General features: G+C 44.1%; 1 protein-coding gene across 3 annotated transcripts in view; it reads right to left on the bottom strand.

Annotated features, from left to right (window-relative positions):
* Positions 1 to 266,987: 266,987 nt before the first annotated feature.
* The window catches only part of lrrc10b (leucine rich repeat containing 10B), a 23,157-nt gene continuing 1,786 nt past the window's right edge, over positions 266,988 to 288,358 (bottom strand). For 2 of the 3 annotated variants that reach the window (XM_033039042.1, XM_033039043.1), the window contains exon 2: positions 266,988 to 268,586. In XM_033039042.1, coding sequence (XP_032894933.1) covers positions 267,686 to 268,567 — 882 coding nt within the window. In that variant the 5' untranslated portion in view covers positions 268,568 to 268,586 and the 3' untranslated portion in view covers positions 266,988 to 267,685. The remainder of the gene's footprint in view (positions 268,587 to 288,358) is intronic. The other variant, XM_033039044.1, reaches the window with a different exon arrangement.

Genomic DNA, 288,358 nt, shown 5'->3' with positions numbered 1-288,358 from the left:
GTCAAACAGATCCTCCTATTTTATATCTGTGAACAAGGCAATGACATATCGTTCTCTTGTTCCCTTATCATGTGCTGATAGAAACATAGAAGCATAGAAAAATAAGTGCAGGAGTGGGCCATTCGGCCCTTCGAGCCAGCACCGCCATTCAATATGATCATGGCTGATCATCTAAAATCAGTACCCCATTCCTGCATTTTCCCCATATCCCTTAATTCCTTTAGCCTTAAGAGCTACTGTAAATCTAACTCTCTCTATGAAAACATCCAGTGAATTGGCCTCCACTGCCTTCTCTGGCAGATAATTCCACAGATTCACAACTCTGGGTGAAAACAATTTTCCTCATCTTGGTCCAAAATGGCCTACCCCTTATTCTTAAACTGTGACCCCTGGTTCTGGACTCCCCCAACATCGGGAACATTTTTCCTGCATCTAGCCTGTCCAATCCTTTAAGAATTTTAGATGGATTGGTAGAGATTGAAGAAGACATTCTTCTCCGCTCTCTGTAGCTTGTACTTCACAGCAATGTAGTAAGTGCAACATCAGTAGTGGCTATGCACATTGTGAGCATGTGCTTCTGTGGGCAGCACAGTGACACATATGGTAGAGCCCTGCAGTCCCATCTGCCTGCATTTGGCCCATGCCCCTTTGATACTTTCCTATTCATGTAAATGTCCAAGTGTCTTGTGAATACTGTATAGTACCTATCCTCAACCTCCTCTTCTGGCAGCTCAGTCCACATACCCACCACCCTCTGTGAAAAAGTTGCCACTCAGTTTCCCATTAAATCTTGCCCCTCTCACCTTAAACCTATGTGGTCTGGTTTTTGATTCCCCTACCCTGGGTAAAAGACTGTTCATTCCCCCTCATGATCTTATACACCATTATATGATCACCCCTCAGCCTCCGGCACTCCAAGGAGTAAACGCTCATCTGCCCAACCTCTCCCTGTAGCTCAGGCCCTCGAGTCCTGGCAACATACACATAAATCATCTCTGCACTCTTTCCAGCTTAACAAAATCCTTTCTATGGGGAACATGGACAGGTATAATGGCATGTTGACCTTCATATTCCTCGTATGTTGCAAAACATACTTGGCGAATAAAGTGTGATTCTGATTCTGATTCTGATAACAAGAGGAGTTGAGTATAGGAGCAAAGAGGTCCTTCTGCAGTTGTACAGGGCCCTAGTGAGACCACACCAGGAGTATTGTATGCAGTTTTGGTCTCCAAATTTGAGGAAGGACATTCTTGCTATTGAGGGAGTGCAACGTAGGTTACAAGCTTAATTCCTGGGTTGGCGGGACTGTCATATGCTGAGAGAATGGAGCGGCTGGACTTGTATACTCTGGAATTTAGAAGGATGAGAGGGATTCTTATTGAAACATATTGCCACAGTTTAAGTCTAAGAGGTAAGTCATTTAGAATGGAGATGAGGAAACACTTTTTCACACAGAGAGTTGTGAGTCTGTGGAATTCTCTGCCTCAGAGGGTGGTGGAGGCCGGTTCTCTGGATACTTTCAAGAGAGAGCTAGATAGAGCTCTTAAAGATAGCAGAGTCAGGGGATATGGGGAGAAGGCAGGAATGGGGTAATGATTGTGAATGATCAGCCATAATCACATTGAATGGCGGTGCTGGCTCGAAGGGCCGAACGGCCTACTCCTGCAACTATTTTCTATTGTCTATTCTAATGTTTCGTGTCGGGACCCTTCTTCAAATTGAGCCCTATTTCAAACTGACCCGAAATGTCACCTATCTATGTTCTCCAGAGATGCTGTCCGACTCACTGAGTTACTCCAGCACTTTGTGTACTTTTGTAAGCAATATGTGCAGATCTTTGTTTCAACATCCTTTCTATAACAGAGTGATCAAACTAAACACAGTAATCCAAAATGCGGCCTCACGAAACCTATAACATCACATCACTACTTCTAGATACAATGCAGCATTTACAAACCTGAACATTCATTTCATCCACACTGTGACTCTAGTAAGTGCCCTTGACTTTACTTTAGACTTTAGACTTTAGATATACAGCGTAGAAACAGGTCTGAGGGTTGAGGGTTGAGGTCCCGACCACGGGGGAAAATGGAGGAGGACTGGCCAAATGTTGTGCCACCACAGTGATGAATGCTGTGGTGGGTGTTTGTATTAAATTGTTAGTGTGCTTTTGTGTGTTCGTTATCATTGTACCGCTGCTGGCAAATTCATTTCACTTGCACTTTATGTGCAATGTGACGAATAAAACTGATTGTATTGATTGATTGTATTGATTGTAGAAACAGGTCCTTCGGCACACTGAGTCTGAGCCGATCAGCGATCACCCCGTTCACTAGCAGTATCCTAAACACGAGGGACAATTTACAATTTACAGAAATCAATGAATCTACAAACCCTGTCGGTCTTTGGAATGTGGGAGGAAACTGGAGCACCTGTAGAAAACCTACGCATTCACGGGGAGAATGTACAAACGTCACATAGACAGCATCCGTAGTCAGGATTGAAACCGGGTCGCTGCCTCTGTACTACTGCTGTGCTACCATGCCACCCGTACTGTGTTACAACTGATCAAGCTCACCATGGAGGAGGATAACGGCCAGTTGGAACAGGATGATATGTACATCTCCCTTCACGTCACACGCTGTGCTTACCTGGAAATACAAAGCCGTTCCTTAAGTGCCAATGTGCCACTTTTGGGGATTCCTGATGCAACATCACCACAGTCCTATCTTCACCTTAAGGACTATACAACTCAGGAGGACAGCTCATCAATATGTTATCATGGATAATTAGGGAGTGACATTCAGAGCTAGCCTTGCCAACAAATCCTGCATTCCATGAATATATTAAAAATAACAAGATAAGACATAATAATATTCAATGTTTTGTTCCAACTCTTACATATGGACCTTGTATTCTTTTATTCAGAAGCTATTCTCCTTGTATTAATCTACATGCAACAAATTCACTGCAGAAATTCTGATGGTGTTAATACCCAGACCTTGTAAACATCTATTATTGCCCTTATATGCAAGCACATGCATATGTATGTTTTATTTGGCATTCAGAGACAGCGTAGAGTTTGTCAGAACCCATAGACATCAAACAGGTTGACTGCCTGGATTATTAAAGAGGCTCTTTGTTTTTTAATCTTTTAAGGAAGGACTTCATTTCCAAATTGTGTATTACATCTGGAGACTAGGAACTGCAGTTTACAAAACAAAACACAATGTGTTGGAGTAACTCAGCTGGTCACCCAGCGTCTCTGGAAAACATGGATCAGTGATGTTTCCGGTTGGGACCCTTCTTCAGACTAGAGAAAAGTTCAGACCCGAAACATCACCTATCCATGTTCTCCAGAGATGCTGCCTGACCCGCTGAGTTACTCCAGCACTTTGTGTCTTATTGTGCATTACATTCTGCACAAGCTGTGTTTAATTTCATTGGTAGTGGAAGTATAGACCTTTTCAGCTTAGTTTACTTTTGTTAAGAGATACAGCATGGAAACAGGCCCGTAGGCACCACCAAGTCCACGCAGAACCAGCAGTCACCCCATATGCTAGCACTATCCTATACACTGGGGACATTTTACAATATTTACCAAAGCCAATTAACTTACAAACTTGTACTTCTTTATAGTGTGGGAGGAAACTGGAGCACCTGGAGAAAACCCACATGGTAATGGGGGAGAACGTACAAACTCCGTCTAAACAGCACCTGTAGTCAGGATTGAACTCGGATCTCTGGCAGTGTACTCTATCGCTGCGCCAACGTGCCTCCCACAACTCTTTAACCCTTATGATTGTAGTTGCTTAGATGGGGTCGGTATTGGTCGTACTGAAAGGCCTGTTTTTGTGCTATATGATTCTCTGACATTATTCAGATGGGTATGTCAAACAAATCAAACATCTTAAAGGCAGACCTTTTTTATGTATTCTTTAAAAAAAAATCATTGCAATCTCAGAAATAGGGCAGAAATCTGCTGAGCTAGGTAGTTCCAGAGAAGGGTGAAGTAAAGTAGGACAGGGCATAGAGACTGTTGAAGCTCTTGATGAAACAGTATTCCAGGTAGATTTGTTTGGTGAAATAGAAATCAAGGCCCTGGGGTTATGTTTTCTGAAGGAGCAGAGTATATCATCAAAGATCTGGCAGTTAGTGACAAGTCATGGTGTGTAAAGAATTGTGCGGCTCGTTACATTTCAACTTTATTAATTTATTTTTTTTAGTTTAGAGATACAGAGCGGAAACAGGCCCGACAGGATAGCGTTAGTGTGCTAAGTCAGCGTGGACTCGATGGGCTGAAGGGCTTGTTTCTGCACTGTATCCCTAAAGTCTGAAGTCTAAAGTAAAGTCTGTGTAAATCTTATTGAACATGAGCAGGTTAAAGGGACTGATTGGCCTATTTCAGCTCATAATTCATGTCTTACTTCATACAGAGTTGCACACTCATGTATATTAATGATCATCTTACCTGTAATAGGTAATACATCTGCTTTAGGTTATTAACTGAATTTTGGAAAACCCTTTTACAATTCCCTTTCTTGGAAGTCTGAAGAAGGGTCCCGAACCAAAACGTCACCTATCCCTGTTCTCCAGAGATGCTGCCTGACCCACTGAGTTACTCCTGCTCTTTGTGTATTTTTTTTGTAAACCCGCATCTGCAGTTCCTTGTATCTCGATAAGCCTAGCATAACTAGACAATGCTGAATGTCGTTCAGGTTCCAACATGCTGACGTTTCCATCAATAATCTAAGTATAAGTATGCACCTTTCAGATCCCTCACAATTAATTCAAGGAGCCAAAATATTTTAGTTGCCGAAGTGTCACTCTAATGCTGATTCCAAAATTCAAGAGGAAAATTGCTTCAAGAGGGAAGTGTCAAGAGTGCTTAATTGTCATATGTGGCTGAACAGAACAAAGGAATTCTTACTTGTGGCATTACAGACCTGTGAACACACTACTCAATTGACAACATAATAAAACAAACCAAAAATAAGTTCAATACATTAAATAAATTCTAATATTAGTGTAAAATAAAGCAAAAGCTCAAAGTACCAAATGCAACCAAGTTTAGTTCATAGTTTGGAGTTTAGTTGATTGTTATAGTGTTCAACAGCATGATTGTTGTTGGGAAGAATTTGTGGGTGGCACAGTGGACCTAGAGTTGCTTCCTCATAACACCAGAGGCCCAGGTTCGATCCTAACTATGGGTGCTGTCTGTAAGGAGTTTGAGTGTTCTCCATGTGACCGATTCGGTCTTCTCCGGATGTTTTGGTTTCCTCCCACATTCCAAAGAAGTACATGTGATAATTGCTCGTTTCTAAGCTTCCCCTCAGTCTAGTTTAAAAGAAAACACTGAATCAAGCACTTGAATCAACTAAATTTTATTTTACCAAAAGCGCGTCACAGTTCAACTACTGTACCTACCCCACCGTGGGTTAGATCCTCGAATCTGCCTGTTCAAGCCCTTTAAAGGGCCTTTTCACGGGGCGAGTTGACGCAAGATGTCACCAGAGTGAAGAGGTCGTGGTCCAGCACGAGTCTCGCACGATATAACGGCAGTAGATAAAGAGTTCCCACGGTACTCGGCATTTATGTTATTCGTGCGAGTGACTTGGCCGTTTCCCGAGCTGTCGCGTTAAATCTTGAATGAACATCGTGAACTACACGTGACACAAATGATGTAACTTTTTTTTTCACACACTATATATATCCTCTGACACTGTAATGAGAAAAGCACTGGAACCAGGGTTGCGCATAGCAATCACCCTCCGCTACTTGGCCTCAGGCGATTCTTATACTGCGACTTTTTTACTTTGCAGCTGCAGGGCAGACAGACAGACTTATAAGAGAAGTTTAAGTTAACTGCAAACACAGCACTTTTACATCAATAGCAATGTATGTTTTTAAATCTTGGATAACATTAAATGGTTCTCCTCTTGATGAACTTATATATCGTTATATAAACTCACATGAGCACTCGGGAAACTCGGCAGCCTTCGTCTCCAGCAGGTTCCTTTTTCTCTCCCTGTTTCTATAATCCTCTCTGGATTTATCGTACAGAATCTCGTTAAATTGGAACCATTCTACAAGTTCCCCCTCTTGTTCCCTGGTGAAGTTATATGACTTTACCTTCTGCCATCTTCCCTTTACGTCTGTAGAGGCTATTCCTACAACGGCTACTGGGGAGGCAATCTGAATTGCACCTTGCTCACCCTCTCCCTGCTCCAAGGAGCCCACAGGCAGTGTTATCTGTGGCATCTCCTGTTGCCTCTCCACCTGTCTCTCTTGCTGCGTCTCCTCCTCATTCTCCTGCATGGCAAAAACATCTCTGACCCGCTTTACCCCCTTCCTTTGAGATTTTCTGGGAGCCATCTCTGCAAGTGTTCCTGTTAAAAAGATTATCCAACAATGACAATTAGGTGGGACGTCCTCGAAGGACACATGTTCCCATGTGTCCTTTTGAGACCACCTTTTTTAGTCACCCTCTGTCCCCTCTGTCCAGCTTCCGGGTTTACCGTTCGCAGGAGTTCCCACGCGCTATATCTCTAAAATCTGAAGTTATGTAATGTCTAAAGGAACTGCAGACGCTGGTTAATGCTGGTTAATATGCACAGAAGGACACAAAATGTTGGTGTAACTCAGCAGGTAAGTCAGATCTGGGAAGAAAAGCATAAAAAGCTGGAGTAAGTCAGCGGGTCAGGCATCATCTCTGGAGAAAAAGAATAGGTGACGATTCGAATCGGAGCCCTTCTTCAGACATCCTAATCGGAATTGAGTCTGAAGATGTGTCTCGTCCCGAAACATCAGCTTTTTTTCTCCAGAGATGCTGCTTGACTCGCTGAGTTACTCCAGCTTTTTGTGTCTGTCTTCGGTTTAAACCAGCATGTGCAGTTCACTCCTTACACGGGTCTCTGCACAACATTGATTGGTAGCGTTCCGGACCCCTGGACCCGAGGACTCCGACCTGTATCTCTCAAAGAAGTACATGTGAAAAATATCTCACGGACCATAAAAATGCGTAACCTTTCAGTAAAGTCCCTTTTAAAGTCCCTTTTAAAGATTATAGTTATTTTCTTGAATCTCATTAACATAACTCATGAATAAGTTGATGTCCATATGCGGATGTAAATCTTTATTTTTATTTATTTTTTAAATTCAATCCCACTGAAGATAATTTGTAATCACCTTCTGTCCCCTCTGTCCAGCTTCCGGGTTCACCGTTCGCAGGAGTTCCCACGGTACCCGCAAGAGTTATTATGGATATCGCACGGATATCGCACTGGCCACTACGTTCATATAATGTTGCAATACTCAACCACAAGTGTACAAGTCACTCTTGGAGAAATTCAAATTTTCTTGAATTTTCTCCCGAGTGACCAAGTTACACGATGACCTGCCGTTAGCGCTACGGTGGTCCACGGTGGTCCACGAATGCCGCACTGTTATCGCACGAGGTTCCCACGATGTTGAACTCTGGTTAACTCTTGCGTCAAGTCGCCCCGTGTAAAGGTGCCATTAGGCCTCGCACAGACAGAGACACTCCAGTTCACACAGTCCCAAGCACTTTCCCAAAAGATCGACCCTGAGCCACGTGATCACGGACTTTTATATGTCCCGGACCTCGCGGGGCCGAACCACATGGGGATGGTCTCTTAATAACCCAATTACAGATATCGATTAACCCTATAGGGTGATTTCACGAAAGGTCACTGGAGCATAGATCCTCACCCACGTGACCGCAAAATCCAACTGGGGTACAAGTGTCACTTCCGGTACATGTTAATGATGCTGAAAACGCGCACTTTCACACCCGTTAAAAACCGCGAAAACGGCCCGTTTTTGAGCTGTAAATAACTGTGCCAGTCGGGGTGACCGTGAGACAGTTATCTAACTTTACAGTCCAGAAGATAGATAAAAACGAAGGTAAATACAAGAGGGAGCAGAAGGGGCAAAAACAGCGGAAGTGGTTAGCGGACATTCGCCGTGGAGATATAAAGATCGAAAATATCGGGAATTATCGCGTTTGCTCGCTGCATTTCATCAAAAGTAAGGCATTATTGACGTTTTATCTTTATTCATTTGTTATATGAAAAGTTTTAAAAGTGAAAAATCCGTCCGTAATATTGCAAAATCGCCCATGGTTCCCAGGTGGGTTTTAACATGCAAAATGAAAACTGACAATTATCCCATTCCTTAGCTTGCATCTGAATAAGATTTATTTCAAAACCCATTGATAGTTTACGATTATTTAAATGGTAAATGTAGCTTCAGAAGCGTTTTCATTTTGCATGTTAAAACCCACCTGAGAACCATGGGCGATTTTGCAATTTTACTGACGGATTTTTCACTTTTAAAACTTTTCATATAACAAATGAATAAAGATAAAACGTCAATAATGCCTTACTTTTGATGAAATGCAGCGAGCAAACGCGATAATTCCCGATATTTTCGATCTTTATATCTCCACGGCGAATGTCCGCTAACCACTTTCGCTGTTTTTGCCCCTTCAGCTCCCTCTTGTATTTACCTTCGTTTTTATCTATCTTCTGGACTGTAAAGTTAGATAACTGTGTCTCACGGTCACCCCGACTGGCACAGTTATTTACAGCTCAAAAACGGGCCGTTTTCGCGGTTTTTAACGGGTGTGAAAGTGTGCGTTTTCAGCATCACTAACATGTATCGGAAGTGATGCTTGTACCCCAGTTGGATTTTGCGGTCACGTGGGTGAGGATCTATGCTCCAGTGACCTTTCGTGAAATCACCCTATACATAACAGTACATTCCCCTAACCCAATGATACAACAGCTCAATACATTGTATTCAAAACGGGCTTCGTAAGGAAGCCAACATAGAAACATTTGCCCTGATTTACAGAAAACCCAGACAAGGCTCAACACCTCATCCAATCAACATTGGGCAAAGTCAAACTGCATCATTTTATTTACAATTATTTACAAGGAGTATGTCTGGTTTGCAGCCATCCTATCCATTCTATACATTTTGCACCTGATTGACAGGATTTGCAGATATTCCCATTCTTTGCTTGCAAATTGTATCTAAGCTCCAGACACTCTGGCACCTCTTTGCAGCTTGTCCCAGCTCTGCAGAGAGCAACTCCAAATTGATCAAATCTCCCAGCAACTCTGAAACATTATCCCATTTTGAAGTCCTAGCTGCTCCAATTTAGCCAGGATTAACAACACATGCTGTATCTCTAAACTAAATGAACAAAATTAAACTAAACTAAACTAAAATTTAGAATGGTCTAAAATGTCTACCTATTACTCTTTAAAACGTGTAATGAATGCAATTCATACATTTTGGAACAGTAATAGTACAAACAAAATGCCAAACTGTGTTGAGTTTGGGATAGTTTGCAATGTGCTCATGTAGATAGTGCTGACCTCTACTGACCACAAGGCTAATGGATTGATTGTGCATTTATGCAACTGTAATGTAAAGAAGACCTCTCGTGTTATTTAGCTTATCTCAGTGCAGAATTGTTAGCATTTCCTTGAAAACATTGTTGACATCTGCTGCTTCCTGTGATCCCGTTAGGCTTTCTGTGCTGGTGTTGACTGTGGGCACACACCACTTGAACAGATGGCCAGGCAGAGTTATTAAGATGTTCCTCTTGCCCTTGAAGATACACCCAGGAATGCATCTGTCAGGAGCCATATGATTGTCACAACATTTGTCCACTTTGTAGGAACTAAAAACTGGACAGGTTTAGGTTAGGTTTATTAATGCCATGTGTACTGAGGTATAATGAAAAGCTTTGTTTTGCATGTTATCCATACACATCAGATATACTATACATAAGTACAATCGGGTGGCACGGTGGCACAGTGGTAGAGTTGTTGCCTTATAGCGCCAGAGATCTGGGTTTGATCCTGACTATGACTGCTGTCTGTATGGAGTTTGTACGTTCTCCATGTGACCTGTGTAGGTTTTCTCCAGGAACTACAGTTTCCTCCAACATTCCAAAAACTTACAGGTATGTAGGCTACTTGGCTTAGTATAATTGTAAATTGTCCCTCGGGTCTGGAAGATAGTGTCAATGTGCAAGAATCGATGGTCAACACGGACTCAGTGGGCCAAAGTGCCACTGTATCTTGAAAACTAAAACTAATGATTCAATGATACTTTATTATCACATTTACATAGTTGGTACAGTGAAATTCTTTGTTTTGCATACAATCTGGTAAAATCATACTATAGATAAGCACAATCATGGACAAGTACAAAAGTGCAAGGATTGTAGTGCAAGAATAGTAGACTTCACCGAGGCAGTACACAAAGAGTCGCCATGTTTACAGCTCCAACTTGTGCCCTTCATGTTTCAAAGTCTTATCTTGGCCCTAAAGTCCCATTGTCCTGGTGGTGGCACTGGATCTGTGTTGCAGTGCTTCAGTTCCAGAACAAAGTCCAATTATCACAATGGGGTAGAGTTTAATTGGACAGTACCCTGTAAGTTATTTGGGCAAATCCTCCAAAATTATGGAAGAAATTGAATAAGCACATGGATATCTTAAAAGACAAATTTGCTGGCTGCAACGGAAAAAACCCCCCCCAATACACATCAAGAATCAAACCCGTCTGGCCTGTGGACTTGGACATCACACAACGGTGTGAACAGGAAAGGCTGAGACGGAGATAACGAGATTCTCTTGGATACACAAAGGGAGGAACCAAGCCTCAGCAGACGGTGGTAAACAGGCCAGCACAAGCACAATCACCATCGGGGATGATAACGATCAGGCTGAGGGATCATGACATCAGCAAACCCCTTATCATCGGAAGCCTATTGTTCATGCCAGATCGAAACTGGGAAACATCAAAAGAACCCCTTTTATCCAGAGGACCACCTGGGGGTTTCAAAGGAAGCTCAGGTATAAAAGTCGAAGTCAAGCCAGAACTCTTTCTCTCTTCCTGCTCTTCCTGCTCTGCTGGACGGCTCGTGAGCCCAACCGATCGACCTAGCTGTAAGTATCCCGGTGACCTGGTGAAGTTCCCGAAATAGGAGGTTGAGGGGAGAAAGGTCAAAGGGGGAGTATGCTTGCAAGTAACTTGTGTTAAAGTAAGTTTTACGACGTGCCCGATAGTTTTCGTCCATAGTTTTAGTTTAAAGCATAAGTTTAGCCACTGATTATGTAGTGTTGGTGAGATTCGATTTCTCATTGTTTAATAAAGCCTGTAAATTTTAGACTTGCTTTGAGTCCATCTTGGTTTCTGTTTTCTCTCATCGGCACACTCTGGTCAATTCAACCTTTTATCATATCACACCATAATTCCGAGGTCTAGAACCTAGGGGAATCCTTTTTGTGGAGTAAAGGGAAACGCAAAACCCCTACAGAATGGCGACCATGGCAGGACCTCGGTGGTTTGGGATATGTGATTTGTCAGAGGGGGTGAGAGAACGTAGCAAGATGGAGGAGAGAATCTCCTCTTATCTGTTTAAAAAGATCAATCTCACCAAACAATGGGTGATAGCACTGTTGAGAGCTGAGCAGCCCGCAGAAGCTGCAGCTCAATGGACGGAAAGCAAAGCGTATAGTAAAGGGCAGGAAAAGGCAGTTTGGCTAGCGTGCCTATCACAGCAGGTAGCCAATATGCAGAGACAGATAGATAGACTGGAAGAGCAACTGAGAGAAGCTAGGGCCAGCGCTGAAGAAAGCGCTAGAGAAGGGGAAGGGCTATCTGAGGAATGCAGTAAAGCCAGGCAGTGTATCTTGCAGGCGAGGGAGTCCCACAGAAATGCCCAGGAATTCCTCCAATGCCAGGTGGTAGAGGCAAAGGAGAGGGAAAGGAACGCCCAGGAACTCCTGGCTCAGAGTACACAGAAGTGCAGGGAGCTGGAGGGAAAGTTCCAGGATATACAAGCAGCATACAGGGTGGCCCGTAGCGAGCTAGGCAATAGTGATCACGGGCCTTGCCAGGCGAGGATAGCGCAGCTGGAGGAGACTCTGTCCAAGACTAGGGGACGGGTTCACCTGGTAGGATCAGGGGGGTCCCCCGGGGGCAGAGGGCTTCCCTCAGCAGATGATTCCCCAGTGGCAAAGGGGAATAGACCGCCTCCTGAGGCGCCGGGGATAGGTCCGGGTCGGCAGGTGGGGTTCGGGTTGTCCGGGGAGGGACAGGCCCAAGGAGGGGCGGGAGAGCACCCTCAGTTAGCGGCTTCCGCGCCATGTGTAGCACACCACGAGGTGGTGGGGTTACCGATCATGGTGGGAGAGCTGGGGGTAAAGGGGCAACAGCCCAGAGTAGGGCAGATGTGCCCGGCACGGCAAAGGAAATATGGTCCCCCGGTAGGGCAGGCAGATAGGGGGCCCATAGAGAGTGATATCATCATTCCCCATGGGGCACATGTGCTGAGGGGGATGGTGGCTCAGGTTCCCAAGTTAACCAGGGCAGGAGACCCGTCATTGCATTTTATGGAGGTGCAGCAGGCGGCCGACATAAACGATTGCGATGAGGTAGAACGGGTAAAGCTGCTACTGATGACCCTAGATTCATACCTATGCAAGGCAGTGACCTCCAGGGAAGGGGGAAGACCTGAAACATGGGTAGCGGCACAGACAGCGGTTCTGGAGGCCATGGGGTTGAATCAGGATAGTCCTTTCACCAGGGTGGGGGAGACGAAGCAGCAGGTAGCTGAGTCCCCGGACATGTTCGCAGACAGGCTGTGGGCAGTGTACGAGGGAGCGTGTGGGATGCCTTTAGATAGGCAGAATGTAGATGGGAGAACAGCTCACTGGCTGAAGACTCTGGTAGCGAATTGCCTCCCGCGAGTTAGGGCAAAGGCCGAGCACTGGTTCGACCCAGCTGACCCAAACCTTAACGAGGCGGAGGTGATCAGGAAGCTCACCCTTGCATACCGCAATGGAGAGAGAAGTGAGGAGAAGCCCTTTAAGGGCAAGGTGCACGAAATAGTACCGGCACCCCCCAAAAGGAGGCAGTGGAAACAGGAAGGCAGCCAGACCTCTTCCGAGATGAGGCTGGTGTGCTATGGGTGTGGGAAGCCCGGGCATTACAAGAGGGAGTGCAGAAACCCAAGTAGAGCAGTGGGGGATAGGACCCCGGTAACGGCCAACCCAGCCCCGGAGGTAACAATAGATGTAAGAGATCTAATTACCTATTTGCAGTCAAAGGCGGGAGGATCCGGACAGGTAGCCATGGCAACAGGCCAGGGCACGCCCATATCCGCACCCCCGGAACCTTTATGACTGCCAGCGAAACAGCCCACATTCCTATGCCCATTAGAGTATGGCCCATGTGGGAGACCCTGGGTCAAGATGGAGGTCCAGGATGTGGTCGGGAGTTACCTGCTGGACACAGGTGCTTCCAGTACTATTGTCCACATGGACAATCCCCGTACATCCCCTCTATCTAGTAGGGCGCCCTATAGTCCACGAGGCGAGGGAAATCAGAGGGCGGATTGCTTGGCCAGGGAAGGAGCCAGGAGTGGGAAAGCATGGGATCCCCATGAGGAAGGACAGGTAGCTGCAGCCAGGGAGCAGCCTCGAGAAAAGGAGAGTGCGGGAGTGGTTTTGGCTCCGGACCTGACCATGGTCCAGGCACAAAACCCCATTTTAAAGGCTGCCTCAGCAGCCATTTGCAGGCAGGAGATGATAGAGGGACCGTATGGGGGTAAAGATCAAGAACAGACCCGGGTTGATGTAGAAACCGTAGGGGAGCCAGGCGAGTCCACAGGTAGTCAGCCTGAAGTAGCCGGCTGTGTTCCAGGGCGAGGACTGGAAGCAGCGGAGAAGGAGGCTGACTCCAGCCCTCCGCAGGCAGGTACCGTAGACTGCCTAAGAGAGGCAGAACTAGCAGAAGCAGAGGAGATGGAGGTATCACCTCTGGTGTGGGAACCCCCGGTCAGACGTAGGAGTGACAGGGTCCCTAAACCCCCAGTAAGGTGGTCCCCATCCCTAATTAAACCTAGGGCTGGGGCCGGCCACAGGAGGGCCGGGAAGGAGAGTGGCCGAAACAGGGCACTACGGAGTGCGGCTGGAGGGAGCCCAGTCTCCACAGGGAACGTAGGGGTAACTCAAAACCCCGTAGTGCAAAGGGAGGTGAGGGGCAGTCAGGCCCCTCGACAGGAGGAGTTCTGGCCTGCACGGGAGGGCCCACCAGAGGGGTGGCCCCAGCGTGACGGGGACCAGTTATGAGTTGGCCACCCGGAGACGGGTGGCGTTGTATATAGCATTGGTTTGTGTGTAAGTAGATGTAGTGTTTGGTAATTAGATATAAGGTTTTGTATAGCTACAGGGGAGTACAGGGACAGACAGTACGGGATCGAAGGGATGTGCTGTGGAAAAGTGGACCATAACAGACAAAACAAAACCCCAAATGCCATTTTAGGCGGATAGCTTTGTGGAGGCAAGGAGGTGTTTTGCTTTGTTTTCCAGATGGATAACCCCGCCGTATGGATGATGGCAATGATGTGCCTCCGAATGTGCGTGGCGCGTCGCGGGGACACGGAGGAGTCCATCGTATATGGGTGCTCAGGGGATAGAGCACCCCTCGTGTCTACTGGGCAAGGAAACCTGGTAGCGGATAGCCAGGCCGGATACTCCCATGAGGGAAGATGGCCTGGGTGGCTGGGGTCGAACTCGACCAGGTTCTCCAGCCACAGGAGCTTCGCCTACGGGGAAGCATCCATACCCTGTGCCGAGATACAGATGGCTACCGACCGGGTTAGGGTGACTGAGGGCAGGCGGGTGTGTTTAACCTGTAAGGGGGACGTTCCTTTGGGGAGATGGTGGTGGCTCAGGAAGCTGAGCTTGAACATGAGGGATCGATCCTCAGACTGGGAAAGACTGGACAATGATACCTACCGGACCATCACGGGGTCACCGGGAGGGATCACTGTATGTTGGGACAAATGGTGGGCCTATGACCAGGGGCTTTATTTATGTCTATGGGGGTCTGCCAAGGCGTGTCCGGTAGGGGCATCAATCACTTTCGTCAAGTGGTGGCAGAACCCCGGGAACGGGATAGATTGGGACCGCAGTGGGCAGGCATGTGTGGCCCCAAGGGCTGGGATGACAGTAAAAGCCACCGAATTGCTGGTTCAGGTGAAGAAGCCCCTACCCACAGCCCAACCGATCGACCCTCACAACTGTCCATCCACCACCAAAGGGCCGGAGAATGGGTTAGCACTTGTCCCAACAAAAAGGGTGCTGTACCAGGGAGTGCATTACGCTGTGGCCTCAGTAGTATTAAATTTGACTGAAGTGCGGTTACCCGCATGGTGCCCCCGCGAGACGGAATTATTATATCAGGCCCTGCTAAAAGACATGTTCCAGAAATTCCACAACCTGGATTTTGGGGACATAGACATAGAAGAGATGTACCGCGGGGGAGGGGATTTCACTTTGGGGTCCGGTAGGCAAAGACGAGGGGTGGTTAATGACGGGTTTACAGCATTTAACACGGGGACATCTATTATTAATAGCATGGACAACGTAGAACTGGCCTTGCAGATCAATCAGTTGAAGGGCCAGTTAAGAAAGGTTCTGGGGGAGGAAAATGCGGTGGTAGGATCGGGACTGCACGAAGAGGTGGCAATGACTCTACATCTAAAAGAAATCATAGCACAATTGGAGACACATGCAAAAACGATAAACGCTTTGATTAAAGAGGACCGGAATGCGTCCGATCAGGCTGCACAGAATGAGGTGTGTGGGCTGTATGGTGCGTGGTTGTTGGGGGAGGGGAGGAGCAACCTGGAAGACCTGAGGCAAGGTCGGGTCCCCTCCTGGATAAGCAACCAGCACCTAGCAGCGCTACACCCTTATAACAGCACTTTGAGTCCTTGTCAGCTTCGTGTGGCCTCCGAGGCCTACCCGGTACCGGTGGATTGCGGAAAATCCAATCACACCATAATGGGAGTGGTCGTACGAATCCCGGTAATGGGAACCTCGGCACGACCAGCTCCTCTGTACCGAGTGGAGAACGTGGGAGTTGTTCGTGGGGGGGTGCATATTCGCTACGGGAAGGTCCCGCCCTATGTCATAGTGAGGGAGCAAGCTGTGACAGGCATTGACCTTTTGGGTTGTCGGAGCCGGGGAGCACAGGTAATCCTGTGTCCCCAGCACATGGGCGCTGAGGCTAGGCCTCAGTGTGGGTTCAGGACTGTTGGGGCACAGCCTATAAACTGCACCATGGAGGCGATGGCGGCAGACCATGTCCCTCCACAGGTGGCGTATATAGGCAGTGGGACGTACTGTGTCACCACAAGTGCCCAGCGGTATCAGCACGGATCACAGCTGTGGTGCCCGATACCGCACAGCAGCTTCTGCTTTAAACCCAGGGCAGAAGTCCATGTGGCACAGCAGCGAATATTACCCATCCCGGAACCTTCTTCGGTTCACCTCTCGGTACGAGAAAATGTAACTGACTTATTTGACTATGTTGCCCATTTTGGGTATGATATTCCCCCAGTGAATGAAAAATTAAAAGAGTTGCTGGTGGCGGTCGAGTTGTCGCACAAACACTTCTTCTCCCTGGAACAAAAGACTCTGGATATCGCCAGGGAGATCGAAGAGATCAAGTCTCCAAGTTGGTGGGACCTGGAGTCCTGGATCATAGTACCAGCATGGGTCCGCATCGTGTCCCATGTTCTGATCATCTGCCAGATGATAATTGTGGTGTATTTGCTATGCATTAATTGCAAATTTAAAAGGCGGAGGAGGATGGCCAAATTACAACAGCTGGTAAATCGAGCCGCCCGACGTCACCATAACGACACCCCATCACTGTAAAATGTCTGTACTCTAGTGCAATAGTTTTTGTACATAAGTTGTAATCCCTGCATTTTCAGGGAATGGTCGTGAGGGTACTGTATGGTTTGTGGGATTGATGTAAAGTAAAATGTGTATAGTGTAAGTTAATGTGCTTCGAGGGCCTAGTTTAGCGATTAAGGGGGCTTTCGGGGTACATAATTTCACCTTCTCACCAGGAGTGTTTACAGCTCTTGAGGCTGGAGGATTGCCCACTAACTTTGTCAATCGACACGGTCCGTGCGAGCCTGGACGTGTCGTAGGGGCATGTAAGTTATTTGGGCAAATCCTCCAAAATTATGGAAGAAATTGAATAAGCACATGGATATCTTAAAAGACAAATTTGCTGGCTGCAACGGAAAAAACCCCCCCCAATACACATCAAGAATCAAACCCGTCTGGCCTGTGGACTTGGACATCACACAACGGTGTGAACAGGAAAGGCTGAGACGGAGATAACGAGATTCTCTTGGATACACAAAGGGAGGAACCAAGCCTCAGCAGACGGTGGTAAACAGGCCAGCACAAGCACAATCACCATCGGGGATGATAACGATCAGGCTGAGGGATCATGACATCAGCAAACCCCTTATCATCGGAAGCCTATTGTTCATGCCAGATCGAAACTGGGAAACATCAAAAGAACCCCTTTTATCCAGAGGACCACCTGGGGGTTTCAAAGGAAGCTCAGGTATAAAAGTCGAAGTCAAGCCAGAACTCTTTCTCTCTTCCTGCTCTTCCTGCTCTGCTGGACGGCTCGTGAGCCCAACCGATCGACCTAGCTGTAAGTATCCCGGTGACCTGGTGAAGTTCCCGAAATAGGAGGTTGAGGGGAGAAAGGTCAAAGGGGGAGTATGCTTGCAAGTAACTTGTGTTAAAGTAAGTTTTACGACGTGCCCGATAGTTTTCGTCCATAGTTTTAGTTTAAAGCATAAGTTTAGCCACTGATTATGTAGTGTTGGTGAGATTCGATTTCTCATTGTTTAATAAAGCCTGTAAATTTTAGACTTGCTTTGAGTCCATCTTGGTTTCTGTTTTCTCTCATCGGCACACTCTGGTCAATTCAACCTTTTATCATATCACACCATAATTCCGAGGTCTAGAACCTAGGGGAATCCTTTTTGTGGAGTAAAGGGAAACGCAAAACCCCTACAACCCCAACTTATGGAAGGACTGAGCTATTCCTGAGCTAGTGGTGCTTGCCTTCAAGAATCTGTACCTTCTGCAGGTCGAGAGGAAGCAGGAAGAAGAAGGGTTAGACAAATCTTTGATTATGTTGACTGCTTTTCCGAGGCAGCTTGAGGTGTAGATGGAGTCAATGGTGAGAATTCTGGTTTGTGCGATGGACTGGCCTACATCTACAACTCTCTTCATTTTCTCGCGGTCTTGGGAAGAGCCGTTCCCAAACCGAGCTAGATGCAACCCAACAATATGCTATCTATGGTGCATCTGCAGAGGTTTATAAGAGTCGCTGAAAACATGCCAAATTTCCTCAGTCTCGTCAGGCAGGAGGGATATGGAGCAGCAAATCAGGTGAAGGATCCGGGAGGAAAGTAGAACTAGCAAGCCATTCCTTTGTGCAAAGAAGCTTCAGGAGCAGAACCTTACATCTGCTGTATTGGACTGATTATGTTGATGTATTTTGGATTCCTTTTTCAGTTACAAAGCCATCTATATGCATCAGAATAATCTAATATATTAAAAAATTTACAATATGAATGTTGCAAAAAATATATATTTTGATTATTTCACACTTTCTCTTTTCATCATTCACTGCTTTTTTTCTATCATCAGCGGCTGGAGTTTATGGTATATTTAGTTTTGCTGGTTTCCTAATACAGGATTATTACATTCTGTTTGATATCAGCACTCACAGTACACTCTCTTATTTTCAGGAAGAATTCAATGAGAAAGTCCAAGGGGAAAATTGCAGCATGTAGAGTCATGGAGTCATACAACGTGGAAAAATAGCTCTTTGGCCCAACTCATCAATGCCGACCAAGATGCCCTATCTAGGCTAGTTCCATTGTCCTGCGTTTAACCAATATCCCTCCAAACGTTTCCTATCCATGTACAGTATCTGTCCTAGTGTCTTTTAAATGTTGTTAAGTACCTGCCTCATCTACTTTCACTGGCAGCTTGAAATGATTGCCACTGAGATTCCTATTAAATCTTATCCAACTCACCTTAAATCTACATTCTCTGGTTCTTAATTCCCTACCCAGGGTAAAAAAAACTCTGCACATACACCCTATTTATTCCCTTCATGATTTCACATACATCCATAAGATCACCCCTCAGCCTCCTGCGCTCCAAGGAATAAAGTCCTGGCTTGCCCAACCTCTGGCTTTAGCTCAGACCCTCCAATGTGTAGAGTGTGGTTCAGTAAATGGGATACCTTAGAACTCGTGTGAACGGGTGATCAATGGGCGGTGTGGACTCAGTAGGCTGAAGGTGTAGGAAGGTGCTGCAGATGCTGGTTTACCCTGAAAATAGACACAAAATGCCGGAGTAATTCAGCGGGACAGGCAGGACCTCTGGAGAGATGGAATGGGAGACAGGCCAAGACCCTTCTTCAGACATCATTAACTATCGCAGTGTTTAAGAAACATTTAGACAGGTACATTGATAGGCAATTTGAATTTTCAAGATGAGTCCCGACCAGAAATGTCACCAATAGTAGTGCTCCGGTTTCCTTCCACACTCCATTGATGTACAGGTTTGTAAGTTAATTGGCTTTGGTGAAATTGTAAATAGTCCATAGTGTGTAGGATAGCGCTGGTATAGTATTGCTCCTAGTGAGTTGTAGGAAAGTGTATGGGGTGATCGCTGGTCAGCGTGGACTCAGTGGGTCAAAGGGCCTGTTCCCACACAGTATCTCCAAAGTCTAAAGTAAAGTCTAAAGTATTCCCAAGTCAGGATGGTGAGGAACATGCCATTGGTAGTATCCCCATTGGCCTAAAACCCTTGTTCCTCTTGGCGATAGGTTTGAGATGTGAGATACCATCATTCACTTTGGTGAAGGGAGTTAATGTTGAGCGGGAATCCAAATCAATTGAACTGCTCTGATTGAAAGCTTCAATTGTCTTGAGTGGTGGTCTCTCCTGTCTTCTCCTGTCATAGGTGCTGTCGTAGGATGTCGCTAGGATGACACAGGTTGTCGCCAGTGACATTGGTTGTCGCCGATTGCTGACTTCGGTGAATTCCATTGGCTACTACCTACATCAACCTACGTCAACCGGCGACAGGTACCGGCGACTGAATTGTCTGCTGTTGTCTTCAAGATCGTTGCTTGTCGTAGCTTGTCCCGTGTGGATGTACATTGGCTTTGGTTATTGTAGGTTGTCGTAGGTTGACGTAGGTGTGGTCGTAGATGAATGTCCTTAAGGGTCGCCAGTTGTCGGTAGCTTGCCGTAGCTTGATGTCGATAATTAGATGGTAGGTTGTCGTAGCTTGTTGTAGAAATTGTCGTAGGGGGGGGGTCCAGTCATCGCTTTTTCGGCGACGTGCTACCACTGTGACAGTCGCCAGCAGTCGCCAAAAAAATCGCCTAAGTGGGACAGGCCCTTTAGCAACACCTTTACAGCAGTAATTATGCGGTCGCAAAGTAAGCATGAGCAAATGCATATGATTAACACCTATTGCAGCTTAATACATCGAACTGCTATTAACTGGATCTGCAGTATAACATGTTTATTCCAATAGGTCCCTGTTGGAGTTATAGACCAGTGCTTCTTAAACTGGTGAATGGTTCATCCAAGGGCGAATGAAATTATTTTGGGGTGAATGAGACTAGAGGGGTGAATGAAGGGTGAATGGCTTAATTTACTCAGATATTTATATCTTTTTTATCTATACTTAAAAAATGGCATTGCCATTAAAGTGGTTAGTAAGCACTTATTGGTTTTAATGGCAGTAGAGCTGGAAATTTGATATGCTTTTTTCTCTCTACCTATCGTTTACTAATTTCAAAGTAGCAAGATATTTCCCAAATTTACTGTAATATAATAAAGCCCGAAAGGGTAGGATTGGGCTGAAGCCCAGTGTTTAGACGTTGGAATGTTTTTTTTATCATTCTAATAGAATGATTTTCAAACTCCAGTGGTAATTAAACTTTTTTTTTCACTCAGTTTTCTTTACATATTTTTAGGATGTTCAAAAAGTTAAACACTTAAGAAATTAGTTAATTTATATTTTTTGCTCATGTGACGAAATAAATTAGATATAACAAAGGAGAATAAGAGAAAATTACCAAAAACCAAAAAAAAATTTAGTTGATGGTGAATGCAATTTTGTGATAAAGATTCAAGGGTGAATGACACTGAAATAGTTTAAGAAGCACTGTTATAGACAATGTACAAATGTCCTCATTTAATGCCGATGAGCAAAATGAATCCATTAATCATATTTGATAGGTACACAAAATTGCTGGGGAAACTCAGCGGGTGCAGCAGCATCTATGGAGCGAAGGAAATAGGCGACGTTTCGGGCCGAATCCGTTGCTTATACAGTCAGAATGGAAATGATGGGCTTCTGAATTTTAATCATTATTATTTTGATGGGACATCTCCAAGTATTCTACTCAGCGATCTGTTTGCTGTCAATTACAGATGGAAATGCTTTAATTGTAAAGATAATTGCATAGGTCCCGGTACCAGTGGTTGCGATGATCCAGCCAATTTTCTAATAACCATTATACCTGGCACAAACTCAGGAGAACCACTCTACTAATATTCTCATAATACATCAAAACAAGGCATAGGCATTGCCAAGTGAAATATGTCCACGGGTTAAAATATACATAATATTTCTGTGTGGTGCACTACCTCAATAATAATATTCCTGAAGAAAGGTGCCGACCTGAAACATCGCTCATCCATGTCCTCCAGAGATGGTGCCTCACCCGCTGAGTTACTCCAGCACTTTGTGTTCTCTCAGGACACAAGAAACTGCAGATGCTGGTTTACCAAAAAACAAAGTACAATATGTTGAGGCAACCCTTCTTCAGAAGTCCCGACCCAAAGCATCACCTATCCATGACCTCCAGAGATGTTGCCTGACCCATTGTATTGCTCCAGCACTTTGTGTGTTTTTCTTTGTGTTCTACATAAGATCAAAGCATCTGCAGTTCCTTACTATCTCCAATAGTATTTTTGTAGTTGCCTATCCCTTCATTGAGTCCTGTTGCATGATATTCCAGGAGAGAGTTCTTGGGGTGGTTTCTTCTTCATAGTCAGTATCTTCCAGGTTCACAAGTGACAAGGCTAAAGACCACGTACTGTATTTCTCATTAGGCAGCATAGTGATGGAGCTGGTAGAACTGCTGTCTCACAGGGCTAAAGATCTGCATTTGATCCTGACCTTGGGGGGCGTCTGTGTGGAGATTGCCCATTCTCCCTGTGACTGCGTGGGTTTTCTCCTGTTGCTCTGGTTTCCTCCCACATCTCATCCCAGATGTTCTGAAGTTTGAAGTCTGAGTACAGCGTGAAGAAAGGTCCTGACCCGAAATGCAGTCTGAAGAAGGGTCCAGACCCGAAACGTCACCCACCTTTTTTGTCCGGAGATGCTGCCTGATCCGTTGAGCACTTTGTGTCCATCTTCGGTATAAACCAGCACCTGCAGTGCTTTTCCACACAAGTGCTCGAATCAGTCTGAAGAAAGGTCCCGATCAAAACCGTCACATATCCGTGACCTCCAAAGATGTTGCCTGACCTGCTAAGTTACTCCAGCATTTTATGTCTTGTTCTTGTTAACCAGCATCTGCAGTTCCTTGGGTCTACATTTTAGTGCTCTCATTATATTGGAGACACAAGGAACTTCAGATGCTAGAAGCTTCAGTACAACACATAGTGCTGGAGTAACTCAGCAGGTGAGCCAGCATCTGTGGAGGGAATGTATTGGCAATTTTTCAGGTCTGGACCCTTCTTCTGACTGATGAAGTAGGGGTAAGAAAGCTGTAAAAGAGAGATGGAGGCAAGACAAAGCTTGGCATTGGTATTAGACTCAAAATGCTGGAATAACTCAGCGGGTTAGGCAACAACTCTGGAAAATGGAACCGGTGACGTTTCAGGACGAAACCCTACTTCAGACTGAGAGTCAAGGTGGTGGGAAACTAGAGGTAAGAAAGGTACAAAGACCAAATGAATTAAAGGTATTAAAAGAACAAATCAGCATTGATGATCAAGAAAAGGTGGAGCCCACAATGGTCCATTGTTGGCTATGGAAAAGGTGATACCAAGGGGATGCGAACAGTGAAACTAAGCAGGATGACAGAGAAACTAGTTGGATGACGGGGGTGGGGGAGGGATGGAAAATGAGGGAATGCAAGGTTTATCTGAAATTATGTGTTATGTGCAAAGAGAAAAGGAGGTGCTAAGCTGCTAACACCAGTGAGTATAACGTCGGCAATGAATAGGCGATGTTTCGGGTCTGAACCCTTCAAATTGAGGAAAATTGCTACCTTTCTAGAAACTGAAGAAGTCCCAACCCTAAACGTCACCTATCCATTCTCTCCACAGATGTTGCCTGACCTGCTGAGTTACTCCAGCACTTTGCGTTTTACTCTAATTAGATTTGTCTTTCATAATTCTTTTGAGGCCAAGAGAATAACTTGACAAGTATCTGTACTTCAGACTAACCTTGTCGCTTGGCAGATGGCATTGATGTGGCACAAAATTCTTTCCAGCGATAATGATGGTCACACAATGTTTACCAAAAATAAACGGCCCTGCACAAAAGACTAATTATATTTGCTCTGTTAATGATTTAGATTATTTAGATTCTTTCCACCGTACATTTTTATTTTGGAATGATTTATTACATCATCAGTATCGGATGAGTCAGCATGTTATTTTGCAAGAAATATCAACTGTATAATTTACCACTTGACAGAGCAAAGCTAGCCTTCTTATGAAAATACTGACTAAAAAATGTAAATTAATCAAACTATTCACTATTCCAATATTGAAATTGGGTGGTAATGATGGACTTCTAAGCTGTGAGCAATTGTGTTGAATAGGTCCAAGTTGTCACTAATAAATAAATCTAATTTATAAAACTGCCTCACCTCCAGTGATCCAACCTCATTCCTGCCCTTCAGTGCTGTCTGTGTGGAGTTTGCATGTTCTCCCTGTGATCACGTGTGGGTTTTCTGCGGTGCTCCAGTTTCCGCTAACACTCCCTCATTCTGAGTTGCTAGGTTACTTGGTTGAGGGGTAGATGTTACAGTAGATGTTAAAAGATCGTAAGACCATAAGATATACGAGCAGTATGAGGCTATGTGCCCCATTGAGTCTGCTCTACCATTTGAACATTTGATTATTTTTCACTCTCAAACCCATTCTCCTACCTTCTCCCAAAGACCTTTAATGCCCCTATGGCGGCACCCGTCATAGGTCGCCGAAAATTTTCAACATGTTGAAAATTCAGCGGCGACCAGAAAGACGCTACGACTCTTTGGGCTACTGGGAGACTACTCACGACCATACAGGCGACACCCTGGTGACCATGTCACGGGGTGAAGCCTGTATGGTCGTGAGTAATCGCCCAAAGAGTCGTACCTTGTTCTGGATTCTCAACATGTTGAAAACTTTCGGCAACCTGCTGCGACTATGACGGGTGCCGGCAGGTCACTTAAAATATCGTGGGACAGGCCCATTACTAATCAAGAACCCCCAGTGTGAGTCTGTAGGAGGGAATTTTGTACTTTTCCCATACCCTATATCTGACTTTACTCAGATAGGCACAGACACAAAATAAAACAGCTCATATATCAGTGGTGAGTCTATTGAACAAATTGGTTTAATATAAGGCCTTAACAATGTACATCGGGAAGCAGTGTGAGCAAACACAAACTACTTCAAAATCCTACAGTAACTATAGGATTCCTATACGCTCATGACACAATGGTTACTTGTGGAGATGAAATAAACAATCAATAATCAATGTCTCTGTAACATTTCTTTGTCTTTCCGCAAAGTTAACTTTAATCTTGCATTTTTTGTTGTTTAGAAATCTCCCTCCCACATATGTAAGATGTAGATATCATAAATGCCCAGATTATCCTCTCCAAATGGAGCCCCCTCTTAAAAGAGGTAATTTGTTAACCTTTGGATGACTTGCCTGCTAAACACAGTGACCGGGGGGGGAGGGGGGGGGGGGGGGTGGGGGAAGAAGAAAGGCAGAGGAGGAGCCAGAGGTCTGAGGGAGAGTTGAGATGAGGAGGGGACAGCAAGGGCTACCGGAGTCGCTGGGGTGCAGGCTGCCCAAGCAGAAGATGAGGTGCTGCTCCTCCAATTTCCGGTGGTGCTCACTCTGGCCATGGAGGAGGCCCAGGTCAGAAAGGTCGGATTTGGAATGGGAGGGGGAGTTGAAGTGCTGAGCCACTTCAGGTTGGAGATCAGGTTGGTTAATGCGGACCGAGCGGAGGAAACGATCACCAAGCCTACGCTTGGTCTCACCGATGTAGATCAGCTGACATCTAGAGCAACGGATACAATAGATGAGGTTGGAGGAGGTTCAGATGAACCTCTGTCGCACCTGGAACGACTGCTTGGGTCCTTGAATGGAGTCGAGGGGGGAGGTAAAGCGACAAGTGTAGCATCTCCTGTGGTTGCAAGGGAAAGTGCCCGGGGAGGGGGTTGTGTGGGTGGGAAGGGAAGAATTGACCAGGGAGGTACGGAGGGAGCGGTCTTTGCAGAAAGCAGACAGGAGGGGAGATGGGAAGATGTGGCGAGTGGTGGGGCCACGTTGAAGGTGGCGAAAATGATGGAGGACTATTTGTTCTATGTGACGGCTAGTGGGGTGGAAGGTGAGGACCCATTGCATCACTGTGCCCCCCTTCACTACATCTATTTAGTTGACGCTTTTCAAAACAACATCAATACTAATGTGAAAGTGGGATAGCATAGAACCAGTGTGAATGGGTGATAAATGGTGGATTTGCTGGGCCCTGTTTTCATGCTGTATCTTTCAATAATTCACTAATTTAATTATCTTTTTTATTTTTTCTTTAAAATCAAAGTGCACCATTTCTCTCACGATCCAATACCCCTTTAAAATTAAAGGTCTTATTTTAATTAATTTCAGAATTGGTGGACTATAGAGTCATAGAATGATAGGGACATACAGCATAGAAACAGGCCCTTCGACCCAACTTGCCCACACCCCATCTACACTAGTCCCACCTGCATGCGTTTGGCCCATATCCCTCTAAATCTACCCGATCCACGTACCTGGCTAAATGTTCTTAAACGTTGCGATAGTACCTGCCTCAACTACCATGTTCCATACACCCACCATCCTTTGGGTAAAGAAGTTACCCCTCAGGTTCCCATTAAATCTTCACCCCATCTCACCTTAAACCTATACTTTTGTCTTATTCCATCAGCTGTCCCGTGGTATTTGATTTAACATGCGTGTGTTTGCTCTCTCTTCCTTCAGAAATGATGTTAAGAGAATATCTTGCACTTGCCTAAAGGTCATTGAACAAGATGACAAAGAGGTGTCATACTTCCCCTGCAGTGATCCCCATCTGCCGTTTATATTTTTGGACTTGACCAACCTCTGCGATTTAACAGTGTATTCCAACACACAGTGTCTCTCTGAAAAGTGCATTGTCTGATGCACAAGATGACACTGAGCAGATTGTGCCTTTCTTTATTTAAAGCTTTCAGAAGCCTTACAGTGTACTGACGTACTACAAAATCTTTCTGAACTTGCTTTCGTCCTTTGAATGGTTGGATGGGTTTCCCATTTAATTCTGCCAGTATATTCATGACGATGAATCTGATTCTTCTGATTATCCAGGCTCTAAAAGCCTTTCACATTGTTCCTTCTGTTAACTGTTCAAAAAGTAGGCCTATGAGGAGGAATTTCTTTTGTCAGAGGATAGTGAATCCGTGGAATTCATTGCACAGAAGGCCAAGTCAATGGATATTTTTAAGTTAGAGATTGACAGATTCTTGATTGGTACGGGTGTCAGGGGTTGTGGGGTGAAGGCAGGAGAATGGGGTTGACATTGAAAGACAGATCAGCCATGATTGAATGGCGGAGTAGTCTTGATGGGCCGAAGTGCAGAATTCTACTCCTATAACTTATGAACTTTAGAATCTTATCATATGGGTATTTTGTCCTACATACAACATGGAACAGTACAGCTCAAGAACAGACACTTTGGCCTTAAAGATCTGTGCTGAACATGATGCCAAGTTCAATGTCTGGCAATCCTGAGAAAACAATCCAAGTCTGTCCAACCTCTCCCTGTAGCTAATACCCCCTGATCCAGGCATCATTCTGGTAAACCTCCTCTGCACCCTTTCCAAAGCCTCATCATCCTTCCTGTAATGGGGTGATCAGAACTGCACACAATACTCCAAATGCAGCCTAACCAAAGTCCTATAAATCTTCATCATGGCATCCTGACTCTAATACTCAATGCCCCAACCTATGAAAGCAAGCAGACCATATGCATTCTTTACCACTGTATCTATTTGTGTTGCTACTTTCAGGGAGTTATGGACTTGTACCTGTTGACTAAAATGAAGGAAGGAGCAGGTATCACATCAGCCTTATGTTGGGGGTATTGTAATCCTGAAATGGTTCACCTCTGTGAAGAAAAATATGAAGAGCTTTTAGAACTGGTATGATCATAAAGCTAGTTCAAAAAGACAATGACTAGCTGTTGGAGCCAAATGGAAAGGACACGCGAACTTGGTGTTCAAAGTGATTCATTAAAACTGGTGTGCACCAGGAGACCAGTCAAAGCTTATCTACTGAGCGCGACTTTTGTACGGTACGGTTCTCAGATGACAAGAATACACATAAACTTGATTAATAGTAAAACAAGGTCTTGATTACAGAATGGAGCTTACAGAAAGACTTAATTAGATTGACAAACAGAATAAAATGACTATCCACAAGCCTAACTTCGTTGACAGTAGATCCAATTTTCTGTTACAACGATGAGTGCACGCTATAACAAAAAAAGTTACGTTCCTCAAACTTGGGTGTCGCCACTGCTGCATTCCCTGTCTCTACCTTTATGTTTTGTCTGTGGTTCCCTGTCATAAGGAATAGGAGTAGAATTAGGCCATTCGACCCATCATGTCTACACCGCCATTCAATCATGGCTGATCTATCTTTCCCTCCTAACCCCATTCTCCTGCCTTTCACCCCATAACCTCTGACACCTGTATTAATCGGGAACTGTAATAACTGTACTAATTAAGTCACTGTTAATCCCGTGCATCTTAATCTTCTGGATCAGCCTACCATGGGGGACTTTTCCAAATGCCTTCCTAAAATCCATGTAGACAACATCCACCACTCTACCCTCATATTTTACCTTCATCTACTCATTAGTCACCACATTAGCACAATCCATATCCCTACTTACTAGTTATTAGCCCTCACTATTCTTTCCCCTAAAACACTAGCTTTAACTATATGTTGAATACAGGGGCATAGCAAGGATATTGCTAACTGTATTGGTTTATCATAACCAATGGGATGTAATGAAAAACATTGTTTTGTGTGCTATCAGAGTGTGGAATATAGTGGCACAGCTACGAAGATGCACAGGTGAAAAGAAAAGTGCAAAGGACGCAGCAAGGTAGATTGGAAGATTGAGAAATCACGCTTGGATTGCCTGATCGAGATAGGATGTTTTCTGTGGTGCATCTTTTGAAATTGTCAAGAGACATTGGAGACATGCTGAATTTCCCCTAGACATGATGAGTCTTTACTAATCAAGAACCTGTCAATCTTCGCTTTAAAAATACCCAATGACTTGGCCTCCACCAACCATTGGTGGCAATAAATTCTACAGATTCACCGCCCTCTGGCTAAATAAATTCCTCTCATCTCCTTTCTAAAGGAACATCATTTTCTTCTGAGGCTTTGCCCGCTGGTCCTATCCTCTCCACATCCCTGTCCAGGCCTTTCATCTGGTCTGATCGTGAGTCTAATAACAGCAGGGAAGAAGCTATGCTTGAATCTGGTGGTACGTGTTTTCAAACTTTAGTATCTTCTTCTGACGGGAGAAAGGGAGAAGAGGGAATGACCGGTGCTGCATTGTCCTTGATCATGTTGGCTGTTTTCCTGAGGCAGCGTGAAGTATAGTTAGAGTCAGTGACAGACTGGGCTGTGTCCACGACTATCTGCAATTCCTTGCTGTCTTGGGCAGTGTAGTTGCCAAACCAAGCTGTGATGCATAGGATGCTTGCTGTGGTGCATCTACAGGAATCTACAGAAACCAAGATATCAACAGTAGAATGAGGCAAATGCCAGGGATTATTTCTGACTTGCTTGGTTGCAACACCATCTCAGGGCCGATCCTACACACATGCATAATAAGGAAACCAGGAACTTTCAAGGGTGTCCAGTTTAGAGACAGATTTCCACCTATTTTATTTCCTGCACTATCCCTGGAGAACATCAGGGGCTGCATGGTGGTGCAGTGGTAGACTTACTGCCTTACAATGCCAGAGATACGGAATTCATTCTGACCATGGGTGCTGTCAGTACGCATTTTGTACGTTCTCCCTGTAACCGCATGGGTTTTCTTTCGGGTGCTCCGGTTTCTTCCCACATTCCAAAGACGTGCGGGTTTGTATGTGAATTGGCATCTGTAAAATGTCCCTAGTCTGTAGGATAGAGCAGGGTGGTCGCTGATCGGCGCTGACTCAGTGGGCCGAAGGGCCTGCTACCGTGCTGTTTCGATAACCTAAACTAAACTGAACCAGCAGTGTTGTGGAAGAAAAGTCTGGCAGAAGTTATGTTATGTTAGAAAAAAAGCTTTTTATTCCCCACCCTTTTGTGTATTCCCTGGCCATCACTTTGTGCCAGTCATACTTGGTCACCCATCTCCTAAAGATAATGTCAGCAAAATCTCCGACCCGTTAAATGACATCTATTCAATTCAAAGGCTCTGTGAGTGCTTGAATTGCCTTGTGACAGTGGATTAAATAACATCAAATGAGGGCATTGTCGTACTAGGAAAGAGAGTTTGGCTTATTGATAATGATTAGACAGTTTTCAAGAGATAGTTTAGTTGGGTTGGATTTAGTTCAGTTTAGTTTAATTTTGACATTACAAATCAGGAGGTTTTGTTCAGAACAATGATGTGGTTTTATCCTTCAGTTGTTATTCCTCTGGATGATGGAGTCAGATAATCTGACCCATCACTCAGCTGCTGTTTCCTCAGTATAGTTCCCTCTCCCTCCTCCCAAAAGAGATTTACAGCCAAAACACAAAATGCTGGAGTAACTTAGCAGATCGGAAGGTTGTGTAAGGAAAATGAATATACGACATTTTGGGTCAGGAACCTTCTTCACGCTGAAGAAATGTAGTCTATACATTTCCCTCCACAAATATAGGGCGGCACAGTGGCGCAGCGGTAGAGATACAGCAGCGCCAGAGACCCAGGTTTGATCCTGACTACGTGTGCTGTCTGTAGGGAGTTTGCACGTTCTCCCTGTGACCGCGTGGGTTTTGCCTGGATGCTGCATTTTCCTCCAACACTCCAAAGAAGTGTGGGTTTGTAGGTTAATTGGCTTCAGTAAAAATTGTAAATGGTCCCAAGTGTGTAGGACAGTGCCAGTGCATGGGGTGATCGCTGGTCGGCACAAACTCGGTGGGCCGAAGGTGCTAATTTCCAGCAGTATCTATAAAGTAAAGTAAATTAAAATTCCAAAGACGTGCAGCTTTTTAGGTTAATTGGCTTCGGTAAATTGTCCCTCGTATGTAGGATAGAACTAGTGTACTGGTGATCATTAGTCAGCACGGACTCGGTGGGCCAAATGGGCCTATTTCCACATTGCATCTCTAAAATAAGAAACCAAGATGATGCCTGACCCGCTGAGTTCCCCCAGCACTTTGCTTTCTGCTCAATATTCTAGTGCCCATGCCTCCTGTGTCTCCCGAGTTTAGCAGCCATGTTGACTGTTGTTGGTACCATGAAATGGAGATCATGAGGCCAGTCTTGACCAATACCTTTGCTCTCCAACTTCAAGGTTTGGCCAGAGTGGATGTGGAGAGGATGTTTCCACAAGTGGGAGAGTCTAGGGCTAGAGGTCATTGCCTCAGAATTGAAGGACATTCTTTTAGGAAGGAGATGAGGAGGACTTTCTTTAGTCAGAGGGTGGTGAATCTGTGGAATTCTTTGCCACAGATGTCTGTGGAGGCCAAGTCAGTGGATATATTTAAGGCAGAGATAGATAGATTACTACGGGTGTCAGAGGTTATGGGGAGAAGGCAGGAGAATAGGGATAGGAGGGAGAGATAGACCAGCCATGATTGAATGGCGGAGTAGACTTGATGGGCCGAATGGCCTAATTCTATTCCTATCACTTATGATCATAAGATCGTATGATGTATGATCTTATGCAGCCTCCAAGCTACAATGCAGAAGCAGCAGTGAAGATTGAGCAGGTTAAATCATCTGCTGCTGAATACATACGCCAGTGAAATTCCGCATTGACCTTGACACTTAAATTAAATGTACGTATTTGCTGTTGCTATCAGGCGCTGTCTTATTGGATTTGCAGTGATATTTGAATAAACAATGTCATACTTGTCCACGTTTAATGCACAGGCACATGGGTTGAATTAACAAAAAATAAACCGTCTTTATTCATTAACTGAAACCACATGAGTTTATAACAAAAAAGACACGAAGTGCAGGAATAACAGAGGGTCAGGCAGCATCATGACATTTCGTGCCAGGAAACTTCTGCAGACCAAAAAAATAATAGGGTCTTGCAGAACTTTCATCAGTGAGAGAACTTCTTCAAATTAAGCATACCTTGAGGCGGCACTGTGGCACAAAGGTGGAGCAAAGACCTGGGCTCAATCTTGGCTACAGGTGCTGTCTGTACGTTTGCAAATTTTCCCTGTGACCATGTGTGTTTTCTCTGGGTGCTCCAGTTTCATAAGGCCATAAGGGATAGGAGTAGAATTAGGCCATTTGACCCATCAAGTCTACTCCGCTATTCAATTATGGCTGATCTATCCCTCCCTCATAACCCATTCTCCTGCCTTCTCCCCATAACCTCTGACACCTCTACCAATCAAGAATCCTTGCACACTCAAAAGATGTGCAGGTTTGTAGTTAAATTGGCTTCTGATAATTGTCCATAGTGTGATGGATAGAACTAGTGAGTGGGGGATTGATGGTTGACATGGACTCGAGGGGGTTAAGGGCCTGTTTTCATGCTGTATCTCTAAACTAAACTAAATTTCGCAATGGAGCAGTCAAAATGTAGAAACAAGGAACTGGATGCTGGTTTACAAAAAAGAACACAAAGTGCAGGTGTAACTCAGCAGGTCAGGAAGCATTTCTGGAGAGCATAGATTGGTGATGTTTTGGGTTGGGACCCTTCTTCGGAGTTTATTAGAGTTCCTGAGTGATTTTCGCATACCTATACCATCAGATGATTAAAGAATGATCTAATTTAAGTTTTCAGGGTATGAGAGTGAATTATTAGGGTCGATCGAACTAGAAGCTACCAGAACACTGCTTGAAAATCAGAACCAAAAATTAAACAACTCCCACAAGCAGAGTGGTAGAAACCAAACTTCTGGAGCTATTCAACAGTCAGATAGCATCCGTGGAGGCAAAGGGATAGTTGACGTTTCGGTCTGAAGAAGGGTCCCAACCCGGCTTTTCCCTCCCTGCAGAGACTGATGAACCCGCTAGTTGTAGTTTAGTACAAGTCTCGCCGATGTAAAGGAAGCACCAAATGCAGTAGACGAGGTATGAAGAGCATACCAAGAAGTTGCTGAGGAAGTGATATCCATGGAAACTGGAAAGGTTCTGCACGCCACACGCCACCTTGTCCATTCCCTCCACAGATGCTGCCTGACCTCCTGAGTTCCTCCAGCGCTTTGCTTTATGCCCAGGATTCCAACGTCTTCCGTCTCTTGTATCAGGAGTGGTAGAAATTTAGAACTTTGTAAATGACAATTGGTGTAAAGTCAATTGCAAATTTTAAATGTAAAATCAATGGATAGTTATTAACCAAGAGTTTAAAGGGATCTCGACACAAAGCATAGATGTACAGAAAGAGCTTCAATGTTATTGAACGGTGGTATGGGCCTGAGAGATTAAACGACATATAAAGTCCGATGCCACATAAATTAAATATATCAGTCTATATTTGTCCAATATAAGTCCCGGCTCACCGGGATCTTCTCTGGGGTCAGGGACACAGCCCTGTGATGGTGGCTAAGAATCTATACTTGCCAGGAGAAGCCAATACATGCTATTATTGTCCTTTGTGCTGTCCTGTACAAATCCAATTTAGGGAATCACAGGAGCTTTCTAATGAGAAAGGAAATTGTCATTTGGATGAGGCCGCATTGTAATTTTCAAATAAAAAAATCGATTATAAAAATGTAACTTTTTCAAAAGGTGTGGATACCAAATAACATGAGATTTCCTTTCATGTTCTATCAAAGGTTTCAAAATAGAGAGTTCTGAGTAAAGCTTAAAATAAAATATAACTGCCATGCTGAGGATGAGGAATTGCTTCAGGGAACATATAGGAATAGGGTTTGGATTATCCAACTGATCGAATGGAAATGAAATAAAATCCCAAATTAATAATTATGACCAATCTGGATTTATTTTACACACTGTTAAAACTCAACAATGGAAATTCATGCAGGGCAGCACAATGGCGCAGCAGTAGAGTTGCTGCCTTACAACGCCAGAGACTCGGGTTCAATCCTGACTACGGGTGCTGTCTGGATGGAGTTTGTACGTTCTCCCTGTGACCGCGTGGGTTTTCTCCGGGTGCTCTGGGTTCCTCCCACACTCCAAAGACATACAGGTTTGTAGATTAATCGGCTTTGGTGAGTTGTAAAAATTGTCCCTAGTGTGTAGGACAGTGCTCGTATACCGGGTGATCACTGGTCGGCATGGACTCGGTGGGCTGAAGGGCCTGTAAGGGCCTGCTACTGCGCTGTATGTCTAAAGTCTAAAGTTTGCATTTGCATTAAAGTTTACAGCTAATCAAGATTTAAAGAAAAAAGATGTCAATGGTCTTGCTTTCAATCAAAACGTCACCTGTTCATTCCCTCGATAGATGCTGACCGACTTGCCAAATTTCTCCAGCTCTTGGTGTTTTGCTCAAGATTCCAGCATCTGCAGTTTCTTGCGTCGACTTCCATTACAGACATCGGTGAATCCATGGTCTGTGGTGGCACATTTATAGCGAACGATGCCAACCTTTAGCTGGAAGCAAAACTTAGCAGTTTAAGGTCAGATAGTTTCCTTGATAATAAAAAAATGGAGAAGAGTCAGAAATATAGAGCAGAATCTGTAGTGTTGGCATAGATTCATGTCTCATCTAAGGTGGCACAATTACTTTGGACGCAGACATATGTATTGCTCCTAGTGAAACCTGTCAGGTTGACACAGACCCATCCATCACTAAGTAAGACCTTATTTAGTTTTAGTTTAGTTTAGTTTAGAGATACAGCGCGGAAATCGGGCTTTGGCCCACCGGGTCTGCGCTGACCAGCAGTCCCCGCATAATAACATTATCCTACACACACTAGGGCCAATTTTTTCATTTACCAACCCAATTTACCTACATACATGTACGTCTTTGGAGTGAGGGGGATTGATTTGTGGGAAGAAACTGCCACCAAAATAGACCCAAAATGCTAGAGTAACCCAGCAGGTCAGGGAGCATCTCTGGAGAAAAAGAATAGGTGACGGTTCCAACCCAAAACGTCACCTATTCCTTTTCTCCAGAGATGATGCCTAACACAGAATTTTTGTCTATCCAGAGGGGGATTGATAACACATTGGTAGTGTTTTCTATGCTCACAGCTTTATAACAAGAACAATCAGAACATGTAGAAACAAATGAAGGTCAGCCTGGAGAAGGGTCCTCACCCAAAATGTACCCTGTCCATGTTCTCCAGAGAGGCTGCCTGACCCGCTGAGTTTGTGTCCCAATGACCAGCACTTTGTGTCCCAATTGAAAGATGTACCCATTACTCAATGCCTCGTTTGATTATTTAACTGATGACAGAAGCAGTTATTGGCTTGCAGATAAATATAAATATTTTAGCACAATTGCATATACTGTACATACATATTTTCCAGGACTTTAGGTGGAGAAGGTGCTCAGTTCCCATGCCTCATTTAAAATGGCTGCTTCAGGTTACTGTTCTGCAGGAGTACTGAAGAAGCATATTGCAGGGAAACCATAAGGTTGTTCATGAACAATTTTTGTTTGTTCTTCTATTAATTGCTTGATCAGTAAACTGTTGTTGCAATATGATTTTATTTTGCTACATGGAGCGGTACAGTGGAATAAGGGTGGCACTGTGGTGCAACGGTAGAGTTGCTGCCTTCCAATGCCAGAGACCCGAGTTCGATCCTGACTATGTGTGCTGACTGTATGGAGTTTGTATGTTCTCCCTGTGACCGCGTGGGTTTACTCCGGGTGCTCTAGTTTCCTCCCACATTCCAAAGACGTAAAAAAGGCTTGTAGGTTAATTGGCTTTGGTAAAATTATAAATTGTCCCTAGCGTGCAGGATAGTGATAGTGTATGGGTGAACTCTGGTTGGCAAGAACTCAGTGGGCAAAAGGGTCTTTTTCCACGTTGTATCTCTAAGGTCTAAGTAAAATCTATGATGTTTCACTCTATGATAGGATTGCCTGTGAGAAGCTTCTTTACGTCTATGTTCAGGAGAATGAATCAGGGAATGCGGAAAATTAAACTTGCCTATACCGCCAACTTGTGCCATGTGGATTCCGGCTCTGCTTCAAGGCTTCACGATTTGGACCCGACCAGAATGTGAGATATCTGCATTTTATCCACCACTCTCCTGTTCTTCAGTGCATGGCATTCCACCTTGGCTGTCATATGCTGGCATCCTCTGGGCCTCACTCTGTCTCTCTGTAGCTCTGGGCCTTACTTGCCCAGAACTGTCATGGACCTCAACTCCACTTCATCCTCTGCCCGGCCAACGCCTTAAATTGGCATCCTGATAAGATGTATATACATCTATATTATCCCAGGTGGAACATTCCTAACCTTTTAACCATGGAGCATGGCAGAGACTTAGCTAATGAAGTATTTTTACTAAAATGACGTATTCAGAGTCAAGATGAGTGATCAGTTCTACAGTCCTAGAGTCATACAGCACGGAAACAGACCCTTCGGCTCAGCTTGCCCACGCCAACCAGTATGTCCCATCCAAGCTAATCCCACCTGCCCACATTTGGCCCATGTCCCTCTAATTCTTTCCTATGCATGTACCTGTCCAAATGACATTTAAATATTGTTATAATTTTTGCCTTAACTATCTCATCTGGCAGCTCGTTCCATATACCCACCATATACTCTGTGGAAAAGGTTGCTCCTCAGTTTCCTATTAAATCTTTCCCCTCTCACCTTAAACCTAAGTACTCCGATTCTTGATTCCCTTACTCTGGGTAAAAGACTGTGCATCTACCCTATCTATGATGCTTTACACCTCTAAAAGATCACCCCTCATACTTCTGTGCTCCAAGGAATAAAGTCCTAGCCTGCCCAACCTCTCCCAATACTCACTGTGATCAAAACTGAACACCATACTCCAACTGTGGCCTCACCAGTGCTTTGTACAGCTGTAACATAACATCCCAACTTCTAACTTTAAATGTACTGGTGGTGCAAACGTTTGCAGCAAATGGGTTTGAGCTGCATATCAAGCCTATTGACTGGGGAATGGGTCAAATGAATTGGATTAACTATAATACGAGTTACCTTTATAACATATAATTGCCAGTTAGTTTGGAAACCTGAATCTGAAAGGTTAGAACTCCACTAGGTAAAGTTTATGAGCAAAAGGTAGAATCAAATCATGTATCAAAGGTTAAAAACAGCATCATTTGTTAACACTGTTTATTTGCTTCATAAGCTTATTCATCTGACTGAAAATCATGTGTTGGAAAAGAACACAAAAATGAGTCATGGTGACACCATTTTATACAAAATAAATCTACATAAGCCTAAAATCAATATATTAAATGGGCAAGGAGTTAACCAGAAATACTCGTGATTATTGATTGAATACTCTGAAGCATTGTAACTGCTCTGACCCATGACTAGCTTTTGCGTAAAAGGGTATTTAATGGAAAATGAAATGCATTAGGTACACAATGCTCTGTGAATCAATGAATTTTCTCAAAGTATTTCACGTCTTTTGGAGTTAATCGCTGTCATTACAGCCAACAACCCGATTTCCTCTGGTGTTAGGTAATCATGACTGGATGATCCTGGATTCTTCATTCAACATGTTTACACTTAGAACATAAAACATTGAACAGTACAGCACAGGAACGGGCCCTTCAGCCCACAATGTTTGTGCTGAACATGATGCCAAGTGAAACTGATCTTATCTGCTGTATATGATCCATATCTCTCTATTCCCATTTACTTCCATGTACCTATCTAAAGGCCTCTTAAACATCACTATCGTATCTGCCTCCACCACCACACCTGGCCATGAATTCCAGGCCCCCACCACTCTGTGTAAAAAAACTTGCCCTGCATCTCTCCATTAAACTTTCCCCCTCTCACCTTATAACTATGCCCTCTAGTGTTGGACATTTCCATCCTAGGAGAAAGGTTCAGATTGTATACCCTATCTATGCTTCTCATAATTTTATATATTACTATGGTCTCCCCTCAGCTCCGATATTCCAGAGAAACCAATCCAACCTCTCCCTGTGGTTGAAACCCTCTCATCCAGGCAGCATTCTAGTAAAAAAATCAAACTTCTGATGAAAAAATAAAAAAAATAAGAAAACGCGAAAATGTTACGGAGAGGTGGAGGAAAGTAGAACTCAAAACCTATAGATATGTTTGTTAGTATTTAAGGGGCTGAGAAGAATTTATTTTTTCCATTAATGCAACGCTAAGGAACGTGAATTTGGTATTGTTACTGGAACTGAGAGTGGGTGATTAGATGAACATTGTGCAGGGAATTAAAGAAGGAAATAATAACAGAAAATTATAGAAATACTCGTAATGGTGGGAAGAGAATCAGTTAACATTTTGGTTGGCGAATCTTTGCCATTTCCATTAAAGGAGAAAATGTTAATATAGGTGATATCAATAAAGCGATAAAGATCTGCATTACTATTGCACCTTACTTGCCTAAAGACATCCTGAAGTATTGTCATCATTGGTCTTCGAAGGAAGCACAGTAGCCAATTGCACAAAAAACCTGACAACAGCAAGAAGACAATGAAAATCTTATGTACTTCAGTGATGTTAACTGTTGGCCAGGCTGCCTGGATTAATTTGGAGACACGAGGAACTGCAGATGCCGGGCTCTTGCCCAAGACACAAAGTGCTGGAGGAACTCCATTGGTCATGCAGCATCTATGGAGGGAATGGGCAGATATTGTAGTGAGTTGAAAACCATCTTCAGACTGTTTGTAGTTGGGGAGAAAGCTGGAAAATAGAATCCCTCCTGTCCCTTTTGTCCCCTCTCCTTGCCCCCATCCACCCATATCCCTCTCCTCTGGCTTCACATTTCACTACACTTCCCTCCTTATCTGACACCCTTGACAAATCAGAATTCTTTGTTGGAAACTTCTTAGCCTTTCTCTTTAAGGTGAGAGGGTGCAAAATGTAAAGGAGATGTTCAGGGGAAAGTATTGTTAAGCAGAGGGTGGTAGGTGCTTGGAACTCGCTGCCAAGGGTGGCGGTGGGGGCAGATACAACTGTGGTGTTTGGGTGGCTTGTAGATAGGCTTGTGGATATGCAGGAAATGGAGGGATATAGATCACGTGCAGGCAGAGGAGATTAGTGTAGCTTGGCGTCATGTTCAACACGGACATTGTGGGCTGAAGGACCTGTTTCTGTGCTGTTCCATGAGCTTCATAAGGCCAAAATGTGGCAACTCTGCTATTGCAGACGAGGATCTATTGTACGTATTGTGTGGTATGATTTTATGGATAGCATGAAGAACAAGTTCTCACTGTACATCTGCACATGTGACAGTAAAGAAACCATCAAACCATTGAACCATTCCCATGCGCTTGGGAGCTTTCTTGTTGCTGCTCTTGACATTGTCACTTTGCAGGTACTACAACAATATTTAAAAGACATTTGGACAGATAAATGGACAGGAAATATTTGAGTCGAATTGAATTGAGTTTAGTTTATTGTCCGAGGTGCAGTGAAAAGCTTTTGTTGCATGCTAACCAGTCACAGAAAAGACAGCACATAATTATAATTGAGCCATCCACAGTGTACAGATACATGATAAAGGCAATAACGTTTAGTGCAAGATAAAGTCCAGTAGATGGGGTATCTTGGTCCGCATGGGCAAGTTGGGTTAAAGGGCCGATTTCCATGCTGTATGCCTGTGACTCCATTTTATTCATTTATTTCTCATCTCATGTTTCTCAGCTTTCTTGCACTCTCCCTTCTTGAACATGCTGCCTGAATCCTCAGATATGCAGCTCCTAGCCTCAAAACGAAATAAACCCGTCTGATGCAGAAAATCTCCTTTTATCACTATACAATTGTTGCATAAGACCTGCTACCACCCCAGACTATAATCTCCAGATAAATCCCAGTGCTGAGTGAAATCCCTCTCTATTTCATGATTCGCATTTCTAGTTTTGATATGGATGTCCTACTTTCAGGCAAGTTACCGCTGCAAGTCAGAATGTGAAAAACACTGCTTAAAATGTCACCTCACAGCTTCCTCATCCGACACTTTGGTAAATGCCACCACCTTTCCCCTCTTCTCTGCAAGTATTGATTTCACGATCAACAAGGTGTCGCAGTGGCGCAGCTGGTAGAGCCACAGCCTCACAGTACCAGAGACCCGGGTTTGATCTTGTCCCCTGGGGATAGTCCGTGCAGTTTGCAGGTTCTCCCTGTGACAGCGTGGGTTTCCTCCGGGTGTTACGATTTTCTCCCACGTCCCAAAGATGTGGAGGTTTGTCGGTGAATTGGCCCTCTGTAAATTGGCCCGAGTGTGCAGAGAGTGGATGAGAAAGTGGGATAACATAGAACTCGTGTGAATGGGTGATCGATGGTTGGCGTGGACTCAGTGGGACGAAGGGCCTGTTTCCTTGCTGTATCTGTAAACTGGAAAAACTAAATTAATCCCTGCAACTAAAAAAAATCTGAACCTGCAGGTGATGGAAATGTTACTTAGTTTAGTTGAGAGACATAGCGTGGAAACGGGTCCTTCAGCCACTGAGTTCATGCCAATGAAAAATCACCCATACTCTTGTTTTATCCCACACAATAGGGACAATTTACAAAGGCCAATTAACCTGCAAACCTGCATGTGTTTGGGATATGGGAGGAAACCGAACACCCGGTGGAAACCCACACAGTCACAGGGAGAATGTACAAACTCCGTACAGACAGCACCCATAGTCAGGATCAAACCTGGGTCTCTGGCAATGTGAGGCAGCAACTCTACTGCTGCACCACTCCACATGATCTGTTGAATATTTCTCCAGCACTTTCTCTTTTTATACGGTAATCTTTGCAGTTGTGCAGATCTGCTGGAGTTGTCATCACGGAGGATCACTGCCAAGCCGAAGGATATCCCTTCCAAGTGGATTCAGTGATTACAGGAAATGAGGAACAATGGACTCAATTCAGACATATATGGGTTATCTGATTGACACAGAATGTTTCCAAGGTAAACACAATGAGACACAGGAGGAGGGTGAGAAGCCAGTGGATCTTTCCCTCTTGTGCCCTTTTCATATATTATTGCGGAAGATAAATACAAAGTACTGGATTAATTCAGTGGGTCAGGCAACATCTCCTGAGATGAAGGCTGTGCTGTCCCAAACCTGGCAGAACCGTTGCCTCACAGCGTTGGAGTCCTGGGTTCGATCTCAAGTCCGGGTGCTGTCTGTGTGGAGTTTGCACGTTCTCCATGTGACCATGTGGGTTTACTCTGGGTGCCCCTGGTTTCCTCCCACATCCCAAAGACATGGTAGTTAGTAGGTTAATTGGCCGCTGTAAATTGCTCCTAGTGTGCAAGGAGTGGATGAGAAAGTGGGATAGCATAGAACTAGGTGTGAACGGGTGAATGACGGTCAGCGTGGACTATACAGATACAAATCTACAATTTTCAAGGTAGAAATATCCAACACTAGAGGGTTTGGTATAAGATGAGAGGGAGGAAGTTTAATGGAGATGTGTGCGGCAAGTTTTTTTACACAGAGGGTGGTAGGGGCCTGGAATTCTTTTCCAGACGTGGTGGTGGAGGCAGATACAATAGTGGCATTTAAGAGGCTTTTGGATGAAAAACTAAACCATCCTACCAACAACTAGAGAGCAGACCTCAGTTACTATCTACCTCATTGGAGACCCTCGAACCATCTATGATCGGCCTTTACTGGATATTACCGTGTACTAACCATTATTCATGTTATTCCCTTTATCATGTATTGGATATATTGGATTGGATAGATTGGATAAAATAAATTGGATAGGCATATGGATGAGAAGGGAATGGAGGGTTATGGTATGAGTGCAGGCAGGTGGGACTAAGGGAAAAAAGTTGTTCGGCACGGACTTGTAGGGCCGAGATGGCCTGTTTCCGTGCTGTAATTGTTATATGGTTATATGGTTATATGTATCTGTACACTGTGGATGGGTCAATTGTAATCATAAATTGTCTTTCCACTGCCTGGTTAGCACGCAACAAAAGCTTTTCACTGTACCCCGGTACACGTGACAATAAACTAAACTCAACTCAAAAGGGTGCAACTATGTTTGTTGGAACTCGAATAGTGAAAGGTCCGGATAAAGTGGATGTGGATAAAGTGGATTAGTGGGAGAGTCTAGGATCAGAGGACATAGTCCCTCAGAATAAAAGGACATACCTTTAGAAAGGAGATGAGGAGGAATTTATTTAGTCAGTGAATCTGTGGAATTTATTACCACAGAAGGCTGTGGCGGCCAAATCAATGGATATTTTTAAGGTGGAGATAGATTCTTGATTAGTACGGGTGACAGGGTTATGGGGAGAAGGAAGAAGAGTGGGGTTGTCAGGGAAAGATAGCTCAGCTGTGATTGAATGGTAGAGTAGACTTGATGGCCGAATGGCATAATTCTGCTCCTACAACCTATGAACTATATTGATTCTCTTGGGATCTGACAACATCCTAAATTGCTTTTGAAGTTTAACAATAAATGTTGTAATGTTATCCTTTCAGATGATCTTTAGTCTATAGCGAAAGTGATCTTTAGTCTTTGATCGTTAGTCTATCGCTGTGCAGTGATAGGAAGTGGGAAGAGGCATCTGAAACATGACAAACAACAAGAACAAGAGGAGCCAGGAAAGCCATTTGGTTTGTGCAAAATAAACTTCCTTGAATTGGATAAAAGTAACACACAGATGGCATAAACTGCTGCTTTCTTGTTTTTGTTCCATGCCATTAATATGGATTGGTAAAGTTTACAGGAGCTGAATAACGAGACAATCTGTCTACGTTCTAAAGGTTGCACATGTGATAGCTCTCTAATGTTTGCCCAAATGCCCTCACCGTGGTGAATTATACAAAGTGTAGTCCCAGGATATAGTGGGAGAAAAAACAAGGGTGGCATAGTGGCGTGGCTGGTAGAGCTACTGCCTCACAATGCCAGAGACCCAGGTTCGATCCTGACCTCAGTTACTGTCTGTACGGAGATGGCATATTCTCTTTGTGACCACGTGGTTTTTCTCCGGATGTGCTGGTTTCCTCCAGCATCCCAAAGATCTGCAGATTTGTATGTTAATCGGCCTCTATAAAACTAAATGTGTGCGGGTGATCGATGGTTGGCATGGACTCGGTAGGCCGAAGGGCCTGTTTCCATACTGCATCTTTAAACTAAATTAGTGTGAAGAGCTGATCGATGGTTGGTATTGACGGGCCTGTTTCCATGCTGTATCTTTTAATCAATCCATAAATAAATCTATTTCCCACACCAAATAATGTATTTTATTAAAACCCTGTTGCTCGTGAAACTGGGGAATTTTCTAGTTCCTACATTTCCATTTATGAGCATTAAATCTCTTTCTCTGCCATGGCTGAAAGAATATCAAAATAAAAAGTGCAATATTTTAATCCTTTCCTTCTTATCCAACAACACTGAAGTAAAATGAATGCACAGAAATTGAATTGATTTGATATGATAAATTTACAACTAAATATCAGTCACAAATTGTGTAAAATATGAATGGACGCGAGTACAACATAAAATATATTGCTATTAGGTTTTACTTCAATTTTGTTTAGAGATACAGCATGGAAACAGGCCCTCTGGCCCTTCGAGTCCATGCCGACCAACAATCACTTGTTCTATCCTACACTCTAGGGACAATTTACAGAAACCAATTAACCTGCAAACCTGTACGTCTTTAGAACAGGAGGAAAATGGAGGACCCGGTGAAAACCCATGCCGTCACAAGGAGAACATACAAACTCCGTACAGAGAGCACCTGCAGACAGAATTGGGTCGCTGGTGTGTAAGGCAGCAACTCTACTGCTGCGCAAATGTACTGCCCAAAGGTTATTAATTAATTGAATTTGCTAATTTTGTGTTTATTATATATTATCTATGTGTATTGTTTGTGGGGCCGTTAATCTGCTGTAAGTAAGAATTTCATTGTAACATCATGTTCTGGTTAGGCAACTCAAACGTCCAGAAACGATGGAGACCACAGAGAGTGGTAGACACTGCCCGGTCCATCACCTGTATTGACCTCCCCTATCTCAAAGGAATCAATGGGAAGCGCTGCTTCAAAAAGCCAAATAGTATCATCGAAGACCCACACCACCCTGGCCACACTCTCATTTCACTCCTACCATCACGAAGAAGGAACATGAGTCTGAAAACCATCACCACCAGGTTCAAGAATAGCTTCATCACAACAACCAACAGGCTCTTGAACACTACAGATAGACAGAAAATGCTGGAGTAACTCAGTGGAACAAGCAGCATATCTGGATCACAGAAATGCGTGACATTTCGGGTCGAGACCCTTCTTCAGACTTCACATCACATCATTAACCTCAACAATAAAATCTAAGGAATGTCTTCAGTTGCACTAAGCACTTTGGGAGTTTTTCACTTATATTGTGGTTATGGATTTGTCGAATTTTTATTTATTAAATTATCTGTGTGTATTGTGTTTACAGACCTGTTATGCTGCTGCAAGTAAGAATTTCATAGTTTGCTGTCTCTGCAGATGACAATTAAACATCTTGGTTCTTGACTCCATTGACTTACATATGGGGAAGGATTTACAAATGGAGCCTAAGCCAGGCGACTCTTTGCTTGCGAGTAATGAATGCTATCGCTCCACTCCCTTAAATCTTTATATCAACAGCAGCCTGTACCTGTACACGGTGGACGGCTTGTTTGTAATCATGTATAGTTTTTTTTCTCATTGGATAGCACACTGCTAAAAGCTTTTCATTGTACCTCAGTACACAGCAATGTTCAGGAACAGCTTCCTGTGACCAAACGGGTTTCTTCCGGCTTCTCCGATATCTTCCCACATCCCAAATATGTGCATGTTTTTAAGTTAATGGGCCTCTGTAAACTTGCCCCTGGTGTGCAGGGAGTGGATGAGAAAATGGAGAACGTAGAACAGGTGATCAATGGTCGGTATAGACTCGGTGGGCCAAAGGGCCTGTTTCCATGTTATATCTCCAAACTAATTAAATTCTACAGCCCTAACAGTTCCCATGTTAGTTACTTAGTTAGTTTAGTTTATTGCCCCATGTACCGAGGAACAATGAAATGCTTTTTGTTGCATACCATCAGTCTTTTAAAACTGTGCATTATAACATAGTTACATTTGGCAACATTTTAAAGATGTCGGGCTGGCATCATAGGAAATATATATGGGTTTTGTTGGAATTACGTAAGAGCAAGAAACTACTTAATATTAGGTGAAGATCGGGTGTAAATAAATGTACTCTTTTGTGGAGGATAGACACAAAATGCTGGAGTAACTTGTAAATTGCTCATTCTAAGCTCCCCCCAGTCTAGTTTCAGTCAGTAAAATACTGAATCAAGCACTTGCACAACTAAACTTTATTTTGAATAACACAACAACAGTTCCCTCCTACTATACCTAACCACCGCGGGTTTGATCCTTGTATCTGCTTGGCCAAGCCCTTCTAGCCTCATGCAAGCAGAGACACTCTAAAAGGTCACGCAGTCCCAAGCGTTCTTCTAGAAGATCGACATCAGACCTCGTGGGAGCTACCTTTTATAGGTCCCTGAATCTTGAGGGGCCGAACCACATGGGGGTGGTCTCTATACAGTCCAATAATAAATATCGATTAACACTGTACATGATAGACAGTTCCCTAACCCAATAACACAGTAATTAATACATTGTATTCGAAAGGAGCTTCTAGAAGGAAGCAAACATAGTAACATGTGCCCTGAGATTCAGACAGTTCCTCCAAGGCTCAACAGTTCGACCAATCATCAATTAACAGGATGGCCACCTTGCAACATTATTTATACTATGAATATCTGGTTTGCAGTGAGCCAATCAGTTCCATGCAATTTACACCTCATTGTAAGAATCTGCAGATGTTCCATTTTTCCCCTGCAGCTCTTATCTAGGCTCCAGACAAACTGGCACCATTCAGCAGCTTGTCCCAGTTCTGCAAAAGGCACATTTAATTTGACCAAAATGGCCTAGCAGCACAGAAGCCTTTAATCCATTTTAATGTCCTGGCAGCTCCAATTTGGCCAGGATTAACAAACTCAGCAGGTCAGGCAGCTTCTCTGGAGAATCGAATGGGCAACATTTCCGGTCGAGAACCTTCTTCAGACTCTTTTGCAGTGTCTCCTCCTTATGGTGCATTTCGCTTGTACCTTTGAGGTATCAGTTTGAAGGTTTCAATCCTGTTCCAGAATTTGAGCAAATAATATAGTGGGGCACTGTACAATCTGATTTCAAATGAAACCTGACAACTGGTAAATTAGGAGAACTTCTCTACATTTCTGATATATAGAAGGGCATGGACCCTGCTCTCTTCCTTTGGGTAAATAAGTGTGATTGCTTCTTCTCCTTGGCACTTGTTAACTGTAAGGAAATGTTCATGGTAGCTGCTGGAATTGTATGTTCCTGCTGAGCTACAGAAGTTTCCTCACTGTTGCTATGAGTGGGTGGAAGTGTTGAACTGTATTTTTTAATTAATTCAAGCATAGTGGGGCAGCGGTAAAGTTGCTGCCTTACAGCGCCAGTGACCAGGGTTCGATCCTGACTATGGGTACTGCCTGTACAAAGTTAATACGTTCTCCCTGTGACCGTGTGGGTTTTCTCCAGGTGCTGCAGTTTCCTTCAACACTCCAAAGACATACATGTTTGTAGGTAAATTGGATTTGATAAAATTGTAAAATTGTTCCTAGAATTTCGGATAATGCTAGTGTATAGGGCGATCACTGGTCGGCACGGACTTGGTGGGCTGAAGAAAGAGTTTCTGCACTGTATCTCTAAAGTCTAAAGGGCCTGTCCCACTTGGTGATTTTTTCGGCGAGTGCTGGGACCACGCCGCGTCAAGCCGCGTGTAACGCCGCAAATGTTACAGTGACCTGATACGTCAGTCAATGATGCCGGGAATTGTCGAAAAAATCGCCAAGTGGAACAGGCCCTTAAAGTCTTAAGTCACATATTTTCTGAACATCGTGACCATACATCCTCATACATTACTCTAACTGGTAGCAAAAGAACAGTACATCTCAGGAACAGGCCCCTTCAACCCTCAATGTCTGTGCTGAACATAATGTCAAGACCAACTCTTATCTGCCTGCACATACTCCATATCCCTCCATTCCCTGCATATCCATGTGCCTATTCAAAAGTCTCTTAAATGCCACAATCGTATCTGCCTCCTCCACCACCTCTGGCAACGTGTTCCAGGCACTCACCACCCTATGTGTAAAAAAGTTACCCTGCACCTCCCTAAGCCTTCCCCTCTCACCTTAAAGCTATGCTCTCTAGTATTTGAGGTTTTCTATCCTCGGAAAAAGAGTCTAACTGTCTACCTTATCTATGCTTCTCATCATTTTATAAACTTCTAACCTTAAAGCTGTGTCCTCTCGTATTTGATATTGGTACCATGGAAAAAAGGTTATCAATGCCCCTCATAATGTTATATATTTCTAACAAGTCTCCCCTCAACCTCCAGCATTCCAGAAAAAACAACCCAAGTCAGTCCAAAGACACATAGTGCTTTAGTAACTCAGCAGGTCAGGCAACAACTTTTTACCATTGTAGAGAAAAAAGGAATAGGTTACGTTTCGGGTCGGGACAATTATTCAGACTGAAAGTAAAATGGGGGGGAGGGGGGGACTGAAGGTAGGAAAAAGCTGAACAAAAGCTGGCACAGATGACCAAGGAAGTGGAGCCCAAAATGGCCCTTTGTTGGCTGGGGAAGAGGTGATAATAAAGGGAACAGTGGAACTAGAAGGATGATTAGGGTGAGGTGGAGGGGGGAGAGAGGGAATGCAGGGATTACTGGAATTTACAGAAATCAACGTTCATACCGCTGGGTTGTAAGATGCCCAAGTAAAATATGATGCGTTGTTCCTTCAATTTGCATGTGGCCTTATTCTGACTGTGGAGGAGGCCCAGGACAGAAAGGTCAGTGTGGGAATTGGAAGCGGAATTAAAATGTTTGGCAACCGGGAGATCATGTTGGCCAAGGCGAACAGAGTTCAGCGAAACGATTGCCCAGTCTGTGCTTGGTCTCGAGGATCTAAAGGACCCCACACCGAGAGCACCGGATACAGTAGATGAAGTTGGAGGAGGTGCCTAAACCTCTGCTTCACCTGCAAAGACTGTTGGAGTCCGACCTCTCCTTATAGCTGATACCCACTAATCAAGGTATAGTTCTGGTAAACATCCTCTGCACCCTTTGCAAAATCCTTCACATCCTTCTTATAATGTGGCGACTAGAAATGCATGCAATATATGCACAACATTGTGAACGTGCATCCTGAACATCACTCTAAACAATTGTTTCCATGATTTGTATAGAATTGATTCCAGGAAATTATTTATTATTTTTGATTTTTAAAAATGGGTTGAAGAAGGTGTTGGATCCCAACGCATGGATGGTGGACTATTGCCTCCTGTTGGCCCAGGGGAAAGCAAATTGAATTCAATTTGATCTAGTTGGCCCTATAGTTAGGTACTGTTGAGGATAAACTTTAGACTTCAGACAATAGCTAATTGCAGTACAAGATAACCTACATTTTATCAATAGTCTACGTAGATGAATATCGATTAAAAATACATAAACCCTAGTGTTGGAAAATAGACCTGTTTCTTTAGACTATAGAAATATAGCTTAGAAGTAGATCCTTTGGCCCACCAAGTCTGCTCCAATGAGCAATCATCCCGTACACTAGCACTATCCTACACACCTGGGACAATTTACAATTTTACCAGAACTAATTAACCTACAAACGTACATCTTTAGTGTTTGGGACGAAAACCGGAGCATTCGGGGGAAACTCACATGGCCACAGGGAGAACGTACAAACTCCATACAGAGAGCATCCTTAGTCAGGGTCGAACCCGGGTCTCTGGCGCCTAATGACAACAACTCTACTGCTGCGTTATTGTGCCGCCCATTGTAGAGAATAATTAAAACAAGTGGATTGCTGTCTGACAATTCTATTGTGAATTATTCATTAATGTTAATTCATATCTAGCTAGTCAACCACAAAGAGGAAAAGTTTGACATCAGTGACTTTGATTATCGCAGCAGTTAGCAATATGTTCAGAGCTGAACTCTTTGTCTGTTTCCATGACAATTCGACTGTTTAGTTTTACGAGGACATTGCATTAATTTACACATCAAGGTTCCAAGTACAAGTGCAAATTATATATTTTTCATTCTGTTTGGATCAGTAATGGAGACAGCAGGGTCCTTGGAAGGAGTGTTGTGGAAAACAAACACCAAAGTGATTCAAACTCTGTTTCCCTTGTTACTCTCCAAAGTGCACTAGAGTACTTGGGCAGCATGGCGGTAGAGTTGCTGCCATAGAGAGCCAGAGACCTGGGTTCAATCGCAATTCAGTTTGTGTCATAGAGTCATGGAGCCATGTAGCACGGAAGCAGGCACTTCAGCCCAACTTGTCCATGCTGGCCAAGATGCCCCGTCTCAGCTAGTCTCATTTAGTCAGTGCCTCCGAGAGAAGTCCAATGGTACCGGAACGGTCTGCCAAGGCTGCCGAGAGGCCGAGATACTGGCCGACACAATCGACCTCGGAAGTCGGCTATGGAAACAGATCTGCCAGCTCTGGACTGGCTGGAGTTCGAGCCGTGGCCGCAGGTGGCAAATTAGACACGCCGATCGGCCGCGGAGATCACGAGCAGGTTGAGATTGGCCGCCTCACCCGGCCTAGGTGCCACATTTTCGACAGGACTTCAAATGCGCTCCCGTAACTTTGTCTGGATTAAAGGAGGCGCTGGACCATCAGGTGGTGCACCTGTATATTCCCCTCATGATAGTCGGTGAATTGATTGCAAGGAGATGATTCGATTTTCTAAACTTGTCAATTCCTAGCAGAGTGGTAGAGACAAGTAATGATTCCAATGCTCGTGGCTTTTTGTTTTAATTGACCACCACATGCAGCTGGTATTTGCTGTGTTTTCCATTGATTAACTATTGAAAGCGAGCATGTCACATCTGCTGACCGCTGCTCGTACATCTTACTTATGAAAGGCTGATCAATCAAGAGAGTTTAAGCTGACTAAAATTGTTCAAGTAGTACATTGGAATTTTAGCAGTACCAAGGTACAAAGACCTGCTGCCTACAATTAACTGCTGTTTCTAGCAGGTTTAGTTTAGTTTAGTTTATTGTCACGTGTACCGAGGTTCAGTGAAAAGCTTTTTTGTTGCGTGCTATCCAGTCAGCAGAAAGACTATACATGATTACAATCGCCTTCCATAGTGTACAGATGTAGGATAAACGGAATAATTTGTAATTCAAGACAAAATCCAGTAAAGTCCGATTAAAGATAGTCTGAGGGTCTTCAATGAGGTAGATGGTAGGTCAGGACCACTCTCTAGTTGGTGATACGGTGGTTGAACCACATACTGACGATTAATATTGGGTGCCTGCATTACTGAGACGATGTGATGAACATCCTCAAATGCGTAGTCAAACCACTACCTCACAGCGCCAGAGACCCAGGTTCGTTCTTAACTTCGTATGCTGTCTTTGAGGAGTTTGCACGTTCTCCCTGTGACCGTGTGGGTTTCCTCCGGGTGCTCTGGTTTCCTCCCACATCTCAAAAGACGTGCAGGTTTGTGGGTTAATTGGCCCTCTGTAAATTGCTCCTAGCATGTAGGAAGTGGATGAGAAAGGGGGACAACATAGAACTAGTGTGAATGGTTGGCATGGTCTGGTGTTGATGGGCCGAAGGGACTGCTTCCATGCTCTATCTTTCAATCAATCAAATGGGTGCAATTGTGGCAAAGCACAGAAGTTGGGACGTTATGTAACTATTGTACAAGAGATTGGTGAAGCCACACTTGGCATATTGTATTCATTTTTGGTCACCCTATTTGGTTTTAGGAAAGATGCCACTAAGTTGGAAAATGTGCAGAGAAGATATAAAGTATATTGGCAAAACCTGAACCATAGGGAGAGGTTAGACAGGCCTGGAATGTATTCCTTGGAGCACAGGAGGCTGAGGGCTGATCTTATAGATGTTTATAAAATCATCAGGGGGATACATAGTGTAAATGCACAGAGTATTTTATCCAGATTTACCCAGAGTAGGGGAATCAAGAACTGGAGGGTATAGTTTCAAGATGAGATGGGAAAGATTTAAAAGGAACTTGAGGGGCAGTGGTTTCACTCAGACGGTGGAGGGTATATGGAATGAGGTGTCAGAGGAGGTTGTTGAGGCAGAAACAATAACATTTAAAAGACACGTGGACAGGCACATGGATAGGAAAGGTATAGAGGGATTATGGGCCAAATAGGCAAATGGGAAAAGCTTAGATGGGGCATATTGACTTGCATGGACAAGTAGGCCTGAAGGGCCTGTTTCCATGCTGTATGACCATGACTTCTTGACCCTTCTGCAGCCTTGGCACAAAGAGGGACAATAAAACTGATTCCAGAGTTGAGCAGAAGATGACTGTTCTTGAAATAAAGGCAGTATTTGGCTAGTTTAGAGGAATGCAGGAGACCTTATTGAAACCTACCAACTAATGAAAGGCCTAGATAGAATGGATGTGGAGAGGCTGTTTCCACTACTGGCAGAGTCTAGGACCAGAGGACAGCCTCAGAATAAAGGGATGTACTTTTAGAATACAAATTTTCAGTCCAAACAATCAAATAGCTGATTCTTTTAAATATGATTTGCAAAAAAAACATTATATGAAAATCTCTAGACTTTGGATTTTAGTCTTCAGAGATACAGTGCGAAAGCAGGCCCTTCAGCCCACCGAGTCCACGCCGACCAACGATCACCCCAGTACATTGAACTAGGGACAATTTTACAACTTACCCAAGCCAATTAACTTAAAAACCTGCATGTCTTCAGTGGGGGGGGAAACTGGAGCACCTGGAGAAAATGCATAGGGACAATGTACAAACTCCGTACAGCCACCACCCTTAATCTGGGTCTCTGGCACTGTCACGCAGCATCTCTAGCATTACGCCACTGTGCCACCCAAGATAATTATTATAGACAATAGACAATAGGTGCAGGAGTAGGCCATTCGGCCCTTCGAGCCATCATCACCATGCAATGTGATCATGGCTGATCACATATGCAGATTCAGGCTGCATTACACTTTCAAATTAGAGTTTACACCTGCAGTAGAAATACTTTACACTCCATTGATTTTTTTTTACTATCAATCTATATTTAGCTTTTTTTCTATCATTCATTCTCAGTCCATGAGCTATTAGATTAGAGTAACAGAGTAAACAGGTTTTCACTCCCGACTGTGCTACTTTAATCAATATATTTGCTGCTCCAGTAGTATATATTTCATTCCGATATGTCCAATCATTTAGAATCACTGAAACAGATATGTAACAGTTCTTCTTCATTCCCTTTCATACATTCATAACTCGGGCATAACTGCTTTCCCAGGGTGGAAATGTCAAAGACATTAAGGGTGAACAGAGAAAAATGTAAGAGATGTGCTGATTTTTGGATAAAGTGTGGTGGGTGTCTTGAACACACTGCCAGGGGTGGAGGTGGAGGCAGATACAATAGTGGCGTTTAAGAGGATTATCAGCATGGAAACCGGCCCTTTGGCCCGGCGAGTCAGTGCCAGACCCATACACCAGTACTATGTTATTACAGTATTGCATCCAGCTTGTCTTGGATAGAAAGCACTTCTAAATGTTGCTAGGTTTAGAGTTAGGTTCAGGTTTATTATTGTCATGTGTACCAAGGTACAGTTAAACCCTTTGTTTTCATGTTATTGAATTGAATTGAAATGAATTGAATACATTTTATTAGGCTAATATGTATACATACAAGGAATTTGCCTTGGTGCTTTGCTTGCAAGTAACAACACGATATACAGTTGACAATTAAAAATAAAACATTATAATTTAAACATATGAAGAATAAAATAAAATACCAGAACAAAAGCAGGCTACAGACCTTTGGCTGTTGAGTAGAACTACTGCTCGTGGAAAAAAGCTGTTTTTATGTCTGGCTGTGGCGGGTTTGACAGTCCAGTGTTGCCTTCCAGAGGGAAGTGATTCAAAGAGTTTGTGGCCAGGGTGAGAGGGGTCTGAGATGATCGTACCTACTCTCTTCCTGGCCGTTGCAGTGTACATTTTGTCGATGGGGGAAAGGTTGCAGCCAAAAACCTTCTTGGATACATAATCAATCCGATCTGACAATATTATACATAAATACAAACTAGTCAAACTCAAGTACAATAGTTCAAGCAAAGGGGAAGATACAGAGTGCAGAATATAGTTCTCAGCATTGAAGTGCACCAGTTCCATAGACAAAGTCCAATGTCTGCAATAGAGTAGAGGTGAATTGGACAGTACACTTACTTATGGAAGGAGCATTCAAAAGCCTGTTAACAGAGAGGAAGAAGCTGTTCCTGAGTCTGGTGGTGCACACTGTCAAGTTTCTGCATCTTCTGTATCACCACTCTCTAGTTGGTGATAGAATGGTTCAGTTGCCTAATAATGGTCTGAATAATTCACTAAATCTACGTTCCATTTTATTTAATCTACTTGTTACAACCATTAAAAAACCCCCTAACAGAATTTTATTTTCTCAATCTGTTTTGTCCAGTCACATTATTTTTGTTAGTTAGGATCGAACCCGGGCCTCTGGTGCTGTGAGGTAGCAACACTACCATTACGCCAGGGTGTCAGCCCCACTTTAATAGGACAAACCGTTTTCTCCTTGCTAATATTTTCTTAGTGATTGGATTAACATGTGATGAGCATTTGACAGCACTGGGCCTGCACTCGCTGGGGTTTAGAAGGATGAGGGGACCCCTCATTGAAACTTATCGAATAGTGAAAGTGCTCGATAGAGTGGATGTGGAGAGGATGTTTCCACTAGTGGGAGAGTCTAGGACCAGAGGCCATGGCCTCAGAATAAAAGGACATACCTTTAGAAAGGAGATGGGGAGGAATTTATTTAGTCAGAAGGGCTGAATCTGTGGAATTAATTGCCACAGACGGCTGTGGAGGCCATCAATGGATATTTTTACAGCGGAGATTGAAAGATTCTTGATTTGTATGGTTGTCAGGGGTTATAGGGAGGAGGCAGGAGAATGGGGTTGAGAGGGGAAGATAGATCAGCCATGATTGAATGGCAGAGTAGACTTGATGGGTCAAATGACCTGATCCTGCTCCTATAACTTATGAATTTACGAAAACAATTTTCCCAAACATATTAATTGGACCAGAATCATAGCATAACAAACCAGTGATTTGCAACATGTGCCTTCAGCAAAGTTTTCAATAAAAAATATGTGCTACAGTGGAAGCAAATTAATAATAGAGCCATCAAAACTACCTATGAAGTTGCCTCTTGATTTAATACAGTATTTGATTTTCTTGCATCTTTTTGAATGTAATTAATTGAGTTGGAACCACAACTCTTTTGTAACCACCTGGCAGTTCCAGCTCCAGATTGCTGAAACAGATGTAGGATTTGCAGTTGTGTATTCACTATTTATTACCAAGGCTGCAGGATTAATTTTTGTGAGACTGTTGTGAAATTTAGATCAACCAACTTCGGCGCATTGCGATCACTGACCTCATTTCCACAAAACGTCTCTTTCATTTGGTGCAGTTCATTGGAGTGTATGCAGGAGTCACAAAATACTATTGCTTAGACACTCATGGATAGGCACGCTGAATTCATGGCTTTCTCAATTGGTGAGGCATCTGATGTGTCAGTGTAGATAACGGAAGCGTTGTCTCAAAGCATGGAGATGCTCTTCTGAAGCAAAAACCATCAGACAAGCCCAAGTGACCAATAAAGCAGTCAAAAGCACAAAGCAATAACAGAGCACACCGCGGCTTTCAAATGACGGCGACAAAAGCAGAGAGCAGCACAGTGGCGCAGCGGTAGAGTTGCTGCCCTACAGCCCCAGAGACCCAGGTTCAATCCTGACTACGGGTGCTGTCTGTACAGTGTTTGTACGTTCTCCCTGTGACCACGTGTGTTTCCTTCAGGTGCTTCGGTTTCCTCCCACTCTCCAAAGACGTACAGGTTTGTAGATTACTTGGCTTTTGTCCCAAATGTGTAGGATAGTACTAGTGCTCTCTGGTCGGCGTGCTCGGTGGGTCGAAGGGCCTGTTTCCACGCTGTATATCTAAAGTCTAATGTCAAGGCTGGTATAACAGAGACACAAGGAGCTACTGAAGTCATAAAACCAGAAGGGTTTAGACCATTCAACCCATCGAGTCTACTCTGCCATTCGATCATCGCTCATCTATTGTTCCCTCTCAACCCCATTCTCTCCTTATACTTTGAAACCCTTACTAATCAAGATGCGGGAATCTTGAGCAAAACGCAAAGTGCTGGAGAAACTGAACAGGTCAGGCAGTCTGTGGAGTGGGTGTACATACTACATTTCGGGCAGGGACGCTTCTTCTGACTGATCGGGTCTGAAGAAGGGTCTGGACTCAAAACGTCGCCTGCCCATTTCTCTACACGGATGCTGCCTGGCTCACAAATTCCTCCAGGGGGGGGGCTTTCTGGAGCGCTAGTATGGGTGTTGTGGGCTTTTAAATATATAGAAGGCAGGGGAACTTTAATTAGGCAAGGCAACTTTAATTAGGCAAGGCAGCTTTAATTAGGCAAGGCAACTTTAATTAGGCAACACAGCTTTAACATTTCCAAACCAAAGGCAACACAGCTTCAGCATTTCCAAATCAAAGGCAACACAGCTTTAGCATTTCCAAACCAAAGGCAACACAGCTTTAGCATTTCCAAACCAAAGGCAACGCAGCTTTAGCATTTCCAAACCAAAAGTAACGCAGCTTTAGCATTTCCAAACCAAAGGCAACACAGCTTTAGCATGTCCAAACTATATTTTCAAACCACATTAAGGGCACTGACAGGTCAGTAAAACCACTCACAGTTTAGTAGACATGTTTTCAATGTTATTCACAGCTCAAACTGAGAGACGTGACCCTCTCGCTTCTCCCATCTTGCAGAGACTGACTGAGGCACTCAATACTTCCGGGTTTTATAGTCCCTCCGTGGCCTTCAGGAGAAAGAATCTCAACATTTTTTAAACACCAATAACTCTTTTATTTTTCATCTATGGGAAAAATCCTCTTGTCATACGCAGCGGAGGGGGATTCTGAGTAAGATGGCCAAAAATTACAGCCGTAAGTGGCAGCGTTTTTTCTAAAATCAATATACAGAACAACAGGAAGTGGTCAAGACCAGACTTTTAGTAATATAGATAGATATGTAGGTTAACACAAGGTCAACGGTACAATGAAATGTGTTTGACAAGACGAGTCACCTCAGCAATGATATTACAAGGATTACATTAAGATTAAAAAAATAAGATAAAAGTGACATTGGTAGGTAAAAGACAATAATAAATAAAATAATCAACACATATGATGTGTTTATGAGTTCAGAAGCCTGATGGCATGATGATAAAAACTGTTCTTAAGTCTGGTGGTATGTGCAGCCATGCTCCTATATCGTCTGCCTGACCGTAACAAGGAGAACAGTCTGCGTGCTGGGTGGCTATGGTCCTTGATGATGCTGTGTGCCTTCCGCAGGCACCGCCTGTGGAAAATGCCCTGAATGGCCGGGAGACAGTTGCCAGTGATGTGATGTACCGCCTTCACCACTCTCTGTAGTGATTTGCAGCTGTGAGCAGAACAGTTCCCGTACCAGACTGTGATGCAGCCCGTCAGCAGACTCTCGATGGTGCAACTGTAGAAGTTTGTGAGGATGCTGGCGTTCATGCCAAACTTCCTCAGTCTTCTCAGGAAAAAGAGCCGCTGGCGGGCTTTCTTAGTTATTGTGTCCGTGTGCAGTGTCCAAGAGAGGTCCTCAGTGATGTGCACACCGAGGAACTTGAAGCTGCTGACCCTTTCAACCTCAGCATCACCGATGTGGATGGGGAGGTGTCCACTCCCCTGCTGTCTCCTGTAGTCCACGATCATCTCTTTAGTTTTGCTGACATTGAGAGAGAGGTTATTTTCCTGGCACCAGCTGTTTAGTTTGTTTACCTCCTCTCTATAGGCCGTCTCATTATTATCTGTGATGAGGCCCAGGATGGTCGTGTCTTCAGCAAACTGAATGATGATGTTGGAGCTGTGCTTAGCAGTACAATCGTGAACAGGGAGTACAGGAGAGGACTGAGCACACAGGCCTGTGGTGCGCCTGTGTTGAGGATCAGTGAGGAGGAGGTGTGGCTGCCAATTCTCACCACCTGGGGCCTGCCCATCAGGAAGTCGAATATCCAGCTACAGATGGAGGTCTCCAGTCCAAGATCAAGGAGCTTGGGGACGAGTTTTGAGGGAATGATAGTGTTGAATGCCGAGCTGTAGTCAATGAAGAGCATTCTCACATATGTATTCCCTTTGTCCAGGTGGGTGAGCGCAGTGTGAGTTGCCATGGCGATGGCATCGTCCGTGGCCCTGTTTGGTCTATACGATGGTCTGTGATGGGGCGACGAGAACTACACATAATATTCCAAATGCAGCCTAATGAAAGTCCTATAGAGCTGAATTAAGACATCCAGTCTCTTACAGTGCATTCAGAAAGTATTCAGACCCTTTCACTTTTTCCACATTTTGTATCGCTACAGCCTTATTTTAAAATTTATCAATTTTTAAAAAAATCAACAATCTACACACAATACCCCCGAATGAAGAAGCGAAAACAGGTGTTTAGAAATTTTTTGCAAAGTAATTAAAAATAAATAACTGAAATATCACATTTACAGAAAGGAGTATTCAGACCCTTTGCTATGACACTCAAAATTGAGCTTAGGTTCATCCTGTTTCCATTGATTATCCTTCAGATGTTTCTATAACTTGATTGGAGTCCACCAGTGGTAAATTAAATTGATTGGACATGATTTGGAAAGGCACACACCTGTCTATATAAGGTCCGACAGTTGACAGTGTATGTCAGAGCAAAAACCAAGGTATGAAGACGAAGGAATTGTCCGCAGACCTCTGAGACAGGATAGTGTTGAGACACAGATCTGGTGAGGAGTACAATACAATTTCTGCAGCATTGCAGGCCCCAAAGAGCACAAAGGCCTCCTTCATTCTTAAATGAAGGAGGGGGCGCTGCACTGGCAGCAGCCTGTCGGCAGCGTGTCCGTCTTTTTTTCAACTTTTTTTATTTTTTTAGTATGTTTAAAAGTCTGTTTTTAATGTTTCTTTGTGTGTTAAGTGTGGGGGGTGGTGTGGGGGGGTAAGGGGGAAACCGTTTTGGCCGCCTCTTCCATGGAGAGGCGACTTTTTCAGGTCGCCTCCCCCGTGGCCTAACAGCATGGATCGGCGCCGACTTTCCCGGAGACGCGCCCGGAGCTTCAGCGGCGGGCGCAGCGTGGACTCTCGGCGCGGAGCGGGTGAGACCTCGCTGGAGGGGAGCGCTCCGTTACGCTGGCCCGCGGCAGCCGGCAGCCCGAAGCCGCAGTCTGCAGAACTCCAGCTGGTGCGGCGTCTAGAGCCCGGGATCTCACGTTGGGGACCCGGGGGGAAGAAGAAGCTTCCACCGCCGGCCCGCGGCTGTCTTCTACCGCGGGCGCGGTATGGACTTAACATCACCCCTGGAGGGGAGCTTCGACCGCCGGCCCTGCAGACTGCGGTGCTTCCGGCTGCAGCACGGCAGGTACTTTAAAACTTTGACCGCCGGCCTGCGGCCTACACCAGCCTGAAGCCGCGGTCTCTGGTTGGGAAGAGCCGATCCTGGACTCACCTTGAATTTGACTTTGTCCCTTACCATCTGGACGCCCGCAGCAACGGCTGTGGAGGGTGGTGGTCCCGACCACGGGGGAAAATGGAGGAGGACTGGCCAAGCTCTGTGCCTTCCACCACAGTGATGAATGCTGTGGTGGATGTTTGTGTAAATTTTTTATTGTGGTTGTGTTCTTTATTATTGTACCGCTGCTGACAACCCAAATACCACCGACCTTGGTTGTGTGGCAATTAAATTATTTCTATTTCTATTTCTAAATGGAAGAACTTTGTAATCACCAGGACTCTTCATAGAGCTGGCCGCCTGGCCAAACTGAGCAATCGGGAGAGAAGGGCCTTGGTCAGGGAGGTGACCAAGAACCCGATGGTCACTCTGACAGAGCTCTAGATTTCCTCTGTGGAGATGTGGAAATCAGGCCTTTACGGCCAGACGGAAGCCACTCCTCAGTAAAAGGGACATGACAGCCCGCGTAGAGTTTGCCAAAAGACATGAGAAACAAGATTCTCTGGTCTGATAAAACCAAGATCGAATTTGGCCTGAAAGCCAAGCGTCACATCTGGAGGAAACCAGGCACCGCTCATCACCTGGCCAATACCTTACCTATGGTGAAGCATGGTGGTGGCAGCATCATGCTGTGGGGATGTTTTTCAGTGGTAGGAACTGGGAGACTGGATCAAGGGAAAGATGAACGGAGCAAAGATCAGAGAGATCCTTGATGAAAACCTGTTCCAGAGCATTCTAGACCTCAGACTGGGTCGGAGGTTCACCTTCCAACAGGACAAGGACCCTAAGCACACAGCCAAGACAACGCAGGAGTGGCTTTGTGACAAGTCTGTGAATGTCCTTGAGTGGCCCATCTAGAGCCCGGACTTGAACCCGATCGAACATCTCTGGAGGGACCTGAAAATAGCTGTCCATTGACGCTCCCAACCAACCTGTCAGAGTTTGAGTGGATCTGTAGGGAAGAATTACCCAAATACAGGTGTGCCAAGCTTGTAGCGTCATACCCAAGAAGACTTGAGGCTGTATTCGCTGCCAAAGGTGCCTCAACAAAGAACCGAGTAAAGGGTCTGAATACTTATGTAAACGTGATATTTCAATTATTTCTTTTTACTTACTTTGCAAAAATTTCTAAACACCTGTTTTCACTTCTTCATTCTGGGGTATTGTGTGTGGCTTGATGATGAACAAAATGAATTTAATCAATTTTAAAATAAGGCTGCAACGTAACAAAATGTGGAAAACATGAAGGGGTCTGAATACTTTCAGAATGCACTATATATAGATACAATGCCTTTAGCAATGAAGGCAAACATATCACATGCCTTCTTTACTGCACTACCTCCTTGTACTGCCACCTTTAGTGACCTGTACAGTAACAATTTATGATACCGTTGGCCGATTTTTGATAATTAAAATATTTTATTTAATACAGAGCAATGAAAGGAAATGTTGTGCCATTAAAGTAAATCTGCATTGTCTGGGAGCATGCAATAGGTAACTTCTCTTACTTCAAGTAACCCTTTCTTTCCCTCTCTCTCCATCCCTCCCCATCCTAGTTCTCCAACCAGTCTGACTGTCCTCCTGATTAAATTTTATCTTTGTATACTTCGTTGACAGCTTCCCCTACCTAACAATGATCTATTCTACATTTTCCTTTATATTCGTCCCCTTTGATGTCTCATGTTTTCACCTTATCCTTCCATATCTCTGTGTCTCCCTCTTGCCAGACTCTCAGTCTGAAGAAGGGTCTCGACCTGAAACATCACCCATGCCTTCTCTCCTGAGATGCAGCCTGTCCCGCTGAGTTAGTCCAGCATTTTGTGTCTATCTTCGGTGTAAACAGCATCTGAAGTTCCTTCCTATACATAGGTAAGTATGTATTCTACAAGAGCTAGTACTCCCCCTGCAAACCTCTTTTATTCTTTATCATTATTGTGTGCCACTTTTCAAAACTATCTTTTAACTAAGCTTTTGATCGCTTGTCCTAATATCTGCTTGTGTCTTTGTGTCAAATTTTGTTTGATCAAGTTTTCCTATGAAGTATTTTAAGATGTATTAACATGACTGAGTTTTGCAGAAAATCAAACAAATCAGGAGAAATGGCTGATCTCTTAACTGGCTGTTCTGTATGTCATCTTCACTACACATTGTGGATCATAAGTAAATGTTAAGAAATTCAGTCTAAAAATCTTGTTTTGCTAGAAAAGTTCATATTGTAACAACATTAAGAGTCAATAGTGCTTAACAATCATACGTACTGTGAATGGAAAAATGAAATTCTTACACATTACAGCTTATCAAGTCCATAAATGTGTATACACACATAATATGTAATGTAGAAACAAGGAACTACAGATGCTGGATAACCAAGGAAAGGCACAAAGTGCTTGAGTAACTCAATGGGTCAGGCAGCATCTTTGGAGAACATGGATAGGTGATGTTTTGGGTCGGTGCCCTTCTTCAGACTGTATATAATAAATATACAAATGAATAACCGTAATACCAGTGCAAAAAAAAAACAACGTTCTTAGTGCAACCAAGATAGTATATACAATTGCATAATTGCTGAGATTAGTGTTATGTGGTGTTCAAGATGGTTGTTCGGAAGATGCTGTTCATGAACTTGGTGGTCACAGTTTTCATATTCCTGTACCTTCTTCCCGATGATAAGAGCAAAATGAGAGCGTGGCCAGGGAGGTGTGAGTCTTTTTTGAACACATTACACCAATTCTTAAATCCTTACATTGGCTCCCTGTATGTCAGAGAATTGATTTGAAAATCCTGCTGCTCACCTATAAATCACTACATGGTTTAGGACCAAAGTATATCACTGACATGCTTCCACTATATAAGCCTTCTAGACCGCTAAGATCTTCTGAAACCAATCTGTTAGTGATTCCCAGAGTAAATACAAAACATGGGAAAGCAGGATTTAGTTACCATGCAACAAATAGCTGGAATAAACTTCCTGAAGATTTAAGACTTGCCTCAACTTTGACCACTTTTAAAACAAGACTGAAAACTTTTATGTTTACTTTAGCTTTCAGCTAAATCTTAACTACATTGCACTTTTAACTTTTGCACTTTTTATAATGCATTTTTAATTTTGCTTTTCTTTTCTTTTAGTTCTTCTATTTTATTTCATTTTATTATTTCATTTTATTGTATGACATGTTTTTATGTGAAGCACTTTGAGTCTGCCTTGTGTATGAAATGTGCTATATAAATAAAGTTGCCTTGCCTTGCCTTGCCTTTGATGATTTTGGCTGCCTTTTGATGCAGGGACTCCTGTAGATACCTTCGATGGTGGGGAGGTCAGTCCCTGTGATAGACCGAGCAGTGTTCACCACTCGCTGTAATCTGTGAGCTTTCGAGTTGCTGAACCAGGCCGTGATGCAACCAGTTAAAATGCTGTCTACTATATACCTGTAGAGGTTCAAGAGAGTATTTGTTGACATACAGAATCCCAACATTTCTGGCCGGATCCCTTCTTTAGACATTGTTTTCAAGTCAGGACTCTTCTTCAGACTGATTGTGAAGAAGGATTCGGATATGAAATGTCACCAATCCACATTCTGGCTGCATCTCCGGCCTTTGTCCAACCATCTGCCTAATAACCCACTTCCCTTCCCCCAACAGTATAAATCTATTATGTGCCAGACTTTGTCTTGCCCCTCCCAGTTTTCTCCCAATCCGTCTTAAGAAGGGTCTCAACACGAAACTTTGCCTATCCATGTCCTCCAGAGATGCTGCCTGGCCCGCAGAGTTATTCCAGCACTCTTTGTGTGTTTTTCTTTGTTCTACACAAGGTCACAGCATCTGCAGTTCCTTGTGTCTCCAATTGCATTTCTGTAGCTACCTATTCCTTCATTGAGTTCTGCTTCATGAAATTCCAGGGGGTACCTGCTGAGTTACTTTAGCACTGTCATTTCTTTCCCACTTCATTGATTTCAGTAAACCTAGAAAGAGTTTATGGGATGGGGGGTAAAATAATAGCAATGAGGCTGATGATTGGTTAATCTGCTCGAATCAGTGAGAATACCAATATTATTTTCTAATTCTCAGCCTATAACTACTTGAATTCCCCAAGGATCAAACTTAGTCTTAGGAAAAGCAGGCCCGATGGTGGTGGACCCGTTCACCGTGGTAAGAGACCAAGGATCGCCCCCTGCGGAACGACGATGGAGTACCCACCGGTAGGCCCAGTGCGCCCATCGTGGTCTCTGAACTTGGCCCCGAGCCACCAGTCTCGATGGGACCTGCACCGCCAAGAGCAAGGAGGGACTCGAGAGCGAAGTGGATGTCAAGAGCATCGTGGGTGAGGTGGACTGTCGAGAACAATGGGGGGGACCCAATGGGGTGGGGGGCTGTCGAGAACAATGGGGGGTTCTGGCAGGGGGGGCCATCGAGAACAATGGTGGACCCGATGTGGGGAGGGGAGGGCGTGTGGTGGGGGGGGGGGGGTGGTGGGGATGCTGCAGTTGATAGGAATGTTCAGTGGACTTTTGTGCCTTTTACGGCGCCAGTTTGCTGGTGACCTAACGGTAAGTAAAAAGCGAGAAAAGATCTGGAGGATCCAAAGAGCCTGCAAAGATCTGTAGGTCGTGCAGAGATGGTGCAAAAAAGATGGTACGTGGAGACTAATGGGGATGACTACAGTTAATCTCAAGAAGGAATGGGACTGTAGTGGTTAGAAAATATTTTCTAATTGAAATAGTAAATTTTGTTATTCAGATAAATCTGTATGACTTGTGCATGAATCACATGTGGTACATAGGGTGGCACAGTGGTACAACTGGTGGAGACCCGGGGTTGATCCAGTCTGTGTGGAGTTTGCATGTTCTCCCTGTGACTGTGAGGGTTTCCATCCGGTGCTCCCGTTTCCTCCCACATTGCAAAGACATTGTAGTTTAATTGACTTGTGTAAATTGTCCCTACTCTGTAGGATGGAACTAGTGTACAAGTGATCGCTTGTTTCGTACCGTATGCATCGGTTTCTCCCCATGTCCGAAAGACGTGTGGGTTTGTAGGTTAATTGGCTTCTGTAAATTGCCCCTTGTGTGTAGGGAGTAGTTGAGAAGGTGGAATAACATAGAACTTGTGCGAACGGGTCGGTGTGGACTCGATGGGCTGAAGAGCCTGTTTCAATATTGTATCTCTAAACTAAACCAAACTTAGTGTACACAACAAACTTAAGGCATATCACGACAGTCGGACAGAGATAACAAACCAGACAAACACAGATCTCATGATACACCGAAAATGATCATTAAAAGACTAAGAAAAGTCTGTTCACAGGCAGCACAAGTGACAGAATCTTGCGCTCCGTATATATTAAAACCTCCATAAAAGAGAAAGCCTAGATGTGAGATCAAGAGCTAGAAATGACAAGATAAGGTTTTACATGCATATCAGAACAAAGACGAGAAAATAAAAAATGACAGATGCATTCAAACCTGGAAGCAGACAGAATTCTGCAGACACAGGGTGGATGCTAATTAAATTCCACCTACAATTCGGATTTATCAATCCCATTCTCAGAAGGTCATTCCTTACCGCTCAAGTGTGATATTCCCATTGCCCACACCAATCATCTTGGTAAGCTCACGCTGTAAGGCTGACATTCTCTTGTGAATTAGTGCCAAATTATAGACTATTTTCAGCTGTCTGTCTTGAGACTTCCTAACTCACATGGAACAAAGTTTCATTTTCATGTCCACAATGCAGGATGAATTAAGTTTTAAGTCTGAAGCGAAAACCAACCTATTGTACAAACCAGCCTTCAGATGCATTTTCTACTGGATATCATTTCAATGTAATGGGTGGCACGGTGGCGCAGCTGGTAGAGCCACTGCCTCACAGAGCCAGAGACCATAGAAACATAGAAACATAGAAACATAGAAAGTAGGTGCGAGAGTAGACCACCAGGTCCGTCGAGCCCGCACCGCCATTCGCTCATGGCTGAACACTAAACAGACACACTTACCCACAAACAGTAGACACAAGACACAGAACACAAGACACTACCCTCCCCTTTATACCGCTATCACCCCTCTCCACCCCAAGAACCTCGTGATCTCCTGGGGGAGGCAAAAAACCGGATAAAAACCCAGGTCCAATTCGGGGAAAAAATCCGGGAAATTCCTCTCCGACCCCAATCCAGGCGATCGACACTTGTCCAGGAGATCACTCAGGTCTTACTATACTAACCATACCTAGGTCCATATCCCTGCCCTCTCCCCGTAGCCCCTTATCCCCTTGGCAGCTAAAAAACCATCTATTTTAGACTTAAATATATTTAACGTTTCTGCTTCCACTGCTCCCTGGGGCAGTGAATTCCATAAATTAACCACCCTCTGGGTGAAGAAGTTCTTCCTCATCTCAGTTTTAAAAGAGCCCCCCCTTATTCTGCAACTATGTCCCCTAGTTCTAGTTTCCCCTATCATTGGGAACATCCTCGGTGCATCCACCCGATCAAGGCCCCTCACGATCTTATATGTTTCAATGAGATCGCCTCTCATTCTTCTAAACTCCAAAGAGTAGAGTTCCAGCCTACTTAACCTTTCCTCATATGTCAATCCCCTCATTGCCGGAATTAATCTTGTAAACCTTCGCTGCACTGCCTCCAGGGCTAGTACATCCTTTCTTAAGTATGGACCCCAGAACTGTACACAGTATTCCAAATGTGGTCTCACTAATACTGTGTACAGCTGCAGCAAGACCTCCGTGTTTTTATACTCAATCCCCCTAGCAATAAAGGCCAAAACTCCATTGGCCTTCCTAATTGCTTGCTGCACCTGCATACTAACTTTTAGTGATTCATGTACTAATACCCCTAGATCCCTTTGCGTTGCATTACAACGCAGCTCCTCCTCATTTAGAAAATAACTTGCCCTATCATTTTTTTTCCCAAAGTGAATGACTTCACATTTATTAGTATTAAATTTCATCTGCCAAGTTGTTGCCCACTCACCTAGCTTATCTATATCCTTTTGCAGACTCTTCATATCCTCCTCATCCCCTACTTTTCCTCCCATTTTTGTATCGTCCGCAAATTTTGATATATTACACTTGGTTCCCTCCTCCAAATCATTTATATAAATTGTGAACAACTGGGGTCCCAGCACCGACCCTTGCGGAACCCCGCTAGTTACCGGTTGCCATCCCGAGTATGAACCATTTATCCCCACTCTCTGCTTCCTATTTGTTAGCCAATCCTCTACCCATGTTAATATATTACCCCCAATCCCATAATTTTTTATTTTTAGCAATAGTCTCTTATGTGGCACCTTGTCAAAAGCCTTTTGGAAGTCCAAGTATACCACATCCACCGGTTCCCCTTTATCCACCCGGGTTGTTACTTCCTCAAAGAATTCGAGCAGATTCGTTAAACAGGACTTCCCCTTCACAAAACCATGCTGGTTCTGTCCGATGAAGTCATGTTTATCCAAGTGCCCCGTTAGTGTTTCTTTAATAATTGTCTCTAACATTTTACCCACCACCGATGTTAGACTAACCGGTCTATAGTTACCCGCCTTCTGTTTACTTCCTTTTTTAAATATAGGTGTTACATTGGCCATTTTCCAATCCACTGGGACCGTTCCTGCCTCCAGGGAGTTTTGGAAAATTATCACCAATGCATCCACAATCCCCACCGCTATCTCCCTCAAGACCCTTGGATGTAATCCATCAGGCCCAGGGGATTTATCCTCCTTCAGTCTCATTAATTTCCCTAATACCACCTCCTTGGTGATCTTAATAGTATTTAGCTCCTCCATTCCTACCGCCCCCTGTTTATCCAGCGTTGGAATATTTTTTGTGTCTTCTATGATGAAGACTGATACAAAATACTCGTTTAATGCCTTTGCCATTTCCATGTTCCCCACCAACAACTCTCCAGTCTCACCCTCCAATGGACCAACGTTCACATTAGCCACCCTTTTTCTTTTTATATAGCTATAAAAACTCTTACTATTAGTTTTTATGTTGTTCGCTAAATTCCTTTCATAGTCTATTTTCCCCGTCTTAATTAATCTCTTAGTTATTTTTTGCTGACCTTTAAATGCTTCCCAATCCTCTACCCTCCCACTATCTCTGGCTACCTTATATGCCCTTGCCTTCAGCCGAATACTATCCTTTATAGTTTTACTGAGCCATGGCTGACTGTTCTTACCCTTACCCCTTTTTTTCTTCATAGGAATAAATTTTTCTTGAAGGTTATACAGATCCTTAAACGTACACCACTGCTCATGTACCGTCTTATTCTTGAGTCTGCTATCCCAGTCAACTTTGATCAGTTCAGTCCTCATACCTTCATAATCCCCCTTATTTAGACTAAGCACCCTAGCCTGAGTTTCAACCTGCTCCCCTTCTATTTGAATATGGAATTCGACCATATTGTGGTCACTTGTTCCCAACGAGTCCCTAACTATGACATTTTTAATTAATCCTGCTTCATTACACAGGACCAGATCCAAGATTGCCTCCCCCCTTGTCGGTTCTGTGACATACTGTTCTAGGAACCCGTCTCTAATACATTCTATAAACTCTTCCTCTAGTCTACCCTGCCCAGTTTGGTTTGCCCAATTAATATGAAAATTGAAGTCCCCCATGATTACAGCAGTTCCCCTTTTACATGCGACCAGGGTTCAATCCTGACCTCGGGTGCTGTCTGTTTAGAGTTTGCACGTTCTCCCACTGCCTATGTTTCTGGGTGCTCTGGCTTCCCCCCCATATTCCAAAAGCATGCAGATTTATTGGTTAATTGGCTTGTGTAAATTGCCCTGTAGCAGTGGGCAGTGAGAAAATGGGATAACATCGAACTAGTGTGTAGAAGTGATCGATGGTTGGCCTGGGCTTGGTGGCTATAAGGGCCTGTTTCCACAAGGCATCTTTCAGTCAGTCAATCAATCAATCAATCAATTAATCAATCAATGTTATTGGGAATCTCTGAGGGAGTTTATTGCAGCTCAATACCAAACTCAGGGAGAATTGGTAAAAGCTTATATTTAGTTCTCCAATTGATCCACTGATCTTTCATCAAGTTACAACAGGTGACTAGAACAATGTAATTTTGTACATCTTTTGCAGATGGCTTTTTGGAAATGTCTCAAGGTGAACAATGTTTGCACTTTAAAGAAGTGAAGAATTTCTATCAATGTATTGTATAATTGACTATTTAAAGACTATATATTCAGTTTCTGCTTTTGGAAATGTGTAGCATATTGATCTTGGATACTATAACCATATATTTTAGATTTTCTTTTTCTTTCAGCACCTCTATCAGTTGGCAACAGCATGTCAACATTAGGTGTTTTACAGAATAAATACATTCCTTCCTCAATGAATATTAGGCCATCGTCATTCAGCAAGGGGCAAGTCAGTTTGTAGCATGGATAGACAGTCAAAACCTCTTTGCCAGAAATGTCAAAGACTCCAGGGCCTAGCCTTACGGTGAGAGGTGGAAAGTTTAAAGGCGATGTGCTGTTCAAGTGTTTTACACAGCGAGTGGTGGGTGCCTGGATTAGGTCGCTGGGGGTAGTGTTGGAGGCAGATATGATTGTGGCGTTTAAGAGGCTTTTAAATGGGTGTATGGATATGCAGGGAATGGAGGGACATGGTCTCTGTTTCCAGGCTCCTGTACTTTCTTCCTGATGGTAGTGGTCAGGCATTCGTGGATCTAGCTATCGGGCAGTCGAGGGTTCTACCTGCGTTAACTGCTTACCCCTTTTCCGAAACCATGTCCGTACCCGCGTGATCCTGGAGAGGGAGCACGCAGTGTCCATGGGGACTTTGGAGGCTTTCCATGAATGCTGGTCACTGCAGGAGCTCAAGCATGTCATGGATGCGGCTGACGATGTTGTAATCTGATGGTCGATGTTTGCAACCTGCATGAACAGCAGTTTTGATTAACACAGTATTTTGTAAGCTGTCAATTTGTAACAAAAGGATCTTGTTAAGTACAATAAATGGTTGTGGGAGTGTGGCCAGGGTGGTGTGGCTTTGATGATATTTGTATGCAATATGGATTTGTTGCGGGTTTATGTTGATATCACCGTTATGATGGTTTCATGTTATTCAATATTTATGACTGATTCAACATTCCAAGATTGATTGAAAATGGAACGTTGAACAGTGGCATTGACAGGCCCTTCGGCCCACAATGACCATGCCAAAAACATGGTGCTCCATATTAACACCATAACTGAATTTCAGATAAACAGTGATTATCCCTCTTCTGCTTCTTCAGTTTAGTATAATCAACCATATTATTCTCCTCTACATCATCCCCGCAGTCATTACATATCGAGACGTACATCATGGAAAGAGGCCCTTTGGCCCATCGAGTCCCCACTGCCCATTAACCACCCAATTACACTAGTCCGACACTAATCTAATCCAGCATATTGTCATAAATTTCTCCCAAATTCCATCACATCAGTCAAGCAGTAAATGTACTATGCAACACTTGCTTTCAATTTGTGCCTTTACTGTGCATGTTTTTGGTTATTAATATTCCACAGGGCTGGTGATAAATCAAATTGTAAGCTTATTTCAGAGCTCACTTGTGGCGAGAGTTGTAGGTTTGACCTGGACCAGAGGGTGAATTATCTAAGGTGATGCTGCAGAACAAGGACAGGTTTATTTTGGTTTAGAGATACAACATGGAAACAGGCCCTTCAGCCTACTGCGTCCATGCTGAACATCGATCATCCTTTCACACTAGTTCTATGTTATCTTATTTTCGCATCCACTCCCGACACATTTGGGGTAATATTACAGAGGCCAGTTAACCTACAAACCCGCACGTCTTTGAGATGTAGGAGGAGACTGGAGCACCCGGAGAAAACCCACTCGGTCACAGGGACAACGTGCAAACTCCACACATTGAGTGCCCGTAATCAGGATCGAACCCGGGTCTTTGGCGCTGTGACGCAGCAGTTCAGTCAGCTGTGCCACTTTGCCGCCATGCTATGTTTGCTGAATGTGGTAGAATTACAGAATCGTTTCCCCTTTTATCCCTTTTGTTACATTTCAAGGATCCTCTGAACCAACTCTTGACTCTCATTGAGTATAAAAGCTAAAATGCATTTGGTATGATTTTGTTTCTCCATTTTTCTTCGTCAAAATGTAGATGTGAGGTAGGGAAGACCATTTCATATTCAGTCCTGATTTCCCACTAAAATTAGCAGCAGACAAAAATAGATGCCTGCACATTCAAATATTGAATGTGACATGAGATTTTTGCAATAATTTATTTTCACACATTGAAATTATTCTGCGGAGTTTCGGGCAGTGTTTAATAGTTTGAATCCCCAAGGTTTGAACGCTGAGCTGTGCATCTGGTTAAGACATTAATCTCAGTCACTCTCTCTCACCTCCAGAGAGCTTATTTATTGCTGCAGCTGTATGATCGCATTATTTGCGAGTTTACAGTCGAGTCCCCTGTGGAAACAGCAACATTATTTATTCCAAGACGAGTTAAAATGTTAGCACTCCCAAACCACCGTGCCTTCTTTAAACGGGTCGCGAAGGGAACAGATTTAAAACGGGAAAGGACACCGTGTTGGAGTAACTCGGTGGGTCAGGCAGCACCTGTGTTGGGAATGGACAAGCAATGTTTCAGATTAAAGATACGGCAGGGTAGAGGCCCTTCGGCCCACCGAGTCCATGCTTATATCACTCACCCATTCACACTAGTTCTATTGTTCTCCCGCTTTCTCATCCACTCCCTAAACACTAGGGGCAATTTACAGAGGGTCAATTAACCTACAAACACGCAAGTCTTTGGTATGTGGGAGGAAACCGGAGCACCTGGAGGAAACCCACAGGGAGAACGTGCAAACTCCACAGAGACAGCAGCAGGGGTCAGGGCCGAACCGAGGTCTCGGGCGCTGTGAGGCAGCGGCTCCACGAGCTGCGTCACTGTGCTGCTTTTGTCACAGCAGGTTAAATGTTATCTGAATCGACATTTTAAAAATGGCTACTTTCAGCAAAGCGTTTAATAAAATCAGCAGTTGAAACATGCAGAAGCACAATAAAAGTGCATTTATAGTAGCTGACATTGACCCCATATTATCTTTGTTGTCAAACTGTTACAATCAAAAGCCTGCATTTGTGTGAATGCATGCTTCAATAGAATGGTATATTACCTTGCTGCCATAACCTATTGTACACAGCAGAACAATATCAATACAGTAACCTCATTCAGTCACCAAATCAGCAGTCGTACCCGTTGTCAGCAGGGGACATGCTACTAAAATCAAGAAAAGCAATAAAATTGATAGGTCCTCACAGTCTTTGCAATAGGAATGTTTATAAATGCAAAATGCGTTTGTACAACACTCTTATTTTGAATCGCCTATGAAGAAATATCTTGGCGAGCCCATTTTTTAATTTTTATAAATCTTCTGTATCTAGCGAATGCAAGCATAGACCTTAGATATACAGCGTGGAAATAGGCCCATTAGCCCAACGGGTCTGTGCCAGCCAGCGATCACCGTATAAAGTAGCACTATCTTACACACCAGAGACAATTTGGAATTTTACTGAAGCCAATTAACCTACAAACCTGCATGTCTTTGGAATATGGAAGGAATCTGGAGCACCTGGAGAAAGCCCATGCAGTCACAGGGAGAACGTTGTAGTGGCCATTTGGCTTGTTTTACATGTCATTGATGATGGCAGGTGCCTTTAAATTTTAGACTGCCCGTTATATTGTGGGTGAGATTTATGACCTATTTTTGGGCGTGTTTGGAGCTAAGATTCTTGCGCAGAAGCTTAGTTTTTAGTTTGGAAGAGCATGGAGAAGGTTTACCCTTCGACCATGCGAAGTGTAACAGAGACACGCGGAGTTTTCTAATGTTTAAAGCGTAAACTGGAGTTTGATGAAGGTTATAGTAATGAGTCGGAAGAAGTTTGGATGTACCTTATTGTTTTTATCAACAATAAAGAATTTATTAATCAAAAGACTGTGTTTTGGAAGACTTATCTGTGAAGAAGCTCTAAAAGTCTCTGATGGTGAGCTCGCATGTGTATAGAAGACATTCCCCTTAACCATGCTGTCCATTTAGCAGCTAGAGGGTTAATCTCGAACGATATAAAAATCGGCCGCTACAAACGTATATAAACTCCGTACAGGCAGCACCTATAGTCGGGATCGAGCAGGGTCTCTCTGGCGCTGCAAGGCAGCAACTCAACTGTTGTGTAACTCTGCTGCCCGCCTGGATACTTATTAACATTGTACTGTATGATATTTATTGGATACTCGTTCTGAACTCCAGGATGTGTGTTGTAGGAATGCAAATACCCTGTGGGTGAAATAGTTCTTCCTCAGACCTCCTCAAAAACTTCTCTAAACATTTGCCTTCTAGTAAATGACACTCCCCATGCCGAAAAGTTCCTATTTCCAAGTATACTTGGAAGTTTTCCAAGTACACTTGGACAGGTACATTTGGACATGGATAGGAAAGATTTATAGATATTTGGACCAAACAAAGGCAAATGGGACTAGCTTACAGGTAGATAGTTGGATAGCTTAGTTGGTCAGAGTGGATGAGTTGAGCTGACAGGCCAGTTTCTGTGCTGTATGACTCTTACTTTGTCTATGCCCCTTCATAATGTTGTACACCTCTCTGAGGTTTCCCCTCAACTTTCACATACACAAGGAAACCAAACCCAGCCCATCCAATCTCCAGTCATAACAGAAGCACTCCAGCCCAGACCAAGTCCTAATGAACCTATTCTGCACCCTCTCCTCTGAATTAAATACCCCCAATGGTGCAGTGATTAGAAGTGCACACACTATACAGACAGAGTCCTAATCAACATTTTATAGAGCCATATCATAGTCTCCCAGATCCTATATTCTATGCCAATGGATGCTGCTATATGTATTCCTTCGTCACCACCATACCTACCTGTACTTCTAGTAATCCTTGGACCTGTATCCCAATATCCTTCCATTCCTCTATACTTCATAAGATTCTGCTCTCATTTGAACTACGAAACTGCATCATCTCACCTCAATTAAACTCCATCTGCCATTGCTCTGCCCATTTTAACCACAATTAATTTTGGAGTCCCAGAGAATAGATGTAAAAGTTATTGACCAGTAAGTAGAGAGACAACACCTGATTTTCCGGGACCTAAGGTTCATTGATGAAATAAATGTTTGTCCTTGTATTGCTGGTTAAATTTATATATTGTACAATTATAACTCTGGCAGACAGAATTGTTACACTTTGCTAATGTCAGTTAGAAGGTGCATATACTCTGCTACTTCAACATACACTCCCAGATATTCCTACACTCAGCTATCATCTAACTCCCCCAGGCAATAATGACAGTACAAGCAACGGCAGATGCTGGGATCCTGCGTAGAACACAAAATGCTGGAGTAACCCGCACTCAGGGCAGCATAGTGGTGCAAAGGTAGAGTTGCTGCCTTACCACTCCAGAGACCCAGGTTCAATCCTGACTATGGGTGCTGTCTGTACGGAGTTTGTACCTTTTCACTGTGAGAGCATATGTTTTCTCTGGGTGCTCCGGTTTTCTCCCACATTCAAAAGACGTGCAGGCTTGTAAGTTAATTGGCCTCCATAAATTGCCCCTAATGCGTAGGATAAAACTAGTGTATGGGGTGATCTTTGCCCTGCATGGACTCAGTGGGCCGAAGGTCCTGTGTCTGTGCTGCATCTCTAAACTAAGCCAAATCTTTTTTTTTTTTTTTGTTTTTTTTTTTTTTTGTTTTGTTTATTTTATTAGAAGTTAATACAGTACAAAACAATACAGTGGCACCTAATTTTAGGTGCCAACTATGTCATACCGTAATCCATTCTATGTACAACCTCTAGTTTTATGTTATGAGAAGGAAGTAAGACCCGTCCTCGCGGCCTACCAGCGGGCCTGGAGCGGCGTTTCCTGTCGGGCACTGCCCAGAACCACGGCTTCGGCAGCGGCACAGCGCTGGAGCGCTATCGTGGAGCGGGCGATGCCTTGCCCGGGTCGCCGCGCTGGAGCTCCGGTGAGCTGAAGACCGCCGAGTAAAACATCGCGGAGCTGCGGGTTTGAGGAGCGGCCGGCTGCGGGCGGCGGCGCCGAACTGTACACCGGGAGCCTGGGATCTCTAGATGAGATCGCCAGTTGTGGAGCTCCAACCGGCGCGGCCTTGTTGGCTTCGGAAGCCGCGGCCTCCAGTACGGAAGCGGCCGTTCCAGGTGTCCCAAGCCGCTGCGAGGATTCTCCCGACGCCGGAGCAACATCACCCGGCGAGAACGGCCAGGAACATCGGGCCTCCGTAGAGGCAACTGTGGAGGCCTCAATTGGCTCGACTATGGGTGAACTGGGGTTGGGGACTGGACATTGTGCCTTCCCTCATGGTGGGAGCCATTGTGGGGGGATGTTCTTTATGTTTAAATTTCTTATTAATGTTATGTCTGTATTCTTTCTTTATGTGCTGCATTGACAAGAAGCATTTCACTACACCTAGGTGTATGTGACTAATAAATAACCTTTGAACCTTTGAACCTTTGAACCTTTTGGCACTCTAAGGCAGCAACTCTACCTCTGAGCCACTGTGCTGCCCCTGAGTAACAGTTTCATTTTGGACTCAGAGTTGCCATTTGGCTCAGCCTCACACATATTGGACCCAAATGATAAAAATACATTCACTTGATGTCTTCTTCCTCAAAGCCCTGTCCCATGGTACGAGTTCATTCCAAGAGTTCTCCCGAGTTTGCCCTGATTCGAACTCGGAGATTTACGGTAATGGCCACTCGTCGGTACTCGGGGCTCTCGTGGACATTTTTCATCATGTTGAAAAATCTTCACGAGTCTTCCCGTGCTTACCTGCCGTTAGCGAGTCTTCCCGAGTACCTGCTGTTAGCGCTACGAGAAACGTCCCCGAGCTCCGACGTACCCGCTACGTTCATTCTCCGTGCTTATCACGAGTTTGGTTTTTTTTAACTCGGGAGAGCTCTTGGAATGAACTCGTACCGTGGGACGGGGCTTTAAATATCCCCAAAATGCTACAGTGTTGAATTGACTAGAATAGGCACAATCCATGGAGGATGTAGGTTCAGATGCTAAATGACCTACTTTCTGCTGCTCACCACTCCATTTTAGTGTCAGACAATGAAGGTTTTGATTTTCTGTAATCTTGTATTAAAGTAAAGTTCATTTCTTGTTATCTGGTTTAATTACTGGAGAGCAAACACATTTATCCATCTTTTTACTAACTGTTGATATAAGAGAATACCACATGTTACATACAAAGTTTAATTAGGCTAGCTTGAAGATAAGGCACCAGCCTGATATTTATTATCTTAATTGTTCGAGGTCCTTGCTTGTTCGAGGGTGGTGGTGGGGAGACTGAAATTAAAGTGCCAGTCACAAAGCTATTAATATGAAGTATCTGTTTGTTTCTTTACGACTGGGTAAAAGGTAGAACCGTTTTCTTTTTTAAATAATACTTCATCTCTGACATTCAGAACTATATCATCCGTTGCTGAAGCCACGTTTAGAGTATTGTGTTCAGTTCTGGGCACCATGTTCTAGGATAGATGTTGTCAAGCTGGAAAGGGTGCAGAGAAGATTTTTGAGGATGTTGCCAGTACTCGAGGCCCTGAACGAAAGGGAGAGGTTGTGCAGGCTGGGACATTATTCTTGGAGTGCAGGAGGTTGAGGGGTGATCTTATAGAGGTGTATAAAATCATGAGCGGAATTGATTAGATGAATGCAGAGACTTTTACCCAGATTGGGAGTAATCAAGAACTCGAGGACATAAGAGCGATGAGAGGAGAAAAAACATATTAATTGGAAGCTGAGGAACAACTTTTTCCCCCACAGAGGATGGTGGGTACAGTATATAGAACGAGCTGCCAGAGGTGAGAGTCGTGGATGTTATTATAGCAGCAGTTAAAAGACACTTGGACAGCTACACGGATATGGGCCAAATATGAGCAAATGGGACGAGTGTAGCTGGGGCATTTTGGTCACCAATGGCAAGTAGGGCCGAAACGGCCTGTTTCCATGCTGTATGACTCTATGACTCTAAATGGGCCTGCAAGCTGAACTAGGAGCTGTGTACAAACAAAGTGATGTGACCAAAAGGTCATGCTGACAGGAAATTATAAAAAACACTGAAAATGCTGGAAAACCAATGAAACCAGAAATCTCTGGAAATATTCAGCAGGTAAAGCAGCATCTGTTCAAAAAGAAACCAGGTGACACTGAGTTTTGATAAATGGTTTTGGACTGAAATGTTAACTCTTTCTTATTCCACAGATGTCAGCATTTTCTGCTTTGTGCTGAGTGGATTTAATGCAGGGTTAGGTAGTGTGAGATGGTTTATTATCAACTAATTTGTCTTTAGTGAAATAATTTGCTCTTCTCAATGTCCCTGGATAGCACTTTGCCATTAGTGCAGACTACGTTCGAATTTACTTTAGGTTTTAGAATTTAAGGATACAGCACGGAAACAGGCCCTTTGTCCCACTGAGTCCATGCAGCCAACCAGCGATTACCCCATACACTAGCACTATCCTACACACTAGGGACATTTTTTACCGAAGCCAATTAATCCAGAAACCTGAGCTAGACACAAAATGATGGGGTAACTCAGCCGGACAGGCAGTATTTCTGTATAGAAAGAATGGGTGACGTTTCGGGTCGAGACCCTTCTTCACACTGAGGGTCTCAACCCAAAACATCACCCATTCCTTCTATTCAGCAGTGCTGCTTGTCCCACTGAGTTACTCCTGCATTTTGTGTCTATTTTTGGCTTAACCCAGCATCTGCACTTCCTTCCTACAAAAAATCTGGAAACCTGTACGTCTTTGAAGTGTGGGAGAAAACTGGAGCGAGAATGAACAAATTCCATACCGACAGCACTGATAGTCAGGATCGAAATCGAGTCTCTGGCGCTGGAGGGCAGCAACTCTATCGCTGCACCACTAAGCTGCCCTAAAGATGATTAAGATTATTAGCACCATTAATTCATTTAATAGGCAATGCACACATTTTAGAATAACTCTGGTATAACATATTATAATGAATGGAAAATAAAGCATTAGATATGTTTATTGAGCTGCTAATCTTCCTTACAATGATACGTACTCCTCAGTCATGAAGTCTTTGTTTTAGTTTAAATTATTTTTATTTATAGATATGTCATGGAAACACCGAGCCTATGCAGACAATTGATTACCCAATCACACTGATTCTCACTTTCACACTCACTCTCTACACACTAGGGGCAACTTACAGAGGGTCAATTAACCTACAAACCCACACGTGTTTGGGATGTTGGAGAAAAGCGGAGCACCCGGAGGAAACACATGTGGTCACAGAGAGAACGTCAACTCCAGACACAGACAGCAGCCATGGTCAGTATCGAACCCAGGACTCTGACGCTGTGAGGCAGCGGCTCTACTTGCTGCACAACATTCAACCAGGTTCTGTTGCTACACAGTGGCAAAGACCCAGGTTCAATCCTGACCTTGGGTGGTGACTGTGTGGAGTTTGGCATTAATATGACCAAAGATCTGTCATGCACCAACCACATTGATGCAACAGCCGAGAAGATACGCTTCTACTTCCTTAGGAGACCGAGGAAATTCAGCATGTCTCCAAAGACTCCCAAACCTCTTCAGATGCACAATAAAAAGCATACTGTTGGGTTGCATTGCAGCTTGGTTTGCAAACAAGATTGCAAGGAATTGCAGAGAGTTGTAGATGTAGCCCAGTATCGCACAGACCAGACTTCCCATCATTGACTCCATCTACACTTCACGCTGCTTCGGAAAAGCAACCAACATAATCAAAGATAGACACAAAAAGCTGAAGTAACTCAGCGGGACAGGCAGCATCTCTGGAGAGAAGGAATGGGTGATGTTTCGGGTCGAGACCCTTCTTCAGTCAGATTGAAGAACTTTGATTTAAGAAAACACAATAGATAGACACAAAAAGCTCCAACCTTTTGTGTGTATCTACGGTTTAAACCAGCATCTGCATTTCCTTCCTAAAATCAAAGTCTTGTTCCACCTTGGTCATTCCTTCTTCTTCCCGGAACTGTCTGACAGAAGGTACAGAAGCTTGAAAGTGCGCACCACCAGACTCAGGAACAGCTTCTTCCCCTCTGTTATCAGGCTTCAGAATGGTCTTTCCTTAAGCTAGGCTACTGTGATTCACCTCGACCCCATTGCGGACATCGGACTTTGTCTATGAAACTGATGCACTACAATGCTGTGAACTATATTCTACACTCTGTATCCTCCCCTTTGCTCTACCTATTGTACCTGAGTTTGACTTAATTGTATTTATGTATAGTATATATATATATATATATATATATATATCTCTGATTGGAAAGCATGCAAAACAAAACTATTCACTGTACAATACAATTCAATTTATTGTCATTTGGACCCCTTGAGGTCCAAAAGAAATGTCGTTTCTGCAGCCATACATTACAAAACAAAAGACCTGAGACACAACACAGTTTACACAAACATCCATCACATCGTTGATGACACTATCACATTTGCGGATGACACTAAGCTGGGGGGCAGTGTTAGCTGTGAGGAGGATGCTAGGAGACTGCAAGGTGACTTGGATAGGCTGGGTGAGTGGGCAAATGTTTGGCAGATGCAGTATAATGTGGATAAATGTGAGGTTATCCATTTTGGTGGCAAAAACAGGAAAGCAGACTATTATCTAAATGGTGGCCGACTAGGAAAAGGGGAGATGCAGCGAGACCTGGGTGTCATGGTACACCAGTCATTGAAAGTAGGCATGCAGGTGCAGCAGGCAGTGAAGAAAGCGAATGGTATGTTAGCTTTCATAGCAAAAGGATTTGAGTATAGGAGCAGGGACGTTCTACTGCAGTTGTACAGGGTCTTGGTGAGACCACACCTGGAGTATTGCATACAGTTTTGGTCTCCAAATCTGAGGAAGGACATTATTGCCATAGAGGGAGTGCAGAGAAGGTTCACCAGACTGATTCCTGGGATGTCAGGACTGTCTTATGAAGAAAGACTGGATAGACTTGGTTTATACTCTCTAGAATTTAGGAGATTGAGAGGGGATCTTATAGAAACTTACAAAATTCTTAAGGGGTTGGACAGGCTAGATGCAGGAAGATTGTTCCCGATGTTGGGGAAGTCCAGGACAAGGGGTCACAGCTTAAGGATAAGGGGGAAATCCTTTAAAACCGAGATGAGAAAAACATTTTTCACACAGAGAGTGGTGAATCTCTGGAACTCTCTGCCACAGAGGGTAGTGGAGGCCAGTTCATTGGCTATATTTAAGAGGGAGTTAGATGTGGCCCTTGTGGCTAAGGGGATCAGAGGGTATGGAGAGAAGGCAGGTACGGGATACTGAGTTGGATGATCAGCCATGATCATATTGAATGGTGGTGCAGGCTCGAAGGGCCGAATGGCCTACTCCTGCACCTAATTTCTATGTTTCTATGTTTCTATGTTTGTGATGGAAGGCAAAAAAAAACAAAAAAACAAAAAAACTTATCTCTCCACTGCACTCTCCCCCCCGATGTCAGAATCAAAGTCAAAGCCACCGGCTGGCGATGGCAATTGTCCCGCGGCCATTAAAGCCACGCCGGGTGATGCAAGGTCGCGCACCGGGTCTTGGTGTTAGAGCCCCCGGCGGGCGCTCGCAAAGTCCCGCGGCCATTACAAGCTGCGCGGGGCGATGGTGTAAGGCCCCGCTCAGGTGCTCTTCAACCCCGCAACTCGGGCGGGAGAAGTCGCCGTTGCGGAAGCCCCAAAAAGCGGTCACCCAGCAGGGACCCGCGGGCTCCCGGTGCCGCCATCCACCAAACCCGCAGTTGCAGCCTCCGAAGCTCCGGAGGTCGGGTGGCAGCAGCGCTCCACCACAGCTCCACCCGCTCCGGACTCAGCCAGCCCCGTGATGGTGAGTAGTCGGCAGCTCCGCAGCTGGAACCCCAGGTCGTTCCTGTTGTAGGCCGCTCCACGTTGCAGCCCCAACGACAACGGAGACCCGACAAAGAAAAGGTCGGGTCTCCCGTGCAGGGGAAAGATTTTAAAGTTACCCCCTCCCCCCCACCCCCCCCACACACATACCCCAACAAAGAAAATAACAAAAACTACATAAAAACGAGACAAAAAATAATAAAACACAGACGGACTGCAGAGGCCGCTGCTGACGAGAGTCGCGCCACCCACCAGGTACCTTGGTATACCTGACGGTAATAAACCTAAATTTCACTGCAAAAAATCCGTTACATCACGTTTTCTACATTACCTGTAGGATTGACAAGTTAATTTGCTAAAGCATTATTCTCATTCAGGTTCGTACATTTATCATACAATTTATCATGTAAATCTGTGGTACTAATTATTGTAGAACATTGCAGTTGTCTCAAAGTGCTGAATGTACTGTACTTCTATAGCAGTGAAATCCCCAACTGTTGTAGGGGAAAGAATAGTGAGGGCTAATACCTAGTAAGTAATGATGTGGATCGTGTTAATATGGTGACAGAGAACCACAGACAAAGCCTAAAAGTAGAGAGGTGGAAAGCAGCAGTGACGGCACCCAAGTTTGGAACGTCATTGATTATGTTATAGTGTGCACCCATCATTGTAACAGAAGGTTGGACCTACTGTCAACTCAGTTGGACTTGTGGATAATCATCTTTATTCTGTTTGTTACCTAATTAAGTCTTTCTGGGCTCCATTTTGTAATCAAGACCTGTTTTACTGTTAGTCAAGTTTCTGCAAAATCTTATCATCTGAGAATATAGAAGCTGTACCAATGTTAAACTTGGCAGATCAGCTGGTCTCCTGTTGCACACCAGTTTCTGTTTGCATCCGTCTGAAGGCTGGGCGTGAACGGAGTTGGCCGAATTTGCACGGGAGTCGATGGAGCCCCGCGGCAGGGGCCTGCGTCGAACGAAGCCAGAGGCTGCTCCACCGGGAACAAAGGAGCACCCGGCGTGGGAGAATGGGGTTGAGGGGGAAAATAGATCAGCCATAATTTAATGGTTAGCATGCGATTTTAAGCCACAAAATCAGTATATTTCCAACAGGAAAGGCACAGCATGTCATCTAAAGGTTACTTACCTGACAACTGGTAATGTGTAGAAACAAGGAGCTGCAGATGCGGGTTAATACACAAATGAACACAAAGTGCTGGGGTAACTCAGCGGGCCAGGCAGCATCTCTGGAGAACATGGACAGGTGACGTTTCAGGTCAAGACCCTTCTTCAGTATTGAGTACAACATTTGGGACATCATGATGAAGCTGTTGTACAAGTCGTTGGTAAGGCCACACTTGGAGTACAATATGTAGTCTTGGTCGCCCAGTTACCAGAATTATGACATTAAGTTGGAAAGGATGCAGAAGTGATTTACCAGAATGTAACCTGCACCTGCAGGCTTGTGCTATAGGGAGAGGTTGGACAGACTAGGACCTATTTATTTGGAGGGGAGGAGGCTGAAGGGTAACCATATTGAGGTGTACAAGATCAGGAGGGTTATGGATAAATTGTATGCTCAGTCTTACCCAGAGTAGAGAATTCTATAAATAAAAGGCACAGGCTTAGAGGTGAGAGGGGAGAGATTTAAGAGGAATCTCAGGGGCATCTTCTTCACTCAGAGGAGTAGTCTGTATCTAGAATAGACTACCAGAGGAAACTATAGAAATGGATACAGTTGTGACATTAAAAGACATTTGGACAGATATAAGGAAAGGAAGAGTTGAGAGGCCAAATGCAAGCAAATGGGTCTCATCCACCATGCCAACATTTATAGCATTGCCAAGATGGGCCAAAGGGCTTGTTTCCATATTGTGTAGCAACATAACTCTAAGGCTCTACGAGCAGTAGTTTTAAATAGTGACAGTAATCACACTTTGCAATCATTTCATAGAATCTAAAATTAATTGGGATGTCCAAAAGTGATGAAAGGCATTCAGTGCAAACTGTGGAGAACGCTATTTCAATTGTAATGACTCTTCAAACAAGGAGTGAAACTTTTAGATAGTCGGAGGGCATTAATAATGAATTACAAGTGAATCATTTTTCTGATAATTGTGAACCAAGGACTCAGTATCTGCTTTTATTTTAAAGAACTTCAGAATATGACTCTTCAGTTTAAATATTCTGCATGCAAAGGGTCCCATTTTGATGCATCAGTACAGTGCAGTGGGGCGCACCAGTGGCGCAGTGGTAGAGTTGCCGCCACTAGTGAACTGGTCGGCGTGGACATGGTGGGCTGAAGGGCCTCTTTCCTCACTGTATCTCTAAACTAAACTAAAAAGAGAAGAATAAATAATTGTAAACTTTCATTTGAGAATCGATCTTCCATGAAATTATTTTGCAGGGAAGCAGAAAGGACATGAAGCATAGAGTTAGTGTGGGTCAGTGAGTGATGGGAGCAAGGAATAATGGTATCGGTGCCAGACAAGCAAGTGGAAAGAGTTAGACACAAGAAACTGCAGATTTACCGGGCTGATTTGCAGAAAAAGTCACAAAGTGCTGGAGTAACTCAGCGGGTCAGGCAGCATCTCTGGAGAACATGGATAGGCAACATTTCTGGTCAGACCGAAGAAGAAGAAGTGCCTTACCCAATTCATGTTCTCCAGAGATGCTGCCTGGCCTGCTGAGTTAGTCCAGCACTTTGTGTCTTTTTTTAGTGGAAAGATTTCTTGCTTCTCATGCTTTCTATGAAATAATTCAGCTAACTGTCAGCATCTTGATTTTTCTCCTTTCCTCTTTGAGGTGAAGATATTTACCTCCTGTCATTTTTGAAGTGTCATGTCACTGGTAGAAAAATCGGTAGCTCATATGCTTTCAGTTTTTCACTTGACAGAAGCTTCTCATGATTTGACTGCATCTTTTAAATCAAGGAGCAATTTAACAATATATATATCTCTATATTACTAAAAGTCTGATCTTGACCACTTCCTGTTGTTCTGTGCATTGATTTTAGAAAAAAGCTGCCACTTACAGCTGTGATTTTTGGCCATCTTATTCAGAGTCTCCCTCCGCTGTGCAGGACTAGAGCATTTTTCCCATCGATGAAAAATAAAAGAGTTATTAGTGTTTAAAAAATGTTGAGATTCTCTCTCCTGAAGGCCACGCCCCTTCTGGAGGGACTATAAAACCCGGAAATGTTGAGTGCCTCAATCAGTCTCTGCAAGATGGGGGAGCGAGAGTGTCATGTCTCTCAGTCTGAGCTGTGAATAACACTGAACACATGTCTATTAAACTGTGAGTGTGGTTTACTGACCTTATTGAGTGTGCCCTTAATGTGGTTTGAAAATGAAAATGTGGTTGGTTTGAAATAAAGCACAGCAAATGGTTGGTGGTGGTTGGTTTGAAATAAAGCACAGCAAATGGTTGGTGGTGGTTGGTTTGAAATAAAGCACTGCAAATGGTTGGTTTGAAATGGCAAGTGATTAAAAGTCTAAACTTGACAACTTCCTGTTTGCACTCTATATTGATTTTAGATACAACGCTACCACTTACGGCTGTGATTTTTGTCTATCTTACTCAGTACCCCTCTGCTCATCAGGTGCAGAAGAGTCTTCCCATCAATTAAAAATAAAAGTGTTATTAGTGTTTAAAAAATGTTGAGAATCTCTCTCCAGTCAATCACGCCATGAAGGCCATGCCCCTTCCGGTGGGAGGGGGGAGGGATTATAAAACGCGGAAATGTGGGTGTGGCTCAATCTCTGCAAGATGGGGCAGGGAGAGGTCACGACTCTGTCTGAGCTGTGAATCAACTGAACACACTGAATGTCTACTGAACTGTAAGTGCGGTGTTTATGTGGTGATTTGTGGTGATTTGTGGTGTTTTGTGTGGTTTTATGGTGGTTTCAACCTGTTTGAAATGGTATGAAACAGCATTTGAATGTGGTGGCCTTGCACCCTGCATGAAATGGTTTGAAACTGCATTTGAATTTGGTGGTGTTCCACCCTGCATGAAATGGTATGAAACTGCATTTGAATTTGGTGGCCTTGCACCCTGCTTGAAATGGTATGAAACTGCACTTGTATTTGGAGGCCTTGATGGGAAGAATCATCTGCACCTGATGAGCGGAGGGGGACTCTGAGTAAGACGGCCAATATCACAGCCGTAAGTGGCAGCGTTTTTTTCTAAAATCAATATTCAGAACAACAGGAAATGGTCAAAATCAGACTTTTAGTAATTAGGATAGATATATATATATAGATATATATATGTATATGTGTATATATATACGTGTGTGTGTTGTATATGTACAACAATATATATAAATGATCTAGACATAAATGTAGATGGGTTGGTCAGGAGGTTTGGTGATGACACCAAAAAGGAAGGAGTTGTGGACAGTGAGGAAGGCTGTCAGAAGATACAGCGGGGTATAGATCAGCTTCAGAAATGGGCAGAGAAATGGCAGAGGGAATTTAACCTGAGCAAGTGTGAGGTGTTGCACTTTGGGAGGTTGAATGCAATGGGAGAGTATATAGTTAATGGCAAGACCCGTACAGTAACAGCATTGATGTGCAGAGGGATCGTGGAGTCCATGTTCATAACTCACTGAAAGTGGCAACACCAATAGATAGGGTGGTAAAGACAGTGTATGGTATGCTTTCCTTTATTGCAAGGGACATTGAATATAAGAGTCAGGTAGTCATGATGCAGCTTTGTAGGAATTTGGTTAGGCCGCATTTGGAGTATTGCGGGAAGTTCTGGTCGCCCCATTACCGGAAGAATGTGGAAGCTTTGGAGAGTGTGCAGAGACGATTTATCAGAATGCTTCCTGGATTAGAGGGTTTCAGCTGCACTCAGAGGTTGGATAAGACTTGCATTGTTTTCCCTAGAACTTCAGAGGTTGAGAGGAAACTTGATGGACTTGAGACAAGTCTTTGATCATGTTGGCTGCTTTTCTGAGGTACTACAGAGTGTAAATGGAGTCAAGTGTGGGGGAGTCTGATCTGTGTGATGGACTAGACTGTGTGATGGACTACAACTCTCTACAATTTATTGCAGTCTTGGGGGGAGTTGTTCTCAAACCAAGTTGCAATGCAACTCAACAGTAAACTTCTATGTTGCATCTGTAGGAGCTTGTAAGAGTCTTTGGTGATATGCTAAATGTCCGCAGTCTCCTCAGGAGGTAGAGACATTGGTGTGCCTTCTTAGTTGTTGCATGAATGCACTTGATCTCCCACAGATCTATTCACCTTATCTTGTTTGTCTTTCAAAAAAGCCAACTGATTGCCTCCATTATCAGTCTGTTTACGCAGAGCTACTCTTAAGTATATTTCCAACTTAATTTTAAAAGCTATTATTGTGTTCAGTTATTGAGCAAGGATTCACAATTCAGTGAATAACCCCAGGAGCCCAGATAAGTGTTTGAGTCCGATGATTTGATAGGTACTGGCTGCTTCAATGAGATCCAAAATCAAGGGCCAGTCTCACCATAGTCACTCCCTCTTCTCCCCTCTCCCATAAGGCAAGTGGTACTAGAAGTGTGAAAACACACACCTCCAGATTCAGGGATAGTTTCTTCCTGGCTATTATCAGGCAACTGACCATCCTATCACCAACTAGAGAGCAGTCCTGACCTGCCATCTATTTCATTGGAGACCCTCGGACTGTCTTTACTCAGACTTTACTGGACTTTATCTTGCACTAAACATCATTCCCTTTATGCTGTATCTGTACACTGTGGTCGGCTTGCTTATAATCATGTATAGTCTTTGTGCAGACTGGTTAGCACGCAACAAAAAAGCCTTTCACTGTACCTTGATAATAATAAACTAGTTCCAGACCAGAACAATACTCCACCACTATGAGCACCACACTATTCTTTGGACTCTAATTTAAAAGCTAATTTTGAAGTACAAACTGAGTTTGATGGGTCTTTGTCACGGAAATCTGGGTAAATATCTAAATTAATTTACTTCAAAGACATTTCCTTAATGGTCAGCATATGACAATGCATTAATCATATTGATGCAGACAGAAGCTCCTCCTGTTTGAGCAGTTTACTAATGGCAAATAAGATTAATCCTTTTCATTAAATCTTGGATCTGGAAAAGCCATAAAACATGTTCAGAATAAGAACATCATCCCTAGTTCTTTGCACTGTATGGGTGAGGCTTGATTATGAATAAGTTACTGAACTTTTATTCAGAAGCTTGAACTATTGACCCAGGAGCAGATTACTTTAAATTACAGTAATAAAATAATGGGCTTAATGTACTGCACTCGAGGTACTGGACTTAATGTAAAACCTCTAGTAATTATTCACGTGCACTGTGGCACAGCTGGTTGAGCCACTGCCTCACAATGCCAGAGACCTGGGTTCGATTGTGATCTTGGGTGCTGTCTGTGTGGAGTTTGCACAGAAATAGGTGCCTACCACAAGACAGAGAGTGGTGTAGAATAGAGGATGTGTGTGTCACCTAAAAATGGAGAATATTACTCATAATGTTGGGTTGAAAGCTACTCAAGCGTAATTCATAAGGTGTTGTTCTTCAGGTTTGTGTGTGGTCGCAGTATAATTCACTTTGCTAATACATTTCATAATCTAAGTTATTTGTTTTAATAATGGATTGAAATTACAGCACTTATTCTTATTTCATTGTAGTCTGTAGAGAATCCAGCTTCTCAAAACGGTAGAGTTGCTGCCTTACAGCGCCAGAGACCCAGGTTCGATTCTGACTAAGGATGTTGTCCGTACAGAGTTTGTACGTTCACCCTGTGACCACATATGTTTTCTCCGAGAGCACCGGTTTTCCCCCATATCCCAAAGACGTGCGGGCTTATGTGAAATTTGTCCTGGTGTGTGCAAGAGGAGTGGATGAGAAAGTGGGGGTAACAGAACAAGTGTGAGCAGGACTTGGTGGGCCAAAGGGCCTGTTTCCATGCTGTATCTCGAAACTATCTCTAAACTAAAGTAAAGTTTAAAGAGCTGTAATTTTGTGAAGCGAATGAAACAAAACCGACGGTGTGCATTTTAATAATCGGAACAGGAAAGATTCTCAAATCGGTACTGTCATATTTCACAATACATCAAGTCTTTGCGAAATAATTATTCGTGTGGCAGCATAATTGTATATAATTAATTGGGTTTGGTCATGTTTGATATTGTACATTGAAGTAATTATCACACATAAATCAATTCAAGTTAATTAAGTGAAGAGGGTCTGCATTAAATTGCAGCAAAGGATTGTCTGAATAACAGAAATATCATACAATGTTGGTTTGGATACAATGGGCGGACCGGCTCCCGGCTGGAAGATGCTCCAGTGTGGGCGGACCGGCTCCCGGCTGGAAGGTGCTCCCGTGGGGGCAGCCCGGTGCATATTTATTTTTTGATGCTAATTCACTCTTTGTTAAAAAGCAAGGTTTAGATTTAGGTTTAGGTTTATTATTTTCATGTGAAATGAGACACGGTGAAGAGATTTGTTTTGCATGCTGTCCCACCAAATCAGAAATACTGTACTTAAATAGAAAAACTCAAAAGAGTAGAGCAAAACGGAAGATACTTTAGAGATAGAGCGCGGAAACGGGCCTGTAGGCCCACTGGGTCCGCGCCGACCATCGATCATCCCGTACACTAGCAATATCTTATACACTAGGGATCATTTACAATTTGAACAAAGCCAATAAACCTACAAACCTGCACATCTTTGGAGTGTGAGAGGAAACCAGAGCACCCGGAGAAAACCCACCCGGTCAAAGGAAGAACGTACAAACTCCATACAGGCAGCATGGACAATTTATAAACTTAAACCCTTTGGAGCTCAGAAGGATGAGGGGTGATCTTATAAAAGGTGTTTGGATATAAGATCATGAGGGGAATACAGAGTAGATGCAGACAGTATTTTACCCAGAGTAGGGGAATGAAGAACCAGAAGACATATTTTACCCTACCCTGAGTGAAAGACATTGTGCATGCACCATATAATTTCCCCTCTTGATTTTATACACTAGGTTTCAACATCCACGCAGTGAATATGTACTGGATTGTCTTTATTCTCAACTACTTTTTCTGGCAGCTCTTTCCATATACCCAGCACCCTCTGAGTGAAATACAGGTTTGTATTAAATCTTGCCCCTCACCTTAAACTTGAGATTTTAGAGATAGAGATTCGGAAGTGGCGGCGCTGTGAAACGGCTGCGGCTCGCCTGCAGTCTGTCTGTTTTTACTTTTTTGTGTTGTTCTTTTTGTTTGGTTCAGTAACATTTTTGGTTATTAGGTGGTGTTATGTGTGTGGGGGGGGGGTGAAATAGGGCTTTCTGTCTCTCCCTTCGGGGGGGAATGCGACTTTTTTATCGTATCCCCCTTCTCTTCCCCCGCCTGAGCTGAGGCCTAATGGCGGAGCTGGCGGCCTCCAACCTGCGACCAACCTCGAGGATCCAGAGGTAGAGCCAGCGAGGCTGGCCGTCTTCGAGCTGCGGCGACGTTCGGGCAGCGGCACGACTCGGCGCTCCGGCGAGGGCGGACGGCGTGGGGCTGAGACACTCCCGTGCGGGCGGCACGGCTACCGGCTGGAAGGCGCTCCCGTGAGGGCGGCCTGGGTCCCGGCTGGAAGGTGCTCCAGTGTGGGCAGACCAGCTCCCGGCTGGAAGGTGCTCCCGTGTGGGTGGACCGGCTCCCGGCTGGAAGGTGCTCCCGTGGGGGCAGCCCGGTGCGGGGCTGAGACGCTGCCGTGTGGGCGGCCCGGTGCGGGGCGGAGACGGTGCTCCGGTGGCTGAGGCGGCGTTCTGGCGGCAGCGACCTGAATCCGGGGTTCGGTCGCGGGCCAGTGGACGACATCGTCGGGAGCTCGCAGGGCACAGGCTGGTGCCTGTTTTCCAGAGCTCCCGTGGCAACAGCTGCGTCAGCTGGACTGGAGGGCGGCAGCTTCGACCACCCCCGGGCCGCGGAGCTTGAACCGCGGGACTGACTTACCATCGCCCGGTGGGGTATCGCCTCAGCGCAGAGGGAGAAGAGGAGGGAAGAGACAGTAACTCTAAGACTTTTGCCTCCATCACAGTGAGGAGGTGCTTGGTGAACTCACTGTGGTGGATGTTAATTTGTGTTTATTGTGTGTTGTTATTATTACATGTATGGCTGCAGGCAACAACATTTCGTTCAGACCTTTCGGTCTGAATGACAAATAAAGGATTCAGATATAGCGTGGAAACAGGCACTTCGCCGACCAGCGATCACCCTGTACATTAACACTATCCTAGACACGAGGGACAATTTTACGATTTTTACCAAAGCCAATTAACCTACAAACCTGCACATCTTTGAAGTGTGGGAGGAAACTGGAGCACCCGGAGAAAACCCACGCAGTCACAGGGAGAACATACGTCCAAATTCCATACAGAGAGCACCCATAATCAGGATCGTACCCAGATCTCTGTCTCTGGCCTGGGTAAGGCAGCAAATCTACTGTTGCGCCACTGTGCCATTACAACTGATGTCCTTTTGTTTCGATTCTAATTTATAATGGGTAAAATACTGTGTTAACTCTGTGAGAAAAGTTTTGACTTTCCAATCTTTGGTTACAATTGAAGGCAGATACTGACAAAATAATTAACTGCCACATTCGATGCACCAGTACAGCCTTTCGTCCTGAGACACTGCTTTATCTGCAATATTAGCATATCATTTAGGATTTAAATTACCTTTGTATATTAAAGAAATATTACAAAATGCTGCAATTTTCCCCTTAATTAGATCTAGAGCTTGATTCTCATTAAGGTAAGCATAAACTGTTTAAATAATCACATTACAAAGCATTTATTTAATTGATTTTGTAATTAAACAAGAAATGCTTTATGCTTCTGTTTCGCATTGAGAGGCTAGTCACATCACTGTACCGACTTTATATAGAACCAGGTTCATCAGCTTCAATAAGCATGGCATTTATATCAGGGTCTTTTTAACTGCCTTATACAGGTAGCAAGCCCTTGTGCTAATTTTGAGCCTGCATTTTACTTTGTAGAATCATCTGCACCTATTAATACTCAAATTCATTATTTAATACATGTTCTGTATTAACACACAGAAAATGTCACAGAAGCTGGGGCGGCCCAGTGGTGTACTAGTAGAGCTGCTGCCTCACAGCGCAAGAGACCCGGGATTCATCCTGACCTCAGCTGCCGTGTGCAGTTTGTACATTCTCTCTGGGACCACGTGGGTTTTCTCCGGGTGCTCTGATTTCCTCCCACATCCCGAAGACGTGCGGGTTTGTATGTTAATTGGCTTCTGTAAATTGCTCCTAGTGTGTTGGAAGTGGATGCAAAAGTAGGTTAACATAGAACTTGTGCGAATGAGTAATCGATGGGCAATGTCGACTTGGAGGGTCGAAGGGCCTGTTTTCATGCTGCATCGTTCAATTACAAAAAAAGTAGGGTCTTTCTTGTCTGAAGAAGGGTCCAAACACAAAACATCAGCTGTCCACCCCCTCCACAGATGCTGCCTGACCCGATGAATTCCTCTAACACTTTGTCTTTTGCTCGTGACTTCCTTTGTTTGCGTACCCCTCCTGTGGACAAGTTGATGGATGGGAGGCAAGAGGGAAGAAACTGAGTACAAAGCCCAAAGTTCTGATTCTTGCAGGCAGAAGGTTAATTCGGGGAATCACCAAGATCTTGTATAACTGCAACTTGATCTCCCAACTTCTATACTCTATATTTTGACTGATGAAGCCCATATTCTGACTGCCAAAAGCCTTCTTGACCGGCCTAACTATCTGTGACACCACCTCTAGCACTTAGGGCCAATGGAATCAAGGGAGAAAGCAGGAACGGGGTACTGATTTTAGATGATCAGCCATGATCATATTGAACGGCAGTGCTGGCTCGAAGGGCTGAATAGCCTACTCCTGCACCTATTTTCTGTTTCTATGTTTCAAAGAACTATGTCCATCAACTCCTAGATCCCTCTGCTCCACAACAATCCATAGAGCCCTATAATTCATTGTGTAGGTCCCGCCGATGTTAGACTTCCCAAAGTGGAACACCTCGCATTTCTCTATATTAAATTCCATCGACCTTTCCTCAGCCCACCTGCCCAACTGATCGAGATCCTGCTGCAAATTGTGACAACCACACTCATTGTCTACAATGCCACCCACCTTCATGTCATCTGCAAACTTGCTAATCATGCCGTGTACGTCCTCATTCAAATCATTGATATAGATCATAAACAGCAATGGGCCCAGCACCGAATCCTGAAGTACACCACTAGTCACAGATGATGCCACTGACGTGAGACCAAGATTGCAATGTTATTTGAAAGACATGATGTGATCGCAATGTCTCAGTCACCCGCTGCTGTCTACCACAGCACCTGAGAGGGTCAGGCATGCACCGTCCAAAAATAGAACACAACAGCCCCATAAAGTCCACGCATTAATTATTTAGAGTAACAGACTGTTTCAAAGACAGACCTCATCTAAAAGTTCAGATGCTGTCGGTAAACCAAATTAAATTACGTTTCGTTGAAATATGACTAAAGCGGACCATAAAGCCAAAAGAGAAGTCTGGTAGCATCTGTGGAAAGAGTCACGGGTCGGCTCTGTGGCACTGCTGGTAGAGCTGCTACCTCACAGCGCCAGAGGCCCTATGACAGATGGCACAATGGGCTAAGTGTTCGGCTGGCAACCGGAAGGTAGCCGGTTCGAATCCCGCTTGGAGTGCATACTGTCGTTGTGTCCTTGGGCAAGACACTTCACCCACCTTTGCCTGTGTGTGAATGTGTGTGAATGTGTGTGCGTGATTGGTGGTGGTCGGAGGGGCCGTAGGCGCAGATTGGCAGCCACGCTTCCGTCAGTCTGCCCCAGGGCAGCTGTGGCTACAGAAGTAGCTTACCACCACCGAGTGTGACTGAGGAATGAATGAATAATGCGATGTAAAGCGCCTTGAGTATTAGAAAGGCGCTATATAAATCCCATCCATTATTATTATTATTACCTTCAGATGCTGTCTGTGTGTGGAGTTTGCATGTTCTCCCTGTGACCGCGTGAGTATCCCCTGGGTGCCCTGGTTTCCTCCCACGTCCCAAAGAAGTGGGGGTTTTGAAATTAGTTGATCTCTGTAAAATTTCCCCCCTGTGGGTAGGGAATAGATGCGAAAGTGGAATAACAGAGAACTAGTGTGAACAGGTGATCGATGGTCGGTGTGGGCTCGTGGGCTGAAGGGCATTTTTCCATGCAGTATCTCTAAACTGTAGCACGGTGGTGCAATGGTAGATTTGCTGCCTTACAGCGCCAGAGACCCGGGTTCAATCCTGACTATGAGTGCTGTCTGCACAAACAGAAAGGTCAGTATGGGATTGGGAAGGGGAGTTGAAATGATTAGTAACCGGGAGATCCCGTAGGCCTAGACAGAACTAGCGTAAGTGTTCAGTGAAACAGTCTACTGAGTCTACGTTTAGTCTCCGCGATGTACAGGATATAAATAAAAGTGCATGTTTATTCCTATCCGCCATACTCCCTCAGCTGATTTATGAACTCCTAATTTAGTTTTAACTTAATTTAGAGATACTGTGCAGAAACAGGCCCTTTGGCCCACTCACTCTGCCCCAACCAGCAATCTATGCACATTAACACTATCCTACACACACTAGTGACAATCTTACAATTTACCAAGCCAATTAACCTACAAACCTGTACGTCTTCGGAATGTGGGAGGAACTCCAGAGAATCCAGGAGACAACCCATGTGGTCACAGGGAGAACATGCAGACTCCGTTCAGACATCACCCCGTAGTCAGGATTGAACACGGGTCTCTGGCGCTGTGAGGTAGCAACTCTAATGCTGCGCCACCCTGCCACCCTTAGGTATGAAACCCCTTTAAGAATTGTACCATGTATACCTTGTAACAGAGCGACTATTGAACTGGCCCAACTAGTTGCCTGCCTAGACGTAGCCACAGAATAGAAAACATTTATTTTGTTCTTTTGTTTAACAAAGCACTTTGTCAGTTAAACCTGCCAGCTACCCTCTACTCCAGTACCTTGGAGACACTGATATAACGTTCACACAACTGCTGGGCAATGAGCGTCTGTAATAGCTGCAAACACTTTCCCTTGACACTTAGTAGCACTACCATCACCAAATCCATCATCTTCAACAACATAGTCCAGAAATATAACTAGACTTGTCACAAAAGGTAGAGCACAGCTTGTAATTCTTGAGTAAGAGACTCATCTCCTGACTCCACAGGATATTTTCTCCATCTAAAGGAAACATGAGCAGTGAGATGGAAGATTCTCCATTAATCTGGATCAGTCTAGCTCTGGGAACAATCAAAACGGTCAATGCCATCAAGACTAACAGACCAAAAGGATGCAGAGAAGATTTATGGGGATGTTGCCAGGACTCGAGGGCACTGAGCTACAGGGAGAGGTTGAGCAGGTTAGGACTTTATGAGATAACCTCTCTTCCTTTTGCGCACCAAGGACTACAGGTGTACAAAATTATGAGAGGAATAGATTGGGTTTTGCCTAGAGTTGGGGAATTGCGGACCAGAGGAGAGAGGTTTAACATGAGGGGGGAAAGATGGGTAAGTTGGGCTGAAGGGCCTGTTTCCATGCTGTTGTGACTCTCTATCAGTCGCAACTTGTATGGGAAATTACAAACCTTTTCATCTTGTACAACACAATGGTCCCTCCTTGTCACGTATGCAAACCACAAGGAAATTCTTTTGCACAACCCATAAATGCACAGTCACCATATTGGTGCCGTTTACAAAGGAAAATAATAAAAACTCCAAAGTCCTAAATGTTCCCACTTCCCACATTCTGGAAGTACTGGAGCATCTCCGATCCAGATAAGCTCCAGGCTGCTGCTGACCCACGAATCAATGTCCCTCTCCTCGCCCGACCGTCTCTGTGTCCCAGGGGCGCCTCCTGGAGCTGGCCCATGCAGGCAGCGGCCCACTGGGCCCTCGTGTCGGACCAGCCCTGCCGCCACACGTGGTCACGGTGGGTCCACCGGGTGTCTGCTCTCGTCGACTGCCAGGACCGCTCTTGCATGGCTCCGCGGCTCAACAACAACATAAACTGTGTCCTGGGCTGTGGTTCCTTTGTGAGCAGAACGCAAAAAACACACACGTTGCATATTGTACAAATGGCAGGCAGAATGCGTTAGAGCTGCAGGTATATTTGCAGCCTGGGATCTGAAAATGATGTGGAGTTTAAGATAAAAGGACGGTAATGTGTTATGCTAACAAGAAACCTTCAGATTTCAGACATACGCCGATGATTGGAAACAGGTGGACTCTTTCCTTCAGTTCACACATGCTACCTTTATTTGTCAAGTCTAATGAAAAGATAAGGACGTGCTGTTAAAGTGACATTTCTATGTGATAGACACACACCACGTGAAGCTGAGGGAATGGATTCTAGCGAGAGCAGGCATTAGCCTCACTGTTTGTAAGCATGGTTTTTAGAAAAAGGGATGAGATCTGATTCCAATCTGATTTGATTCCATTCCCATTACAGAATTACTTGCATGAAATCACAAATCGAATCGGAATTTTAATCGTGGTGAATGGAGACATTTGATATTTAGTTTAAACCGAAGATAGACACAAAAAGCTGAGATAACTCGGCAGGTCAGGCAGCATCTCTGGAAAAAAGGAATAGGTGATGTTTCGGGTCGAGAGCCTTCTACTTTTCATGTCTAATAAACCAGCATCTGCAGTTTCTTCCTACACGATATTTAATTTAGTTTAGTTTAGTTCAGAGAGATTGCTTGGAAACAGGTCCTTTGGCCCAATGAGTCCATGCTGACCATTGATCACCCGTTCACACTAGTTCTATATTATCCTACACACTATGAAAAATTTACAGAGGAAGATTAACTTACAAACACGCATATCTTTGGAATGTGGGAGGAAACCAGATCACCCGGGGAAAGGCACGCGGTCACCGGGAGAATATACAAATTCCGTACAGGCAGCAGTCAAACCCGGGTCTCTGGTGCTGTGAGGCAGCAACTCTACCGCTGTGCCACTGTGCCACCCCAATTTAAAGAGTATTATCTTTAGATACGTGTTGTGCTGCTGCAAGTAAGGGTTTAATTCTTCCTTTTTTGGGTCATATGACAATAGAGCATCCTTGACTCTTTTTTTTAATTTTTTTAAATTTTTTTATTTATTTTATTAGAAGTTAATACAGTACAAAACAATACAGTGGCACCTAATTTTAGGTGCCAACTATGTCATACCGTAATCCATTCTATGTACAACCTCTAGTTTTATGTTATGAGAAGGAAGTAAGCAAGACAAGAAAAAGAAAACAATAGAAAGGGGAAAAAGTGGAAAAATAGATGGTAGAGGGTAGAAAAACGTGAAGTGTGTATATAAAAAATAAATAAATAAAATAAAAAAGAAAAAGTGGAAAGTAGAAATAGAAGAGAAGGCCCCTTAAAAGAGAATTTTTCAAATCTATATTCGGGGGGAAAAGTCTATCCAACATGAGCTCCTGTTCCAATCTGAAGTCTGAAGAAGGGTCTCAACCCGAAACCTCACCCATTCTCTCCAGAGATGCTGCCTGTCCCGCTGAGTTACTCCAGCATTTTGTGTCTACCTGCTGTTCCAATGTTGGTTTGTCGCCAGCAAGCATAACTGGCAGCATGATGTTTCCCAGGGACAGTTACACTGTCTGAGCTGTTTGGAGGAGAATAATCAATGAGAGGATGGCAACCAGGTCATGCTGTAAGGCAGCATGTCTGTCACCCTCCGTACAGACCAAGGTTGAACATCTCACAGCTTGACAGATGATTATTACGTGCGGAAGCTGTGGCTCTGAAGGTGGTAATGAGGTAGATGGCACACTTTGCTGTGAAATCCTAACTCACCTGTTTCCTTGCCTGCCGGGTCCTTCCAAGCGTTCACGCCACAGTAAGTGCTGCTTCACACGCACAAGATCAAAGACGGCGTGCCAGGGTAGTAACGAGCTGGTGGGGCTTGCCAAGATGCCTACCGCTATACCCACAGGAGACGATTCTGAACGACACAAAGTGCTGGATTAACTCAGTGGCTCAGGCAGCATCTTTGGAGAACATGGATAGGTGACGTTTCAGGTTGACACCCTTCTTCAGTCAATGAAGAATGACAGAGATACAAAGTGATAACTCAGCGGGTCAGGCATCGTTTCTAGTGAACATGAATAGGCAACCTTTTGAGTCAGGACTTCTTTAAACCCAAATGCCACCTTAATTCAGTTTATTTTATTGTCATGTGTACAGAGGTACAATGAAAAGCTTTTTGTTGTGTGCTCACCAATCAGTAGAAGAACTATGCATGATTCCAATCAAGCCAGTCATAATGTACATATACTGGATACAGAGAATAACGTTTAGTGCAAGATAAAGTCATGTAACGTCCAATAGGATAGTCCAAAAAGTCTACAATGAGGTAGAAGGTAGTTCAGGACCACTCTCTAGTTGGTGAGAGGACGGTTCAGTTGCCTGATAACAGCTGGGAAGAAATTTTCCCTGAATCTGTAGGCGTGCATTTTCACACTTCTGCACTTCTTTCCTGATGGGAGAGGGGAGAAGAAGGAGTGTCCAGGGCGAGACTGGTCCTTGATTACACTAGTGGCCTTGACGAGGCAGCGTGCAGTGCCGATGGCGTCAATGGAAGGGACGTTGGTTTGTGTGATGGTCTGGGCTGTGTCCGCAATTCTCTGCAATTTCCTATCCTTGTTTACACGAGATGCTGTCTGACCCGCTGAGTTACTCCAACACTCTGTGTTTTCTATTCCCTTTACAGGTGCTGCCTGACCCTCTGTGTCTGTCCAGCACTCTGTGTTTCTCTCAGGTCTCATTGTTGCTTATGCCTGAAGATTTCTTAGCCTGCCTTTGATGTATTTGATTTTGTGTGCAGACTTTGTGTGTGTGTGTGTGTGTGTGTGTGTGTGTGTGTGTGTGTGTGTGTGTGTGTGTGTGTGTGTGTGTGTGTGTGTGTGTGTGTGTGTGTGTGTGTGTGTGTGTGTGTGTGTGTGTGTGTGTGTGTGCCTATCCAAGTGTCTGCATGTGTCCATTTTGATGTGCATGTGGCTCTATGTGCCTGTGTGGGTGGGTGTGTGGGAGACAGAGTCTGCATTAGTGCATGAGAGCATTAGAGAGAGGTCTGTGAGTATGAGTTATGTGTGTGAGTTTAAGTATATGTTTATGTGTGGGTTTGCTGCCATCTGCCATTGTGAATGCTTGTATGGGGGATGTTTCTGTGTTGCTGTTGTGTGTGATAGAAGGACTATTGTGCAAAGTTCTGTGTGTGTGTATTTATGTGGTGTTTGTGTGTGTGTGTATCTAACTGTGTAGTGCTTTCAATGTAACGTTTGCTTTTGTGTCTATGGAGGGGTGTATCAGTGATGTTTCAGTGTGTGTGTGTGTGTGTGTTTGTAGCTGGTAGGTGTGGTGGGATTTAAGAATGAATAGCTACAGTACAAGCCTACATCGAGAATTTCTTTGCAGGCACTAGAGTCATAGAGTCAAACTGCATGGAATCAGGCCCTTCTTCCTAACCTGCCCACCCAAACCAACATGTCCCATGCCCCGCATGCCCGGTGTTTGGCCCTTATCCCTCCAAATCTATCCAATCTATGTATCTGTGCAAATGATTTTTCAACATTGTGATAGTACATGCCTCAACTACCTCCTCCGGCAACTCGTTCCATATACGGACCATCCTTTGTGTAAAAAAGTTGCCCCTCTGCCTTTCTGTTCTCCAAGGAATAAAGTCCTAGCCTGCCAAACCTCTTTCTAAAGCTCAGGCCCTCAAATCCTGGTTATATCCTTGTAAATCTTCTTGGCAATCTTACCAGCTTAATTTGGATATCTCTAACGACAGAAAACCAACTCTCCAGTCAAGTCCAAATTCATCTTCAAGGTCCATGCTGTATGTTGTGTTTAGACACCCAATAAAAATCCACACGTGATGAACTAATCATCGACTGGTTGATCATGATCAGTAAATGGAATAGAGTGTTTAATAAAAATCTACTGGTTTGTTCATGAAATGTTCAAATTAACTGGTAAAATTCCCAGGCTCTCTCTCTACGCCCATTGACAGTTACAAATCATAAATTATACAAATTTCAGTAGAATTTACACACCATGGGCTATCATTGATTTCCATCTGCACTAATTCCCCTGTAATATCAGGGTCATAAAAGGGTGAGGATTCAATCTTAGCCACTGACGCTACAGCAATACGCTGGGACCCCCATAGTAGTCATGCACATTAGTTTAGTTTATTGTCACGTGTACCGAGGTACAGTGAAAAGCTTTTGTTGCGTGCAAACCAGTCAGTGGAAAGACAATACCTGATCACAATTGAGCCGTCCATAGTGGACAGATACGTGATTAAGGGAATAACGTGAATAACGATTAGTGCAAGTTAAAGTCCAGTCATGTCAGGCTAAAGATGGTCCGAGGATCTTCAATGAAGCAGATAGTCACTCAGGACTGCTCCCTAGTTTGCGTGTATATTAAAGGCTCATGTATTCCAATGACTGTGATGGATAAAGAAGATTATAGAGAAGATTGAAATGTCTTGCATTAGAGACTTAATTTGTGCGGCATTAAATGCACACAAGACAATTGCTTGTGAAGTGCGCGCACTGCCTCTTGCTTTTTCAAGTCACACTTTGGTGCTCAAAGAATCGCATCAGCTCCCAAGAACGCATTTATCATCCTTCCGTGTGCCTTATCAAAGTGATGAAGGGCAGTCTTGGGACTAGATCTCTTTAACTGGCACAGAGCAGCTCTTTGGAACTGCAACTCTGGAATGTATTACCCAAAATGACATGACACAGTGGTAGAGCTGCTGCCTCAAGGCTCCGTAAACCCCGGTTTGATCCTGACTACGGATGCTCGCCTAGATTAGGGGAAATCAAAAACCAGGGGGCATAGGTTTAAGATGAAGGGGGAAAGATTTTATAGGAATCTGAGTGGTAACTTTTTCACACAAAGGGTGGTGGGTGTATGGAACAAGCTGCCGGAAGGGGTAGTTGAGGTAGGGACTATCGCAATGTTTAAGAAGCAATTAGACGGGTATATGGATAGGACAACTTTAGAGGGATATGGGCAAAACAAATGGGACTAGTGTAAATGGGACATATTGATCAGTGTGGGCAAGTTGGGCCAAAGGTCCTGTTTCCACGCTGTATGACTATTATTCTATGACCTTTGAAAATGTACTGGTCTTCTCAGTAGGTGGATCCATGTTTTAAGCCATAACTGTATTCAAATGGCTGAATTACACTAAAAATACTGTTACATAAATTCATGAAAACAAATCTTGGCTTGTTTACTCAACAATTTTACTAGAATTTAGTGTTTCTTCCAATCCCCCTATTGCCAAGTGTAAGGTATCTTAAATACAACATGCTAATTTGTTCAATCTAATATTGGGGAAGTTTTTGGATTATTATGTTTTTTTGCAGGGAATGGAGGGGAACGGATCATGTGCAGGCAGATGAGATTAGTTTAGCTTAGCATCATGTTGGGCACGGACATCGTGGCCCAAAGGTCCTGTTCTTTGTTCTCTGTTCTATCTCATGTTCATCTTCATCAGGACTTTGTCCACCCATCAGTCTATCAAACCCCCTCACCTGTATCCCACCTATCAGTTGCCAAGATTTGAGCCTATATCTATCTCTAATGATCAGAGATTATAAATACGAGGTTATAGATACAATATCTTCCTCTACCTCATTGGAGTAGCTTCAAACCATCTTTAATCGGACTTCACGGAACATTATCTCGTACTAAATTTTTTGTTTAGTTTAGAGATACAGTATGGAAACGGGCCCATCGGCCCACTGAGTCCGCCCTGACCAGCGCTCCCTGCACACTAATATTATCTTACACACACTAGGGACAATTTACAATTTTACCGCGCCAATTAGCCGACAAACCTTTGGAATGTGGGAGGAAACCGGAGCACCCAGAGAAAACCCACGTGGTATGGTTAAATGTTATATTCTTTACCTAGTTTCTGTACACTGTAGACACCTTGATTGTAATCATATGTAGTCATTTTGCTGACTGGATGGCATGCATCCATAAAGCTTTTTACTATACCTCGGTACACGTGACAATGATAAGCAAAATTAAACTAAACTAAACATAACGAGAAGGGTGTTGCTGATCTTGACATCTGCTTAAAGGGCCTGTCCCACTTGGGCGACCTAATCCGCGAGTTCTGGCGAGTTTTCCGTCGACTCGTACTCGCAGCACGGTCGACACGAGGTCGTAGGATGTCTTCGTAACTCTTCTTCATGCTCGAGAGTGGTCTCCGCATACTCGAGGCCTCAGCTAGGTCGCAGCATTTTTTTCAATATGTTAGAAAATGCCCGCGAGTAAAAATAGGTCACCATGAAAAAATCGATACTTTTTTTACTCGTAGGTTTAGTCGTAGTAGGTCATTGTAGGTCATAGGTAATCGAAGGAAGTCGAAGGGAGGTCGGAGGAGGTCGTCGTCACTCTCCACTTTTCGGTGTCCAATTTTCCCGAAGTTAGTCGTAGCCAGTCGTAACTAGTCGAAGCTGGTCTTCAACATAGTCGAAGAAGGTCTTCTACATAGTCGAAGGAGGTCTTCAACATGTCATATTTTCAAACTCTTCTAAACTCGCCAATTAGGTCGCCCAAGTGGGACAGCCCCTTGAGTGGTATTTAAAGCAGGAACCAGCTTGTGTCATCCAGCGCAGGAAGCCCATCTCAAGAAGGTTCTGTTTAAGGAGTAAGCACATTTTTACAATCATCCCTTCTTCAGGTGATAAACTTCCTCCAGATACTGACCCTCAGGCAACCATCCCACCCTACAATCTTACGTTGGGGCCCCTCCACACTAACGAGAGACTGACCTTCACCCTAAAGCTTCATACTGACTCCTGTGTTGCAACAGTGTCAAAGAAGACTGACATCATTTGTTGACTTTAGAGATACACTGTGGAAACAGGCCCTTCGGCCTACTGAGTCCATGCTAACCAGCTATCACCTGTACACCAGTTCTATCCTACACACTAGGGACAAGAAGGCAATTATACTACAAACCTGTACGTCTTTGGAATGTAGGGGGAAACATGGAGAAAACCCACGCGGTCACGGGGAGTACGTTCAAACTCCATACAGCCAGCACCTGCAGTCAGGATCGAACCCGGGTCTCTGGTGCTGTAAGGCAACAAATTTACCACTGTGCTGCCCTTAGAACAAGTTAGCTCGACAGTTACCTTTACAGTTGCCCTGGTCACTATTTATACTTTAATTAACATCACTGCAAAACATATTGCCTGATCAATATCACACTTTTGCTTGTATAATCTCGCATTGCAAATTGGCTGATTCATCCAGTTCCAGTTCCAACTTATTTAATAGGCTGATAGCAGATTTGGGGAGGTCTTGAGATGGACATGGGAGTTGTTGTTGCAGACACAAATCTCTCTATTTTGACACGGTGTGTTACAGCCACCCCTCTGTCAATGTTAGTTGAACAGGTAATCTTGCGCCACTTAATATCTTATTATAGTTGCCACATGCCTCCTGCTGGTGTTTGTACAGAACAGCAGCGATGAAGTGGTATAGGCTGTAGTCGTCTCAAGAATGAAAGGATGAAAGATTGGATGTTAAATCATGAGGTGGAAGCAAGCTTGTTTTGCATCACTGAGTTTCTTTTTCTGCACAATAATTGTAGAGCTGCATTTTTACTCCACGGAGATCAGGAACGGAGAACGGGGCGGAACAGTGGCGCTGTGGTAGAGTTGCCTCACAGCGCCAGAGACCCATGTTTGATCCTGACCTCAGGTGCTGTGGTACGGAGTTTGTACCTTCTCCATGAGACCACGTGGGTTTTCTCTGGGTGCTCTGCTTTCCTCCCACATCCCAAAGATGTGCAGGCTTGCAGGATAATTGGTTTCTGTAAATTGTCCCTCATGTGTAGGGAGTGGATGAGAAAGTGGGAAAACATAGAACTAGACCGGCTGATCGATGGTTGGCGTGGACTTGGTGGGCCGAATGGCCTGTTTCCATGTATATCTACCAATCAATCAATTAATCAATTAATGTTATCAGGAATTTCCGAGGGAGTTTATTGTAGCTCAATAATAGGGAGAATTGGTTAAAGGTTGTATTTAGTTCTCCAATAGATCCACTGAATTGGCCTCTATAAATTGTCCCTGTGAATTGAGGACCAAGGTTTAAGGTGAGGAAGAATTTAAAAGGAACTTTTTTACACAAAGGGTGGTGGTGTATGGAATGAGCTGCCAGAGGAGGTGGTTGAGGCAAGTTATATCATAACATTGAAGAGACATTTGGACAGGTACATGGATAGGATACGTTTAGAGGGGTATGGGCCAAAAGCAGACATGTGGGACTAGTGTAGATGGGGCATGTTGGTCGGTGTGTGCAAGTTGGGCTGAGGGGGCCTGTGACTTTGCTGTAAGACTCTATGGCTCCAAGGCACATTGATAGGACAGTAAGGGAGCATTTTAATTTGTCATATAACTGCAAGCTGAGTTTTTTATTAAAGAAAAGTGATTAATTGTGTAGAATCTAGAATTCTTATATAAAGCATAAAGTAATTCTCTTTTTCAAGTTACTTGCAGGAATACAAATGAAGAGTTCAGACTGGTAGACAAAAAGGCTATGGGAGTCCATTTATTCCAGAAGTTAGCCTGTCAGTGCAGAAAATGATCAAAAGGACCTAATCCACTGTAATCATTTCCCAGCAAGAGCTTTCTATTATAAAGGCAAGGTATCACTGTTGAAGTCGCACAAAGTACAGATTGTACTGTATGTAATAGAACATTTCCAACTCTTCTAGTGTCCAGCTTTCCGTTGCCATTATTACATGGGTAAGTAGGAGTGATCTTACACGGACCAAATAGAACAGATTTTCCTGTCGTTATTTCCAGTTTAATTGGTTCTTTATTGAAGTAGTTGTACAAACAAAGAGATGAACGTACCAGGTTTTCTTAATTCTGCATACAAGTTGTAGGTAGTTGTTCTCCCTGATCTGGTAAGAACTGTATGTTCTCCATCCCCGTGCCTGGTCTGCCACTTCCTGTCCACTATGCCCATATATATATACGCCCCTCTGTGCATCTATTGGCCGCCCCCAAGTGTCCAAAATAATACTGCAAGATATATCTAGACAAAATAATATAATATGCCAACAGTAGCTAGCCTAAACATAAATGACTCCTACACTGTGGAAAGACACAAAGTGCTGGAGTAACTCAGCCGGTCCGGCAGCATCACTGGAGAACATGGACATGTGATGTTTCGGTTTGGGACCCAGCTCCGGTAAGCATACCTTGAGGAGGTTTCGCAGTGGAGCATTCAAAATGTTGAAAGAAAGAACTGCAGATGTTGGTTTATTCCAAAGATAGACACAGTGCTGGAGTATCTCAGCGGGCCAGGCAGCATCTCAGCAGAAAAAGGATAGATGACGTTTCGGGTCAGGACTCTTCTTCAGACTGGTAAACAAGAAGACTTAGGTGGTCCATTTATTTAAGAGAGGTGGGGATGGGACAAAGCCAGGCAAGTGATAGGTGGATACAGGTGAGGGAGGGTTGGATTGGCAGATGGGTGGACAAATGCTAGACATGAAAAGGAGACAAAATGGTGTTGGATAAGGAGAGAAGAGGAGGAGTGAAATGTAAAGCCCGAGGAAGGGATATGTAAAGCTGGGTGGAAGGGAAAGGATGGGACAAAATTGGGAGAAATGCTCTTCTATCTATTCCCTCCACAGATGCGGCCTGACCAGCTGAGTTCCCCCATCAATCTGTGTTCTACTCAGGATTCCCGCGTCTGCAATTCCAAGAGATCTCAATATGACTATGCACTTAGTTGACTGGCATGAAGGAGAAACCCTGGCCAAATAGTTTGTGTTATCATCTTGTAACATACTAAATGCAAGTACTGGTTTTTGACACACAGCACATAAGCCTTACACAAATCATGTGAGCATATAAGAAGCTTAACTGTATTTAAAAGCCTTAAATGGGGATAAGCTGACCCAAAGGCTTAGACATGGATAAATAGGTGGGTATCGTAGTACAGAGATACATAAAGGTCTCTGATCAGGCTCCATATCACACCTATCAGTAGATTAGTTGGGAACTTGTAATTACCTTCGATTCTTCAGGGCAAGGGAGAGGTCAAAATCTATTTGATTCCTATTCCTGATGTGATTCCTTTATCTTTCCAACAGGCATTCCTGCTGGAAATTGCATATTGAACATGGAACAGTATAGTGTAGGAAGGAACTGCAGATGCTGGTTTACACCGAACATAGGCACATAGTGCTGGAGTAACTCAGCGGGTCACGCAGCATCTCTGCACGAAAGGAATAAGTGCCATTTCGGGAGGTGTGTGATGAAGGGTCTTGACCAGAAACATCACCCATTCCTTTTCTCCAGAGATGCTGCCTGACCTTACTCTAGCACGCAGAGGGTGGTGGGGCCTGGAGCACGTTGCCAGGGGGTGGTGGTGGAGGCAGATACGATTGTTGTATTTAGATAGGCTTTTAGATAGGCACATAGAAGTGCAGGGAATAGAGGAATATGGATCATGTACAGGTAGATGAGATCAGTTCAGCTAAGTATCATGTTCGGCACAAACATTGCCAATATTTTATTATCTAGATTATGTTGGCTCAATAACAGATCCAAATTACAGAACTTCTTGTTTCATTGTAGTTTGTGGAGAATCCAGCTTCCCAAAAAAGAACAATGCACCCATTTACAAAGTTATAGGGTGCAAGTCTCGGCTAACAAATGTACTTGTTCGCTCGTGTGTCAGACGATGTAGCTCGCTATTGGCTTCTATCGTTGCCCAACATGTTGACAGAATTGTCGCCCAATGTGTCACAGAGTGCATCACGTCATCGCTTCCAGGGATCGCCATGAGGAGGCTTCTGTCATAATCCCCACAAATGTACTTATTTGTGACCATTGGACATGACGAGTGTCACTGTAATGAAGATTTGCTATTACCTTAGGTACGAAGTTAGACACAAAGTATTGGAGTAACTCAGTGAGACAGGCAGCATATCTGGAGAAAAGGAATGGGAGGCGTTTCGGATCGAGATCCTTCTTCAGATGCTGCCTGTCCCACTGAGTTACTCTAGCACTTTGTGTCTATCTTTAGTTCAAACCAGCATCTGCAGTTCCTTCCTACACACTTCCTACACAAGGAAATGGGTCAAAAACAGGTAGGTGGGATCAAGGGGCATCGAGGTCGGCATGGGCAAATTGGGCCGAAGGACCTGTTTCCAGGCTGTATGGCGTTGTGACTATGACTTTCCCCTGTCCTTTAAGACTGCTTTATATGGCATACTCACCATAATGAACAAAACATAAAGATAAGCATCACTGTCAATATTAAATTTGGACAGAGAGCCTGTTTAGAGACACGTCATGGAGTCACGACTTGGCTCATTGATTGTTTTTTTAGAGATCAAAATCATTTTTTTTAAAAATCCTTTTATACTTAAATAATTAATGCTTCTGCAATGTACGGTATGTATGCAAGTGGAAAGATGTGGAAAACTCTGCATTATCCAAATGAATAACTACACTGCGGTGAGTGCTTAAGCTCTGTCATTAAGCTGTGTGAATATCTTTGAATTAAAGCTTAATGCGGTGATGGAGAATGAGTTCTTTTGTAATGGTTTTAGTTCCTAACTCCTTCAGCCAACAGTGCCATTGTCACTGGGGCTGGAGGTTCTATCATCCAGCATTTGTTTCTGAGGCACCATGCAGGGTAAAGCATTTGGAATGGAGAAGAGGAGAAATGTCTTCACTCAGAGGGTGGTGGATTTATGGAATTCACTGCTGCGTGGCTGTGGAATGACTAAATCAAAACATTTAGAGTCATACAGTGTGGAAACAGGCCCCTCGGTCCAACTTGCCCACACTGAACAACGTCCCGTCTACACTAGTCCCATCTGCCTAGGTTTGGCCCGTATCCCACTAAACCTGCCCAATTCATGAACCTGTCTAATTGTTTCTTAAATGTTGCAACAGTCCCTGCCTCAACTGAAAGGTAGAACAAAATCGGAATGCAGAAGGCATCAGATGCCACTTGCCCTGCAGACTCATCAAGCATAGAACAGTACAGTATAAGAACAGCCCCTTCCTTGGCCCACAACGTCAAGACCAGCTCTTATCTGCCTGCACATAATCCATAACCCTGCATTCACACAGAAGGCGCTGGGTATATCGAATGAGCTACCAAAGCGAGTTGAGGCAGGTGCTTTAATGACATTTAAAAGACATTTGGACAGGTAGATGGATAGGAAAGGTTTTGAGGAATATGGACTAAATATAGGCAGGCGGGACTAGTGTAGATGGGTCATCTTGGCTGGGATGGGCATGGGCAAGTTGTGGTGAAGCACCTGTTTCCGTGCTATATGACTCTATGACTATGATCAGAAGGCTGTGGTGACTAGAATTTTTTCAGTCTCTGTAAACTGAAGTCCTGCCTGGATTGAGTCCTCTGCTACTTGACCTTGCTCCCAATGAATTGCCTCACTAGCTCCTCTATATCCCTCTTCCAGCTACAGGAGTCTTCTTTCTCTACACTACACCCCACAAATGCCAGATTCCGAGCTGGGGGTAGGAGTTTTGAATGAAATCATACTACATCTTCCTGCTTCACCTCACTGGACACCGGCTGGAGTGAGATACTGACCCACACTTGCTAACAGAGAAATCGCAGGGAATGTGCCTGAAATAACCCGAGAGTATCCCGAAATATCGCCTATCTGAAATGTTCTTCGTAGATGCTGCCTGGCCTGCTGAGTTACTCCGGCAATTTGTGTGTTTTCTTTCCATTCAGTCAGACAGAGCTGTGCCTGGTACATGTTTCCTTTTCACTTTTATTTTGCACGTTAGACTAGTACCATGCTTCTGATATTTCAGCTTGGTTTCGAGATGCAGCGTGGAAACAGACCCTTCGGCCCTAGTGTGATAGGATAGAACAGGTGATAGGATAGTGTACAGGTAACTGCTGGTCGGCGTGGACCAGCTATCACCCCATAACCTACTTCTATCCTACACACTAGGGACAATTTACAGAATTTACAAACCTGCACATCTTTGGAGTGTTGGAGGAAACGGAGCATCTGAAGAAAACCCACGTGGTCACAGGGAGAACGTACACACTCTGTTTAGCCAGGGTCAAACCTGGGTCTCTGGCGCTGTAAGGTAGCATCTCTTCTGCTGCACCACTGTGCCGCCCTTGATATGCCCAAAGCAGGAAGAGCAACAGACTTATATCTTCCAATAAAGGATGGGGAACTCTTGCAGAATATAAATCTCAATTATATTTCCTAAAAAAAAGTTAATTGGTTTCCTATTCTAAATAATCAAAATTCTTCATAAACAGAAAATGATGAAAATATACAGCAGGTTCATCATCCCTGGAAATGAAAGAAAAAGATATTGACAAAACTCATTAAAATATTTTGGGAAAGTATGCCTGCAGGTATTGAGACAAAGATAAAGCTGTCATCACACCACGCAAAATATGTTTGGCATTTGTAGATTACTCTAAATACCCTTATTTTCTCTTTTCTGACAGTGATTTCCTAAACCTCCAGAGAAAAGCTGAAAGAGATAAACAAGTTGCTTTATGCTCTTTTGCATAGTGCAAATCAACAAAGTCAGTTGAATGGTCAACTGGACCTGGGAAAGAATAGTTTTTTTTAAGACAGTACCTTATATAAAAACACGGCAGGGAATTTCTCAGCTCCAAAATGTTTATTGGTAAAGAGAGAGAGGAAGAGAGAAAGGTCAAAACAAAGAACTCCAGTTCCACAGTAGTACACAAAAGAACACAAAGTGCTGGAGTAACTCAGTGGATCAGGCAGCATCTCTGGAGAATATGGATAGGCGATAGGTGACGTTCGGGTCGAGCCGAAGTGGCGAAGAAGACTCCTGACCCAAAGGATCATCTATCCATGTTCTCCAGAGGTGCTGCCTGAACTGCTGAGTTAGTGAAGAAGGGTCCCGACTCAAAATGTCACCACTCCATGTTCTCCAAAGATGCTGCCTGATCCACAAAGTTACTCCAGCTCTTTGTCTGTTTAAGAGAGAGAGAGAGAGAGAGAAAGAGGTGTTGTTAAGTCTGATTGAATTGCAATGGAGGAACATAAATATGTAGATCAGAGGAAAAAGAAAATCAGACAAAATAAACTTTAAAAATAACACTATTACATTCAATAACTAAAATAACCTAAATTACTAAAATAATGTTACTAAATCACTAAAATAAATAAATCATTAAACATATAATGCCGTAATTTTTAATTACCAAAATAAACTATATTCCTAAAATAACCTAAATTATTAAAATAAAATAAACAGTTAACACTATTACTTTCAATTACTGAAATAAACTCGATTGTTAAATCAGTGAAATAAACTAAAATAAAATGATAAAACAAACTAAATTACAAAAATGATCTAAACAGTTAACAGTTACTTTCCTTAGCACCTCCAAAAATATTTTTGGCGTCAATATTGATCAATAAACATTTGAATGCAGCTCCTAAATTGAAGAGAGACGCAGACTGAAACATGGACGTGTGCTCCTCTTCCATCGAAGGACCAATATTATCTTTTATTGTACAAATTAAGGCAATGTTCGCTCCTTGTCTTGTGGTCTTCCTGCTAACTGATTTGTGGCAAGAAATATGCTGAGGCTTGTGTGGTGTATTGAGCAGTGTCGGAGGTTGTGACTGATGGAGGAGCAACATGATAAGATTTGATTTGAAAACACACTCGCGTACCTTGGCGATGTATTGGGTCATTATACTTTCAGCAGCTTTTTTTAGTGTCTTGACTCTGGGTATTTCACTTCCTGAACAGTGTGGAGCATCTGGCTTTGTGCTCTGTACTTGGACGCCTTCCTGGGTATCTATGGATCGATGACATGCTTGACTTAACTAGTTGCACTCACAACGGCAATGAGTCCCTCTAGCTCTTTAGCAGTTCTTAAGAACTGCAGGTGGTCTTTATACTCAGCTATCTAGCTTCAACTGATGTTAACCACTCTTTAAATTTTAATAATGCTTTTCTTCATTTAATGTGAAAGCAGAGCACTGAATTTTGCATTTTAAGCAGACTTACTGCATCTATTTTTTAATTTTATTTTCTTGCCACATATAGTCCATGCAATGATACTGCCCATCATGTTTATGCTGGCCCTCAAAGCAATCCCATTATAACCATTCCCCTTTTCCCACTTCCAGTCCCCCCCCCCCCCTTCTATTCTCAGGTTGAATAAGGGTCCCGACCCAAAACATCACCTATTCATTTTCTCCAGAGATGCTGCCTGACCCGCTGAGTTAATCCAGCACTTTGTGTCTATAACCCATTTATCTCTCTGATATGTAATCTCTCTTGAGCTCTTGGTTCTGCTAATATTATACTAAATGAATATTTTTTAATTGTGTCACTTCTTCTTGCGTATGGCGTGCACCACCTAAAGTTGTGGGACAACTTGTTCTATTTGATCTTATTTGATTGTGCATGCCAGGTTGATTGCATGCGTTGAAACAGGGCGGACCACGTGAAGGTTGCAATCTCCCACTCCAAAATTGCGCCCAGTGTGTAGGATAGAAATAGCGTATGGGGCGATTGCTGGACGACGCAGATCTGGTGGCCAAAGCAGTAGAACTGCTGCCTCACAGCGCCAGAGTCCCAGGTTCAATCCTGACTTCAGGTGCTGTCTGTGTGGAGTTTGCATGCTCTCACTTTGACAGCGTGGGCCTCTTCTGGCTTCGACCCGCATGCCAAAGATGTGTGTGTTGTAGGTTAATTAGCCTCTGTAAATTGCCCCCAGGGTGCAGGGGGTGGAGGGCAAAGTGGGATAACAGAGAACTAGTGTGAATGGGAGATCACTGGTTGGTGCGGACTGGATGGGTCAAAGGTCCTGTTTCCACGCTGTATCTCTAAAATAAAACTAAAAACTAAATGTAGGCACAAGGAAGTGCAGATCGGGATTTGTGTCTGGATTATACAGTATCTCTGCCTGGCTTCCCACAGGAACAGAAGGACATTGATAGCATACTGGGAGTACGTATTGTTTAATGTTTAGCTGATGAGTAACCACACATAAATGATTTTGCCCTTTACACCAGAATCACAGGTAGGTGCCATAATGCTTCTGACATGTGGGACACTCGAGTGCCTTCACTTCTTTGGAACTACAGCTAATGGTTCTATGAAGATCACTTCCTTTCCAAGTGTGCCATTTCTATCACTTAGAGTCATAGAGTCACACAGTGTGGAAACAGGCCCATCGGCCCAACATGCCCACGCCGACCAATATACCCCATCTACACTAGTCCCACCTGCTTGTGTTGGCCCATATCCCTCTAAACCCATCCTACCCATGCACCTGTTTGTAAGTTTGTAGGTTATTTAGCTTCTATAAAATTGTGCCGTTCTTCTTGCGTATGGCGTGCACCACCTAAAGTTGTGGGACAACTTGTTCTATTTGATCTTGTTTGATTGTGCACGCCAGATTGATTGCATGCGTTGAAACAGGGCGGACCACGTGAAGGTTGCAATCTCCCACTCCAAAATTGCGCCCAGTGTGTAGGATAGAAATAGCGTATGGGGCGATTGCTGGAAGACGCAGATCTGGTGGCCAAAGGACCCGTTTCCACGCTGTATCTCCAAAAAATATAATTAAAAAAATAAATGTAGGCACAAGGAACTGCAGATCTGGTTTACAAAAAAAGACACAAAGTGCTGGAGTAACTCAGCAGATTTGTTGCTGCCCCTTACCCCCCCCCCCCCCACAAAAAAAATTACAAGATACTTCCTGACCCACTGAGTTACTCCAGCACTTTGTACATTACACTACAACCTATTTGGGTGGGTGTATAAATTCCCACAGATGAACAGAAAAAATTCCCTTTCTGCAAGCCAATGTGCTGGCCTTAAATAATCAAACAAATGCTCTTTTTCCCACCAACGTGCCACTGTTTTGGCTGACTGAGCAATAATTTAGCTTTAAAGTGATCTAATTTGTTGAGGTAGAGATTTCTTTGCCTCCAGCAAGGTACAGTAGCTCTGTGCTATGGTAGCTTTTATCAGAATCCGTTTCTCAGGGAGAAGGTGCACTGACATACTTATCGCAATATCTGATAATACTCTTTAAACTTGAATAATAAATACACTGTGAGGGAGGTGTTCTCTACTTATTCTATTTGGATCCATGTTCAACTCTTTCCTCCATAACATCCATCCAGCAGGGACCATTGTAGGTGTGCATGATCTGATCAGTGTTGCTCTGTGGGAAAAATGTGTAAATTCCTTTCTCGCATCTGAGCCTGTTAATCATACTAGTGTAACAAAACACAATATTTGTTTTGTTTATGTAGGAAGGAACTGCAGATGGTTTTGCATTGAAAGATTTTGATTTCTGTGCACAATATTCGCACAGGCTTAGGAGGTTCGGCATGTCCCCAACAACTCTCACCAACCTTTGCAAAAGTGCCGTGGAAAGCATTGTATCGGGGTGTGTCACAGCATTGTTTTGGGAACAGCTCCATCCAAGACGGCAGGAAATTGTGGACGCAGCCCAGACCATCACACAAACCAACCTCCCTTCCATTGAAGATAGACACAAAAAGCTGGAGTAACACAACAGGTCAGACGGCATCTCTGGAGAAAAGGAATAGGTGACGTTTCGGCTCCAGACCCTTCCTCAGACCTTCCATTCCCCTTCCATAGACCCCATTTACACTTCACACTGCCTCGGCAAGGCCACCAGCATAATCAAGGACGAGTCGCACCCAGGTCACTCCCTCTCCTTTCCTCTCCCATCTCTCACCTTTGTTCACCATCTGCCTGTCAATAATCCCCTTCACCTGTATCAACCTATTACCTGCCCCGCTTTATCCTGCCCTTCCTCTCTTCCAGCTTTTTCCCCCCCAACCCCTCCCCCCCACTGCAATCAGTCTGAGAAAGGTCCCAACCTGAAAGCTCACCAATCCATGTCCCCCCAGAGATGTCCCCCAGAGAACGATGTCCCCCAGAAGTGCTGAAGTAACCTGACCCACTGAGACACTCCAGCACTTTTTTTGTAAAACAGCATCTGCAGTTTCTTGTATCCACATCTCAGCCATTTAGGACATTCTATGACTGACAACGTGGATATCAATGAATTCTTGAAAGGCAGGCTGGCAAAATACTAATAAGTATGGCTTATAGATTCAGGAGTGGCGATTGTAATATGGCATCACATCATTGTAACTAGGCATCTTAATCAGTTCAAAACTGGATTGGTGATTGACATTCCATCCTCAGTGCTGTCTCTGTTCCATAAGTGTGTGTAATAGTTCCATTAATAACAAAGGGTCTATTAGTCCATGCATGCTCCATTTATCCTGCATTACATGGAATTCATGAATAACATTATGATAGTTCTTAGCTCCCATTCCACTGGATTAACTAAGTTCTATTGATAGAGCAGTAAGAAGCAAATCCAATGTTATAACGCACACCTCGAGATTCAGGTACAGTTTCTTCCCAGTTATTAGCAGGCAACTGAACCATCCTAACAACAACTAGAGAGCGGTCCTGATCAACAAGATGTACAAGATATTTCTTATATATCTGGGGCCAAAATCAAATTGGATTTTCCAGTTGAAGACATTTGGATTGGACATTTTAAATCTTCTTTCAAGTAATGGAATTTGGGCCAATCTAGGTCAACTCAGATTTGGTAATATTGATGTGTGGGTCTATAAATATTCCTTCGGGTATGTTCAACATTAGTTTTTCTCTGTACTGGAGTGGTCAGTTGGCCTAACGCCACCATCGGCATTTGTCTGAGTGAAGCAAATGCTATTTGCCATCTTCTGGGCGTGCAACAGGAAGAATTGGCGCGTTGCCATCTTAGATAGAGTGCGTTGGCAGGATGCCATCATCCTGCCAGGGTTTTCCGTTCATTAGAAAACCATTAATCTTGAGTTGCAAGAAAAAAACATGGCATGTACACTGGTCTCATGAAACAAACTCAGTTAAAATTATTGGAGATACTATTTGAATGAATGGTAGAGCTCTGGGGAGTGTTGTAGAGCAGAGGGATCTAGGAGTGCAGGTACATAGTTTTATTGAAAGTGGCATCACAGGTAGATAGGGTGGTCAATAAAGCTTTTGGCACATTGGCCTTCATTGGTCAGAGTATTGAGTAAAGAAGTTCGAAGACCATATTGCAGTTATATAAGACATAGGTGAGGCCGCATTCAGAGTATTGTGCTCAGTTTGGGCACCGTGTTATAGGAAAGATATTGTCAAGCTGGAAAGGGTGCAGATTTACAAGGATGCTGCCAGGACTCGAGGGCCTGAGCAATAGGGAGTGGTTGAGCAGGCTCTGACTTTCCTTCATATGATGGACAATGAGGGGGTCATCTTAGAGAGGTGTACAAAATCATGAGAGGACTAGATCGCTCCCTAGTTGTTGATAGGATGGTTCAGTTGCCTGATAACAGCTGGGAAGAAACTGTCCCTGAATCTGGAGGTGTGAGTTTACACACTTCTGTACCTCTTTCCTGATGGGAGAGGGAGAAGAAGGAATAGCTGGGGTGAGACTCATCCTTGATTATGCTATTAGCCTTGCTGGGGCAACATGAAGTGTAAATTGAGAATAGAAGGGATGTTGGTTTGTGTGATGGTCTGAGCTCAACAACCCTCTGCAATATTTCGCTGCGTGTCATACTCAGTGGTACCCGGACGTGGCGCCGACGGACGAGAAGCCAAAGCAAAGAAGTCGAAGCCAAAGAACCGAATGGAAACGAGGCCGAAACGTCAAATAACCAAAAGAGTACAAAGTCGAAACGCCAACTAACCGAAAGGATGGGACGCCTAAATGCAAACTAACTGAAAGGGCGGGACGCCTAAAAGCCAACTCACTGAAAAGCTGCGTCGCCTAAAAGCAAACACACTGAATGGCCGAACATTTTCTCTCTCCCCCTCCTCTCTCTGTCTCTCTCTCTCCCTTCTCTCTATCTCTCCCCTATTTTCTCTCTCCTCCTCTCTCTCCCCTCCTCTCTCTCCCCTCTCTCTCCCCTCTCTCCCCCTCTCTCTCCCCCTTTCTCTCTCCGAAGAGTCTCGACCCGAAACGCCACCCATTCCTTCTCTCCAGAGATGCTGCCTGTCCCACTGAGTTTCCCATCACTCCAGCATTTTGTGTCTATCCTTGCTGTCAGTGCCAGTTTTCTCAACTTCCAAAGTCGCTCTGCGTAATTGGGGGAGAGAGAGAAAGGGACGACAGATGGCACAATGGGCTAAGTGTTTGGCTGGCAACCGGAAGGTAGCCGGTTCGAATCCCGCTTGGAGTGCATACTGTCGTTGTGTCCTTGGGCAAGACACTTCACCCACCTTTGCCTGTGCGTGAATGTGTGTGAATGTGTGTGAGTGATTGGTGGTGGTCGGAGGGGCCGTAGGCGCAGATTGGCAGCCACGCTTCCGTCAGTCTGCCCCAGGGCAGCTGTGGCTACAGAAGTAGCTTACCACCACCGAGTGTGACTGAGGAGTGAATGAATAATGCGATGTAAAGCGCCTTGAGTATTAGAAAGGCGCTATATAAATCCCATCCATTATTATTATTATTAAAGGGGGAGAGAGAAGGGAGAGAGAGAGGGGGAGATAGAGAGGGGAAGGGAAAGAGAGAAGGGGAGAGAGAGAGAAGAGAGAGAGGAGGGGGAGAGAGAGGCGGAGAGAGAGAAGAGGTGGGGAGATAGAGAGGAGAGAAAGGAGGGGGAGAGAGAGAGAGAGGAGGGAGAGAGAGAAGGGGGAGAGAGAGAAGGGAGGGGGGGAGCGAGAGAGGGGGAAAGAGAGAAGAGGGGAGAGAAAGAGAGCAGGGGAGCATGGGGGTCCCTTTCCACACAAGCCATAGGTGGCTGAGCAATCTGAACCCAAGCACCAAGTTGTAAGCGGCCGAAGGAGCGCATCCCTCGGGACAGCCCCCACTCTCCCACGGCCACCCTCCGCTGTGGGTCGGGTGGAACGGAGGTGTGGGACAAGGTTCATCCCATCACAGAGATGTGATGGACGTGGGGGTCTGGACCAATCACTGACATGTCCTGCCCCCCGACAACGTCATGTCCGTTATTTGACTTTTCTGTTGAGCGGCATTCGGTTCGTTAGCTTGTAGGCGACGCCGCATTTCGGGTAAGTGGCGTTTCGACAGAGCGGCCATTCGGTGAGTTTGCTTTTAGGTGATGCAGCTTTTCGGTTAGTTTGCATTTAGGCATCCCATCCTTTTGGTTAGTTGGCGTTTCGCCTTCGTACTCTTTCGGTCATTTGACTTTTCGGCCTCGTTTCCATTCGGTTCTTTGGCTTCTTTGCTTTGGCTTCTCATCCGTCGGCGTCACGTCCAGGTACTGATGTATCAGGTCGGGGCCCTTCTTCGGTGTTCAGTGTGAAGATGAGTCCCGACCTGAAACATCATCCATCCTTTTTCTCCAAAGAAGCTGCCTGACCCGTTGCGTTTCTCCAGCACTTTGTGTCTTCCTTAGATTTGTAGGTTAATTGGTGTTAGTGAAATTGTAAATTGTTCCTAGTGTTTAGGATAGTGCTAGTGTACGAGGTGATCTCTGGTTGGTGGACCAAGGGGCCTGTTTCCATACTGTATCTCCAAAGTCTAAAGTAGTCTAGAGTCACTGCCCGATGGACTAGGGGTCCAAGGTGTTGGTCTGGAAAAACTTTTCCACAAAGGAAAATGTTGCACAAAGGAAAGTGTCGCAGGAAAATGCTTACTGACCTTCTCACTAAGGATTGTTTAAGAAAGAACTGCAGATGCTGGAAAAATCGAAGGTAGACAAAAATGCTGGAGAAACTCAGCGGGTGATGCAGCATCTATGGAGCGAAGGAACAGGTGACATTTCGGGCCGAGACTCTTCTTCAGACTGAAGAAGTTTCTCGAACCGAAACATCACCTGTTCCTAAGCTCCATAGATGCTGCCTCACCAGCTGAGTTTCTCCAGCATTTTTGTCTACCTTCTCACGAAGGATTGTAATTTGATGTTTTATATATGCAACTACATCACTTCAATGTCATCAGACTCATTCATAATCCAAGTTGTATAGGTGAACATGTTGCATTTGTAGCCTTTTAAAGTCAGTTAGATAGAACAATGACCGACGGGGAAAAAAGCATTTGCCATTTCTCAGTTAATTTCTAATTTCTTGGCACATTAATACTCAACAGTAAACACTGATCACACTATCAAGTGGAATCTACTGGGAAGAATTACTGCACCCAACAGCTTGAAAGAGATAATCATTTTGTAATTTGTAGCATTGGTCATTAACCCAGAGAAGTTGAACAGTCCTGTTATTTCTGCAGCACTTGTTAATTTATCTCTTAAATCCAATTCTCCACTCGTCTGACTGAACTGGCGGTTCTTTATTCATGATAAAGTTTTAATTTATAAAATGTCTCCTTCTCCTAATCCAGTACAGGGAAATGATGAGGGAGTGCTTTCATTTTCAAGCTGCCTCCAACACTTTTTTCATGCAAAGAATGGGGACAGTATTTGGGTGCAGACACATTCTGAAGGGTCCAAGAAGTTTATCGTACAGTATATGAATTCAGGCAGCAGATATTCTTAAATGGGATCTCATGACTGAAGCTGCATCAAGGGTGGCACAGTGGCAGTGGTAGAATTGCAGCCTTCAAGCACCAGAGACCCAGGTTTCATCCTGTCTACAGGTGCCATCAATGTGGAGTTTGTACATTCTCCCAATGACAGTGTAAGTTTTCTCCAGGTGCTCCGGTTTCTTCCCACACTCCAAGACGTGCAGGTTTATAGGCTAATTGGCTTCTGTAAATTGTCCCTAGTGTGTAGGATAGTGCTAGTGTACGGGGTGATCTCTGGTCGGGGTGGACTCAGTGGGCCGAAGAGCCTGTTTATACACTATCTCTTTAGACTTTAGTTTAAAGCTAAAATCTAAATGCACAATCCCACTAATTTATCATTAATCATCATCATTAATCATTAATAAAAGAAATGGGTAAATTGAAAATATGGTTTGATAGGAATAAAATTTCATTATATCTGAGTAAAACTAAAATAATGTTATTTGGTAATTGTAGAATAAATACACTAGTAAGTATAAAGATAAATGGGGTGGAAGTTGAAAGAGTGCATAAAAATAAATTTCTTGGGGTTATAATTGACGATAAAATAAGCTGGAAATCACATATTAAACATGTAAAATTAAAATTGTCAAAAAGTATCTCTATTATATAAAGCCAAGCAAGCTCTGGATTACAAATCACTCCGTATTCTTTATTGTTCATTAATTTTACCCTACTTAAATTATTGTGCAGAAGTCTGGGGTAATAACTTTAAAAATTCGATACACTCATTAACCATGATGCAAAAAAGAGCAATTCGTATTATCCATAATGCTAAGTATCTGGGTCATACGAATCCATTATTTTTAGTCAAAATTATTAAAATTAGAAGATTTGGTTACATTCAAAACAGCTCAGATAATGTTTAGGGCCAAAAATAAAAATTTACCTGGAAACATTCAAAAATTATTTAACGAGCGTGTGGGGGGTTACAATTTAAGAGGAATATTTAACTTTAAGAAACAAAGAGTCCGTACGACTAGAAAAACCTTTTGTATTTCGGTTTGTGGAGTAGGAGTGTGGAATAAATTGAACGGGGAATTAAAGCAATGCACAAACATGAATCATTTTAAAATTATATATTAAAAAATAATTTTCAAGGGGTACAGGGATGGAGGGGATGGTTGACAAGTGGGGGTTAGTGTTTATCTATTGCTTTACTATTGTTTACTTATGTTTGGGTACTTCAGATATGAAGTTTGTATGTGCATAATAGTTGTATGTATATATATGTCTGTAGGTATTATGGGAAATTGCCTAGGGTAGTATTATTATAATTAATTAATTGATTTTTAAATATGGTAGAAGTGTTGGGGAAAAGGGGTGAGATTTAATAAGTTATTCTTCTTCTCACTCCTTTTCGAGCTTGTACAGACACATTGGATCTTTGCTTTTGTTCTTTTCTTTGCTTTGTAAATATTGATTGTAATGTCCAATTGTTTGATAATTTCGATTTTGTTACTATTAATGTCTTTAATGTCTTTACTTGTTCAGAATAAATAAAATAAATAAAAATAAAAATCATCATTGTTGAAAACATCAACGGGCACGGTGCCTTACAAATCTATGTACGACAGTGATCGCAACTTCTACGGAAGTGTGGATGGCCGTTGGCTCGCTAGGAGCTCATCCCTCCTTTGTCAGGTCTTGTTTTTGGTCCTGCTGGAGGTCCACAGCCCCCTCCTCACCTGACAAACCAGGTGGGGGAGACGGTTTAGTCGCCGACTATCTGACCATGGAGCAGGAAGCATGGGATTACATGGTACCCTTGGTGGGGTGAACTCCCCCTGACCTGACCTGATATATCATTAATAGTGTACAAATATCAGGGTTAACACCCATTGCCCTATAACGAGTGTCCTGGTGATCATTGTCCGACCAAAGGGCCTGTTTCCAGGCTGTGTCTTTAAACTGAACTAAACAGACCTCGCCCCAAATCAACATGTATGAGCTTTCTTAAGATAAATCACTTTGCAACAAACAAAATGTGTGAATGATGCTGCCTCTGACAATCCGGAGAAAATAATCCAGGTTTGTTCACCTCCTTCAGTAAATACCCTCGAAACCGGGCGGAATTTAGGGATACCTCTTCTATACCTCGTTTTGGTGGCACAGCTGACAGGGCCCTGTGAGGCAGTAGCTCTACCAGCTGTTGCTCCAAAGGAAAAACTGCCAAGAAATAACAGAACTGAATTATCCACTCCAAGCACCACAATGCCCACAGTGTTCAACATGAGATTATACTGTGATTGTTTGTGTACCCATCACAGCAAACATTAGTGATAATGTAATTTTTCAATTTGTTAAATTTCTGGCTGAGAGGTAAACAATCAACATCCAAAAACATGGCTAATGAGACACTGATCTAAACCAGACCACACAGGCTATAAAACTAATTGTTTCAATTTAGTCAACGTTAATTACAATCCTAAAGTCAACCCAAATGAGGGAGGTCAACTGCCAATCTCAGCTCACCCATCAGTTGAAGTAACGCAGCACAGTGGTGCAGCGGTGGAGTTGCTGCACTTACAGTGCCAGAGACCCAGGTTCAACCTGATTACGGGTGCTGTCTGTATGGAGTTTGTCCGTTTTCCCCATGACCACATATGTCTTCTCCGGGTGCTTTGGTTTCCATCCACACTCCAGAGACGTAAAGGTTTGTAGGTTAATTGGCTTTGGTAAAACTGTAAATTTTCCCTAGTGAGTAGGATAGTGCTAGTGTGTGGGGTGATCATTGGTCGGTGAGGATTCAGTGGACGAAGGGCCTGTTTCTACATTATCTCTAAAGTTTAAAGCTAAAATCTAAATGCACAATCCCACTAATATATTATTAATTTTGTACAAATATCAGGGTTAACACCCTTTTCCCTATAACTCTTTATGATAAAGGTTCTTCCTGATGCTGGTTTACATTGATTTTTCTATCCTTTTTTCTTTAGACTTGAAAGAAAGTCTATATTCTTATGTCACCACTTGACATAACCAATATTCTTTGACAAGGATAGACACAAAGTGCCGGAGGAACTCATTGGGTCAGACAGCATTTCTGCAGAAAAAGGAAGGGTGATGTTTTGGGTCACCCATCCTTTTTCTCCTGAGACGCTGAGTTACTTCAGCACTTTGTGTCTATCTTTGGTATAAACCTCCATCTGCAGTTCTCTAAAGGGCCTGTCCCACTTGGGCGACCTAATCCGCGAGTTCTGGCGAGTTTTCCCTCGACTCATACTCGCAGCATGGTTGACATGAGGTTGTAGGAGGTCTTCGTAACTCTCCTCCATGCTCGAGAGTGGTCTCATCATACTTGAGGCCTCAGCTAGGTCGCGGCGTTTTCTTCAATATGTTAAATAATGCCCGCGAGTAAAAAAAGGTCGCCATTGAATAAAATAGATACTTTTTTTACTCATAGGTTTAGGCGTAGCAGGTCGTAGTTGGTCGCGGTAGGTCGGCATGTTAGTGGTAGGAAATCAAGGGTAGTCGAAGGTAGTTGTAGATAGTCTTCATCATAGTTGAAGGGAGATCGAAGGAGATTGTCTTCATTCTTCACTATTCGGTGTCCAATTTTCCCGAAGTTAGTCGTAGGTAGTCGTAGCTAGTCAAAGCTGTTCTTCAACATAGTCGAAGGAGGTCTTCAACGTCATTTTTTCAAACTCTTCTAAACGTGCCAATTAGGTCGCCCAAGTGGGACAGCCTCTTAAATCTAATGTTTCTCTAATCTTTGACAAAGGTTCTATGTAAAGAATGACTACTCTGGATAATTTATCTGTCTGGACCTTAGGTCACCATTTGCAATAGAACCACTTGAAGAAAAATGGTGTGGAAGGAATGTTTTATTTTAAAATTGTATTTTTTGAGAAACGAGATAGCTATGCTTCAATAGTATTGATGATATAATATGAAATTGCATGCAACAAGTTACATATCCAACAATGAGTGAGCATTGAATTGATCTCCACTGAAGCACTACATTGTTGATTGAATCTGCGTTGAAGAGTTCACAGTCTTTAGACTTTAGAGATACAGCTCCGTCGGCCTACCCAGTCCGTGCCGACTAGCAATCACCCCCTACTTTAACATTATCCTACACGCAAGGGATAATATCCAATTTTACCGAAGCCAATTAACCTACTAACCTCTACGTGTTTGGAGTTATGAGGAACCGGGAGCACCCGATGGTGATCCACAAGGTCTTAGGATCGAACCCAGGTCTCTGGTGCGGTAAAGCTGCAGCTCTACCTTTGTTCCACCGTGCTGCGACAGTTCTACAGTTCAGTAATTTCTTGCGTTCGGTTTATCAAACGATAGGGCGGTGAGATTACAGCGCCAAGGAACCGCGTTCAATCTTGACTACGTGTGCTGTCTGAGCAAAGTTTGAACGATTTCTTTGTGACCATGTGCGTTTTTTCCGGTTGCTCCGGTTTCCTCCCACACCCCAAAGGCGCACACATTTGTAGATTAATTGGCTTTGGTAACATTGTAAATTTTGTAGCGATCACTGGTTGCCGCGAACTCGGGTAGGCCGAAGGGCATGTTTCCACCTTGTATCTCTAAAGTCTAAAAGCCTAAAGGCATTGGATAGAGCATTTGACAGCAACTGGGATATATTATAAGGACAAAATTATGTCACCTATGTATAGTGATACTTGTACTGACCTGGATACAAAAAGGAATTTCACTGGACCTCGTTACATGTGACAAATAAAGTACCACACCATTCTTAGCTTAGCTTTTCCTGCAAGATTTTTTTCATTAACAATCAGGAGACTGGTGTTGAGTTTGGGAGACAGACTCTGCAGTCTAATCAAACCTGAAACAATGAAGTTCGGGGAATCGAACTCATCACTCAAATTTCCAGACACCATCACTTGGTTCAAGCAAGATTGAAGGAGTCTCCTGCAAACAGCTGAGACTTGACGACCAAAATATCATGCACTTGGCTGAACATGATGTTGAGGAAGCCAGGACACTGACTCGCATTTGGGTGCAAGACTTCTTTGTTGACCTTCGAGTTTGTTGGACCATTAAGTTCAGAGGAAGGGTCTCTGCCCTGAAAGGTCGACTGGTTTCCTTGTCCACAGATTCCGCTTCACCTGCTGAGTTTAGTTTAGTGTTTAGAGATGCAGCACGGAAAAAGGCTCTTCAGCCCTGTGTGCGGACGGGGCGTCGAAGGACGAGAAGCCGGTGCCAAGAAGTGGAAGCCAAGATACCAAACTGAAACGACGCCGAAAAGCCAAATAACCGAACAGGCGTGACGCCGAAAAGCCAAATAACGGACATGTCATCTCCGGGGACGGGATTTGTCCAAGACCTTATCAGCGATAGGAAAATGCACCTGAATTTGGTGGCTTTGCACCCTGCTTGAAATGGAATTTTAAGGAATGGCCGTGAGTCAACTGCTCGCCCAGCAGGCGTGAATGTGCTGCCAGCACATCAGGCCTGAGTGACTGAGCTGTCACCCCAAGATTCCATTTGGCCCACAATGTCCAATCATGTAGCTACAGTATATATGTATGTATACAAAATTATGTATGCCCCGATGTCTTATAGTCTTAGATAGTGCATCTTGGTCGGAATTGATGTGTTTGGCCAAAGGGCCTGTTTCTGTGCTAAATGACTCAATATATATATATATATATATATATATATATATATATATATATAGGCCATTCGGTCCTTTGAGTGTACTCTGCCATTCAACCATGGATAATCTATCTTTCCCTCTCAACCTCATCCTCCTGCCTTCTCTCCGTAACCCCCGACACCATTACTAAACAAGAATCGGTCAATCTGCGCTTTAAAAATCCCCAATGCCGTGGCATCCCCCACCATCTGGACTATAACCATCGGGATCACGAACACAACAGGAAAAATGATGGATGGGAAACCAAGAAGATCAAGTGTAATTTCAGGAGTGTTGAAAGGAAGTAGAGAGTGTGCAGGTTTTGGCGAACAGGAACCGGCGAGCGGAAACAAGCCCTTCAGTAGGCCCGGCTCGCCCACGGCTGACTCCGAACTCCACGTCGACGGGGCCCACGCAGCCGAGAGCGAGGAGGGACCCACGAGCAACCATTGGAGAGCGAAGACGGCCGTTGGAGAGTGAGGTGAGCCATTGGAGAATAAGGTGGACTGTCGGAGAGCAAGGTGGGCCACTGGAGAGTGAGGTGGGCCGTCAGAGAGCGAGGAAAGCTATTGGAGAGCTTCCCGGCGGGGGAGGGGATTGGAGGAGGCACAGAGAATGAACGGGGGACCCAGCAAGGTGTGGGGGGGGGGGGAATTCAGAGGATGAAGGGGGACTTGGCGGTGGGTGAGGTGAGGGGGCCACGTGCGGCGGCAGCCAATAGACAGGTCTGTTCGGTGAACTTTTTTAACTTAGTCGGCACCAGAAACAATGCGACACTTGTGTACTACTCAGGGTGAGGTCTGCTGTGTGATTTTACCTGTTTGTATGCAAGACAAAGCATTTCACTGTACCTAGGTACATGTGACAATAAAGTATCGTTATCATCAAGCACTAATGAACAAACTGAGTATATGTTTGCTGGCGCTAAAGGCAGAAATGAAGAGGAATCCAGAACTCAAAAGTGTTTAAGTTAAAAGGCACTCGGAGATTAGAGCAGTGACTGCCTGGCAACTCCTTAGCAACAAACCGAAGCACTGCAGATAAAGCTGTAGAATCCCGTTGATTAAGTACTTAATGTGCCCTTGTAGGCCAATGATTTGATTTGATACCTGCTGCTTCGGTCATGAAATAAATCTGGCTGCTGTCCATGGAACTGCATCAGCCTTGTACATGACAAGGAATCAGGCAGTGTTGCTGTGTTCTGATTTCACAGGAAAACAGGTCACATTACTGATCTCGCAGCATAATCTGCGCCCGTTAATTTTAGTTTAGAGACCCAGCATGGAAACAGGCCCTTCGAGTCCATACTGATCATCGATCACCCGTTCACACTCGTTCTATGTTATCCCACTTTCTCATCCGCGCCCTACACACGTGGGGCAATTTACAGAGGACAATTAACCCTACCACCCTGCACGTCCTCTGAGAGTACTTCTGCTCCTAATTTCTTATACTCTTATACATCTGACTAGTGGTTTAGTTTAGTTTAGAGATGCAGCAGCCCTTTTGACCACCGGGTCCACGCCGCCCATCGATCATTCCTTTCACACTGGTTCTATGTTAACCTACTTTCCCATATACATAAGGGCCATTTACCCAACAAACACAGGGCAATTAATTTACAAACATACACGTCTTTGGGATGTGGGTGAAAACTGGAGCACCAGGAGGAAACCCACACGGTCACAGGGAGAATGTGCAAACTCCACACAGACAGCACCTAAGGTTAGAATTGAACCTAGGCCTGGCACTGTAAGGCAGCAACTCAACCACTATGCCTCACTTGCTGGAGCCATGATGTAGTACGCAGTTTGTATGAAACTCCACAGTTGAGAATGGGTTGCAATGTACAAGTAGAACAAATATAGGGCTGCACGGAACTGCACAGGAAAAATATCAACTCTCTACCTATCCCTATTATTTCCACCTCAATTCATTTTTCTCACCCCCAAGGGTTGAAGGTGATGGAGAAAGTTGACACCGGCAAATTTGGATTTATTACACACGATCTCATTTAAAACATTGATAGAGGGGGCAGCCGTGAGAACAAAGAGGAATTTGGCGTGGGGGGGGGGGGGGGGGGGGGGGGGGAAACGAGTATCCAGGATACCATATGGTCAGACATAGCTTGGCCGCAGAATAATTTACACACTTAGATCACCACTATTTATCTTTTTTATAATGTAGTCTTCTTAAATTCGTAAGACTTGTTTATCTTTTTATAATGTCTTCTTAAATTAGCCAAGAGCAAAGAATGACCATCGGGACTATAATGAATGCATTTGTAACTTAGTCAGCACCCTGTGCTCTTTGCAGACTCTTTGCATACATTGTGTACTGTATGCAAAACAAAGAATTTCACTATACCTAAGGTGACAATAAAGTATAAAGTAAAGTAACGTCATCATCAAAGTAAGATTGTGAAAACGTTGCTTATAAAGTCTGAAGGGTCCCAACCCGAAACATGCTGCGTTCCACCAGTTCTTAATGTTTTGCTCAAGATTTCAGCATCTGCAATTCCTTGTGTCCATTTGGTGGCTCAATCAACTTCAGAACAGACTTTAGTTTAGTTTGGTCTAGTTTAGAGATACAGCATGGAAACAATGCCCTTCGGCCCACCGAGTCAATGCCGACCTGCGATCACCCTGTGTACCAGCACTATCCGACACACTAGGGCCAATGTACGGAAGCAAATTGACCGACAAACCTGCAAGTCTTTGGAATGTGGGAGGAAACCGGAGCGCCCAGAGGAAACCCACGTGGTCACAGGGAGAACATACAAATTCCGTACAGGGACGCCCGTAGTCACGATTGAACCTGGGTCTCTGGCGCTGTAAGGCAGCAACTTCACCACTGTGCCGCCACTTCTGCACGTGGTGCACTTTAAAATTTAATGCAGTTGTTTTTGTTTCTTCCGATATACGGAGCCTACCTGCTGAGTTACTCCAGCATTTTGTGTCTATCATTGACTGCAAATCAGTGCTGGCTATTAAAATCCGGTGTACCTCTCTTGTCTGACAGAGTCAACAAAAACAGGGACATGGATGACATTCCAGGCTGTGAAATATTTACACAGCATCGACTGACTAGTGTCAGGAATATTTAATCTTAGCTATTGTAAAATCTGCTTCCAAAAGGATAGTTTAATTTAGTTTAGAGATACAGCACGGAAACAGGCATTTTAGCCCATCGAGTCCGCACCGACCAGCGGTCCCTGCACATTAACACCATCCTACACGCACTAGGGACAATTTACATTTATACCAAGCCAATCAACCTACAAACCTGTACGTCTTTGGAGTGTGGGAAGAAACCGAAGATCTCGGAGAAAACCCACGATGTCACGGGGAGAAAGTACAAACTCCGTACAGACAGCACCCGTAGTCAGGATTGAACCCGAGTCGCTGGTGCTGCAAGCGCTGTAAAGGGCCTATCCCATTTGGGCATAATTTACGTGACATCATTTACGCGTCACGACGTGCGCGCCACCTGCGTGACGCGCAAATGACGCCCAAGTGGGACAGGCCCTTAAGGCAGCAACTCTACCGCTGCGCCACTGTGGCTACCCTGAATCATTGATGTATACTTTTTGTAAGAATCTACTTAAATAACATAGCTATAATTATATAGGATACTTCAGAATAAACGGTTACATTTAAGTATTCAATATTCCAAATTGTCCTCTCTCTCTCTCTCTCTCTCTCTCTCTCTCTCTGGGAACGAACATTGATCTTCATTTGCTTTCAATTGCACCTTGTTACTCAATAATGTAGACTGACTCTGGCATTGATGGTGATATGTTCAATTGTCTTTCTGTCTTTAAAGACAGGTGGTTCTGTCAGAGAATACTGTGGTAAAGCCCATTCAATCTGAATATACATAAAACATTGAATAATAGAACATAGTACAGCACAGGAACAGGCGCTTCGACCCACAATGTCTGTGCTGAACCTCTTAAATGCCACTATCATACCTTCCGCTACCACCACACCAGCAGCGAGTTCCAGACACCAACTTCCCCCTGCATAAAAAAACTTGCACCGTACATCTCCTTTAAACTTTGCCTCGCTCACCTTAAAGCTATGCCCTGGGAGATAGCATAAGTGGATGTACCAAACATGGAAGGTAGACAAAAATGTTGGAGAAACTCATGGGTGCGGCAGCATCTATGGAGCGAAGAATAGGTGACATTTCAGGTCGAGACCCTTCTTCAGACTGATGTGGGGGTGGGTGGGGGGGGGGGGGGGGTTGGGAGGAAGAAGAAGGAAGAGGCGGAGACAGTAGGCTGTGGGAGAGCTGGGAAGGGGAGGGGAAGGAGGGAGAAAGCATGGACTACCTGAAATTGGGGAAGTCAATGTTCATACCGCTGAGGTTTAAACTGCCCAAGCGAAATATGAGATGCTGCTCCTCCAATTTGTGGTGGGACTCACTCTGGCCATGAAGGAGGCCCAGGACAGAAAGATTGGATTCGGGAGGGGCAGTTGAAGTGCTGAGCCACCAGGAGATACCAAACATGGCATCATACTTGGCATACACATTGTGGGATGAAGGGCCTGCTCCTGTACTGTACTGTTCTACCATCCTACTTTCTACACGAGCTGCGAATGTATGAATCTGAAGGATCTCGCCCCGAAACGTCATCCATACCTTCTCTCCAGAGATGCTGCCTGTCCCGCTGAGTTACTCCAGAATTTTGTGGCTACCTGAGTTTCAACAGCAGTTTAAGATTGTATGACTATTCCACCAGAATCCAAACCATGTTTCAGTGTCGTGATTATCTTGGTGCACTTCCTCCCACAGAAGAGAGCTCTGGCAGTATCTTTCCAATGTAAAATGCTGGGGATAAAGTGGTGAATACCAATTGAATAACTAACTTCAAAATGAATTTTATAAATAGCTGTATGAGAAAGAAAATCGCTGGGACATGGGGAAGGAGAAAGGGGGTGGGATTAACAGTGAGAAATTAGGATCTGTGAACAAGCAAAGAGATTTATATGCCATTGTGAACAGATTATTGAAAGCTGGTGCAGAAATATAAAAAGCAATAGAAATACTAATGGATTTATCTCAAGCATATTGGATGCAAAAGTGAAGATTTTTCAGTCACACGCAGTGTTTGCGGTTCCAATTCGGGAGAGTTTATTTTGTTTTATGTGTTGATGGCAGAGATTATGGCAGAGTTATGGGGAGAAGGCAGGAGAATGGGGTTGAGTGGGAAAGATAGATCATCCATGATTAAATGGCGGAGTAGACGATGGGCCGAATGGCCTACTTCTGCTCCTGGAACTTATGAATTTATGAGATCAGAGTGTGGGGAGTGAATGGTTGGATTACTGAATGCAAGGACTCTGAAAGAGAGAGAACATGAGGTTGACAGGTTGAGAGCCTTTCTCTGCTTTATTATGATACAGTGCTGGTATATTTTAGCATGCTGCACTACACTTGGTAATTCCATAAATATTGTTATGCCCTCACAAATAAAGTCAGCTCTGGATTTTTACATTTGCATTTGCTCCTTTACGATAGGCCATGTCTAAAACATTGCAGCACAGCGCGAGGATTAGATAAGAAGATGTAATTCAGAATGAATTCTGTAGCTTGAAGGATTGCATGCTATCAACTAGGGCAATGCTTTAAAGCTCTACCATGCATTATATACACGGTATGTGTATTACACACACGGTGTGTGTGTGTGTGTGTGTGTGTGTATGTATATACACACTTTTTTCCCCTCATTGAAATGGTTTTTAACGCCCACTCACTAAAATTAGCAGAAAGCACCGTTTCAATCCCTTCAAATGAATATATTTTCCCTCAGCAGAAACATTTGTTCTGTACCTTTTCACATCTCTTGTTCCCCTTTCCTCTGACTCAGTCTGAAGAAGGGTCTCGACCCAAAACACCACCTATTCCTTTTCTGACCAGCTGAGTTATTCCAGCATTTTGTGTCTATCTTCCATGTTCACAAATTCTTCCCAGCTGTTATCAAGCAACTGAGCCACCCCATCTTCAACTAGAGAGTGATCCTGAGCTCTGGGGATTGTGGATGATCAGCCTAGATTGTGATTTCCTAGATTGTGGATGATCAGCCATAATCATATTGAATGGCAGTGCTGGCTCGAAGGGCCAAATGGCCTACTCCTGCACCTATTGTCTATTGTGTATCTACCTTATTGGAGACTCTTGGACTATCTTTAATCGGACTTTATCTTGCACTAAACGTCATTCCCTTTTTCCTGTATATGTACACTGCGGATGGCTTGATTGTAATCATGTATAGTTTAGTTTAGTTTATTTTAGTTTAGTTTAGTGATACAGCATGGAAACAGGCCCTTCGGCCCACCGAGTCTGCACCAACCATCAATCCCCGTACACTAGCATCATTCTACACACTAGGGACTATTTACAATTCTTTCCGATGCCAATTAATTTACAAATTTGTACGTATTGGGAGTGTGGGAGCAACCGGAGAAAACCCTGGTCACAGGGAGAACGTACAAACTCCGTACAGACGGCATCCGTAGTCAGGATCGAACCCGGGTCTCTGGCGCTGGAAGGCAGCGACTCTGCCGCTGTGCTGCCCTACCATTTCTGCTGACTGGGTAGCACGTAACAACAAAGCATTTCACTGTATCTCGGCACACATGACAATAAGCTAAGCTAAACTGAACGGTGTTAGTGAATCCATCTCCTTCCAGGCTGTGTCAGAGTGTGCCCCAGTCTATTCTTCCATCATAACGCACGTGAACAGTGTGACAATGCAAAAGCTTCAAGCAAGCGAGTTTTACAATATCACTAATCAGATGGTGAAGCAATTTTGCAAGAGGCTGCCGTTAACGTGTCAGTGAGATGAATAACCCCAATATGTCTGCAAGGGAGACTGTTGAAATGTGCGCCAATCTAACAGCAAATAAATTATTCAAGATAGTTATCTGATGTTTGGTGGTGCTGCTAATGCAGTCGGAACTTTGAGCAATGATGTTGACGATTTTTCAATGAGCTGCCCCAATTATTTCTTGTTTGAAGCCATATATCCTGCTCTCACCAACGAAGGAATAAAATTAAATCAACACTTACATCTTCTGAGAGAAGGGAAGGAAATGTGGGACTGGCAGAGTGAAGGGGAGAAAATGCCAGAGGAAAGATAACACTGAGGCAGCTAGAATAAAAATAAATCTTTCCTAGAAAGGCAAGAGAGGCAGTGTCATAGAGACATATAACATGGAAACAGGCCCTTCAGCCCAACTTGCCCACGCTAACTACTATGCCCCATCTACACCAGTCCCCTCTGCCCATGTTTGGCCCACATCCCTCTGGGTAAAAGGCTCTGTGCATTCATCCTATCTATCCCCCTGATGGTTCTTTATTCCCCTACTTCTTAAAAGTGTGGCACAGTGGAGCAGCGGTAGAGTTGCTGCCTTACAGAATCAGAGACCCGGCTTTGATCCTGACCTCTGGTGCTGTCTGTACAGAATCCATATAGCTACCCCCCTCTGTGTGGAAGAAGTTGTTCCTCAGATTCATATTACATTTTTCCTCTCTCACCGTAAACCTATATCCCATGGTTCTGGTTTACGTAGGAACTGCAGATGCTGGAAAAATTGAAGGTAGAAAAAAATGCTGAAGAAACTCAGCGGGTGAGGCAGCATCTATGGAGCGAAGGAAAAGGTGACGTCTGAAGAAGGGTCTCGACCCGAATCGTCACCTTTTCCTTCGCTCCATAGATGCTGCCTCACCCGCTGAGTTTCTCCAGCATTTTTATCTCCCCTGGTTCTTGATTCCTCTACTCTGGGTAAAAGACTCTGTGCATTCACCCTATCTATTCCCCTGATGTTTTATAAACCTCTATAAATCACCCCTCAGTGTTGTCACGGAGGCATAGAGCCAGATAGTGTTTCTGTTAAGATGCACGGAACGGCAGATGCTAGAATATTAAGCAAAACACAAAGTGTTGGAGGAACTCAGCCCGTCAGGCAGCATCTGTAGAGGGAATGAATAGGTGACGATTTGGGTCAGACCTTTCTTCAGTCTGATCACTTGTTCGGTCCGAAGAAAGGTCCTGATTTGAACTGTCGATTATCCATGTCCTCCAGAGATGCTATCTGACCTGCTGAGTTAGTTTGATTTAAGTTTAGGTTAGATTGGTTTAGTTTAGAGATACAGCATGGAAACAGGCCCTTCGGGGTTTGAGTTTTAAAAGAGTTTGCTTAACCTTAACATTATAACACTTGTTCCAGGTATAAATGTGCTTGTTGCAGCACGCTTATTTAATACAAATTAGAAAGCAATTGTCCATAAATTCAAGGGGCCTTCTATTACTTTAGCAGGGAGATGGTGTGAGGACATAAATTAACAAAGGAACTTTACTGTAGACTTTAGACTTTACTTTTGAAGACAGAAACGAGCTCCACAGCCCACTGAGTCCATGCCGACCAACGATTACCCTGCACACTAACACTATCCTACACACTGGGGACAATTCACAATTTTCACCAAAGCCAGCTAACCTATAAACCTGTATGTCTTTGGAGTGTAGGAAGAAACAGGAGCACCCAGAAAAAGCCACACAGTCACAGGGAGAACGTACAAACTCCGTATAGACAGCACCCATAGTCAGGATCGAACCTACGTCTCTGGAGCTGTAAGGCAGCAGCTCTACCGCTGCGCCACCGTGCCACAGTTATTGCATGAGAATGTATTATAGTCTGAGTCTGTGGTCAGTAGTAGCTTGAGTTCCCTAATCGTTGCAATCACTAGGTGGATCATTGGCGACTAGTTGAGACCATGCTTGTCATCTTTGACACATAGCTCAAAGCCTGGTGATTTTCAGGACGCTTTTTGATCCTTCTTAAAAGGGCGGCACAGTGCTGCAGCAGTAGAGTTGCTGCTTCACAGCGGCAATGGCTCGGCTTCGATCCTGACCTGTGGTGCTGCCTGTACGGAGTTTGTACGTTCTCCCTGTGACCGCGCGGGTTTTCTCCGGTTTCCACCCATTCTCCAAAGATGTGCAGGATTGTAGGTTAACTGGTTTCTGTAAATTGTCCCTTGTATGCAGGACAGAATAGGTTGTACTGGTGATCGTGGTTGGCACGGACTTGGTGGACCGAACTGTGGTCCACATTGTCTCTAAACCAAACTATTTAAACAAAACTAAAAAAAAAACAATCTCATTTTGTTTGCTTGGGACCTTTAAAACCATTGTTAGCACGGGTACTGAATGGTGACCCAAGCACTTTCAGTTGTCAGCAGTCCTGTGAACCTCCACATAGAACATAGAACGCTGCAGCAAAAGGTTCAGCCCACAATCTCTGTACCAAACAACCAAGATGCCAAGACCAACTCTTCTCTGCCTGCACATAATCCATATCTCTCCATTCCTGGACACCCATATCCAAAATTGTCTCATATGCTGCTATCATATCTTTCTCCACCACCACCTCTGGCAGCAAGTTCCACGCACCCACCCCCCAACTTAATAAACATAATTGCCCCGTACAACTCCTTTAAACATCGGCCCACTCACCTCATAGCTATGCCCTCTAGCACTTGGTTTTTCTATCCTGGGAAAAATGTTCTGACTATCTACCCTTTCTACGCCTCTCATAATATTATATACATCTATCAGGTCTCCCCGCAACAGTGTGGAGTGTCTGGACTTTCAGCCCAGTTTCACATCAGAATGTATATTTAGACATGGAAAATTAACAGGCGAGGAACGACAAGGATGGCATAAGGGACTGTCGTTTTGTGATCGACATTTGTCAGGATAAAAGACTTGGCCCTTGTAAAATCCACAGTTATTATAGATCATGTGAAATGGCTCCATCTGGTCTGGCAGTATTTTTTTAATGTTGATGGAACTCAATGTGATCATAAGACAGGAAGCAATGGTTTGGGGAGAACAAAGCTGTCTTTACTTTAAACTTTGGAGATACAGCGTGGAAACAGGCTCTTCGGCCCACGGAGATAATGTCGACCTGCGATCACCCCATTAGCACAATCCTACACACTAGGGACAATTTTACAATTTACAGAAGCCAATTATCCTACAAACCTGCAAGTCTTTGGAGTTGGGAGGAAACCAGAGCACCCGGAGAAAACGCACGTGGTGACAGGGAGAACGTACAAACTCCGTACAGACAACACCCGTAGTCAAGATCGAACCCGGTTCTCTTGCACCATAAGTGACTCTACCACTGTGCCGCTCAGTGGGCCTGAGATAGGTGCAAGAATTTATTTGAAGGGATCTAAGGGAATGAGTTGGAACGTGAAGCCTGACCTATATTTTGTCTGCTGATTTCCAAAACTATCCGATCTTAGCTTAGTCTTTTTGGTACATCAAGTACTGAATACTAATTGATAGTTTGTCTGAAGTGGTCTAATGAATGATTAACCATCTGAAAAAGAAATACACTGCTGAATTACTGCTCCATTTCATAGTTCCCTTGCCTCTGGCCATGGAATTGAGCTTCAGTCTGAGCTCATAATCAATGGAGGTTTCTCGCTTGCGTCTTGCAGCTTTTGCCAGGTGTTGAAGAGTTATGGAGTCAAACTGCTGGAAATGGCACAGTGGTCCAGCGGTAGAGATGCTGCCTTACAGCACCAGAGACCCAGGTTCGATCTTGACTATGGATGCTGTCCGGACAGATTTTGTACTGCTCCCTGTGACCGTAAGGGTTTTCTCCGGATGCTTCGGTTTCCTCCCACACTGTACGTGGCTTTATTGGCTTTCGGTAAAGATTGTGAATTGTGCCTCATGTGTAGGATAGTGCTAGTGTACGAGGATTGCTGGCCGGCACGGACTCAGTGGGCCGAAGGGCCTGTTTTTGCACTGCATCTCTAAACTAAATCTAAAACGGAACAGGCCCATATCCCTCCATGCCCTGAATATCTGTGTGCCTATTAAAAAGCCTCATAAAAGCCACTTTCATACATCACAATCATAATCACAATCACAATAATACTTTATTAGCCAAGAACATTTTGCAACATACGAGGAATTTCATTTGCCAAGTCAGTCATACAAATAAAAAGCAACTGAATACACAAAATACAATTTAACGTAAACATACATCACAGTGACTCCTACACATTCTTCACCGTGATGAAAGGCGAAAAATAGTTAAAATCTCTTCCCTTTGCTCTCCCGCAACTCAGGGGCCTCGAGCCCTCCGTTGACAGGACGATCTAGTTTCCCGTAGCCGGTGGCTGTTAAAGACTAAAGACTGAAAGATACAAACTATCAAAAGCAAGATTTTTTCAAGGCTTTCAAGAAAAATGCATTTGACTGATCTATTTTTATTTGCTTTCAAGCATTAGATGAAACTATTCCATGGCATTCTCTTCTTGTGCAACATGAGTCACTTGTTGGCATCTTGTCCTCCCCTTTCCATCCCTTTCTTTAACCTAGAAGATTCTTCCTAGAAGGTGAAGTTGATGCATTAAGATTCTTCTGACTGCCAGAAAAGCCAACATTTCTAAAACAAGGTGCCAATGCTTGTGGGAGTTCGACAAACTTTGTCTCATTTGCACAAGGATAGAGATAATTATTTGCCAGCCAAATTCACACTCTATTTGGAATCTCATCTTGCGATAGATTTTATAGTCTTGAGATCACAATGCAAATTTTGGGATAAAGTCATGTGAATGAAGATTTATAGCTATGTAGCTCCATGCGTTTGAACATTAATTAGATATCCTGACTTCTGCACCCAACATTTGACACATACATACAATACGCCATGTCAAAAGCACTAAAGTAAAATGTATTGTTTGGTGAAAAACTAGCTTTGTTTCCATTTAAATCCAGGTCCATCTTTTCCCATTAACTGGGAAAGGGAACCTTGTTCACCGAGATCTTTTCACTCATCTGCCTCCAGCACCAAATGCGTCAGATTGCTGCTCTTTAATTCACCTTGGCTGCGAGATAAGAGAGTGGTGGACACTGTCCAATCCATCATGGGTACTGACATTCCTGGGGAACTATAGACAATAGACAATAGGTGCAGGGGTAGGCCATTCGGCCCTTCGAGCCAGCACCGCCATTCAATGTGATCATAGCTGATCATTCCCAATCAGTACCCCGTTTATGCCTTCTCCACATATCCACTGACTCTGCTATATTTAAGACCCCTATCTAATAATAATAATAATAATAATAATAATAATAATAATAATAATAATAATAATAATAATAATAATAATAATAATAATAATAATAATAATAATAATAAATACTTTATTGATCCCCTCAGGGAAATTCAGATGTCCAGAAGCCCCCAAACCATCAAACCCACAGATTCAAAATGAACGCAGACAGAAAATACATAGAATACAATGTGGACACTACCTGAGAGCAATAAATACTTAAAAAGACCAATAATTAACAGTTAAAAATTAAAAATTGCAAAATACATCCCCCTACAGCCTAGCGGTCCGAATTATAAAATCTAATGGCTGCAGGGGTGAAGGATCTCCTGAACCGCTCCGTTCTACAGGGCAGGGAGAGGAGCCGGTTGTTGTTCCGAGTGCTCTTTTGACTCTCCAGAATTAAATGGAGGGGATGCCCGGGGTTTTTCAGGATGACCTGCACCTTGTGCCTCATACGCCTCTCAAGCACATCCATCCCAGAGTCTACTCTCCCCTCCAGCACTGAGCTAGCTCGTTTAACCAATTTGACCAGCTTCTTGTTGTTTTTTGCACTAATGCTGTTGCCCCAGCAGACAACAGCGCAGAAAATAACACTTGCAACCACAGTGTTGTAAAACATGTGCAGCATATCATTACACACATTGAAGGATTTGAGCCTTCTGAGGAAAAAGAGTCTGCTCTGGCCTTTTTTGTAGAGGGAGTCAGAGTTGACAGACCAGTCCAGTTTGTTATCAAGGTGCACTCCAAGGTATTTATATGTCTGCACCACCTCAATGTCAGCCCCTGCAGCGTTGACTGGCTGAAGGGGGAGCTTGGACCTGCCAAAGTTAACCACCATCTCTTTAGTCTTAGTTGTGTTCAGGATGAGACAGTTCTCTTCACTCCAGGCACAAAAGGCACTGGTCAAGTTCCTGTATTCCTCCTCCTGCCCGTTCCTTACACATGCCACAATCGCTGTATCATCTGAATATATCTGTACGTGGCATGTGTCAGACTTATAGTTAAAGTCTGCTGTATACAGGGTGAAGAGGAACGGGGCCAGAACCGTTCCCTGTGGGGCTCCAACATTGCACACCACTGTGCCAGAGACACTGTCCCCCAGCTTGACAAACTGTGGTCGACCCGTCAGGTAGTCGTATATCCAGGAGATAAATGTGGAATCCACCCCCATCTTCTTAAGCTTGTCATTCAGAATCAGGGGTTGGATGGTGTTGAACGTACTTGAGAAGTCGAAGAACAAAATCCTCATATAGCCACTGGGTTTGTCCAAAAAGGAGTAGATCCGGTGCAGCATGTAGAGGATTGCGTCATCCACCCCAATGTTCTCCTGGTATGCAAACTGTAGTGGGTCGAGTGCATGCTGGACTTGTGGTCTCAGGAGACGAATGAGTAGCCGCTCTGTAGTCGTTGATCTCGGTCGGCCGCACTGCTTTGGGAACCGGCACGAGACATGATGTTTTCTAGCTCTCTCCTAAAAGTATCCAGAGAACCGGCCTCCACCGGCCTCCACCGCCCTCTGAGATAGAGAATTCCACAGACTCACAACTCTCTCTGTGAAAAGTGTTTCCTCATCTCTGTTCTAAATGGCTTACTGCCTCTAGCGTGTCCAAACCATTAATAATCTTATATGGTTCAATAAGATCCCCTCTCAGCCTTCTAAATTCCAGAGTGTACAAGCCCAGCCGCTCCATTCTCAGTGCTCCAACTACAGAGAGCACTGACTGAAAAAGGCTGCCAGCATCGTCAAAGACCCACACCTCCCTGGCCACGCTCCCATTTCACTCCTACCATCAGGCAGAAAGTGCAGGAGCCTTAAAAACGTGACCTCCACATTCAAGAACAGCTTCTTCCAAACAACGATCCAGGCTCTTGAATAATGCACAACCTTTTCTTCAACTATGAACTATAGACCATCTTTGGTTGCACTAAAGACTTAGCGTATTTTTACGCTAGTTATTAATTTAATGAATTTGTAATTATTATATATTATCAATATGTACTGTGTTTAAAGGCCTATTATGCTGCTGCAAATAAGAATTTCATAGTTCTGTTGTCCGTACATATGATAACTAAAAACTGTTGATTCGAGATCAGTCTGGGTCAATAAATCCCATCAGTTTCTTTAATAATCATTGCTTCCGTACATCAGTCGTGTAGTTCATGTAGTCGCATCCATGATATGACCTGGGTTTCACACCCCGATCACAGGACATCACATCAAACAGTAGTAAACATGTAGCACAATGGTGCAGTGGTAGAGCCGCTGCCTTATAGCACCAGAGAACTGAGTTTGATCCTGACCTCGGGTGTTGTCTGTGTGTGGAGTGTGTACGTTCTACCTGTGACTGCATGGGTTTCTTCAGGATGCTCCGGTTTCTTCCCACACGCTAAAAACATGCCGGTTTGTAGGTTGATTGGGCCTCTGTAAATTGCACCTACTGCATAGGGAGTGGATGAGAAAGTGGGATAACATAGAACTAGCGTGAACGGGTGGTTGATGGTCGGCTTGGACTCAGTGGACTGAAGGGCCTGTTTCCAAACTGTATTTCTCAATTTTACTTCGGAGTCACGTGAGTGACTACGTGAAGAAGCCCTCCAGGACGCATGCGTGTCATATCGCTACACGCATTGCGAAACGTCAGACGCGGTGGAACGACGTTCCCCCGCAGCGGCAGTTTAACAGCCGCAACTTGCAGGTAGGAGTTTACTCTGCGGTCTTTTTTGTTTCCCTTTCCAACTACAGGTGGGAACATGGACAAAACAAAGAAGACAAGGTCTGCGACAAAGCTGGTGAGGGAGGACCGCGGAGCAGCAGGCAGCCAGCAGCAGCCAGCGGCACTTGGATCACCGATAGTGGGATCAGCTGTGCCCGATGTCGCCTCCGCACCGGCCAGATCCACGCGGCCGGGCGGTAAGGCTAGACAAAAAACAAACAAGGTCGTGGACTCAGAGGAGTCCGACCTTGAACAACCGCGGGCGGCCAGCGACCGTGAGCGCTGGAGCCGGATGGAGCGGTGTGTGGAGCATTTGCTCCAACGTGACAGACTCCGGGAGATGGAGTCGGGTCACAGTGGGCCCTATGATAAACCCACAGCAGTACCCCTTGAAGGGCTGCACAGTGCTTCTACCTCATCAGAGGGGAGCACTGCGGGTCAGTTCTGGGCTGACCTGGAAGAGGGGTCCGCAGAAGGAAAGACAAGTGTGCAAGGGGTGCAGGAACGAAAGAACCTACTGGACATGCTGTCCAATTTCATACAGCCAGACCAGACTGGTCAAAATCTGGAGCCAAAGCTAGCTGCCAATATAGACTATATGTCTCTAAACCAGTTACAAGAACAGGCTGTACTGGACACCACATCAAGACACCTGGCACCGGGCAACTGCATATCCCTGAATGTTCCAATAGTAAACACCTGTATATGGAAACACATTGGAATAGGAGTCAGAAGTATGGACGTCAAATTACAAAAAGTATTGAAACTCCTAACAGCAGGGATAACAGCATTTGCACGCACAGTGGATGAAAGGGACTCCATCAAAAACCCACTACAGCCAAAGACAGCACCCCTACGCACCCACCAGCAGAACTGGTGAAAGCTCGAAGGCCCGGTACTCAAAACATGAGTCTTTTTTAGGCCATGGCCCAGGCCGGCCTTCTTGGAAGATGCGCGGACCTGCAACGCCAACCAAACCACAAATCCAGACACCAGCGCAACAACAGCAGCGAAGAACCTACAAAAAGAAGTAAACCTGCCACTGGTAACTATGGAGGTAGGTGGGTCTGGTTCCCTACAAAATACAGGGAGCATTGAGGTTGGTGGGAGATTACACTCTTTTCTGAATGTATGGAGCATGTTAACAACCGATACTTACATCTTAAGCAGTATCCAGGGATATACAATAGAGTTTATACACAAGTACAGCCCTCCAGTTCAACATATACCGAACCGAATGTTCGTGCTTTCTGATAAAGAAAAATCAGAAGCGCAAGCTGAACTGGAGCGGCTTTACGTAAAAGGTGTAATTGAGCAAACTCAACATGAACCATTAGAATTCGTGTCCAATATATTTACCAAAAACAAAAAAGATGGTGGTTGTCGCATCATCATAGACCTGACAAAATTGAATATATTTGTACAATATATTCACTTCAAAATGGAAACCTTTGTTACTGCTAAACAATTAATTTCCAAAGGTTACTTCATGGCCAGCATCGATTTAAAAGATGCTTACTATTCAGTGCCTATACGAGGTGACCACAGATGTTACTTAAAATTCAACTGGAAGGGACAACTCTGGCAGTATAAAAAGCACTGCCAAATGGTTTATCATCAGCCCCAAGGCTGTTCACAAAAATTTTGAAACCATCCCTAGCGTTTCTACGGAAACGAAAACACATGGTCATGGCATATTTAGATGACATACTCATTGTGGGCAAAACTTTGGAATTGGCCAAACAAACCGTAACAGCCACAAAACAGTTATTTGAAAAACTGGGATTTATTATCCATCCAGTTAAATCTAAACTAACGCCTTCCACTACTATGGACTATTTGGGGTTCACCATTGACTCAGTTCACATGTCGGTGACTCTGCCTAAGGGAAAGGCTAGAGATTTAATAGAGGCTTGCAATAACCTCATTGACATCAGCAAACATCCATCAGATTGGTAGCAAAAGTAATTGGCAAAATGGTGGCTGCCTTTCCAGCCACACAATTTGGACCTCTACATCACCAAAACTTACAGAGCACTCAAAATCAATGCAGGTCACTTTGACAGACCTATGAAACTACCAATCAAAGCTAAAATGGAACTAAAATGGTGGATAGATAACATCTGGCTTTGTTCCAATCCAATCATTGTCAGTAACCCTTCCATGGTACTACAAACTGATGCCAGTGCACTTGGGTGGGGAGCCACCAATACCATCACCAGCTGTGGAGGTAGATGGACTGCTCAGGAGGCATCATTATTACTCACACTGGGCATAAACTACCTGGAAATGTTGGGTGCATTCTATGGCCTAAAGTCATATTGTACTGGGTCATATCACCAGCATGTTAGACTACAGATAGACAATACCACCGTGGTAGCATACATTAACCACATGGGTGGAAACAAATCGACATCACGTGACAATCTGGCTAATACAATTTGGTAATGGTGTATCCAGGGAGATATTTGGATGTCAGCCACTTACCTACCAGGAAGACTAAATTTAGTGGCAGACACCAGGTCACGCAAATTTAATGAAAACACCGAATGGATGTTGAATAAAAAAGTATTTGCTGATATTACAGCAAGATATGGAACACCAGATATCGATCTATTCGCATCCAGACTTAACCACCAGTTAGCAAATTATGTTTCATGGGAACCAGACCCTGGGGCAGCGGCGACAGATGCATTTTCGCTGCATTGGGGGAAATTGTTTATTTACGCATTCCCTCCTTTCTGCCTCATCAGTCGGGTATTAAGGAAAATACAACAAGACTCTGCGTCTGGTATTTTGGTAGTACCCGATTGGCCTACTCAACCATGGTTCCCAGTGGTACTAAACATGGCATTAGAACCATGTATCACCATCCCACATAGACCAGATTTATTGCTACATCCCGTAACAAGGGATAGCCACCCATGCCATAACCATTTGAACTTATTAATTTGTAGAGTTTAAAAACACCTCTACTACAACTGGGACTGACGGACCGAACAGTGAACATGATTTCGGCGGCCCAAAGACAGTCAACCAAAAAACAGTATCTGGTCTATGTCAGGAAGTGGGAGAAGTACTGCCATAAAAACAACATCACCTACAGAGACATGAACATCCCGTCTGTTCTGGAATATCTGGCAGGCCTCCACTATGATGAGGGGCTCAGTTACAGTGCCATCAACTGCGCTAGAAGTGCCCTATCGACTTACCTATGGCAGGGGACAGAGCGTTACTCTGTTGGGACTCACCCACTGGTAACAAAACTTATGAGGGGAATTTTTAATACTAATCCCCCAAGAACCAGGTACTCCCAAATATGGGATGTAAGTATTGTCTTGAAGATGCTCAGGAATTGGTCTCCAGCAACAGCTCTGTCCCTACACAGACTGACATTAAAAACAGCCATGCTAATGGCATTGGTCATGGCACAGAGGGTACAGTCGCTGCATAAACTAAGATTGGACAACATGACTTCCTCAACTGAAAATATTACGTTTCATATCTATGAATTAGTAAAGCAGAACAGACAGGGATCAGCAGGCCTCAATATACAATTTAGGTCATACCCAACAGATGACCGTCTCTGTATAGTAAGACATTTGTCGTTATACATGGAGAAAACGAAAATCATAAGAGGCAATGAGAAGGCACTTCTGGTCAGCCACAAGCAACCACACAAAAGAGTGACGGTCCAGACCATCTCAAGATGGCTGAAACAGGTGCTAACACAGGCTGGGGTGGATACTAATATTTTAAAATCTCATTCCACCAGGGCTGCAGCTACATCGGCAGCGATACAGTTGGATGTACCAATGGACCAAATCCTCAAGGCAGCAGGATGGTCAGGGGGAAAAAACATTCCAACTATTTTACAACAAACCAGTAATGAAACCTGGAACGTTTGCAGAAACAATTTTAAGTTCTGTAAATTAATTTAAACCCATAAAAAGGGGTTATAATTTTGTGTTAATAAATTTTATGATTTCAATGTCGAATTCATGTCCAAATTATGTTAACACAATTCCTCCTACAGTCATCAAGGCAGACGTGATGCATGGACTCGTTTCCACGGCATGAAATCACAGAGCTTTAAAATCTTCACGTAGTCACTCACGTGACTCCGAAGTAAAATAGTAAGATTAAACGAGAACTTACCAGTTTGAAGTTTGATCTGTATTTTATGAGGAGTTATGATGAGGGATTACGTGCCCTCCGCTCCCACCCTTGATCATATACTCAACTGGTATCTCTTCTCTAATCTTACTATGTTTAGTCATTACAGTTATCTGTGATTTCACACCGCTGCTTTGAAGAATGACACGCATGCGTCCTGGCGGGCTTCTTCACGTAATCCCTCATCGTAACTCCTCATAAAATGCAGATCAAACTTCAAACTGGTAAGTTCTCGTTTAATCTTACTATTAAACTAAACTAAATTCAACTAAACTAAACTAAACTAAACTAAACTAAGACAGTATCTCTGGATTGAAGGAATGGGTGATGTTTTGGGTCAGGACCATTCTTCAGTTTGAAGAAGGGTCTCAACCCGAAACGTCACCCATTCCTTCTCTCCAGAGATGCTGCCAGTCCCGCTGAGTTACTCCAATTTAATCCAGCATCTGCAGTTCTTTCCTACACAAACTGAACTAAGGAGCGGATATGAAAGTGGAATAACATAGAACCAGTGTGAAGAGGTGATCGATGGTTGGTGTAGGAGCCATTAAGCTTGTCAGTATGACAACGTTGTAAAGACTACCATTATAGTCGGCATGGATTCAGTGGACTGAAGGGCCTGTTTCCATGCTGTATCTCAAAACCAAACTAAACCTGCCCCTGATCTGTAGCATCATCGTATATTATTCACCCTCTAGTCTGGGGTCAAACCTACCAATCTCACAACAAGAGAGTGCCACATCTGAAGTAAGCTTACAATTTGATTTATCACCAGCTATGTAGAATTACAACAACCAAAAATTTGCAGTCAGGCCACAAATTGAAAGAACCGCTGCACAAGTACATTTACCCCTTGACTGGATAGCAAGTCATGACTGATTTATTAAACTGATAGCCAGCACCACTTGGAAATGGAGCTACCTTTGGTATTGATACTGAAGTGCAGAATCTTGAAGTGTAACGATTTTGATCAATGCACATTAAGAGTGATGCGTGCTTAGAGATAGGACGGCAGAATAATTAATATACACAATTGATCAATTCTAATGGAAATTCATACACAGACCAATGGTGGAACAGTTCATCTTGATATGATCTAGTCTTGCCTCATCAAATCTGGGAGACGAACGTTGAAATGAATGTCCCAAATTCTTGAAAGATTTGGGAAGGCAGAAATTAAAATTGACAACAATGGGTTAAAAATTGTAAATATTAGAAAAAAAAGTGAGAATTTAAGAGAATCTTTTCTGCCAATATCATTATTTAGAACATTGATGCCCAGAAATGTTGTCTTGTAGTGTAAAATTATTTATGCATCGCAGGACTAATTGAACTAAAATCAAATCTATATTATAGGGTAGTAGCTATAGGGAGAAGTTAGACAAAACTTGAAGTATAACAATTTCAATCAATGCACATTAAGAGTAATGCATGCGTAGAGATAGAACAGCAGAGGAATTAATTATACAATTGATCAATTCTAATGGCAATTCATACGTAGACCAACAGTGGAACATTTCATGTTCCTAATGCAGATATAACAGGAGATTCAGTACTTTTACATTGAGGCCTGCAGTGAGGTCCGTGACAGGTTGCTTCAGAGCAAGTCCAGTTTTGACTCCCTTCACAATGGACCATTGTTCCCATGCTCTGTTCTCAGATCTTCAGACACTCTTCTATCCATGCTAATCTATAATGTCCAATCTGTGTTCCGTTATTTTAAATAACAAACATTTATCTGATATCTTGTCTAATTTCTGCTGGAAATCCAAATATACTCAGCTGTTCGTTTTCCCTTTATCTACGGTGCTGGTTACATGGCTCAAATAAGCCTGTTACAGCATAGAATAGGATAGCATAGGAACAGGCCCTTCAGCCCACAATGTGTGTGCCCAACATGATGCCAAATTAAATTAATCTCCTCTAGCTGCACATGATCCAGATCGCTCGAATCACTGTGTATCCATGTAGTTCTAGTTTCAGTTTTAGAGATACAGCATGAAATCAGGCCCTTCAGCCCACCGGGTTTGTGCTGACCAGTGATTACCCTTACACTAGTTCTATCCTACACCCTAAGAACAATTTACAGAGGTCAATCAACCTACAAACATGTACATCATTGGAATGTAGAAGGAAACCAGAGCACCCGGAGAAAACCCACGCAGTCACTGGGAGAAGTACAAACTCCATAGGGACAACACTCGTAGTCAGGATCAAACAGGTTTGGAGGTTAATTGGCTTTGGTAAAATTGTACATTGTCCCCAGTGTGTAGGATAGTGTTCGTGTACAGGGTGATTGCTGGTCAGCGCCGACTCAGTGGGCCGAATGACCTGTTTCCACGCTGTGACTCTAAATTAAACTAAACTAAACAAAACACATGAACCATTGTGAGGAGTTTATGAAGTTGAGGAATGGACATAACCTGGTAGATATTGTGTACATTTGGGCTTTTTCAAGGCACAGTACATTATGTTTCTGTATAAAATGGAGATCTGTGAACTGGAAGATGGATCCACCATTCAACATGTAACAGCATTTAATAGACACCTGGACAGGTACATCGATAGGAAAGGCTTAGAGGGAAATGGGCCAAACATGGGCAGGTGGGACTAGTGTAGATGAGGCATCCTGTTCGGCATGGATGAGATGGGCCGAAGGGCCTATTTACGTGCTGTATGACTCTATGAGCCTGTCAAGCTGACTGTCCATGAATTCCTGTATAGTTGGCTCCTAACAGACTGGAGCTGGAGAAGGTCATGATGCCTTGCCGTTTGTCAACTCGTGCTAGTATTAGAAGGCACTAAGGCTCTCCTTTTGAAAGGATAATTAGATTGCCAGATATTTGCAGGCACAGAAAATAGATGTTTTTTGATGTAGGACTGTCCCTTTCACTGAGGATTTGTTTAGTTTAGAGATACAGCATGGAAACAGGTCCTTTGGCCCACCAACTCCATGCCAACCATCGAGCACCCATCCACACTAGTTCTATGTTATCACACTTTCTCATCCACTTCCTACACACTAGAGGGCAATTTACCGAGGCCCAATTAACCTACAAACCCGCATGTCTTTAGGATGTGGGAGGAAACCCACCTGGTCAGAGGGAGAGCGTTCAAACTCCACACAGACAGCACCTGAGGACAGGATCGACCCCGCGTCTTTGATGCTGTGAGGCAATGACGCTACCAGCTGCGCCACTGTGCTGCCCTATACTAACGTGAGGTTAGAGTCTCAATGAATAACATTTAAGAAACAGTTAGACAGGTACATGGATAGGACAGGTTTGGAGGGATATGGACCAAACGCAGGCAGGAGGGACTAGTGTAGCTGGGATATGTTGGCCGGTGTGGGCAAGTTGGGCCAAAGGGCCTGTTTCCACACTGTTTCACTCTATGACTCTATGATTCTATAAATCTAATTAGAGGACTTTAATGTAAAATAGTCGCTGTGAAATCCATCTGGGAATTAGGAGCTAAATAAAGATGAGGAAAGGTAGGAGGAGTCTGAAGGGGGAGCCGTAACATTGACAGCAACTGGTTAAGACATGTTGTGTTCCTACAATGTATGTCTCACGTAGCCCTACCTTAGGTAATTATGAATTGATCACATTGCCATCCACATGGTGCCATATATAGACTATACCAGGCAAAGTCAGTGTTTGTCCTTGCTTGAAGGACATTTGTGAACAATCCGTGTTTTAATGGCAATCTGCTTCTTTCATGTTTGTTCCTGATGCCAGATTTTATCCCAGATTTATTTCCGTTCGACACTTTATTACATTAATGATGCTATGTAAATACGCCATCATTATCTCTGAATTCACTTTACAACGAGCAATTTTGATCAAACATGATCTATGATACTGAATTTCAAAGGCCATTTTTTTGCAGGGAATTAAACACAGTCAGAACACCATAACATTAGGTCAAGTAGCCGTGGACTCAGCCAGTCGCCTGCTGAGCCTTTGAGCGTGAAAAAAATTAACTGTGATTGATTATAAAATTACACAGTATCCTTCTCATGATGCAGAATAATACACAAGCAGAATGTAACAGGAAGGAACTGCAGTTGCTGGTTTATACCAAGGATAAACACAAAATGCTGGACTAACTCAGTAGGTCAGGCAGCGTGTCTGAAGAACATGGATGAGTGACTTTTCAAGGCGGGACTTTTCTTCAGACTGGTTGTGGGGAGGGGTGGGGTGGTGGGGACTGGAAGCAGTGAGTAAAGGGCCTGTCCCATCAGCATGTGACTGCATGCGGCAAGCGCGACCTAACGTGGTCGCTTGAATCATACGGCCTCGCGGGGCCGGTCCCACTTCGATCGCTGGAGCCGTATGGAGTTGTGTAGGGCTGGTCCTGACATTGTGCGGTGCTCCGAAAAACTGACACTGTCCAAAAATACCGCGTGGCAACGGCCTGCCGGCCCGCAGCCGCATTGAGGCCGTACGCACCGCCTCGACGGGCGTGCGCAGCATCTCGACTCTGTATGCAGCGTCTTGACACCGTACGCAGCGTCTTGACAGCGTACGCCTTCGCTCAAACCTCACGTCAACTCGTACGGGATCACTCGACCTCCGCGCGGCCCCCGCTTCCGGTTTGGTTGCGCTCGCTGCATGCAGTCGCATGCTGGTGGGACAGGCCCTGTATGGGGATCACTCGACCTCCGCGCGGGGAGGGAGGGGGGGGTTGGAGGGGTAAGCATAGTCAGTCTACCATGACAGAAGGTGGAGGAGTTGTACAGTTTGATAGCCATTGGGAAAAAGGATCTCCTGTGGCATTCCGGGTGCATCTTGGTTGTACCAGTCTGTTGCTGAAGGTGCTCCTCAGGTTGATCAATGTGTTATGGAGGGGGTGAGCTGCATTGTCCAAGATGCTCTGCAGTTTGATAACCATCCTCCCCTCCGAGACGATCTCCAGTGAATCCAACTCTGCCCCCATGATGGAGCCAGCTAATTCTGTTGGCGTCCGCAGCCTTCGCCCTGCTACCCTAGTACACAACAGCAAAGAAGATGGCACTGGCTACCACCGATATGTAGAACATCTGCAGCATTGTACGGCAGACGTTGAAGGAGTGGAGCATTCTCAAAAAGTACAGCTGGCTCTGTCCCTTCTTATACAGTGCCTCAGAGTTCCTGGACCAGTCCAGTTTACTGTCTAGGTAAACTCCAAGGTACTTGTACTCCTTGGTAACTGCACATCCACACCATTGATGAAGACAGGGGACAGGGGTGTTCCTCTCTTCCTAAAGTCCACCACTAAAGGGCCTGTCCCATGGTGTCATATCAGTGTCGCCAAAAGATTTTGAACATTTCAAAATCCAGCTGCGACAAAAAAGTGGTTGCGACACTTGAAAATGCGATTGTTAGTCTGCTTCAGGAGTCAGGGAATAGGTAAGTAAGTAATTACCTTCATCAGCTAAACAGCAGGGAGCTCCCCCACAAAACAATAATTTGATGTTGGTTTTACCCTTTTATTTGCAAAAGGCAGCAGGCGAGTGTGTGGGAGATTCCAACGCTCTGAGCTGATTATATTAGCCTTGCCGCTGTGTGGTTAGCACGCAACAAAAAACATTTCACTGTACCTCGGTGCACATGACAATAAACTAAACTAAACTAGAAAGCACAGTGCTAAGTCCTTTATTCCAGAGATAATGCCTGACCCGCTGTGTTACTCCAGCACTTTGTGTCTATATTCAGCAAAGTGTCAATTATGCACAAACAGCACAGGCAGCAATCATAAAGATGTTCATACTTTATCTCATTAAGTGCAAGGCTACTAGCTTAGTTTATTATCACGTGTACCGAAGTACAGTGAAAAGCTGTTTTGTTGTGTGCTATCCTGTCAGCAAAAAGAATATACATGATTCATGCCAGCCTGATTTGTTCTCCGGTTTATTTCCCCCCCCCCCCTCCCCCCACCTCTACTTTCAATCTGAAGAAGGGCTCCCACCCAAAGAATCACCTATTCATTTTCTCCAGAGATGCTGCCTGACCCACTGAGTTACTCCAGCATTTTGTGTCTATATACATGATTACAATCAGGCCTTCCATAGTGTACAGATACAGGATAAAGGGAATAAGGTTCAGTGAAAGTTCAGTAAAGTTTGATTAAAGACAGTCCGAGGGTTTGCAATGAGGTAGATGAGAAGTCAGGACCGCTCTCTAGTTGGTGGTAGTATAGTTCAGTTGCATGATAACACCTGGGGGAAAACCATCCCTGAATGTGGAGCTATGCATTTTTACACTTCTGTACTTCTTGCCTGGACCACTTGCCAAGGCTATTAACTGAACCAGTTACTACCATTGCAAAATGACTAGGTGTTCAGTGGTGCATGCATGAGACTGCGTTCGAAACAACCCACAAAACAGTGTGGCACTCTGTAAATAATACTTCATAAACTATACAAGTATCCAGCTATTTATTAGTCATAGCTAATGTATGGAGATCAAATTGTAAGCATTGTGGGGTGAATGCTGACGATGCTAAGATTGTATTATTATGACAATTTGCTCGATGGTGTGAGTCTAGAGTTAATTATTCCTGTACTTGGAACCCAGTGCCAACATTAGGGCTCATTGCTGATTAAAGCCGGGTGTGGAATATCAATAACATGGTCAGTAAACCAAGCCATGTTCTAGTTAATTTGTCATGAATTGTTCCTTTCCTATTACTTAAAGACTTTCCGTCATCTAAATAGGTGCTTTCCAGGACCTCGGTTAGTCTGCATTTGGAGTATTGTGTGCAGTTCTAGTGGCCCCATTACAGGAAGGATGTGGAGGCTTGGGGAGGGTGCAGAGGAGGTTCACCAGAATGATAGATACCTGCATTTAGTGTGTTAGCTACAGGGAGAGGTTGGACAAACCTGGATTGTTTTCTCTGGAGTGGAGGAGACTGAGGAGAGAACTGTGAGAAGTATGTAAAATTATGAGCTGCATTGATAGGGTGTACAGTCTGAATTATTTTGGAAATGTCAAAGACGAGAGGGCATAGCTTTAAGGTGAGAGGGACAAAGTTTAAAGGAGCTGTGTGGGGGAAAGTATTTTATGCAGAGACTGGTGGATACCTGGAATATGCTGTTGGGGGTGGTGGTGGTGGTGGTGGAGGCAGATACAACAGTGGCATTTAATGGGCTTTTGGATGGACTCATTGGTATACAAGAAATGAAGGAGATTAGTTTAACTTGGCATCATGTTTTGTGTGGCCATTGTTGGCTGAAGGGCCTGTTTCTGTACTGTTCTCCATTCTATCTTCCATATGATTTGTTCAGTGTGAGGAGTTGCTGGCCAATTGTTGGATGTTGTGATCACACTCTCTGGAAGCTCAGGAAAATATCATCCACTTGATCAGACCACTGGGCAAGCTACGTTGAGACCAGGCCTCGCTATATTACTGATTTCTTGAGCACTGGTGTGCTTTCCTTACTATTGTATGTACTCTTTTTTGACAAAATCGTTGTTCTTTCAGCAAAAAATGAAGTGCTGGAGGAACTCTGAGGGGTAACTTTTTCACACAAAGGGTGGTGGGTGTATGGAACAAGCTGCCAGAGGAGGTAGTTGAGGCTGGGACTATTCCAACATTTAAGAAATAGATAAACAGGTACATGGATAGGACCCGATTGGAGGGATATGGAGCATGTGCGGGCAGGTGGGACTAGTGTAGCTGGAAGGTTGGACGGTGTGAGCAAGTTGGGCCGAAAGGGTCTGCTTCCACACTGTATCACTCTACAACTCTATGACTCTCACTCAGCGGGTTAGGCATCACCGCGAGCTGCGTGGACGGTAGAAGCTCCCGGAGACGCGCGGTTATACCTCGGCAGCGGACCTGGCTCACCTACCGGGGAACCGGTAACCCACCTGGCATCATCCGAGGCGCGTCTCCTGCTCGACCCCGAAGATCGGCAACCTGTCTCATTGAAAGGATCTATGAAGATCAGTATAAACCATTCATGTCATCAAAGTTCACGGCAAAACTGCATCTGTGGTTCAAAGCCACATGTGATTGAGTTGCTGGGAAGTACGGTAAATAGTTTCCGATAATATTTATCTTCATAATTAATGTGCTGTTAATTTGAGTGGAACAACAATAGCAGTTAACAGTAGAAGCAAGGAACTGCAGACGCTGGTTTATAAAGAAAGATACAAAGTGCAGGAGAAACTCAGCGGGTCAGGCAGCATCTCTGGAGAACTTGGATAGGTGACGTTTCTGGTCAGGGACCCTTCTTCAGGCTGACTGTAGCGAGAGGAGAAAGCAAAGCTGTACGAGAGGAGGGGCAGAACAAAGTGAGGTATGTAATAAATGAACACAGGCGTCTGAGTTTACCCATAACTGAAAGCCCTGTCCCACAGCACGAGTTCATTCCAAGAGCTCTCCCGAGTTTGCCCTGATTCGAACTCGGAGATTTACAGTAATGGCCACTCGTCGGTACTCGGGGCTTTCGTGGACATTTTTCAACATGTTGAAAAATCTTCACGAGTCTTCCTGTGCTTACTTGCCATTAGCGAGTCTTCCCGAGTACCTGCCGTTAGCGTTACGAGCGCTAAGGGACGTCCCCGAGCTCCGACGTACCCGCTACATTCATTCTCCATGCTTACTACTAGTTTGTTTTTTTTTAAGTCGGGAGAGCTTTAGGAATGAACTCGCACCGTGGGACAGGGCTATTACCATGCTTTACTCTTCACCTCTTCGCTTCTAATTTTCTAAGTTGTTTTTCTTTAAAATAGCTATTTGTACACCAAGAACTTGTGTGATTCATTTATTCCTGCCTAAAAAAAGGTTTCTACAGAATCTGCTGGATTTTGTGAATTCAAGGTGACCTGAGGATTTGCATCTTTTTTTGTCATATAATGTGGAAAGGGTTTAAGTCTATGGAATGTGAAGACGGTCAGATACAGACTGTTTCCATTTACGAAAAGGTGTTTTAAATACGAAATAATTGAAAGTGGTTCAACACAGGGAGTAAAATAAACTACTTTACAGAGCTAAGAGGCTATGGAATATTTCACAGGATTAATAGTGAGGCAGAAAGACAATTATATCAAAGAATTGGGCTAAGGAAGTTGGGATATATGAATAGGGGTGATAAATGTGGTTGCTTCTATGGTGAATAAGCACAGACATAGAGAGATTAAAATGAATATCTTGTGTTTTAGTTCTTTGCATATATCTGTGTACCTGTTTTGCAAGATTTATGTTTGTGCAGTATCTAATCTATATAGGCCTCGAGACAATTCTACTGATAAAAGCCATAAATGGGCTAAGGAAAGACACAAAGTGCTGGAGTAACTCAGCGTCTCAGTGGAGAACACGGATGGGTGATGCTTTAGTTTAGTTTTCTTTAGTTTATTATTGTCACGTGTACTGAGGTACAGTGAAAACCTTTTTTGGTGGCCTGCTACCTGATCAAAGAAAGACTATACATGATTATAATCAAGCCATCCACCGTGCACAGATCTAGGATTAAGGGAATAATGTTTAGTGCAAGATTAAGAAGAGCATAGCTAGTGTAAGAAATGCTGCTGTTGAAATAAAGGTTTAAAAGAATTGAGTAATTGTGATGAATGATAGCGGATCCACTTCTGGGACAAGCGCGAGTCGCCTGACCTGGGCGCCATCCTGGATGTGTAGGAAGGAACTGCAGATGCTGGATCACACTGAAGATAGACACAAAATGCTGGAGTAACTCAACGGGACAGGTAGCATCTCTGGAGGAAAGGAATAGGTGACAATTTGGGACGGGACCGTTTTTCAGACTGAGAGCAAGGGAAGAGGGAAATCAGACCTCTAAAGAACAATTGAGTGAAAGGATTTACTATCAGTCTGAAGAAGGATCTCAGCACAAAACATGCTGCCTGGTGGCCTTCTTGGATGTGTTCCTTTCTGGGTTGGCTCCAGGAAATAGCAGTACTCTGATGGGAAGATTACACATAAGATGAGCTGGAAATTATATACTACATTTCAAGGCCTTGGCAAACTATGGAGTGGGCACTATTATATCATTGCCTTTATCAAAAGAAAACAAAAAAAAATACACATACTGCAGAGAAAATGATGCAAATCATTTTCAGTGAAGCAAAAAGGAGAAAATAATGCTGGCAAAATGACCAGGTGTTTTTTTGATAATATTTTGGCATTTAGATAAATCTTAGAAACACTATCAACGGTTTAGAAGGAGCAGTACAGATCACCATAGATGGTAATTACAAATACATTTGGGCTCATTACATTTTTACATTTTGAGTCCAGCAATTAACATAATATACAAAGTTCTGACTATTTGTTGTGAAGTTCACAAACAAATGAATATCACATTCATTATAAATCTACAATCTCCGGAAACAATTACTGGAACAGATCAACTGTGCCTATGCCTAGTAGAAACACAGACCAGACTCCCCACCATTGACTCCAACTACACTTCATGCTGGCTCAGATGTGCAGCCAACACAATCAAAGACTTGTTCCACATCGGTCATTCCTTCTCTCCCCTCTTCCTGTCCGACAGGTACAGAAGCTTGAAAGTGCGCACCACTAGACTCAGAAACACCTTCTTCCTGAGGGACCTGAATGGTGCTTCCATAAGCAAAGGCGCAGCCCGATTCACCTTTAGGGACTTTCAGACTTTAGAGATTTGTTGCAAAAACAGGCCCTTCGGCCCCCCGAGTCTGCGCCAACCACCGATCACTCCGCACACCAACACTAGTCCTACACATTAGAGGACAATTTACAATTTTACTGAAGCCAATTAATCTATAGCTGATTAACCTAATTAATCTAACCTGTACCAGTTATCCAACAAAACTGTACGTCTTTGGAGCGTGGGTGGAAACCGGAGTACCCGGAGAAAACCCATGCGAGCACAGGGAGAACGTACAAACTCAGTAGCGATGGCACCCATAGCCAGGATCGAACCTGCGTCTCTAGCGCTGTAAGGCCGCAACTCTACCCATTGCACCACTGTGCTGCCCTGCCTTATTGCAGACATTGGACTGTGTCTCTGGAACTGGTGCGTTAAAATGCTGAGAACTATATTCTGCATTCTGTACCTTCCCCTTTGCTCTACCTATTGTACTTGCATTTGACGTGATTCTGTTTATGTATAATATTATCTGATCTGCTTAGAAATTATGCAAAACATAGTATTTTACTGTACCGCAGTACAGGCGACAATAATAAGCCTAAACCGAAACCTCACTGCTTTCCTTTGTTTCGGGAGGGCTGATTTCCTCGGGCAGCATTTTCTTGCCTATGTCGAAACACAGACCAGACTCCACAGCATCTCATTCTTTTCATTCCATGCTTCAAGCATTAATTTACTAGCGATCGACTCACAAAGAATAATTATCAATCACACCATTTGCTTTGCTGTATCAGAGATTTCGACCCAGCCCAATATGATGGCTGGAAGTTTCTTTTATCAGATGGTAGAAGGATCGTCAAAGGACAGTCAAAGATCAGATCCACCTGGACAGGGATTAATTGACGATGAACAAGAATTAATTGACATCTCGTTGACATTGCTGATTAGTACAGGACCGAGATGAGAAAAACATTTTTCACACAGAGAGTGGTGAATCTGTGGAATTCTCTGCCACAGAAGGTAGTTGAGGCCAGTTCATTGGCTATATTTAAGAGGGAGTTAGATGTGGCCCTTGTATGGAGAGAAGGCAGGTACAGGATACTGAGTTGGATGATCAGCCATGATCATATTGAATGGCGGTGCAGGCTCGAAGGGCTGAATGGCCTACTCCTGCACCTATTTTCTATGTTTCTATGTTTCTATGTTTCTATGCCATTGGCTTTCTTCACTGCCTGCTGTACCTGCATGCTTACTTTCAGTGACTGATGTACAAGCACACCCAAGACCCGTTGCACCTCACCTTCTCCTAATCTGACACCATTGAGATAATAATCTGCCTTCCTATTCTTGCCACAAACGTGGATAACCTCAAATTTATCCACATTACACCGCACCTGCCATACTTCCGCCCATTCACCCAACCTATCCAAGTCACCCTGCAGCCTCATAGCATCCTCCTCGCAGCTCACACTGCCGCCCAATTTTGTGTCATCCACAAATTTAGAGATGTTACATTTAATTCCCTTGTCACCAGTCACTGCCTGCCATTCTGAAAAGGATCCATTAATTTAGCAGAATGCTGTCTGGATTGGATGGTTTCAGTTACAGGGAGATATTGGATAGACTTGGATTGCTTCTCTGGAATGTGAACTTGAGGAGACTTGATAGTGGTATATAAAATTATGATAGGCATAGGTTAGAGTCCAGTGGTTCTTAACCTAGGGGTCATGACCCCCCTACGGAGCCGTTTGGAGCTTTGCCGGGGGTCATGAAGGGGACACAAATAACATATCAATTTGTTGAGCCCATGTTTAGGAACCTAACAAAGGTGCATACCACATAGAGTGTTTTGTTCTCGTATGCGCGTACTGGTTCCAAAAGGGTTAAGAACCATTGGGTTAGACAGTCAGAACCCTTTTCCCAGTGTAGAAATGCCCAACACTAGAAGGCGTAGCTATTAGATTAGATTAGATTATTTAATGACCACACAGTCAAGCTGGTGGTCATTAAAGGTGAGAGGAGGAAAACATAATGGAGATATGTGGTGCATGTTCTTTACACAGAGGGTGTTGGGGGCTTGGAATGTATTACCAGGGGTGGTGGTGGAGGTAGACACAATAGTGGCATTTATGAAGCTGTTACGTAGGCACATGGATTTGCAGGGAATGGAGGCATATGTATGACTTGCAGGCAGATATGATCAGTTCAGCTTGGCATCATGTTTAGCACAACCATTGTGGGCCAAATGGCCCGGTCCTGTGATGCATTGGCCTATATTCTGTCTATTGTTCTAAATTGCCCCTAGTGTGTAGAGAGGGAGTGGATGCTAAAATTGGGATAACCCAAAACAATTGTAACTTATATGTAACTTAATTTTTACCCATGCTCTTTGGTCTATTTTAACTAAAGCTTAACTACGTAAACAAAGTAACTACAGGAATTATTGGATGCATGGCACAGTGGCGGCACAGTGGCACAGCTGGTAGAGCTGCTGCCTCACAGCGCTAGACCTGTGTTTGAACCCGCCATGATTGTTGTCTGTGTGGAGTTTGCAGGATCCCCCTGTGACCACGTGGATTTTCACCGGGTGCTCAAGTTTTCCTCCAGATCCCAAAGATGTGCGGGTCTGTAGGTTAATTGGCCCTTTGTAATTTGCCCCCGAGTCTATAGGGAGAGGATGAGAAAGTGGAATAATATAGAACTAGTGTGAACGAGTGATTGATTGTTGGCATGGCCTAGGGAGGCCAAGGGCCTATTTTTTGGGAGTGAGAAAAATTGGCAACCCTACCTAGATGCCTACCTACATTCTAAACATGGTTGAGACCAACATTTCAATCTTCTTTTTTTAAAGTATTTACTGTAGCTCTGTCACACACTTTCTTGAAGTACATGCACAAGTGTCAAAGAACAGCCGCAACCAAAGCCCTTGCAGAGATCACAGTGCAGGCAAATCTTTTACGCATTAGTTACAGCGTTGTGCTTAAAGGAGTTTGGTGTAATGATTTATTTCACACAATGAATATTTTGATTGGACTGCGAAAGAGAAATCCATTTTAATTTGTGAACTTTAAAAATAAAATCTGAAATAATCTCACTCTAGTGTTGCTTCCGATGATATAAATGATGAAGTCAAATAGCATGGAAATATACATGTAAAAAGGAAACAAATCTGTTTAGTCATCCTTGACATTAAATTTCAAACTGATTATCTTTAGATCAGCAAGCAAAAATGATTGATCCAACCATTAAACATCTGAATGAGTTTTCAACATAACGTCCTACTGAAGGCACCGGAAAATGGATGCAGTTATTTCCACATGCTGTGAAATTTCTGACACTTGTCATCAGCAGCCCACGAACACGAAATTCAAAGAATATACGTGGAAAGCCTTACAATATAACTCCAAATATAATGATGTAGAACCACACCTCACCCATATGATTCATCAAATAGTCCTCAGGATTGTGAGAAACAGTCTGATTATCAGTCGATGGTTGATAGTCATCATGTAGTCATAGTCAGACAGCATGGAAACAGGCCCTTCGGCCCAACTTGTCCATGCCGACCAAGGTCCCACATCTAAGCTAGTCCCATTTATCTGTGTTTGGCACATATCACTCCAAACCTTTCATATGCGTGTATCTGTCCAAGTGCTTTTTATATGTTATTAGAGTACCTGCCCAACCTACCTCGTCTGGCAGCTCGTTCCATATACCCACCATCCTCTGAGTGAAAAAATTGCCCCTCAGGTTCCTTTTAAATCTTTCCTCTCTCATCCAAAACCAATGTCCTCTGCTTCGTGAGTCTCATACCCTGAATAAAATACCTTATCTATTCCCCTCGTGATTTTATACGGCCTTATATTTCTATAAGGTCATCCCTCATCCTCCTGTGCTCCAAGAAATAAAGTCCTAGCTTGCCCAATCTCTCCCTATAGCTCAGGCCCTCAAGTCCTGACAAAATCAGAGGATGTTGTGAGTCTTCTCTGTATTATTTCCAGTTTAATGACATCCTTCCCATAGCAGGGTGACTAAAGCGCCAGAGACCCGGGTTTGATCCTGACTACAGGTACTGATGGTACAGAGTCTGCGTGTTCTCCCTTTGACCATGTGGGTTGTCTCCGGGTGCTCCAGTTTCCTCCCACATCCCAAAGATGTTCAGGTTTGTAGGTTAATTGGCTTGTGTAAACTGTCCCTCTTGTGTAGGATAGAACTAGTGTACGGGGTGATTGCTGGTCGGCATGGACTCAGTGGGCCAAAGGGCCTGTTTCTACATTGTATCTCTAAACTAAACTAAGCTGAACCTTGTCATTTTGCTTGACCTGTTGAATTACTTCAGCACTTTGTGTTTTTTTTAAGCTGTTTATGGGCTTGATAACTTAATTTAGTGAATGCATTTTAAATTTTAAACTTTTGTAAATCTTTATGTAATATTAAAACGTTTTAGTGGTGCTGGTACACTGCATTGGTGCATACTATGAGTATAGAAGTTGCAGTATATAAGATGTCGGTGAGGCCGCATCGTGTTCAGTTCTGGGCACCATGTTACAGGAAAGATGGCAGGTTGGAAAGGGTACAGAGAAGATTTAAGAGGACGTTACCAGGGCCTGAGCTATAGGGAAAGGTTGAGCAGCCTGGGACTCTATTAGAACACAGGAGGGTGAGGGATGATAGAAACATAGAAACATAGAAACTTATGGAGGTGTATAAAATCATGGGAGAAATAGAACAGGTAGACGCACAGAGTCATTGAGAACATTGAGAACCAGAGGACATAGGTTTAAGGTGGGGGGGGGGGAGATAAAATAGGAGCCTGAGGTGTAACTTTTCCACACAAAGGGTGGTGGGTGTATGGAACAAGCTGCCAATTGAGGTAGTTGAGGGAGGGAATATTGCAACATTTAAGAAACATTTAAACAGGTACATGCATTGGGCAAGATTAGTGGGATAAGGGCCAAATGCAAGCAGGTGGGACTAGTGTAGAAAGGACATGTTGGTCAGTATGGGCAAGTTGGGCTGAAGGGCCTGTTTCCACGCTGTATGACTGTGACTTTATGACTATCACAAAACAAGCACTGCTGATAGGTATTCTATTCCTTTGCCTGATATCTCTCACATTAAAGAACACAAAATCCACTGAGGAAAATTTGCTGAAGTCCACGCATTAAAATCATTTCATAGATTTCATGCACTTTTGTACATGTTTAATCAAATTAGATTAAATTAGCCATTAAGTGTTTATTTAAAAAAAACCTTCATTCCTGTTTCTGCTCTTTAGCACTTAGTACTTTGACTAGCAATGCATTTTACCCTTTTGGGACAGGGGATATAATCTTTCGACAAAATTGGCCTGGAGGTCATTTCATAGCTTTGTAATGAATGTCGGGAGCAGCGGGAAATATGCACGGCAGATCCAACCACTGCATTAGACCCTTGAAAGTTATTGATGTGGTGTCTTCTGACCAAGAAAGCTAATTTGAGATCTATTAAGAAAATGACACTAAATAAGTCATAGATATGACTCGGGAATTGAAGGACCTGAAGCATTCTCATCATTATTAAAATACTGAGATCACATTTGAACTGTAGTCTGACAGAGTTTGCAACAGCAAATACTTATCAGTTTGAATCTAGAAAGAATACTCTGATAGATCATATATTTTCTTTTTCCGTGGTTCATTTGCTTACGTTGTAATTGAGACCAGCATTGCTTGGCCCACCTGCTGGATCTCCCAGTTGCTAACCATCTTAATTCCCCTTCCCATCTCCATGCTGATCTTTCGGTCCTGGGCCTCCTCCATTGCCAGGGTGAAGCCACACATAAACTGAAGGAACAGCACCTCAGATTCCACTTGGGTAGCTTACAACCCAGTGGTATGAATGTTGAATTCTCCAATTTTAGGTCATCTGTAACTAACCACTCCTTTCCGCACAAGCCCCCTTTTCCTCCCGCCCACCCCCGTCACCCCCTCTGTGCCCCACCTGCACTCCCATCTATTTCATTCCTCCACCCCAATCTCCTCCTGCTACCTTCCTCCCTCTTGCTTCACAACTCTTCAAACCTGGCTGACAGCTTCTGCCTTTCTCTCTGTCCTTTGTACCAAGCATTTACCTATCATGTGCCTCCCCCCACCCCCCTCACCTGCATTCACCTATTTCCTGCCCCACTTTGTCCTGGCTCTTCTCTCTTCCAGCATTCTTCTCCTCCCCCACCCCCCACACTCCATAATCAATCTTAAGGTCTTGACAAAAACGTCACCTAACCATGTTCTCTAGAGATGCTGCCTGAACCGTTAAGTAACTCCTGTGTATTATCCAGCATTGGCAATTCCTTATTATCTCCTCTGGCCCTCTCCCCCCCAAATCCTCCTGCCCTCCCTCTACCCTCTCCACTCATCTTCTCCCCCCATCCCACTCCTCTGGCCCTCTCTCTCCCAATCCCAAAAGTCTCCTCTCCATGCTCTCCAGGGATGCTGCCTGACCCACTGAATTACTCCAGCACTTTCTGCCTTCCCTTCTTCAAGCTGATTTGAGTAGATTGGAGAAGGCTGGAAAACTAGGTGTGGATGGGACAAAGCCAGGACAAGCATTCAAGACTTATGAAGTCACCAATGGTTCACTGGTTGAATGGTTCTTTATGGTCATGTGTGCACTGCACAGTGAAATTCTTTTTGCATAGATCACGCATGCACAAATCATCATATTTTGGCGGTATTTACAAAAAGTCCAAAGTCTGGTCCACATACTGGATGTACTGGAGTACCTCCAATCTAGATAAACCCAGATGAGCCCCAGGCTGCTGCAGGAACTCCTCCGTCACCCTCGACTGCTTGGCCCACGAACCAATGTCCCTCTCCTCGCCCGACCACCTCTGCATCCCAGGGACGCCTCCTGCAGCTGTTCTTGAAGGTGCTGGAGGCGATACCCCGGTTCCTCTTCCACCGGGACCACTTCTCACATCCTTCGTCGTCAGCGGCCCCCTCCTGCCCGACTCTTCCAAGGGCTTCCAAGCTTCTCCCTGCAGGCCCCGGGATCCATCTTTGTTCAGCTCCATGGCACAACCCAAGAGTTGCTGCTTTAAGAACCATGCATATGCTGTTGTAACAGGCATCCCATGCTGATTCATCTGAACATTAAGGGAGGCAGAAGATCAGATAGAGCTATAAAAAGTAATCATTATAGGATTAGTAGTGGCAGGGGTGTGAGGTGGGGTTCGAAATCCTTTGTTTGCTTTCTATATTAATCACAATTTTACAAAGGCTATCTCTGACGGAAGATTCTAAGAAAATTGGTTAGGTTTAGTTTTAAGGTTAGGTTTATTATAGTCATGTGTACTGAGGTACAGTGAAAAGCTTTGTTTCGCATGCTACCGAATCCGATCAGATAATACTAAACACAATCAAATCAAACTCAAGTACAATTGGTAGAGCAAAGGGGAGATACAGAGTGAAGAATATAGTTCTCCAGCTTTGTAGCGCATCAGTTCCAGAGACAAAGTCCAGTGTCTGCAATGGGGTAGAGATGAATTGAACAGTATCCTAACTTATGGAAGGACTGTTAACAGAGGGGAGGAAGCTGTTCCTGAGTCTGGTGGTTCGCGCTTTCAAGCTTCTGTACCATCTTCCATGGAAGCAGGGAGAAGAAGGAATGACCTGGTTGGAACAAGTCTTTGATTATGTTGGCTGCTTTCCCAGGGCAGCATGAAGTGTAGATGGAGTCAATGGTGTGTGAGTCTGGTCTGTGTGATGGACTGAGCTACATTGACGACTGTGTACAATTTCTTCAAACCTGCCTGGCCAGAGCAGGGAAGATAAGGAATCACCAGTGTGGGACAAGTCTTTGATTACTTTTGGCTGTTTTTCCGAGACAGCGTAAAGTGTAGATAGCGTCAGTGGTGGGTGAGTCTGATCTGTGTGATGGACTGGGCTAAATCTACAACTCCCTGTCTTCAAGTACTAGCTGAAGAAACTTTTAAGAAGGCAAGCAGTATAACAACACAAAGCAGCTATGATCATTCTGCCTCAGTAGGTTTCGTCAATGGCCACACAGACATTGCCTCTCCATGTTAGAGCGCTGACTGCAAGCTATCGCATTAGACGTTCATGCCTTTTCCTGACATATATGATTGAACCCTTAATGGTCTGTAAATAACAAAAGGTGGCGACATTTAATGCATTTTAATGTGCAGTCATAAATCTGAAATGTGATCACTGAGTTCAAAGATTTGGAATAGGGGGGTTGCACGTACGGTCATCGGGTCAAAGGGCGTGATGCACGGAGCAGCTCAATCTGTCTGGAGGACATGGCAGCCTTGGCATACACTGTTAACACACGAAACGCGTACTTTCTTACCTGTTAAAACCGTCGAAATGGTCAATCTTTGTGCTGTAAATAATTGTGGAGGGTGACTGAGCGCTCTGAACCAAATGCTCTAGTATCTTTGCTCTGAACCCAAGCACCAAGGTGTAAGCGGCCGAAGGAGCGCATCCCTCGGGACTCCCCAGAGTCACTGACCACACTGCACCAACACCCCAACCTCCTCCTCCCTCCCCGACCTCTTCTCCCCCCACCCCCGACCTCCTTCCACCCCCCCCACCCCCCCCCCGCCGACCTCCTCCTCCTCCTCCTCCGACCCCCCCGACCTCCCAACCCCGGTCGCGGGGATATACAGACCGGGGTCCACGAGTGTGGAACAGTCAGCGTGGAGTCCAGATGCTGGGACAGAAGAAAGGACACTGTGCTGGCAGCCATAGTAAATGCTTACCTGCAGTTCACCTCGAATGTACTCCAGTTGGCGTTGCATGGCAACAGTATGGGTCACAGGTCGTGACCTCGACTGCCGTGCAACCTCCCTATGTAGGATGCAACATATTCAGTTAAGATTAATCAAACAGTGGTGAGGGAAGTGGGTTAGACTCGGATCTAATAATGACAGTCGGTACCTAATCTCCGATTGTTCGACGATTGTCCCCTTTGGTAATTCTGCAAGGCCATTATGGAGAAGGTTTGTCCCAAATCAATTTCTGCTTTGCAAAGCTCATATCACAAGCCTGTGTTTATAGGCTCTAAAATGGCAATCACATGCAGACCGTAAGGTAATATGAGCATAGGATTAAACAAAAAGACACAAAGTGCTGGAGTAACTCAGGGGGTCAGGCAGCATCTCTGAAGAACATGGGTAGGTGGCGTTTTGGGTCGGGACCCTTCTCGGGTCACCTATCCATGTGCTCCAGAGAAGCTGCCTGACCCGCTGAGTTACTCCAGCACTTTGTACCTATCCATGTGCTCCAGAGATGATGCCTGACCCGCTGAGTTACTCCAGCACTTTTTGTCCTTTCAGATGTTTGGCAATTCGGGAAACTCTTAGGAAAAAGAGAACTCTGGGGATTGGTAGAAACAAAGAACAGCAGATGCTGGTTTATACCAAAGGTAGATACAAGTGCTGAAGGAACTCAGCAGGTTAGGCAACATCTCTGGAGAACATGGATAGGTGACGATACCAGTCGGGATCCATCTTTGGTCACCATCTTCTCCAGAGATGCTGCCTGACTTGTACTAGATATCAGCCTGATGAAGGGTAATGTTGTTCATGGAAAGATCATCCAAGAATTCCAGAGACTTGCATCCACAATGAGCAAATGTAAATTGTTGTGCACAGTAGTGGATCCATGAGGTCATAAGGTCATGTGATAGGAGTAGAATTATGCCATTCTGCCCATCGTCTACTCCGCCATTCAATCATGGTTGATCTATCTCTCCCTCCTAACCCCATTCTCTTGCTTTCTCCCCATAACCTCTGACACCTGCTCTAATCAAGAATCTATCTATCTCTGCCTTAAAAATATCCACTGACTTGGCCTCCACAGCTTTCTGTGGCAAAAAATTCCACAGATTCACCACCCTCTGACTAAAAAGATCTGTTCAGTTGGTTGTTATCCTTTAATTTAGTGTAGAGATGTAGCTTTGTAAGAGGCTAGATGTAGCCTGGTAACACCCTTTGTCCCACCGAGTCTGCATCGACCAGCAGTCCCCGCACACTAACACTATCCTACTCACACAAGGGACAATTTACAATTTAACCAAGCTAATTAGCCTACAAACCTGTACGTCTTTGGAGTGTGGGAGGAAACAAGAGCACCCGGAATAACCCCACATGGTCACAGGGAGAACGTACAAACTCCGTCCAGACGGCACCCGTAGTCAGGATCGAATCCGGGTCTCTGGCGCTGTAAGGCAGCAACTCTACCGCTGTGCCATCACTCTAATATTGGTTAAAAAAAAGATACAAAGTGCTGGAGTAACACAGTGGGTCTGGCAGCATCTCTGGAGAACATGGACAGGCGATGTTTGGGGTCAGGGCCCTTTTTCAGTCTGATTCATTACACTGCTATTTGTTTTAGGTTATTACTGTTCTGAGGTCCAGTGAAAATCCTTTGTTTGCCTGTTACTCAATTAAATCAGATCATGCTATACATGAGTCATGAAGCCATACACATGTACATCAGGTATTGCAAAGAGAAAAGTACCAGAGTGCAGAATATAGTTTACAGTATTGCAGTGTTGTAGTTCCAGAAAAAATGTCCAATATCTGCAAAAGGATGGAATAGAAGATCGGGTCTATCCCCCTAGCTTACGGAGGAATGTTTAGTTGTCTGATAACAGAGGAGAAGGTGTTACTGAGTTTGATGCTACATGCTTTCAAACATTAGTATCTTATACCTGACAGGAGCAGGGAGAAGAGGGAATGACCAGGGTGAAAAAGATCTTCGATTATGTTGGCTGTTTTTCCGAGGCTGTATGAAGCATTGATGGAGTCGACAGTGGGGAGTCCGAATTGTGTAATGGACTGGGCTACATCCACAACTCTCTGCAATTTCTTGTAGTCTTGGGCAGATTTATTGACAAGCCAAGCTGTGAGATAGAATGCTTTCTACTCTGCATCTGTATAAGTTGTTGGACACATGCTGATCTTTAGTCTCCAGAGGAAGTAGAGGTGTACTTTTGTATGGCCGTATCCTCAAAGTGGTTGGTCCAGGGTACATTAGTGGAGAAATTTATGCCTTTGAACTTTAATCTCCTGGACCATTTCCACTCCACGATCCTTGTCAATTTCGAGCAACAAAAAGTTGCATTAGCCAAAGGTAATAGTAGATTTCAATATCCCACAGAGTTATGACAAGCGCTAAAAGTAAATTCAACGGTAATTTGAAATGACAGAAGAAAAATGGGCTTTATAATTTAGAAGTTCATTCAGGCAATGAGGAACTGTAATTCCAATGTGCCTATCCGACAAGCTGCAACATCAGCCGCAGACAAACTTTAGACTTTAGAGATACAGTGCAAAACAGGGCCTTTGGCCCACCGAATCCACTCCGACCAGCGATCACCCCATACACTAGCACTATCCTACACGCTAGGGACAATTTATAATTTTTACCAACGTCTATTAGCCTACAAACTTGTGCATCTTTGGAATGTGGGAGGAAACCGGAACACTCAGAAAAACCCCACGTGGTCAAAGGGGGAATGTACAAACTCCATACAGACAGCGCCCATAGTCAGGATCCAACCCAGGTCTCTGGCTCAGTGAGGCAGCAGCCACTGCCCCAACCCTTTATTTTGAGTAACACTGTTACTGAATAATCGTACACATTGGTCTTGCTGCAGTATATTCACCAATGATTCAAGACAATTATTTTGTCAGATAGTGTTGACGGAAGGCACTCGTCAAATGGAAACCCATCTCTGGTGAGGTTTTACGGACTTTAGGGCAATTGAGTACATAAAGCAACTCAAAGAAGGGTCCCAACCTGAAATGTTACCCATCCGTGTTCTCCAGGGATACTGCCTGACCCGACGAGTTACTCCACCGCTATGTGTCCTTTTTTCTAAGGAGCGCGTGTATGACTTTAGACTTTAAGGATACGGTCAGGAACTGGGCCTGGAATCCAGGTGCTTCGACCGCCCTGGCCTGCTGGTGGTCAGGGAAGAGGCGAGGATCGGCGGAGTCAATGGTCGCAGCCTGTAGGTGGCCAGAGTGCAGGTAAAGGTCGGTGGTGGCGATGGTGGTGCCATTAGGCCCGGCCTGGAAGCGGTGTGGTGGCGGTGCGGGCGGCGGCGGGGTCGGCAGCCTGGCCTGGCGGTGAAGGTCGGTAGGTCCGTCTGTTATAACTAAAATCCATTATAACAAGGTCCATAATAACATGGTTTTTCTGTACTTTCATTTAGAGATATAGCGTGGAAACAGGCCCTTTGGCCCACCGAGCCCACGCTGACCAGCAATCGCCCGTGCACTCGCACTATCCTACACACTGTAGGCACAATTTAACCAAGCCAATTAATCTATTCAAATCTGTATGTCTTTGGAGTGTGGGAGGAAGCACAAGCAGGTGACAGGGAGAACATACAATCTCTGTACAGGCAGCACCCATAGTCAGGATGGAACCTGGGTCTCAGGCGCTGTACGGCAGTAACTCTACCGCTGCACCACTGTGCTGCCCCTGGAAAGGTTTCCAAGTGAATGCCCAGCAGAAATGATATTAGCAACTCTTTTAAAGCCAGATTCTTCATAAAGCTTAACCAAGTAAAAAAAAATGGTGAGAAAACTGCGAACAAGAAAAGATAATTCAGCTAATCCCTGCAGGAGTTGTGTTGTTGACATCTCCATACATGAGTCACATTGGCAGTAAGCCTGTAGACAGAGCCAACAACTTTCATCTTTGTCCTACTACAAACCCATATCTCTCTGTTCAGAAAATGAGATTAATTTGATGTCCAAGTGAATGAGTGTTTTGTGCATGAGGGGGTAGCCTACTCCATGAGTCATTGACTCAGATTTATTATATAAGTAAACTTTAGCTCCTGGTGAAACTTGTCCTCAACTCTACTTGTGTCCTTGCAACAAGGACTCCCTTACACCAATCATTCTGATTCCCATAAGCTATATATACATCCACCAATAACTTTTTGTTAATGTGTGTGTGTGTGACGAGCCTCCACATTGGACAAGGTTACCACAAATAATTGTCATTAAATCTATTCTAACCAGTATCTGGCCATTTACATGGAAAAATGAGAACAGTTTGAATGTGCAAATGAATACTCCTGTCAATGCAAACGACCTTGTTTTAGTACACAAAAGGCCGGAGTCACTCAGCTGGTCAGGAAGTGGCTCGGGAGAGAAGGAATAGGTGACGTTTCGGGTCGAGACCCTTCCTCAGACTGAGTGGTCCCCTGACAACAATCACCCATACATTAGTTCTATACTACACACCAGGGACAATTTACAGAAGCCAATTAACCTACAACCCTGCACATCTTTGGAATGTAGGAGGAAACCGGAGCACCCGGAGTAACCCACGTGGTCACAGGGAGAACGTACAAACTCCATACAGGCAGCGCCCATAGTAAGGATTGAACACAGGTCTCTGATGCTGTAAGGCAGCAACTCTACCACTGCACCACTGTGGCACCCTCTCCTTATCTGACACCCCTTTGTCTCCTTGTCACCTCTAGTCTTTTGTTACTTACTCCACACATCTGCCAGTCAACCCCCCTCTCCCCTCTCCCCTCACCTGTATCCACCTATCATTTGCCACGCTTTGTCCAGCCACCACCTCTCCTTTCCAGCTTTCTCCCCCCCTATTCCAATCAGTCTGAAGAATACATCAGCTATCCATGTCCTTTCTACGTGCTGCCTGACACACTGTGCATGTTGTGCTCTAGTGTCATAGAGTCATTCAGCATGGAAACAGACCCTTCGGCCTAACATGCCCACGCCGACCATCATGCCCCATCCACACTAATCCCACCTGCCAGCATTTGGCCCATATCCCTCTCAACCTACCTTATCTATGTACCAGTCCAAATATTTTTTTAAAGTTGTGATAGTACCTGGCTTAACTACTTCCTCTGGCAGCTCGTTCCATCTACCCATCAGGTTCCTATTAAATCTTACCTCACCTTAAACCTGTCCTCTGGTTCTCGATTCCCCTACTCTGTGCATTCACCCTATCTATTCTTCTCTTCATCAGGTATACTCAATTTAGACTTTACTTTAGATTTCAGAGATACAGCGTGGAAAGAGGACCTTTGGCCCCCTGAGTTCATGCTGACCAGCGATCACCCCGAACACTAGCACTACCCTACAAATTATGGACAATTTTACCGAAACCAATTAACCTACAAACCCGTACGTCTTTAGAGTGTGGGAGGAAACCGGTGCACCTGGAGAAAACCCACACGGTCACAGGGAGAACGTATCAACTCCGTACAGGAAGTGCCTGTAGTCAGGTTTGATGGAACCTGGGTCTCTGTCGCTGTGAGGCAACAACGCTACTGCTGCGCCACTGTGCCGCCACTTCTGCGCTTGTGGTGCACTTGAAAATGGTAACGCTGTTGTTTTTAATTCTTTTGATATACGTGCAATGGTTTTGTCCTCTATCGGGGCTCCATTCTGCTCCATTTTATAAATAAATCAGGCTTTGGTGTCACTCAAAGTCTAATCCCTCTCTACACTTCCTCCCTCACCAGAGTCTGCTGATATAATGGATGATTGCAGCTCCACAATCCTCTAATTATAACCCTTGGGAATATTAATAATAGTTCTGCCAGGGAAAGTAGATGGGACCGGAGTGTAGTCCCGCAAATTGTACATTAATTATTCTTTAATTGTTCTTAATAAGTACAGATGTCAGCATCCATCATTGGTTGACACAAAAAAAATAATCTTAGTCGTGTTGTTTAAAAAAACATTAAGTGAAACAATTAAGGGAAATTTAAACTTGGGAAGATTGGAACGTAACGCATCAAGCCATATGTTCCAATTGGAGAGGCATGTCATTTGTGTGGGATTATACAAAATATAATCATAGGTGACTTAAGAAGATTATCTGTGACACTCTTGATACTGAATATTAACAAAGGAAAGAAATGAAAAGATTGATCGGCCCACGTGTGGCCCCCAGAAATAACTGGGAAGCATGACGGAAAGATTACACATTACATTAATAGGACATTCTCAGTAGCCACAAGGCTTGGGATGCTAATTGCATGTTGAAATTGTTTTGGTTGATAAATGAATGAACATTTTTTGAATAGTTTGTCATTAGGGTTGTCAATCTGTAAAATATGATTTTTCATGGTGTGATTATTTATAGTGCAGAAAGAAAGTCGGATCGGAGTTTACTTTCAGTCATGGCGTGTGGAATCAGTGTGTGGGTTTGGGGAGTTACACGTAATGAGTGTTAATGCTCTGCAGTGGGATTTAAATGTAAGCATTGTTTAAAATGCACAACTCAATGTAGGATGTGATTAAAATAGATGTCCTCTGTAGTGCAGTGAATGGTTACTTTCAGAATGTATAATTCTCAACAAGGAGAGACTAAAACCAACAGTTGGTCCTTTACTTTCTCCACAGAAAGAACAAACGGCACTGGTTCGATCCTGCCTACGGGTGCTGTCTGTGCGGAGTCTGCACGTTCTTCCTGTGACTGTGTCGGTTTCCTCCGGTTGCTCGGATTTCCTCCCACATTCCAATGGCATACAGGTTTGCAGGTTAATTGGCTTCTGTAAATTAGTGTGTAGGGTGAGAACATAGAACTAGTGTGTGAATGGGTGATCAATGGTCAGCATGGACTTGGAAGGCCGAAGGGCCTATTTCCATGCAATATCTCTAAACTAAACTAAACTAAATCCCTTCAGTACAATGATACTTTATTGTCACATGTATCTGGATTTAGTGAAATTCTTTGCTTTGCATAAAATCCACAATATTACTGCGGAGGGGTTGGGGGGGGAGGGGGGGGAGAGCAGAGGGCAGAGCTGGAAAAGAGATGGGGGCAAGACAAAGTAAGTTGAATTTAGTTTAGTTTAGTTTAGAGATACAGCATGGACACAGGCCCTACAGCCTACAGAGTCCACGCTGACCAGCAATCACCGGTACTTTAGTTCCATCTTACCCACAAGGGCCAATTTAAAGAAGCCAACATCTTTGGAGTATGGGATGAAACCGGAGCCCTCAAAGAAACCCACAGATTCACAGGGAGAATGTACGAACTCTGCATAGACAGCACCCGTTGCCAGAATTGAACCCGAGTCCCTGGCGCTGTGAGGCAGCAACTCTACCGCTGCGCCACAGTGCCGCCCCTGTGTTGGTGGATGTAGGTGAGGGCAGTGTTTGATAAAGGTATGGTTGGCTAAAACACAGCATCTAAACCAGTATCTGTGATTCCTTGTTTCTCTGAATATCGTCACATGTTTGTTTGTTTACCACAAGATGAGAAATAGGCTCTGCTGACCTGTGCACAGTTCCCCGAATACAGTCTGGCTAATGCATTGTAAGTAAGTAAGACTTGTTTATAACACATCTGAGAGAGGTTCCAACAGTAAGTGCTTTGTTTAAAGCAAATTGTAATGTGATTACTCTTCAGTGGGTAAATTACCAGCTAGTCACTCTGCTCTGGTCCCGTAAACAGCAATGAGTGAAATGACTGGATAATCTCCTTTGGATCAAGACACGATATTGGCAAGGGCTTTCGGGAGGATTTCAAGTAGGCTCTCGTAATTTTATCTGGGTTAAAAGAGTTTTATGTTATCCCACCATACTGTTTCTCAACCATACTGGGCAATTTACAAAGGTTAATTAACCTACAAATCTGCATGTCCTTAGAATGTGGGAGGAAACCGGAGAAAAACTACTCGGTCACAGAGAGAACATGCAAACTCCGTCCAGACAGCACCCGTAATCAGGATCGAACCCAGGTCTCAGGCGCTGTAAGGCAGCAACTCTGCCACTGCACCACGGTGCTATCCAAAGGTCGTATGTAGTTCTGCAGAACAGGTTTCAAGAGATTTGTTAGAACTGTGAGGAAAAGCACAATGAATCAACCTCTGTACATTAGTAAAGGGAAGATGAATATCGAGTCCAGCATTATTAAAATTTGGTTTATCCTGTTGCTAGATTATTAACAAAGGAGCAATTACTTGGCCATATAAATTAAAAAGAAATGCAAGGATTCTTAATACATTGAGAATATCATTAAGCATTGAATACATAACCATAGGTGTCCATTGAATGGAGATCATTAATTTAATGGATGTTGGCTTGAGATCTCTGGGGAAATAATGTAAGTGAGAGTAAGTACTGGGATTAAGGTAGGTAGTTCCAGTTAAAGGGTGAGCTAATTTTGATGCTGTCTCTCTTGCTATAATTTCATTGATTTCATAAATTACTGATTTAATCTCCAACAAGATCAGCTGAATGATTTGTGGAACATGAATGCCTGCAGTACCTCAGCAAGCTTGCAAAGCATTGTCTTGCACTTGTCCTGTTATACCTGTCATGATTTTAGACTTTAGACCTAAGAGATACAGCATTGAAACAAGCGCTTCGGCCCACCGGATCTGTGGCGATCAGCAATCACCTCGTACACTAGCACTATCCTACACAGTAGGGTCAATTTACAAATTTTTACAGATGACAATTAAACTACAAACCTGTATGTCTCTAGAGTGTGGGAGGAAACCGGAGCACCCGGAGAAAATCTACAGGTTCACAGGGAGAACGTGCAAACTCCGAACAGACAGTGCCCGTGGTCAGGAACAAAGCCGGGCTGTAAGGCAGGAGCTCTACTTCTGCGCCACTGTGCTGCCCCATAAGATAGAGAGTTCCAGTTAAAGGGTGAGCAAATTTTGATATTGTCTATAATTTAATTGTTTTCATAAATCTCGAATAAGATCAATGTTTTGTGTTACAAAAATTCCTCCGACTACCTCCGGGAGCTTACAAGGCTTTGTCCTGCCCCCGCCTCTTATGCCTGTCAGGATTTTCTACACTTTAATTCTCATTCTTCTAAACTCTGGAGAATTCAGGCTTGGGTGATCCAATCTCCTGCCACAGGACATTCCTGCTCTCCAAAGAATCATTCTGGGGAGTCGTGGTTATTATCTTTCCTTCATAAATATATCCATAATTTCCTCGGAGACAAGAACCACAAACAACACTCGCAACCCCGCCACTCCCTCCTTTCCCCTCTCCCACCAGGCAAAAGGTATAGAAGTGGGAAAACGCACACCTCCAGATTCAGGGACAGTTTCTTCTCAGCTGTTATCAGGCAACTGAATCATCCTACCACAACCAGAGAGCAGTGCTGAATTACTATCTACCTCTTTGGTGAACCTTGGACTATCCTTGATCAGATTCTGGTGGCTTTACCTTACACTAAACGTTATTCCCTTATCATGTATTTCACCACTGTAAATGGCTCGATTGTAATCATTTAATGTCTTTCTGTTGACTGGATGGCACGCAACAAAAGCTTTTCACGGTACCTCAGTACATGTGACAATAAACTAAACTAAAGCACCTCATATTCCACCTTGGTAGCTTTCAACCCAACAGTATGAACATTGTATTCTCCATTTTTAGGTAACAATCCACACTGGATCTCTAAACTAATAAGGTTCAAATCGAAAACTGATTTTTAAAAATGTGTGCAACGGTGGCGCAGTGGTAGAGTTGCTGCCTTACAGCGCCAGAATCCCAGGTTCAATCCTGTATACGGGTGCTGTTTGTATGGAGTTTGTACATTCTCCCTGTGATCATGTAGCTTTTCTCCGGGTGCTCCAGTTTCCTCCCACACGCCAATGATGTGCAGGCTCGTGGATTAATTGGCTTCCGTGTAATCTCCCTAGTGTGTAGGATAGAACAAGCGTAAGGTTGATCACTGGTTGGCACGGACTCAGTGGTCTGAAGGGCCTGTTCCACACTATAATAATAATAATAATACATTTTATTTAATGGGCGCCTTTCAGACATCTCAAGGACACCTTACATAGTAATCGGAATAACATATAATCGGAATATAACAAGTAATAAAGACATCACAGAGACACAAATTAAAACCAGAATTCAATCCAAAAACAGAAAATCAAAAACACAGTGTGAAGAGAGAGCAGCGGCAGCCAAAGCGCGCCAGCGTCCACTCTCTCTTCACGGCAGCCATCTTGGACACAGACCTACAGGACTACAATTAGACAAAAAAATCATCCCCCCACAGTGGATATCACTGTGGAGGAAGGCACAATGTCCAGTCCCCACCCCATGTTCACCCCAAAGTCAGGCCTATTGAGGCCACCGCAATTGCCTCTACGGAGGCCTGATGTCCCTGGCCGTTCTCACCGGGTGGTCTTACCCCGGCGTCGGGAGAGTCCTTTCGGCGGCTGGGCCACCTGGAACGGCCGCTTCCTGGTTGGAGCCCGCGGCTGCCGAAGCCGACAAGGCCGCGCCGGTTTGGAGCTCCCAGGCTCCCGATGAAAAAGTCGGCGCCGCTTCTCCGCACTGCCGCCTCTCCGCACTGCCGCCTCTCCGCACTGCCGCCTCTCCACACGCCGCCTCACCGCACTGCCGCCTCTCCGCTCCGCAGACCCGCAGCCCGGAGATGTTGCTCTCGGCGGTCCAGCTCGCCAGAGCTCCAGCGCGGCGACCCAGGCAAGGCATCGCCGCTCCACTCCGCTCCAGCGCTCCAACACTGTGCCGCCGCCGAGGCCGAGGTGCTGGGCGGTCCCCGCCAGGAAACGGTGCTCCAAGCCCGCTGGTAGGCCACGAGGACGGGTCGACGGGCAGCCCGGAGAAAAGGCTGCCACACCGACCAGGTAGGGTCCGAAAAATATAGTTACACCTACCCCCCCACATTAAAAAGACCATATCCCCTACAAACAAAAAAACAGCTCACTAAAAACTATAAAACACTGTATCACTAAACTAAACTAAACCAAATCCCCCATCTTGGTAGGCTTTCTCTACCCATTTCTCCCATTATCCTGCACCCTTTCTTCTCCCCCCTCCAGCCCCATCCCTTTCCACCTATATCCCCCCTTCTGGCTTCACATTTCACTCCTCCTGTCATTATTTGACACACTTATGTCTCCTTCCTGTACCCTTTTGTCACCCTTTTGTCTCCTTTTCACCTTTTCATCCACCCATCTGCCAATCACCTGTATCCACCTATCACTCACTCGGCTTTGTCCCGCCTCACCGCTCTTTCATCTTTCTCTCCTTATTACAGTCAGACTGAAGAAGGGTCCTAACCCGAAAAGTGCCCATCCATGTCGTGCAGAGATGATACCTGACCCGCTGAGTTACTCCAGCACTTTGTGTTCTACACAAGATCCCAGCATCTGCAGTTCCATGTGCTCCAACAATACTCCAGGTGTGGCCTCACCGAAACTCATTATAATTAATGGGCGCATGGTAGAGTTGCTGACTTACAGCGCCAAAGACCGATCCTGACCACAGGTGCTGTCTGTACAGAGTCTGTACGATCTCCCTGTGACTGCGTAGGTTTTCACCGGGTGCTCGGGTTTCCTCCCACCCTCTAATGACGTACAGGTTGTAGGTTAATTGGCTTCAGTAAAAATTATAAATTGTAGGATAGCGCTAGAGTACGGGGGAAATCACTGGTCGGCACGGACTCAGTGGATTGAAGGGCCTGTTTCCATGTGTATTACTAACTAAAAATTTTAGCAAGTCATCATTAATTGTGTATTCAAACCCTCTTGTGATGAAATTCCACACATCTTTCTTGTCTTCTTCACTCCCTGTTGTAACTGCATTCTTTTACTAACTGTGCACAAGGACACCTAGGTCTCTTGGTAGATTAACATTCCCCCATCTATCATAATTTAAGTAATACTTTACCTTCCTGTTTTTCCCACTGACGTAGATAACATCACATTTATTCACGTCACAATGCATCTGCCATTTATTTCCCCGCTCACTCAACTTGTCCAAATCACCTTGAAGTCTCTTTGTGCCCTCCTCAAAGTGCACAATCCCACCCAGCTGCATGTTGCCAGCATTCTTATCATCTTCAGTCATGGAGTCATGCTGCATGGAAACAGGCCCTTCGGCCCAACTTGCACATGCCGACCAAAATGCCCCATCTACACTAATCCTACCTGCCTGCATTTGGCCCATATCCCTCTAAACCTTTTCTACCCATGTTCCTGCCCAAGTGTCTTTTCATCGTTGTTCCAGTATCAAAAGTTTACTTCTGTGATTGTTTGTAGTCCTTCGCACAAAGGTTAGTTTTAGTGTCGAGATATAGAATGGAAATTGGCTCATCGGCCCACTGAGTCCATGTCAACCATCTACTAGTTCTTTTACACAACTAGTTCTACATTATATCACTTTCGCCACCACTCTCTACATACTAAGGGACAATTTACAGAGGGCAATGAACATAAACACCCACACGCCTTTGGGATGGGGAGGAAACGAGAGCACCCGGAGAGAACCCACATGGTTACAGGGAGAACGTGCAAACTCCGTATAGACAGCACCCAAGATCAGGGTTGAGCCCGGGTCTCTGACACCGTGAGGTGGCAGCTCTACCAGTAGCTCCACTGTGCTGCACTTCACAGTCCTGTGAATTACTGCCACACTATATACTAATAATAATTTCCTTAATTTCCTCCTCTTTAATTCCTTTACATTTCTAGGTATTGATATTTGCCTTTGTCCTTGGAGAGAGAACCAAATAAATTGTTTAATTGCTCTGCCATTTCTGTTTTCCTTATTTTAAATCTCACATTTTTTACTGTAAGGGGCTTACATTTGATGTCAACAATCTTTTCTTTTCACTTACTTTTAAAAGTTTTTATTCCCCAGTTTAGTTTAGTTTAGTCTACTTTGTTTATTGTCGCGTGCAGTACAGGTTCAGTGAAAAGCTTTTTGCATGCTATCCAGTCAGTGGAAAGACTATACGTGATTACAATCAAGCAATCCACAGGGTACATATACAGAATAATGGGAATAATGGTTACTGCAAGATAAAGTCCAGTAAAGTCCAATTAAAAGCAGTTCGAAGGTCATAGGCGGGAGGTCAGGACCGCTCTCTAGTTGGCGAGAGGATGCTTCAGTTACTCTTACACTTTTTCTTCCTCTCCTAAACAAACTTTTGGTTCTTTCCAAACTTTTCTGAAATGCTCGCAGCCCTCAGGCCCCACCCCCACCTCTATTTTTGTTGAGGTTGATGTACACCAGTGTATTTCCCTTAATAACTTTTGCTGTCATCAGGCCAGGATGCAGTGAGCACATTGATGAATAAGTCATCTGGCCGCCAGCACAATCTGGTCAGGCAGAACACAAGCAAGCATTGCTCAAACTCATCTGGGCTTCTTGCTCCGCTTGTGAACCGTTTGAACTCGACTATTTTTAATTTTGCCCATTGCTGATTCCTCATCCCACGGCCATCCGCCAGCCTATTCCACTCCCTTGCATTCTCCTGAGCTCTCCCACATTCTCACTCCATCTCCGAACATTAACATTTAATGAAGTCCTTGACAGAGCTCTGTGCACACTGCTGCACTTCTCCCACTTCATGAAACCAGAGGTCCTCAACTCAAGGCAATAACCAGTTCTTCTGATGCTGACTGTTGTGGTGCTTCTCAAATGTTCTTCCTCACTTCACGATCGTGAGGGGAAATCAAGGGTGAATGCACAGAGTTTAGAGTTTAGAGATACAGCATGGAAACAAGCACTTCAGTTCACCGAGTCTGCGCCGACCAACAATCACCCAGTACACTAGTTTTATTGTACACGCCAGGGACAATTTTACCCAAGCTAATTATAATACAAACCTGCACGTCTTTGGAAGGTGGTTGTTAAATGGAAAGAACCAGAGCACCCAGGGAAAACTTACACAGTCTCTGGGAGAACGTGCAAACTCAGGGAGAATGTATGGGCAGCACCCAAGGTCAGGATCAAACCTAGATCTCTGGCGCTGTAACTCTACCACTGCGCCACTGTGCCACCCCAGTCTATTACCCAGGGTAGGGGGATCAAGAACAAGAGACCATATGTTTTTTGGTGAGAGGGGAAAGATCTAGTAGGAGACCAATAGTAGAAACAAGAAAATGCAGATGCTGGTTTGCCAAGGTAAGGTAAATCCTCTCAAGTTCCTATTAAATCTTGGAAAGACACAAAATGCTGGAATAACTCACTGGGTTAGACAGCATCCCTGGAGATCATAGATAGGTGACATTCCATCTGAAGAAGGGTCCGACCCGAAACGTCAACTATCTACATTCTCCAAGGATGCTGCATGACCCGCTGAGTTACGCCTTCATTTTGAGTCTTTCAAAGATTTAAAAGAAACCTGAGAAGCAACTTTTTTCACTCAGAAGGTGGTTAGTAAATGGAACGAGCTGCCAGAGGTGGTAGTTCAAACAGGTTCTCAACAGTATTTAAAAGACACTTGGGCAGGTACCTCAATAGGAATGGTTTGGAGGAATATGGGCCAAACATGGGCAGGTGGGACTAGTGTAGATGGGGCATCATGGTCGGCATGGGCAAGTTGGGCAGAAAGTCTTCTCCTGTGTTATATGACTATAACTTCACATCTCCAGTATTCAGTTCTATTCTAACTCCACATTTGCACAATTTGGACTATGCAGTGGAATAAAGTGGTCTACACATATTTGCTGATTAAATTCATTTATCATCCGCACTCTAAATAATTTAATGTCCCGTCGTGTCTGATAGTACATAATACTGTAATGAGTCATTAGTGCCTTATACCAAAGTGTATGAATATCAATATTTCTCGATGGTATACAGAGTTCAGAGCCATTTGTTCAGTCTTCTTTTATTCATGTCCAATCTGATGAATCATTCCCATGCAGAGGTATTCCAGATATGATTAAATCTAAGGAGGACAAAAATGTTGAGTGGGAGGGGAATAATGCTCTGAGCAGCCATTTGCTATATGAAAGCCCAACCAAGTCTAAGCCTTCAGATGCCACTTCTCTTGTGGGATGCTAGGCCACCAGGGAAAACAAGAGGCACAATGACACAGCAGTAGAGTTGCTGTATTACAGCGCCAGAGATCCGGGTTCGATCACGACTATAGGTGCTGTTTGTATGGAGTTTGCACATTCTCCCTATGACCGCATGGGTTTTCTCCAGGTGCTCCAGTTTCCTCCCACACTCCAAAGACGTTCAGATTTGTAGGTTAATTGGCTTCGGTAAAATTATAAATTGTCCTAGTGTGTATGATAGTGTTATTGTACATAGCCTCGGCGGGCCAAAGGGCCTGTTTCCACGCTATATTTTGAAAGTAAATTAAACTACCAGCAGAAAATCCAAATTGAAGTCTAGAATGGAAACAGTCAATTGATAAAAAATAATGTATTGGAGTTCCAGGAACAAAGGAGATGACAGAGAGTAGACATCACCCAGCCCATCGCAGGTACTGACCTCCCCACCATTGAAGGTATCTATAGCATGCTGCCTGAAGGCAGCCAGCATCATCAAAGACCCTCACCACTGGCCACACTCTCTTCTCACTCCTACCATGCCTGAAAACCGTGACCTCCAGGCTTACGAATAGCTTCTTCTGAACAACCATCAGGCTCTTGAACACTGCACAATGATATGACATTCTATGGGCTGTTTTGGTTTGCACCATACTTTCACCTAGAGATAGTAAGATTAAACGAGAACTTACCAGTTTGAAGTTTTATCTGTATTTTATGAGGAGGAACGTTGAGGGAATACGTGAAGAACCCGCTTCCAACGCATACGTGTCATTCTTCAAAGCAGCGGTGTGAGGTCACAGAAACTATAATGACCTAACATAGTAAGATTATCAAAGAGATACCAGTTTTGATATGATCATAGGAGGGTGGGAGCGGAGGGCACGTATTTCCTCAACGTTCCTCCTCATAAAATACAGATCAAACTTCAAACTGGTAAGTTCTCGTTTAATCTTACTATTTTACTTCGGAGTCACGTGAGTGACTACGTGAAGATTTCAAAGCTCTGTGACCTCATGCCGTGGAACGAGTCCATGCTTCACAACTGCCTTGGGTATTGGGAGAGAGTATCATTAGCAATTTTAGACACACTTATACAAAGACTTGTGTGATATAACGAGAAAATAAATTTATTAATTGAAATCATAGCCCTGTAACCCTTCGGGCAAATTATAATATTGAACGTAAAATGCTTTCCGAAAATGATGATGGCTCCAAAACTGGTTTATTATAAAACCTTTGGAAAGTCCTTTCGGATGACCATCCTGCTATTCTGAGGATTTGGTCCGTGGGTACCTCCAGAATTTTTGCTGCGGATGTTGCTGCAGCCCTGGTGGAATGAGATTTAAAAACATTAGTGTCTATTCCTGCCATCTTTAGGACACATTTGAGCCACCTTGAGATAGTTTGGGTCGTGACCCTTTTGTGCGGTTTCTTGTAAGAAATTAACAGAGCCATTTCCTGCCCTCGAATGCTCTTAGTATATTCCATGTATAATTGGATATGTCTTGCTATACACAGACGTTTGTCATATGGATATGCCATAAATTCAATCACTTGACCCGATGAGCCTGGTCTGTTTTGTTTTATTAATTCATGTATGACAAACACCAGTTTCTCGGGTGAGATGATCAAGGAGTCCAGGCTCAGTTTGCTTAATGACTGGACTTGTTGTGCAGAAACTAACGCCATGAGCATAACCATCTTCATGGTCAGTTTCTGAAGTGATAATGCTGTTATGGGCGACCAGCTCCTCAGCATGTTCAAAACGACACCCACATCCCAAATTTTGGAGTACCTGGTTTTAGGGGGATTTGCATTGAATATGCCCCTCATAAGTTTTGTTACCAGGGGTTGCGTTCCCACTGTGTGCCGCTCCGTTCCTTGTGATAGGTAATTGGAGAGTGCACTTCTGGCACTATTGATGGCACTGTAGCCCAATCGTTTGTCATAATGGAGGTTTGTTAAGAATTCCAATACGGCCGGAATGTTCTTGGCTCTTTGGTCGAGGTTGTTGTCAAAGCAGTATATGCCCCATTTCTTGATGTGTCCGAGGTACTGCTTCCGTGTTGACAGTCTTTGTGCGGATGTGATGAGATTCATCGTCCTGTCTGACAGCCCCATGCCGTGTAGTGGGTCTTTCAGACTCTACAAATCAACAAATCCATAGTATTATGGCATGGGTGACTGCCCCCCCCCCCCCCCCCCCCCCCCGTTACTGGATGAATTAATAAATTCGGGCTATGTCCAATAATGGAACATGGTTCTAACACCATCCCCTGTATGACCGAATACCACGGTTGAGTAGGCCAATCGGGTACTATGATAATCCCAGATGCCGAATATTGTTGAATTTTCCTTAGTACCCGGTTGATGAGGCAGAATGGGGGGAAAGCCTAAAAAAAAAAACGCCATTTCCCCCAATGCAGTGAGAAAGCATCTGTAGCTTCTGCCCCAGGGTCTGGTTTCCAGGAGACATACCTTGGTAATTGGTGATTCAACCTGGACGCAAAGATATCAATATCTGGTCTACCATATTTTGCTGTAATTTCAGCAAATACATTTTTATTTAACATCCATTCCGTGTTTTCATTAAATTTGCGTGACCTGGTGTCTGCCACTGAATTTAGCTTACCTGGTAGGTATGTTGCCGATATCCAAATGTTTCTTTGGATACACCATTTTGTAATACCATAGACGGGTTGTCCATAATGATGGGGTTGGAGCAATACCTAATGCTATGTTCCCACCACTGTAGTTCAATTATAGCTTCCGTAGGCAGCTCCATAGGTCTATCAAAATGACCTTTGTTAAATTTGAGTGCTCTAATTTTTGCTCTTTGCAAATTTTGATAATGTAATGGCCCAAAATGTGTGGCCGGGAATGTAGCCACAATCTTCCCAATTATCCGGCCTACCCTCTAATGGAGGGTCTGTTGGTGATTAAGAAGCTCGCTGCAATCCTCCTGTAGGGCTGCGGCTTTATCTATTGGTAAAGTTACTAATATATTGACCGTGTTAATGGTGAATCCTAGATAATCCATATTAGTTTCTGGTATCAATTTACACTTAACTACCGTCTGTGTTCCCCTCTGATGGGTACTGTATAGTATGCATCTTTTAAGTCAATGCTTGTCATATAGAAACCAGCTGATACTAATTCTTTAGCAGTGATAAAGGTATCCATCTTAAAATGAACATATTGAACGAATGTGTTTAGGGTTGAAAGGTCAATGATAATCCTGCAACCCCCATCTTTTTTATTTTTAATAATATGTTTGATACAAATTTTAATTGTTCATGAGTAGTATGCTCAATCACACCTTTTGTATACAATCGTAGCTCCATGTGGGCTTTAGATTGTTCGGTTTTTATAAGGACGAAATGCCTTTCTGGTGTATGTTGTACTGGGGGATTATTGTAATGAGTAAATTCTATCAGATAACCCTGAATACTGCTTAGAATATACGAGTCTGTAGTGATTTTACACCATTCATAACTGTCGTATTGCAACCTCCCACCCCCCCGTCGTGGGTCCCTTTTTTACAAAAGTACCCCACCCACGTACCTCCATGGTTACTGGTGGTTGTATTATTTTCTTGTTTTTTTTTTGTTGAAAAAGGGGGGTTCTGTTTTTATTGATTGTGTTCGAGGTTGTACTGGAGGTTGATGCTTCCGCATCTTCCAGGGTGGCCGTCCCTGGCCATACCCTAAAAAAGGCTGCTGTGGGTTGTATTGGTTTCTGGCAGTGCCACTGGTATGAGCCACACTTATCGGTCTTACATGTGGCTGGTACCGTGATCCAAAATAAGCCTTCGTGCTGGCTTTGATGAGCCCCAATGTCTTGGCTTCTTCGTCCAGTTTCTTGACCTGTTTGGACAAGTCTTGCCCAAACAAAAGGGTTGAGGTTTTAACGGCTCTTTGTTTGCAAATTGTTGCGTATTTGGGATCCAGTGTCGGCTGAATAGCAGCCTTCCGCATGCTATTCAGCTCATATTGTACATTACAAAACAGAGCTAGTGCGTCTTGGTGGTCTTTAGTTAGCTCTGTTTTGTCCAGGGTGCGGGTGTAGGCTGTGATCCCTGCCGTAAGCCCCTTTAAGGTTTTCTGGATTTTGAGGTCCTGGTTCCTGATGTCCCTCCCCATATGCTTCCAAATGCATTGGTTGACACTGGGGATTTGTAATGCATCACAGTTACCAGGTGGCAGATGTCTGGCCAGTGTCTCTGTGAATATTTGTTGTTGGAGTTGATGGCCAGACATGTAGTTAATACTGGCTGCCATCCTGGAATCCAAGTCTGCCCCTGTTTGACTTGGTTTGTAGTAATCAGCCACCATGTCCAGCAGTGTATGTTTTTCTGCAGATTCAGGATCATGGGAAGCTGTGTGATCAGGGTCTGGCCCATCAGGGTCCTGCCCACTCTCCTCCGAAGAGGTCGAGATTTCAGGGGGTCCCTCACGGGGTACCCATATGGGGCTTGCCTGCCCACTGTGGCTAGTCTCCACATTCATGGGACTGCCACTGTGAAGGAGCTCCTCCAGCAGCTCCTTTAGATGGTCTTTATGTTGAGCTGCACTTGCTATTTTTGGCTGCTCCCATTCCTGCAGCCTTTCAGCAGTGTGCTGCTCTTCTCTGTATCCCCGCTGTTCCCGTCCCCGGTACTCACGGGTGCTGGTTTGCGGGCTTTCCTCGTCCCGCCGCTGGCCACACCGGTCCTGACTGTCGGTCCACGTCTGTTCCCGGTCAGCTGTTTCTCCTGGCTGCTCCGTATGCAGCCACTCATAGCGGGTTTGTTCCGTCTGCCGCACCCGTTCAGCCCTGGTCCGATATTGATACGGGCTGGTCGCCCGCTGCTGCTCCAAGTCGGGCTCTTCTAGATGGTGTGTTTTAGTTTGAACTTTGCCTCCCGGCCGGGAAGTAAGTTTCGTCGGTGCCAGAATGATTTCTGGCACAGCTGATTCCTCTACCGAGGCCTCTAGAGCCGACGGCTGCTGTCTCTGCCGTTCATCCACGTTTACAACGCGTTTCTCGGGCAGCTTTTTAGCAGACCGCTTCCTTTTTACTCTGTCCATTTGTGTAAACTAAAAATGCAGAGTCCTTACCTGCCTTTTGCTGGTCCTTTTATCTTCTCCCGTTACTGGGGGATGTCCTCCCCCCTCCTGTTGACTCGTGCAATGCGTGTAGCGATATGACATGCATGCGTTGGAAGCGGGTTCTTCACGTAGTCACTCACGTGACTCCGAAGTAAAATTGGTACTAACCTACCATCTACCTCATTGGAGACCCTTAGACTATCTTTTATCAGACTTTACTGGACTTTATCTCTGTATCTTTACTGGACTTTACTGCATTATATATTGTTCCCTTTATCCTGTATCTGTACAATGTGGACGGCTTGATTGTAATCATGTATAGACTTTACACTGATGGGGTAGAATGCGACAAGAAGTTTTTCACTGTACCATGGTGCACGAGGCAATAAGAAACTAAAGTAAACTAAAATAATGACTGGGTTTTTTGCACTAGTATTACTGTTCATAATTTGTCAATTTTTTAAATGTTATATATTACCTATGTATGTTGTATTTATAGGCCTGTAATGCCGCCACAAGTAAGAATTTCACTATTGCCAGTGCATATGACAATTAAATACTTTTGACTCTTGACTGACTTTTTGACTTGAATGTTATAGCTCGTTCCATATACATACCACTCTCTGAGTGAAAAAATTGCCCCACAGGTTGCTATTAAATCTTTCCCCTCTCATTTTAAATCTATGTTTCTTGATTCCCCAACTCTGGGTAAAACACCCTATCTATTACCCTCATGAACTTACACACCTCTCTAAGATCACACCTCAGTCCAGCAATCCAAGAAATAAAGTCCTAGCCTGTCCAACCTCTCCCAATAGCTCAGGGCAATTGAGTCCTTGGAAACAACGTCCAGGTTCAAGCCTTGAACTTGGAGGCCATCGTTTTTAGACTCGAATACCTTCTTCCCATTGGCAGGAGTGAAATGAGAGCATGGGTCTCCCATAATGCTGGCTGCCTTTTGAGGCAGTGACTCCCAAAGATCCCTTTGATGGTGGGGAGGTCGGGACCCGTGATGGAACTATGGCACTCTCCACCACTTTTTGTAATCTCCATTGTTACTGGGCAAGTTTCAAGTTGTGATTTAGCTTTGGGGTTGGCTTAAGGTCAGTTGACTTTTCTTAGAGAAATTCTGACAGCTCATGGGCAGATTGTGAGCTCTTGTGATGATAAAGTAATGTTTCTGCGCTGGAAGACCGCGCCAATCTACAGTAGCAACTCGTCTGCTACTTAATCCTAGCAGATGGCAGTGTGCTGGCTCGGCACCCTAGAACGACAGGCCTGCATAATATTTTCCTTAAAATAAATCAACATCACAATGTTAGGGTCAATAGCTGTCGGTTAGAAATAGCACTGAGCACGTTTCTCTTAAAGGGAACGCTGCATTTGCAACCAATGTTGTCAATCTCCCATTTTCTATCCCCCCCTGTCTTTCTTGTACCTCCCATTTCTCACCCTCCCCTTCTCCCCAACCCCATAAAACTGGAGGAGCGGTGCCTCATATTCAGCTTGGGTAGTTTACGAGGTTATGGGCGGCACTGTGGCACAGTGGTGGAGTTGCTGCCTCACAGCGCTAGAGACCCAGCTTTGATCCTGACTACGGGTGCTGTCTGTACGGAGTTTGTACGTCCTCTCTGTGACTACATGGGTTTTTTCCGGGTGCTCCAGTTTTCTCCCACACTCCAAAGGTGTACAGGTTTGTAGGTTAATTTGGCTTTGGTTAAAAAATGTAAATTGTCCCTGAAGTAACCTAAACTAAACTAAACTAAACTAAACTAAATGAAAGTGACCTAAACTAAACTTACAACCCAATGAATTTTAGCTAACTACCACTTCTCCCCCTCCTCTTCTCCCCTCCCACCCCACCCTTTCTCCCCTGTGCCCCACCTGCACTCACATCCACTTCCTTCCTCTCCCCCCCCCCCTCCCGCCCCGCCCCCCGCCTTTTTACCTACATGCCTTCTTCTATCTTCACAATTCACACCTCATTCATCTTTTTGCCTCACACCTTCTAACATTCCATTTCTGGCCTTTGTCCAATCATCTCCCTCTGAAAATAAAACCTCACCTATACCCACCTATCCCTTGTCAGGCATTGTCCTATTCCTCCTCTCCTCCATCTTTCCAACCCTCATGCCTTTTACAATCTGTATAAAGAAGGGTCCCACCCTAAAACACTACCTGTCCATATTTTGCCCTGATATCTGAAATCCTGTGCCAAATCTGCCCTGATATCTCCTGAAATCCTTAGTCAAACTTTCTTCAATTATTCGTCAATTATTATCTAACAGCATGGGACAATCAGGTTTATGCCACATAAATCAACGTATTTTGACAAAAGACAAATTTAGCTCAGCACACTGTGGTGGACGAGAGGATTAAGGCCATTTTCAGTGCAGTTTGATCATATAAAAACGTCATTACCTCTTGCCAAATCCAAGAGGGCTGTGTTGGTACAAGTTGTTAGCAGATTGCTTCTTGGTTTGAGCTCTGACGTTTGATGCAATGAAGAAGATAATTAATTGAACATCTTAATAGCTACCTCAGATTAGAAGGTGCAAACATATTGGAAAAGAACTGACATCTTTTTTGAAAAAGACGCAAAGTGCTGGAGTAACTCAACAGCTCAGGCAACATCTCTGGAGAACATGGATGGGTGACGTTTTAGGGTGCGACCCTTCTTTAGACTGTATGACTGTATGTATGGCTGCATGACTGCGGGAGCAGGATTCAGACTGTCTGAGATGACCGTTTGCAGAAGAGGTAATCAGCTGCTGCATAATGGAAAACTTCATCCTTCAAACTTGGCAGTGTCAGGCAATCTATCACAGACTTCAAAGAAAAATCGAGCAAACATCAACTGCATAAACCACTGTTTAACTCACAACTTCTTTTGGAAACATTTTTAATCAGATAACCAACTCTGAGACCGACAGCAATAACTTCCTTCTGAGAATATATGGAAACTAAGAGGCTTTCAGTTATTAGAGCGGCACGGTGGTGCAGCGATAGAATTAGAACTCCCGGGTTCGATCCTGATTATGGGTGCTGTCTGTACAGAGATTGTACATTCTTTTTGTGACTGCATGAGCTTTCTCCAGGTGCTCCAGTTTCCTCCCAAACTCCAAAGACATACAAGTTTATAGGTTAGTTGGCATTGGTTAAAAAAAATAATAGTCCTTAGTGTGTAAGATAGTGCTAGTGTACGGGGTGATCATTGGCTGGCAAGGTCTCGATGGACCGAAGGGCCTGTCTCTAAAGTAAAGTCTAAATGGCTTATGTTCAGACTGATTGTTTGGAGAGGGATGGGAGAAAGCTAGAAGGAAGGAGGGGCAGGACAAAGCGTAGCAATTAATAGGTGAAGAAGCAGAAACAAGGAACTGTAGATGCTGGTTTACCAAGGGAAGACGCAAAATGTTGGAGTAACTCAGCAGGTCAGGCAGCGTACCTGGAGAACATAGACAGGTGACGTTTCTGGTAGAGACCCTCCTTCAGACTTTTGGTTGATTTGTGAATAGTGAAAGGCTTGGATTGAGTGGATGTGGAGAGGATGCTTCCACTCGTGGGAGAGTCTAGGACTAAAGAATTAAAGGACGTTCCTTTAGGAAGGAGATGAGGAGGAATTCTTTAGTCAGAGGGTGGTGAATCTGTGGAATTCTTTGCCACAGAACGTTGTAGAGGTCAAGTCAATGGATATGTTTAAGGCAAAGATAGATAGATTCTTGATTAGTACAGGTGTCAGGGGTTATGTGGAGATGGGAGGAGAATAGGGTTAGGAGGGAGAGATAGATCAGCCGTGATTGAATGGTGGAGTAGACTGGATCGGCCGAATAACCTAATTCTGCTCCTGTCACTTATGACCTTGTGATCTGCCTATCAAAAAAAAACCTCACCTGTGCTCATCTATAACTTTCCACACTTTGTCATGCCCCTCTGCTTTTCTAGCTTTCTAAGTTGTGCTTTAATAACTATTTACACTCCCAGAACACAAACGAAAAGATGCCCCAGAACAGCAGGGGAAAGGAACGGCTCAAGGAAGCAGGTAAGAGTTACCTGAGTTTATCCATTGAATATCTAAGGCATTCAGTTCTAAAGCTCAATATCAGATTTATGCCCAGTTATCTGATCCCACTGAAAGCAGCAATTAAATTGGTGAAATTGCTTCAGGGTTAAGGAAGAGAAAACCAAACGAGCCTCCAGTTTGTATAATCCCTGTGGAAATCCACAGCAGTGGGAGGGAGAGACTGCCGCTTGCTATGATAACCCTGTGGTCCTGCTAATATTCATTGCCAAGACTCAAATGTGATGCAGAATGCAAGGGAAGTCAAGGGTAGAGAGGTTGAAAATACTGATCTATGGAAGGCACTATCCAGTTAAAATAAAAAAGGTTGCGTTCATGTTCTGCAATGCTCCAAGCAATTAATTGCATTTCAAAAATGTACAGTACAGTACTTGCTATTGTTTTACAGATAAATGTGGCATGGCTCCAAATCTGTATGAGATAAATGACCAGCAAATGGTACTCTTGAATTCATCCATTTTACCACCAAATGGATTTTGAATGCCTTTAATGACATTCTCTCCATTATCCAGCACTGTGGATTAATGCAACATTTATCCATTGCTGAATAAATCTTGATCAGCCTCTGTATGTTATTACAAGCTGCTGCATTCTATTTATTTTTTTCAATATCTTTTCCCCTTTGTACGTCTATGTGCACATTCAGGTATGTTTTGTGTGTATGTGTGTGCGTGTTTATGTGTGCGTGTCTGTGTGTGTGTCTCCATGTGTGTATATGCATGTATGTGGGTATGCATGCGAGTGTGTGTGTATGTATGTGTTTGTGTGTATGTGTGGGTATATATGTGTGTTCTCAATGCCATGTTCGCATCCAAGTAGCAGGTATTTATATTGGTACAACACACTAGGAATAAGGTCTGAAAGGGGGGAATACATGACAGATTGAATAGAATTGTTTGAAAGATACAGCATGGAAACAGGCTCTTCTGTCCACCGAGTCCACATCAACCATCGATCACCCGTTCACACTAGTTCTATGTTATCCCACATTCAAATCCGCTCTCTACACACTAGGTGCAATTTACAGAGGCCAATCAACAAGGCCAAAGCAAGTCTTTGGGAGGAAACCGGAGCACCCGGATCATACTCACATGGTCCTAGTGAAAACATGCAAACTCCACAAAGACAGCTCCCAAGGTCAGGATTAAAACTGGAGCACCTGGAGCCCAGTGGTTACAGAAAGAATGTATGAACTCCGTACAGCCAACACCCATAGTCAGGGTCGAACCTGGGTCTCTGGCGCTGTGAGGCAGTGGCTCTACCAGCAACCACATCCCAACATTTGCAAGGACAGGACCATTAGAATTAATAACTTAACATCCCGCACAGTAAGAAAAGCAAAATAATCTTCGCGGATAAACGGTGTCAAAATATTTATATCCTCCCACGGGACCCAAGTATGTTCACAGATTAATAAAAATCCCATTCTTGATGTGTTTTCATTAAATAAACTATTACTCACAGATCCAGCTAGCCCAGTGTAAATATCATCAGAATCTCCATGTCTCTAATTGACCTGATTTATGTGGAAATCAGCTTTAAAATTAGAATCCATTTTAAAGGAAAGATGTTGTCAAGCTGGAAAGGGAAATTATACCAGGATGTTGCCAGGACTCGAGGGCCTGAGAGAATTAGATATAGCTCTCAGTGCAAACAGAATCAAGGGATATGGAGAGAAAGCAGGAAGAGGGTACTGATTTTGGATGATCAGCCATGATCACAATGAATGGCGGTGTTGGCTCCAAGGGCCAAATGGTCGACCTATTTTCCATGTTTTTGTGTTTCTCTGAGCTATAGGGAGAGGTTCAGCAGGCTAGGACTTTATTCTGTGGAGCACAGCAGGATGAGGGGTGATCTTATAGAGGTGTATAACATCACGAGAGGAATAGATTGGGTAAACGCACAGAGACTCTTGCCCATAGTAATGGAATCAAGACACAGTGGACGTGTTTAAGGTGAGGGAATGGAAGATTTAATGGAAATCTGAGGGTAACTTTTTTACACATAGGTAAAAAAGTAGGTAGTTGAGGCAGGTACTATCGCAATGGTAAACATTTGGACGAGTATATGGATAGTATAGGTTTAGAGGGATGTGGGCCAAAAGCAGGCAGGAGAAACTAATGTAGATGGGACATGTTGGTTGGCATGGGCATGTTGGGCTGAAGGGCCTCTTTCCACACTGTTTGACTCAATGGCCCTAATCATAGAAACAGGCCCCTCAGCTGAACTAGTTCATAGAACCAATTTGTTCACCTGGGCTAGTCCCACAGGCCCACGCCTGTCCCATATCCATCTCAACCTTTCCTATCCACATTTAGATGGTCTGAACTCTCCTGCTGAATCTCCTCGGTCCTCCTGTCCCCTTCCCTGCCCCTCGCCACATGCAGGAAATCTCGGTAATGACACCACCGAGACCTCCTGCCTTTCCCGCTCTTCGAAAAAAGTTTGAAGAAGTCTTGACCCGAAACGCCACCTATCCATGTTAGACTTTGGACTTTAGAGATACAGTGCGGAAAAAGGCCCTTCGGCCCACCTAGTCTGCTAAAACCAATGATCACCCCAAACACAAGCATTCTAGGGATAATTTACAATTTTACTGCAAATAACCTACATGTCTTTGAAGTGTGGGTGAAAAGCGGAGCACCCGGAGAAAACCCACATGATCACAGGGTGAATGTGCAAACTCCATACAGACAGCCCCCATGGTCAGGATCGATCCCTGGCCTTTGGCATCATAAGGCAGCAACTCTACTGCTGTGCCCCCCTCCTATGCCACTGTTTTGTGCTCCAGACTAGATGGACAACATTTAAAGGAGATGCGTGGGGCAGGTGGGTGGCTGGAACGTGCTGCCAGGGGTGGTGGTGGAGGCAGATATGATAGTGCTATGTCAGAGACTTTTAGATAGGCACATGGAAATGAAGGGTTTTTCTTCGCAGCAACAAAGTAGGACCCGGTGGGCCGCTGCCTGCAGGGGGGGAAAGCCCGTAAGTCATCGCGCTTGGCCTCAAAGACCAGAGAGCCGAGGTGGAGGGAACCGCTGGTGACGATGGATGGGAGGAATAGGAGAGGGAGCAGGATATTGCCTCCATCGCCTGCAAGTTCGGCTGCAGGAGCCTCCCCCCAGGACACAGAGGCAGTCGGGCGAGGAGAGCGAATTCGGTTTACGGGCTGAGCCTGTCGAAGGCGACGGAGGAGGCCCCGCAGCACGTGGACCGGACTTTGGACTTTTGTAAATGGCGCCAAAATATGGTGACTCGTGCATGCGTGATCTATGCAAAAATAATTTAACTGTGCAATGGAGACGTGACCATAAAGAACCACTGAACCACTGGAATAGAAGGACATGGATCATGTACATGCAGATGAGATCAGTTTAACTTGGCATCACTTTCGGCACAGACATTGTGTTCCTGTACTGTTGGCACAGACATTGCTGTACTGTTCTACGTTCTAGACTCTGACAGTGTAATAATGCATGAGGACCACATCAGTTTATTGAACTGTAATAATCTTGGTCCATCAGGCAGCAATTGACTTCTACATTGCTCATCATTCTGTTCAGTGGACAGTTTACATCCACACCATTTACCTTATGACTTAACAAACTATAAATGTAGACACCAGAAACTGCAGCTGGGAATCTTAAGCAAAATAAAACTAAGTGTTGGAGGATGTACGTAAAATTATGAGATGCATAGATAGGGTAGAACCTTTAGAACCAGAGATAGGGTCAGAACATTTTTCCCAGGGAGGAAATATCAAATACCAGAGGGCAAAGATTTAAGATAGAGGGGCAAGCTACAGTAAATGGGAGATGTATGGAGTATTTTACACAGAGGGTGGTGAGTGCCTGGAACGCACTGCCAGGGGTGGTGGTGGAGGCAGATATGAAGGGGGCATTTAAGAGACTTTTAGATAGGCACATGGATATGTAGAGATATGGATTATGTGCAGCCAGTCTTGGCATTATGTTCAGTACAGACATTATGCGCAGACGGGCCTGTTCTTGTGCTGTACTGTTCTATGCACTGGGTTTTTTTGCCCACAGGAGGGGAATCAAGAACCAAAGGAAGAAGGTTTATAGCAAGAGGGGAAAGATTTAATAGGAACCTGAGGGGCAACTTGTTCACACAGAGGGTGGTGGGTATATGGAGTGAGCTACCAGAGGAGGTGGTTGAGGCATGTACTATCACAGCATTTAAAAGGCACTTGGAAAGGTACATGGATAGTAAAAGTTTAGAGGGATATGGGCCACATGCGGGCAGGTGGGACGTGTAGACAGGGCATCTAGTATGGGGGCAAGTTTGGCCGCAGGCCTGTTTCCGTGCTGTATGACTCTATTACCTTACGTTCTATGTTCTATGAGCCCCGACCAGAAACGTCGCCTGTCCATTCCCACCGCAGATGCCACCTGACCCACAGAGTTCTCCCAGGGAGAATATAAATGTAATTTCTCAGTCTCTGCTGCAGCTTCTCTGTGATGTGGGTAGAAAGAGAAAGCTGACAAAGGAGAAGCTGCTCAGATTCAATTCCCTAACAGAAAGCAGAAAGAATTTTCCCTCAAAAGTAAGGCTGCACTTTCAGTCATCTTGTAGACATTAGACACTAATCATCATCCGCTTCTGATGGGGGTCTGTTTCATGTATTCAAGTTCAAGTTTATTGTCATGTGTCCCTGATAGGACAATGAAATTCTTGCTTTGCTTCAGCACACAGAACATAATAGGCATTGACTACAAAACACATGAATAAATAAACTGATAAAGTGCAAATAACAAATAATGGGTTATTAATGTTCAGAGTTTTGGCCGAGCCAGGTTTAATAGCCTGATGGCTGTGGGGAAGTAGCTATTCCTGAACCTGGTCGTTGCAGTCTTCAGGCTCCTGTACCTTCTACCTGAAGGTAGCAGGGAGATGAGTGTGTGGCCAGGATGGTGTGGGTCTTTGATGATGTGTGGGTATTCCTCACCTTATGCTGAAATTAATCATTTTCTGACTAATATTCTAGGCACTGTGTTAATTTTTAACAGCAATATTCTATAATTGCTGGAAATCTCAAACCGATATAGAAGGGTGCCAGTGCAGGGTGAAATAGAATGAAAAAGGTTGTGACTGTCTACCCTATCTATGCCTCTCATATTCCCCTACTAACTGCATCTAGTCTATCTATTCCCCTCATGATCTTATACACTTCTATAGGAATACCCCAGTCTTATGTGCTCCAAGGAATACAGTCCTATCCTGCCTGCCCTCTCCCTATAGCTCAGGCTCTCAAATCACAGCAACACCCTTGTAAATCTTTTCTGCATTCTTTCTTGCTCAATGGCATCCTTCCTATAGCAGGTGACCAAATCTAATCACAATTCCTCACCAGCACCTTATGCAGCTGTAACATAACTTCCCTATATCTATACTCAATACCCTGACTGATGAAGGCCAATGTGTTGAAAGCCTTCTTGACCATCTTATCTATCTTTGACACTGCTTTCAAGGAACTATGTATCTGGTCTCCTAAATTTAAGGTGAGAGGGGAAAGATTTAATAGAAATCTGAGGGGCAACCTTTTCACACAGGTATATGGGCATAAGGAACCAGCTGCCAGAGGAGGTAGTTGAGGCAGGTAATATAACAACATTTAAAGACATTTAAACAGGTACACGGATAGGAATTAGATTTAGCTCTTAGGGCTAAAGGAATCAAGGGATATGGGGGGAAAAGCAGGAACAGAGTACATTTTAGATGATCAGCCATGGTCATCTTGAATGGCAGTGCTGGCTTGAAGGGCCAAATGGCCTACTCCTGCACCTATTTTTCCATGTTTTTTTTATGTTTCTAGGAAGGGTTTAGAGCGATATGGGCTAAATGCTGGCAGGTGGGACTAGTGTAGATGGGGCACCTTAGTCGGTATGGGCAACCTGTGCCAAAAGGCCTGTTCCCATGCTGTATGACTTGATGACTATAACTCCATCAGGTCTCCTCTCAGCCTTCGGTGTTCCAGAGTAAACAATCCTAATTTAGCGACAGCTAATTCCAATACACGATGAGAAGCCTCGATTGTTCTTGTTTAAGTTAATCTTACTGCTTCCAAACAACATTCAAAGTTTGCAAAGATCTATGTCGTGAGTGGAGAGGGAATTCTGTAATCTCCTGTTAATCCTCAAGGAAGCATATGTTTAAGCACATTTGTTCAGTAAAGTTGTCAGTGTGAGGAAGTCCAGAGGAGCTGATTCAGTTGCGGAGGATGAAGCAAGCTAATTTCAGTACAATTTACATGCTTCAAGTAGCAAGGAAGTGGTAGTAGATGTGGAGCGAACTAACCGGTGAGGCAGAGATTGAACATAGAACAGTATAGCACAGGAACAGGCCCTTCGGCCCACAATTTCCATGCTGAACATGATGCCAGCATGTTCCAGGCACCCACCACGTTCTGTGTAGAAAACTTTTCCCGCACATCTTCTTTAAACTTTCCCCCATCTCACCTTAAAGATATGCCCTCCAGTCTTTGACATTTCCACCTTGGGGAAAAAGGTTTTGACTCTCTACTCTATCTATGCCTCTCATAATTTTATATACCTCTATCTGATCTTCCCTCACCATCAGACATTCTTGAGAAAACAATCCAAGTTTGTCCAATCTCTCCTTGTAGCCTTTCCTTGTGGACAGGAAAGGTTTAGAGGGATATAGGAGAAACACAGGCAGGTGGGACAAGTGTAGATTGGGCATCTTGGTCGGCATGGATAAGTTGGGTTGAAACAACACTGTTTCCTTGTTGTATGACTCTATAACTCTATGACTCTAGCTTATACACAAAATCCAGTCTGGTAATAGACACAAAGTGTTGGAGTAACTCAGCAGGCCAGACAGCATCTCTGGAGAAAAAGGATTGGTGACGTTTTCTCCGGAGATGCTGCCTGACCCGCTGAGTTACTCCAGCACTATCCTTGGTGTAAACCAGCATCTGCAGCTTTCTGTTTCTGTATTCTGGTAAACCTCTTCTGCACCTTCTCCACATCCTTCTTGTAATGGGGCGACCAGAACTGCACACAACACTCAAAATATGGCTGAGCGAAAGAATGATAAGCCAAATAAATTGCTTTTGGGGGATAAGTGGCTGAGAAAGATAAGTATACTCCATGTAAGGCTTCCCCTGCATATCTAAAACATGACAGGTTGTGGGTGAGGAGCTGGTAATTATAATTGAAAATAAAGGTTTTATTTAATAATATGAAGCATGGCAAGCCTCATGGGGGGAGTTATTAGACTCAATTTAGCTTTTCCCTGCAACAATTATTCTGATCAGACGCCCACCACAGGGCTTCATATCCACTGCCTTGACGGTTGAATAAATAGAAATACCAGGTTACCTACAAGGAGATAAACAACTCTATGTGACATTTGTGCAAAAATGTGCAAGTCAGAGCGAAGGAACACTCATAAGGAAAGTAGGTGGAAAAGAAAATCATCGAGGAGTTGCCTTCATAATTATAGCTTCCTCTTTTGTCCGACCTGTCATCCAGTCAGCTTCTCGTGATTCGTCTCTTTACCCAAAGTGCATCACCACACCAAGAGTGAGGGGGAGTTCTTGCCAGAAACAACAAAACAAATTAGCCAAGGACATTGGACCATCTGAAGAAGGGTTCCGACCCGAGACATCACCTATTCCTTTTCTCCAGAGGTGCTGTCGGACCCGTTGAGTTACTCCAGCATTTTGTGTCCATCTGCTCATGTTGTCCATAGATACTTGGCCAATCTTGCCATTGGAGCCAGCTGTACTTTTGGTTTAAGGTCTTTAGAGATACAGTGTGGAAACAAGCCCTTCAGCTCACACTCTGTGCTGACCAGCCATCACCGATATATTACATACATACATACAATACCTTTTATTATCATTTGAACCTCACATGAGGTTCAAATGAAATTTGGTTTCTGCAGCCATACAAAAAAAGAACCAAGACACACACCAACACAATTCAATTCACATACACATCCATCACAGTGCGTCCTCCTCACTGTGATGGAAGGCAAAACTTAAACATATCTCTCCCCTGCACTCCCCTCTCCCCCCCATGTCAGAGTCAAAGACAGAGTCAAAGCCCCCGGCGGGCGATGTTAAATGTCCCGCAGCCATTAAAGCCACGCCAGGCGATGCAATGCCACGCACCGGGTCTTGGTGTTGGAGCCCCGGCGGGCTCTTGGTGTTGGAGCCCCGGCGGGCTCTTGCTGTTGGAGCCCCGGCGGGCGCTCACAAAGTCCTGCGGCCATTCCAAGCCGCGCGGGGCGGTGATGTAGTCCCCTCTCCAGGTAATCTTCAACCCCGCAACTCGGGCGGGAGAAGTCGCCGTTGCGGAAGCCCCGAAAAGCGGTCTCCCACCAGGGACCCGCGGGCTCCCGGTATTACTGTCCACAGACCTGCGGTAGGAGCTTCCGAACCTCCGGGTGTCGGGTCACAGCAGCGTCCACCACAGCTACACCCGCTCCGGACTTGGCCAGCTCCGTGATGGTGAGTAAATCCGCAGCTCCACGACTGGAGCCCCAGGTCATTCCTGTTGGAGGCCGCTCCACGTTGCAGCCCCAACGACAACGGAGACCCGACAAAAAAAAGGTCGGGTCTCCCGTGCAGGGGAAAGACCTTAAAGTTCCCCCACCCCACCCCACCCCCACACACATACCCCGACAAAAAAAAACAATAAAAACTACATAGAACAAGACAGAAAACAATAAAAAGACAGACAGACTGCAGAGGCCGCTGCTGACAAGAGTCGCGCCGCCCACAGTTCTATCCAACACACTAGGGACAATTTACAGAAGCCATTTAACTTACAAACCTGCACATCTTTGTAATGTGGGAGGAAACCGGAGGACCAGGAGGAAATCCATGTGGTCACCCAGGTCTCTGGCTCGAATGTTCGTTCAAGTTAAATACTGCCTTAAAGTAACAGCCCCACCGGTAAATGCATCAACCCCTTATTCAGAATTGGACACATGAGGCTTCTACAAGTCAATGCATCCTGGAAAATTACTGCACCTTAGTGCGGCTTTATCAACATGTCAAATAAAGTATTCTTGCTTTGGCTAATAAAACAAAAATCTATAAATATTCATATATTTGCGGGTTGAATTTAATATAAAACAAATATAAACTCATCGACTTCTAAAAATGAATGCATAATGAAAATCTATACAAATTTGAACTCATTGCAATGATTGATTAAGTTGGGCTGATATTAAATCAATTCATTCATTTGGGGGTATGAGCTAGAAGGATGCATGTTCTGAGTTTGCTGATATTTTTTCCTTTCTGTTCATTTCTTTCCTTGACACCTCCAGGATGTCGGGTGTGTTTCAATCTTCACAGCTGTTGAGACAATTGCTCTCTCAGTGACGTGCAAAGCAGGATAGTGCTAACCATCGGCGTCAGAATACAGTCGCCCACAGTTCATGGAGGGTTTCCTCCGGGTGCTCCAGTTTCATCCCACATCCCAAAGGCGTGCGGGTTAATTGGTCTTCTGTAAATTGCCTGCTAGTGTGCAGGCAGTGGATGCGAAAGTGGGATGATAATAGACAATAGACAATAGATGCAGGAGTAGGCCATTCGGCCCTTCAAGCCAGCACCGCCATTCAATGTGATCATGGCTGATCATCCACAATCAGTACCCCGTTCCTGCCTTCTCCCCATATCCCCTGACTCCGCTAACCTTAAGAGCCCTATCTAGCTCTCTCTTGAAAGTATCCAGAGAACCAGCCTCCACCGCCCAAATGGCTTACCCCTTAGGATATCACTCTCCAAAGGTGCTGTTGTGTATGCAAGGTTTAGAGATATAGCATGGAACCAGGCTCTTCAGCCCACCGAGCACGGCAAACATCGATCACCCATTCACACTACGTCTAGGCTATCCCACTTTCAATGTGCAGAAATGGATGAGAAACTGGTTACCAAGGCAATCACAATGATGGACCTTTCCAAAGAGACAGAGAGTATAAAAGCATGGAGGTCATACCAAATGTTGATGGAATTGATTGAAAACAAGCCCTTCGGCCTCCCTAGGCCATGCCAACAATCAATCAATCACTCATTCACACTCATTCTATATTATTCCACTTTCTCATCCACTCCCTATACACTCGGGGGCAATTTACAGAGGGCCAATTAACCAATTAACCTACAGACTTTTAGGATCTGGAGGAAAACTTGAGCACCCGAAGGAAACCCACGCAGTCACAGGGAGAGCCTGCAAACTTCACACAGACAACAGCCATGTTGTTCAAACTCAGGTCTCTAGCGCTGTGAGGCAGCAACTCTACCAGCTGTGCCACTGTGCCGCCACTGTGCCATGCTTCCAATAATTCCTGTTGTAACTTTGTTTACGCAGTTAAGTTTAAGTTAAGATAGACCAAAGAGCATGGGTAAAAATGAAGTTACATTTAAAGTTCCACAAGCTTTACGAAAATCAACACCGCACGATGTCCTGCCATCAGCAGCATCCAGTACAATTCACCATATTGATAATGCCTAAGAATACAGAGATTGTTTTTTTTGAATAATGCAATGATAATTACATTTAAACTTCAAACGCATGCTATGAAAAAAGACAACTGAAGTCATTATAATTTATGGGATGCTAAAAATTAATCAGTCGCCAGACGGCAGTAATGATGTGTTGGTACAAAACTGAATTATCTTATACAAATGGAGACAAGGAATTGCAAAACATGTAGCTCAAATAGCTCAAAAAGCTATAAGCTATCTTGGCAGCTACTTTGGAGCAATTACACATATAATACCCAATTTGTCAGCTGAATGCTCATCGAATATTGATTTGGGATGCATGGGAAGGTATTGAACAAAGTAAAAACTTTTCAAAGACTTAAAGATTAAATCTGTGTTGAAGGGACCAGAGTGTTTTGACTTTAGACTTTAGAGATACATTGTGAAAACCAGTGACCAGTGGGTGTTTGGAATGATCTGCTGGGGGAGATAGTTGAGCACAGGACTATCATGATGTTTAAGAAACATTTGGACAGGTACATGGATAGGATAGGTTTAGGGAGAAATGGGCCAAACGCAGGCAGGTGGGATGAGTATTGACGGGACATGCTGGTAGATGTGGGCAAGTTGGGCCAAAGGGCCTGTTTCCACACTGTATGACTCTATATCAACACTTCATGAATCTTTTAATCTAGCATTTACAGAAAGTCTTCAGCTTTTAATTTTCACACTGTGCTTTGTTTAAGTTACTTTGGGACGTGACAATTAACCAAACAAAATAATCTGAACACCACAAGTGAACGTGGGTTTGTTTTGCAACATTCAGTGTGTACACGGTGGCCATGTCTTTGCAGTATTTGAGATCACCTTTCTTTGGAAAACCACTGTAATTACTTGAAACCCCTGCTGGTGACAGCTACGAACTGTACTCTCTGGGCTTGAAAGAAGATCAGCAGGGAATAACATTTAGCTTGGAGCTTGTTTGAACTTTCTGACCTTTAGTCGATGACTTTGCACAATGGTTAATAAGAACTTGCTACTGGAGTCATCCCCTGGTTAATGCTCCATTACATACAGCCCCTCTGGCTAGGAAATAATCGCAGGGGAGAGAGGTTAATCTCTGAAGAGGTGGGATTCTTCAAGGGCTGCAAGGCCGACTCACTCAAAATCGGTGTCACCCCCATGATAAAGAGGCTTGTGCATAAAGCTATTGACCTGTAACCGGCTGAGCACAGAGATTAAGATTTAATTAGGATGCAGCAATGCTCGGAAGTGAAGCATCCTCATCTATCCTTGTAGAAAGAAGGAACTGCAAATGCTGCGTTACAAGGAAGGACACAGAGTGCTGGAATAACATGGATAGGAGAGGTATAGAGGGATATGGGCCAAACGCGGGCAGGTGGGACTAGTGTAGATGGGGCATTTTGGACGGCATGGGCAAGTTGGGCCGAAGGGTCTGTTTCTGTGCTGCATGTTTCTGTGATGTATGTTCTGGGCGGCAGAGTGGCACAGTGGTAGAGTTGCTGCCTTACAGTGCCAGAGACTGGGTTCAATCCTGACTATGGGTGCTGAGTTTGTATGTTCTCCCTGTGACCGTGTGGGTTTTCTCCGGGTGCTCCAGTTTCCTTCCATATTCCAAAGACGTACCAGGTTTTATAGCTTAATTGGCTCCTGTAAATTGTCCCCAGTGTGTAGGATAGAACTAGTGAGTGGGTGATCATTGGTCGATGCGTTCTCGGTGGGCCGAAGGGCATGTTTTCCCACTGTATCTCTAAATTAAACAAAGTTAAAGGCTCTATGACTCTATAACTCTTGCCGGTTAAGCTGCATCCCTAGAGAATATGGATATGTGTCTGAAGAAGGGTTCCGACCCAAAACCTTACATATCCATGTTCTCCAGAGATGCTGCCTGACAGGTTGAGTTACTCCAGCACTTCTCATACTTCCTTTATGGGTCTTAGGAAAATAAATTGAGAGTGAGGAAGAATGGGATGAAAGAAGAAAAATCAGGCATAATGGCATCATGATCATTCCTTGTTGAGGGCACCGATGGTCATGGCTTCACTGTATTCCCACCCCTCATCTGTATCCACCTATCACTCACCCGCTTTAGCCCCGCCACCATCTCTTACACCTTTCTCCCCCACCCCACTACAATCAGTCTAAAGAAGGGTCCGGACCGAACATCATCTAAACGCCTCCTCCAAAATCGTGCACAAAATCATGAGAGGAAAAGTTCATGTAAACGCACAATCTTTTGGCCAGAGTAGAGGAATTGAGAACCAGAGAACATAAGTTTAAAGTGAGGGGGGTGGGGGGAGGGAAGATTTAATGGCAACCTGAGGGGTAACTTTTTAAACCAAAGGGTGGTGGGTGTATGGAACAAGCTGCCGGAGGAGGTAGATCATGCAGGTACTATCACAACATTTAAGAAACATTTAGACAGGTATATGGATCTGACAGGTTTAGAGGGATATGGGGCAAACACAGGCAGGGAGGGCTAGTGTGGATGGAGTATGTTGGTCGGTGAGCCTGTGTCCACGCTGTATGACTCTATGACGCTATAACTCCAGAAATGCTGCCTGACCTGCTGTGTTACTCCAGCACTTTGTGTTTTTTGTTATTGCTATACCACCATTTGCAGTTCGTAGTGTCTCCAATATCCTGTTTCCCCAATAGGTGTTAACATGAGGAAGAGCACCTCATATTCCACTTGGGTAGCTTACAACCCAACAGTATGAAGATTGAATCCTTCAATTTTAGGCATCTTCTAACAACCATATAACCATATAACACCATATAACAATTACAGCACGGAAACAGGCCATCTCGGCCCTACAAGTCCGTGCCGAACAATTTTTTTCCCTTAGTCCCACCTGCCTGCACTCATACCATAACCCTCCATTCCCTTCTCATCCATATGCCTATCCAATTTATTCTTAAATGATACCAACGAACCTGCCGCCACCACTTCCACTGGAAGCTCATTCCACACCGCTACCACTCTCTGAGTAAAGAAGTTCCCCCTCATGTTACCCCTAAACTTCTGTCCCTTAATTCTGAAGTCATGTCCTCTTGTTTGAATCTTCCCTATTCTCAAAGAGAAAAGCTTGATCACATCAACTCTGTCTATCCCTCTCATCATTTTAAAGACCTCTATCAAGTCCCCCCTTAACCTTCTGCGCTCCAGAGAATAAAGACCTAACTTATTCAACCTATCTCTGTAACTTAGTTGTTGAAACCCAGGCAACATTCTAGTAAATCTCCTCTGTACTCTCTCTATTTTGTTGACATCCTTCCTATAATTGGGCGACCAAAATTGTACACCATACTCCAGATTTGGTCTCACCAATGCCTTGTACAATTTTAACATTACATCCCAGCTTCTATACTCAATGCTCTGATTTATAAAGGCTAGCATACCAAAAGCTTTCTTTACCACCCTATCTATATGAGATTCCACCTTCAAGGAACTATGCACGGTTATTCCCAGATCCCTCTGTTCAACTGTATTCTTCAATTCCCTACCATTTATCATGTACGTCCTATTTTGATTTGTCCTGCCAAGGTGTAACCCTCCCACCCCTTTCTCCCCCCACAACCCCCCTTTTTCCCTCCTCCCCTCCACTCCTCTTCCCTGTGTCTGACCTGGATTCCCACCTATTTCACCCCTCACCTCCCCTCCTCTTACATTCCTTCCTCTGGCTTCACAATTTGCAACTCTTCAATCCTGTCTCACACCTTCCTCTTATACCTCTGGCCTTTGTTCCAACCACCTTCCTATCAACCCTCTCCCCCCTTACCTGTGACCAGTTATCACTTGCCACTTTTTGTCCTCCCTCTCTTCTCTTCCAGATTTCTTCAGTCCCCTCCTCCATTGCAAAACGTCACCTATCCATGTTCTCCAGGGATGCTGCCTGACGCATAGAGTTACTCCAGCGCTTTGTGTTCTGTTAACATGAACAAACCTGTTTGCCTCCCACGCATACTTTGTTGCTGTATGTTACTGCTAATACTGGCTACTAATACTAAATACCCGCTAGTAATATTTTCCTTCTTTATTTTCCTCTTTCTGTTGTTTTTTCATATTTGGCAGAAGGGTTTATGTTTGCAATAATGAAATGACTTTATGTATCAGATCTCGGTCGTAATTTGTCTGTCTTTGTCTTGAAACCTTTGTTGCTGCTGTGTGTTACTACTAATACTAGCTACTAATACTAAATACTAAAAACACATTGTGCGAATCAGGAATTAAGTTTTTGTGGAATTAAACCAAATAATCATATAATTTTCAACTCAGGACCACATTGCAAGTTCACGGATATAATTAAGAGGGCTTCACTAAAAGGATTGGAATAGTTTCATACCAGCACTTGACTTAGTTAAGATTAACCCATTGCAAAAAATAATTAACAATTAATTCTTGATTAATGACCGTAATTAATTTAATATAACACAGTAGGCCCGGCGATCAAATAGATAAGGTCAATGATGTTGTTCAGAGAGCCTGTGTTTATTTTAAGTGTTTTTCCATGATAACCAGTTTGCTTTGATTCCTCAAGTAATTGGTTTGGATGCAGTGATGATAATGGATACACTGACAAATGCCTGAGTATATCTCCAGCATAGTGATGTCCTTGCAACAGAAAGGTCAGCATATATTACAATATTAGTTCAAGGGAAAGACAAACACATTGCGACCGAGATCTGGTATGAAAAGCCATTATATTATTACAAACATAAACCTTTCTACCAAATATACAGTGGTGCGGCGGGTAGAATTGCTGCCTCACAGCGACAGAGGCTCGCGTTCGATCCTGACTACGGGTTGTAAATTGCAAATTGTCCCTAGTGTGTAGTGTGTGGAGTTGATCGCTGGTTGGCACAGACTGGGTGGACGAATGGACTGTTTCTATCTGATGTGATCTATTTGATCGCTGGGCCTACTGTCGTATATTAAATTCATTACTGGCATTTATCAAGAATTAACTGTTCATTCTTGTTTGCAATGGGTTAATTTTAGCTAAGTCAAGTGCTGGTAAGAAACTATTCCAGTCCTTTTAATTATATCAGAGAACTTGTAACGTGGTCCTGATCTGAAGATTATACGATTATTTGGTTAAGTTCCACAAAAGCCTAATTCCTGATTAGCACAATGTGTGCTTCAGTCAATGTATTCTGCCATAGAAACTGGCTTGGGAGCTCATTATAAGTTTATCGCAGTTGGTGGGTGAATGGATCTGAGATATAACTTCTGGGCAAAATATGATCTAATTGCTTGTTCCGACAACATCCCTGAATGGTCCTTCCATAAGCTAGGGTACTGATTGCGCAGCACATTGGCACAGAGGGTAGAGCCACTGGTTCGATCCTGACCTCGGATGCTGTCTATGTGAGTAGACGCTATGGGTCGAATGGCCTAATTCTTCTCCTGTGTCTGATGGGAATGGAGTTCTTGGGGATAAGCTTTCATCACTTTTGTTGCCCTTTATGGAAGAATGGTGGTTTCTGCTGATAAATTTATGTGTCTTCATATCGTTTTTTGTTGTCATAAAAAATGGTATACAATTATTGCAATTATCACTATCGTAAATGCATTTTTAATAGTCTGCCGAGGGCCAACCATTCAACAAAATGGGATCATGCAGAATTCATCAGTGACTGGCAAAGCCTTACTGAATAGTAAAATGTCCAATCTAACACCTTTCCTTTTAAAGATAGTCAAAAATGTTGGAGAATCTCAGCGGGTGAGGCAGCATCTATGGAGCGAAGGAAATAGGCAACGTTTCGGGTCGAGACCCTTCTTCAGACTGATGTGAGGGGGGGGGGGGGAAGAAGAAAGGAAGAGGCGGAAGCAGTGGGCTGAAGGAGAGCTGTGAAGGAGTGGAGAAAGCAGGGACTACCTGAAATTGGAGAAGTCAATGTTCATACCGCTGAGGTGTAAACTACCCAAACAAAATATGAGGTGCTGCTCCTCCAATTTACGGTGGTCCTCACTCTGGCCATGGAGGAGGCCCAGGCCAGAAAGGGCAGATTTGGAATGGGAAGGGGAGTTGAAGTGCTGAGCCACCAGGAGATAAGGTTGGTTATTGCAAACCGAGCGGAGGTGTTGGGCGAAACGATCGCCAAGCCTACACTTGGTCTCACCGATGTAGAGCAGCTGACACCTAGAGAAGGTGCAGGTGAACCTCTGCCGCACCTGGAAAGACTGCTTGGATCCTTGAATGGATTCAATGTGGGAGGTAAAGCGACAAGTGTAGCATTTCCTGCGGTTGCAAGGGAAAGTGCCAGGAGAAAGGGTGGTTTGGGTGGGAAGGGACGAATTGACCAGGGAGTTACGGAGGGAGCGGTCTCTGCGGAAAGCCGACGGGGAGGAGATGGGAAGATGTGGCCAGTGGTGAGATCCCGTTGGAGGTGGCGAAAATGTCGGAGGATTATTTGTTGTATGTGTCGGCTGGTAGGGTGGAACGTGAGAACAAGGGGGACTCTGTCCTTGTTACGAGTGGGGGGATGGGGAGTGAGAGCAGAGTTACGGGGTATAGAAAAGACCCTGGTGAGAGCCTCATCTATAGTAGAAGAGGGGAACCCCAGTTCCCTGAAGAATGAGGACATCTCCGATGCCCTGGTGTGGAACACCATATCCTGGGTGCAGATCCTCGCTCCATAGATGCTGCCTCATTTTTGTCTACCTTCGATTTTACAGCATCTGCAGTTCCTTCTTAAACCTCTCCTTTGATATCTCCCTTTCTCTCTGCGATGTGAGAATCCACTTGTTTCATAGTATTAGCATGGCTGGGTATTGTTTTAATAAGGATAACAGCTCAATCCTTCGCCTTGACTGAAGCATCCATCAATTCACTCAACTGGATACAGTTAAAGGAGCTTGGGACCATCCTGAGGAAGAGATATCGGTTTCCCTGTGCAGATGTGTCCTTGGATGAGTTAGTTGCTAGGAGAAGTTTTAAAAAACAGAGAGTTGATTCTTCGGAGCAGAGGTCTCTTTTCAATGAACAAAACTGCCTTTTCCAGTCTTTCTACAGCAATTCAGTTATCAGGCAAAGACAAAAACTTGAGCTCATCCGAACTTGGAGCAGCACAGTGGCACGGCAGTAGAGCTGCTGCCTTACAGCGCCAGAGACCCAGGTTCAGTACGGAATTTGTAAGTTTTCCCCGTGACTGTGTGAGTTTTCTACGGGTGCTCCGGTTTCCTCTCACATTCCAAAGACGTGCAGGTTTGTAGGTTAACTGGATTTGGTAAATTGTAAATTGTTCCTAGCGTGTAGGATTGTGCTAGAGTTCAGTGAAGTTTAGTTGTCACGTGTACCGAGGTACAGTGAAAAGCTTCTTGTTGCATGCTAACCAGTAAGTAGAAAGACCACACATGAATACTATCAATCAATTTACAGTGTAGAGATAGGTGCCCGGATGTGGCGCCGACAGAGAGAGGGGGGAGAGGGAGGAGGAGAGAGAGAAGGGGGAGAGAGAGGGGGGAGAGAGAGGAGGAGTGAGAGAAGGGGGGAGAGAGAGAAGGGAGAGAGAGGGGGAGAGAGAGAAGAGGGGGGAGAGAAGGGGGAGAGGAGCGTGGGGTTAATTTTTCCACACAAGCCATAGGTGACTGAGCAATCTGAACCCAAACACCAAGTTGTAAGCGGCCAAAGGTGCGCATCCCTCGGGACAGCCCCCACTCTCCCGCAGCCACCCTCCACAGGCTGCGGGTCGGGTGGAGCGGAGGTGTGGGACAATGTTTATCCCTCCACATTGATGTGATGGACGCAGGGGTCTGGACCAATCGCTGACAAGTCCCACCCCCCGGCAACGTCATGTCCGTATTTGACTTTTCTGGTGAACGGCATTCGGTTCGTTGGCTTGTAGGCGACACAGCCCTTTGGGTAGGATGCGTTTCGACAGAGCAGCCATTTGGTGAGTTTGCTTTTAGGTGATGCAGCTTTTTGGTTAGTTGGCTTTTAGGCATCCCGCCCTTTCGGTTAGTTTGCATTCCTTTTGGTTCATTGGCATTTCGGCTTCGTACTCTTTCAGGTATATGACGTTTCAGCCTTGTTTCCATTCGGTTCTTTGGCTTCGACTTCTTTGCTTCGGCTTCTCGTCCGTCAGCGCCACGTCCGCACACGGCAGAGATACATGATAAGAGAATAGCGTTCAGTGCAAGATAAAGCCAGCAAAGTCTGGTCAAGGAAAGTCCAAGGGGCACCAAAGAGGTAGATAGTAGTTCAGCACCTCTCTCTGGTTGTGGTAGGATGATTCAGTTGCCTGATAACAGCTGGGAAGAACCTGTCCCTGAATCTGGTGGTGTGTGTTTTCACACCAAAACCTTTTGCCTGATGGGAGAGGGGAGAAGAGGGAGTGGCCAGGGTGTGACTAATGTACAGGACGAACGTTGGTTGGCATGGACTTGGTGGGCCAAAAGGCCTGTTTCCATACTGTATTTCTAAAATAAAGTCTAAACCATTTAATAGTACAGCATAGGAACAGGGCCTCCAGCCTGCACTGAACATGATGCCGTTAAACTAATCTCCTCTGCGTACATGTGACCCATATCCCTTCATTCCCTGCACATCCGTGTGCCTATCGAACAGCCTCTTAAACACCATGATTGTACCTGCCTCCATCACCGCCTCTGGTAGCGTGTTCCAGGAACCCACCACCCTCTGTGAAAAAAATATTGCCCCGCACATCTCCTTTAACTTTGCTCCTCTCCCCTTTAAGCTGTGCCCGGTAGTTTTTTGTATTTCCACCCTGGGGGAAAAGGTTCTGACTATCTACCCTATCTATGCCTCTCATAATTTTATAAACTTCTATCAAGTCTCCTCACCCTCCGAAGCTCCAGAGAAAACAATCCAAATCTCACACTCAAGCAACATATACGCCACAGTCGAGGAATTGTGCAGATCTGTGATAAAATGTTGCATGTTACACCATCTAATTGCCAAGACCAATATCTATTCATCAATATTTGCTTATAACGCACAATATCAGAGAGAGAGAGAGAGAGTTTAGAAGGATGAGGGGGTACCTCATTAAAACCTGCCGAATAGTGAAAGGCCTGGATAGAGTGGATGTGGAGAGGATGTTTCCACTAGTGGGAGAATCTTGGAATAGAGGCCATAGCCTCAGAAAAAGACGTACCTTTAGAAAGGATATGAGGGGGAATTTCTTTATTCAGAGGGTGGCGAATCTGTGGAATTCATTGCCACAGACGGCTGTGGAGGCCAAGTTGATGGATATTTTTAAGGCTGAGATTGACAGATTCTTGATTAGTGCAGGTGTTATGGGGAGAAGGCAGGAGAATGGGGTTGAGAGGGAAATATAGATCAGCCATGATGAGCATCTTGATGGGCCGAATGGCCTAATCTTTCTCCTAGAACCTATGAACATGAATAATGCACTCTTGACTCTTGAAGGGTAGACATCTCCCAGCCAGCATCTGCTGGAACATCCGTGGAAAGTTCTTCATAGTTTCAGCATCCCTTCCATACTGCAATGCAGTTGTTTCTAGTTGCATTCAGCACAGTCTGCCCTGATTCAAGCTATACAGAGATCTTGCAAATAATAGGTTTCACAAACACTGAGTTCTTCCCCGCCAGTCATCTGTCCTTGTCAAATTCAATCAATATCATTTCACCAGTACACCTTGCAGTGACCCATTCATATCTTCCCTCTGTTGTGGTGTCTAACAGTTGGTCCAAAACTGCTTTTGGCACACTGTTCGGGGAGAGTTAGGGTGGCACATTGGCTCAGCAGTAGAGCTCGAAGGTTCCTGACACGAAATGTCACTGTCCGTGTTTTCCAGAGATGCTGTCTGACCCATTGAGTTAGTCCAGCATTTTGTGTTTTTCTTGGTAGGTTATTTGGCTGTTGGGTCTGTGAGAGAGAACTGTTCGCAATGGAATTAGTGAGGAAACGGGATGATTGTGATGTTTGAGAAGCAGCGTGGACACAGTAGGAGAATTGGCCTCCTTGGATTCAGTAAGATAAGAAGCACCCTAAAGTCTTTGACTCACGCTGCTGATAATATTGTGAGGAACAGCAGTTCTAAAGAGAAATGGAAGAACTTGAATTGTTTTCTCTGGAACGTCGAAGGTTGAGGGGAGACCTGTTAGAAATATATATAATTACGAGAAGCATTAATAGGGTAAACAGTCAGAAACTTGTCCCAGAGTAGAAATGTCAAAGACTAGAGGGCACTGCTTTAATGTAAGAGGAACAATGTTTAGAGGAGATATGAGGGGCAACTTTTATAGAGGGTGGTGGGACTGGAAGGTGGTTGGAAGCAGATATGATAGTGGCAATGGTGAGACTTTTGGATGGGCGCATGGATCAGTGGAGTGCAGGCAGAGGAGATTAGTTGACCAACATCATGGACATTGTGGGCCGAAGGGCCTGTTCATGTGCTGTACTGATCTATATATCCACAGATGTCACCTCCAAGCTTGTTAGGACCAATCTATGTTGTAACTCAACAGGTCAAGCAGCATCTATGGGGAAAGAAACATCAACATGCAGAGAAGATTCACAAGGATGTTGCCAGGTCTTGAGGGCTTGAGCTGTCGGAAGAGGTTGGGCAGGCTGGGACTTTAATCCTTGAAGTGCAGAAGGCTGAGGAGTCTTATAGAGATGTGCAAGATCATGAGGTGAATAGATAGGGTGAATGCACAAAATAGTTTACCCAGGATAGGAGAAGTGGGAAAGGATTTATGATAAGTATATTAACACCGATACTATATATCACGACAAAAATATTAAAGCACAATTCCTTTCTTTGAAAGGTAGTAATTGCTGGCGTAACCTAATAAAGACACAAGGAACTGCAGCTGTCTGTTTACGAAGAAATACACAAAATGCTGGAATAACTCAGTGGGTCAGGCAGCATCTCTGGAGATGATTAATACATGATGTTTCAGGTCGGAACCCTTATTCAGAAGAAGGGTCCTGATTTGAAGCATCACCTATGCATGTCATCTGGTGATGCTGTCTCACCCACTGAGTTACTCATGCATTTGGTGTATTTTTGTATAAATAAATATCTGCAGTTCCTTATGTTCTCATTCACCTTTTTGACCATTGCTAATAAGACAATATTTAGAACATAGGGCATGGAACAGTACAGCACAGGAAGGGGCCTTTTGGCCTACAATCTGTGCCAAACATAATGCCAAGATAAACCAATCTCCTCTGCCTGCAAGTAATCTATATCCCTTCATTCCATGCAAATCCACATGCATATTTAAAAGCCTCTGAAACACCGCTGTCATATCTAGCAACACATTCACGACATCTGTGTTAAACACTTGCCCCGCACATCTCATTTAGCCTTTGCCTCTCTTACCAGAACGCTATGAAATGTGATTTCTGAAATTAAAGATGTTTCTGAATTTGAATGTCAAATGTCTTCAAGCCTCTGGTTTCTGGTGAGAGTTAAACTATTAGAGTGGTTACAAACTTTACAACAAGATGGTTCCCATGTCTGCTTCTCCTGCAGTATAAAATCTGCAGTAAAAGTCTACAGTAAACCAGCATCTACAGTATACTTCTGTCATTCCCTGTGCCTGACTCACCAGTGCAATCTGTTAATATTCAGCGAACCCTTTCTGGTTTCCAAAGAGATTGTTGAATTTCTGTCCTTCAAGGTCACTCCAGTCCATTGTCTGCAATCAAATTATGAGAACAACTTATATTGTTGTCCTAAAGCAACAGCGGATTGAAGGTTATTCTTTCGGATTTCTTAGGTACATGGATAGATGTGTGGCAACATCACCTGGTGTGGTTTAGATTTAGTTTAGTTTAGTTTAGTTTAGTTTAGTTTAGAGATACATTGCGGAAACAGGTCCTTCGTCCCACAGAGTCCGCGCCGACCAACGATCCCAGCACATTAACACTATCCTACACACACTAGGGACAATTTACACATACACCAAGCCAATTAATCTACATATCTCGGAGAAAACCCACACGGTAATGGAGAGGACGTACGATCTCCGTACAGACAGCACCCGTAGTCAGGATCGAACCCGGGTCTCCGGCACTGCAAGCGCTGTAAGGCAGCAACTCTACCGCTGCACCACCGTGACCACCCTTAGTTTAGTTTAGTTTCGTTTAGTTCAGCTTAGTTGCTATAGTTTATTATTGTCACATGTACCGAGGTACAGTAAAAGGGTTTTTTGTTGCGTGCTATCCAGCCAGTGAACAAAAACTGTACTTGATTACAATCAACCCATCCACAGTGTACAGATACGGGATAAAGGGAATAACGTTTAGTACAAGACAAAGTTTAGTTTTGTTTATTGTCACGTGTACTAAGGTACAGTGAGAAGCTTTTTTGTTATGTGCTATCCAGTCAGCGGAAAGACTATACATAGTTACAACACAAAATGCTGGAATAACTCAGTGAGTTGAGCAGCATATCTGGAGAAACGGAATAGGTGATGTTTCGGTTCAAGACTGTTCTTTTTTCCAAAACGTCTCCTATTCCTTTTCTCCAAAGATGCTGCCTGACTCATTGAGTTACTCCAGCATTTTGTGTCTATCTTTGGTGTAAACCAGCATCTACAGTTCCTTCCTACACGTGATTATAATCGAGCTGTCCACAGAGTACAGATACAGGATAAAGGGAATAACATTTACAAAAGATAAAGTCCAGTCAAATCCAATTAAAGATAATCTGAGGGTCTCAAACGAGGGAGTGTGAGGTCAGGACCACTCTTTAGTTGGTGAGAGGTTGGTTCAGATGCCTGATAACCATGGGTGGAAATCGCTTTTAAAACATTGGGGGGGGAGACAAGGCCTAACATCTAGGACAGGGGTCGGCAACCTATGGCCCACGGGTCGGAAACGGCCCTTAACCTGAAATTATCCAGCCCGCAGATGTATTTTTTTTCAATTCGTTTTCGCGACCTGGGAATTGCTGCCTGTCACGGGGCACGCAGGCGACCTGGGAACTGCAGCTACCTGGGGCACGCAGGCAAACCGGGCGCTACAGACAGACCTGCCAGCCAACCTGGCCACTGCAGCCAGTCCCGGGGCAGGCAAGCCCACCTGGATGCTACAGCCATTCCCAGGCAGTTTTGCTGCAACATGTTTTACAAAACATGGGGGGGGGGGATTGTCCCCAACTCTCAAAACATGGGGGGGGGTGGGGGGGGGGGGACAGGCTCCCCCCCCCCCCCCCCCCCCCCCCCCCCCACAGGATATCCGTCCATGCTGTCAACAACTGGGAATAAACTGTCCCTGAATCTGGAGGTGTGCGTTTTCATACTTCTGTACCTCTTGCCTGATGGGTGAGGGGAGGAGAGGGACTGACTTTGGTGAGGCTTGTCCTTGATGATGCTGGTGGCCTTGCTGAGGGAGCGTGGAGTGTAGATGGTGCTGTAGAAACCATTATCTGTCCCACACAATATTTAACTCCCCACATCATCTCCCTGAGAAATAGTTCCACCTGTGGAAGCTGTGCAGGTGTCCTCCCACACTTTAGATACTAATTGGACTCAGTTTGAGTCAATTCAAGACCAATCCTGTCCCGCCCCTTATTTCTCTCATATTCATGATTCTCACTCCGGACACATAATCTTCTCAAGACAACAAGATTTCATTAGTTATCTACTCTCTCCAAGTTCCTGCTGAATTGAAACAATGCCCTTGGTCAGATGTACATTCAATGGGTATTTTTAAGGCTTAGATGAACAGATTCTTGATTAATGGATCAATGGTTCAAAGGTGCTTTCTGGTCACATGTGCAAAGATGTCAGTTTAGTTTATTGTCATGTGTACCGGGGTACAGTGAAAAGCTTTTGTTACGATCTATCTAGTCAGCAGAAAGACAATCCATGATTACAATTGGGCCATTTACAATGTAAATGCACTGTGAAATTCACTTTAAATGCAAACGCACAGTTTAATTTAGTTTAGTTTAGAGATACAGCACGGAAACAGGCCCTTCAGCCCACCGAGACAGCACCGACCAGTAATCCCCACACATCCTACACACATTAAGGACAATTTACACATACCAAGCCAATTTACCTACAAACCTGTAATTCTTTGGAGCGTAGGAGAAAACCTAAGATCTCGGAGAAAACCCACGTGGTCACGGGGAGAACATACAAACTCCATGCAGACAGAACCCATAGTCAGGATCAAACCCGGAACTCTGGTGCTGCAAGTGCTGGAAGTCTGCAACTCTACCGCTGTGCCACAGTGCTGCCCCACAGTTACATTATCCAGTAGTGTATCAGCATATTACCCCCAATTAACAGTTGTATTTGTTGACATACCGCACGGCCTCAGGATGTAGAGTTGATGGGCTTTCTTTATAAATGCGTCAATGTGCTTCACACTGGGGTCAAAGTGCATCAAGACAGCTATAAATAGCAGAATTACATGCCCCAGGAGATGGTCTAAAGGGAAAATCAAGATGTGGCATTCTGAAATGGGAAAGTTCAGGTATCTGCATGAAGTCAGGATTGAAATTAAAGAATGCAAGGCAGGAATAAAGATTGAGAGTTTTAAGAAGTGACTAAATTTGACTTTGCCTCAAGGAGTGATCTTATAGAATCATACAACATCATGAAGGGAATAGATAGGGTGAATGCACATAATCTTTTACTCAAGTTCGGTGAATCAAGTGTCAAAGGTTCCGACTCAGAATGTTGCACCTCTCCAGCTTCTGAGTTACTCCAGCATTTTGTGTCTTGTTTTTCAAGAACAAGGCAACATAGGAATAAGAGCGGCAAGATTGAATAGAAACCTGAGGGGCAACCTTTTCACTCAAAGGCCACTGGATATATGGAATGAGGTGCCAGATGCGGTAGTTGAGTTAGGTAGTAAAACAGCATTTAAAAGACACTTGGACATGGACATGTACATGGATAGGATAGGTTCACATGAATATGGGCAATGGGACTAGCTTAGATGGAGCATTTTGTTTGGCATGGAACAGTTGGGCCGAAGGGCCTGTTTCCATGCTGTATAACTCTGACACTATTGTTGTCATTGAGTTTTTGATACTTAGTAGCATCCCAATAAATATGTAATTGTAACTGCTGTAGTTGTTACAGGGAAGTAATAGGTTCTGTCTTACCGTTTGATACTGGTGAGACAAAAAAACTGGTGTTTCAAAATATGTATTACCACATATTCATAATCGGAACACAGCTACACTGAAGTAGTTATTGCAGAGCAGAATGTGAAACCAGCTGTTTATGAGCCTCTCAGGATTTTAATTCATTGGAATTCTGATTGCTGGTGAGGATATTTCAGTAAGGTTCAATATAGCTCATGGCTGACTACTGTGCACGAGAAAACTGAGAGACTGGGTCAATTTGTCATTGTTCGAATATTTCACCATTATATGTATATAGCTATATAATTAATTATATAGAATCTTATATGTGCAAATAGTTGATGGATGCATGTTTTGTTTCACAGCAGTAAGAATATTTTCTAAGAGATGCAGTGATCTTTTTGAAAGATATAACATTATTAAGGATTTGGACATGCTAGAGGCAGGAAAAATGTTCCCGATGTTGGGGGAGTCCAGAACCAGGGCCACAGTTTAAGAATAAGGGACAAGCCATTTAGACGGAGATGAGGAAAAACTTTTTCACACAGAGGGTTGTGAATCTGTGGAATTCTCTGCCTCAGAAGGCAGTGGAGGCCAATTCTCTGGATGCTTTTAAGAGAGAGTTAGATAGACCTCTTAAAGATAGCGGAGTCAGGGGATATGGCGAGAAGGCAGGAACGGGTTACCGATTGTGGATGATCAGCCGTGATCATATTGAATGGTGGTACTGGCTCGAAGGGCCGAATGGCCTACTTCTGCGCCTATTGTCTATTGTCTATTGTCACACACACTCTCTTTCTTTCTCTTTCTCTCACACACTCAATCTCTCCCTCTCACACACACAAACACATAGGCACACACACACACTCTCTCCCTCTCTCTAAACACATGTGCATACTCATAGACCCACACACATGTGAGGAAATAGCAACATCCTAGCTTCATGTCACTATTCTGGTCTTCCAAGATTTTTGGAACGGCAATCAGCAAGGTTATGGCTGAGGCTTACCTTTTCAATCTTCCCACCTGACTGTGTGCCTGAGCACTGTAAACCATGGAAACTGTTCATATTACCATTTCACGTTTTGAAAAATTAACAGATTGCTGTTCGTTTTAAAACAAACACCAAAACTTGGCAGATAACGGACAGCTGCAATTGTATTGTGAGTTAATATGACTCTGGTGCTGTGTGTCACTTCAATCTGTTATGTGTACCTGTGATTAATGTTTAATTGTCTCAGGTTTGCACAGCATATGGTACAAAGAATGTGTTCCATCATATCCCGGATGTAACGCTGTTTCATTTGTTCATTCCCTGAATCTGTATTCTGTATTAGTCAGGGTAGCACAGTGGCAGAGCTGGTAGAGCTGCTGCCTCAGAGCGCCAGAGGCCAGGGTTCGATCCTGACCTTGGCTACAGTTTGTGTGTGAAGTTTGCACGTTCTCCCTGAGATCACATGTGTTCTGGGTGTTCCGGTTTCCCCCCACATCCCTAAGATGTGCGGGTTTGTAGGTTAGACACAAAGTGCTAGAGCAACTCGGTGGGTCAGGCAGCATCTCTAGAGAAAAAGGATGGAGAACGTTTTGGGTCGGGATCCCTTCTTCAGACTGAAATAAAGGTCTGGACCCGAAACATTACCCATTCTTTTTCTCCAGAGATGCTTCCTGACCCACTGAATTACTCCAGCACTTTGTATCTATTTTCGGTATTAACTGACAGCTGCAGTTCCTTTCTACGCAGGTTTGTCCCTCTGTAAATTGCCCCAAGTATGTAGGGAGTGGATAAAAAAGTGCGATAGCATAGAACCAGTGTGATGGATGGTCGCCGTGGACTCGATGGGCTAAAGAGCCTGTTTCCATGCTGAATCTCGTAACTAAACTAATCTCCTGTTTCAACCCATATGTGGAGCTGTCCGTGCGTGGAGGCACATTACAGCAGACAATGGCGCCATCTGCTGTGAAACAGGTGTAAAGCAAATCGAGTATCAGCAGAAAAAATTCACGTCGGATACCAGACTCCTCAAATTTCTGAGTTCCGCAATGAAAGGAATAGTGTAAACATTTTTAAGATGAACACAATACTCCGAATGTGCCCTTACAAAGATAAAGGAAAAAGGTGGGAGCGTATGGGAGAGTGTAGCAATCTTCAAGAAATCCCATTAAACCAAGACATTATCTGTCCCCTCACGTAGAAGTATAACATCACATTGTCCTCATTGAATGGTAAAGGAGTTATTCTGACCAACAGATATTTTTCACCCACATGACTTGTCAAACATATTCCAAACATTCACTTGCTTAAAGGGGTGATCTTATAGAGAAGTACAAAATCATGTGAGGAAAAGAAGCAGAAACATAGGTGCAGGAGTAGGCCATTCGGCACCGCCATTCAATATGATCATGGCTGATCATCCAAAATCAGTACCCCATTCCTGCTTTCTCTCCATTCCCCTTGATTCCATTATCCCTCAGAGCTATATCTAACTTTCTCTTGAAAACATCCAGTGAATTGGCCTCCACTGCCTTCTGTGGCAGAGATTCCCACAGATTCACAACTCTCCGGGTGAAACAGAATAGATTGGGTGACACACAGAGTCTCTTGCCCAGAGTAGTTTAGTTTAGTGTAGAGATACAGTGCAGAAAGAGGCCCTTCGACCCATCGCGTCCACGCCGTCCAGCGATCCCCGTACACCAGCAATATGCTACACTCTAGGGACAATTTACAATTTTTACTGAAGCCAAATGAACCTAGTAACCTCTACATCTTTGGAATGTGGGAGGAAACCAGAGCACTCAGGTGATGGGGAGAACATACAAACTCCGTACAGACAGCACCTGTAGTCAGGATCGAATCCGGGACTCTGGCGCTGTAAGGAAGCAACTCTAACGCTGCACCACTGTGCCGCCCCATGCAGGGGGTATCAAGAACAAGAGTTGCTTAAAGAGTAGGTATAAGATGAGAGGAGAAAGATTTAATAGGAACCTGAGGGTGGGTGTATGGAACAAGCTGCCTAAGGAGGTATTCAAAAAGGAACTGCAGATGCTGGAATATCGAAGGTACACAAAATTGCTGGGGAAACTCAGCGGGTGCAGCAGCATCTTTGGAGCGAAGGAAATAGGCGACGTTTCGGGCCGAAACCCTTCTTCAGACGGGTTTCAGTCTGAAGAAGGGTTTCGGCCCGAAACGTCGCCTATTTCCTTCGCTCCATAGATGCTGCTGCACCCGCTGAGTTTCCCATGCAATTTTGCCTAAGGAGGTAGTTGAGGCAGGAACTATCACATTGCTTAAGTAACATTTGTACAGGTACATTGATAGGATAGGTTTAGAGGGATAGGTTTAGATAGGATAGGTTTAGAAGCCAAACGCAGGCAGGTGGGACTAGTGTAGATGGGATAATTCAATTCAATTCAATTAATTCCACAAATAATTCTGGAGGCTGTCAATGCATATTTTTAAGGTGAAAATTGATCTTATAGAAACATATAAAATTATAAAAGGTCTGGGCAAGTTAGATGCAGGAAAAATGTTCCCAATGTTGGGCGAGTCCAGAACCAGGGGCCACAGTCTTAGAATAAAGGGGAGGCCATTTAAGACTGAGGTGAGAAAAAACGTTTTCACCCAGAGAGTTGTGAATTTGTGGAATTCCCTGCCACAAAGGGCAGTGGAGGCCAAATCACTGGATGGATTTAAGAGAGAGTTAGATAGAGCTCTAGAGGCTAGTGGAATCAAAGGATATGGGGAGAAGGCAGGCACGGGTTATTGATTTGGGACGATCAGCTATGATCACAATGAATGGTGGTGCTGGCTCGAAGGGTCGAATTGCCTCCTCCTGCACCTATTTTCTATGTTTCTATGTTTTCATGCTCCTAGAACTTATGAAATCAATTCAATTGAAACCAATTCAATCCAATTCAACTCAACAACTCCATTTGATTCAATTCAACCCAATTCAACTCAATTCTATTCAATCCAATTCAACTATTCAATTCAATTCAATTTAATTTAAATTAATTTAATTTAGTTTTGCAATGGCATTTGAGAACATTTCAAGTAATATATTTGATGTCTCAATAATGTTGATCGCGTGTTATGATCATCAAAAAATTTTGGTGACCCAAAGCAAACTCCACACAGCCAGCACCTGAGGTCAGGGTCGAACACGGGTCTCAGGCACTGTGAAAGATTGGCGCTTCCAGCTGTGATGCTACTTCTTAGACTACAGTCAAGATCACTAGCCCAGGGCTGTATGCAAGTCCTTCACTGAAGAGTGGTTTCAATCAACTAATGCTCTAAACTTAATCGTTACTGAGTGCCTCTCCACCTAGCTCTTTTTCTCTAAGGATCTCTAAAAATCCCACCACTTTAACAAAGCTTTTGGCCCTCAACATCTCCTTTCAGTTTGCTATCAGCTTTTGCCTGATGAGCCTTGGGATGTCTTTCGAGGTGCTGTTTAAATACATACTGATGTTGTTCATTTCTTGGAAGTCACCCAGTTCATAGATGAAGTAAACAAGTTGAATCATTGCTAAGGTACAAAATCAACTGAAATTCTCTTTCATCTTTCTAAATGGATTAGCTAACATATGATAAATAGATGGTTTTGTATTTTGCTAGAGGGCCAACCATAAGTTCAGAATAATAGAAACAAAATAAATTAACAAAATCCTATTCAAAAAAATAAAAAAACATGAGGAGGATGTGAAATACATTTCTGCAATCCGACTTCTTGTTTTCGGTTTACTGTGATTTCTTTTTGTAATTTACTGTATTCTTTTGAACAAGATGACTCATTAGCAGCATCTGATCCTGGCATCCATTCTCCAAGTCTAATTCAGGGGTACATGAGCACAAGGGGAAATATTGTCCATCACGCAGACCAGACTCCCCCACCTTTGACTCCATCCACACTTCACGCAGCCCCGGGAAAGCAGCCAACATAATCGAAGACTTGTCCCGCAGAAGTCATTCCTTCTTCTCCCCGCTTCCGTCTGGCAGAAGATACACAAGTTTGAAAGCGCACGTCACCAGACCCAGCACCAGATTCTTCCTCTCTGTTATCAGTCTTCTGAATGGTCATTCGATAAGCAGCACGATGGTACAGCAGCAGAGTTGCTGCCTTACAGTGCCAGAAACCCGGGTTTGATCCAGACTACAGGTGCTGTCCGTATGGAGTTTGCACGTTCTCCCTGTGACTGCATGTGTTTCCTCCGGGTGCTCCGGTTTCCTCCCACACTCCAAAGATTTACAGCTTTGTAGGTTAATTGACTTTTGCAAGTTGCAAATTATCCATAGTGTGTAGGATAGTGCTAGTGAACTGGTCAGCACGGACTCAGTGGACGATGGGCCTGTTTCCATGCTGTATCTCTAAAGTCTAATCTTGCCTGATTCACCTCTACCCCATTGTTGAATATTAGACTCTGTAGAACTGAAGCGCTACAATGCTGACAACTATATTCAGCATTCATAGAAACATAGAAATTAGGTGCAGGAGTAGGCCATTCGGCCCTTCGAGCCTGCACCGCCATTCAATATGATCATGGCTGATCATCCAACTCAGTATCCCGTACCTGCCTTCTCTCCATACCCTCTGATCCCTTTAGCCACAAGGGCCACATCTAACTCCCTCTTAAATATAGCCAATGAACTGGCCACGACTACCCTCTGTGGCAGGGAGTTCCAGAGATTCACCACTCTCTGTGTGAAAAAAGTTCTTCTCATCTCGGTTTTAAAGGATTTCCCCCTTATCCTTAAGCTGTGACCCCTTGTCCTGGACTTCCCCAACATCGGGAGCAATCTTCCTGCATCTAGCCTGTCCAACCGCTTAAGAATTCTGTACCTTTCCCTTTACCTATTGTACATGGTTGACTTGATGTATGAATGGTATATCCGATCCATTTGGATAGCATGTGAAAAAAGCTGATCACTGTATCTCTGTACACACGACAATAATAAACCTAAACTTAAACCTCAATTAGTCCATTGTTGAGTATTGCTAAGCACATTGGCCTAATCTGCAGGTGCCAAGAGACAGTTAAGAAAATATCCACCCCTCACTTTCACTCTTTCCACCATTATTTTAATACCTTTAACACAATAAAATGGAACTGATATGGTATATTAATTTTGCGAAACAGCTTATGTATTTCAGATGTAATCTTGTTGATTTCTTCCTGTCTCCTGGACTCACTGGAAAATGTCATGCCAAGATTAATACCAAAGTAACAAATGTGCCCAAAATTTAAAGATGCGTCCCCCAATTGCCTGAAGTTATTGTCTTTTGGATTGGTTGCCATTGGTTGTGATTGAGGCAAGAGAACCTAAAGTGGCCAACCTTCCAAAATTTGCTGAAAATACCCTGACCTGTTTTTTTTCTTGATAAAGCGGCCAGGAATAGAAACCCAGGGCCATACAGCACAGAAACAGGCCCTTCGGCCCAACTTGCTCATGCCAAACAAGATGTTCCATCTACACTCGGGAGACACAATAGTTGCTGCCTTACAGCACTCGAGACAAGGGTTCGATCCTGACAACGGGTGCTGTCTGAACGGAATTTCCACATTCTCCCTGTGGCTGCAAGGGTTTTCTCCGGGTGCTCCAGTTTCCTCCCACATCCCAAAGACATGCAGGTTTGTAGGCTAATTGGCTTGGTAAAATTGTAAATTGTCTCTCACGTGTAGGATAGAACAAGTGTATAGGTGATCATGGTCAGCATGGACTCGGTGGGCTGAAAGGTCTGTTTCCGCATTGCATCTCTAAACCAAACTGAACTAGTCCCGCCTGCCCATGTTTGGTCCATAAACCAATTAATATCCAAATTTATTTTAAATATTGATATACTGCCCAAATATCTTTAAAATGTTGTTTTACCATCCAAATTTCTTTGAATTGTTGTTTGGAAAGAAAGTGGGAGCAAAATATTTTGCATTCCTCTAACTCAGTATCTGCGGGATTTAGCTGTGTGCGATTTCATGATTGTCAATGAATTCTTTCTGGCAAAATCACACATGAAGTTTAATTTCCTTCGTCTCTTAAATAAACAGCAAAATTCTGTGCCGTTTTGTTTTAATATGTAGTATAGGTGTCATTCTAACATTATCATTCCTAGTCGCCCTTTCAAACTGCTTGTTATTGGTTTGCATTCAATCCCACTTCTGTGGGTTAAGGCATCTAAACTAACCTTCAGTAAATGTCTTTCGTTACTTTGTAGGAGAGAGTTTGTTTGCTTACACTTTATGCTTATGAAAGTAGATTACCTGGGAGTCTGGAGTATCGAATAATATTGTTTAAACCAAAAATGCTCTCAAGATATTTGTTCCGTTCCATGTCTTTCACAAATAGTGCTCAAGGCATCCAGGTCTAGTAACTTCTAAGATGATGACAGAACCCAAATATTACAGAATAATAAAGGGACAAATGTTCAGTTAATATGCATTTAAATTAGTTAAAATGTAACAAATATAACCTTAGGTGAAATTACAGGAATAGCATTGATTGTAAAATCGTTATAGCACATTCAGTCCATGCTTATTTCCTTTCATATCAACCCAATTCCCTTTTGAAGGCACAGATTAATATTGTTTTAGTCATTCTTACTCACAGTGAGTTCAAGATCAACAGCATTCACTGTGTGAATAAAAACTGAGCAGACATCACCCTGCAACCTTTGCACTATTGTTTAAATCTGTGCCCATTCTTCTTTGAGCCGATAATTTTAGAATTTACTTTTGCAACGTTAGACTTTAGAGATACAGCATGGAAACAGGCCCATCGGCTCACCGAGTACGCATTGTCCAGCGATCACCCTGAACACTAGCAATATCCTACACACTAGGGACAATTTACAATTTTTACTAAAGCCAATTAACCTACAAATCTGGATGTCTTTGGAGCGTGGGTGGAAACCGGAGCACCCGGAGAGAACTCACGCAGGTCATGGGGAGAATGTGCAAACTCCTTACAGACAGCGCCCGTAATCAGGATCGCACCTGGGTCTCTGGCACTGTAAAGCAGCAACTTTACCATTGCGGTACAACTTATTTCCTTTCATACCTACCCAATTATTTTTTGAAGGCATGGATTAACTTTAGCATAGCCACTCATACTCGCTGTGAGTTCAAGATCAAAAGCATTCACTGCATGATAAAATCTAAGCTGACTTCGCCCTGTAACTTTTGCACAATTGTTTAAATCTGTGCCCTTTTGTCTTTGAGCTGATAACTGTTGGAAACAGCATCCTCTTTTCCAAATCAATCTATAACACCTTTATAAAATATTTTCTTAAGCTTCTTTGCTTCACAGAAAACAAACACAGCTTCTCCAGTCGAACCTCAGAGTTTATGTTAATTCCCACTGGATTATCCTCTCTGTTAAATCTCTTCTGCAGCTATTAGTTTTTCCGTATTCTTCATGAAGCATATTGATCAGAATAAGTTTTAAAAAAAAGATCTAACTTAAAATAGACTTTCATTTTAAAGATACGGTGTGGAAACAGGTCCACCGAGTCTGCGCCGACCAGCATCACCCAGTGCATACTATCCTGCACACCAGGGACAATTTACGGAGGCCTAGTAACCTACAAAAGCTGCACATCTTTGAAGTGTGGGAGGAGACCGGAGCACCTGGAGGAAGCCCACGCAGTCACAGGAAGATTGTACAAAGTCCACGCAAGCAACACCCGTAGGCTGAATCAAACCCGGGTCTCTGGCGCTGTAAGACAGCCACTTATCCGCTGTGCCACCGTGCCATCCGCAAGTCATCGGTAAATTAAGAGTAACATCAAGATGTTTAAAACAAAAACTATGATTAATCTTTGGGATAGATTTACTGGCAGAGTATTGGTTGTGAAATCCCCAAATTTTTAAAGAATTTAATTCTGAAAAAAAGAATCAGAATCTTGAAGAAGGATGAAGTAAACTGGATTGAGTGGTCTTCCTGATTAGTAACCATCTTATAATCTTCATTATAATATAAAAGGAACTGCAGCTGCTGATTTATTCCAAAGATCGACACAAAATGCTGGAGTAACTCAGTGGGTCAGGCAGCATCGCTGGAGAACATTGACAAGTGACATTTTAGGTCAGGACAGAAGAAGGTCAAGACCGGGAGATCTGGTAGGTCCAAGCGGATTGAGCGAAGGCGTTCAGCGAAATGATCGCCAAGTCTACGTTTGGTCTTGCCGATGTATAAAAGTCCACATCTTGAACAATGGATACAGTAGTTGAAGTTGGAGGAGGTGCCTCTGTCGAATCCGAAAGGACTGTCGGAATCCCTGGACAGTCGAGGGAGGAAGTATAGGGACAGGTGGTGCATCTCCTGCGGTTGCAGGAGAAGGTACCTGGGGAGAGGGTGGTTTGAGTGGGAAGGGATGAGTTTACCAAGGGAGTTGCGGAGGGAACCGTCTCTGCAGAAGGTGGAACGGGGTGGAGATAGAAAGATGTGACTAGTGGTGAGATCCCGTTGGAGGTGGCAAAAATGTTGGAGGATTATGTGTAGTATGCGACAGCTGATGGGGTGAAAGGTAAGGACTAGGGAGACTCTGTCCCTGTTGTGACTAGGGGGAAGGGGAGCAAGGGTGGAGCTGTGGGGTACCGAGGAGACACGTGTGAGGGCCTCATCTATGATGGGAGAGGGGAAGCCCATTCCCTAAAGAATGAGGACATCTTGGATGTCCTGGTATGGAACACCTCATCTTGGGCGCAGATGCGGCGTAGACGGAGGAACTGGGAGTAGAGGATAGAGTCTTTGCAGGAAGCAGGGTGGGAAGAAGTGTAGTCGAGATAGTTGTGGGAGTCAATGGGTTTGTAATAGATGTCAGTTGATAGTCTAACTCCTGTGATGGAGACGGTGAGATCAAGAAAGGGGAAGGAGGTGTCGGAGATGGTCCAAATGAATTTTAGTGCAGGATGTAAATTGGCGGTGAAGTTAATGAAGTCCATGTGTTCTGCATGGGTGCAGGAGGTAGCACCGATGCATTCATCAATGTACAGCAACAGAGATAGAGTTTGTGGATAGGGCCAGTGTATGCCCAGAACAGGGATTGTTCAATGTACCCTACAAAGAGACAGGCATAGCTGGGGCCTAAGTGAGTACCTATAGCTATGCCTTTGATTTGGAGGAAATGGGAAGTCAAAGGAGAAATTGCGAACGGTGAGGACCAGCTCCACTAGGTGGAGGAGAGTGTCAGTAGAGGGAAATTGGCTGGTTCTGCAGTCGAGGAAGAGATGTAAGGCTTTAAGGCCATCGTGGTGGGAGGTGGAGGTGGAGGTGTAGAGTGACTGAATGTCCATAGAAAAGATGAGGGCTTGGAAAGCGGAAGTCATTAAACAGTCTAATGACTTTTTGAGTCTTGAACATAGGTTGGGAGAGGATGGAGTCAAGGTACGTGCGAATCATTTCAGTGGGTAATTAGTTTGCTCTAAGTTTTCTCTATTAAAAGGAGGCAATCATGTTTTAATTATCAATTGGAAATTGCTAAGTATATATTTTTTAATTACATTATTGTATCTTAATGGGGTTTTTTAACTGAATATTGTTCATTGTTGACTACATTTGATAATTTTGGTTCATAGCCTTGGGTTTGATGTCAAATCTTTATGCATAAGGTCATGTGGCCATGTGATAATGTATGATCCGTTTAGCAAGCTGTGTTCTTGTGACAGCACTTCCCTGTTTGATCCCAGGGCTTAATGCAATTTACCAGACAGTGAGAAAATAACCATGTTCTTTTATTAATAGGGAACAGATTGCTTATTAGAGCAATCATGATCTTGAACTAAAATAGTCTTTGAAGGTTACAAGCCACAAACCAGCACCAATGCTCTTCCTCGTGTAACACACCACGCCACTTTGTTTGATTCACAGTGACTTGCTATCTGAGTAGAAACGGTGACCATTCAACACGTAGACACAAGGAACTGCAATCGCTGGCTTAACAAAAAAACCCCACAAGGTGCTGGAGTAACTCAGGTAGATTCTCCGGAGAACATGGATAGGTGATTTTATTTTTTGAGTCGAGACCCTTCTTCAGACCATTCAACATGTGATGGCTCTGTACCATCAAGCTGTAGCTCAGTCTAAAGGATTTATCTGACAATCTAATACTGTTTTGTTGGAATATCAGCACATTCTGTAAAATCTGCTGATGTTGGACATAAACCTGTTTTCATGAAGCCTACTAGAACCGTAACTTGCTATATTGATCTACCTTAACAAATCCTTGTCACCACTGCACACCTCTATGTCAATACTGAACCATTTATTTTCGGAGAGGGGGGGCTCTACAAAATCTGCCCATGAACTGATTATCACCATCTTCTTTAGAACTGACAGGTACACGATGTGCAAATAGAAATGGACACACTAGTTCCAGTACATTGCAGTCTTTACTACAGTTGCCAATTTGTCCCTCTCACAGTCAAAATACTAAAATAATAAAGGCATATTTCATTAACATTTATGTGCCCCATACATAGGATTTATAATGAAGCACAAGGAAGTGGAGATGTTGGAATCTTGAGTCAAACACAAAGCGCTGGAGGAACTGAGCGGGTCGGGCAGCATCTGTGGAGGGAATGGATAGGCGATGAAAAATGTCCATTCCCTCTGACTGACTGACTGACCCACTGAGTTACTCTGGCATTTTGAGTTTTGCATAGGATTCACACCGCTGCTTGTCTATTCCCTCCACAGATGCCGCTTTGACCCATTGAATTGCTCCAGCATTTTGTGTTTTGCATAGGTTTAGTATTGTAATTATTCTATATTGAAGTGTAATTTGAGCGAGCGAGGGTTGGATTGAATGGGAAATGCTGTAATATTGAGGCCCTCGCTTCTATTTGTTCGCAGGCAGCTCTGTTCAGTGGAACCAGAAGTGGAACCCTTTGGCCCACTGAGTCCCCACCGACCAGCGATCACCCGGCACCAGTTCTATCCTACACACTAGAGACAATCTACAATCTACCGAAGCCCATTAACCTACAAACCTGTAAATCTTTGGAGTGTGGGAAGAAACTGGAGCAGCTGGGGAAAACCCACACGGTCACAGGGAGAACATACAAACTCCGTACGGACAGGTTGAACCTGGGTCTCTGCCGCTGTAAGGTAGCAGCTCTACCGCTGCGCCACCATGCTGCCCATACGTTAACGAGGCTGAATTTATCTTGGCCAGTTCTAGTCATAACAATGTCGTGAAAATCAAAAATTACAAAGGTAGCATGTTGACAAGAACTCATCTGTTTAACAGATTATTTAGTTCTCCCGTTGACCAATTCAATCTTGCACATAATCCCTCAGTTGCATTATTTATCCCTGATTATAATAAATAAATTGTCCAGATTTACTTATCAACAGTAAAGGGCAGAATGCTTAATTTAAGTGTTAACGTTCCAAGCCCCCGTTTAATTTCAATTTCTCTGACAGCTGTCAGAGTATCTAAGTGATCTTTAGCTGTGTCATTATTGTCAGAGTCTCCAGGGTACAAGTACAAGTTCATCTTGTCAGCCACATTAACAACTTCATGACAAGATGCTGTATGGGGGATCAGTTTGCTTGAGAACCATTCTTAGGCAAGCTACTTCTTTTACGCCTGAGAAACAACTTATAAATCAATCAGGAGCACAGTGGCGTAGCTGGTAGAGCCGCTGCCTCGCAGCGCCAGAGATCCCGATTCGATCCTGACCTCGGGTGCTGTCTCGGTGTGGAGTTTGCACGTTCACCCTGTGACCGCGTGGGTTTCCTCCGGGTGCTTAGGTTTCCTCCCACATCTCAAAGAAGTGTGGGCTTGTAGATTAATTTGCCTCTGTATATTGGCCCCAGTATGTAGGGAGTGGATGAGAAAGTGGGATAACATCAATGCTCGGAGTCGACTGTGGGCTGAATGGCCTGTTTCCACGTTGTATCTCTAATACAAAACTATTTGGATGATATTAAGATAAACATTTAACAATTCATTCAATGTCACAGTTTTTTGACCTTCCCTTGGACATTGTGGGGGAATCATTGATTTCTATGCAGATAATAAAATAATACATGTCTTGTTAAGAGTAACGTTGCTCTACCAGTGATAGATATCTTTGTGCCAAATGGGTTTTCTCCTTTGCCACACGAAAATTGCCTGATGCATTTCCAAAAAAATGATCCCGTCTTAATCAAATCTGAAATAGTCAAAGCAGATTGAATGTAAAAAGCAGCTTTATTAATTCTGCTGTCTGACATGCAAAACAATCAGACTAAAACAAGTAAATCAATGAAAATCCAGTAAGCTTTGCCAGATGCTTCATTTAAATTTCCCTTTGTAAGTTTTGAAGCTGTAAAATATAGAACAGTACAGCACAGGAACAGATCCACAATGTCCCTGGTGAACATGATGCTAAAATAAACTAATCTCCTATGCCTGGTCATGAATCATATCCCTCCATTCCCTGCATATCCATGTACCTATCTAAAAACCTTTTAAAACACCACTATCATATCTGCCTCCACCACCACCACCCCTCCAGGCACTCCATTACACTCTCTGTGTAAAAATAAACTTGCCCTGCACATCTCCTTTAAACTTTTCCCCTCTCACCATATATTTATGCCCTCTAGTCCAAAACATTTTCACCCTGGGGCAAAGCTTCTGAACGTCTACTCCATTGGCTCCATTGGTTAGGGGCAACACAGTGTTGAATAGGTAGAGTTGCTGCCTTACAGCGCAAGAAAATTGTGTTTGATCCTGACATGGGTTGCACTTGAACCCGAGGGGGACCAATATCCTGGCGGGGAAATTTGCAAAGGTCACTGGGGAGACTTTAAACTAGAATGGTTGGGGCGAGGGACTCAAATAGAGAAAGCTAGTAGACAGAATGGGAGGCAGGAAGCAGAAAAGGGAAGCACTCGGACACAAGAGGAGAAAGAAAGAAAAGGAAATAAACAGAGAAGAAGAGACGGGGGGTTTGTTAAATGTGCATATTTTAATGCTAGGAGCATTGTAAGAAAGGTGGATGAGCTTAGAGTCTGGATAGACACCTGGAAGTATGATGTTGTGGCGATCAGTGAAACATGGTTGCAGGAGGGCTGTGATTGGAAACTAAATATTCCAGGAGTTCGTTGCTTCAGGTGTGATAGAATTGGAGGGGCAAGAGGTGGAGGTGTTGCATTGCTAGTCAGGGAAGATATTACAGCAGTGCTTTGGCAGGATAGATTGGAGGGCTCATCTAGGGAGGCTATTTGGGTGGAACTGAGAAGTGGGAAAGGTGTAGCAACACTTATAGGGGTGTATTATAGACCGCCAAATGGGGAACGAGAATTGGAAGAGCAAATATGTAAGGAGATAGCAGATATTAGTAGTAAGCACAAGGTAGTGATTGTGGGAGATTTCAACTTTCCACACATAGACTGGGAAACACATTCTGTAAATGGGCTGGATGGTTTGGAATTTGTAAAATGTGTGCAGGATAGTTTTTTGCAGCAATACATAGAGGTACCTACTAGAGGAGGGGCAGTGCTGGACCTCCTGTTAGGAAATGAGACGGGACAGGTGGCGGAGGTATGCGTTGGGGAGCACTTCGGGTCCAGTGATCAAAATACCATTAGTTTCAATATAATTATGGAGAAGGTCAGAACTGGACCTAGGGTTGAGATTTTTGATTGGAGAAAGGCTAACTTTGATGAGATGCGAGATGATTTAAAAGAAGTGGACTGGGACATTTTGTTTTATGGGAAAGATGTAGAAGAGAAATGGTGGACATTTAAAGGGGAAATTTTAAGAGTACAGAATCTTTATGTTCCTGTTCGGTTGAAAGGAAACAGTAAAAATTGGAAAGAGCCCTGGTTTTCAAGGGAAACTGGACATCTTGTTCGGAAAAAGAGGGAGATCTACAATAATTATAGGCAGCATGAAGTAAATGAGGTACTTGTGGAGTATAAGGAATGTAAAAAGAATCTTAAGAAAGAAATTAGAAAAGCTAAAAGAAGATATGAGGTTGCTTTGGCAAGTAAGGTGAAAGTAAATCCAAAGGGTTTCTACAGCTATATTAATAGCAAAAGGATAACGAGGGATAAAATTGGTCCATTGGAGAAACAGAGTGGGCAGCTATCTGCAGAGCCAAAAGGGATGGGGGAGATATTGAACAATTTATTTTCTTCGGTATTCACCAAGGAGAAGGATATTGAATTATGTGAGGTAAGGGAAACGAGTAGAGTAGTTATGGATACTATGAGTTTCAAAGTAAAAGAAGTACTGACACTTTTGAAAAATATAAAAGTGGATAGGTCTCCAGGACCTGACAGGATATTCCCTAGGACATTGAGGGAAGTTAGTGTAGAAATAGCCGGGGATATGACAGAAATATTTCAAATGTCATTAGAAACGGGAATAGACCCCGAGGATTGGCGTACTGCGCATGTTGTTCCATTGTTTAAAAAGGGTTCTAAGAGTAAACCTAGCAATTATAGACCTGTTAGTTTGACTTCAGTGGTGGGCAAATTAATGGAAAATATACTTAGAGATAATATATATAAGCATCTGGATAAACAGGGTCTGATTAGGAACAGTCAACATGGATTTGTGCCTGGAAGGTCATGTTTGACTAATCTTCTTGAATTTTTTGAAGAGGTTACTAGGGAAATTGACGAGGGTAAAGCAGTGGATGTTGTCTATATGGACTTTAGTAAGGCCTTTGACAAGGTTCCTCATGGAAGGTTGGTTAAGAAGGTTAAACTGTTGGGTATAAATGCAGGAATAGCAAGATGGATTCAGCAGTGGCTGAATGGGAGAAGCCAGAGGGTAATGGTGGATGGCTGTTTGTCGGGTTGGAGGCAGGTGACTAGTGGGGTGCCTCAGGGATCTGTGTTGGGTCCTTTGTTGTTTGTCATGTACATCAATGATCTGGATGAAGGGGTGGTAAATTGGATTAGTAAGTATGCAGATGATACCAAGATAGGGGGTGTTGTGGATAATGAAGAGGATTTCCAAAGTCTACAGAGTGATTTAGGCCATTTGGAAGAATGGGCTGAAAGATGGCAGATGGAGTTTAATGCTGATAAATGTGAGGTGTTACACCTTGGCAGGACAAATCAAAATAGGACGTACATGATAAATGGTAGGGAATTGAAGAATACAGTTGAACAGAGGGATCTGGGAATAACCGTGCATAGTTCCTTGAAGGTGGAATCTCATATAGATAGGGTGGTAAAGAAAGCTTTTGGTATGCTAGCCTTTATAAATCAGAGCATTGAGTATAGAAGCTGGGATGTAATGTTAAAATTGTACAAGGCATTGGTGAGACCAAATCTGGAGTATGGTGTACAATTTTGGTCGCCCAATTATTGGAAGGATGTCAACAAAATAGAGAGAGTACAGAGGAGATTTACTAGAATGTTGCCTGGGTTTCAACAACTAAGTTACAGAGATAGGTTGAATAAGTTAGGTCTTTATTCTCTGGAGCGCAGAAGGTTATGGGGGGACTTGATAGAGGTCTTTAAAATGATGAGAGGGATAGACAAAGTTGATGTGATCAAGCTTTTCCCTTTGAGAATAGGGAAGATTCAAACAAGAGGACATGACTTCAGAGTTAAAGGACAGAAGTTTAGGGGTAACATGAGGGGGAACTTCTTTACTCAGAGAGTGGTAGCGGTGTGGAATGAGCTTCCAGTGGAAGTGGTGGCGGCAGGTTCGTTGGTATCATTTAAAAATAAATTGGATAGGCATATGGATGAGAAGGGAATGGAGGGTTATGGTATGAGTGCAGGCAGGTGGGACTAAGGGAAAAAAGTTGTTCGGCACGGACTTGTAGGGCCGAGATGGCCTGTTTCCGTGCTGTAATTGTTATATGGTTATATGGTTATATGGACTACACGTGTTGTGTGTATGGTGTTTGCACGTTCACCCTGTGACCACATGGGTTTTCCCAAGGTGCTCTGGTTTCCTCCCTCATTCCAAAGACGTGCACATTAGTAGGTTAATTGGCTTCTATAAATTGTCACTGGGGTATAGGATAGAACTAATGTACGGGTGATTCATGGTCGGCATGGATTTGGCGGGCCGAATGGCCTGTTTCCACCCTGTATCTCCAATTTAAACTAAACTACACTACTGCACACTAGTAGCCACAGAAATCCTAAATAGATATAATCTTGAAAGTTTTTCAATTCTAAAACCAAATGCAGAAAGTGATTTTTAGATTCTGCAAAGATAATTAATATAATCTCTTAAAATAAGAATAATTAGGGTGGCACAGTGGCACAACTGGTAGAGCTCCTGCCTCACAGTGCCAGAGACTGGATTTGATCCTGACCTCGGCCTCTGTCTGTGTGGAGTTTGCACGTTCTCCCCAAGAGTGTGGGAGTTTCCTCCGGGGGTGCCAGTTTCCTCCCAATCCCAGGTGTGTGGGTTTGTAGGTTAATTGGCCCTCTGTAAATTGCCCCTAGTGTGTAGGGAGTGGATGAGAAAGTGGGATAATATAAAACTGGCATGAACGGGTGATCAACGGGTGCTGTGGATTCAGTGAACCAAAGGGCCTGTTTCCATGCTGGAAACTCTTCCATGGCAATCAAATTGCCCAACCAATGTCGTCCCAGTTGCTTGTTCTTGCCCATATCCCTCCAAACCTTTCTTACCCATATGCCTGTCATTTAAATGGTCTGATTGTTTCTATGCTATTTCCATGAATCTCCCGCTAAACTCTCTTTCCAAGACAGGGTACATTGATGAAAAAAAAATTGTGGATAAATGTAGTTTAATTTTTAATTGATATGCAGACTGGCATCTTTTTGTCTACAAACAAAAAGCACTGCCTGACATGATCAGGAAGCTGAGTGGTGGCCAGGATTAGTGTGTACAGTTTTAGCACCATGTGCTACATGTGTGAAACTTGACTTGGGGTCTGCAAAGATTCTTGACCTGAAACGTCACCCATTCCTTCACTCGAGAGATGCTGCCTGTCCCGCTGAGTTTTTCCAGCATTTTGTGTCTATCTTTGGCTCATTGCAGTCTTGTAGCGCCCACCTGTGGACAAGCCTCGAAGCTACATTCACGAGTACGGTAAACCCTCGTTGGACGGGCCATAGTGGGGGGAATGTTGTCTGTTACTGCTGATTGACCGCTATAGGCAAGTAATGGATAACCGAGTAATAGAGTATCATTGTATAAGTAGTAGATGCTGGTTAATACACAAAAAGACACAAAGTGCTGGAGTCATTCAGGTCAGGTAGCAACTCTGGAGAACATTGATAGGTGACGTATTGGGTCGAGGCCCTTCTTCAAAGTCTGGATCTGGAACTGGGCCTGGAATCCAGGTGAGTTGACGGCCCTGGCCTGCTGGTGGCTGCGGGAGAGGCGAGGATCGATGGGGTCAATGGTCACGGCCTGCGGGCAGCCGGAGTGCAGGTGAGGATCGGTGATGGTGCTAGTCAGTGGAGGCAGTGTGGGCCAGAGTGGCATCGGTAGGTTAGTCCCCTCGAACCAAAAACCGTTATAATGAGGTCCATAATACTGAGGATTTACAGTATTCACATAAGTGAAAATAAAATATGTGCTGTTATATTGCCTTATAGTCTTATCAATTGTTATCAAAATGTCTGTAAATATTTGCCAAATATAGAATGTGGCAAACAATTTTTTGTTGGAAGGGGATCAAATGTGACAGGCATCTTATGATCTTATGTTCATTAGATATAGGAGCAGAATTAGGCCATTTGGCCAATCAAGTCTGCTCCACCATTAAATCATGGCTGATCTATTTTTCCCTCTCAACCTATTCTCCTGCCTTCTCCCAGTAACCTTTGATATCATTACTAATCAAAAACCTATCAACCTCTGCCTTAAAAATACTAAATAAACGCCCGGTTTTAAACCATTTCAACTACCCTTCCCATTTCCCTATTGACCTTTCTGCTTTGATCCTCCTCTACTCCTCCCTTTTTAATTTTTATTTTTAGTCCTGTTAAAAACAAAATGTTTGTTGGTGGTCTTCTTTAGTATGGTGGGTGGGGGAGGGGAAGGGGGAAACTTTGTTTCCTGGTCCCTGCCTGGTCGGAGAGGCGGTTTCCCTCCGAGCTGCTTCTTCGCCCCTTCCTCACGGCCTACCGTCGGACTGGAGCGCGTTTCCTGTTGGGACCGGCTGGTACCCCAGCTTCGGCGGGCAGCGCTGGATTTGGAACACCGCGGAGCCTGGGATCCGAGATGGCCAGAGTCGGAGCTCCAACCAGCGCGGCATGAGGACTCCGGGTGCCGCGGTCTCCTGGTAGGAAGCGGCCGCTCCAGATATTCCAAGCCGATGAGGAGTGTTCACCCGACGCCGGAGTTCCATCTTCCCGGCAAGAGGGCCTGAAAACATCGGACTGGCTGCGGAGGCCACAGATAGGCCCCGACCTCGGGTGATCACAGAGGAGGAGGACATAACTTTCTGGTGCCTTTTCCCACAGTAGAGGGTTTTGATTCTGTTGTGGGGGGACATTCATGTTAAATTCTATAATGTGTTGTGTCATTTTTCTTTTTTTAATTTCTCTATGGATGTACGGAAACTTAATTATTTCTTCTATGTAAAGCACTTTGGTCTCAACGCGAGTTGATTTAAATGTGCTATATAAATAAAATTTACTTACTTACTTATGGGGCTTTTTCACGGGGCGACTTGACGCAAGAGTTAACCAGAGTTTAACATCGTGGGAACCTCGTGCGATAACAGTACGGCATTCGTGGACCACCGTGGACCACCGTAGCGCTAACGGCAGGTAATCGTGTAACTTGGTGACTCGGGAGAAAATTCAAGCAAGTTTGAATTTCTCCAAGAGTGACTTGTACACTTGTGGTTGAGCATTGCAACATTATATGAACGTAGTGGCCAGTGCGATATCCGTAATAACTCTTGCGGTTACCATGGGAACTCCTGCGAACGGTGAACCCGGAAGCTGGACAGAGGGGACAGAAGGTGAGTAAAAATTGTCTTCTGTGGGATTGAATTTAAAAAATAAAGATTTGCATCCGCATATGGACATCAACTTATTCATGAGTTATGTTAATGAGATTCAAGAATCTTTAAAAGGGACTTTAATGAAAGGTCCCGCATTTTTAGGGTCCGTGAGAAATTTTTCACATGTACTTCTTTGAGAGATACAGCTCGGAGTCCTCGCCGACTAGCGATCGATGCCTTTCCGAAGCAGGGTCCGGAACGTTACCAATCAATGTTCTCCAGAGACCCGTGTAAGGAGTGAACTGCACATGCTGGTTTAAATCGAAGACAGACACAAAAAGCTGGAGTAACTCAGCGAGTCAAGCAGCATCTCTGGAGAAAAATAGGTGATGTTTCGGGACGAGACACATCTTCAGACTCAATTCCGATTAGGATGTCTGAAGAAGGGTTCCGATTCGAATCCCCCCCCCCCCCCCCCCCCCCCCCCCCCCCCAACCCACCCACACACACAAATGCTGGAGAAACTCAGCGGGTGCAGCAGCATCTATGGAACGAAGGAAATAGGCAACGTTTCGGCCCGAAAAGTTGCCTATTTCTTGTGCATGTGTCGGAAGGAACAGCAGATGCCGGTTTAAAGAGAATGCTGGAGTAACTCGACGGCAGGCAGCATCTCTGGGGAGAAGGAATGGGTGACATTTCGGGTCGAGACCCTTCTGATATGCTGCTTGTCCCGCTGAGCTACATGTTGTGTCTATCTTCGTTTTAATCCAGCATCTGCAGTTCCTTCCTGGCCGAACCCGATTGAAAGATGAGAGGATGGGCGATAGAGCACTGGGTGTGACAAGGATCAGGCTTCAGTAAGCAAAGTAAAGAGAGGTGGCAACGTTATGGAAATGAAGCGGGTAATCCGAGTGATGGCGAGACGGTATCCTCTAATGTGTCGGAAAGAACTGTAGATGTTGGTTTGCGTCGATGATAGACACAGTAATACTGGAGACAGACATAAAATACTGGACGGGCAGCATCTGGATAAAAGGAATGGGTGACGTTTCGGGACGAGACTATGAAGAAGGGTCTCGAACCGAAACGTCACACATTCCTTCTCTCCAGAGATGCTGCCCGTCCCACTGTGTTACTCCAGCATTTCGTGTCTATCTTCCGTATGCTCTGTGATGGTCATCTCGGAGTCAAGTGGCAACTCTGGTCTGTAGACACGAGGAACTGCAGACGCAGGAATCACGAGCAAAACACAGAGCGTTGGACGAGCCTGACCCTTTGAGTTCCTCCATCACTTTGTGTTGAAGTCAGGTCTGGACATTGCTTGGCTCAGTCTCAGGCGCCGGCTAACTAGGAAGGTCGAGTCAAAGTCCAGCACTAACACTCAAGAAATAACGTTTGCGGCCTGATGTTCCCAATATTTAATTGAAATCATTAATAAAGTAAATAAATAGATACCGGTCTAATCAGTATCTACGGGATTGGACAGGCTAGATGCAGGAAGAATGTTCCCGATGTTGGGGGAGTCCAGAACCAGGGTCCCAGTTTTACAGTCTACCGTGGGAACTCTTTAACTCAGTAAAGTAAAGTAAAGTAAAGTAGCCTTTATTGTCATATCAGCGCACAGGCAGCAGTTGATTGTTGCTCTATTCAGTTTCCCAGGGGGTCGGGACGGGACTGGAGTTGGGAGGGAAAGGTGGGGGAGTCGAGGGAGAGGAGGGGGAGACAGATGGGGGTGTCTTCATTTACTGGCGGCGGGTGTCTGTCACTGAAACAGGCAGGTGAGATTTCACATCCACCTTGTGTGTGCCTCTCTCTCTCTCTCCCTCCCTCCCTCTTACACAGGCTGAGAGACTCTGCCTCTGTGAGTGTACGTCTCTTTCTCCCCCTCTCCCACACACAGTAAGACCGAGGTACTGTGCTCAGTCCATCTGTGTCTCCCACATACACAGTAAAACATGTCTCCAAATGAGCCAATTCAACCAAGGGAGGATATTTATAGTGTGTGAAAAAAAAGTGACATCATTTGTGCCACGTGATGATTTAACAACACTTCACAATGTTCATTCAAGATTTAACGGGAAAGCTCGGGAGACGGACAAGTCACTCGCACAAATAACAGAAATGCCGAGTACCGTGGGAACTCTTTATCTACCCCCCCGTTATATCGTGTGATATCGTGCTAGACCACGACCACTTCCCTCTGGTTACATCTTGCATCAAGTCGCCCCGTGAAAAAGCCGCATTACTATCAGAGTGAGGCCACACGCAAATTGGAGGAACAGCACCTCATATTCTGCTTGGGTAGTTTACAACCCAATGGTATGAACATAGGATTCTCCAAATTTAACTAACAGCCCCCTACCCCACCCTCACGCTTTTCTGTGCCCCAACCCCTCACCCCCTCACATCCTGGAGTGCACCCATTTCTCCCACTATCATGCCCCTCTTTCCACTCCGCTCCAATCCTTGAGTTCCTAATTTCCCTTTTATCCCCCCCCCCCCCTCTCTCTCTTCCCCCTCCCCTATCCCTTTCCACCTAATCACCACTTTACATTTCTCTCTTTTCTCCTTATCTGACACCCTTTTTACTCCTTTTCATCGCTAGCCTTTGTCACTTACTCCACCCATCCGCCAATCAACCTCCCACCTCACCTGCATCCACCCATCACCCGCCAGGCTTTGTCCTGCCCCCACCTCTCTTTTACAGTTTTCTCCCCCCTACTTCAATCCATCCGAAGAAGGGTCCTGACCCAAAATGTCGCCTGTCCACTACCTCAACAGATGCTGCCTGACCCGCTGAGTTACTCCAGCACTTTGTGTTTTGCTCAGATCTTTTTATAGTCTTTCGAAGAATTAGCCTGACAGGATACCGAATAAGATATCAGACACTGGGTGGCGGCAACAGTGGCTGCCTCACCAACAGTCTGTCTGTCCCTTCCTTCTTTGTTTTTTTTTTAGCAGTGTGTAGGAGCCATTTATGCTTAAGAGTTACAGTTCTATGTGGGGGTGGGGGTGGGGGGGGGTTTGGGGGAAACTTTTATTTAATCTCTTACCTCAACGGAGATGTGATTTTTTATCGTATCTCCGTCCGCACTGTGGCCTAACATCGAGGAGTTGGCGGCCTCTTGCTGGAGATCGACATCGGGAGCTCCAACCGCGGGAGCTAACGGACTTTAACATCATGGAGCTCATGGTCCCTGGTTAGAGACTGACTTAAGGAGCTCCAAGACACAGGGACTTTGACGGCCCCGACGCGGGCCTTCGATCACCGGCTGCAGGAGCTTCGATCGCCCGACAGATGGTTCGACTGCCCCAACCGCGGGAGAAAATGAGGGAAGAATATTAGACTTTATTGCCTTCCATCACAGTGAGGAATGTGGGGAATCCACTGTGGTGGATGTTTGTGTTAACTTTTATGTAGTTCTGTGTCTTGTTACTTTTTTTTAGTAATTGGTGCATGTGACCATAAAAGACCTTTGAAACCTTTGAAACATTTGAAATAATAAGAAATAGGAGCAGAATTAGACCATTCGGCCCATTGAATCTGCTCCAAACAGTCTTCTACTGCTACGCTCAATTCCATATTCACTCAGCCTCAGTTTCAGAAGACTCCACATTTCTAAACTCCAGATTTTTAGCATTATTACACCAAAAGCCACTTTAAAACCAAGCAACAAATTAGATATTCTCAGAGCCTCAGTGTACATTTCCCTTATTTTCCTCTAGGTGGACTGAGAAACAAAAAATAAGACGGGAACCTGCTTCATTCTGAATGTGTTTAAGGATGGTCAACATGATATTTACCAGAAGTTCAAATCTTCATCAAATGTTGCTTGAATAACAAAATAAAAGAAGTAATTCCTTCCTATAACATCAGTCCAGCTTCCCTTTTGATTGAAATTTTAGAAAGACAAGTTTGGCTCTCTCCACACCGTTACAATAAACATGATATATGGAGGTTTCAGCTTGTTTCCATGGTATTCCTTTCAAAGACAGAGTGAAAGGGGGTTTGACAGTTCGTGATTAGTACGGGTTAGGGGTTATGGAGCGGAGGCAGGAGAATGGGGTTGAGGAGGAAGGATAGATCAGCCATGATTGCATGGTGGAGTAGACCTGATAGAAAAAACATAGAAACATAGAAAAATAGGTGCAGGAGTAGGCCATTCAGCCCTTCGAGCCAGCACCGCCATTCAATATGATCACAGCTGATCATCTAAAATCAGTAACCCATTCCTGCTTTTTCCCCCATATCCCTTGATTCCTTTAGCTCTAAGAGCTAGATCTAACTCTCTCTCGATGGGCCGAATGGCCTAATTCTGATCCTAGAACTTATGAACTCATGAAACAGACTGCTGCATAAGTGTAATGGGTTTAATGTCAATAACTGAGACTGAATTTTTAGGTATTTGTGAGCTCTCCTACTCAGAAAATGTGCAGATTTGTGTATTGTGGTACCCTGTATCATGTTCGGCATGACGCTGTGGGCCGAAGGGCCTATTCTTGTGCTGCAATGTTCTATTTGTGACTTGCCCTGTGTTGTTCGTCAGAATGGAGGACAGTTCGATCTTTATTTTATGGGTGGCACAGTGTCGCAGCGGTAGAGTTGCTGCCTCCAGCGCTAGATCCTGACCTCAGGTGCTGAGTTTGCTCGTTCTCCCTGTGACCGCACGGGTTTTCCCCAGGTGTTCCGGTGTCCTCCCACCCGCAAGAGACGTGCAGGTTTATAGGTTAAATTGTGTAAATTGCCCCCAGTGTGAAGGATGAGAAAGTGGGATAACATAGAACTAGGTTTAGGTTTATTCTGTACTGAGGTACAATGAAAAGCTTTGTTTTGCAAGCTAGCCAAACAGATCAGATATACCACACACAGATACAACGTTCCAACTCAAGTAAAATGGGAAGAGCAAAGGGAAAGATAGAGAGTGCAGAATATAGTTCTGAGTATTGTAGCATATCCGTTCCTTAGACAAAGTCCAATGTCCTCTTTGGGTTAGAGGTGAATCGGATAGTACCCTAGCTTGTGGAAGGACCGTTCAGAAGTCTGATAACAGAGGGGAAGAAGCTGTTCCTGAGTCTGGTGGTGCGCGCTTTCCAGCTTCTGTACCTTCTGCTGGACAGGAGCTGGGAGAAGAAGGAATGACTGTGGAGGGGGGACAAGTCTTTGAATAAGACAGAAGACAGACACATAAAGCTGGAGTAACTCAGTGGGTCAGGCAGCATCTCTGGAGAAGAGGAATAGGTGACGTTTCGGTCGAGACCCCTCTTCAGACTGAGAGTCAGGGGACAGGGAACGAGAGATATAGATGGTACTTAAGGCAAATGAATGGAAGATATGCAAAAAGCATCAATAATCAAGGAAAGGTGGGGCCCACAATGGTCCATTGTTGCCTGTGGGATCGGTGCTAACGAGTTATGCAGACAGTAGAACTCAACAGGACGATAGTGAAACTGGTACGATGATTAGGGTGGGGGAGGGACGGAGAGAGTGGGGATGCAAGAGCTATTTGAAGTTAGAGAAATCTATTTTCATACTGCTGGGTTGTAAGCTGCCCAAGCGAAATCTGAGGTGCTGTTTGTAATTTATATTTGGCCTCACTCTGCCAATGGAGGAGACCCAGGACAGAAAGGTCAGTGTGGGAATGGGAGAGAGAGTGAAAGTGTTTGGCGACTGGGAGATCATGTAGGCCGAGGCGGCATGTTGGCTGCTTTTCCAAGGCAGCATGAAGTGGGGATGGAGTCAGTGGTGGGGAGTCTGGGCTCTGTGATGGACTGGGCTACATCCACAGCACTCTACGGTTTCTTGTGACCTTGGGCAGGGCTGTTCCCAAACCAAGGTGTGATGCAACCAGAAAGTATGCCTTCACAGTGCATCTGTAGGAGGAAGTAGAGGCATTGGTGTGTGCCTTCTAAACTGTCGCATCAATTGAGTGCATGGCATATCATATCTCATACCTCATAGCGGACAGTCATTGCAGTCAGCAATCACATCTGAACTTTAAAGTGCAGTTTCTGAATGCAAATCATTGTGAAAACTGTGGCAGACAGACCCCGCAATTATTCAAGCAGCTACTCGTTAGTTCCAGATGCCACTGTGAATGGCAGTTAACCTTCAGTCTCCATCTGATTGCCTTTTCTGTAAAGGATTATGCTGTCAGATACTCCGGCACATAATATTTAAAGAGGTGGGAACACTGAGGGGGAATTGTTTCTTCTTCAAATTATCCTTACCATATCAATTGTCAGAAGCTTAGCAACCATAAAATGACTCCCTCTCGAGTGACATTCAGCTCTGAAGCTCGTCATTAAGCTCTACATTCATTTTAACTGAGGTTAGGGGTGGCACAGTGGTGCAATGGTACAGTTGCTTCCTTACAGCGCCGGAAGCCCGTGTTCGATCCAGACCTCAGGTGCTGTCTGTACAGAGCACATAATTCATATCCCTCCATTCCCTGCATATCCATGTACCTATCCAAAACCATCTTAAATGCCACTGTCATATCTGCCCACCACCACCCCTGGCAGTGCGTTTCAGGTACTTTAAGTAAACTTTGAGTGTTTGGTTTATTGTCAAACTCGAGTGGTTTGATTACCTTACTGGAGGAAACCTGCCAGCCTCCTCAATTTGCCTTGTAAACTCCTCAGAGTCCCAGAGCCCGTGACTTGAGATGAGTCCGCGACAATGGCGGAGTTCGGTCAAGGACGTGCCACCGAGAACAAAGTGGGAGCCGCCGCGAGAGTGGGGCCCACGAGTGAACAAAGTGGGGCCCGGCGTGGGGGGACCTGTGAGAACAAAGAGGGGCCCAGTATGAGGGGTTGGACAGGCTAGATGCAGGAAGATTGTTCCCGATGTTGGGGAGGACCAGGACACAGGTCAATGGGGTCACAGCTTAAGGATAGGGGGGAAATCCTTTAAGACCGAGATGAAAAAAACATTTTTCACACAGAGAGTGGTGAATCTCTGGAACTCTCTGCCACAGAAGGTAGTTGAGGCCAGTTCATTGGCTATATTTAAGAGGGAGTTAGATGTGGCCCTTGTGGCTAAAGGGATCAGGGGGTATGGAGAGAAGGCAGGTACAGGATACTGAGTTGGATGATCAGCCATGATCATATTGAATGGCGGTGCAGGCTCGAAGGGCCGAATGGCCTACTCCTGCACCTATTTTCTATGTATCTATGTATGAGAGGGACGCCAAGACAACAAAGAAGGACCCGGCAGGGGGGCGTGGAGAGAACAAAGAGACCCGGCATGGGGGGCTGCCAAGTACAATGAGGGACCTGGCGTGGGGGATGCCGCCGAGAACAAAGACAGACCATCGGACTATAATGAATATTTTTGTAACTTTGTCGGTGCCCTTTATGTGGTGACTCTTTGCATACCTTGTGCATTGTCTGCAAAGCAAAGAATTTCACTGTACGTAAGGTACATGTGACGTTGAAGTATTATCGTCATCGTATAATTCCCATTTAATGTGAATGTTATTAATCTTCAGCCATTTCCTGAATTGCAAGTGACACGGTTGTATCAGACGACTATCCAGCTCAAAGGAAGAGCAGAAAATCTGAAGAATGAAAATGTCCGAAGTGTGAAGAAGGGTCCTGACCCAAAATGTCACCCATCCATGATCTCCGAGGATGCTGCATAACCCACTGAGTTACTCCAGCACTTTTTTGTCCTTTGGAGTAGAAAAATGCCAACTTTAAAGGCCCATAATGGTTGATTGAATTATACATTTTAGCTTTACTTGACACCAACGATGCAGAGCATTTAAATTAAATTATTGAAAATAGGAAATGTTTCCCCTTCTCTTCCCTGTATCCCACCAGGATTCACTCACATTTCTCCCACTGTTCCACTATAAATTTGTCAGCATCAGAAACGTGGAGGTCTGCTGTGTTATTTTACCGGGTTGTATGTAAAACACAGGCAATGATGGTCCAATTCTATACGGCCATCGTAGAGTCTCCATCATGGTCTGGTTCGGCTCAGCCACCAAGCACGACACCCGGAGACTGCAGCGAATCATCAGATCAGCTGAGAAGGTTATTGGCTGAAACCTTCCCCCATTGAACTGTACACTGCAAGGGCCAGGAAGCGAGCGGGCAAGAACATCTCTGACCCCTCTCACCCTGGCCACAAACTTTTTGAATCACTTCCCTCTGGAAGGCGACTCCAGACTGTCAAAGCTGCCACAGCCAGATATAAAAACAGCTTTTTTCCACAAATATTAGCATTACTAAATAACCAAAAATCTGTAGCCTCCTTCTGTTCTGGTATTTTATTTAATTCACATGTTTAATCAATAATGTTTTGTTATTAATGTTTAATGTTTTATGTATCATTCGTAACTGTCACTGTATGTCATGTTGTCACTTGTGGGCGGAGCACCAAGGCAAATTCCTTGTATGTGAATACTTGGCTAATAAACATTCATTCATTCATTCAAAACAAAGCAGTTTACTGTACTGAGGTACATGTAACAATAAAGTATCCTTGAATCATTGAATTGAATCATTGAATTCCCCATCCGCCCTTCTCCTTCCACCTATATCCTGTTATCCAGGAAGAATCAAGGGACGAGATGAAGGATGGTCCACATGAACAAACCAAATCAACATTACAACCAGAAAAACTGAAATCAGAATGGAGATGATATCACCTTCACAGAGATTAGAGCTGCAGTACCAATTGTAGCCAATTGATGTCAGTTGTGGGTTGTGTAACATTCTTCCCACAGTTTTGTTTCAGTTTAGTTTATTGATACAGCGTGGAAACAGGCCCTTCAGCCCACCAAATCCGCGATGACCACCGATCACCCATTCACACCAAATTTATCCTACAAACCCGCACGTCTTTGGGATGTGGGAGTAAACCAGATCACCCAGAGAAAACCCACGTGGTCACAGGGAGAGCGTACAGACACCGTCTAGACAGCACCCGGAGTCAGGATCGAACCCGGTTCTCCGGCGCTGTAAGGCAGCAACTCTACCGCTGCACTACTATGCCATTTCAAGTCAGGCAACTATGACTTTGAGTGCTTCCTAAATAATAGACAGCTGGGAAATCTCCTGAAAGAAGTGGGTTTGAAATCATGAATTTGCAACCAATCAGTTTATTGTTTTTAAACCAAAAGACGCAAAAGTCTGGCCTACCTCAGCTGGTGAAGAAGCATTTCTCGAGAACATGACTAGGCGACATTTTGGGTCGGGACCCTTCTTATCCCCTTTTACCTACACTCCTACTACTGGCTGCCCACCCCCTTCCACCTGTATTCCTCCCTCTGGCTTCACATTTCGTACCTTTTCTATCCTTATCTCATTTAACACCTCCTTCTCCATCCCCTTCCACATATATTGCTTCCTCCGGCTTCACATTTTGTGCTTCCTCCACCCTTATCACCTTTAATCTACTACAGCACGTTGTGTCTAATCTTGTAAACCATTATCTGCAATTCCTCATTTGTGTCTATTTTATTTTTAACTGATAATGTTCGGTTCAGAAGGGAACAATCCGTATATTTTTTTAAATTAATACATAAGGAGAAAGGTTCGGAAATGGAACGATGTACAGACATTTTTGTAAAACATGAGGGAACAGCAAAATGCTTTGCTAATTTAAGGAGCAATTTGCTAATTAAAAGGCAAGGTGAAAACATAACCATTTAATCAGCTCGTGCTCTTACAGATCATCTACGGAGATTATGTATCCCTAGGCTACAGATGTTTTATAAACACCAGTTAGGGCATGTTGACTTTACATCGAGATTTTTTGGCCTGGCACGATCAAATGCAAACAGGATTTAAAAAATAACAAATATTAAAAGACTGAAATGAGATCTAAAAATACAAAGTGTGCATAATGCAATGGGAAGAGGCAGGCTTTTGTGTTTCCTTTATTGATTAATTGATTGAAAGGTACAGCATGGAAACAGGCCCTACGGCCGTCTGGGTCCACACTGACCATCGATCACCCCTTCACACGAGTTCTATGTTATCCCACTTTCACATCCAGAGCAATTTACAGATGCCAATTTATCTGCAAACCCACATGTCCTTCAAAGCCTCCACATCCTTCTTGTAAAGGGACGACCAGAACTGCAAACAGTACATTGTCTCTGGAACTGATGCACTAGAATGCTGAGAACTATATTTTGCACTCTGTATCTTCCCCCTTGCTCTATTATATTTGAGCTCTACTTGATTGTATTTATGTATAATATTTAGTTGGATACCATGCAAAACAAAGCTTTTCCCTGTACCTTGGTACACAAGACATACTAAACCTTAACCAATTCTCCAAATCCAAACTTGGATTGTTTTAGGAGATGCAAAGTGGCGTGATGGTAGATTTGTTGCTGTACAGTGCCAGAGACCCGGGTTCGATCCTGACTATACATGTAGTCTGTACATTCTCCCTGTGACTGGGTGGGTTTTCTCCGGGTGCTCTGGTTTCCTCTCACACTTCAAATATATACAGGCTTGGCTTTGGTAAGTTGTAAAAATAATTGTCACTAATGTGTCACTAATGTGTCACTAATGTGTCACTAATGTGTCACTAATGTATGTAGGTTAGTGTATGGCATGATCACAGGTCGGCGCGGACTCGGTGGGCCACAGGGCCTGTTTCCTCACTGAATCTCTAAAGTCTAAAGTAAAGTCTAAATGCTGCTTAACCAAAGTTTTTTTAAGCTGCAAAATGCCTTCCTGACTCTTATGCTCAACGTCTATACTGAAAAAGGGTCTCAACCCATTCCTTCTCTCCAGGGATGCTGTCTGTCCCGCTGAGTTACTCCAGCTTTTTGTGTCTATCTTCGGTTTAAACCAGCATCTGCAGTTCCTTCTTACACACACCATACATCTTCTTTACCACTATTTTTACCCGTGTTGTCACATCTCACTGTGTTGGCCTTTCATTACTGATACTGCAAAAGGTACAAAATCCTGACAGGATTTCGGGAATGCCGTTCTCCAAGGAAGCTGTCACATTTCAGGAATAAGTCAGACCAACTCATAGACTTCATGAAAAGATGGTTTGTTGCTGGTATAATCATCTGGATATCATCCTGCAAGGAATAATCATAGAACTCATAGAAGGACTGGGCTGTAAATGCAGGCATCTACGGTATTGATCCCATCTCAAAAATAAATAATAAATAAATCCAGTCTTGCATGCAATCCTTTTGATGAATGCAGATGAAAAGGCTACTGAACGGGAGCATATTTGAGATTCATTCTTCTAACTAGATGGTACTTAAATATTTAAAAGTCTTTGCACTGTATTGAGTTTTGTTTGCTTCGGATATTTAATTTTTAGTTTAAAGGCGCAGTGCGGAAAAAGGCCCTTCAACCCACCGAGTCCGTGCCGACTAGCAATTCCTGTGGCACTATCCTACAAACTAGGGACAATTTACAATTTTTACTAAAGCCAATTATCTTACAATCCTGTACATCTTTAGAGTGTGGAAGAATAGCAGGGCACCCGGAGGAAACCCACACAGAAACTCAACATACAAGATTCAAGATTCAAGAGAGTTTATTGTCATGTGTCCCCGATAGGACAATGAAATGTTTACTTTGCTAGAGCACAACAGAATATAGTCGGCATAAATAAATACAGAACAGATCAGTGTGACCATATACCATTGAATATATATATACTCACATAAATAAGCAGATAAAGTGCAATGGGCTATTAATGGTCAGAGTTTTGTTTGAGTTGAGTTTAATAGCCTGATGGCTGTGGGAAAGAAGCCGTTCCTGAACCTGGATGTCGCAGATTTCAGGCTCCTGTACAGACAGCACCGGCAGTCAGGATCAAACCCGGGTTTCTTACGCTGTAACGCAGCAACTCTACCTCTGCACCACTGTGCCGCCCTAATACACGAGTGCTTTTACTGTTGAACTCTTTGGGCAGTGAACCTATACCAACCAGTGTTGAATAATGCAAAACAGACTTCTCACAGCTCATTCCTCTACTACCAGATACTCTTGATCGTTATTTTCATCCCCTTTTGTGGGTTAGGGCTAGTTCTAGAGTGGGCAAAATATATTTCAGTCCAATGGATGTGTTCGGTATTCATTTATTTTACTATTTTACAGTTAAGTGGGGTCTGAAATCTTGGATTAACTTTGTTATTAATGTAGTGAAGAGTTTACACAATCAAAGCTTGCAGATCACAAGATAAACAGAGCTCAGTTCATTTATTCTGGAGAGAAACAAAGCTATGTGTCCAATCAAACATTATTGCTTGCAGGATATTGTCCAGAGCATTATTCCAATAGCAAGCCGTCTCTTCAATAAAAAAGCATCTCCTTGATATACATTCCACGCTGATCTTTCACAGGTTTAGGCCTTGTGTTAAAAAAATAATAGTTACTTCACTCTAGATTATGTTGCCTGATGCTTATTTCTTTAAGTTTGGTGGGTAATAGCTTTTCTGCACACTTAGACTTATAGAGTCATTGCACATATAGAGTCATTGCACATATAGAGTAATTGCCTCCTCTCATTGACCTCCTCTCCCCCTACCAACCCTCACGGTCCCTCAGATCCACATCAGCCGGTCTCCTCTCCATCCACAAGTCCAACCTCCGCAGTTTTGGGGACAGAGCCTTCTCCAGGGCAGCTCCCAGGCTCTGGAACTCCCTCCCCCAACTGATCCGCAATTCCGTGTCCCTCACCATCTTCCAGTCCCGCCTCAAGACCCATCTCTTCACCTCTGCCTATCCTTAGCCCCACGTCCCCGTCCCTTTTCATCTGTGCATTAATTGCCTCATACTGTGTTTTGTATTGAATTCTGTCTTTACTTTGTGTACTAGTCATGTCTCTACTATTTATTTCATTCCCCTTACATGTTTTTCCTCTACATGCTCAATTTTTGTAAGGTGTCCTTGAGACTCTTGAAAGGCGCCCATAAATAAAATTTATTATTATTATTATTATTGCACATATAGAGTAATTGTACAAAAAAACCTAGAGACAAGAAGCACGTAAACAGGCCCTTCGACCCAACATGCCCATGCCGACCAAGATGCTCCATCTGCACTAGTCCCCCCCCCCCTTATCTCAGATGTATTCTTTGAACTTTAACACTCTCACCTTAAAGCTATACTTTGACCTTTCCACCCTGGGGGATAAAGGTTTTGACTGTCGACCTTATCTGTATCTTTCATAATTTTATATACCTCTATCAGGTGTTAGAAAAGGGGAAGCAACAGAAAATAACAAAATACCTTTTCTAGTTTCCGTATTGGGTTATTATCATGAAGCCGAACAGTCCTCTCATCAGCTAGAGTGTGGTCCTAACCTTCATTCACCTCATTGGAGACCCTTTTTTTACACAGAAGGCTATGGGTGCTTGGAATGCAGGGAATGGAAAGATATGGATCACGTGCAGGCAAATAAGACTATTTTAACCTAACATCATGTTTGGTACGGACATTGTGGGCCAAAAGGCCTGTTCCTGTGCTGTAGTGTACGATGTTCTATGTACATTGTCCGTAGTTTTGAGCATTAATTCGGAGCACCATTGACATCATTTTCATCCATGAGTTGTAGCTAACTTTAATGAATTGCTGTTTAAGCTGGCCATCATATTTAGTGGGCAAATTGTAACCAACTAGTTATAGTCAAAGCGTGATAGAGTGATACAGCAAAGAAATAGGCCCTTCGGCCCAACGCCCACACCGACCAGCATATCCCAGGTACATTAGTCCCACCTACCTGCGTTTGGCCCATATCCCTCCAAACCTGTCCCATCCATGTACTTGTCTAACTGTTTATTAAATGTTGGGATAGTCCCAGACTTAACTACCTCCTCTGGCAGCTTGTTCCTTACACCAACTGTGACCTTCTGTGTGAAAAAGTTACCCCTCAGATTCCTATTAAATCTTTTCCCCTTCACCTTAAACCTGTGACCTCTGGTCCTCGATTCACTTATTCTGGGCAAGAGACTCTGTGCATCTACCCGATCTTTTCCTTTCATAATTTTATACACCTCTATAAGATCAAAGATAGTTAAAGATAAATAATTTTATACAGGATTTTATCCAATTGTGTAGAACTTCTGATTACAGTTGTTGGGATAAAGAATATAATCAGATTTTCTGACTGGACAAGAACCTAAATAGATGACAGGATGAATTAGTGGGCTTGCAACTAAATTTCTATGAGGCCTGTTTCTTTACAGTATGACTCATTGATATTTATTCATTAACAATGGGTCTGTAGAGAATTATTGGAACCAAAGGTTAATAAGCAGGTTCCGTAACAGTCTTTCTGATTCTTTATTACACTGATCCATCTTTGGTTTGGACAATTACCTCACATTTATTCTTTTTTGACGTGTTTTAAGAAAATGCCTTATCTTCAGAACTTCAAACGCTTAATCAGTGCTTTAACATCCCAGTGGTGTGTTCTACCACAATCCATTTTATTTCAAAGATGGACACATAGCAGGTCGGGCGGCATCTCTGGAGAGAAAAGGTGGGTGATGTTTCGGGTCGGGACCCTTCTTCAGGCAAAACAAAGCATTTCACTATACCCAAGGGATGGGAGATTGCAACCTTCACGTGGTCCACCCTGTTTCGACTAATGCAATCAGCCCAACGTGCACAAACAAATAGATCAAATAGAACAAGTTGACCTTCAACTTTCGGCTGTGCACGCCATACGCAAGAAGAAAACTGTACCGTGTGACATAAAGTATCATTGAATTGAGAATAAAATCATTCACACAGCAGACCACAGAATGTTGATCTCAGCTGCATAGGACCTGTGCTGCTAAATGCAAGAAGATAGCCACTGAACCAATGTAAGTTCTTCAGGGTAAATTCTCTTTCACCCTGCAAAAGTACATATCAGGAGTCACATCATAGCAATAAACTGCGCTACACGTTCAAAAGTCAAGTGCCAGGAGCATTTAATTGTCACATGAACTAACAACGGAACAATTAAATCATCACTAGCAGCAGTATAACACATCTAAACACAATGCACATACCATCTACCAAATTGGAGACCGCCAGACTATCGTTATCCGGGCTTTACTGGACTTTATCTTGCACTAAAATGTATCCCCTCTTTCCTGTATCTGTACACTGTGGACGGCTCAATTGTAATCATGCATAGTCTTTCCGCTGAAAGCTTTTCACTGAATCGCGGTACATGAGACAATAAACTAAACTGAACTAAACTAATGTATAATTTTATTTTCATCAAAAAATTAGTTACACCAATACTGCAGTTCTTGGTGCAACCAATGACTGTCCAAACTTCATAGGAAACTGTACAGCTGCGCCACTGTGCCGCACTGTGCAACAAAATGTTTTTCACTGTACCTTGGTACACGTGATAATAATAAACCAAGCTAAACTAGACAAAGAATGTTTCATCAAGAGCAAAAATGTAAGGTGAAAATCCAAAATCTTGCAGCTGTTCAAATCGGAAACATTTACTGTGTTTCTCCACGCTGTGCCACCCAGTTCAGTGGGTGTTGTTGGTGTGGTTTGATTTGGGCTTGTGTTGAGGCTTCTTAGGGAAATGGCTGACATAAAATATCATTGTGGCGATGATATCACTGCCAGGTTTGAATCTTAATGTGTCCATTGAATTGAGTGATCTTGGCTGCATCTTGTCACTGTCGCAACTGGATAGTCACTGCTAGGTTACATGTAGGCATCTGTACTTGAATGCTTCAATGGTTCAACAATGTTTTACTTGTCACATGTGCAACTGCACAGTGAAATTCTTTTTGCACGTTGACACATGCAGGTGCCGCCATGTTTTGCCGCCATTTCCAAAATCAGGTCCATCTGTGTGCTCGGTCTACTGGAGCGGCTCCCGGTCCAGGTGAGCCCCAGGCTCCAGCAGGGCCTCCCTCCATCGCCTTCGAACGGATCAGCACATCAACCAATGTCCCGCTCCTTTCCATCTTTCTTTCAATGATTGAAGAACAATTTGTTCTATTTCTGTATCACACTAATAAACGCACAAGGCAACCTGTGGCTAGACTAGACCACATTTATCATTGCTTAAATACTGAAATGTTTTTTCAACATTTTTTAGAATATTTATCATGTTTAAAAAGGCAGCAATGGAGTTCATCATGAACCATTTCAAAGACTATTGGATGAAGCAAATCCAATAGCTGGCATGAAACAGCTAGCTACACATGCCACTTCTGGCAGACCATATGGAGCATATAAGCAGCTATATTTAACCCAAGACAACTTTAAATTTCCCAGTGTGGTTTTGATTTCTAATCTTCAGGGATATGTAATGCAGATCATTTGATTTGCAGTCAGATCTCATGTTTGCTGCAAATTTGATCTCAAAATTTTACATTCATAATTTCTCTCCAATAGTTTAAGTTGAAATACTTTCATCTGATTATTGGGTTCCATGGTGTGATTATTGTTATGTGTTCATAGAGTCATACAGTGAGGAAACAGGCCCTTCGGCCCAACTTGCCGATGCCGACCAACATGCCCCATCTACATTGGTCCCACCTGCCCGCGATTGGCCCACAACCCTCTAAACCTATCCTCTCCACCTACCTGTCCAATTGTCTCTTAAATGTTATGCCTCAACTACCTCCTCAGGCAGCTCGTTCCATAACCCCCCCCCCCCCCCCCCCCCCCCTCCTTGTGTAAAAATTTTACCCCTCAGGTTCCTATTAAATCTTTCTCCCCTCACGTTAAACCTATTTCCTCTGGTTCTCGATTCCCCAACTCTGGCAAAAGACTGCAAGCAATTTAGGTGCTGAAAAAGCTATTGGCAGCTAATAATATGTTTACCTGATCTACTCCTCCCATGATTTTGCACACCTGTATAAGGTCATCTCTCATCCTCTTGCACCAAGGAATAAAGTCCCAGCCTGTTATAACTCTCCCTGTAGCTTAGGTCCTCATGTGGTATTAGAATAATTCAATTCACCGGTTTTTGCTGCTTATTTCCTGTTTTTTTGATGTTCTAAATACAGTATAAACAAGAATTTCTCTTGTGACATTATCTGTTCCTAATTTAATGGCTATTTATTGCCCAACATAGCATGCAGAGACCTACCTGAAGGTGTCCTCACCACCCCAAAACAATAAAGGTAATTGACTTGTCGATTGATATCTCAGCATATAAGGCAGGTACTTGGTCTCTCAAAAGAAGGATCAAGAATCTTTACTGTAGGAAGAAACTGCAGGTGTGTAGGAAGGAATTGCAGATGCTGGTTTAAACCGAAGACACAAAAGGCTGAGTTAATAACGGGACAGGCAGCATCTCTGGAGAAAAGGAATGAGATGGGAAAAACTTTTTCACCCAAGGGGTTGTGAATCTGTGGAATTCTCTGCCACAGAAGGCAGTGGAGGCCAATTCACTGGATGTTTTCAATAGAAAGTTAGATTTAGCTCTTCGTGCTAAAGGAATCAAGGGGTAGGAGGAAGAAAACAGGAATGGGTTACTGACTTTGTATGATCAGCCATGATCATGTTGAATGGCAGTGCCGGCTCAAAGAGCCGAATGGCCTACTCCTGCACCTATTTTTCTATGTTTCTATGTAACGGAATGGGTGGTGGCGGTCAAGACCCTTCTTCAGGTGCAGGTTCAACTGCAGGTGCTGGTTTACACCGAAGATAGACAAAAAAAAATTGGAATAATAGAAACATAGAAAATAGGTGCAGGAGGAGGCCATTTGGCCCTTCGAGCCAGCAACACCATGCTGAAGAAGTGTTCCGACACAAAAAGTCACCTCCTGCTTTTCTCCAGAGATGCTGAGTTACAATTACGGAGGGAAATTGATCTGCCAACAGTCATAAAACACAAGATACATGAAACATGAAATTAAAGTGACGAGTGGAAAGTTTTGGGGATGTGCAAAGATTGGGGAGGGGGGGCTGAGTCAGTCTACCCCACGACAGAAGGGGGAAAGAGTTGTACAGTTTGATAGCCACAGGGAAGAAGGATCTCCAGTGACGTTCTGCACTGCATCTTGGTGAAACCAGTGTCTATTTTCAAGAATCTTTAGGCTTTGGTTTTCTTTAGAGATACAGCACGGAAACAGATCCTGCGGCCCACTGAGTCCGTGCCAACCAATGATCACCCCGTACACTAGCGCTAACCTACACACCAGGGAGCTCCCAGCAAGCACTGTGCAGCTGTGCTGAATTGAATTGAATTGAATTGAATGCCTTTATTGTCATTCAGACCTTACGGTCTGAACGAAATTTCGTGCCTGCAGTCATACATACAATCATACAATAGTAACAACAATAAACACAAATTAACACCACCACAGTGAGTCCTCCAAGCACCTCACTGTGGTGGAGGCAAAAATCTTAGGGCTGCAGTCTCTTCCCTCCTCTTCTCCCTCTGCGCTGAGGCGATTCCCCACCGGGCGATGGTACAACAGTCCCGCGGTTCACCGAACCCCGCAACGGGCCGGCTCAAACACCGCGGCCCGGGGTGGTCGAAACTGCCGCCCTCCGGTCCAGCATACGCAGCCGCTGGCCCGTGGCTCAACCCCGGACTCAGGTCACCGCCGCCAGAACGCCGTCCCAGCCACCGGAGCACCGTTCCAGCCCCGAGCCGGATCGCCCTCACGTGAGTGCCGTTCCTCCCTCGGGCTGGGCCACTCCGACGGGAGTGCCGTTCCTCCCTCGGGCTGGGCCTATCCGCCGGCAGAGCGAGGAGAGACATCGGCGAGCGAGAGGGGCGTCGGTGAGTGACCCGGCAATCCGTGCGGACAAGAACGGGCCCGGAGAGGCTGCCACTGAGTTCAGCCTCTGCTCGCACTGGAGAGGAGGAAGATGCACTGATGTTCAGTTTTCAGTTTTCAGTTTTATTTATCATATGTAGGTCAACACAGGGTCAACGGTACAATGAAATGTGTTTGACAAGACAATGGGTCACCTCAGCAATAATATTACAAAGATAAAATAAGATAAAAATAACATTGATCAGGTAAAAAGACAATAATAAAATAATCAACATAAATGATGTGAAATGTGTTTATGAGTTCAGAAGCCTGATGGCCTGATGGTAAAAACTGTTCTTAAGTCTGGTGGCACGTGCAGCTCCTGTATCTTCTGCCTGACGGTAACAAGGAGGACAGCTTGCGTGCTGGGTGGCTGTGGTCCTTGATGATGCTGTGTGCCTTCCGCAGGCACCGCCGGAAGCGGACCAGCGGCAGGAAGCAGGGCTGGCCCTCAATGGTGGACAGGTCTTTGGAGTGTGGGGGGAAACTGGAGCACCCAGAGAAAAAACACGTGCGATCACAGGGAGAAAGTACAAGCTCCATACAGACACCACCCGTAGTCAGGATCGAACCCGGGTCCATACCCCTGTAAGACACCAACTCTACTGCTGCACCACCTTGCTGCCCGATCAAGGAGTTCTTTTCACTTGTTGTCCCTGCCCACCCAAGTCATATTATTGCAACTGTGCCTGAGACAACCCAACCACCCCCAGTTCATTTTAAGGAACCTCACCTGCGTTTTGATTTGGGCGGCTTTCTGGTTCGAACATAGGACACAGAGTATGTAAATCACCCCTCATGTGTAGGGAGTGGATGAGAAAGTGGGATAGCATTGAACTAGTGTGAACGGGTGATCAATGGACGGTGTGGACTTGGTAAGCCAAAGGGCCTGTTTCCGTGCTATATCTTTCAATTAATCAAATGGATGGGTTAAGAATAATACATTCATCTATTTCATATTATGTATATGTTTTTTGTTATGAATGATGTTGTCTTGTGCTGCAGAATTTATAAGATCACCCTTCATCCTCCTGCACTCTGAATAGTCCCAGGCTGTTCAACCTCTACCTATAGCTCAGACCCTCGAGTCCTGACTACATCCTCATGAGAAGGTCCTTGATATTTTTTTTTTAATTTTCAGCGAGCACTGAGTATTTGTCTGGATTTAATCTATTTATAGGTTAGGTCTGTCAATTGATCAGTTCCCAGGCCTCTCTGTAATATCTACTTCCTCAAAATATTGTCCAGTTTCCAAGATAGATTCATTTAGAATAAACAACTCTTGCCTGATACCCAGAGCTTGTCTTTGAGTCATTGATTATTATTTAATAAAACCACGTACACACAGGCCAAAGAATAAAGTAAACAGTCTATTTTCGGCAGTGCTGCTCGAGGGGAAGAGCTCTTCTGAATTCAGATCTCGCACTGCATAAGTACCTAGGCTAATTTGCACTCGGACATATTTGGCAAATTCTCAGAGCCACTGCAACGTGGAATGTAGAACAACTGTACACTCTCCCTCAGAAGGGAGAACGAGAAAGGGAGGGTCGGCACAGTGGCGCAGCGGTAAAGGTACTGCCTCACAGGTCCAGAAACCCTGGTCTGATCCTGACCCTGGGTGCTGCCTCTACAGAGTTTGTACATTCATCCTGTGACTGTGTGGGCTTTCTCCTGGTGTTCAGGTTTCCTTCCAGATCCCAAAGACGTTCAGGTTTGTAGGTTAGTTGGCTTCTGTAATTTGTCCCTGGTGTGTAGGATAGAACTAGTGTACAGATAATCCATGGTCAGCACTGACTCGTGGGCCGAAGGGCCTGTTTCCGCGCTGTATCACTCAAGTAAACTAAACAAAGTAATATTGCAGTTACAAGGAACCACAGATGCTGGAATCTTGAGCAAAACACAATTTGCTGGAGGAACTCAACAGGTTGGGCAGCATCTATGGCGTTTTAGTGTCACATATACCGAGGTACAGTCAAATTCCCTTTTTTGCAGAAACAAAGAACTGAAGATGCTGAAAAATACACAAAAGGAAACAAAATGCTGGAGTAACTCAGTAGGTCAGGCAGAATTGTGGATGCAGCCCAGACCATCACACAAAACAACCTCCCTTCCATTGGCCCCACTTACACCTCATGGTGTCTCGGGAGGGCCGCCAGCATAATCAAGGATGAGTTGCATCCACCTCCCTCTTCTCCCCTTTCCCATCGGGCGAAAGGTGTGAAAACGCATACCTCCAGGTTCAGGGACAGTTTCTTCCCAGCTGTTATCAGGCAACTGAACCATCCTATCAGCAACTAGGGAGCAGTCCTGAGCTACTGTCGACCTCATGGGAGACCCTCGGACACCCTTTGATTGAACTTTACTGGACATTATCTTGCTCAAAACGTTATTCACGATATTCCCTTTATCATGTATTGTATGCTGTGGATGGCTCGATAGTAATCATGTATTGTCTTTCTGCTGAGTGGTTAGCATGCAACAAAAAGCTTTTCACTGTACCTGATAATGCACGTGACAATAAACAAAACTAAACTCATCTCTGGAGAAGGGTCCCAACCTGAAACATCACCTATTCATGTTCTCCAGAGATGCTGCCTGACCCGCTGAGTTACTCCAGCACTTGTGTCCATTTTAACCTACAGTTCAGCAAAAATCTTGCTCTACATCAGCAAAATCATACCTAAATACAGGAGTGTAAGAATAGCAGATAACACTGAGACAGGATACAAGAGTCGCCATGTTTCCGGCGCCATTTTGTTTAATTCAAGTCCAAAGTTGTTACAGCTACAGATGACGTTTCGGGTTGGGCCTCTTCTTCACTCTGAAGGGTCTGAAGAAACGTGGGTGTTGCCAGACCCGCTGAGTCACCCCAACACTTTGTGTTTTGCTAAAAGTTATATTGCAGCGTCATCTGAATGTCAGCCAAAAGACTCTAGGAGAATGTGTCTAGGAGAATCTGCTAGGAAGTTGAATCTTTGAGGATTTTGACTGACACCAGAGGGATTTAGTCAGAACTTTCACAACTTGCGACTTTAAATTGCGTTACAGGTCCACCATCGATATTCCGGCAACTGCTGGTCTGGCACCTCCTTTAATATGGCCAAAATTACGAGAGTGCACTTGAAATTTCCCCCCCCTTGGAAGTCCCCCTGAAAGTGTGGCACCTAGACCGGGAGAGGCGGCAGATCTCGACTCATCATGAATTCTGCATCGATCGGCGGGTGGAATTGCCTGGGATCGCTCCAACTTTACCATCGTGAGCTCGCAGTCACGGGAGAGGCCGAGTTGGGAACCTCTTTGACGCAGAGGCTCGACCAGCCCCGACCCAGGGTCAGAGCTCCGGCGCGGGGGAGCTGACATCCCCCTGATGCGGGATCTGATTACCCCGTTGCGGAGGGCCCAAATGCCGCCAGTTACAGGAGTCAAGATCGTCCCATCAACGGAGGGCTCGAGACCCCTGACGGCTGAGAGCAAAGAAGGGAAGAGATTTTAACTTTTATTCGCCTTCCTTCACAGAGGAATGTGGAGGAGTCACTGTGGTGGATGTTTATGTTAAAATGTATTTTGTGTGTTCCATTGCTTTTTATTTGTATGACTGACTTGGCAAATGAAATTCCTCTAATGTTGCAAAACGTACTTGGCTAATAAAGTACTATTGTGATTGTGATTGTGATTTGCCCCCTGCGGCCGGGACTCTGGAACTCCAGCCTGGCCAGAGCCGACAGATCTGCTCCAATACCCGACTTACAAGACCGACTTTGTGGGCCGGTATCTCGGTCCCTCCGGCAGCCTAGGCAGAACATTCCGGTACAGTTGGTCTCCTCTCGGAGGCCGAGACCTCTGTTGGTCGGGCAAAATGGATAATCCAGCAAGGCTCTGGCAAGAAAGATGCTGGAAAGTCGGTGGTGGACCTGCATATTCTATTCAATTCAATTCAATTCAACTTTAATGTCATTGCACAAATACTGAGTATGGGTACAACGAAATGCAGTTTTGCGTCAGTCCGTAGTAGTAGTGCATATAGAAATAAAAAAAAATTAAAAAAAGAAGATACAGAATAATCAAAAATACAGAATAATTAAACAATGGGGACGGAGGGACCGGAGAAATCTATCGGCGGGACTCCGAGTTCAGCAATGTGATGGTATAATTGTAGAAGCTGTTCCGCATCCTACTGGTACGAGACCTGAGGCTCCTGTACCGTCTCCCTGATGGGAGGAGGGCAAACAGTCCATGGTTGGGGTGGGAGGGGTCTTTAATGATCTTCCCAGCCCGTCTCAGACACCGTTTTCGGTGGAGGGCATCCATGGCAGGGACCGGGGCACCGATGATGTGCTGCGCGGTTTTCACCACCCGTTGTAGTGCCTTCCTGTCTGCAACAGTGCAGCTGCTGTACCATACCGTGAGGCAGGTGGTCAGGATGCTCTCGATGGTACAGCGGTAGAAGTTGGTCAGGATCTGGGGGGACAGGTGGGCTTTCTTGAGCCTCCTCAGGAAGTAAAGGCGCTGCTGTGCCTTTTTGATCAGCTTGGAGGTGTTGAGGGACCAGGACAAATCCTCCGAGATATGTACCCCGAGGAATTTGTAGCTGGAGACGCGCTCCACCTCAGTCCCGTTTATATGGATAAGGATATTAACTATCCTTTGCTTGATTACTTACATATCAAAGAAAATGCCTTCTGCTTTAAAAATCCAAGTGCCAACAGTGTGTTAATATCTCTCAGCTTACTCAAAAGAAATGTTCAAAATCAGACACTCAAATCCTGGAATTGTCTTGCCGATATGTGACACAGTGGCACAGCTGTCAGACCTGCTGCCTCAGGGCACCAGAGACCCGGGTTCGATTCTGACCTCGGGCGCTGTCTCTGTGGAGTTTGCACGTTCTCCATGTGACAACGTGGGTTTCGTCCGCATGCTCCAGTTTCCTCCAACATCCCAAAGACGTGCGGGTTTTTAATGTAAACTGGCCCTCTGTAAAATTGGACGCAATGTGTAGGGAGTGATGAGAAAGTGGGATAACATAGAACTAGTGTGAACGGGTGATCGATGGTCGGCATGGACTTGGTTGGCCGAATGGCCCGTTTCCTTGCTGTATTTCAAAAATAAAAACAAATAAAAGAAAGAGAAAATACACCAGAAGAAATGCTTGAAGGTAAAACGATAGATATTGAGCCTTTTTGACATCAGTTGCTTAGCCACCGGGAATGATTCCTTGCATTATTCACTGAGAATCAAGAAATGACCACACACAACAGTCGCTTAGCTGTTTACATCAGCTGTGGAAACATTCATTCAACTGGCAATACTCCTGTCGTATGGATAGGATGGGTTTAGAGGGATATGGGCCAAACGCAGGCAGGTGGTACTAGTGTAGATGGGGCCTGTTGGTCGGTTTGGGCAAGTTGGGCAGAAGGGCCTGTTTCCACACTGTATGACTAGATGACTCTATACGATAATTTATAATTAATCCAGAAAGAAGTACAGAAGACATCAGGGTAGGTAATGTGCTCGGTCCGCCAAGACCTGCTGGATCATTTTAATTCCACTTCCCATTCCCACACTGACCTTTCTGTCCTGGCATCCCCTCTATTGCCAGAGTGGGGCCACACACAAACTGGAGTAACAGCACCTCATATTCTACCCCATGGGTAGCTACAACACAAAGGTATGAACATTTAATTGCTCGATACACCCCCCCCCCCCCCCACCCTCCCCATACCCTTTCTCACTGCTGTGTGTCCACCCCCCCCCCCCCCCCTCAACAACCCCAATGCACAGCCATTTCTCCTACTATCTCCCACCCACCTAGTCACTCTGCCCTCTTTCCCCTCCCTTCGATCCTCTTCCACCCATATCTCTCCCTCTGGCTTTACAGTTCATCCCTCCTCCTCTCCCACTATCTCACCCATTTGCCTCCTTTACAGCCCTTGCTTCTGTAAGTGATGAACCAAACCCTACTCTCCCTTCAGACTGAAGAAGGATCCCGACCCTAAACATCCCCAATCCATCTTCTCTTGGATGAGTTACTCCAGCACTTTGTGTCTTGTTTAGTCTTAAGTTGAAACAAGCGATCCATCATTTTTAAGGGACAGCATGGTGGCATACAATGCCAGAGACCCAGGTTTGATCCTGGCTCCGGGTACTTGTCTGCGCGGAGTTTGCACGTTCTCCCTGTGACCTGCGTGGGTTTTCTCCAGTTCTCTTCAGTTTACTCCCATTTCAAAGACGTACAGGTTTGTAGGTTGTGCAGGGAGGAATTGCAGATGCTGATTTAAACTGAAGATAGACACAAATAGCTGGAGTAACTCAGCGGGACAGGCAGCATCTGTGGAGTGAAGGATTGCATGACATTTCAGGCCGAGACCTTTCATCAGACTTCCGTCTCTCCAGAGATGCTGCCTGTCCCACTGAGTTACTCCAGCTTTTTGTGTCTATCAGGTTTGTCGGTCAATTGGTTTGGTATAAATGTAAAACTTGCTTCTAGTGTAGGATAGTGTTAATGTACGGGGATCGCTGATCGGTGCGGACTCGGTAGGCCGAATGGATTGTTTCCACGCTGTATCTCTAAACTAGACAGCCTAGATTTTGAATTTAGGTTTAGCTTCAGGTTCAGGTTAGAAAATACTTTTTGGAAGTTTTACTTAAAAGGAAAGAAATGTTGAGCTAATAGTAGATTTTGTTGTGGGATTAGTAGAAGGGAAGGAGATTGAAATGTTCTCCAGAGATGCTGCTTGATTGGGAAATTGGGAATTACATTGGGAAAACATTGGCATTTTTCCTGATTTTTACTCCTATTATCATCCTGATTTAAGCTTAGAATTTGGGTTTATTACTGTCAAGTGTACTGAGGTACAGTGAAGAGTTTTGTTTTGCCTGCTATCCAAACAGATCAGATAGAACACACTTAATCCAATCAAGTCAAACTCAAGTACAATAGGCACTGCAAAGGGGAAGGTACAGAGAGCACAATACAACCTATGAGGAAGTCCAGACTTGTTGCTAACTCTAGAGGTTAACTCCAAGTTCCAATAGTTTGGGTCAGATGCATGTTTTTAAATGCAGCTGTTGAAACCTAATGCGATAAACTCATCAAACATTGGAGGCCATACAAACCGTCTCTAAACTTGCTTCAGCTCTGAGTTTTATATTAGTGGAATACAAAGCGCTGGAGTAACTCAACTCGCTTGGCAATTTCCCTCCACAGATGCTTCCCAATAAACTAAACTGTATTTAAAAATGTAACACCTTACCAATTCGAAATTGAGCTCAAAAGCTGCAGGGTTATAGTCACACTGCAGGGAAACAGGCCCTTTGGCACAACCTGCCCCTGCTGACCGACATGCCCCATCCACACTCGTCCCACCCGCATGTGCTCTGCTTCTCGATTCCCTCTGGGCAAGAGGCTGTGAATTTACTTGATCTATTCCTCGCACTATTTTGTACACCTCGACAAGGTCACCCCTCATCCTCCTGAACTCCAAGGAATAAAGTCCTAGTCTACCTAACCGCTCTTGTAGCTCATGCCCTCGTGTCCTGGCAACACCCTCTCTGCATGCTTTCCAGCTTATCAACATCTTTCCTATAACAGTGTGACCAAATCTGAACTCTAAATGTGGCCTCACCAACGTCTTATACCAGGCATAGATCACGGAGTTAGATGTGAAATTACAAATACTCTAGCAAAAGGGAAATAATTCAGGCATCTGACTCAGTGTGACTCATGTACCATCAGGCTTACGTTCAGCAATGTCTTTCTCCAAGCCAACTTACATAACTTAGCGATACCTCCTGACAAAAGAACCGCTGTTAAGACCACACAGGTCTTGCTTGCGACAGAGCTTGTAACCTTTTAGACTTTTAGAGATACAGTGTGGAAACAGACCTTGGGCCCACCGAGTCCGCACCAGCCATCGATCACCCCATACACTAGCCTATCCTACCCACTGGGGGCATTTTACAATGTTTAACCAAAGCCACTTAACCTCCAGACCTGCACGTCTTTGGAGTGTGGGAGCACCCAGAGAAAACACATGGTCACAGGCAGAACGACAAACTCCGCATAGACAGGGCATCCATAATCAAGATCGAACCAGAGTCGCTAGCGCTGTGAGGCAGCAACTCTACTGCTGACCAACTGTGCCGCCCTGTGCCACTGTGTTACTACTGTGCTAATAAAAACAGCCAGATACCTGTATCTATTGCATAGAGGGTCTCAGTTTAATTTTTATGCCGATGGTGTAAAATCAGCAGCATTAGAAAGCCTTACATTACACGCCCTCGCTAATTGTGCAGAGTGTATAATGGATGGCTTATTTAATGAAAACTGTTTTACGCCCTACAAAATATTACCATTGCTTCCTCCTCCACAGTGCCTTTACAAGGTCTAGTTCTCCACTGTGACAAACATACACAGCCACATAAATGTAACTACACTGCACAGGAGATAACACTCAAACACCATTATAAAACATGTCACCAAAGGTCAGAGAAGATGGGATGGAACAGTGAATCAGGAAGTGGCTATAGTTCCAGTATATTAAAATGGAGACACAAGGAACTGCAGATGTTTTGATCATGAGTGAAGCACAAAGTGCTGGAGGAACTCCTTGGTTAGTCGGCATCTTAGTTTAGCTTAGTGTAGAGATAAAGCATGGAAACAGGCCCTTCGGCCCACTGAATGCATGCTGACCAGCGATCCCCATACACTAATTCTATTCTATGCTCTAGGGACAATTTACAGATGCCAATGAACCTACAAACCTGCACATCTTTGGGTTGTGGGAGGAAACCGGAGCACCTGGAGAAAACCCACGTGATCACAGTGAAAATGGACAAATTCCGTACAGACAGCATAGGTAGTCAGGATTGAACCGAAGTCTCTGGCGCTGTAAGGCAGCAACCCTACCGCTGCGCCACTGTGCCGCCTGTGGAGGAAAATGGAAAGGCGACATTTTGGGTCCCAACCCACTGAGTTACTCCAGTGTTAAACTGGTATAAAACAGGGCTGAAGCAAGATTAGAATCAGTTGGTATGATCTCCATGGTTTTATGATCAGTCTGAATAGATGGAATTCTGGAAACATACCAATGCCCGTTAATAAAAAACAACATAACTGCAGATGCTCAAAATCTGATACATGAAGAGAAAATGCTGGAAACACTCAGCAGGTTAGGCAGCATCTGCGGAAAGAGAAACATTTCAGGCCCACAAAGTGTAAGGCAATAGGAACTATTTCCTTCAGGAGAGGGGAGAGGAACACCTTTCTGAATCAGTTGGTGATTTATGCAAAACATTTACGTTATCATGTAGAAAGAAGGAACTGCAGATGCTGGCTTACACATATGGACACAAAATGCTGGAGTAACAGCAGGTCAGGCAGTATCCCTGGAGAAAATGGATTGGTGACATTTCGGGTTAGGACAGGTCAGAAGTCTGAAGAAAGGTTACGACTGAAATGTCACCTATTCATTTTCTCCAGAAATGCTGCCTGTCCCGCTGAGTTACTCCTGCATTTTGTGTCCATCTTCAGTATAAACCAGCATCTGCAGTTCCTTCCTACGCAATAGGTCTGAAGTAGGATAAGTCGAAAAGTCACGTGTCCTCGTTCTCCAGAGATGCTGCCTGACCTGCTTGATTTCCAGCACTTTGTGTCTTTGATTGCAATCGTGTCCTTTCTTCCTGTCAGGATTTCTGTTGCTTTTTTATGCCCCCTGCATCGAAAGACCTGCAAGAGGGCAAGAGATACAAAGGTGCCAACCAACGAAGGTGCGGTGTAGGAAGCTTGAGAGATATAAACCTCACCTGGCACTGGTGTAACTTAAGTCCTGATGCCTGTTCATCTGAATTAATTGGCATCCAGACTTACTTGCCGTGGCAGTGGGTCTGTTAAACCCACAGGTTCATGTCATAGGAGCAGAAATAGATAGATAGATAGATAGATAGATAGATAGATAGATAGATAGATAGATAGATAGATAGATAGATAGATAGATAGATAGATAGATAGATAGATAGATAGATAGATAGATAGATAGATAGATAGATAGATAGATAGATAGATAGATAGATAGATAGATAGATAGATAAATAGGCCATTCGGCCCATCGAAACAACCCCGCCATTCAATCGTGGCTGATCCATCTTTCTTCCCTCACAACCCCATTCTCCTGCCTTCTCCCCATAACCCGTGACCATCCTTACCAATCAAGTATCTGTCAATCTCCTTAAAAATACCCATTGGCTTGGCCTCCACAGCTGAATTCCACAGATTTACTGCCCTCTGACTAAAAAGAGGGATGAATGGGCTGAGCAATCTCAATAATATCTCTGAATTATTAGAGAGTCAAGAGTCAAGAGTGTTTTATTGTCATATGTCCCAGATAGTCTCTGTCTTAATAAAGGTTCTGTATTATACCTGGGATATTCTGTGGGTTTGTCACTGTCAACAAACTGGTTATTTAAAGCAATGTGGTATCATTGTTGACTTGTTATAATTTCCACTCTGAAGATACCCTCTGTGGGGAGTTAATAAGGCAGACCAGAATGGAATGGAGATCTCACGGTGAAACATTGATCCCAGGTGCGAGTGCACTCAGCTGTTCATCATCAGGATATAATAACAGCACAGATCTAATTTTAGTACCACAGACAGGGTTAGAAACACTTGATAGATCTCAAGTGCTGGAGTAATTCAGCGGATCAATCATAATCTCTGGAGAGAAAGGATGGGTAAGGTTTTGAGTCAGAACCCGTCTTCACACTGAAAGTAGAGGGGAGAGAACTGGAGGTAGAAATAGACCAAAACAAATCAGGGTCGTCAACAGATGACCAAGGAGGGGTGGAGCCCATTGTTGGCTGGGGAAGAGATGATAACAAAGAAATACAGGGATTCAAACAGTGGAACTAGTAGGACTACTAGGGTGGGGGAAGGGGGAAGGGGGAGAGAGGGAATGCAGGGTCCAAGTGAGTATCTGTGATAGAGTGAGGTCTGGTTTTCTTGCATGGTCCCAGGGTTGGGCAAATTGAGATCTCAGGAGTCATTATTCAGGAGGTTTGCTTTCTCCGTGTTTCTCTATGTTCTCTATGTTGTATGTTTTCTATCCATTTCCCAACTGGTTAGTTCCACTGTAAGATTATCCACACTGTGATATTTATGGGCGGCACGGTGGCCCAGTGTTAGAGTTGCTGCCTTACAGCGCTAGAAACCCGAGTTCGATCGATCCTGACGACGGGTGCTGCTGTACGGAGTTTTTCCATTCTCCCTGTGATCTACGTGGGTTGTCTAAGGATGCTCCGGTTTCCTCCCACACTCCAAAGACGTACAGGCTTGCAGGTTAATTGGCTTGGTATAATTGTAAGTTGTCGCTAGTGTGTGTAGGATAGTGTTAATGTGTGGGGAGCGTTGGTCGGTGTGGATTTGGTGGGTCGAAGGGCCTGTTTCCGCGCTGTATCTCCAAACAAATTACCAACAAAAAGACTGGTTGACATATCGAGTCGGGACCTTTCTTCAGCCTTCCCTTTCCAGAATCCATCTCTCCCCCACCCTCTTTGTAACTTAAAACTAATTTAATTTTTTTCCTTCCCAGGTCCATATACCCGTCTTCTCCTGAAATATTAACTCTGCTTCCCTTTCCACAGATGCAGCCTGCCCTGCTTAATGTTTGTTTCATTTCAACTTTCCCCTGTAGCCTCTCTTACTTCCTTTCATTGTGGGGCCAATGTGGTGGAATTACTAACACTAATTCTATAATATAGGGCAATGGGGGAACATGATGACACAGCGGTAGAGTTGCTGCCTTGCAGCAGCAGAGACCCAGGTTCGATCCTGACTATGGATGCTGTCCGTATGGAGTTTGTACGTTCTCCCTGTGACCGCGTGTGTTTTCACCAGGTGCTCCGGTTTCCTTCCACACTCCAAGGATATACAGGTCGGTAGGTTAATTGGCTTCGGTAAAATTGTAAATTGTTCCTATTGTGTAGGATGGTGCTAGTGTACGGGGTGATGACTGGTTGGCGTGGATTCGGTGAAGCCAAGGGCCTGTTTCTGTGCCGTATCTCTAAAGTCTAAACTCTAATATAGTAATAGCAGAATGCTCTATTCCACCTCTGAAATTGATATCCGATATGGCTATATTTCAGAAACAGTATACAATATGCAACTGCCACCATTGTGCAACTGCTGCAAGTTACTAAGGATAAACTTTACCCCGACATCTGACTTATGTTTGCTGTCCAACGCTGGTGAAATCTTGCCAAGTAATTTAGCAGAAAATGGAATTGATGCTGAATGCCAGATGCAAAGAATAGATCATGTCAACAGGGCGGCACAGTGGCGCGTCGGGTAGAGCTGCTGCCTCACTCATGCCAAAGACCCAGGTTCCTGATCCCGACCTCGGACGCTCCCTGTGTGTGGAGTTTGCACGTTCGCTCTGTGACCGTGTGGGTTTCCTCCGAGTGCTCTGGTTTCCTCCCACGTCCCACAGACATGCAGGTTTGTAGGTTAATTGGCCTATGTAACTCACTCCTAGTGTGTAGGGAGTGCGTGGAAAAGTGAGATGACATAGAACGAGTGCGAACGGGTGATCGACGGTCAGCGTGGACTCGGTGGGCCGAAGGGTCTGATTCCACACTGTATATTTCTTAGAATATTTCTTCATCCCTTCCCCAGCTTAGCACGGCTTGTAACAAACAGACTGGTTGCTTTGCCCTAAGGATTCCAAGTGGCTCTTTTATTTCAGTTTGGTTTAGAGACACAGAGTTGGAAACAGGCCCTTCGGCCCACCGCGATCACCCGTACATGAGCACTATCCCACTCTCTCGGGAAAATTTGCAACATCCAGAAGTCAATTAACCTACAAACCTGTACGTCTTTGGAGCGTGGGAGGAAACCGGAGCACCCGGAGGAAACCCACGCAGTCACAGGGATATTGTACAAACTCCATACAGATAGCACCCGTAATCAGGATCATATCTGGGTCTCTGGCTCTGTAAGGCAGCAACTCGACCACTGCGCCACTATGACGCCCTTGTGCCCTATCCAATTTGTGTAGGATTGCTGTGATCATCATGAATTACTTGTATAATGAAAGACATCTGCCATTTCATCATATCAGTAACTTTTCATCTTGGAAATTTATAAAATTTTAATTTGGAAACAGAACAACACAGATGGTATTAAGATATCGTGCATATCTTAATACCATAGTGCACGCAATTATTTGATCCTAATTCCAACCATGCCCAAACATTCCAGTATGTTCCTAGTCAGGGGCAAGCCTGGAACAAACCTCAAACATCTTCACACAATGCAAGACAGTGCAAATGCTTAACCATATATTTCATTGAGTAAAGCACAAAGTGACGGAGTAACTCAGCGGGACAGGTAGCAAATCTCGAGGACATGGATAGAAGACATTCCGGGTCAGTCTCAAGAAGGGTCCCAACCTCAAACGTCACTTATTCATTCCTCCAGAGATGTAGCCAGCACATTATGTTCTGCAAGATTCCAGTGTCAGCAGTTCCTTATGTCTACACATGGGGCAGCACAGTAGTGCAGCGGTAGAGTTGCTGCCTCACAGCAGGTTCAATCCTAACTACAGGTGTTGTCTGTATGGAGTTTGTGCATTCTCCGTGTGGGGTTTCTCCTGGTGCTGCGGTTGCCTACCACATTCCAAGGGCGTGCTGGTTTTTAGGTTAATTGGCTACTGTAAATTGTCCCGGGTGTGTAGGATAGAACTAGTGTATGGGTGCTCGCTGGTCGGTGTGGACTCGGTGGGCCTAAGGACCAAGGTTCATACTGTATCTCTAAACTAAACTAAACTAAGCTGATATTTTATTGGTGTATCCCTCACTGTTACAGTAATGGTACGTTAAGCCTGCAGTTTACACAGAAACATAGAAAATAGGTGCAGGAGTAGGCCATTCGGCCCTTTGAGCCTGCACCGCCATTCAATATGATCATGGCTGATCATCCAAATCAATATCCCATACCTGCCTTCTCTCCATACCCCCTGATCCCTTTAGCCACAAGGGCCACATCTAACTCCCTCTTAAATCCAGCCAATGAACTGGCCTCAACTACCTTCTGTGGCAGAGAATTCCACAGATTCACCACTCTCTGTGTAAAAAATGATTTTCTCATCTCGGTCCTAAAAGTCTTCCCTCTTATCCTTAAACTGTGACCCCTTGTTCTGGACTTCCTCAACATCGGGAATAATCTTCCTGCATCTAGCCTGTCCAACCCCTTAAGGATTTTGTAAGTTTCTATAAGCTATTTATAGCTATTTAGTTTTGTTTAGTTTAGTTTATTGTCACATGTACCGAGGTACAGTGAAAAGCTTATTTGTTGCGTGCTATCCAGTCAGCGGAAAGACTATTACAATTGAGCCATCCACAGTGTACAAATACAGGATAAAGGGAATCGTGTTTAGGACCACTTTCTAATATGGGTGTTAAACATATACATTTAAACTTAGCTGGCTGTTGCTTTATGTCAAACAGTTGCCCCATCTGCCCAACCAGTTGTCACATGCGTTTGATTCTAGGGAGTTATGCCACAAGAAATTTAATATGCAATCTTGAGAATGTATTTTATAGTTTCAGTAAAATAACACGTTAAATCAACTGAACAGTTTCCTCATCTGAAAAAAAATGCAACTGGTGGTAGTTCTATGGATCAATGAATAATTTAATGTGGTCTATCTTATAAATATTCATAGGCATCTGATCATCTCCGTGATTACATGAAGGAATGCTGATGTACTAAAGTACAGATTACAGCCCCCATCTGGCACATGCTCAATGGATGGATTGGTCTGTCTGTGTGCTGTAACTATTCGATGCTTCCATAAATATACTCCATTTAAACTGGACATTTCCCTGGTGTACGTTCATAAGTTATCGGAGTTTACTCCACCATTCAATCATGGCTAATCTGTCTATCTTTCCCTCTCAACTCCATCCTCCTGCCTTCTCCTCATAACCTCTGACACTCATGTTAATCAAGAATCTATCAATCTCTGCCTTAAAAATACCCAATGTCTTGGCCTCTACAGCCATCTGTGGCAATGAATTCCACTGATTCACAACCCTCTGGCTAAAGAAATTCATCCCTATTTCCTTTCTAACGGTACGTCCTTTTATTCTGAGGCAATGGCCACCGGTCCTAGATTCTCCCACTAGTGGTAACATCCTCTCCACATCCACTCTGTCCACTATGTGAACTAGTGAGGCCATGTGAGCAATCTAGCCACTGTATGAGCCATGTGGGCCACTATCAAATCCAGGCCTCTGTGTGAGGCTGAGATCCCAACAATGTGATTCTAAAGAAGGGTCTCGACCCGAAACATCACCCATTCCTTCTCTCCAGAGATGCTGCCTCTCCTGTTGAGTTACTCCAGCGTTTTGTGTCTATCTGCGGTGTAAACCAGCATCTGCAGTTCCTTCCTACACAATGTGATTCTGATGCCATCTTCAACTTGACTTGTGACACATTGTGTAAAAACTGTGATGATTACAAAGCAAGGCCACAAAGAAAGAGGCATTTCCAGTCTGTCCAGAGAAAGCTGATCTATATCAGTTAATAGCGGGTTCTTCTATTTAATGATATTTTACTGGTCTTTTGTTTAAAGATACAGCATGGAAACAGGTCTTTCGGCCCATCAAAGCCATTGATCATCCATTCACATTAATTCTATATTATCCCACTTTCTCATTCACCCCCTACACAATAGTGGTAATTTACAGGCCAATTAACCAACAAACCTGTATGTTTAATTTAGTTTTAGTTAAGTTTAGTTTAGAGATACAGCGTGCCTTCTCGAGCCCCCATTTGCTGTGATGTCTCGAGCCCCCATTCGTTGTGATGGTATTTCAGTCAGTCACAGAGGCCGACGTCAGAAGATCCTTCAGAGAGGTAAACCCTCGAAAAGTGCCTGGACCTGATGGCATACCCGGTCGTGTTCTAAAAACCTGTGCGGACCAACTGGCTGGAGTTTTTACGGACATTTTCAACCTCTCACTTCTGAGGTCTGAGGTTCCCACCTGCTTTAAAAGGGCATCAATTATACCGGCGCCCAAGAAGAGCAAGGTGACGTGCCTCAATGACTGTCGACCAGTGGCACTAACGTCGGTGGTGATGAAGTGCTTTGAGAGGTTGATCATGGCGCAAATCAACTCCTACCTCGACAAAAACCTGGACCCACCGCAGTTCGCTTACTGCTACAACAGATCAATGGTGGATGTGACCTCGCTGGTTCTCCACTCCGCTCTGGACCACTTGGACAACAAAAACTCATATGTCAGGCTGTTATTCATTGATTATAGCTCGGCATTAAATACAATCATCCCCTCCAAGCTGGTTACCAAACTCGCAGAACTGGGTCTCTGCGCATCCCTCTGCAATTGGATCCTCGACTTCCTCATTCACAGATCACAGACTGTTCGTATTGGTGGAAATGTGTCAGCCTCGACAACTATCAGCACGGGAGCACCTCAATGCTGCGTGCTCAGCCCCTGCTGTACTCACTCTATACTCATGACTGCGTGGCCGGTCATAGTGCGAACTCCATCATCAGGTTCGCTGGCGACACCACTGTTGTGGGACGTATCACTGATGGGGACAAGTCAGAGTATAGAAGAGAGATTGACCGACTGACCGAAAGGTGTCAGCACAATAACCTGGTCCTCAACATCAGCAAAACCAAGGAACTGATTGTGGACTTTGGAAGGGGTAGGATGGGGACCCACAGTCCCATTTATATCAATGGGTCGATGATTGAAAGGGTCAAGAGCTTCAAATTCCTGGGCGTGCACATCTCTGAAGATCTTTCCTGGTCCGAGAACACTGATGCAATTATAAAGAAAGCACATCAGTGCCTCGATTTCCTGAGAGGATTATGGAGAGTCGGCATGTCAAGGAGGACTCTCTCTAACTTCTACAGGTGGACAGTAGAGTGCATGCTGACCGGTTGCATCGTGGCTTGGTTCGGCAACTTGAGCGCCCAGGAGCGGAAAAGACTACAAAAAGTAGTAAACACTGCCCAGTCCATCATCGGTTCTGACCCCCCCTTCCATTGAGGGGATTTATCGCAATCGCTGCCTGAAAAAGACTGGCCATCCTGGCCACACACTCATCTCCCCGCTACATTCAGGTCGAAGGTACAGGAGCCTGAAGACTGCAACGACCAGGTTCAGGAATAGCTACTTCCCCACAGCCATCAGGCTGTTAAACTCGGCTCGGACAAAACTCTGAACATTAATAGCCCATTATCTATTTATTTGCACTTTATCAGTTTATTTATTCATGTGTGTATATATTTATATAATGGTATATGGACACACTGATCTGTTCTGTATTCATACCTACTATGTTCTGTTGTGCTGAAGCAAAGCAAGAATGTCATTATCCTATCAGGGACACATGACAATAAACTCTCTTGACTTGACTTGACTCTTGAATAAGCTCTTTGGCCCATTGAGTCCACATTGACCATGGACCACCTGTTCAAGATCAGCCATAATTGAATGGTGGCGTAGATTCGATGGGCCGAATGACCCAATTCTGCTCCTATGACATAGACTTGTGAACTTATGATCTCAAGAGACATACAATGTGGAGAACAGTGGAACTGGGAGGAAGGGGGTAAGAGAGGAGGGGGGAGGGGAAGGGTGTGTAGGTAGACCTTATTTAAAATGAGATAATACCCAAGCAAAATATGAGGATAGGCTAACTTGTTGACATTTATTTTCTGGGATCTCCTACAAGGAGATTTCTATAACTCGATAAATAAAAAGAACAGAAGGAAACAGCAATCGGGGTGCCTTACAAACCACAGATCCAGGTTCGATCCTGACTACGGGTGCTCTCTGTGTGGAGTTTGTACGTTCTCCCTGTGACCTCGTAGATTTTCTCTAGGTGCTCTGGTTCCTCCCACACTCCGAAGACCTACAGGTTTGTAGGTTAATTGGCTTTGGTTAAAAAAAAATTATGAATAGTCCCTAGTCTGTTGGATAGTGCTAGTGTATGGGGTGATCGTTAGTCAGCGTGGACTCAGTGGGCCAGAAGGCCTGTTTCCGTGCTGTATCTTTGAAGTCTAGTGTCTAAAGTAAAGGAGTGGAGCTCAAATCAATCTAGAGACTTGTTACTTTCACCCTAGAGAGGCAGTACCCTGAGAAAGAAGGAAATAGAAGTTTAAGTGTCATCAGTAAAAACCAGCAGAACTGATTTAATTATAACAGCCATCAATTAGTACCTCCGCTGATGACTTTTTGCAACGGATTTCCCCAGTGGCTGACACCAACTGGGCTATAATTTTCACAGTTATTGTTTTGTATCTTTCTCCTCTCATTTCCTGTTCTTAATTTTGTTACACCACAAATCCTTATCCCTAGACAGAAGTAAAATAGCAGGATCTGTAAACCAATCTCAGCTACTTTTCTGGCACATACACGTCCAATGAAAATCTCTCCCTTGCCATTTAAGGCAATGAAAACTCAAAGCAGACTTGCATGCAAATTGTGCATGTGTGTGTGTGTGTGTGTGTGTGTGTGTGTTTGTCGTGTGTGTGCATTATTTTTCTCATTCTCATTCCCCCATTATTATTCCCACCACCTACACTTCCATCTGGCCACAATAAATAGATAAATTGTTATTTTTAACTCCTCCTGAATTATTTTAATGTAAACAGATCCATCTTTATTTTCAAGATGATACACGGCATTAAATGACTTTTGTGAATATGATCTCTTTCCAAAGAGTAACCACATTCTACTGACATGTTGTTTTTGTTGAACACATTACAAATTTATTAGTAAGAGCCACTTATTAATAAACATGTAACTGCCATTCCAAATCTTATTGCAATAAGAAAACACACCCTTCCGTCTTTCATTACTGCGGTAACGTTAACACTGTTGTTATTATCATTTCACAACCGTCTCGAGAGACATTTCCCAGTACAGTATTGCAAAGGTCTTACCACAGTATTTCAGGGGTTACAGGCATTCTTGTGTGTTACCCTGGTGATAGTTGGGTCCTACATTGTTATGTGGCACCACACTATTACACAATCAGCTGGTAATTCTGTCGATCTTTCGTTAGATAGGCCCTTGCTGTTTTAAAAGGCTTGTAATTCCAACACAAATCGTGTTACATAAAGAAGTGACCAACTTTCCTTTTTTTTAGTGTGTTGTGTGTGCGTGTGTGTGTTCTACATAAGTTCACCCAGTGCTGATTGCTTCAGCCAACATAACCCTGGTTGCCTGGTCCATTGATTTCCTGGTCCAGGGCGTGTCGAACCCAACCTCACAAGACTGTCACTAGGAGCTTCATTGTGTTGTATTCCAAGGACGGATTCTGAAGCCCGCTTCATGTCTCCTCCTGAGAGCATTCCAGTGCCGAGAAGCTGCCCTCTGTTTCCAGTCCCGTCGAGCCGTTTTTCAGGATGCTGTTCAGGCCTCCCTGATCTTCCTCATTGGCCTCATTCTCTTGGGCCCTGAAGGCCAGCAAGTCCGCCGCCCCTTCGCCCACCAGCGTCACCCCATCCGCCACGTTGGGTGGATATTTGACCGGGTTGTGGTCGTAGGAGAAGACCTTAAGCCTCAAAAGATGATCCATGTCGGGGAAGTCCACGATCTTGTTCTTGTCCATGTCGAGGATTTCGAGGAACTCCATTTTCAGTAGCACCTTCGGGAAATCCTCAAACCTGTTCCCATACAACCAAAATCCGCGCAGGTTTATGAATCTCACCAGATCCTCAGGTAAAGTCTTTAGCTTGTTGTCCCCCATCTGAAGTGATTTCAGACTGGGCATATTGATTAACTGTTTGGGAAACTTTCTGAAGTGGTTGCTCTCGATCCATAGGCACCTGAGGTTTTCTAGATTGCTGAACTCTGGTGGGATTGTCATTAATCTATTACTACCAAGGTAGAGACGAGTCAGGTTCTGCATATTGCAAACTACTTTAGGCACGTCTTCAAATTTGTTAAAATCCAGTGCTAAGATCTTTAAGTTGACCAGCTGTTCAAACTCATCGGGAAGTTCCCTCAGCCTGTTGTTGCTGATGTACAGTTTCTCAACATAGGTAAAGGAGCAGATCGGGACCGGGAGTCTTTTTATTTTCTTGTAGCAGGCGTCCAGCATCCTGTCCGCCATTATTTCACTCATGTCGGCCGAAACACAGCTCAGTTCATCCTCCAAGCTGCAAGAAAAGGCAGAAGCAACCTTCTGAAACGCACTCCCCATTTTCATCCTTGGAGGTCAGCCCTCCCTACACAAGATAAAAGAAAAATCAGAATGGAAAATTTAAAACGTTATCAATAGGCTGACCAGATGTGTTACAAAAATATTCATAGTTCGCTGTAAGAGAGTCATTAGACAACTGCGGGATGCAGGTTAGTAGATAATATGAAGAGCACACAGCAGACATTTGTAAACTCAAAGACCTTCCGTCCATTTTTAATTCAAAAGGGTGTAACATTCACCTATTATAAGTTCAAAAGTTTATGTTATAGGAGCAGAATTAGGCCATTCGGCCCATCAAGTCTACTCCACCATTCAATTGTAGCTGATTTATCTTTCCCTCTCAACCCCATTCTCCTGCCTTTTTTCCCATAACCCTCCGACTCAAGAATCTGTCAATCTCCGCCTTAAAACTATCCATTGACTTGGCCTCCACAGCCGTCTGTGGCAATGGATTCCAAAGACTTACCAGCCTCTGACAAAAGGAATTCCTCCTCATCGTCTTTCAAAAGGTTGGTCCTTATATTCTGAGGCTGTGCCCTCTGGTCCTAGACTCTCCCACTAGTGGAAACATCCTCTCCACATCCACATCCACTCTATCCAAGCCTTTCACGATTCAGTAAGTTTCAATGAGCCACCCCCCCCCCCCCCCCCCCCCCCCCCACTCCACTTATGGCATCCCCTTCCACTTTCTTTCCTTTCTCTAGCTTCACAATTCACACCTCCTCTGTCCTTACCTCACACCCCCTTTTATCTTTTCATCTCTGGACTTCGTCCAATGATTTGGACAGGCACTTGGATGGGAATTTTTTAGAAGGACGCTAAGTGCTGGAGTAACTCAACAGGTCAGGCAGCATCTCTGGGTGATGTTTCCGGTGGGGTGGGTTGGGCTTTATCCTGCCCATCCTCACTTCCAGCTTTCTCCCCACCCTACAACAATCAGTCTGAAGAAAGGTCCCGACCCAAAACATCACCTATTCATGTTCTCCAAGATGCTGCCTGACTCGTTGAGTTACCCCAGCACTTTGAGTCCTTTTTTTGTAAACCAGTATTTGCAATTCCTTGTTTCAAAGGTTCAGAGGGATTTGGACCAAATGCATGCAGGTGGGACTGGTGTAGGTGGGGCATCATCGCCGACATGAACAAGTTGAGCCAAAGGGCCTGTTTCCATGCTGTATGACTATAACTCTATGACTCTGACCATTTGCCTATCAAAACCCCCTCACCTGTATCCACCTATTAAGCACCAGGCTTTGTCCTTCCCCTGCTCCCTTCTAGCTTTTACCCTCCATCTCACCATAATCAGTGTGAAGAAGGGTCCTGACCCGAAATATCATCTATCCTTGTTTTCTGGAGATGTTGTCTGACCCCACTGAGTTACTCCAACACTTTTGTAAACCAGATTCTGCAGTTCCTTATGTCTCCAGTTAATTCCTATTCAGTTCCAGAGTTTTTGCCTTAATCACTCTATCGAGGAGTCCATTTAGCTTTTTGTTTAGGTTTAGTTTTATGATTGCCCCATGTACCGGGAGACAGTGAAAAGCTTTGCTTTGCACACAATTTGATCAAATCTGATGATACTGAACACACTGTAAATATAATCAGGCCAAACTCAAGCACAAACTTAAGTCTGAAGAAGGGTCTTGACCCGAAACGTCACCTAATCCTTCTCTCCAGAGATGCTGCCTGTACTGCTGAGTTACTCTGTCATTTTGTGTCTATCTCAAATACAATAGTTTAGTGATACAGCATGGAAACATGTCCTTCAGCCCACAGAGTCTACGTCGACCATCGATGACCCGTTCACACTAATTCTGATATCCCACTTTCTCTCTCATTCCCTGCTCACTAGGGGCAGTTTTACAGAGGGCTAATTAACCTACAAACCCGCACATCTTTGAGATGCGGGAAGAAACCAGAGCACCCGGAGGAAACACATGAGGTCACTGGGAAAACGTAAAAACACCACACACAGACAGAACCCAAGGTCAGGAACGAACCCGGGTCTCTGGCGCAGTGAATCAACGGCTCTACCAGCTGTGCCACTGCAGAAGAATAGGGCAAAGAAATGTTAATGAATAGAACGAATGGTTCAGATGGTAGCAGATCCTCCTCTGGGATCAGCCACGCTCCAACCCTATGTTTGGCACAAGCTGTTTGAAGAATTACCTAACATCACTCTCGAATTTTCCTTTGCCCAAATTTAGCTGAAATCTATTTTTTCTAATTTAAGCTTTTATTCTGAATATTATTTGATCACACCTCTCGAATGACTGTATTTAGAGCAAAAATATGTTTCCATATAATTACTTTATAATTCCTATCTCCAATAGTAATAATATTTTATTTTCTTAGGACCTCCTTCAGCTCAACGGTGTTTTTGTTTGGATCACAGTCAAAAGAAAATATGGCACTTTAATGATAAATTCAACTGGATTTATCACTAGGTGTAATTGGATTGAAGCAGTTTGCAATTTAAACATAATCTATCCCAGCTTCGGTTTGAAGGAGGGTCCCAATCCGAAATGTCACCTGTCCATTTTCTCCAGAGATGCTGCCTGGCCCGTTAAGTTACTCCAGTATTTTTTTATTTAGCTTAGTTTAGTTTATTGCCACGTGTACCGAGGTACAGTAAAAAAGATTTTTGTTGCGTGCTAACCAGTCAGCGGAAAGCCGATACATGATTTCAATCGAGCCGTCCACAGTCCACATGATAAAGGGAATAAAATGTTGTGTCTATCATTAGGTAGACAAAAGTGCTGGAGAAACTCAGTGGGTGAGGCAGCATCTATAGAGTGAAGGAAATAGGCAACGTTTCGGGTCGAGACCCTTATCTTTAGTATACATTAGCATCTCAGGTCCCATTTTATTACTAGCTTAGGTCCACTGGTTTAAAGTAGTTATGTAGTGTTTTATTAATTATATTTGTTACCTATTTTCCTTCCCATCTGCAAAGGTTTAGAATTGCTCTCGTTAAATGTTATCTTCCATTCTTCTACACATTTATATATTTTTTCAATCAATTTTAGTACATTTTTATCTCCTTTGCCATTGTTGCCAATTAGTTTGATATCAACTGTGAACTTAATAAATCATTCCGTTATTTCAGAATTCAAGTTATTGTGTATTAATTTGAAACAGTAATCATAATATTGCTCCTGGACACTCTATTTCTATAACACCTCCAACAAGTGCCAGTTGATATAGGCCTTTGCATAATGTTAGTTTAATTTAGTTTAGTTCAGTTTAGAAATACAGCCTGGAAACAGGCCCTTTGGCACACCGAGTCCACACTGACCAGCAGTCACCAGTAAACTAGTTACATCCTACACACAATGGATCATTTACAGATTCCTATTAACCTACAAACCTGCACATCTTTAGAATATTGGGGGGAAATGGAGCACCTGGAGAAAACCCACACAGTCACAGGGAGAACGTACAAACTCCGTACAGACAGCACCTGTAGTCGGGATTGAACCTGGGTCTCTGGCGCTGTAACGCAGTAACTCTACCACTGAGCCACCCCTTAAATATTCCTGAAAGTCCAGAAATATTCCAAATATTTATTTCAAATTTCAAAATGTCAAAATTCCAAAAAATCCTTAAAATTTGGAACCGAAATATCTTTTAGTTTTACCTTTATCACAGGCCTGACAGAAGTCTAGTTCTAATTTAATAAGGAGACTTCCACAGGATCAGCCAGTGAATGCGCTTTGATCCTGTCTGAAGAAGCATCCCGAGCCATAAGACCACGATACATACATAGGATTAGAATTAGGCCATTCGGCTCATCATGGCTAAATTATTTTCCCCTCGCAACCCCATTCTCCTGCCTTCTCACAATAACTTTTGACACCCTTAGTAATCAAGAACCTATTGGTCTCCGATTTAAAAAGGCCGAAAACATCATCTGTCCCCTTCCCAGTTCTCCCACTAGTCTTACTGTCTCCAACTACATTCTATCTTTGTCCTGCCCCCTCCCCTGACATCAGTCTGAAGAAGGGTCTCGACCCAAAACATCGCCCATTCCTTCTCTCCAGAGATGCTGCCTCACCTGCTGAGTTACTCCAGCATTTTGTGTCACCTGTCCATGCTCTCCTGAGATGCTGCCTGGGCCATTGAAATACTTTGAAAGCACTTTGTGTCATTCTTTAATACACTGTAATCGTTGTTTATTGCTGTTTACCACATCACTGTAATATAAATGTCGCTCCTGGTAATTTATTCCATTATTCCATAATGAACGGAAGGAAAACTGATGACCCTTTACTGAGCTACTCTTTTGGGACTGAATTGGTTTGCTTGTTGCTGACCTATCTAATACATGGCTTGATTCTTAATCTTACAAATCTTAGAGACCCCGCTAACCTTCTACACCTGTGTCGTCGAAAACATCTCATCAGGATGCATCACAGCCTGGTTTGGGAACAGCTGCATACAAAACCACAATAAATTACAGAGAGCTGTGGACACAGCACAGACCATCACACAAACCAACCTCCCTTCCACTGTCTCCATCTACACTTTGCACTGCCTCGGCAAGGCCACCAGCATAATCAAGGACCAGTCTCACCCTGGTCACTCCCTTTTTTTCCCCAGTTGTTATTAGGCAACTAAATTGTGCTCTTGTCAGCCAGAGTGTGGTCCTGACATCCCACCTACCTCATTTGAGACTGAACTATCTATAATCGGATATTTTCAGACGTCAGTGTTATATCTTTGCACTAAATGTTGTACCATTTATCCGTGCACTTTAGACGGCTTGATTGTATTCATGTATGTCTTTTCTTTCACTGGATAGCATGCAAATAAATGTTTTTTCACTGTACCTCAGTACACGTGACCTTAATAGATTAAACCAATTCCATTGACTTTTTTTGTGCAATTAATTTGAAAGTCACCAAATATGTATAAGTGAGTATTCAAGAAGGAACTGCAGATGCTGTAAGATCGAAGGTACACAAAAATGCTGGAGAAACTCAGCGGGTGCAGCAGCATCTATGGAGCGAAGGAAATAGGCGACGTTTCGGGCCGAAACCCTTCTTCAGACTGATGGGGGGTGGGGGGGAGAAGGAAGGAAAAAGGGAGGAGGAGGAGCCCGAGGGCGGGGGGATGGGAGGAGACAGCTCGAGGGTTAAGGAAGGGGAGGAGACAGCAAGGGCTAGCAAAACTGGGAGAATTCAACATTCATGCCATCCGGATGCAAGCAACCCAGGCGGAATATGAGGTGCTGTTCCTCCAATTAGTGTTGACTCGAAGGGCCGAATGGCCTCTGCCTGCACCTATTTTCTATGTTTGTTTGAGTGACTAACTTAAAACACAATTTACAAGTATCAGGAAGGAGATTTCAGAGAACTTGGACAACAGCTCCAAAGGTGACGCACCAGAAATTGAATGCAGTTCCAATACTGGCCATCCCCCAAGAACAATTTCATCAGTGTTATCGATTCTGCAAAATGAGCTCATATGCAGATTTGGATAAGGCTCTGAAAATTGTCATTAAAAAGAACAGTAAATACTTTTATTGAAAGCACAAAAAATAATTAATGCTAATACATCATAGTAGCTAATAAAGTTCATGAAGGTCACTTACAATTATTTGAACTTGCTCGATGCTTCAATGGTGCTTTTAGCACAGTGAAATTATTTTTTCTTACAAACAGTCTAATAGAGTATTGCCGTACCCCTGATCCTCAATCAGAAAGTGTACAGAAATATTCTGCTAAACCCACGTGTAACAGGTGTCGTGTTTTGGCACCATTTTCAAAGTCCAGCTTCAGTTCTTGTGGTGCCTTTAAACAGTGACCCCAGTTTGTGATTCATTCAATAGAGTTTAGTTTAGATTAGTTTAATCTAGTTTAATTTATTGTCAAGTGTATCGAGGTAAAGTGAAAAGCTATTGTTGCATGCGAACCAGTCAGCGGAAAGACAATACATGATTATAATCGAGCCATCCACTGTGTACAGATACATGATGAAGGGAATAACATGAATAAAGTTTAGTGCATGATAAAGTCCAGTAAAGTCCGATCAAAGATGGCCAAGAGCCTCCAGTGAGGTAGATAGTTGTTCAGGACTGCTCTCTGGTTGTGATAGGATGGTTCAGTTGCCTGATAACAGCTGGGAAGACATTGTCCCTGTATCTGGAGGTGTGTGTTTTCAGACTTCTATGCCTTTTCACCCATGGGAAAGGGGAGAAGAGGAAGTGGTCAGGGTGCGACTCATCCTCTCCATCCTCTCCATATCCACACCATAAGAACCCCTCCACGTCTTTATGTCTTTTATCAATTTCCCTCGCGTACGTTTAAATTCCACCAAATACAATCCAATGCAATCGTGCTTATAAGGCAACCTGCTCATTCCGGGTATTAATCTAATTCTCTCTAATACATTAATATCTAACATATGTTTATGTTCTATGTATCTCCCTTGAATAAGGAAACTACACTGTGTTGGTACTAATCCAAAAAATTAAAACGAGTTACTTATAGAAAATAAGCTGGGTAATCAGATTAAAACTATACTGGGATCTTCCCTTCAATATACCAAAGAATATATAAAATGCTATGTTTTTAAAAATAAATCAGAATACTGCCTATTGGTACTGACCCATAGATTTTGGGGATACGTAATCAAAGTGTGGATATTGGTGTGATAAAGTAGAAATACTTTTAATTTTGACAGCATGAGGCCGGCGCAGTGGCGCATACAGTTGCTACCTTCCAGTGCCAGATACCCGGGTTTGATCTTGACTACGGATGCTGTCTGTACGGAGTTTGTACGTTATCCCTACGACCGCATGGGTTTTAACCAGATGCTCCGGTTTCTTCCAACACTCCAAAGACATGAAGGTTTGGAGGTTCATTGGCTTTGGTAGAGTTGTAAATTGTCCCTAGTGTGTAGGATAGTGCTAGTGTACAGGATGATCGGTGGTTGGTGTGGACTCTGTGGGCTGAAGGGCCTGTTTACATGCTGCATATCTCTAAAGTCGCTTTCATCTCTAATGAGCCGGGTGATATAGTCATATGTGAATTTAAACTTTAGACTTTACTTTAGACTTTAGAGATATAGGGAAGCAGGCCCTTTAGTCAGAGGGGGTGAATTCATTGCCACAGGCAGCTATGGAGGCTAAGTCAATGTATATATTTAAAGTGGAGATTGACACATTCTTGATTAGTAAGGGTTTCAGGGGGTTACGGGGAGAAGGCAGGAGAATGGGGTTGAAGCGGGAGAGATAGATCAACCATGATTGAATGGTGGAGTAGACACGATGGGTCGAATGGCCTAATTCTGCTCCTGGAACTTAACTTATGAACATGAATTTACGGACAGAGAGATAGAATAGGGTGAGATTATGCATCAATTTTGCACCTTGATGAAAATTGCAAAAAAACTTTAAAAGCCCAATTAGAGATGAAAATGTAGAGCATTTTGCTGCCTCCACTAAAGATGTCATAGTGAGGCAAAGAGAAATTGCCATTGATTACTGCACAACTATAACAGTCTCCGTGGTGCCATTTCATTCTGCATCAGCTAACAACACTGGATGTGCATTGAGTACAGATGAAATAATAAGCAGTGTTACCGAGACTACAATGTTAGAAAATGCGATACACACCTCCACGCCATTACTAGCTCATTTAAAAGAGCTCTAAATTTGAGAGAACGCATCCAGAATTCTCATGACCACAGAAATAGGGTGGCAGAATAGGTGTTGTCATATGTGCCCGTCATGGCCTAATCCAATGCAAAGTCCTTCACAAAGTCCACTACACAAATGCAAGATTATCTAGAATTTACCCCGCTGTTAGGGACACCTGCAACAGATGTAATCAATCTCCTGCCAACCATAGCCATATGTTTTGGTCTTGCCCTAAGCTAGCAGCCTTTTGGAGGAGTGCTTTCGACTTGATAAGCAGAGCCTACGGCCAGACTATTCCTCCAAACCCACTGTCAGCCATTTTCGGTACCCCTCCCAACACCAACCTCTCTGTTGCGGTGAAACAGGTTCTAGCTTTTACAACCTTGTTAGCCCGGAGACTGATCTTGCTTAACTGGAGGCTCACCTGTCCCCCGACACACACCCGCTGGATTAAGGAGGTGCTTTACAATTTAAAGCTTGAAAAACTTAGGTTCTCTCTCAAAGGCTCTACCAAGACATTCCTAGATACATGGAACCCTTTCTTGGAACTTGTTAACTCTTTCAACTTGTCCCCGGACTCAGAAGAGGACTGAGTGCTCTCCACCATTGGTCTGCTCTACTACAGCTGCTCTCCCCTTAACCCCCCCCCCCCCCCCACCCTCCCCACACTTATTTATTTAATTACTTATTTATTTACTGTTATTAGTGACCCCTTTTTTTTTCTTCTTTTTTTTTTTTTTTTTAGTACTTTTTGCTTCGTTTATCTTACCATATTTGTGTGGATGTGTATGTATGTGAGTGTTGTTTGTCCCCGTTTGGTTCCGACCTGATTCGGGTGGGTTGAAGGTGGGTAAGGGTAAGGGCTTTGAGGGTCGCTTACATACTGTTGCACAATTATGCCTTGATTGTCACGGTCTGTTATCATTGTATGTATGCAAATTGCTGTGAAATTCAAATAAAAAGATTTAAATCAGAATAGGTGTTGTCAGAAATTTAGAAAATTATAAGGAAGATAAGTAAGTTATAATCTGTTTAATCCTAGAACTTACACTCTGGGGAAGTATGATGAGAAAAGGGGAAGCTAAAGATTATAAGGTCATAAGTGATAGGAGTAGAATTAGGCCATTCGGCCCATCAACCTCCACCATTAAATCATGGCTCATCTATCTCACCCTCTCAACCCCATTCTCCTGCCTTCTCCCCATAACCTCTGACACCTGTACTAATCAAAAATTCTCTATATCTGCCTTAAAAATATCCACTGACTTGGCCTCCACAGCCTTTTGGAGGGCTCATATACAAAAACAGGGATGTAATGCTGATGCTCTATAAGGTACTGGCAAGGCCGTATTTGGAATATTGTGAGCAATTTTGGGCACCATATCTGAGGAAGAGTGTGCTGGCTCTGGAGAGGGTCCAGAGGTTGACAAGAATTATCCCAGGAATGAGTAGGTTAACCTATAATGAGCGTTTGTCGGCACTGGGCCTGTACACGCTGGAGTTTAGACTGGGCAATCAGATTAGAACTACACTGGGATCTTCCCTTGAATATACTAAAGAATATATTGAATGCTCTGTTTTAAAAATAAATCAGAATACCGCCTATTGGTACTGACACATAGATTTTGGGGATACGTAAGCAAAGTGTGGATATTGGTGAGATAAAATAGAAAAACGTTTATATTTGACAGCATGAGGCCGACAAAGTAGCGCAGTTAGAGTTGCTGCCTTACAGTGCCAGTTACTCGGGTTCGATCTCGACTATGGGTGCTGTCTGTACGGAGTTTGTAAGTTCTCCCTGTAACCATGTGGGTTTTCACCAGATGCTCCGGTTTCTTCCCACACTCCAAAGTTGTACAGGTTTGTAGGTTAATTGGCTTTGGTAAAATTGTAAATTGACCCAATGTGTAGGAAAATGCGAGTGTACGGGGTGATCAGTGGTTGGCGTGGACTCAGTGGGCAGAAGGGCCTGTTTACATGCTGCATATCTGTAAAGTCTCTTTAAGCTCTAACGAGGTTGATATAGTCATATGTGAATTTAAACTTCAGACTTTACTTTAGACTTTAGAGATGCAGCGTGGAAGCAGGTCACCCGGGGAATTTAATTAGTCAGAGGGTGGTGAATTTGTGGAATTCATTGCCACAGACAGCTGTAGAGGCCAAGTCAATCAATATTTTTCAAGTGGAGATTGACAGATTCTTGATTAGTAGGCATGTCAGGGGTCACAGGGCGAAGGTAGGAGAATAGAGTTGAAAAGGGAAAGATAAATCTGCCGCGATTGAATGGTGGAGTAGACTTGATGGGCCGCATGGCCTAATTCTATTCCTATGACATGACCTTATGACCTTATGAGTAAACTAGTTTAGTGAAATAACTGCTAATTACTGCTAAAGCTACTCCTCATAGTTCAAGAATTAAGATTGTTTTATTGCCGATGTCCCGATACAGAACAATCAAATTGTTGATTTCAATAATTTCAGATACTTGATTAATAAGGGTGTCAAGAGTTTTGGGGAGAAGGCAGGAGAGCAGAAAAATAGATCAGCCGTGATTGAAAGACAGAGTAGGTTCGATGGTCAGAATGGCCAACTCTTGCTTATGAACATAAATTCTTACAATGAAGTTCAAAGCTGTGCATTGTTAGATCATCATCATACTGTATGTGTAGGAAGGAACTGCAGATGCCAGTTTTTCACCAAAGATAGACACAAAAAGATGGAGTAACTCAGCGGGTCAGGCAGCATCTCTGGAGAAAAGGAATAGGTAATGTTTACGGTCGAGACCCTTCTTCAGACTGAGAGTCAGGGGAGAGGGAAAGCAGAGGTATTATGTATATATATATGTATACATATGTGTGTATGTCTATAAATATATATATATAGACAAAAACACACACACATATATATATATATATTTGCCTGTGTGAGTGTTTGTGTGTGTGTTTTATATATATACTAGACCAAGTGCAGACCCGTTGGGTCTGTTTCCCCAACGGCGTTTGCGGAGGGTGAGAAGAGGGGAGGGAGGGGAGAGGAGGAGGAGGAAACGGGATAGATTTGGGAGGGAAAGGAGAGCGGGGTAGGGGGTGAGAGATGGGGAGAGAGATGTGGGGGAGGGGGGATGGGGAGGGAGGGGATGAGGGAGGGATGGGGAGAGGGTTGGGGGGAGAGAGGGGAAAGAGTTGGGAGGGAGAGTGGAGGGGAAGGGGGAGAGAAGTGGAAGAGTGGGGAGGGAGGAGGAGAGGGGTAGCGGGAGTGATGGAAGAGGGACAGAGGGATAGGGGAAGGGGGTGGGGGGAGAGAGGGAAGGGGGGGGGGTAGAGAGGGAAGGGGGTGGGGGAGAGAGGGATGGGAGAGGGTGAGGAGAGGGGGAGGAGAGAGTGGGAGAGAAGTGGAAGAGTGGGGAGGGAGGGAGGGGTAGAGGGAGTGGTAGAAGAGGGACGGGGGAGTGGTGGAAGAGGGACAGAGGGGAAGGGGTGGGGGAGAGAGGGGAAGGGAGCAGAAGAGAGAGGGGTGGGGGAGGGAGAGGCATTGGGTAAGGGGATAGAAGTGGAAGAGTGGGAAGGGAGGGGTAGGGGGAGTGGTGAAAGAGGGACAGAGGGGTAGGGGTAAGGGGGTGGTGGTAGAGAGGGAAGGGGGGTGGGGGAGAGAGGGATGGGTGGGAGAGGGAGAGGGGTGATGAGAGGGAAACATAAAAATTAAGTGCAGGAGTAGGCCATTCGGCCCTTCTAGCCTGCACCACCATTCAATATGATCATGGCTGATCATCCAACTCAGTATCCTGTACCTGCCTTCTCTCCATACCCCCTGATCCCTTTAGCCACAAGGGCCACATCTAACTCCCTCTTAAATATAGCCAATGAACTGACCTCAACTACCTTCTGTGGCAGAGAATTCCAGAGATTCACCACTCTCTGTGTGAAAAAAGTTTTTCTCATCTCTGTCCTAAAGGATTTCCCCCTTATCCTTAAACTGTGACCCCTTGTTCTGGTCTTCCCTAACATCCGGAACAATCTTCCTGCATCTAGCCTGTCCAACCCCTTAAGAATGTTATACATTTCTATAAGATCCCCCCTCATTCTTCTAAAATCTAGCGAGTACAAGGCGTGTCTATCCAGTCTTTCTTCATTTGAAAATCCTGACATTCCAGGAATCAGTCTGGTGAACCTTCTCTGTACTCCCTCTATGGCAACAATGTATTTGAGCATTGGGCATTGTGACATCACACGATGGAACGTTCACCAGGGGCTGGGGCTCCTGCAAAGGCATATGTAAATTGATCCATTCCGATTGGACATCTGTGAGCATCGGGCATTGTGACATCACACGATGGAACATTCACCAGGGGCTGGGGCTGGTGCTGATTCTATGGGTGAGAAGCCAGTTTATTTTTGAAATATTGTGGGGGGGGGGGGAAGGAGTTGATTAAAAACGTGTACTTAAACACGACGAAATGTAATGAGGAGCGGATACTTAGAAAGAAAAGTGAATTCTCTACTGAAATGGAAAAGATGTCGGCGATTCTGCGTCTGGTTTCGGAGTTGCAGTGAATCAAAGGAAGAAATGCAGTCGAAAGCCGTACATGTAAATGGATCCATTCCGATTGGACATCTGCGAGCATTGGGCATTGTGATTGGACATCTGCGAGCATTGGGCATTGTGACATCACACGATGGAAATGAATCAAAAGGCAGAAAGGCAGCCGGACGGACGGCAGGCGACAGGCACAGACTTTTATATAATAGATATATATATATATATTATATATATTATATATATATATATATATATATATATAATGTTATTTAAACATTGTGTTTAGTGGGGGAGTGGGATAGGGGAGAGTTGCAGAGTGGGGGAACAGGGAGATTGAGGGAGAGGAGGGGGTAGGGAGGGGAGAGGGGTTATGGAACGAGGGAGGGAGTGAATGACGGTAGGGGAAAGGAGAGGGAGGAAGAGGTGAGGGAGGGAGTGGGGAGGAGGAGAGGGGAGAGAAGAGGGTGGGTGAAAACAAAGGGGAGGGAGAGTTGGGGGATGAAGGGGGAATGGAGGAAGATAGGGGTAGGAAGAGGTATGACGAGGCGCAGTTGGCGAGGGTTGCCGTGATTCGTGTCACAACGGGGATCTCTGGCATCACAACGGGAACCCATCAGCCATGCCTGCGCAGTTGGGGGCTATGGGTGAGTGCTGGAATATTGCGTTTGGGGACCAGGCCTCCCATGCGACAGGGACCCAACGGGTCCCACTTGGTCTAGTATATATATTTGTGTGTGTGTGTGTGTGTGTGTGTGTGTGTGTGTGTGTGTGTGTGTGTGTGTGTGTGTGTGTGTGTGTGTGTGTGTGTGTGTGTGTGTGTGTGTGTGTGTGTGTGTGTGTGTGTGTGTGTATGTGTGTGTGCACGCGCGTGCGCGTGGGCGTGTGTGTGTGTGTGTGTGTGTATTAAAGATGCCGCCAAAGCCACGCGACTGTTTGTATGCTGGTCATAGATGTGGATCTACAATCAGGCATTACAACTAAACTGATAACATCCACTCTTGCAGTGATATTTTTCCATTTATGACATCTTCGTGTCCTCCAAGTGAAAGTACCAGAATGTGGAGATAGATCTGTGCACTTCAACTAATGCCTGCTGGGGACTGGATAAAATTAACTGTATTCAATTAGAAGACATGAAAATAAATTACAAAGAAAATTTAATGAAAATAAGACTTAGATTGGGCCTAGGTGGCTGTGTGGGTTTGTATATTTTCTGAGCCTTGTAAGTTTGATCATAGTGCAAGATCCACTATGATCAAACTTACAAGGCTCAGAAAATATACAAACCCACACAGCCACCTGGGCCTAATCCAAGTCTTATTTTCATTAGATTTTCTTTGTAATCTTCCCTTTGTTAATCTTAAATGTTCTTAGTGATATGAATTTATTATTCATCGGCCCCATAAAACTAACTTTTGTTAAGAAATGGAAATGTCACGTTAATGCAAGGGTGGCAGCAGTCTCAAGATAATGTTAAGCCCTGTTTAATGGGGAGCCACATAAGAGCTGTACAGAGTTTGTACGTTCTCCACATGACCTGCGTGAGTTTTCACCGAGATCTTCGGTGTCCTCCCACGCTCCAAAGGCGTACAGGTTAGTAGGTTAATTCGCTTGGTATAAATGTAAATTGCCCCTAGTGTGTGTAGGATAGTGTTAATGTGCAGGGATCACTGGTCGGTGCGGACTCGGTGGGCTGAAGGGCCTGTTTCCGCACAGTATCTCTAAATTTAACCAACCAAAAGAGCTCTCCTACACTAAAAAATATTAGGTATTCATGGTTGTTTTTTCTTCTAATTGATACATGGCTCACGCAATCCCTTGGATTTGTACATGTTTACATAGATAGGAAAGGTTTAGAGGGATATGGACCAAACACAAGGATATGGAACTCGCTTAGATGAGGCATCTTGGTCGGCATGTTCGAGTTGGCATAAGGGGCTTTTCCATGCTAAATGACTCTATGTCTCCATTTACTTTTGTAACATTCTCTGGCAAAACCTGAATATATAATGCTCCCTGAATCCTTCAGCCTTTTATTTCTCATTTATACAATCCAAGTTTGTCCAACCTCTTCTTGTAACTAATACCACCTAATACTGACATCATTCTGGTAAACCTCATCTACATCTTCGCCAAAACCACCACATCCTTCCTGTAATGGGCCGATCAGAACTGCAAGCAATACTCCAAAGATGGAATAACTAATGTCTTATAGAAGGTAGACACAAAATGCTGGAGTAACTCCGTGGGACAGGCAGCATCTCTGGAGAGAAGGAATGGGTGACGTTTCAGGTCAAGACCTTTCTTCAAACTGATGTCAGGGGAGTGGGCGGGACAGAGATAGAATGTAGTCACAGACAGTAAGACTGGTGGGAGAACTGGGAAGGGGAAGAGGATGTAGAGAGAGGGAAAGCAAGGGCAATTTGAAATTAGAGAAGTCAATGTTCATATCGATGGGGTATAATGTCTTATAGAGCCGCATGATGACTTCCTGACTCTAATACTCAATGCCACGACCAATGAAGGCAAGCATAGCATGTGCCTTTGTTAATATTGTTTTTTTGCCATCTGTATTAAATAAGTGACAAAAGGAATCTGATTGTCCATTGTCTTCAAAGTGAGGCCTGATTTAATTCTAGATTTTAATTCTAGAGATACAGCATGGAGACAGGCCCTTTGCTCACAGATCCATGCCAACCATTGATCACCCGTACACTAGTTCTATGTTATCCCTATGCACTAGGGACCATTTACAGAAGCAAATTAACCTACAAACTTGCACGTCTTTGAAATGTGGGAGGAATTGTAGCACACAGAGAAAATCCACACAGTCACTGGAGAACATACAAACTCCACACAGACAGGACCCACAGTCAGGATCGAACTCAGGTGCTGTGGCATCAACTCTACCGCTGTACCACTGCCCACATGGACAATGGACAAAGGTGAAGAAAACAGAATGTTCTATGTTCAAAATTTGTGTCGTATTGTAAAAACATGCCCATAAATTTGCCCCACTTCACACTGCATCAGCAAGGCCACCAGCATAATCAAGGATGAGTCTCACCCCAGTCATTCCCTCTTCTCTCCTCTCCCATCAGGCAAGAGGTACAGAAGTATGAAAACGCACACCTCCAGATTCATGGATAGTTCTTCCCAGGCAACTGAACCATCCTATCAACAACTAGAGAGCTGCTATCTAGCTCATTGGAGGCCCTCAGCCTATGTTTAATTAGATTTAACTGGGCTTTATCTTGCACTATATGTTTTTCCCTTCATCATGTATCTGTGCACAGTGGACATCTCGATTGTAATTATGAATAGAAATAAACTGCAGATCTTGGTTTAAACGAAAGGCAGACACAACGTGCTGGAGAAACTCAGCGTCTCTGGAGAAAAAGGATGATGTTTCAGATCGGATCTCTGCTTCACACCCTGTTGAGTTTAGTTTGGTTTTGGTCACCCTGTGGAAGTTTATTGTCACATGTACCAAGGTACAGTGAAAAGCTTTTGTTGCGTGATCATGTATAGTCTTTCCATTGACTGGATAGCACGCAACAAAAAGCTTTTCACTGTACCTCGGTACACGTGACAATGAACTAAACTAAACTAAAGGAAAATCTTTGGAAATTTGATCCATAATTGACAACCTTCCAGATAAATGGAAGTGATGTACCAGAATTTCAGCAGAGTTGTCATCTGTTATTAGTTAGGCTTTTTAAACAGAACAAATCACTATCACAATAAAACCAGAAATCAGAACTTGCAGGCGCAAGGTCTCTCAGCCACTGCTTCCTGTGAGTATTTTCTCAACTTCAATATAATAAGCATATGGTGTTAGTATTGGCTCAATGATGGGACAGTTTGTTCTGAATCAGGTGATGAATTTGAGTTCCATTCCAGAAGCGTGAATATATAATCGAGATACAGACTCCATTGTGAAGTTGTAGTTATCTTTCAGACAAGCCACGATATTTCAATGTCTCCCACACACACATATCTAATAAGGGCAGCACAGTGACGCAGAGGTAGATCTGTTGCCTCACAGCGCCAGAGACCCGGGTTCAATCCTGACCATGGGTGCTGCCTGTACGGAGTTTGTACGTTCTCCCTGTGACCGTGTGGGTTTTGTTCAGGTGCTCTGGTTTCCTCCCACATTCCAAAGATGTACAGGTTTGTAGGTTAATTAGCTTCTGTAAAATTGTAAATCGTCCTTACAGTGTAGGGTAGTGTAGTGTACAGAGTGATTGCTGGTAGGCGCAGACTTGATGGGCCTCTTTCTGCACTGTATCTCAAAAGACTAAAGTCTAAATCTAATAGCCCAGTATGGGTCCAGAGGAAGTTTATGAGAATGATCCCATGGATGATTGGGTTAACATATGATGAGCGTTTGACAGCGCTGGTCCTGTACTCGCTGAGGTTTAGAAGGATGAGGAGTCGGAATCTCATTGCAACCTACCGAATAATGAAAGGTTTAGAGTGGATGTAGAGAGGTTGTTCCCGTTAGTGCGAGAGTCGAGAATCAGAGGGCACAGCCTCAGAATAAAAGGACATACTGTAGATTTAGAATAGAGATGAGGAGGAATCTCTTTAGACAGAGGGCAGTGAACCTGTGGAATTCATTCCCACAGACGGTGGTGGAGGCTGTCATTCGGTATTTTTGAAGCGGACATTAACAAGTGCTTGATTAGTAAGGGCGCCAAAGGTTACAGGGAGAAGGCAGGAGAATGGGGTTGAGGGGGAAATATAGATCAGCCATGATCGAATGGCAGAGCAGACTCCATGGGCCGAATGACTTAATACTGTTCCTTTGTCCTTTGAACTTATGAAAGTATTTGAAGAGAGGTAAAATCAATCTTTCTGGCCAAGATCTATTCTTTACATAACGTCACTACTACACAAATGCTGTTCATTATCTTACTATCTTTCTATGAACTTTTCAATAACATAAAGTCATGAAGGGCCTAATTTACATGTAGATAATTTCTTCCTTTCTGTACCTAGAGTGTCATATATATTATTATGCTCAGAAACATTACAAAAATGTCTCCCTTACAAAGAAATGAATTGAATTATAGTTGGTTTTCTAAAATCAGAGGAAAGGTTAATGTTTGACATGTATGTAGTCCTTCTGGGCCCCTTTCAGGATGACTTAAGTTTCCCATTGCAGTCAATACACATAGTCTACTGCACGCAATATTCGTTCATAATGTCATAGAGTCATGAGTTTATGAGCTGAGTTTATGAATTTATTTTATTGTCACAAATGCACAGAGGTACAGTGAAAAGCTTTTATGGCTAACCAGTCAGTGGAAAGACAAGACATGATTACAGATACATGATAAGGGAATAATGTGAATAACCTTTAGTGCAAGATAAAGCCAGTAAAGTCCGATGAAAGATAGTCTGAGGGTCTCCAATGAGGTAGATAGTAGTTCAGGACTGCTCTCTAGTTGTGGAAGGATGGTTCACTTGCCTGATAACAGCTGGGAAGAAGCTGTCCCTGAATCTGGAGGTGTGCATTTTGACACTTCCATACCTTTTCCCAGATGGGAGAGGGGAGAAGAAGGAGTGGCCTGGGTGCCGAAGCAGCGTGAGGTATAAATGGATTCAATGGAAGGGAGGTTGGTTTGTGCGATAGAGTCATACAACGTAGAAACAGGCCCTTCGGCCCCACTTGCCCATGCCAACCAACAGGCCCCATCTACTGTACACTAGTCCCGCATGACTGCATTTGGCCCATAACCCTCCAAATCTATCCTATCCATGTACCTATCCAAATGTTCTTAAACGTTACGATAGTACCTACCTCAACTACCACCTCTAGTTGCCTCTCATGTTCCCGGCAAGATCATGAGAGGAATAGATAGGGTAAATGCACAGAGTCTTTTATCCAGTGTAGGGGAATCAAGAACTAGAGGACATGGGTTTAAAGTGGGAAGGGAAAGATTTAATAGGGGACTGGAGGGGCAACTTTTTTCACACAGGAGTATATGGAACAAGCTGCCAGAGGATGTATTTGAGGCAGGTAATATAACAACATGTAAAATACATTTGGACAGGTACATGGATAGGAAAGGTTTAGATGGAAATGGGCCAGATACAGGCAGGTGGGACTAGTGTAGATGGGGAATCATGATCAGCAAGGGCAAGTTGGACTGAAGATCCTATTTCCATGCTGTATGACTCTATGACTATGAGATAATGTAGGCTGATAACTCTATGCAGCACTGGGGGACAACTGCAATGCCAGATCTGCATTCATGTTTGCCCTAACTGGTGGACACAAGCAATTGCATTACTTGTAATTCATTGTAATCATGGAATTACAATTCTCGAAGACTTGTCATCACAGAACAAGTGGTTCTTATCACAGAAGACCAGCCGAGTTCTTACTAGTCACTTGATCACTGCCTATCCTTTAACATATATGAATAAAAAGCGATTATTTTATTATTATCTATAAATATGAGTGCTTCTGTAAATCAGGTGCTCCACCCTTCATACTACAAAGGTAGTTACACCTCAAAAATATTTTAAGACTGTGGATCACTGTGGACTGGGCAACTATAAATGCCTGATGTAAATACAATTTTAAATTAATACTGGATTTCGTTATTTGGATTTGCCTACATCTATGCTGCTGTTAATCCCATTCCATCATTTATCTAATTTTGCTTCAGGGAGAAAACATGTTTTTTTTTTCCAGCTGGGAATCTGAATTTTACATGAAACATCCACTGGCAGGGTTGTCAAATGTCATCTTTCCAGCGTGGAGCTCCTGGATGGTGGTCCAAATGTATCAGTCATCTTGAGGTATATCACTCTCTCAAAAGACAAGCTGTTTTTTTCTGTCGGGTGGAACACTTGTTCCATTATAAACCACATAGACAGATGTTTCCCTGAACTTCATAATGCAACGTTTTTGAATGTTTAATCAAGGGGCCAGGCAGCGTGGAGAAAAATAAAAGATGGGCTTAGAATTAAAAAGGGGCACGACGTTTTTTGGGGGTGGATAACGGGTGGAAGATGGATTATATAATGCACCGTGTTTACCAGACAGAAGCAAAACACGCATTTCTCCATGTCTATGCTCCAAGTGGGTTTAACATAAATCAATACCAAATGGTCAGTGAATATGATACAACTAGCAACGCCGGCAGTAACTTAAATTTCATTCCTTTTAAAGTTCAGACAATGTCATATCACCTTCTTAGTACAATTCACACCTGGCCGTGTTTCCATGTCTAAAATGCTTACACTGTGGCGGGTCTGACCCGCGGAGCATCACAACTTGGCTCACCGATGTTGTCCAAATGAAAACACAAGTGAGTGTTAGGGGTGGGAAGTGGAATGGGAGTGCGTGTCGAAGGACACGAGCCATCAGCCTGGTACTTTCACAAGACACATGTGAATTGGACGGGTGGGTTACGGGTTAACCTTGTTGCCAGCGGGAACGTGTTCACTGGAAGCTTTCAGTTCTGGCCATTTGCAAAGTTAATGTGACGAATCTCGCTCTCTCTATCTCTCTCTTGTTGATAAATAATCGAGATTTGAGGAGAATTGACAACTTGAATGAATAGCTTGTCCCTGAAAGCGGAATGTATGGAGAGACAGCG

The sequence above is a fragment of the Amblyraja radiata genome, chromosome 20 (assembly GCF_010909765.2).
Source record: "Amblyraja radiata isolate CabotCenter1 chromosome 20, sAmbRad1.1.pri, whole genome shotgun sequence".
Lineage (NCBI taxonomy): Eukaryota > Metazoa > Chordata > Chondrichthyes > Rajiformes > Rajidae > Amblyraja > Amblyraja radiata.
This window is presented reverse-complemented; position numbering and strand designations above follow the sequence as displayed.